Below are 246,476 nucleotides of genomic sequence, written 5' to 3'. Positions count from 1 at the left end.
TGTTCAATCATGTTCTATGGGCGAGGCTATGGGATCAAGATACTTTTCATGCGGTGGTAGTTGCGTGAAAATTGCATTAGTGATTACCAAGAAATACAACTTAGTTACCAAAATTCATGTTTTTCTGAACTTTCCCCTAGAACTAGAAGCCGTTTCAATGTGCATCTATCAGCACATTGCATTTTCTGTGGCCCTCTGTGTTCAGTTGCACAAACTAGCCTACCGGTAAAGCTCAAAGCGATGACAAGGTGCACCATCTGTAGGAAAACAAAATTTGAGCATGCGCAATATCGATTGTGCTAACCTACAGAAAGTTTTCATCGTAAAAACATGTCTCCACTAGAAAGCTATTCTAATTTAGTACAGCTGGGATAATCCCATCAGATAATTTAGTCAGTACGATATTACCAAACCGGAGGCGGTCGGATCAATTACCGGGTTCACCTTAGGTAAAAAAATCTTGACTACGTTACAAACAATGTTTTTATTTGCCAGAATTACCGAATGTTCTCGAATGTCTGTTGATATCGACTTCCAATGGCATCAACGAAAGTAGGGCTTGGTATTCGATATCCAGTTCTGAGGAACGAATTATATATCGGAGGCATATGTATAGGAGGTCCTGATCAAGGTTGCAAATACTCATTTCAGCTAAACCATTTTTTTTTTATTAAATTATGAAATAATTAGATACCATGATCATATTTTGAATTGGTAGGATACAAGAAGAGGTTGCAAAGAATGTGTTTGACATATTAAACCTGAGAGAGAGAAGGATTAGTATTTTCCATTTAATTCCACTACTTTATTTGCTTATCCTTGACAAAGTATTCGAGTATTAGTACAAGACACTGAAGAAGTCTGCACATTGTAGACGAAATACGCGTATCTGTCAAGGATAAGCAAATAAAGTAGTGGAATTAAATGGAAAATACTAATCCTTCTCTCTCTCATTATACAGGTATTCCACTAAGACGCCCACATTCATCAGGATTCATATTAAACCTGTTTATTTCACTTCATGAGAGTCACAATCAGCGATTTTTCACAAACTCACTCACTCACTCAGCGATCAGAAAATCACTGATTGTGACTCATAGAAAGCAAAATTTACAGGTTTTATATTTCAAACGCATACTTTGTAACCTTTTCTTGTAAGCTACGAGTAAAACATACCATCATACCATCTTTTGGTTTTATTATTCCGAAAAACATTATTTTAGCTGAAATGAGTATTTGCAACCTTGGTCCTGATACTTCGCCAACAAAATTTCACGATGGAATTGAGAATTTGGATTTTGATACGTCAATTTCGAGGGTGCGAGTGTATCTCCTAAAATCTGCGTAGCCCCCGCACCACCATTCGACGCCACTAGAGATGACTTTAGCTAAGATGCAAGAAAGATTTTGAAAATTTCTTGCGAAAGAATAGAGTACGATGAGAGTACACGGGACACGGGTGACCCTCAAGCCATGAATTTCGGAACAAGTTATTTTTTCGTTTACGGAAGTACACCATGAATAAAAATCATGAAATTATGAGCATTGATCCATAAATTCAAAGTTTCGATTAATAGAACAGAAATGGGTGATTACGACGAAGTAGTGCTCTACCCTATTAGAATTCCCTAGAAATTGATGTTTTTGTGTTGGACATAACACAGATCTTTGTAATTTTGAACAGTAACTATGAAACATGGTTAATTAAACAAATAGAAAGGGAAACTAATATCCCTTCCAACGACATATCAGAACAAAAATCAAAAATCAAAAATCAAGAATCAAGAATCAAGAATCAAGAATCAAGAATCAAGAATCAAGAATCAAGAATCAAGAATCAAGAATCAAGAATCAAGAATCAAGAATCAAGAATCAAGAATCAACAATCAAGAATCAAGAATCAAGAATCAAGAATCAAGAATCAAGAATCAAGAATCGAGAATCGAGAATCGAGAATCAAGAATCAAGAATCAAGAATCAAGAATCAAGAATCAAGAATCAAGAATCAAGAATCAAGAATCAAGAATCAAGAATCAAGAAACAAGAATCAAGAATCAAGAATCAAGAATCAAGAATCAAGAATCAAGAATCAAGAATCAAGAATCAAGAATCAAGAATCAAGAATCAAGAATCAAAAATCAAGAATCAAGAATCAAGAATCAAGAATCAAGAATCAAGAATCAAGAATCAAGAATCAAGAATCAAGAATCAACAATCAACAATCAACAATCAAGAATCAAGAATCAAGAATCAAGAATCAAGAATCAAGAATCAAGAATCAAGAATCGAGAATCGAGAATCGAGAATCGAGAATCGAGAATCGAGAATCGAGAATCGAGAATCGAGAATCGAGAATCGAGAATCGAGAATCGAGAATCGAGACTCGAGAATCGAGAATCGAGAATCGAGAATCGAGAATCGAGAATCGAGAATCGAGAATCGAGAATCGAGAATCGAGAATCGAGAATCGAGAATCGACAATCGAGAATCGAGAATCGAGAATCGAGAATCGAGAATCGAGAATCGAGAATCGAGAATCGAGAATCGAGAATCGAGAATCGAGAATCGAGAATCGAGAATCGAGAATCGAGAATCGAGAATCGAGAATCGAGAATCGAGAATCGAGAATCGAGAATCGAGAATCGAGAATCGAGAATCGAGAATCGAGAATCGAGAATCGAGAATCGAGAATCGAGAATCGAGAATCGAGAATCGAGAATCGAGAATCGAGAATCGAGAATCGAGAATCGAGAATCGAGAATCGAGAATCGAGAATCGAGAATCGAGAATCGAGAATCGAGAATCGAGAATCGAGAATCGAGAATCGAGAATCGAGAATCGAGAATCGAGAATCGAGAATCGAGAATCGAGAATCGAGAATCGAGAATCGAGAATCGAGAATCGACAATCGAGAATCGAGAATCGAGAATCGAGAATCGAGAATCGAGAATCGAGAATCGAGAATCGAGAATCGAGAATCGAGAATCGAGAATCGAGAATCGAGAATCGAGAATCGAGAATCGAGAATCGAGAATCGAGAATCGAGAATCGAGAATCGAGAATCGAGAATCGAGAATCGAGAATCGAGAATCGAGAATCGAGAATCGAGAATCGAGAATCGAGAATCGAGAATCGAGAATCGAGAATCGAGAATCGAGAATCGAGAATCGAGAATCGAGAATCGAGAATCGAGAATCGAGAATCGAGAATCGAGAATCGAGAATCGAGAATCGAGAATCGAGAATCGAGAATCGAGAATCGAGAATCGAGAATCGAGAATCGAGAATCGAGAATCGAGAATCGAGAATCGAGAATCGAGAATCGAGAATCGAGAATCGAGAATCGAGAATCGAGAATCGAGAATCGAGAATCGAGAATCGAGAATCGAGAATCGAGAATCGAGAATCGAGAATCGAGAATCGAGAATCGAGAATCGAGAATCGAGAATCGAGAATCGAGAATCGAGAATCGAGAATCGAGAATCGAGAATCGAGAATCGAGAATCGAGAATCGAGAATCGAGAATCGAGAATCGAGAATCGAGAATCGAGAATCGAGAATCGAGAATCGAGAATCGAGAATCGAGAATCGAGAATCAAGAATCAAGAATCAAGAATCAAGAATCGAGAATCAAGAATCAAGAATCAAGAATCAAGAATCAAGAATCAAGATTAGATTGTTTCATTCTAATTAGTGAAGTTCATAGTACTTCGAGGACGATCAGATAACTGCAGAAAAATCTTATTAACTAAAGAAGCTTCAGGGAATTATAAATATTAAAAAAAAAAATTACCGGAATATTTGATCAATTTAGAGAAATTAAGGTATGCATAGAAATCTTCTAGGGTGTCAAGGTTTTCCAGGAAACATTAATTTTATAAAACTTAAGGTAAATTGTAGAACTTAAAGGCTATTAATTCCATTCCAGTAAAATGGTGGGTTCTTAAAAAAATACTCAAATATTCAGGGCAGTCTAGCGAATTTTAAAGAAATTGAGAAATATTTTGGGCAGTTTTAAAACATCAGGTAACTCTAGACCCAAGACTCTAGACTATTGAAGAAGTTATGAATTATTTTCGATAATTTGAACTTCAGACAAATCTTGAGAACCTCAGTGAAAATCATATAAATATATTGATTATTTAGCTACCTGCGGATGGTCAAAGAAGTTCCTGTAATTTCAGAATAACTTAAAAAACTTAACTGAAGTACAGAGATATTCAGAAACATTTCGAGAACTTCATAAAAGTCTATGGAACTTTACTTTTGTGGACATTTCGGGAGCATCTCAAATAAATGTATGTAGTTAAGCTCCAAAAACAAAGTGAATTTCAGAGGAGTTCAGTTCCATTAGTTTCACCAAATTATCGGGAAAATCCATGAAGTTCCCGAGTTTTTAAGAGAGAAAGCTTAAACATTTTTAGAACTGTTCAATTAAATTCATGGTAGTACAACAAGCTTCATGAGAACTGCAAAATGTTTAGCAAAGTTTCGAGAACTTCGAGAAAGATATTGATCTCGCTAATAAAGCTCTAAACAAAAATAAAAAAGGTATCCTAAGAGCTGCGATATTCCAGAGCAGGGAAAGTACATAAATTATAAAAAAAAAGTTTCGCGAAATTCAGTGAATGGTTAACACTTTAGAGAAGATGCATGATCGTTAGGAAAATTGCAGAATATTTAGGAAGCCCGAAAAAGTTTAGAGAAGCTAAAAAAAAGGTGAGAAGTATTGCGAGCATCAGGCTAGTTTCTTAAACTACAAAAGAACTTCAAAGCAGTTTAATTAGATGAAGACCTCACAACAGTCCATTCCATATTCGACGGAGATTTCTCGTGAAAATTTGTTTGGGTTTACTATCTTAGGCAGGCTTCACATGAAGTTTAAATTTTTCAGAAGAACCATGAAAGCAGATTGCAGTTGATGTTTTTCTCATAGATTTTTTCCCAGAACTCCCGTGGAATGGTCATTAGAAATTATAATAAAATTCTATGAGCCTTAAAACCTAAGATGAATACTAAGATGAAACTGTCGGAAGAAAAACTTTCAATTTTAGTGTCCTCTTTCACGGTCCCTTTCATCCAATGAATACCCCCAGTATGAAAGGTAATTTTGTGGTTTTGCTGTCCCCTCGGTAGGGATGAAATTTTGCGCGCTTTTTTATCAAAACAATCACACGAAAAACAGAGATTTTCCATTTTTTAATTACTCGATTAACAACTAATCGATTTTTTTTGTTCACTGTGCTGTCATTTTTTCTCCAATGAGAGTGCAAAACTTGTTTGAAACGATCGGTGATGATCCTCTGCGGAAGTTAATGCTTATATCGGTATGATATAACCCATTACAAATATATTACTGATCAGTTCGTTAATCGATTAATCGATTATTCGGATGAAAATAGGCCATCACTAGATGAATGTGAAACGTCATTTCAAATATAAGGCCGTACATAAATAATTATACAATTTGAAAGGGACCGGGGCTAATCACAAATTACGTCCCCACGGTAGCTGAAATAAACACGAGTGTTCACCGGTTGTTAAAACTGTGCACGAAATTTGACTCAATATTCTTGTAAATTTCTTGAAGTATCATAGCTTTTCAGTTCAGAATTTATAAAATTTGTGGGAAATATGCTTATTCTAGAACAAAAAAAAAATATCATTTGAAGCCTCTGAATTTTAAAAATGTATTTGTTACTTTATCCATTTGGATCTGTAAAGTTCCATGTGTGAATGAAATATTAAATGTTCTTATTTTAAAATGCATTCTTAGTAAGAGAATTATTAAATTTCCTGATAAGATATGATAAGATTTCCTGATACTTCCAGGTATTTTCAGGACAAATAAAATTCCCTGTTAATTCCCGGATTTTCAGGTTGTTACAGGTAGTAGAACCTTAGATGTTTAGTCATAAACTTTCTATTGAATCTTTCGTTTTAAAGGTTCCTATCGTATATATAAAATTGTTTATGAGAATCTAATTGAATAAGTCTAAAACATCAATTATGTGTTTGGTATGCCATTAGTACGACTAATTTTCTTCACTTAGGTCACTTTTAAGTCACTTTTTTTCAAGTATAAGTCACTATTTGGTCACTTATTTCTTCAACATGGTCACTAAAATCACCATTTTCGACAGCATTGATCGCTACCAGCCATGAAAAAATTGAAAAAAATCTGTATAATTACAGATAAATATGCATATGTTGCATCACTGCAATGAACTCATATTTTCAAAAAAAAAAAAAAAACATCAGTTTCATTTGGAGATATTTTACAACTATAATCTATCTTTAAAAATTGTCGAACCTCTTAACGGAATCCCTTTACGAAGAGCTTTGAGTGTGTTGGTTTATTTCCTTTTAATTCCGTTATAATTGCTTATCTTTTGACAGATACGCGTAATTCATCAGTGCCAAGTACAAGGAAGTCTGCAAGTAGTAGACGAAATACACGTATCTGTCAAAAGATAAGCAATTATAGCGGAATTAAAAGGAAATTAACCAACACATTGTAAACTATAATCTGAATAATATCGATCATTTCCAGGAATATGAGTTTTTAAGAGAGGAAAGTAACTTTCATCATCCAAAACAAGACATTTTCCTGAGTAATTTCTTGGGTTTACACGTTCGAAATTTGATGATCGGTGTATTCTGGAGCTCTTGATTTCTTTCGACAAACTATTCCTATCCTTTTCAACGTGGGGTAGGAGTTCGTGCACTTGAGTTTTTTCGCGTCGTTCCGCTGACTTATCGAATCTTTGTTGTTGAACGTATTGTGTAGCGATCAAAATCCTTTTTCGTTCATTATTTTGGCTGGTTTTCCACTTGTAACTAACAACTATGCTGAAAGTATGTAGAGCACAGTAAAGCAGATTAAGTATAAAGTCATAAAGCGTAAGCCAAGAAGAAGACAGTTATTTATATAAGTAATGTAACAATTTGATGCTTAACAAGTGTTGTTCAATCGATTTTAGTTCAGCCTTAGTTTGAATAATTGTTGTACATAGACCACGTTAACCTTTGTTCAGCTTTTAAACACCTAAATCTGGTGATTTTAATCAGCCGAAAGCTTAACATTTATACACTTGTTAAGCTTTTTTAGGCATTAAATAACAGTCTTTTCCAACCCTTGTTCTATTTAGAAAAAAAAATAATGGAAGACCGCTTCATATCTTATATAATTTTATGGGACTGCAGCAAGGTGCAGATTTAATGGATGTACATATTTGTATTGTTATTATAAGTCTAAAAATTACCTTTGCATTTCGGGATTCGAACCGGCAGTTGTTGATTCACAGGCATCAATCATACCTACTGGACCACTCAAGCATATGTGTGGCAAAAGGTGTGACCATTAACTTAAAACACGTCAAATTTAAGTTGAATTACAGCAACCGGAAGAGTATTATACAGCAATGCAGAATTGTAAACAACAATTGGCGACAGTATAATATTCCTCTCATTTTCAAGTGTAGTGAACACAATGTGGACACATCAAAATATTTGTAGTGCATTGCTGATTTGTGGAGTAGTGTTAAGCTAAATTAAGGCTAGTTCAATCTTTAGATCAGCTAACTTATTGAGGTTGAATTATGAGGATACAATTAGCTTCATACACTACTAATCAACTATATATTCAGCTTGCTGTTAATCAGCTTTGTACACCTTAAATCAACCAATAATCAGCTTCTGTTCTTACTGTTCAGCTTGAATTGTTACTTGGGGTCTAATATCAAAAATGAGTTTCTACTGTGTAATAGAGGTTTTATTCACCTGCCCGGAGGATTAATATGGGTTTTACGGAGATAAATCGATTCAAAGGTTTGAAAAACTCACCAGCCAAAATATAAAGGTTTATGTAATATTTTACACTAATGATGAAAATTTCGATCTTCTGAACAACCTTCAAATCTCGATAAGAGCCATATTTACGGAGATAAATCGATTTGAACCCCCACGAATGGTAAAAGTGGCTGCTCGGGTGCTAGGTTTCAAGTTTGCAGGTTGTCAAAAGGTTAGTTAGTGACCTTACATTAGTAATGATTTATGCATGCCAGTAGATCGCATGAACTCAAATCGTTCCACTCTGAAAGCTGCTCATGAATACTCAAAATCAATTGCTATTACATTGTTGAGATTAACAACAATGGAAATTGTGTGTCCAATCCTTCCAATCACTGGGAACGCACACCGGAAGGGCCGTAATAAGATTTCCCTTACACACGTCCTGCAAGAGAAAAACATACCAACCACATTGCTTTTCTGGCAACACACATAAGCTCCATATCAACCGGGAGAACGAATCCGGAATACCAAATAGGACCAGCCATTCTATACCAAGCTGGAAACACACTGGTATAGTGCTGTTTTGCGGTGGGTGTGAATTGCCTTTAATATACATATGAAAGAGTTTCGTGTCTGACTTTCTCGAGCAAGTAGCTATACATATTTGCAAATTGGTTGACATGACGTGACGTCTGGCCCATGTGTTTTCTTTACTTCTATCCTGCTGTGGTATCCCACATCAAAGAGATGGTGTTAGAGAAAATAGCAGGCTTTTTGGTATTTTTATTGTTGTTGTTGTTGTTGTTCTTGTTGAGCTGAATTGCTTGGTTTGCCATGTTGGCTGTGCTGTAATCTGCCATAGAAGGTGGCAATGTAAAAGATTAAGAATTAATTACCAACTTTCGATGAAGATTTAATGCAACCGGTCTCGAAATTACACTGGAGCAGCTCGATGTCCAGGCCGGTTTCTTTGTACCTGGCAATTACGTGGATTTATGCTAGGGAAAATGGAAATTTATGCTTCCGCACTTCAAGGAGGGTAAGAACGATGGAGGAGCAAAGTTTGGATATAAATTCTCATAAAATAAAGTTGATGTGACAGAAGATGGTTGATGAGATACTCGTGCATCAAAATTGGGTTGTGTCGATGTGTTCACTTAATGATTTACAATTGCATCATCATACCAATTTTTCATTTTTATTGCATATCACCTTTATTGCTTCAGTTTAGGTTCCAACCGTCCAACATTGTCGTCAACCCGAAAACCACAAACCAAAATTGCGAAAACAGTCACCAACTTTGTTGGGCAAAGCAACAGGGACAGATGCTGACGGAAGCTGCATAAGGCTTAATAAGGAACACTTACAGCAGTTTAATATGATTTTAAGCCTTTGTTATGCTGCGACACGATGGTCGTACCGACGGACGGGAACATTGTCGTTCAACTACGAGTTGAATATTTAATCACGTGGAAAATGTGAGCCGTCTCACACTTTTGGTTTGGTCAGTTGGCCAGTTCGGTATTAGGGCTGAAAGCAATACTTGCTCCATCTGAATGAAAATGGCTCATCGCTTTATGAATGGCTTCTGAAACTTTACAGATTATGGTCATGCAAAGCAGTGCAAGACGAGGCCACAAATGTCGGTAGCTGCAGCCAGCAGTGCCCAGAAGATACGGCCAGAGTATGGAGACTGAGACATGGTGCTTCCAGCAGACGGAAATAAAATAATAGTGCCGGGTGACGCTGGCCTTATGTTGGGGCCTCCAGGCCGGGGGGAGAAGAGCAGGAAATAAATCGTATTATGACCACCGTAGACTGTCTGCTGTACGTAGAACCGGTCTGGCTAGTTCGCCCTGCTCTGGAGATGATAAATGTTTAATTTTAATTTAAATTCCTTGGCCCGATGGGTGTCGTCCGGGCAAGTGGGTTTTAATAATTTTGTCAATTGATGTCACTATTAATTGTTTACCTGTTCCGGTGTTTGCGATGGGGTTTAGGTAGTGGGAAATTGAGAAATGGGATTATGTTTAGTGAGTTTTAATGGCAACCAAGGTTGCTTCCACTCACTTCGCTATAAACAATGTTTTCCGGAACTATGAAATCGTGTACTCGTATACAAGAAGTGGTTGTAAAGCATGTTTTTTACAATCTGTCGATTTCGCTTTCAGAGAGTCACTGGGACAAAAATGGAAACGAGGTCGAGTCAGTATGATGGTGTTAGTGCAATCGTTCGAACTGTCAGCTCAAAGTCAGAGTGAACATCGGGGAAATCATAGCAGTCCATTTATATGCGGTGCATAATTGTACACGCAATCCAAAAATGTATGACATTGAATGTTAGTTGCATTTTCTATCATTCTCCGCAGCAAATGTCGCAGAGAATTATATAAGTTGACAATGCTCCATTACTGCGCACTTTGTGAAAACCGAAAATGGAACGTGAAACAAAATTGTGAAAGATTTTGAACGTTAATAACTCAGCTGCCCCTGGTCCAGTTTCAAAAAAATTATCACCAATCGATCAGCAATATTTCTACGCATCGATAGCAAAGTTAATTTTCAACAAGGCACTTTTGAAAAAGTGTTGAATGTCCAGCATTGTCCAAAAGCGTCAAATTAACTAATAAATCGACCAATTACGTATATACTGCTTTCCCAACACAGTCATCAGCGAATCATTCCTAGACGAAACATGTCGCTGTTGCATTAGTAGGCTCGGTAGCTCAGTGGTCAATCCCAGGCCCGTCCCCATCCTTGCAATTTTTTACTTTACCTTATCCTATCCCCACTAGATTTAAATACAAACAAATTCTGCTTTTACCGATCGCATCACTCACCACATGAATCCTGATCTAAAATATCCTACCTCACTAAAACAACTATCCTTCCCGAGACAGCCGTGGAGATGTTGAGGAATTCTCGGTCTATAGTAACAACCGCACTGTGCAAGTTTATTAGTTCTGATCATTCACGGAGGAGCAACTAAGAAGGTCGGATATCGTTAACTCGACGGCAAACATTCATTGATACCATTTTTGTTGTGGATGATAGAAGAGAATAGCAGAAATAGTGCGAAATATGTTAGTGAAGCCATGGTGATCACAAAAGAGGAAATCGATAGAGAATTGGCTTTCACCCTTCTGCTTCTAAGCCCCATACAGTCGTCGTCACAGCAATGAGAACTAGCATCGCACCACTTTTGGTTCTTGGGTTACACTTGCTGGTTGCAATTTTAAGATCAGTATTCAGTATCAGTTTTCCCCGCTGGGAAAGGGTGTAAGTTCTCGATCCATAATATGCATTCAGTCGAGCCATTGCATTCGAAAATGGTTCTGATTTCTCATCAGGCATTCCTGGTGTAGTGGTGGTTGTGTTGAATATTTCACGAAGCTTTGGGCCAGCCTTAATCTTGAATACTCCGAACATTGTTTGTTCATCAACAGCATTGATTAGTTTCAGAGATGAAATCAAGATGTCCTTCCAATATTCGTATGCTCGCTTGTCAACTTCCATTTCTCCCTCTGAAGGGACACACTCCGGGATGTTGAGTGTGCCTAATGTCCAGTTGTTCATTGTTGATAGTAGTAACGTGTCGTCACGCATTGTGCTGGAGCAAGCCTGGGGAAATCCATTGCTAAGACCTTGATCTGATCCCGCTGTCAGATTGGCCATCTGTTCACGATAAGAGTTGTTCTTCTCAAGAGCTTCTTTTAGCTCTTTCATGATTTGTTTCTTGGAAGACTTCCTAAACAACACAAGAGAAAACACATTTCTTAGTTAGTTATGCAGGTTTTTTTTTTTTTTTTATGCTCTGTCTTTATCTACAGAGACATAACATCATTTGAGCTTCGTCTATATCCACCGAAGCTCATGAAACACTTAAATTTGTTTAAGATTGCTCTAGCAGTACTTCGCCTATTTCCATCGAAGTCTGTTCTGTTTTCTAGATCAAATGCTTTTTTTTTTTTTTTTTTTTTTTTTTTTTTTTTTTTTTTTTTATACTTACTTTACGGGAGCTGCTGTTCCATCCAAAGCTGCGCCATTGTCGTGTCCGGGCACGCTTTCAATTTGCCAGTCGACAATCTCGGCCATGGTGACTGCTGATACGCTGGATCCTGTCCACACCGTCTCGGAGTGCAACTTGAATTCGATGTGAAAATTCAAAACCAACTGTTAGCCTTGAAAAAGGCTGTTTGTTGAACACGCTGGATCGTTGCGCGGTACTACTCGCGGTTACTGCTGCTGCTGGAAGGCCTCCTCTCGCTGATTCGATGCGCGACACTGCTCGCGGTTACTGCTGGAAGGCGCTCTCTCGCAACCGATGGTTCACCGCTCCGTTTCACGGCAACGGGTCGTGGTCTTGCTGCCGTTTGCTCTCTCTCTCTCTCTCTGTTCGATGCGCGACACTACTCGCGGTTATTGCTGCTGCTGGAAGGCGTCCTCTCGCTGATTTGATGCGCGGCACTGCTCGCGGTTATTGCTGCTATTGGATGCTACTCTATTCACATCAGTTGTATGAATGCCTAATGCGCGACACGGGTCGCGCTTTTATATGATACGTGTGCCCGCGGTTTTTCGTTCCCCCGCGTTATAGGCGATCCTCATTGGTTGACTAGTAACCGTTTTTCTATTACATCTAGTTATCCATGAGAAATGTTCGCGAGTCATAATGACTTTTTGCAAACTTGTCTATCGCTGGGTATCATTTATTTACTATATTTTTTTTTTTCTCTCAATAATGAAGGGTTAGTTTATTTGTTTTGTCTTTATTTTAAATCATTTATTTTATTTTATTTTTAACTCAACTCTATCTACTACAATGCGATCAGTCAAAGTGGAATATTTTAATGGCTCTGGCCAGTTTTGTTAGATTTCGACGGAGAAATTAAGAGCGTTCACCACGAATACGACGAGCCAGCTGAATGTCCTTTGGCACAATTGTGACACGCTTGACGTGGATGGCGCACAGGTTGGTATCTTCGAACAGACCGACCAGATAGGCCTCGCTGGATTCCTGCAACGGCCGAGCTCTGGAAGCGCATATCGGTCTTGAAGTCCTGGGCGATTTCAAGAGAAGCCGGTGGACTTACGAGCGGTCTGCTTGGTACGAGCCATTGTGCTTAGTTACGATGAATCGAACACGTTGAATAAAAATTTCAACCGCTATCTCCTCTATTTTATAAACATACTTTTGTAATGTTCAACCAATCATAAACGATGAAAGAACAAAAATGCAACAACTTGCAAGAAAAATTAGGATCCGAGTAGGTATAAAAGAGGTCAAAATAAACATCATTCTTTGTTAGACTGCCCTGCATGTCAGTATGTAAGGAGCTCGCTCTCTAGAGTTATATGGAAAGTTTTTCGCATCCATTTCCTGTCAACCGTACCCGAAGGCAGCTTAAACAGCATAAACATTGCCTGGACGTGGCAAGGGAGGCAAATGACTAGGCGAAGCGTCATCGTAAGGTGTTGCATGATAACTTACAGGGTATTTCCAAGACCGTCGTCAGGCTCGTCGTGATAATGCGTATCTCCGGTTTGATCTACGAGGAAACCCGAGGTATGCTGAAGGTGTTGCTGAAAAACGCCATTTGTGACGCTGTTACCTACTCTGAAGACGCCAAGCGGAAGACCGTTACCGCAATGTACGTAGGGTACGCTCTGAAGCGCCAGGGACGCACCCTGTGTGGTTTCGGAGGTTAAGCTTCGTTCATTTTCCCTATCTGAAACGGCCCGTTTCAGGGCCAATACTAATTTCAAAAGAGATGGTTAAGAATTTCTACTAAACTTGGCATGAATGAAATTCCTGGAACCAGCCAAATGGTAGCAACCAAGCTTCTAATCCTGAAGCAACTGGGCCGACTCTCTGAGTGCCCATTTCTCGTAGCGGAGTCGCTGCCTTTCCAACCACCGGGTCAACCCGTGTCCAGCAGTAGCCGTAAAAAGAAGTATTTATGGTGATCATATCATATGGTTGACACAAAACTGCAGGACTGCCTATTCTTTGCTGCATACAGCATAAATATTAACGATTTTTTTGTCAAAACTCAGGTAATTATGACAGATTCTTATTTTTATGTAATCATCAAGTAACCATAGGTAAACACTAAACCTCATTGAAAATTTCGAAAATCTCTGATGAATTTCTCATTTTCACTCAGCTAGTCACATAACCAACAAAGCAACTACCCATCGATCAGCAATAGAAACCAGCAAAACGGTAGCGACCAAGCTTCTAATCCTGAAGCCGGGCCGAGACTCTTCCAAGTGGCCATTCGTCATTGAGGTATCCTTCACTGCGACCTTTCAACCAGTTGCAGCCACCTAGTCAACCCGTGTCCAGCAGCAGCCGCGCCAAGACTTTTCCGATTGCCCATTAATCGTAGCAAGTTGAGGTTTCCCTCGCTGAAGCCTTCCAACCTGTCGCAGGCACCAGTACAACCTCTGTCCAGCAGCAGACGGACCGAGACTCTTGCGAGTGTCCAATCATCGAACCGAAGAATATGGGATCGTCCGGTTCGATGTGCTGATCCAGTTGCCTACACGTCATCATCATCTTCCAAAGGCTTTAAGCGAAGACAACAAATCAAGAAGACTGGAAACTCTTCCATTTTCTCATACGATCGCTATAAGACAGGTACAATCACGTCATCTGCCGCTCAAAGGTAAATTTTTCGAACAAATTTGATAGCAAAGATCACATCTTCAGAAGATAAGTTTGGGTATTTGCTCATTTTTCTATGCTTTGCTTCCACCTTCACTCAAGCGCAGCGCTATTCTGTCTGTCGAATGGATTCTGGCAAATTTGCCAGTCTTCTTGATATGAGGTCTTTGCTTTAAGCCTGTACTACCATCGGCCCTTTTCAGGGCCACCAACGTTTTCCAAAATAGTTAAATTTCTGAACTAAAATTCATATCAAAAGGTTCTTTTCAGGGCAATCATAGTCATACTAAAGAGAATAAATAGAGAGAACCCCGCTAAAATTCCTATTCCTACACAAAACACAAACTCCTACTGCAGTTAAAAAATAACATTTATTATATAAGACCACGTAGTCCTACTTCACCATTGCGTACAACCCCATAGGGCTGTCCCTTGCAGTTTTTTATGGATCAATTTCGTTAGTTTATGGTTTATTGTTGAAAGTTTTATGGATCATTTGCAATGTGTTTATGGGTAATTCGAGCAATATAAATGCTCATTCTTTAAAAATTTGGCAGTACAATTTTAAATTGTGTTGGCTAACTTTACATAAAATATGGATCATATTGATGTTTTTATGGGTCTACACTTTTCATGGATTTTTTGCGGTTTTTTTTAAGGAACGATTGTTACAATTGCTCTGGTAACATGCCTTTCCAGTCCTTAAGTCCACATACATGTTAGGACTCTTTTTGTTTTTTTTATTCATCTTATATAAATATATTTAATTACGTTATTTACACTTTATTCATGGTTCGTATAATTATTATTTGATTATTTCAAACTAGAATATACACATCGTGATGAATTATTGAAAACAAAAATATGAAATTCTTTGTATATTAGTGTTAAGAGCTATGGGTCCTTTTCCATCATGTGTGTTGGATAGCCGACTTACCTCCTTCGGTTTGGTTGTCAGTGGATCATCCGAGCCGACTCCAAAACTGCTTGGGGGCCGGTTGTTTGATTACCGGCTACTGATGTTGTGTTTGGAGGTAGTTAGGTTGGGGGAAACCAGACGTTCCTATGAAGGTTGTTTCCTTCTCCTTTCGGTAGTACTTCTCCCAAATGGGACACTTAAAAACACACGCGGATGGGGTTAAAACACAGTTTACAAAACTATATTTATTACACAATTACTACACAATTTACTTTCTCAAAATCAATTTATTATAACAATTAAGATTCTTCATCCCCGATGGGAGTACCTCCGTTCTAAACGTCTACCGAAACCAACTAACTCCCGTCTCCCGATCTGGTCATCGCTAGACCCGCACTGTCCGTCCGTTCGGTCCAGCATCTCATCTGCTGCTCTCGATGCTCCCCGACCGTAGGTACGATGATCGCTGCTATCCCTTACGTGACACACGAAAATAGACGCATCTCCACTTGTAGTCTAATCCCTTTGTTGGCTGCAGATCAGCGGCACAGAAAAAAAAATTATGAATTTTAATCACCGCGTAAAATCTCTCTTCGTTTAAGGGGGTAGTACACTTTAAACGTCCAAAAAGTAAGGCATTTTCGTTAATTTTTTAAGCAATAAAACACTCAGGGAGGGCAAATATGTTATAACCCATTTATTGGTCATCTTTCGAACTACAATTTGTATTTTTTTGAACTCGATTGGCGTCTCCCCGTGGCCGGTGCACCAGGTCGCGCGGGCGTCCTCGCACGGAAGTCGGAAAACGGCGTGGGAAAATACTCCTTTCTATGCGATCCTGGAACATAAATCGAACAAAAATCCTTATTAGTAATGAAATTTGGGTTAGAAATACGTATTCCGATTTTTTTTTTAAATTAATTTTTTTCCAAAGTTGTGGCCTTAGGAAAAAAAAGTCCATTTTTTCACCCGAAAAATGCTTACAAAATCGTGGATTAAAAATCCATTTTTGACAAAATCGAAAATGTGGACACGTATTTCTAAGCAGAATTTAATTTTGAACGATATCCAAATTTGATGATTACTGTTTAGAGTTTTTTTTCCTATGTTGGGGACATAATACCACCGCGACCATTACTTTGATCTATTGTGGTGTATCCTCTTTTTATTTATGCCATAACGTAGCGGTAAGCCACTATTGTTTGAGTAACTACCACTTCTGTTGTAAGCAATCATCCCAAGCAGGTAATACATTCCTTATGAAATTTATTACCTGATTGGGAGCAGCAGCCCAAATTTCCCAAGGTCTCATCAGACCCTTATCAAGATATCTGCATCGTTTATGAAATAGTGCAACACAGTCACACAGCAAATGTTCAGAGCTTTCACTCTTTAAGTTACAAAAGACGGATTTCACGCCAACTCGTCTTCGGAGTTGGCAGCACCCTCTCAGAACCTTATGAAACTTTGTGGGTGTGGAGACTTAGCAATTTTAAGCAACTTTGAGTACTTATTTTTTTCAAAATTTATCTCGCCTAACATTTGATAAGGGTCAAAGTTTTTTGTCGATTTTTTTTTCAAATCGATATAGCTTAAAAATGACAAGCCCTAAAAAATAGTGATGTATGGCGAACTTTTAGCAAATAATCTGAAATTTTATAAAAAAATTTAAATAAATTAAAAAATTGGTTTCTACACTCTAAAAAAATATATTTAAAAATTAAAAGTCATTTTCCCAAAAATGGTACCCCTCAGATTTGCTTGATATTTTTTCTCATGAAAGGCAATATAATTACCTAACTTTTCTTGATACATTGCAAAGTGGGCGCTTTTAAGGAAAAAAAGTTGTTCGAACAACAACTTTTTCATGTTAATTTTTTTTTAGCGTGTTTCACTCAAAGTCGAATAGTAATACGCGCACAACCTTATTAAAATTCGTTGAAACTTAATGAGCATAAAGATTTTGACCTTTTGATAATCTGGGCGTGCTTAAAACAAAAATCTAGCCTAACATTTGAAAGGGCCTAATACAGAGGATTTTCCTGCATTTCGAATGGTGTTTTAATAAATGAAAACTCTAGTGTTTTTGTTTAGTGCATAATTTATTTTCCTATAATTCTCCATACATAATTTGAGTTTTTCATTGATTATTAGTCTATCGGAAACAGAGTGAAATTTTTCGGAGTTTCCTTTGAATGTGAAAATCGCTTAGTAGAAATTATGTTTTGAGAAATAGGTACAAAACAATGAAATTTTTGTGTACCAGGTATAGTTTTTACATGACTGAACAGCTCCTTGAGTTCATCGGACATCTTTGTGTATTGATCATTTGATATGAAGCAGAAGTTTTGTTATGCTTGTATCTGTTTGTTTAACTGCCCAGTCATACAGTTCTTGTGGAGTTGTGATTGTGTTTCCATAATCTCGAGCAAGACTTGCTCTCTTTGCCATTCGTTTGAGAGTTCCTCCAATTGCGTCACATGGGCCTTTCCCATGAGACGTTGCGAAGAAGTGCCATTCTGCTTCCAATCCATACTTGGACTTGAAGTTGCACAAACTGGCAAAATTCTTTTTATTTTTGTAATGAGCCGCTGCTCCATCTGACATGAAAGTAATTTTTGTGAAACTAATAGATTGTTTAATGAAATCTAACAATTTTGATATAAATAATTGAACTGCTATTGTATCATGGGTCAATACTTCTGAAATAATAATAAAGCTTAAATTTTCCAACTTGTTTTCTTTTATGTAGTAAATTTCGAAAGGATGTATCGTAGCTTGATTATTGTTCCAATGATACCCCTGTGCTGAGTTTTGAATAATAAATGAATAATTTTCAGAAAAGTCGCAAATCACTAAAATTTCACCGTTTTGAGAATTTTTTTTATTACTTAGGTAAGATGATTGCTCTTTATGAATAAAATCATGGGTTATGAGCTTTTCAACTTTTTCCGTCAAATATTGAACAAACTCATCTGCAGGTTTAATAATAGTTTCCAAATTACAACGGTCGGTAGTCAACCACTGTTGAAATAAAACTTCTTCCATATCATCTGCTTCTAATACTGATGTAAGTTCCCTCACGATACTATCTGTGGAAATGCATTCTTCACATGTACGATAAAAACAATCTATGGTTCTAATAGGACTACTGCAAAGTATTTTGTCTGCAATTTCTTTATATGAATCAAATTTTACACTATTAATAATCAATTTAACATTTTCATGTATAGTACAGACACATACATTATGTGTACCTGTACTATCCAACAGTATGCAATGCTTTGGTCGGAGCTGAGTGAACGAAGTAAATCCGATTTTAACACTTTTGTATTTCTCTTCAAAAATCATAAAAGCCTCTTTAAGAGACATCATCAATAAACGTTTCTGAACATGCTCTTTATATCCATTTCGATATTCAGAAACATAATCATTACTTCCTGGCATAGGCCTACTAATATCATCACTGTCAAAGAAATTTAAAACAATTTGTTTTTCAGTATCATTAAATCCATGACCACTTCTTGCTTTCTTACTACAAAGAATACCTTGTTCTCTGACTAGCCTTTTCATCTGTTTCACTGTATGATGGGGTGCATTAAACTCATTAACTATTTGATTCACTGACCATGATTTAGGGAGCACTGATAACACTTTTAATTTGTCATTTGTACTCGTAGAAGGCAAATTAAATTTCTCCTTTAACTGCATGATCATTTCGTCAAAATCATTTGATTTGTTGACATCGTCTGAATCCATCCCAAATATATTTTTACGCACTGCCTTTGTGATCTCTGCAGATTTTTGAACACGATAATTCATACTTCTCATACTTCTCGATGAAATTGGTGATAACTGTAAGGTTGAAGCTATACAATTGAATTGTTCCACATTATATGGACCTTGGATCTGATCCGCTGATGGGATTGATTCTAGCGATGGATCTGTATCTGTAAAATTAAAGAAAAGAAAAAAAAAATATTACCACACATTAATATATAACGCTGTTAAGGTGATAGTACCATGAACGGGGGTGGTTTTGATAATAGGGGTAACTTTGGTAATGCAGCTAAGCCAAAAATTTATGACTTAAGGCACATCGTACGCAATATTTTGGATAGGAAACCGATGTTTCCTTCCAAAATAATGAATACGAAGAGCATTAAGTCATAACTTTTTGGATTAGCTGCATTATCAAAGTTACCTCCATTATCAAAGACATCCCCGTTTACGGTACATCGAAGCCGCATCTGAATTTTCCCCATGTTTGTGGAGCACGAGCTGCATAAACCGCATATCGTACAGTCGTGAAAATTTGATAGATTGTTCACCGAGGTTGGCCTACCAATCGATCAAATTTGTACGATAAGCGGTTCATCCAGCTCGTGCTCTAAAAAAATGTTGAAAATGAAGTTGTATCTTCGATGTACAATCCTTAAACCACACAGTTGAAACAGTTAAAGTTATTATTATTTACCTAGTGTATCATCAAATTCCTTGCGGCTCTTCAAACTTCCGAGCATGGCTTGATTCTTTTCCATCCGATCGCCTCTTTTTCGGGAGAGGTGTCCTATTGTGCACTAAAATTCCACGACACGATTCACAAATACGCATTGTTACATCCAATTGATGATCAAAGCCCCATGAATGTATTTTCTCTATGAGACTTGATGATAAATTACGTAAATTATTGCGGCTGCAATTGGGATTGTTTATGTTGGCACTACATTGCACCCTTTTAATAATCAATTCAGCAGATTTTTCCATTGTTGTATATATAAACACTTTTTCGTTTCAACAACTATGCAGCACTACACTTTCAACAACTATGCACTACAGCAACTATGAGCATTGTTGTGATATCACCAAACTTAAATATTAGATTATGTCGGTAGAAACAGACTGCGGTGCTTTAAGTTTATACCTTATATCTCTCATGTGACTACCTGCGTTGTTATATAACTGCTATATAGCAGGTAACTTAACGATTATTTTAGGCATGCCTTAAATAATCGTTAAGTTACCTGCGCTATTATATGTATTCACTTGAGAGATGAGGTATAAACATATATGCATATTGCTTACTAATGGACACACCTAATACATAAAAATAAATGAATGATTATTTTTCTAATTAAATTAATCACAAATACATGAATTGAAATCTTTTCATGAATAAAACATACTAAGTGATTTTTACTTAGTTTACCTGTTGATTTGGAACAATTTGAGGGTGGTTTTATAGAAGTTGGATAGAGTGTATGCATATATTATAATACAATCCATCACAGGAAAGTGCAAACCATGCTGAGATGGCTGTTCCTCATTAGAACGTTTTGTTCTGAACTCTTATTGGACGATTTGCAGGTAACTTCTCTGTACCCTTTTCAAATGTTAGGCTAGATTTCGCCCAGATTATCGAAAAGTATACCCATAAAGTTTAATCGAATTTTAATAAGGTTGTGCGCGTATTACTATTCGACTTTGAGTGAAACACGCTAAAAAAAAATTAACATGAAAAAGTTGTTGTTCGAACAACTTTTTTTCCTTAAAAGCGCCCACTTTGCGATGTATGAAGAAAAGTTAGGTAATTATATTGCCTTTCATGAGAAAAAATATCAAGCAAATCTGAGGGGTACCATTTTTGGGAAAATGACTTTTAATTTTTAAATATATATTTTTAGAGTGTAGAAACCGATTTTTTATTTTATTTAATTTTTTTTTATAAAAATTCAGATTATTTGATAAAAGTTCGCCATACATCACTTTTTTGTAGGGCTTGTCATTTTTAAGCTATATCGATTTGAAAAAAAAATCGACAAAAAACTTTGACCCTTATCAAATGTTAGGCGAGATAAATTTTGAAAAAATAAGTACGCAAAGTTGCTTAAAATTGCTAACTCTCCACACCCACAAAGTTCCATAAGGTTCTGAGAGGGTGCTGCCAACCACTGGATGAGTTGGCGTGAAATCCGTCAAAAGCGACATTTATCTTCATGAAGTTTACCAATGATTTTCAGGTGATATTGACAAGGACAGTGTCCTGTTATCAAACCAGTGTATGTACTCAAATCTTTTTTTGAAAGATTAAGTAACTTTTGTGTATGAAAAGCGTTCGGCTTTATAAAACGTTTAGATTGCCGAGAATTTAAGGTACTGGTCGTACTGTACCTTTGTTTTTTTCCCAGTTTTTTATGGTTAGAGTTATTTCCCACGCCAGTTTGAAAAACCCCGTCTCGAGATAAACGCGTTTATTGATAAAATTGCTCTCTTGGCGCGCCGGTACATGTTTTAGGAAATCGATTCGTAAAGCGGTAAGGAATATTCTGGCGGACTTGGAGTCTTTTCTAAATTAAAGTATACATCCCAAGGAACATATTGAGCCAAAAAAAATGCTTTTTTTTTTAAATCAAAGTGTACTCCCCCCTTAATATTGAGCTATACTTAGCATAAACAGCGAAATCGTTTACAAACTTGCATACAATATTGCTAATTTACGGGATATTGCGCTTAAATTTACACGAAATATCGCGTAAATTTATGCCAAATCTAGAGTTAATTTTATGTGCGCTATATCTCGCAGAAATTTACATGAATTTTTCAAACAGTGTGTAGCAGCGACGGCGATAACTCTCCAGGGTTGTAGTTTTCTGGGGGTCTTACTCTCGTACAATGTGATTTGGCATTTCCGCGAAGAAGAATGATTTCGATGGCTTTGCGTGACAATCGAGGAGATGCCAAATTAAAAAAAAAACTATTTGCAGGGCATCCATGGCTATATTGGCTGATAAACGGCTGGACAATGCGTACCATTGATACTTCGCGTATCTGTAGGTATAAAATAGACCCCACTACCGGTCCTTAGTCTCTTGTCCAGTAACTCTTATCCCTACATCCCCGCGGTGCCGGCTGGGGTACGAGTAACCATAGGGAAGATGCTGACAGGGAAGGAGGGGACTCCTCTCTCCGGAGAGTGCAGTCTTCGAGCGTCTGTTCATCATGGAGGTGCGGCTCAAAACGGCGTCTGTTCTCCATGTTAGGAGCGGCTGATTAACGTCCTGGTGCCAGCGTGGGACTCTAAACAGATCTGTGCACGATGATCCCCCGGCGAGATAATGGGGGTTGGTGCAGGCCCTAAAAGCTAGCCCTAAAAAAACAAAAGTACAGGAAGCAAGTAATGTAAATACGGACCGGAACAATCGGCATAGACCCGACTAAAGTTTGGAAACACGGAACATGGAACTGCAAGTCTCTCAATTTCTTGGGAAGTACCCGCATTCTTTCCGATTTATTGAGGGTCCGTAAGTTCGACATCGTAGCGCTGCAGGAGGTTTGCTGGAAGGGATCGCTGGTACATACGTATAGGGATGGTTATACCATCTACCAGAGCTGCGGCAATACACATGAGCTGGGTACAGCTTTCATCGTGATGAGCGAAATGCAGGAGCGCGTGATTGGCTGGTTGCCAATCGATAGCAAAATGTGCAAGTTGAGGATCAAAGGCCGTTTCTTCCGAGGGGGCGACACATCTAAATCTCAATTCTAGATGCTCAACAAATCTCACACTAGCGAATCAATCATCGAAAAATCTTCAATCATTTCTCCCATCTACTTGCATCGCACATCAATTTTTTGTAGGAAATCTTCAGAATCGTCATTAATCTTCTTTCTATCTACTCAGTGTGCATGCAGCTAACCACAGCAAAACACAATTTTTCCTGCATCGTAGATAGAGTTGCCCCCCTCGGTTTCTTCAATGTCAACATAATCAACGTGCACAGCCCTCACTTAGCAAGTGACGATTACGATAAAGGCGCTTTTTACGTGCAGATGGAACGGGAATACGATAGTTGCCCAAGCCATGACGGCAAAATCGTCATCGGAGATATTAACGCTCAGGTCGGTCAGGAGGAGGAATTCAGACCGGTTATAGGAAAGTTCAGCGCTCACCAGCTAACGAACGCCACCGGCCTTAGACTGATCGATTTCACTGCCTCTAAGAACATGGCCATACGTAGGACCTACTTCCATCATAACCTCCGATATCGGTAAACCTGGAGATCACCACTGCAGACAGAATCGCAATTCGACCACGTTTTGATCGACGAAAGGCACTTCTCGACGTCAGGACCTATCGTGGCGCAAATATCGATTCGGACCACTACCTTCTAATGGTCATGGTGCGCCAAAAACTTTCCGTTGCCAACAACATTCGGTACCGATACCCGCCACGGTACAATCAGGAGCAACTGAAGCTGCCCGAAGTCGCAACTGAGTACGTGCAATGCCTCGACGCAGTGTTGCCGGATGTAAGTTACGGCTTACCTGCCAGCCTATAGCTGGCCCGATTTACCCCGGCGGGGCGGCTACGAGCAGAGTACTTCCAACAATCAATACGAAACTAACGATTTTAAATTGGCTCACCACTTTAGTAGCCTATTGGTCCCAAGCAAACGATTAACGTACCCTATTCTAGTCGAAATTCTATTACTACACTATGTTTGTTTTGATTCGCTATGAAAGTTTGACAGATAACATCAGGGGTGTGTGGATTCATGCAGAACATGCAGGGGTGAGTGAAATAGCTTGGGACTGCTTGGGACCGTTGTTCTGGTACTGAGTGAGCCAAAAATAATAATGATTTTCATCGGGACCCAGTGGTCTTAGAGTTACCTCTATGGTACTTCCCCCAAAGACGTTCGGATTTGGATGGATTGATGAACAAAAAGAGAAAGAAATTTGAATTAAGACGTCTATCGACTAATCTAACCTTTCCCTATTTATCCTCACTTTCCTCGGTGTCACCAACAATCAATACGAAACTAACGATTTCAAATTGGCTCACTACTTGACTAGCCTATTGGTCCCAAGCAAATCGATTAACGTACCCCATTCTAGTATAAATTCCAGTACTACACTATGTTTGTTTTGATTCGCTATGAAAGTTTGACAGATAAAATGAGGGGTTAGTGGATTTTCCTAAGTTTCGAGGGGTGAATCGATTAGCTTGGGACCGAAGATAGTACCAGAGCTGAGCCAAAAAGTTGAGCTCGTTTCTTCGGGACCTTCTGGTCTTAGAGTTACCTCTATGGTGTCACTCGGTGGGGCCCTTCGACGATAGCGGCGGCGGTTACTGTTTTTTCACGTCGGCTCCAGACACGGTCTGTGCCGAGCGTCTCCTACTTCACTTTAGCTGCGTAGAAGTGGTCCTTGGCGTTTAGCGGGGGGGGGGGGGGATGAGCAAGGCTCCTTTATCGGAACCCCCCCGGCGACGACGGTGACGAATCACCGGACCAACTACTCGCCGTAGATGGTCCCGGTAGTCACCGCAGTGCACTACCCAGGTGAACGCTCCTTCGGTTCGGCCTGCTTCGTCCCTCCTTGGCTCTTAACTGCAGTGGTGAGACTGGCTCTACTGGCTGAGCCACCGCAGTGAGGACGGTGGGTGGTCTGGGATCCTTGGGGTTTTGCCGGGAAGCGGAAAAATCCTTGAAATTTAGCTTCCCTTGGCGGCGATTCGACACCCTTTGCTTCTGCTCACGAACCACGGCACTTTTCGGGAAAACGACGTCACTATCGCGCGACGATGATGGGAATTATCCCTCCAGTGGACACACGCCGCAAAAACGGCACTCCAACTATCGTTTCCACTTAAACGGACGGGGCAAAAAACGCGCCAATTTCCAACCGTGGCTCGTAACTTTCTCTCTTTTTCCGTACTAGCTGACAATCGCGGACAATACAACAACCGCCATCGTTCTCCTGCAACCGCGCTCGAATGTCATGCTGCTTATGTTTTTTGCCTTCTATTGCAGCGGGAGGAGAAACGGGACCTAATTTTATACTAAACGCGAGACAATTTAAATCGACAATTTTCGCACTACATTTATACCCTAAAAACATGCCTACGCGAATAAAATCTACTAAGAAAACAACAAAATAAAATATTTACAAACAAAGCAGTGGTGAGTATGTTGCCGAGCGTGTGACCAAAACAAAAACAAATCATAACAGACAAAGCACACGCTCATGGCAAATACGTTAAAAGGGTGAGTTGTTAATTGTCATCCTAGACGAGGGTTACACGGATGAGGGAGAGCTCACCGAAGCCCCTCTTGAGGACTGCTGGAGCAACGTGAAAGCAGCCATTAACAGCGCTGCTGCAGGCACCGTTGGGCTCGTGGAACGGAATCGACGGAACCATTAGTTCGACGAAGAGTGTCAGACGGTTTTGGACGAGAAGAACGCAGCGCGGGCGGTGATGCTGCAGCAAGGAACCCGTCATAATGTGGAGCGATATAAACAGAAGCGAAGACAGCAAACCCATCTTTTCCGGGATAAGAAGCGCCGCCTGGAAGAGCTGGAGTGCGAAGAAATGGAGCAGCTGTATCGTTCTCAAGAAACACGCAAGTTCTACAAGAAACTCAACGCATCCCGCGAAGGCTTTGCGCCGCGAGCCGAAATGTGTCGGGATAAGGAAGGGGGTAAGGTGGAAGCATGCGGCAGGATGAATGGCTTCGTCGATACAGCGGATGAGGAGGACATGCCAGCTCCCACGATAGGTGAAGTTAAGGATATTAACCGACAGCTTAAGAACAACAAAGCAGCTGGGAAAGATGGTATCGGAGCGGAAGTTATCAAAATGGGCCCGGATAAGTTGGCCACTTGTCTGCACCGACTGATAGTCGGGATCTGGTATACAGAACATCTACCGGAGGAGTGGAAAGAAGGAGTAAATGTTCATTATATAAAAAAAGGCGACAAACTAGAATATGAGAACTATCGAGCGATCACTATTCTTAACGCGGCCTACAAAGTGTTTACCCAGATCATCTTTCGCCGTTTATCGCCGCTAGCAAGCAGATTTGTGGGAAGTTATCAAGCCGGTTTTGTGGACGGGCGATCGACAACGGACCAAATCTTTACGTTGGGGCAGAAGCTCCAAAAGTGTCGTGAATATCAAGTCCCTACGCACCACCTATTCATCGATTTCAAGGCCGCTTATGATACTATTGACCGTGAAGAGCTATGGAAGATTTTGGACAAAAACAGTTTTCCCGGGAAGATGACCAGACTGATCAGGGCTACGATGGATGGTGTACAGTGCTGCGTGAAGATATCGGGTGCGTCATCGAACTCGTTTGAAACTCGCAAAGAACTTCGACAAGGCGATGGTCTTTCCTGCCTCCTATTCTACATTGCGCTAGAAGGTGTTATGAAACGTGCGAGCTTTAACTTCCGGGCACAATCTTCAATAAGTTCAGCCAGTTCATCTGCTTCGTTGACGACGTGGACATTGTCGGAACAACGTTTCAGGCCGTGGCGCAGCAGTACACCAGGCTGAAACGTGAAGCAGAGAAGGATTAAAGGTGAATACGTCAAAGACAAAGTACCTGTTAGCTGGAGGAACCGAGCGGGATAGGGCTTGCATAGGCAGAAGCGTGACAATCGACGGAGATGAGTTCGAAGTGGTGGATGAATTTGTGTACTTCGGATCATTGGTGACATTGGATAACAACTGCAGCAGAGAAATTCGTCCGCGTATTATTGCCGGAAATCGTGCTTACTACGGACTCCACAAGACCCTGAGGTCGGGTAAACTTCAATTCCGTACTAAATGTACCATGTACAAGACGCTGATAAGACCGGTAGTTCTCAACGGGCATGAGACGTGGATGTTGCTCGAGGACCTGCAAGCACTGGGTGTTTTCGAACGAAGAGTGCTTAGGACCATCTTTGGCGGGGTATGTGAGAACGGTGTATGGAGGCGAAGGATAAACCACGAGCTGGCGCCACTCTATGGCGTACTCTGTATCCAGGAAGTTGTGAAAGCTGGACGGGTACGATGGGCAGGACACGTTTTAAGAATGCCGGACAACAATCCCACAAAAATGGTGTTTGCCTCGAACTCGGCCGGTACAAGACGAAGAGGACCACAGCGAGCTAGGTGGTTAGACCAAGTGGAGCAGGATCTTGCAAGTGTGGGATGGTCAAGAAATTGGAGACAAGCAGCCACGGACCGAGTGCATTGGCGTAACATTGTGGATGCAGGTGCATGGGGGATGTCGGACCAGGATAAATTAAAGTAAGTAAGTAATAGTTTTTATGGCTTAGTTGAGTTTTAAATTGCAGTAAAACATACTTTGGCAAAACATGTATGTAAACAAACTTTGATGGAGTCATGGGGGCTCGAGCACTCCTGGCTCAGAGCTTTTGACGGGAATCAACTGAGAAAGAGCAAAACAGATTTAAATTTGAAAAAAAAATTGAAACAGTTTACCATTGACTTGCAAAACAAAATCGGTCAACTCCACAGTACCCAGGGCCTGTCCATTTAAACCCATCCATACAAACTGCAACCATAGGTTGACAGACTTAGACTCCGCCCACCATAAATCAAAACGCTTTGATTTTACTTCAACTGATTGACCAACAGTCACTTTGTCTTGCATCACTCGACTTGTCAACTAGACTGCAGTGTGTATGAGGTCCATAAGAAAAGCGCCTGTAGAACGATATTTCTGCGCCCAGTCAGGCCCGCTTACTTCAACACAAATATCCCCAATTATAAAGCGCATCGAACCAAAGTTTCAACAAATTAAAAATATATCTTTGCAACCCTTGCCACTATTCTCGCCTCCTTCGAGAATGAGAGTTCCATGTGACTGCTTTGCAGCAATGTGGAAATGAAAAGCATAACGTCTTTTCCGGCCATAAATTAGACATTCCTGAAAGCAACGGTAATTGAAAGAAATTAAACTGCAACGGTGCTGATGGCGGCAAAGGTTGCCATATTTTTACTCAGCTTAATCGTTGGGAAACACCCGATTTGTGTGTAGTTCACAACGAATTAACTTCCACGGCAACTATTCAATTTTCCCAAGAACCGAAAACCTGTGTCCCATTTTTCCGGGTGACAACTTTTATTCGCACCTGAGGCAATTTTCCGTCCCCTTTCAGGAAACTCCAAATTTCACCCCTCCCCAATTTCAACAGCACACGGTCACCCCGAAACACTACCTACTACTGTTCGTCTCTAATTCAATTTCAGCTTCTGTGGTCCTCTCGACGTCGTCGTCGTCATCGTCATTGTCGTGTCGTTTACTTCTGAGTGGAAAATTATGCAAATTTCGGTGAATCCCCATTCAGCTTCTTCGGACCAAGCCGACCAACTGGCAAGGAGTCTCTCGACTTCAATTCACATTGCTTTTCACCCACGATTAAGTCGATTATTTGACGGGATAAATTTCATTTGCACGCAGCTCCGTTGTGCTTGTCATAGGCAGGTCGGGCGGTCGGTCGGTACACACACAAAAAAAAACCATCAAACCGAGCAGGAATACAACGACGAAAGGAAAAGCGCTGGAAAAATGTCATTCCAGGCAAGATTATCTCAGATAATACGATTTTTTGCTTCTTGCCACACGCTCTCTTACGTGTTTGAAGCGGCGTGAGGAAAATTTACTTTTTCTTGCTTTGTGGGAACATTACCCATTTTGTGCATCTTTTCCATCTAGTCGGATTTTTCCCTCAGTCTCTACCATTTGATGAGGGTTATCTTTTTTTTTTTTTTTTTTGTTCCACACCCCGCGTGGAGCTGACTAAGGACAAATAGGAAAACAGACGACATCGGAGCTAAGGCTGAGTGAAGCAAGACAACCGTTCCTTGAGTTGCAGCTATTCATCGTCTTCGGTTTTTTTGCCATTCTCCCAACCGAGAAAGCAAGGTGAATTCGCTCTTAATTCGCGGTTCTTCAGAGGGCTCAATTTGCATTTAGATTACCACTTGGATAGTGTCTTGTGAAACAATAATAATCTGCGTATTATCGTATTATAGGGTAGGATGGAAAACATAAAAAACTTGAAAAAGGTTCATTAATGTTGCATATCTGTTCGTTTATCGTTAGAAATACCGAATGAATACACATAGAGAGAGAGATACTTCGTCCTTCTAGCATACAGCTTTGAATTCAGAACATTTTGTAGAATTCTAATTTATCTTAATTTAACTGAATTTATCAATATACAAGATAAGCAAATCGAAATCTTCTTTATTGCTTCTTGGTATTTTACTATGACACCTGTGTTTTCCTAAAATAAACTGAAATGTTTGGAAGTTTTCGAAGCTACCTGGATGCTCACGGAACTTCTCTTAACATATTTAAACTTTCCTGAACTTCTCTTACTTACTTTTACTCAAGGGTCCTGTTGGCGAGCCCCTCGCTGCCAGCGCACCTGATGTTGCATAAACCTTGCACCACGCATACACATACAACAGACGGTCGGAAAGCGGCATGACAGATGTATAACGTGTCGCTGTTGCATCAACTCGTCTGCAGATTGCCACCGTCCATCAAACTGGACTGGGCCAGGTATCGCCAAATGCTTCCTAGAGCCAACCTGGCGAACTTCGGAAACTGGATCTATTCCCTAGCAGAAGCAGCTAGTATGGTGACCATCCCTGGAATTCAAGATCCCAAGCCCTCGCGGAACGAGCCACGGCCCACCAAGAAGGGCTGCGGCTTCCTTAACGCGCATTTGGACTCGAATGCTCCAGAATTGCATTCGTGGAAGGAGACTGTTCAAAAACATTCGAACAACGAGTGCCCGGTTTGCAAGTCCAGTTGCAAAGCAATTGAAAAATGCAAACAGTTCTAGGAGTTATCGAGAGATTCCCGGTGGGCTGTGGTTCACGACTTCAGTCTGTGTCGTCGCTGTCTGGGGAAACATAACGGTGGTTGTAAGGCCCAGGCGTGCGGAAAGGATGGTTGTACGCGAAAGCATCACACGGGAAAAAATCCGATCTCCGAAATGAGAAAAATTACTCATGATTTCATGAACACAGCGTATTTTCCTGTTATGAAAATACACCATGAATAATATTCATGATATCATGAGCAACTTTTGCGTAACGCAGCAAACATTTCCAAAATCATGAATCATCCTAATTGAAATCATGGCTTTAACTTTTAATCAAAAAATGTGAAAAAGAATAAAATAAACCACTGGATCCGAACCACGAACCTTGAGATCACTAAACCCCTACTTTGACCACTAGACTATCAGTACTTGTCTAAGATAGAAGGCAACAGGCGTATAAGAGATACCTATGTAGTGCGGTTTATGAACACGGTTTGCCAAATACGTGTAACGCTTTTAGCGGTCTTGATTCCTCTGCATTATGAAATCATGAATTTCCATCCCGAAATCATGAATCATTGTTACAATTTCATGGGTTGGCAAGTTTTTCCATTTCATGATTTTTTATTGATGAAAATGGAATCGGATTTGTTTCCGTGCACGCACTACTTCACAACGAGAATCAGAGCAAGAAGGATGCGGACCCGATCACCGACGAAAGTCAGCCAGATCGACAGGATGCGAGCTCATCAAGACATGAGTGCAACACTCACCGCTCTAGCTCCAGCACTTCTCTATTCCGTTACATCCCAGTCACACTGCACGGAAAGAGCGGGTACGTGCAGACGTTCGCATTCTTGGACGAAGGTTCAAAGCTTACCCTCATGGACCAAGACCTAGCTGACAAGCTCGAATTGGATGGAGTGGAAAGCCCACTGTATCTTCGCTGGACCGGTGGTACTGAGCGTTGCGAGAGAGACTCCTTAATCACTACCGTTTCAATTGCGGGCAAGTTCGACGGAGCAAAGATGTTCAAACTAAATGAAGTGCGAACGGTGAAAGAGCTTCAGTTGCCACGGCAATCCCTAGATGCAGGAAGGATGAAAGAACAGTATCCGTATCTGCGTGGCCTACCCATCGAGTCATACGAAGACGCCCGACCATGAATTCTGATCGGCCTGAAGCACGCAAACGTTAGTCTCGTACTGCGGAGCCGAGAAGGAAAGCAGGAACAACCAATTGCCATCAAGACGCGATTGGGGTGGACCGTGTGTGGTGGAAGTGACGGCGAAAATGCGCCGAACATGGTACACTACTCGTTTCACGTGGGGTCACGTGACGACCATTCGGACGAAGATCTGCACCAAGCCATGAAGGAATATTTCGCCCTCGACAGTCTTGGTGTGATGAAATCGAGTGAAGCGCTGCTGTCCTCCGAGGATCAACGAAGCTGTAGAATGCTGGAATCGCTTACCAGTCTCAAAGGTGACCGGTACGAAACAGGATTACTTTGGCGTTACGACGACATCCGTCTACCCGACAGTCGGCCAATGGCATTACGCCGGCATAGCTTGCTGGAGAAGCGCATGAGGAAGGATCCCGATCTGGCCAAAGCCCTGAACCAGAAAATTGCAGAATATCTTTCGAAAGGATACATACGACAGCTGACCAAGGAAGAAGAAGATCGACCTGTTGCCTGGTACCTACCGGTATTTCCGGTGTTTAATCCAAACAAACCCGGGAAAGTGCGAATAGTGTGGGATGCAGTTGCAAAGATCTTCGGAGTATCACTGAATTCCGCTCTGATGAAGGGCCCTGACCAATTGTGCTCGCTCTGCTTCATTCTTCTGCAATTTCGAGAACACTCTATAGGGCTAACCGGTGATTTACGCGAGATGTTCCACCAGGTGAAGATCCGGGAACAGGATTGGCCATGTCAGCGGTTCTTTTGGACAGACGAATCTGGGAAAGTCGTCGTGTTCGAAATGTGCGTCATGACCTTCGGTGCGTGCTGCTCACCCAGCAGCGCCCAGTTCGTTAAGAATCTGAATGCGGAGCGGTTTGTTGGGAAGTATCCACAAGCAGTCGACGCCATCATCAAACGGCACTACGTGGATGACATGATGGTGAGTGTAAGCACGGAAAAGGAAGCTGTTCATTCACCACGAAGCTGTCCCAAATTTATCTGGCGGAGTGAAGCTGACTGGCCACAGCAAACGAATGTGAACAAGTCAACGCAAGAAGAACTGCGATCCCATCTAGTCGCACACGTCTCGACATCGTCACCGGCGCTATGCGTTACCGATTATTCCAGCTGGAAACGTCTAGTCAACGTAGTCGGACTCCTCTTCCGCTTCCTGACCAACTGTCGCCGTGGATTCTGCGTTGAGTACCGCTGTGGATCGAAGACATCTGCGTCCGGGTTCAACATACCACCTTCTTGTCGACGTGTGTTGTTGACACTCACCCAGTCTCGTACTCTGCTCATGCTGGAACTAGTCGTTGAACTCCTCCCGCTGGCTGCTTCCTGCACAAGTGCGTACTTTTTCTCAAGAAACTGCTTCGCCAACTTTTCTTCCTCCTCTAGCTGCTGCATTTGTAGCTTCAAAAGGGTCTTGGACGATCTACGTAATTACCTAGGAGTTCCCCGATCGCGTAACAGAGCTGCATACGTTTGTCGACGCCAGTGAAAATGGATTCGCTGCCGTTTCGTATCTTCGATTCTCCGACGGCAAAGAGGTGGAATGTACTCTCGTGGCAGCAAAATCCTGAGTCGCTCCTTTGAAATTTCAGTCGATCCCCAGGCTGGAGCTGCAAGCCGCAGTTCTCGGTGCAAGGCTAGCACAAACCATCGCAGAATCCTTGACCATCAGAGTAGCACGACCCTGCTGGTGGACCGATTCCCGAGATGTACTGTGTTGGATCAACTCGGACCACCGTAGGTTCACACCGTTCGTGGCGCACCGAGTTAGTGAGCTCCTCGATACTACGGAAGCAACTGAGTGGCGCTGGGTACCAACGAAAGAAAATGTTGCAGACGACGCCACGAAGTGGCAAGGGCGACCGGACTTGAGTGTTGGTAGCAGGTGGTTCAACGGTCCCAAATTTCTCTGGCAGACCCCTTACTCCTCTATAAAGTGTACCCCGTATTCCCCTGATATCTCATGAACTGTTGTTTAAAGACATAGTATTCTAAAACCATGCATAAATTGCTTATGTTTTACGAAAAATAGAGCTGTGAAAAAACATTTCCTCCAAAAAGTAGGGGAAAATGGGGTAAAATGGTCCAAAACACATACCTACAAGGCTCTCCGGTCTATGAGACCACGTGCAATCAATTCCCCGGACGATTTCCCTTCGGAAAAGTCGTTTTTCATGGCCAGAATTCAGCGTGCTGTTGAGATATTGAATTTTGGGTAATTTTGGACCCATTTTTGCCCATAGTGCGATGGTGGTGTACCACGTGCAATCGATTCCCCGGACGATTTCCCTTCGAAAAAGTCGTTTTTCATGGCCGGAATTCAGCGTGCTGTTGAGATATTGAATTTTGGGTAATTTTGGACCCATTTTTGCCCATAGTGCGACGCAATGTAGCGTTTTTTTTTTCTGCGGAGGCGTACGCCATTAATATGGCTGTTTCTATTCCGAACATAGCGGACGAATTAGTCGGACTCTGTAAGCTGTCTTCAGGCCTTATAAGCGGGAACATCTAAGCACCCGTGGATTCAGAAGGAGAGCAAAATGCAAAAAAAAAAAACCCATCCGTTTCTGCTGGATACCTGGACACGCCGGCATCCACGGAAACAACGAAGCTGGTCGGTTAGCAAACATGTCGAAAAGAGAACCTCCTATTTGTTTACCAATGCCTAGGCGAAGATGCGTTAAGAATGGTGAAGCAAACAATACGCCAACGATGGAACGACCAATGGTTCGTGACCAGAGACTCCACACTGAGAGAGAACTGAGAGAGATCAAAGACGACACGCACAAGTGGACGGAACGGGGAAGCACTTTCGACCAGCGTGTGCTAACAAGACTGAGAATCGGTCAGACGCGGCTAACCCATACGTTCTTATTGCAGAAAGAAGCCCCGCCCAGTTGCTGTGGAATGGTTTTAGACGTGCGACACGTGATTTTGCAGTGCAAAAACTACGAAAGGCAACGACAAGAGAACGACATTGACACAACAAGCTTACGAGATGCGTTAGGAAACTCTGAGGAGCACACCACCAATTTGATGAATTTTCTACGTCAAACTGGACTTTACCGAAAAATTTGAAGGATGCAGAGAAGAGAAGAAGGAGAAGACGAAACCCGGTGTAGTGGCAAGAAGAAGAAGAAGGTTAAGCAGATAACCGAGTTTAAAACAACTTTTCTCTTTGGTGGTTTGATGTAATCTGTCTTTATTCAAAATATATTTTCTATCGCTAAGTTCTCTTAATCTAGTACTACGATCTATTTCTAATGAGTGTGAGAAGCTTGGATCGGTAATTATGTATTGATCGACCAATCGGGTCGAACCAAAGTATGCATTCTATGCGGCACGTATGTAGGAAGAGGAAGGGAACAAATGCAGTATTTGCATGTGTGGTATGTACAGCGCTTCGCCGCATGAGTAATGCGCGATGCGCTACGGATGGCAAGAATGGTTATTGCGAGATTTTTTTTTTTTTTTTTATATTAATTTATTTGTACAGGCTCAATCGAATAAACTTTACAGAGCCGAGTTATCATTTTCATTATACATGATTAATGTCTTAAATCTAGAGTTAAAGGAATTGAACCGATTACTCGCGGTCGTCTCGAGGTTAGTGGAGATTTACAATTTTTTGGGTGGGGAAAGGGAGAAGGAGGTTTGAAATATGATTTATTATACAAATATTTAATTAATCCTAAAACATGAACTTATTTCTATTCATCTTGAAAACAAACATTAAAAAAAAACTACACACACAATACACAAACTAAACACAAGGTTAATCAAACTTACAATCTAAGGTTAGTATTCTTAAAGTAAACATATATGAGTTTCATAAACTCCAGGTCACGTCTAGCCAAAATATCCCGAACTGGAACATTAGGTTGTCTACCTCGAGCCCGAAGGGAATCGCACAGCTCAGATCTGACTCCACGATGCTCAGCACAAGACCAAAGGATGTGATCGGCGTCTTGGTAACCTTGCCCACATTCACAGAGATTGCTGTCTCCCAGCCCAACACGAAACAAGTGAGCGTTTAACGAATAGTGATTGGACATGAGGCGAGACATCAGACGAATGAAGTCTCGACCCACATCCAACCCCTTGAACCAAGGACTCTTCGACACCTTAGGGATGATCGAATATAGCCATCGTCCCAAACTCCCTTCACTCCACTTATTCTGCCAGCTGACGAGTGACTGTTGACGATAAATGAAGAAAAATTCATCGTAGGCGATTTGTCGATCGTAAATATCGCCTTCCATAGCGCCCACCTTAGCAAGTGAGTCAGCCATCTCATTGCCCGGAATCGAGCAATGAGATGGGACCCATGCAAAGGTGATGACAAAAGATCTTAAAGATAAAGCACTTAAAAGCTCTCGTATTTTCATGAGAAAATACGAGGAGTGCTTTACCGGCCTCATAGAGCGAATAGCCTCGACAGAACTGAGACTATCCGTAAAAATAAAATAATGATCTGGTGCAAGTGAGGCGATCGTTTCTAGCGTATAATATATTGCCGCCAGTTCAGCAACATATACGGAACAAGGAGCTTGAAGCATTCGAGAGGCGCTATGAAATTCGTTAAAAATACCAAAACCAGCGGACGACTCTATTAGTGATCCATCTGTGAAGAACGATCTTGCGGAATCAACTTGGCCAAACTTTGCAGCGTAAATTGACGGAACAATCATGGAACGCTGATGTTCTGGGATTCCACGAATCTCCCGCGTCATAGATAAATCAAAACTAACTGAATTGCCGAAGTCGGAGAAGCATACACGATGAGGATTATGCTGTGAAGGACTGACATCCTGAGTTATGTACACGTAGTACAATGACATAAAACGAGTTTGAGGGTTTAGCTCAAGAAGCTTCTCAAAGTTTTCGATTACCAGTGGGTTCATAACTTCACAACGGGTGAGGAGCCTGAGGGACAATTCCGAAAACCGATCCGATAGTGGCAACATGCCCGCCAACACTTCGAGACTCATCGTATGAGTCGAGTGCATGCATCCTAACGCGATACGAAGACAACGATACTGGATACGTTCCAGTTTGATGATGTGAGTTTTAGCCGCCGACTGGAAGCAAAAACTACCGTACTCCAAAACCGATAAAATCGTTGTCCGGTACAACGTTAGAAGATCTTGCGGATGAGCTCCCCACCACGTTCCGGTAATTGTTCGGAGAAAATTGATCCTTTGTTGGCATTTTCGTCTCAGATACTCAATGTGGGATCTCCAGGTGCATTTGGAATCGAACCAGACCCCAAGATATTTGAAAGACATGGACTGAGTGATCGGCTTACCCAAAAGTTGAAGCTTCGGTTGTGCTGGGCTATGCTTCCTAGAAAAAACGACCAACTCAGTTTTCTCCGAGGAGAATTCGATACCTAGCTCGATAGCCCAAGTAGACAAATTATCTAAGGTATCCTGTAAGGGTCCTTGCAGGTCGACCTCTTTGAGCCCTGTCATAGACACTACTCCGTCATCTGCAAGTTGTCTCAACGTGCAGTTGTCCCTTAGACAATTGTCAATTTCTCTGACGTAGAAATTATACAAAAGGGGGCTTAAACATGAGCCCTGGGGGAGACCCATGTAACTAAATCGAGAAGCTGTAGAGTTTCCATGAGAAAAGCTCATATGTTTCTCTGACAGCAAATTGTACAAAAAGTTATTAATTAATGGGGAAAGGCCACAAGCGTGGAGTTTGTCTGAAAGGACTTCAACCGATACTGAATCAAAAGCCCCCTTAATATCCAAGAACACAGAAGCCATTTGCTCTTTTTTAGCAAAAGCCAACTGGATTTCTGTGGAAAGCAACACGAGACAGTCGTTCGTTCCCTTACCCCTACGGAAACCAAATTGAGTATCTGAGAGTAGGTGTGTTATTGCGAGATGACATAGTTATTTTTCGTAGAAAGGATGTTGGTTGATAGTCGTCTTTAGGTGTTGATGACACGGGTGAGAGTTTGGACCTGGTTTTCGATTGAAGTGTGAACTGATATATGCAAGATTAGGAAATATCCTTTATGAGCGTGGGATCCGTTTTACGGGTAAGGTTTTCGATATGGAGAAAAGGTCTATGAAAAGGGATTGGTAATGATTTCTTTGGAACTGTTTGGTTTGCTAAGTCAAGTGGTTACACTTGAGACTTGAGCGTGAGAAATAATGTGGATTGATTAGCTTAGGGTTTCTATGTTATGGGATTCTAGGGTTTTAGCTAACATCGGTATTGATGAATCTACGCGAAACTGCACCAGTGCATGCGACACCTAGGTTTGAAATCCAAAACCACAAAAGTGATGATGTTTGTTTTTCTTTGCATGTAAAAGTGTACAGCGGTTGTTAAAATTTTACGTTATTCTGTTTGAATTGATTATAGATACACAATGGCGCTAAATACTGGTAAGAAAATATAATTTTTATATAACTACAATGCATTTAACCTATCATTAAAATTAAATCATAGAAAAGCTTCGAACATTCAAATAGGATTATGTAAACAGGTTATGATCGCTAACTTCCGGCCTTTTTTTCAGATGTTCGAATGATCAGTGGTGCAGCGGATAATCGCGATGTAATCGACATAAATATAAAGTTGGTCGATATAATTGATTACGTCGGGGATTCTGTTCGACCGATCCGGGAGGGATCTGCGGTGTTCGAAGCCCAACATATTGTATGCATCGGGTACAGAAACAGATGTTTGGGGTATGTTGATTTTGTGGGCTATGTTCGTCAGTCATCCCACCCGAATCATGTTCCTCATACGGTTGAGCTGAAAATCGCCGAAGGGATCGAAAATTGGGTTTTAAAATGCTCCTGTAAAGCTGGCACAAACCGTTGTTAGCATATTGTTGCATGTCATCTACAGTTAAATCGGTACGTATTATTTGGAATTGGATGAATATGATAATTTCCATTATGATCCCATTTTAGGTCGGGTACAGCAGAATACGTGACCTGTACAGATGCAGTTCAGATTTGGGGCACATCGAAGGCCGAAAAAAACGTTTTATGGGGAGCAAAACCAATACCGGACTTATGTTGTGTTCGTAGATCGAAGGAAATCCAACCCACAGACACCGAGCTCAAGAAAAGTATTCTTACTGAATGCTTCAGCAGAATTTTGAATGGTTTGTTTTTGTTTTTTTTTTTTTTTTGTATGTGTAGTTATCTATTGATCCGAATTTCCAATTGATTTAAACAGGGACTTACATTCCTCAGAGGCAGGGTGCCTTCCATTCATTTTGACTAAAAAAATGTTTTATGAAATTATGAAATAATAAGATATTATGATGATATTTTGAATGTGCTAGTAATAAGAAAAGATTGTAAAGATTGTGTTTCACACATCAAACCTGCAAATTTAGCTTTGACAGAGTCACAATGAGTGGTTTTCTGATCGCCTCTTCGCGAAGAGTGAAGAGCGAAGAGTGGATGAGATAAATTACCAAATCGCTTATTGTGACTCTCATGTAGCAAAATTGGCAGGTAACAAACTTAACAATCTTTTCTTGTTGTTTACATAATCAAAATATTTTGTTAATATCTTATTATTCCATAATTTCTTAAAACATTTTTTTATTCAAAATGAATGGAAGGCACCCTGCTCAGAGGAAAAAAAGTTATAGCTACTTCAATATTTAACTGATTTTAGAATCTCTTCTGTGTGCCCTTAGAAAACACTTCCTACCTACCCTCCCCCACTATTTTATTTGTACGCATTCAATACGCATTCAATACGCATTCGTCAATCCCTTCGTTAAATGTCTAAATACTTTACGGACAGCATTTGAAATGTTTATTAAATATTTATGTTGCCTTCAAGATAAACTAAAATCTGAACTATTGATATAAAAAATCAATTTGTTCTTTACAGCTTCCAAGGGATCTGCTATTCAAAAGCATCTGGATGGTAGATATCTGAATTCGTCGTTTGCTTACCATAGTCGGTCATTACAAGTTTTGTTCGTCAAACGAACTGCAAAGCATGCTTTCACCCAACAGATTTGAGGTCACGGTTGAGTATGTGCCTTTTGAAACACCTCAACAAGAACTGTTCTACAACCATAATATAGAAAAGGACCTGTTAAATATTCTGCGTGTCGCAGAAGAAACTCGAGGTCAATCTTCCAACTACTGGAAAATTCAGCGGGCATTGAGAATTACAGCGAGCTCGAGTTATAAGTTATACACATATCTTGCAAACCAAAACCGGGATTGGGATCAGAAAATTTCGAGATATTAGAGCACGGCCACTTTGAAGGTACGAGCAGTGGCATACGGCACTGAAACTGAGAAAGTAGCTTTCAATTGCTACAGAACAAAAAGAAATCCACTAGTAAAAAAGTGTGGAATGGTCGTTAAAGTAGGGGAATGCTGGTTTGCGGCATCACCAGATGGCATAGATCAATTAAATCGACTAGTCGTGGAAATTAAATGCCCTTTAGCTGGTGAGACTGAAGGAGTAGAAGAATTAGAGAACAACAGTGCTGTCCGGAAGTACGTGCATCGTTCTGCAACTGGACAACTCATGTTGAACAAACGTCATGCGTACTACTGCCAAGTTCAAATGAACATGTGGGTTTTACAATGTCAATTGTGTGACTTTGTTGTGTACTCAAAAAAGAATGATGATTTTATCGTCCTTGAAATTCCCTTCGATAAATTGTTTGTTGAAACGTTGCAAATGGTCTTAAAGGTTTGAATTATACTCGCATGCTTGCAAAATTGATGCCACAGGCTAGCATATGAAATATTTGATAGAAGTAATGAGAAGACCTAAAATAAAACAGAACAATTCGTAAAAAAACATTTTTTTTATTAATGACTTCGATGTAAATCTAACCACTTTCAATAACAGTAGAGCATGAGTTACAACACATTTATTGGACTACTAAACGCACAGCCTTCTTTTAACAATAGAATATCGAAATCCACATTTCCTTAAAACTTGTCGTCTTTAAGTATAGGTTTGCTTAAATTAACTAACCCGCATATGACTGCCATAATATCGTCTATATGTGCCAAGATACTAGTATCCAAGGTATCGTGTAAAATTGAAAATATTTCAATTCGATGCATGATGCGTTCGACATGAATTCGAGCTTTCGCGATTGCTTCGTTCAACTGAGCTTCAGTTGGTGACAAACGGTTCTTTCTTAAGAATGGTGGGATGTGTAATTTGATTCCTCGCGCTGACAACTCTGTTTCGATAGCAAATCCTTTATCGGTCATAACTTCGTCGACATGTGGCTTCAGGTTTTCAATTAACTTTTCATTGTTAAAAATGAATTTGTCGGATGCCTTTCCTGAATATGCCTTACTGTAATATGAAATAAGACCCGCTGGAGTAACTCCCACTAAAAACTTTACTGTTCTCACAGATTTATAATGCGAGTAGGTAGATATTCTACAATTAAGGCATTTTAAAGTTGCTATTGGAACATCCGTGCAGTCAAGGATAATGGTTACATTTTCAAAATTATCCCTGAAGCACAACGGTATATTTTTCCTGATTTCACTTTTCTCCGGCATATACACAAATGTAGCGAGAATCTGCCCCAACATATGCACAGTATGGCTAAAATATTTTGCTACGGTTGATGGATGTATACGAAAAAGGGTACCTAAGGTCGCAAACGATAAGTTCTGTTTGATCTTGGTCATAGTTAAAATAACACTATCAGTGCAGTGCATCACATTTTTTTTAGGATATACCGTCTCTAACTTATTGACAGAATAGCACAACTCTTGTAAAACAGCAAAAGTTGGTATTCTAGTCCATGTATTGACATCCTGATCTGTAATCAGTAAATCGGAAAGAATTATGTCGCTGGTTTTAAGCTCTTGGATCACACTGTTAACAGCAATTGACTCCTTTTCCAATCGATAATCCGTGCTGTTGACAGTTTCACCTGCTGTTCCATCATCATATTGTTCACTTTCATCCATTACGTGAACTGAAATAGGATCGGTTTCCGGTTGATAAGGTTGCGACGGATCATTAAAGGATCGATGTTCATCTGGGTGTTCATCAGTATCATCACATGACATATTATCAGTACCACAAAAGTTGTGCTTTTTTTTTTTTTGGTACCTGTACGATAGTTAGATCGCGTGAAATGATTACTGCAAACCTTGGCGTTTTTCGATGGAGTTTTTCCAAACTTCAATGTGGAAATCCAGGCAGTATACCGCATATCAGATTTGGACGGAAAACTGTGCAAAACAACACCGTTACCAGCACGAGAGTTGCATCCATAAACTGCACACATTCGGTTGCTATTTGGCTTAAATCGATTTTGGAAGTAAGCATGATCCATCAAATGTGGCGGCAAAGGATCGGTTCTTAGGGTTACGCGCTGGGGACGTTTAACGAGCTTCTTGACCCTGCGGCTAGGCACAGCATTTGGCTTAAGATACGATGATTTCACTAGAAGGAATCAAATTAATTAGTCTCAAGAATCGTTGCGTTGAGACAGTACTTACCTGTTACAAAATCAGTATCCTTAAAATGACGCTGGCAGATTCTCAGGCCAGTAACGGTTTCACAAGGATTCATTTTCAACGATTTCTTCCAAGACGTCAATTGCTTGTGTCGACGTTTTAGAGGAAACGGAATGAGGTAGGCAGTAGATTTTGTTCGGCACCCGGCAACGCAACATCCTCGGCTACTTTTGATGGCAGGATTTTGTTCCAGAATGCATTGTGTTGGAAATGCGTTTTCTGTGAGGACTCGACGCACTTCTGTAAACAAAACGTGGGGTAGAAGCAAAGAATTTAGCAATGGGCACCATAAAGTATTGTGGAAATTCGTTTCACTTACTTTGAATAAAATCCCTTGGTTGAAAGTGAGCCTGGCAAATTTTCTCATCTCCGCGGGCAGCCAGCTTCATAAATTGGCACCATTTTTCGAAGAACTTGTTTCCAGCCGTAGGAACTCTGAAGAATTTTACCGTGCCGGAATCGTTAGTGTTTGCACATTTGGGAATGATGTAATTTTCTTCCGTTTCACCTCCCATCGAAAGCCTAATAAAGATGAACAAATTAGTTCACTTTGATGAACTTATGTTACATAAAATACTTACTATAACTTAGATAGTTAAAAATCTAACTCATTCAGTGTAATAGGATTGTCTAAAACCGTAAAATTTCAACATAAATACGTATTTTCCTAATCAAATCCAACAGAACACTTGGGTTTTGACAGCTCGAAAACAATACATCATCATTTTGCTTGCTGCGCCATCTCTTAGTCAATCTAGCGGCAATTCATTAATAGTACTGGAGCAAAAAAGTAAGAAAAAATGTGAAAAAGATGGAGCAGCCGAAGCCCGATTTAGCGGCAAGAAGGTGAAGCAGTTAACGGAGCAAGGAAGGAAGGAAGAATATAACATGTAGCAGGATGAAGGTGAACTAAGCTGGAGAAAATTATGTGAAGAACACAAAGCGGATAGCGGATGGAAGATTAAGGATAAAAAACGTGAATTATCCATTGAAGTAGTAGAAGAAGAAGCAGAAGATGAAGAGAATTGTTTTTGGATGAAGCGAAGTATCAGATGAAGGCGGAATGAAAAACGACGCTGAAGAAGAGGAAGAAGATCAAGAAGATAAAGCTAAAAATAGCAAAATGAAGAAGAATGGGGAATAACATTTATTGAAATGTGCGACAATTACTAAAGAAAGTGTAAAGCGAAGCGGAAACGGAATTGGATGTAGCAGGACATAACGAAAACATTTGGGTAACAAGAAACGGACGAAGGCTACGGAAAAAAACGAAAATGATGAAGAAAGAACATGCAGAAAAGATAGAAGAAGTAAAAGTGAAATTAATTGAGCAGAAGAAGTGAAAGAGATGAAATGTAATGATCAACGATGAACCAGAAGTAGAGGAAACGAGGAAAGGAGACAAAGCTAAGTGTAATTAACCATAAACACCATCACTCACACCCACACATCATTACACTAAACTGAAACAGACATGCATCTGTGCATGTAAAATGTCTTAAATAAATACAAAAAAACGTATCAAACGGCGTGATGTTCGGGCATCGTATTCGGTCCAGTCTGCCTTGCATACCTTCCTGATACCAAGAAGACGCCACACTGAGTCATAGTTGTTGTTATTTGATTCCACCTCCAAGCTGGGGCACGAGTCAGATGGCGAAGGCAAAGGTGCAGCGCTCCGTGTTGAGGCTATATTTGCTGACAGTGACTTCAGCTCGTCAGAATATCGAGTTCCAGCGCAGAGTTAGAGCTCATAGTACAACTTGCTGCAATGTCGACCGACAACTGGTTCAGTTGATTTATTTCATTACTGATATTTCGGAGCTCGGTGGATATACCTGACATCACAGTTCTCAAAGACGTGGACACACTGTCTTTCTGCAACTCTAGCAAATGTCAAGGTTCGGAGGCTTTGAATAAAGCAAATATATAATTATTAGATTTTGAAATTTTGGGGTGAATTTTCGTGCCCTGCCCCTCTGGCTACGTCTATGTCTGCTTCTACCTTTCTACCCTATCTTAATCTGATATTGGCATTGATTAATGGTGGTAAGCTCCAACCGGTACCAGATTAATAAACACAACTCTAAGTAAGCATTTGGCAGATCATCCAAACAGGGTCGGTATCAAAAGTTAATCCGAGTTGAAGCTTACCGCCATAAGTATCTTCTCAACTTTGTAATCGTTTACTTTACGCATTTCAAGTGTCCATGGTTTTAAATTTTCCAAAAGGTGGAATTTTTCATGAGCTTTGTTTGAAAAATAGTGTAGGTATATCAAATTAAGACACACTTTACATAAACTTAAGATACACAATTACCGTGAATATTTTTCCCAGATAGACTTTACTTTCCTCTTTAACTTTGTCTCATACGTCATTTAGATCAGAAGTGACGTTTTCGTGCTACAATTTATTGAAAAATGCCAAAGACGCCATTTAAAAAAAAAAAATCCAAGGTCCAAAATGGCTGAGTTTTTGCAAAAATTGGAATGATTGCCCATAACAGACAATTATGCATTGTTTCATACAAATTGGAGAGGGTCATGTCAATTGTTTTTTAATTGCTATTTGGCCTGGAACAGCTCGGTTGCAAAAAATCGTCACAGCCCATATGCAGCATATGGTGAGTGAAATTTTCTCTTAGAAATGGTGATGAATCGGGCAATGGTTCTTCATTATTGAATCAAATGTTCTTATCAGTTTTTCAAAGCATTTCCTACTAATGATTGCACATATCTTTCGCTAAAACAAATTCAAAGAACTAAAGCAACGCATCCAAAGCACCACGCGTGGGCGTGAAGAACCGTATCAAACCGCCAAATGAAATGAACTCGTCATCGGTCCGTCACCACAAGTGAATCAGCTCAGCTCGCATTCAGCCAGAGCTCAACTTACTGCCACTCGGAGAAACTCGCTCCCAATACAACCGACACAAACTGATGATTCATCCATCAGTTTGTCGTTGAACTAGTTATCCCATTACCACACTACTGCACCGGGCGGCTGCTTTGAGGGTTGTGTTGACTGAAGCGTATCTTCACCGCTCAAACAAAGGTGAGAAAGGCAACATGAACACGAAACTTGTAAATTGAACAACCGCTGGATCTTCTACCGCACACCTATATGTAGCTACCAACAGTTGGTGCCTGTAAATGTTCATTTCAAGTTCAGAGTTTGAAGCGATCACAACGTATAATTCCATAGCAAACAAAATGATGCTCAAAAGTTTACTGCTGGTGACAGTTTTCGGCGTTGTTTTGGGTAAGATTATTCCACCCGGTTTCTATTTGATTCGTTGATGTGATCTCATTTTTCCCCTCTCAAAAAAGCCGAAAACGTTCAACTGAACCAAGGGAATGTAGCCATTGAGGTAGTGCGTCGCGTAGCCAGAAGTCCGCAGCAGACAAATTTTCCTGGTTTTTCCAACATTGCTCCGTGAGTACGGTATAATTAAATTTAATCGGAACTTATCAGTATGTGTCATATTTCTATTTCAACAGGCCCGGCTTCGACGTTTCGCAAATAGTGTCGCAGAACACCGACGTCAGTAAGAATGGTTATGCCCAATCCACAATCTACAAATCCGAAAATGGAATGGGATCGTCATCGACGTCGTTTTCCTCGTCCCAGCCCAGATCGGTGAGTGGTAGTTGGATTTGTTTAATCAGGTGTTTTCAATTGTTGCTTTTTTTTTTAATGATTTTAGGGAGCTGCATCAATGACGCTATTTTCCAGCTTCGCGATGGTTTCCATTACTGTTTTGGCAACAAGTTTCATTCGTCACTAAACCAAATTGCTTAAGTTAAAAAAAAGTATTGGGACTAGTATTTATTTCGAAGATACACTGAAATTGTGATAATGAAGAAGTGCTAATAAACATAAACAAACATGACGCGGCCGAGCTCGATTGAGGTGTGTTAGTTTGTATGCGTGCTTGCTTGTAACTGATACATGCGTAGAGTGATCTTACAAGGTCACAACAGTAGGTGGCGATGTGAGTTTACGAGTAATGTGAATTCATCAACTTGGATGAATTTTTCTGGTCATGCTTGACCAGTGACTGTTGAGCAAATGAATCCACCGATTATCAGTGGCCGTATGTATTCGTTCATTTGATTGATTGTTGGTAGGGTTATCATATCAAAAAATGGAAGGACAATGTCCATATGTTTCTTAATTAAAGTGAACAATGAATCAGTAGGGTAATTAAGGTTTGCTAGCTTTTGGAAAACCATAAAAATGATGCCACTTTCCAAACTTATTAACTCTAACTCTTGAAATTCATGCCAGGATGTTTTTGATATTTTGTTAAAATTTTCTTGGAATACTTATCCGGTACCAACATTATTTTCGGAATTTTCCATGAATTCTCCAAGTTTTTGTTGAAATTTTAAACATTAAATTCTACTAAATACTATTCTTACTAGTGCCCCTTGCATTCACTTTCAGATTCCATTGTTATGAATTTAAGTATCAGAAAATGGATACTTTCATTATAATCCCTTAGAAATTATCTACAGATGCAGATTCTCCTGGAATTCTCAGCACAATTCTCTTCATTGAGGATGTCAGAATTCGTTTGATGTTGTGATATGTTGATATTGAAGACTGCACATTGTACTTGAAATACGTATGTGGTTCGTTATGGATACCAGCATGAATTAAGTGAAATTAAATGAAAGATAACCCTTTTTGCCGTTTTATCTAGGCGTTCCGCTAACAACCCGATTTCATTACTTCATTACTTCATCAAAAGTTTCTTGAAACTTCGGTCAGATTTCCCTTAGTATTTTCATTATAATTTCTATGGAATTTTACTCAGAATTTAATTTCAATTCTGTATAGCGTACGTCTGAAATTCTCCTCCGAATTCATCACAATATTTTTAGAATAAATTTGGTGTTCTTCACGGATCACAGTGGGGCCGTTCTGAAAAAAAGACGGTTAAAATCCTTGTCTCACATTTTTTGACGATTTAGAGGTTAAGTGTCTTAAAATATGACGTTAAAAATGTTACTCCGCATCTTTTAAAAAGAGATCAGAATCTTGATTCAGCTAGTATTACACAACCAAATTCCAACATTCTAAATTTTTGAGATAACGGGTTCGTTCTTCAACAAAAATGTAGAACTATTAATTTTAATAAATATTACTCCAGTCACCTAGTCTCCACATCTTAACCCTAAAGAAATACAATTGTTTTCTTCTAGAACTACCTTAAAACATTTTTTTAAGTTAGTTAGTATGTTCTACAAAGTTAATTATTTATTTGGGAATAATGAAAAATGTTGAGTAAATGGGGTCCCAATTTCAATTGTTGGTATGCCTATACACCTATTTCTTTAAACGTTTTTTTTTCACACGGTTGGCGCCACTGAGTCGTAATTTACCGTCTATGTAATAAAGATGGCTCACAGTGGTAAAAAATCCACGAAATCATATGTTCGATTAAATTTTCGGGCATGTAGCCAAAATCGAACGGGTACTGTAGTTAAAATAAAATCAATGCTATAATTACGACTGGCATCAATTTTGTTTTATATTTTAGCATGCGAAAAATCAAAATCTTGGTTGGTTTTTTTGACGTCTGTGATTTCTATATGGGGGTACACTTTGTGAAAACCGAAAATGGAACCAATCGATCAGAAATATATCTACTGATCCAACTGATGATTTTCAAGAAGAAACTATTGAAAAAGTGGTAATGTCAACCGTTGTCCAATGTACAAATAGAAAGCGAATATTTCATTCTAGTTGCACTTGCCACCAAAGAAAGCCTGGTACGCAAGCGTACTACTGCTCCTGCATCGGAGGGCCCTAGAAAGAAGGCCCAAACGGATGCCAGCGCTGCTTCACATGACGCAGCAAATCGGCTGCTACAGAGCAACCAATTCACGGTGCTCGGAGTAGAATATGGCGGTGGTGACGCCGCTGAAATTGTCAAAAAAGAGCGGATTCCCCCGCTGTTTACCCCGATGAAGGACATCGCACAGTTTAGGGATTAGCTGGCAAAACGCAAATTGTTCCCGCGATTCAAGATCTGTAGCGTTGGAACAAAGAGCCTACAGCAGTACAAGTCGGTCGGTGACCTGCATAGAACAGCACAGTGGAGTCTTTCACCCAGAATTTCCCTTCGATGAAACCATTGAAGGTTGTTTTACGGGGACTGCCGTAAAAGATGAACTGGTGAGGCTCAGATTAAAACCAGAGGCAGTCCACCCTATCGGCCTATGCCCAATGCCAACTATAGTGACCAACTGTTTCTGGTCCACTTCATGAATGGCTCCACCACCCTTGCTGCGCTGAAGAGCAACATACGTGACCTGTTTTAGGTCATTATCGACTGGGAATTCTACCAACCGCAACGCCGAGATGTGACCCAATGCACAAGTTGCCTCTCCTTCGGCCATGGCACGAAGAACTGTCATATGAGACCCCGCTACGACAAGTGTACTATGGCCCACTCGACAGCGACCTGTGTTAAAGCTGAGCTGAGACACCGAGCTAAAGTGCGTGAATTGTGGCGGTACTCACCGTGCCACTACTCGGGACTGTCCCAAGCGAACAGAATTCATCAACATCAGGAAGAAGGTGGCAACTAGCAACCAGCCAGGCCGAGATCGAAACAAACGTACACCACCAGCCATTACGGATGAAAAATACAATCAACGAGGCGCTCCTTCAGCTTAGCATCGCCTCAATGCCGCAGTGGCCCTGCCAGATCATGTTTCTACCTCGGCGCCTGGACTAACGTATGCCCGTGTTGCCTCAAGCGATTCATTTGACGAATCTCCTTTCACATCGGAAGAACTAGTAACGGTGGTTTCAGAGGTGACCGTCATCCTGCGAACCCGCAAGACTTGATCTGAACAGCTTCATGCTGCCTTTTCACTCGTCACCAAGTATGGACCGTGAAACTTTAATAATTGCAAATTGAAACGCTTGCTGGCTGACGAACAAGCTTAGAGAGCTACTCGATTTCCTCAACACCAAGGAGGTCGAAATTGCTATTATCACCGAGACGCACTTGAAGCCCGAACTGAACGTATTCCTTCCCGCTTCCGGCTCGTCCGACTTGACCGCACCTGCTCCAGGGGTGGGGAGTGGCCATCGCTGCAAGACGGAACATCAGTTGCCGGCTGCTACCAAACTACCAGCTGAAAACAATTGAAGCCATCGGAGTGGAGGTGAGCACATCACTTGGCCCAATCACCAGCATCGCGGCCTACTGCCCCAAGCAAACCAACATCAGGGACGGGTCGTCAGTGGCCCTCCGAAAAGACATCATCAAACTCACCCGGAGGAGCGGGAACTTCATCATCGCTGGCGCCTAAACGCAAAACACCAAGTTCGGGACAACAGTCGCCTAAACGCAAAACACCAAGTTCGGGACAACAGTCGGAGCAATCGAAACGGCACCATCCTGAATGAAGACCTGCAAGAGGGCCACTATACCATCTTGGCCCCGGATACTCCCATCCGGTTGAGTCGGTCTGGGATCCATGCGACCATCGACATCTTCATAAGCAACATGGGACACAACATCTCGCAGCCTGTGGCATTCCAGAAAATGAGCTCGAACCACTACCCGGTGGTGGCCGAAGTAGGCTTCTTAACTAACAGATTTCAAGCATCCCGGCGAAACTACCATCGTGTTGAATGGGATCGGTTCCAGCACTGTGTCGACACCGCCGTCGACTACGAAGTACATCCTGACGCTCACGAAGACGTTGACCGATGCCTGCGTTCCTTGGAGGAGGCGATATTCCGAGCCAGGGAACAACGCATGCCAGTATCCAGACAGGTGAGCAATACTCTGGACCTTGATAGTCCCACTAAAAACTTTATCAGACTCCGTAACACCATGCGTAGGCAGTACCAACGTACTGGATTGCCTGCCTTGAAGACCCATTGCAACCGTCTAGCAAAAATAATCCAAGCCAGGATGATGGACCTCAGAAATGAGGACTTTAGTAACAAAATGAGCTCTCTCACGGATTGTGCTAAGCCCTTTTGGAAGCTAACCAAAATCCTTAAAAATAAGCCAAGACGCATTCCCCCACTTGTGCCGTTGAATCAACCCAATGATTCAATTGCTCATCTGATAACCCCTGTAGATAAGGCTGATGCTATAGGTCAACATTTCGTCAGCTCGCATAATCTCGGACTGAACATGCCTAGTCCATACGATACTGCAGTTATGCAACCAACCTCCATCGAATTCCTAACAAGTGTCCTGTAGAATCCGAGATTACGGCTGACGAACTGTTGGCCTATACCCAATCATCTAAAAATATGAAGGCCCCAGGTTTCGACCAAATCCTGAATCTGCAACTCAAGTACCTGAGTTCCAGATGCTTCAACCATCTGGCACTGATTTTTAATCAGTGCCTAAGACTTGGCTACTTTCCCTCATGCTCTTCTTCAAGTTACCGACCCATCAGCCTTCTCTCGAGGTTATCCAAGCTGTTCGAAAGAGCAGTCTACCATCGACTTCTGGCATCTGCCGAGGAAAACAACATATTGCTCGAGGGGCAGTTTGGCTTCCGTAAAGGTCGCTCGACTGTTCACCAGCTCACTCGAGTAACAAACATTCTCAGAAGGAACAAGTCTGTATCTAAAACATCTGCCATGGCATTGTTGAACGTTGAAAATGCGTTAGACAATGTTTGGCATGATGGCCTGGTCTACAAGTTGCATCTACGATCATACAAAATTATCTATCGGACAGGACGTTCCAGGTCTCTCTGAATGGCATCACATCGGATGACTTCATCATCGGTGCAGGTGTGCCCCAAGGAAGTATCCTTGGGCCCATCCTGTTCAATCTATTCACCTCCGATATTCCGGCTCTCCCTGATGGTGGATCGTTGTCTCTGTTCGCAGACGACACATCCATCGTCTACAAGGGTAGGGTCATCGAAGCTCTGACAACCAAACTCCAGAGAGGCTTGGATGTCCTATCTGAGCATTTCAACAACTGGAAGATCCAGGGGGCCTCCCTTAGCTCAGTCGGTAAAGGCACAGCTACAAAGCAAGACCATGCTGGAGGTGACTGGGTTCAATTCCCGGTCCGGTCTAGGAATTTTTCGGGTTGGAAAATTTCTCGACTTACCTTGGCATAGAAGTATGATTGGACTTGCCATACAATTATACCAATGCAAAAATGGTACAGGCATCGAAAGCTCTCAATTAATAACTGTGGAAGTGCATCTAGAACACTAAGTTGAGAGCACGTAATAAGCTAATATGCCATATGCAATAAGCTTAAAAAGCGAAGAAGAAGAAGAAGATTCGGATCAACGTGGCGAAGATCCAGGTCATAATTTTTCCTCACTCAAAATCTCCCAGACTTGTTCCGTCTGAGAATAACAAAATCTGCCTAAAAGGCACTGTGGTGGAGTGGTCCAAAGAGGTAGTCTACCTCGGACTAACACTCGACAGCAAGCTGATTTTCAGAGAGAATATTGACAAAACAAAAACAAAATGCAACATCTTGATAAGGTCGTTGTACCCGCTAATCAATAGGAGATCCACCTTATCCCTGAAAAACAAGCTTGTTGTCTACAAACCACTCATCCTTCCCGTAATAGAATACGGGAGACTTGCGCCAAATGCCATCACCTCAAACTAAAAAGGATCCAAAACAAGATCCTTAGGATGATCCTTAACAGTCCCCCGCGGACTAGAAATTCTCAGGTGCACCGCCTGGCTGGTCTTCAGACACTGGAGTTACGGAGAGCTGACTCCATCGCAAGGTTCAGAAAATGTTGTAGGCGATCCGATCAACAGATCGTCAGGGATCTGGCACGTTAGGTTAAGTTAGGTTAAGAAGGTAGAATAACAAACTAAAACATTCAAACAACATACTTCACAAGGAGAAAATTGAAAAACATTACACAGTAAAACACAACATGTACAACACAAAATCAAAAAGTTCACCAAATATGAAGAGCCTTTCTGGCTAACCTCTTGCCCTGTAATAAAGAAAAAATGTACTACTACTTCTTTAGTAATACTGTCTATGATGGCTCACGGTGGTCAAAAACCCACGTAAAATTTCACGATTTTCGGGTATCAAAAATTAAACACGTTCTGTAGTTTAAAAAAATTGAATTTTTTGTTCTAAATACATGAATTATTAAAGTATATCAGTATGGAACATACTAAGCATGCTATAATTACGAATGCCATTTGTTTATATTTTAGCATGCGAATCATGGTTGGTTTTCTTGACGTAGGACTACGTCTGTGATTTCTTAATGGGGGTACACTTTATGAAAACCCGAAATAGAACATGTAACAAAATTATGAAAGATTTTGAACATTAACATGGACCAATTGAAACTATTGAAAAAGTGGTTATGTTAAACATTGTCCAATGTACAAATAAAAAGTATTAATTTTATTACTGATTTCATGAAATAATCGTTCTTCCCAAACCCAGTCGTCATAATCGAGTACCACTTGGTTGCACATCATTCTGCTTTAACCTGAAAGATATAAACGAGCGCTGCTGTCTAGCCTCAACTCACAATCATTTTCTGCTTGACCGTCAAGCGGTAAAGTTCGGCCTTGGCTCGCTCTATCAAGCTGTTCCATAAACCTATAGTTTGTTACAAACGTTCGCAGATATACTGCACGTCGCGTCGTCAGTAGTGTCGGTCGCATCGCGTGATGAGAATACAGCGCTCCCGGAGCAGACTTCGTGACCAAGCGGAGAAGAAGAACAGTGGTGAGGGTAGCTCGGTACCTACCTCGAATAGGTACGCTACTTTTCCCCCCGATGTTGGGAATACCAACCCAGTCCCGGTGAAGCGGACGAAAAAAAGGAAGAAGAATCAAGGACAGTCCGATGCACAGTGGTTCCCCTTAGAACAAAAGTTGGCCTCAAAATTGTTGCTAATAGGCAAAAAACAGTTGAAATAGATGTTTTTTAGCTGTATGAAGAAAACTTGATAATGAAGACGTCACAAAAAAGACTATAGTAGAACCAACACCAATGTACAATGGTCCCAGCCGTATTTACCTAGGAAGACATAAATGTTTGTGCCCAAACTGTCAGTTTTAGGTGTATGGTTTCTTAGGGAAAGTTGCTTCATATTTTTTGTTCAATCTTTTTATGTTCATAAAATTAGGGTGGTCCATAAAATTGGTAAATTAAAAATACATTTATTTATTATTTGAGATAGACCAAAGCAGTGTTCTAAACAGTTGTAGAACATTAAATTCAAAGCAACTCTGTGGAAGACACAACGTTTTTATCTGCTATGGTTCATGAGTTATGATTTTTTAAACAAGCAGGTTAGGGTGGCCACTAAAATCGATTTTCTTTGAATATCTTTTCATACGTTAATTTCTTGTAAAAACATTGTTCTGATTACATTTAGAACTTTTGATGACGAATATTTTTGCTCAAGCAACTAGATTATATCTTTAATTAGATAGTTAAAGGCTATTTTCTTCGCATAAATGACTCTTTTCAATTGTCAATATTTCAAATGGAGCAAACCGATTTTCCAACATTTAACTTCATTGGGAACATCGTTTTTTTTTTTCATTTTTGGTAAAAAAAAACTGCAAGAGTTTTTTGTGTTTAAAGTAATTAATTTAATTTAAAAAAAAGTAATATTTTTCAACAAAACTAGTCATAGCTTTTCAAATAAAAGAGATAACAACTTAGCATAAATATGCGTCATAAAAAGTTCTTAAAGTATATGGCATAAACATTTCACGAGAAATGAAAGTATAAAAAGATATTTAAAGAATACCGATTGTCTAGGGGCCACCCTAACCTGCTTGTTTAAAAAAATCATAACTCATGGACCATAAGAGATAGATATATGGTGGGTGTGTGTATGTGTGTGCGTATTGGTGCGCTTTGAAAAAGGCATTGTGAAGCTTGCTACGGTATAAACCGCAGATTATATAACTTAGAAACAGATATTTTCAAAAAACACTTTACTTGTTATTCCTAATTTCAACATGCTTCGCAAAAAATCACAAAACACATTAAAGCCTATCTGAAAGCTAACTCTAAGCTCTAGCTATCTTTTGGTTACTAAATGATAGTGGGCGGATGTGTCCGTCATATGTTTTGCTTAGTCTAAATGCGAAAAAAATATATTTTTGCTAATTTTTATATTAGAAACTGTCACTAAAAACACTAAGACACTCTTTTTTACCATCCATTTGACGTGAAATAAGCCGAGGAACATTTCTTCTGAAGCAACCAAGTTTATAAACACATTATTTTTTGTTATATTTGAGCAAAACAGTAACAAGAAACATTACGATTTTTTTCAAAAAAATTTGATATCGCTGCACTATAACAGCCATAAAAAAATATTTAATCAACAGAACTGCACAAATCATTCAATTTAAGAAACTCTTTACATGTAAAAATGATAAAAAAATATTGAAATAAAAAAAATATCAACTTAAATTTTTGAGGTTTTGGCCAGCTAGGAACCACTGTGCGATGGTACGAGCGGACGCGACGATGTTACGCCAGCGACATCGGTGATTTCAGCGACGCCGTCGAAACCGAGAATTCTGCCGGCCCGAGTGCGGTGAAAGTCAAGCTTCCTCCACTGGTGTTGAAGCAAGTACCACTCAACACGCTGATTGGCGATCTCTCATCGCTTGGCGTTGCAGCTGAGTTTAAGCTCGGCAGGTTCGGCACCAAGGTGATGCTCCGTATGAAAGCGGAGTACGAGGTGGCCGTTAAATATCTGAAGGATTCCAAGGCGGAATTCTTCACGCATCACATCCCCGGTGAGAAGCCCTTCAAGGTAGTCATCAGGGGTCTACCAAACTTCGACCCTAAGATGATCGAAGCTGAAATCAAGAGGTACAAGCTGACCCCAATAGCTGTCTTTCGGATGACGAGGAGAGACGAAAACGTGAAGACGTACCCGGATTGTCTTTTCCTGGTGCACTTCCAGAAAGGAACGGTGACGCTCAATGCGCTGCAAGCCATCCGATCGATCTACTCCATCATCGTGCGCTGCAAGCCATACCGTGGTGGCCATCGCGATGTGACCCAGTGCCAACGACGTCTGAACTTTGGACACGGCACCCGCAACTGCAACATTAAGCCACGCTGTAGCAACTGCGCTCAAGCACACGCCACTTCCAACTGCCCTGCGGATGAAACCGTGGCGTTAAAATGCGCCAATTGTGGTGGTGCCCATCAAGGTTCCAACACACAGTGCTCCAAACGCGAGGACTTCAAACGTATCCGAAAACAGGCGGCAACTAACAACCAACCAGAACGCAAGAAGGAGAAAGTCCTGGCATTTCGGAACGAGGATTTCCCGCCTCTTCGCGCTCCTCAGCAAAGGCAAGCGAATTTGCGGGTGCATTCCGCTCAAGCAACTTCCGGTTATTCTGCTGGTCAAAGCTCTCCATCCCCCCTGGATTCTGGAGACAACCAACAGCGCAAAACAACAACCCCGATCTGTTCTCAGCGGATGAAACGATGGACATTTTCGTCAACATGTCCGGTGCTCTTCGTAAGTGCCGCAATAAGCCCGAACAGATCCAAGCGCTCGGTAAGTTCATCATCCAGTATGGCGTCTAAGCCGCTAACTATCGTCACCTGCAATGCTTTCTCTGTAAGAGCAAAAGTGATTGAGCTTTCCGACTTCCTCCGCAAGCACAGCATCGACGTGGGCCTTCTAACCGAGACCCATCTAAAGTCCGGTGACAGCTTCTGGTTGCCTGACCACAACATTATTTGGCTTGATCGCACCAGCTCCAGGGGGGGGGGGTGGTGTTGTGGTCGTCGTCAAGAAAGGAATTAAATACCACACTCTGTCCCACATCCGCACCTCTATCATCGAGGCCCTTGGTGTGGAGGTGGAGTCGGCTAAATTCAAGAAGGACCTGTCCACCATCACCCGTACCGGTTCCCGCTTCGTAGTTGGAGGATATCTAAATGCTCGCCATTGTGTGGGTGCAAAGAGCACCCAATGCTTCTCCGTGCAGTGTGCTGAACATTCAGCACTATCGCAGGGACTCGTAGTCAGCCATGATGAGCGTTGCGAGGACAACGAACTGGACACTGCATTCTCGTGTTACTCAATCACCAACCACCGTGGAGGTAAGCCGTGCGCAGATTCCGGCAGATTCCTTTCCAGCTGATGGTCAGTCATTCACAGCCATGAAGCCTGGCGGAACTACAGGTAGAACCAGAACGGTCATCTGCTGTTCGACCCCTCGCAGCATGAGCTGTACTCCGTTTGGTTTTCGAATGAGCCAACATTCATCTCACCGGCTGGCAACCCATTGACGTTGAACCTGTTCCTGACAAATACCGACTTGTCCAAGCCGATAGCCTTGAACGAACTCAGCTCCGACCACCAACCGTTGGTGGCTGAACTGGGCTACAACGTGGCCCCTGCTCCAAGTCTGCACAAGGACTACCACCGCGTAAACTGAACCCAGTTCGGACGCGTGGTAGACAGGCACATCATCGACAACCCGCCGTTTGGCACCGTGGAGGTCATCGACCGAGCGTTGGAGGGACTCCACCAAGCCATAACCGTGGCTGACGAGGCGTGCGTCTGACGAGTTCTTGTGAGGGGTAAGTTTATTGCCATTGATTCCCACACTCAACTCTTGATTCGCCTGAGAAATTTTCGTAGACGCCAGTTTCAGATGACTGGAGATCTGGGCAAAAAACCTAAAATGGCCGATCTGAACAGGTAGATTGCTTCCAGAATGGACTCACTCCGAAGTGAAAGTTTCGGGCGTGTTGTCCAGAATCTGGACGACCGCTCCAGACCATTCTGGAAAGTTGCCAAGGTCTTAAAGACGCACCGCAAACCCATTCCACCACTCAAAGATGAAAATGATGACGATCGGCTCATAATCTCCCATCAGGAGAAAGCAAATGCGATTGGTGAGCATATTGCCAAATCGCACTTGCTTGGCTCCAACATCCAAAGTCCGCTCGAAGTTCAGGTTGAGCAATGCGTACTCAACCTTGATTCCTCCCCTCGTGCTCTCCCTCCGAAGGATACAATCACAGTGGAACAGATTTGCTCAGCGCTGAAATGCACCAAAAACATGAAGGCTCCCGGGCTCGACGGAATATTCAACCTCGTGTTGAAAAGTCTCAGCATGAAGGTTCACTCTCTGCTAGCTGTTGTCTTCAACAGATGCTTGGAACTGCACTACGTTCCAAGTATCTGGAAGACAGCGATAATCATACCAATCGGCAAACCCGGAAAGGACCAAACGCTAGCTTCAAGCTACAGACTGATCAGCCTCCTTTCAGCGCTGAGCAAATTGTTCGAGAAACTTATTCTCAATCGTTTGCTCAAGTTTGACGAGGAGCACAACATTCTCCTACCGGAACAGTTTGGGTTTAGGAAGGGGCAGTCCACAAATCACCAGCTAGTACGGGTGATGAATAACATCTGAAGTAACAAGGCTGTATCCAAGTCCTCAGCCATGGCATTGTTAGACGTTGAGAAAGCGTTTGACGATGTCTGGCACAATGGGCTTGTATACAAGCTTTGTAACTTCAACTTTCCTTTGCATCTTTTTTTTTTTAATTCTTTATTAAAGATTCCTTTGCATCTTGTTAAAATCACCCGTAACTACCTTCAGCAACGGTCGTTCAGGGTATCGTTGAATGGCTGCCTTTCAAACACGTTCTCCATCCCAGCAGGAGTCCCGCAAGGCAGTCTGTTTAGCCCGTTGCTTTACAGCATCTACACTTCCGACATTCTTCCCCTCGGAGACGGTTGCGTGTTTTTCATGTTTGCAGATGATACCGCAATAACCGTCAAGGGTAGGATGCCTCGCGAAATAACAAACAAGCTCCAACGATGTCTTGACGCCTTTGCTGATTATGCCACCACGTGGAAAATCAAAATCAATGCTTCCAAAACACAAACAATCATGTTCCTCCATCGGCAATCACCCAAACTAAAACCAGCTCCCTCTTGTACTGTAATCATGGGTATGGATGGCACAAAGGTTGAGTGGTCCACCGAAGTAACCTATCTCGGGATGTTGTTTTACGAAAAGCTCCTCTTCCGTTCGCATGTAGAGAAAACCTTAATCAAGTTTTTTGTCTTAATTAGGTGTATGTATCCGCTGATTTGCCGCAGATCCCGCCTCTCAAGGGTAAACAAACTGGCCGTCTACAAACAAATCATATCACCTGCGATCCTCTACGCAGCTCCGGTGTGGAAATCATGTGCACAGACTCACAGGAACAAAATTCAGGTCGCTCAGAATAGAGTGCTGAGGATGGTTCTTGATCGTCCTTTCGAAACTAGAATAACAAATTTACACGAAGAGGCAGGCATTGCCAAAATATATTCCAGAATTAACGAAATTAAGACTAAATTTGTACAAAAATGTATTTTATCAGAACATGCTTTGATAAGCAATTTGTATAAAGTAGATTAGGTGTATATAGTAGTTGTAGGTGCCAATCCCACCAAGGTGGTCATTCTCTTAAACAGGCCTGATAGGACTAGGTACTGTAATTAATGATTAAAATCTCAAATGTACTAAAGTTGAAAAGAACAGATGCGTCGTCATACATGTAAAGCTTGAGCTTGATTGACCGCCCACGGTTGCTGCTCTGTTATTGCCAGATCAGCTGTAATTACACAGATAACCAATAGACGATGCTTGGGACTAGCAATCATCCTCAATGTGTAAAAACTGGTGATCTTAAATTAGGCAATACCAGCGCCGGCCGCGCCCGAACACAGGTCAAGAAAGGAATGGGAAGGATTGTGTTGACAAGACACTCGCTTTGATGGAAACCGAGAACACCTATGCACTTCCACGATGAATCACTGGGATGTTGGATAAGAGGGTTGGGTTTGCAGCAGGGTTCGTTTTGGTAAACGATAAGCTGAATTGATGTCCTAACGATCATATAACGCGAAGGAGCTGGGGACTAAACCCACAGTCTTCTGCTCAGTAAGCAAAAACGTTTGCCACTAGGCAGACAGACGAGCACCTTTTTAATCACCGAGTTGCTGTTATTACCATATAGTCATATTAACAAATAAAACGATTGACGAATCTTGAATGTGGATGGGCCTGAGATTAGACTCATGATGTTCTTCTCAGTAAGCAAAAACGGTTGCTCTAAGGCCACCGAGCCCCTCATATCACATAATACCGTTGCTCAAATTTTTGTATCCATTCAAACCCGGAACCAACGACAGCAACGAGTTCCGCAAAATACACGATACACAAGCGATTTTACCATAAATCTCTTTGATATGTAAGGACCTGGGACTGCGTTTTTCTGCTCAGTAAGCAGGCCACGGTAACCGACGATCTTTCAAATCCGAAAACTAAAAACTACGAAAAAGTACTTAGGCCTTCATTAAGTTCCACTTTCACGCAACGTTCAATGTTTCAATTTGCTCTTTACGTATTGTTCAGGCTATAAATAGGCCCTTTTTAAAAGTTACGCGAGAAATACGCACAATCGTCGCCTACCTCGCAAAACTGGTTCCAAACGACAACAAAGGCATAAGCAACGGTGGATTGTTGAACTTTGCTGGCTCCAGTGGTGTAGTGCACAGCAAAAAAAAAATGTAATATGTAATAATGATGTAATTGTAATTTTGTAATTTATCAGCACACATCTTGGTCGACCACTGTAAACCAATCTGCCGTTAAGCGAGTGTGTACCAGGAGATCGGACAACCAAGGAGTGTACATTAACTTTCTTAGCTCTGTCACTCCCAACGATTTATATAGCCTATTTTCAAATCCTGCATACGGAGCGGTTGGTACGGTATGTCCCCGCTCTTTGATTACCTGTGGATTAAATGTTAACCACTGTCTATACTTATTAAGTAGACATGGTAAACATTCACTTACACAAAAATTAACTAAACGCTACACAGTAGGCCTGGCCGCTTTATTGTTTGTTTCACATCCTTGATGTGCAGCAGGCATTAATAATGACAAGAAAAATGATAGATGTATCATTTTCCAGGATTCTTTCAAGTACTGGCTGTGTATGTGTAGACTAGACTAGACTAGACTAGACTAGACTAGACTAGACTAGACTATAGTTAATAATCTACCGAACGAAGTCAATTAGAACGCGTGAAATGAAGGTTTGCACCCATAATTCACAAAAACAAAAGAAGCGCTCCGACAGAATCAATTTTTATCCTCATCCGATAGGCCGAAGTGAATTCATTGGCGTTTCAATGCGTTAGGCCGAGTTTAGAATCCGTAGACCGAGTTTGGTGTCAAGAAGCAGTGTTAGACTTTTGACAATATCTCAACGATGGTTTCTCAAATTTTACGGTACGTACGGAACGGTAAATAAATATGGAAGCCATCAGTAATAATAACATTTAGTTCGGTGCTAAACTGCGCTAGATTAAGAAAGACTAAGTGCGGGTTGCGGTTAATAGGCCGTAAATGGGGTAGTCAACCCTATGCTTGCTAATAAAAGAAAATAATTTTCGGTCACCCAAGCCATTCCATTCTCCAGCTTCGACGACGTCACCCCTAGTATAAAATCTCCCAAAGACGAAGCGAAGGCACACATGCCAGAAAATAATTTTCATTTCAATTGTTTATGACAAGTGAAAACTTCCACTCCCTTATCTAAAGTGACAGGCATTATAATGCAATTTTCTGCTGTATTTGTTCGTTCCGGATTTCCCATTCTATTTTCATCCCACTTCCATCGGTCCGACCGCGTTTTCCCTGACTCAATACATCCACAGCGCACTCATACCTACAGCAAGTCTCGTATTCTTCACGCCAACATGAAAGAATCTTCGGAGGGAGGGATGACGGATCCAATTCTAAAATGTAGTTTTCACTTTTGGCTCAGATGCTTCGAACGTGCAGGGTATTGCTGCAACTGCACAGCGAGTAACAGGTTACAGAACAAATTGCACTGCTGCACTTACCATGTGACATCGCAGCTGACACCGGTGGGATCAACTATGGAACAACTTGGATTGCAGCAGCAGCAGCAATAGCATGCTTCCGATTTCCATTGGTAAATTGCTACTCTGACAATGAACTTAAGTGCAACTCAGCATTCAGTCTGGGCCATACCACATTTCATTGATTTTTTGTTGGGAATTTAACGTCATTTGCTCTAAATTCAGTTCAAACGACAGCAGCTCCCGACGATTTTAAATCTTCATATGCAAAACAAAATCTGGTTAAGGTGATGCCTTCCGTGGCCGTCCCAGCAGCATCATCCTCACCATCCAAGCCGACCACAATGTGCTTCGTAAGCACACGACGGCCACATAACAAACATAAAGTCATTTTATGCTGTCTGAATCCACCGCCAGCCGAGTCACCCGTTGTTGCCGCAAAAGCGCATTCACTTCACCTCAGAAAGAATGGGCCTTGAGTGTGCCTTTGGTCTCGTTCCGCATTAACTTCAACTCTTGGTAATGGAATTTAATTAGCCACATGGGTGACTTTTGGCTTTTCACTCACATTTTTTATTCGTCTCTTCCCACCATGAGTTTTCCCGACAGTGAGCAACTGCATGTTTAGATGGAGCAAATTTTCCTGTTGTATGTAAGGTGTACACGCCAGGCAAGGTGTGCGGTCGATATAAATTCCATCGAATTATTATTTAGGCGCCTCAGATAGCATAGTTGGTATAGGCATGGTATTACCATGCCGGAGGTGGCGGGTTCGATTACCATGATTACTGGTCGAGGAAAACTATCGGGATGGACATTTTCTCAACATTGCTTCAATCGTGTCAAAAATATGGTGTAATATTACGTGCCAAAAAGGACAAAATTATCATTAATACAGTGCAAGAACTGACATTACGCTGCTCTTACTGCATTTGTTTATTTTGGTGGCCATAACAATTATATGAGATTTTCGACGTGATTGGAGTGCATCCTCGTGGATGTAACATAATAATTTATTTTTTTGCTGTGTATTGCATTATTGCGCTTGCCATAATATTTTACAAATTCACGTTAGTTTGCATGGACAAAATAGGGTAAAAACTTACAAAAAAAAAAAAAATATGCCAAAAACGAAACACATTCTGATATGAACAAAGACTTTGTCGGAGGAAAAAAGTCTGAGAAATCAATTGTGGGCAGTTTTTTGTAAGCCACAGAGCCTTATATGTTTTCGGTTATTTCACCCAATCTACCACTAAATTTTCCGAAGAACCTTTTTTTTCACAGCTTTATTTTGCGTAAAACCTTAGTGTTTGGTATATATTTTCTGAATAATGTACCTTCATACAACAGTTCATGAAGTATTGAGGGATTGCAGAATACAATAAATTGGGAATTAGAGGTTAAAGTGAGCCATAGTTCTAAATTTTTAAGTTACTTAAATTGAAAAACGTTTAGATTTTTTTGGGTGAACAAATAAATTCCTTGCATAAAGTTTTTTTTTGTATTTTAACGTACCGTTCCGATTCAAATTTCGGACGATTCAAATTTCGGACGATTCAAATTTCGGACACTTTCATTTTTAATTAAATATTACATCCAGTTAGAAACAAAGTAATAATGTTAGATGATCGTGGAGGGCACTAGTCAAAAAAATTTAAAATTTACAAGACATGTGGATCATATTCGACCGAGATAATCAACTTTTAAAAGTGTCCGAAATTCGAGTTTAAGTGTCCGAAATTAGAATCGGCACGGTATATTGGGGTAACATTTGATTTATTATGAATGTTATATGCAAAGAAATATTTGTGACCTTTTCAGTGATCTACAATACACATTACAATTTTCTATAAAACTGCTCATTATGCCTATTACTTTATATACTAGGAAATTTTGGAGTAGAACAACTCATGTTTTACGAAAACTAAAGCCGAGAAAAATGAGTCCGCATCGTGTTCTATTGCCGTGCGGATCTATTTGGTTTTTGCTGACGGAAGTGTTACTACTACCTAAAGCTACAACAAATTTAAACAGCACTTTTCAGTGCCCAACCTGTAAAAATGTTCTACCTTGTTCAACTCTTATTCCTCTTCGATCCTTGTTTGGACCCTACCCGAGGTAATCCTTCTTGGATATCGATTTGGAAAATTCCTCTTCGATCCTTCAGATTTTTATAGTAATCTGCTTGGAAGTCGATTTGGATAAAAATTTACTACCGCCATGGCGCCTAAACGCAAAAGAAAAAGGCAATCTCTTGATCCCTCTTCTGATGAAATTAATTTGAGCAATCAATTTGATTTGCTCACGGATGATGAGAGCGATCCATCATACAGGAAAATTTTTAGTAAACTTTCCCGACTTAATGCCAAGAAAGAAAAGATTCCCCCTATTGTGATAACCACTTCCGATTTCCATGCTCTTCGCATGGAACTTTTGAACTTCGTGAAAGTTAAGTGTTCACTACAAATTGGCTGAAACCTTGGACGGGTTTAAATGTCTTTTCAAGTATCTTACTGAGAAGCAGCAAAAATTTTTTACTTACGACACCAAAACTGAACGTGTGTTCAAGGTTGTCATGAAACGACTGCCCAGTGGTGAATCCCTGGATCAGATCAAAGATGAACTGGCAAAATAACTTGGAGTTGTGCCACTCCAAGTAATCAAAATGAAAATGAAATCCCGTCCTGGCGATTCGCGCAACGGGATTTCTAATGATTTTTATTTAGTTCACTTCACGTTTAGTGAACTAAACAACCTTAAGGCCTTGGAAAAAGCTAGCCTTATGCTCCATGTCCGAGTGAAGTAGGAACACTTCAGGAAGACTGGAGGAAATTTCCAAAACCTCACCCAGTGCCGTAAGTGCCAGGGATGGGGTCACGGAACTAAAAATTGCTACATGCCAGCTAAATGCATGAATTGTGGTGATTCCTCTCACGCAAAGGACGACTGTCCTGTGAAGGAAGATCCTAAGAAATTTAAATTTTGAAATTGTGGTGAAAACCACAAATCCAATTTTTGGGAATGTAAGACTCGCAAAGCGATCCTACAATCTCGTTCTAAGCGACAGGTAGGAAACGCTCCACGTTTCCGATCAGGTACAAATTGCTCTGCTGCTAACAACGGTCAGCGAGGTACAAAATCTACATTCGTACCCGTAGGTACAAATATCACCTATGCTTCACATTTTTCATCTATATCTACTTCCCTCGCAGCTAACAATGTTCAACGAGTTAATGGAGCTACCTATGCTGCTATTGCAGCGGGTATAAATCAGAATACTAACCAACGTAATTGTAACGGAAATTTAAAAAAAATTGACTTAGGAAGCATTACTGTTACTAAAATGAAATTTTTACAGAAATCATTAATTGACATGATTACTGGCATGCTTAAATCTAACTCCATGTTTGATGCTATTCAAACTGAAGTAAAATTTGCAAATAATATTGTCATGACTTTAAAATTCAGTAATGGATTTTAAAGCATTAAATATTTTAAATTGGAATGCTCGATCTCTTAAAGATAATGAAGACGAGCTATTTAACTTTTTGAGAGTTCATAACGTGCATATTGTCGTTATAACTGAAACGTTCCTTAAACCTGACCATAAGGTTAAGAAGGACGCAAATTATTTGATTTATAGAAATTATCGTCTTGATGGAGCTTATGGTGGCGTTGCCATCATTGTTCATAGACGAATCAAACATAAAATTCTTCCTTCATTTGAAACCAAAGTTTTTGAAACTTTGGGTGTTTCTGTTGAAACAAAATTTGGACAACTTACGTTTATAGCTGCCTATTTGCCATTCCAATGCGTTGGTCAGCAAAAAAATTTTGTCAAGGGTGACCATCAGAAACTTACCCGTCATAGGTCTAAATTCTTCATTATTGGTGATTTTAATGCAAAACACCGCTCATGGAATAATGCTCAAAGCAATTCCAATGGTAATATTCTGTTTGATGATTGTTCTGCAGGTTATAACACTATTCAATATCCAAACAGCCCAACATGCTTTTCTTCAGCAAGAAATCCCTCAACTACTGATTCATGTGAACTTTGTAGCCAATTAGTTGCCCATGCTGACTTCGGTTCTAATCACCTTCAAGTATTTTTTTAAATATCACAAGCAATAGTTTCAAATCCCAACAGCTGTACTTTCAATTACCATAGAGCTGATTGGGAGCAATATCGAACATTTATGGAATATAACTTCGACCCAAACATTCCTTTGCAAACCAAAGATGAAATTATTTATGCTCTTTAATCTCTGACTACTTCTAAGGTTGAAGCAAGAGCTGCCTCAGTACCAAAATGCGAAGTTAAATTCGATTCAATTATAATAGACGACGATCTTCAGCTCTTGATCAGTCTAAAAAATGTCCGTAGGAGACAATATCAAAGAACACGAGATCCTGACATGAAAGTTATCTGGCGGATTTTGCAAAAACAAATTTAAAATCGATTCTCTGGCCTGAGGAACAAAACTTTTGAAAATAATGTGTCTAACTTTGACTATATGTTTAGTATTACTTATGCGTGAAGTCAACGATTCACATAGTTGAAGATGCTCATTTCAAATAACAGACTAAAGTGGTAATTTTTATACGTGAAACTAATAACTGTTTAAGCCCGGGAAATTCTCCACCGTCCCAGAAGGGGACGTGCCTAAGCCCCTAGCTGCTGGTCTAAGCCTGTCGGCAGCCACTAGGGTGGGCTCCAAAGGCCTCTTTTATTCCCGGGTCCCATGGTTTATTTTCAGGTGTTGGGGAGGTTTTCGGATGTAGGTGTCCTAAGCTAAAGATTTACCTTAATTTAATTTATTGGTCGTACCGATCTGGTCTGGTGTGCTAGGTGACTTTGGCAGTCACGACGGTGGAATGCAACAGCCAAATGATAGCGGCCGGATGACGGCGGCGGCTGGATGGCGGCTGGATGGCGGCTGGATGGCGGCTGGATGGCGGCTGGATGGCGGCTGGATGGCGGCTGGATGGCGGCTGAATGGCGGCTGGATGGCGGCTGCGCCCGGATTGCGGCGCCCGGATTGCGGCGCCAGGATTGCGGCGCCTGGATTGCGGCGCCCAGATGGCGGCACCCAGATGGCGGCGCCCAGATGGCGGCGCCCAGATGGCGGTGCCCGGATGGCGGCACCCGGATGGCGGCACCCGGATGGCGGCGCCCGGATGGCGGCACCCGGATGGCGGCGCCCGGATGGCAGCGCCCGGATGGCGGCGCCCGGATGGCGGCGCCCGGATGGCGGCGCCCGGATGGCGGCGCCCGGATGGCGGCGCCCGGATGGCGGCGCCCGGATGGCGGCGCCCGGATGGCGGCGCCCGGATGGCGGCGCCCGGATGGCGGCGCCCGGATGGCGGCGCCCGGATGGCGGCGCCCGGATGGCGGCGCCCGGATGGCGGCGCCCGGATGGCGGCGCCCGGATGGCGGCGCCCGGATGGCGGCGCCCGGATGGCGGCGCCCGGATGGTGGCACCTGGATGGCGGCGGCCGGATGGCCGTATGGAAATGGCCGGATAGTGTCGGCTGGATAGGGTCGGCCGGATAGTGTCGGTTGGAGACACTGCGAGTGGCGATGACTGGATGTCGAGGATCGGATGGCGTCGGCTGGATGGCGACATCTGGAAGGTCCCGTCTGGCCAATCGGGTGCTCATGCCGAGTAGATGGACGGCATGATACCGGTAAAGTGATTCCACACCACGAGGTCTACGTTAGAAATTCGCAGCCAGGCGACGATACACCGCCCGAATCAACTCTCTGAACCGCACCACTCAACAGTCCTCTACTCACTGTCTTTTCGTGCTCTCGATCACTTCGCACCCTGACCGTGTTCGTACTCCCTCGCTCTTCGTTTGCCCAGATCTCTTTTTCCGCCGCTCATAAATTTTGAGTTCAGTGCGTTGTGGCTTATCACCACTTCTAACCCATGAAGCAAATCCTCTCCTTTACTAACCTACCAACATTTACATTCTACACATTTAAATTCACTACATTACATTATATTTAGCTATATCTACGTCTACAAGGGCCCTATACACCTACAAAAATGAATTAAATGTTACCAAACGGTAACATACGTTAGATGAGGAGATGAAAGCATAGAATTGATAGTTTCGATTTGTACCTTCCAAAAGTTGTCCTAGCTCGCTTTCTACTCTCTATATGCAATTTTCACACTGCCGCACTCTAACGTAAACTTTCATCTCCTCATCTATCTTATCTATCTTATCTAACACCAACACAGCCAGTTGTTGAAAGCATCCTGGAAAATGATATATATATATACCTACATCATTTTTCTTGTCTATTTGATATCTGTTTCACATCAAAGATGCGTAACACATATCCAAACGACCAGACCTACTGTGCAGTATTTAAGGGGCAAGATGACTCAGAAAAAATCGGGCCTGATTAAATCGAATTTAAACACGATGCTTCAGAATCCAATAAATGGATGAAACGCGAACATCTCGTACCGTACGTTCCGATTTAGGTAATTATATGATTTGTTGGTCGTTGGAAGCATCAAAACTAGAAAGGTTAAGTGATACTTCATTTTCTTCTGACGGTTGGGGCATGAGCACTAACTCTCGTCCTAGCCTTTTATGACTTATGGCTATAGCGCCATTACTCGCTTTCTGAAAAGAGAAGAGGGAAAGGAAAAGGAGAAGGACAAAGGGAAAAGGATTATGTGAAATCTATGAACATAAACAATACTCTTGATTTGAAATAAACAATATAGAAATGCATAACGGCGCGGTGGTCACTGAAGCGCCCATACTCCGTTGCGCATCCATGTTTCACTCCCGTGTTGAAGTACCCAACGGAGAGCAACAACTCGCGTGGTCTTTCTTTCTTCGTAAAATGAAAGACAGTGTAATTCCATTTCTACTGTATGGAAAAAGCTCTTTGATGAATCAGTTATCCTGAGGTTGGAACTGTGCTCGTCCGCACCTAGCAAACCTCGGATAATAAACTCATCAGAACAACAGCCCCGATTCTTTATTCTTCGAAACCTTTTATACATGAATTTGTTACTTAAACTCTACACAATAGTTTTTCTCCAGTATGTACATGTAAAGCGAGACAGATAGTTTTTCTCTTGGAAAGTCGGTGTCTGTTTTTTTTAACAAGAATTAATGCTCCTCGCGGTAGGAACGGCTATGTATGATGCTTACTCACCAATGTTTACTTTGACCTTTCCCGAAGCACCTAGTTAAGCCAGCGCGCATCGCTGACGACGCGGTAGCAACTGTTTATAAACAACTGACCCTGGAAATGTGCAACATTGTCACTGCTGCTGTTAAGTTGTGTATTTTCTACTACCGTATGGGGGTCTATTACTGGTTAATTTCTTACTCAGATTGATATTGGATTTTGAGGCCTTTGCATCCCCTCTTACTTAACCAGCTTGAGAATAATATCGAAGAGATTCTTCTCAAGGATATGCGCTGGTATCTATTCTATATTTGCTAAATTTTTAACTGGATCTTCTTATTATGGTTCTTACTCCTACTGTGCCTTTCTTAAGACCCTACTTTGTACTATTGATAAACATATTCAGTCGTTCGTACTTTAACTAAATTTTGTCATTTGGCTAAATCATCTGTGTTAACAAGTTTTATCACGCGTTTTGCTGATATGAAAATTTGCCTAACTGACTTACGTTAATTATGCGTTTAGTTGAGTTATACCATTCTTGTTGCAATTGATATTTAATGTTAACATTCTATAGAATCATAACGAATAATTCACTATAAGGATTGATGTTAGAATTTGGGGTTGTTTCATCCCCCCTTACTTACTGAGGTTGAGAATCATTTTGCAAAAATTATTATCAATAAGCTTGAGTTGGTAATCTTCGATTTGAAAATTTCGTGCTTTCTTGTTGCCATATTTCTCCTAACCTTAGGGTGATCCTAAATTGTACCTTTCGTTAAAGCTCCTTCGTTTCTGCTCGTTCATCCGTGCGATTGAAAGCTGTTCCTGACTCGTCATTTGGTTGATATCAAATATCAGGTGTGGGTGTATCTGCCATTCCCCGCCATCTATGATTCGTTGTTTGCCGCATTCAGGTTACTCTTCATCGTCTTTCATATCTATGTCTTGTACTGATCGCATCTCGTCATTATGTATGTTTCTGTTGGAAACTTTTTAGTGCTTATTAGAACTTCAACTTTCTCTATGGTGTAGTATGATTCTACATCTTCGATGATTTTCGTTATAAGATGTAAACTTGTTTTGGATTTTATCCACCACTGTTTTCTATCTGTGTTTATATATGCAGCTAGTCAATTTATTGTTTGTGCCATACCATGCGTTAGTTGTGTACTTGCTTGTGCTTCATTGCCATTTTTGAGTTTGATGTTTAATGATGTCATATCAAGCGTTACGTTGTATATTCTGTAGTTTTATGATGATGTTTGCGAAACCGTTGCTGAAGTAGCTTGTCTTTTTAGATGCTGTGTGATAAGCTTATGCCGAAGATTGCTCATCTATACCGTATAATGTGCTGATCAATTCTGTTATCCTAGATAAACCACTCGATTCCATCTTCCTGTTCCTTATACTTTTCCGATGATCCTACCCAACACCGTCAATCTTCAATCTTCCGCATGATTTGTCTTTCGATTGTCATCTAGCGATTGTGAATGTAACTCTTCCTTCGCTGTTGACCGTCTCTGATTCGCCACCTGGTACATCCAAGGATATCCAAAATCGATTTTCCCTTTCTCACTGTATCACCAATAATTATCTTTTTGATATTTTTTTTATCAATTTCACTCTAAAACATTCATTAAACTATAACTTTGGTATATTCAAATTATTTTCTACTCATCTTTTGAATCAACTATAATATTTTTTTTAACTTGGTTTACATACTTTGATATCATTGACATGATATGATTAATAATATTCTTCGTTAGTTGCTTGCTGCTCTTATTTTTTTCAATTTCATATTTTCATCCACACAATAAATAATCAGTATGCTATCTATTTTCTGCAAACAAATTCAGAATTAATTACTTTAACTGAACATTTTTATCTGATTGTCGATATTACACTTCTTGTTTTACTCTTAACTTTGTTCCTTTGTGTCATACTTCTTATTCTGATATCTTTCATCATGTTTTGCTAGTATTTTTATTTTATTACCCTACTTTTTCTGTTACTTCGTTTAACTCTTTTTGTCTGTAGTTGTAACTCACCAATTAATCAAAGCATCTGAATGACCACGTCATGAAATTGCAGCAAGTACTCTCTTTCTCCTAATGAGGTTTAAAACGGCACGTATCTGTAATTCGATTCATCTTTGCTCGGTTCCAGGTTCCTCTGGCCATACGTTTAACTTTTTATTTAGTCAATTCAATTAATGTCTTGTACGTGGCCAAATTGCTGCAAGTGCTCGTCTTCGCTAATTGAGTGAAAACGGTGGGAATCTGTAAGTAAACTCAAATTTCAGTTAGACTCTTTCATAAATTCTCGGGCATTCTTGATTCCAAATGCCATTGTCCAATTGTTCATCTCCACATCTGTAACGGTCTGTAAAAAATAAAACGGCCTTTAATAAATTGTCAACCATAACATCATTCACGACTCTGGGATCATTTACAGTATATTAATTCTGTGTTTTGACGGTATTTTCCGTTCAAAATTGTTTTGTATTCAATCTCGCTGTGAGATTCTAGTGGACAGTTAGTCCAAACCGCTTTGTAAGTACAATCTTCTTGTCCACTTTGATATTGTTTGTCACCATTCTTGTGTTTTCATCATTGTCATTAGTATTATTTTTCAATTGTGTTAATTTTTTTTATGAAATTATTGTATGAATCTGAAACTGTTTTTCAGTAATTTAACCCATATTGTGTGCTGTAATGTCAATCCTTTGCTCTTCGATCCATTCAAAATCGTACTGCAAAATATTTTGCTCTTTTTTAATGAATACATTTGTTTTATTAGCTGAATCATTCAATTACTGCATGCATTACATATAGGTCGAAATTTTTTGTATCTCTTTGAAATGTTTTCATCACTAATTATATTAGAAAATACTGTTTACTATTATTAACTATATATGTTTTTACCTTTGTTTTCATTTTCTTGAAACTTTATCTGAAGCTTCGCTTTTATGTTTCCATCTCCATATATGCATGTTTTGAACATTTTGTTCAATTCCTTATTAATCCCAATTGAAATTTTATATATACTTTTTCTTTACAATTTTCAATTGTCTCTTATCATTCTGGTTATTCCATAAATTCATTTTCAAATAACAATACTTTATTTTATATCTACATACCCCGGGGTCATTATCATTTAGTCAATAATATCCATTCGATTTTTATTCTTATTATTTATTTATATTACTATTCAATTTATTCATCACCATATACATCATTCGTTCCGGGAACGTCTTCCCTTGTCTAACGCACGCTCTCACAAACATTCCATGTATTTCTCTTATACATTAGCTACAGTTTACCACTTCTTTTTTTTCACTTCGCTAATATCTTTATTATTTGCTCGCAATATTCTTTCCATTTTCATAGTCATATCCTAGAGGAACATCCAAATTTTAATTGTGTGTGTCTCTCTATTCTTATTTATAATATAAATGTTATGTACATAATAATTGATAATAAATACTTATTTTGATTATCTGTACTGACGAATTTGTTCCGCGTACTTGATGATTAATCATTGTATCGCTTTATACGATTTACGTGGATTTTTTCTAATTTCTTCCCATTCTGTATTACCACGGTTTGTTCACTAGGAATTTCCATTACTGTGTATGGGCCACGCCACATACTCTGTAGTTTTTGTCCTACCCCCGTAGGGTTTTATTGCACTAAAACTAAATCTCCCCACATTGGTTGCCATTGATTTGAATTTTTGTCATATTGAACCTTCCGCTTTTCTTTTGATATTTTCAAGTTTTATCTTGCGTTATAATGAATGTTGCTCAAAATGCTCTTCATTTCACCAACGTAATCATGATAGTCCATTGTGGAATTACCTTTTTTGTATATGGATGTAGGAATTGTCGCCTTTCGTCCATACAATAATTCAAATGGGGTGTAGTTTGTTGAAGAGTTAATCGTTGTATTGTATTCAAAGTTGAAGTATGGTATCAATTGGTCCCATGTTCTTTGATTCCCTCCAATAAATTGTCGTAAATAGGTTTTCAACTCTCTGTTTGAACGTTCCACTAAATTAGCCTGTGGATGGTATGCACTTGTGTTGATTTTTTTAATTTTCAAAATTTTACATATGTTTTTCATGAGGTTACTCATGAAGTTCGCACCTTGATCTGTCACTATTTCTTTTGGACACCCGAATTTACAGATCACATTTTCGACAAAAGTTCTTGCTACTGTTTGTGCTTCCTGATTTTCCATACATGCAACAATTAAATATCTGGTTAAGTCATCTTGAACGACTAATCCGTATTTATTACCCCATTCCGATTCGATAACGATATCCATAAATAATTTTTCAAACGGCTCTGTAGCTGTTGTAGTAATTTTCATTGGAATTTTGTTGGACTTGCAAATTTTGTTTTTCTGACACGAATCGCATTTTCTTACATAATCTTCAATGTCTCGTCTCATATTTTTCCATGTAAAAAGAGATCCAACTCTCTTTCTCATACGTTTTGCTCCTACATGTCCACCTAGGGGTGCGTCATGAAATTCTCGTAAAATTGTTTCGATTTCTTCACCCTCTATTTGGATACGTTCAGAGTCTGCATTGTACAAAGAAATTTTCTTATCAAATTTCCATGATATGAATTGTATCATTTGTAATACTTCAAACTGTTTTATTTTGCGAAATGATAATATATGGACATGTTTTGCTTGCTTTAGATAGTCAGGACCTTCCATAAAGCTCCTATTGAGTTTCTTTAGGAAACTTTTACCATTGAGCAAAGAGTTATTTTTCCCCTCGATAATCAATCCTGTAATCTTTTCGTTTGGTATATTTATAATTCCATTTTTATCATAATCCTTCAATCCATGTGGTAAATTACACAGAGTTGAAATTTCCTTGTAGGCTGATCTACTATTTAATATAACTAATGTAGCATCTGCTGAGTCATTAGTTAATTGCTCTGAAATCAAAAGTTCATTTGTGTTTACTAATGATTGTTCTACGCTTGCTTTGAAATCATTGTATAAATTGTGGTTATCATCTTTCTTTGTGGTGTTTTCATTGTCACTTATATCTATGTTAACTAATTCATTAAAAACTGAGTCCCTTTGAGGTTGGTCAGTTCTCAAATATTGGTCAGTGGAATCGCTTGATCGCTTGTTGTTTATTTTTGTTTGGGTAGTCTGCCATGCCTCTACGGTATAAAGGGATGAGATACCTCAACATCTCAAAAACCATGATCCGCAGTGCGCATCGAAGCGTGACTCTGATAAAGAAAAACTCCGTCAAGATAATTGAGGAAACTAATTCATATACATATGATGAAACAACCCCAAATTCTAACATCAATCCTTATAGTGAATTATTCGTTATGATTCTATAGAATGTTAACATTAAATATCAATTGCAACAAGAATGGTATAACTCAACTAAACGCATAATTAACGTAAGTCAGTTAGGCAAATTTTCATATCAGCAAAACGCGTGATAAAACTTGTTAACACAGATGATTTAGCCAAATGACAAAATTTAGTTAAAGTACGAACGACTGAATATGTTTATCAATAGTACAAAGTAGGGTCTTAAGAAAGGCACAGTAGGAGTAAGAACCATAATAAGAAGATCCAGTTAAAAATTTAGCAAATATAGAATAGATACCAGCGCATATCCTTGAGAAGAATCTCTTCGATATTATTCTCAAGCTGGTTAAGTAAGAGGGGATGCAAAGGCCTCAAAATCCAATATCAATCTGAGTAAGAAATTAACCAGTAATAGACCCCCATACGGTAGTAGAAAATACACAACTTAACAGCAGCAGTGACAATGTTGCACATTTCCAGGGTCAGTTGTTTATAAACAGTTGCTACCGCGTCGTCAGCGATGCGCGCTGGCTTAACTAGGTGCTTCGGGAAAGGTCAAAGTAAACATTGGTGAGTAAGCATCATACATAGCCGTTCCTACCGCGAGGAGCATTAATTCTTGTTAAAAAAAACAGACACCGACTTTCCAAGAGAAAAACTATCTGTCTCGCTTTACATGTACATACTGGAGAAAAACTATTGTGTAGAGTTTAAGTAACAAATTCATGTATAAAAGGTTTCGAAGAATAAAGAATCGGGGCTGTTGTTCTGATGAGTTTATTATCCGAGGTTTGCTAGGTGCGGACGAGCACAGTTCCAACCTCAGGATAACTGATTCATCAAAGAGCTTTTTCCATACAGTAGAAATGGAATTACACTGTCTTTCATTTTACGAAGAAAGAAAGACCACGCGAGTTGTTGCTCTCCGTTGGGTACTTCAACACGGGAGTGAAACATGGATGCGCAACGGAGTATGGGCGCTTCATCTGGTGACAGCGGTGGGATTCGAACCCACGCCTCCGAGGAGACTGGTGCACATCTGTAGTATAGTGGTCAGTATCCAACAACAGCAACAATTATGTGAAGCGAACGAACATTCACTAACATAGTGCTGGTCGCCACACTTCCAACAACGTTTTCGGCAATTTTTGGTTCTTTTTAGAAGGAGGATTATTTTGGTTGCGAGATACAAAGTTGATTGTTCCACGAGGTTCTCCAGGGTTACCTTGCTGGCGGCTTCTCCCAATTCGTTGACCGCGGTTTCGTTGACTTTCAGCTTCGAGATCAGTCAATTTGAGTCCACAGACAAAACGGAGAGCTTTGAATCGGTCCGGTTTGAGCTTGGACAGATCGCTTGCCAAGGACTCAATAATCTTCTCACTGCCAGTAATCGGATTTCCCCGATTCTCCAGGTTTTCAATTGGCTGCCTCTGCCTCGTGATGCGATTCGTTAGCTGCAGGATAGCGTTCCGGAGTTCCACATCGGAAATTTTCTTGCTTGAGGCTTCGAGATACTTGAGGGTCTTCGAGATGTTTCCAAACTTTTTTAGGAACTTTCATCTCCTTATCTATCGTATAAAAATTACCACTTTAGTCTGTTATTTGAAATAAGCATCTTCAACCAGTGTTTCTAAATTAGACCCGAGTTCCAAACCCTTTTGGAAACTCACAAAAATTTTGAAAAAAAAAAACCTCAAAAGCCAATTCCAGCGCTTAAAGAAGGTGGTAAAATTTTGATCACAAATTTAGAAAAAGCTCAGAAACTTGCTGAGCAATTCGAGAGTTCCCATAATTTCAGTTTGGGTCTTACTAGTCCTATTGAGAATCAGGTTGCTCGGGATTATCTGAATATTTTCTCTCGGGAAAATATTTTTGATAATTCCTGGGGGACTGATTTGGACGAAGTAAGGTCTATAACTAAAAAGTTTCATAATATGAAAGCTCCAGGTGATGACGGAATTTTCTATATGCTCATCAAAAAACTCCCAGAGAGTACATTGTCTTTCATGGTAAAACAGATGTTTCCATTTGGCATACTTTCCTGATAAATGGAAAAATGCAAAAGCTGTTCCAATTTTAAAGCCGGATAAAAATCCAGCTGAAGCTTCTAGCAACCGTCCAATAAGTTTGCTTTCTTCAATAAGTAAACTTTTTGAAAAGATAATTTTAAATAGAATGATGCTTCACATCAATACGAACTCAATTTTTGGAGATGAGCAATTTGGATTTTGCCATGAGCATTCAACTACTCATCAACTCTTAAGAGTTACCAATTTAATTCATTCAAACAAATCTGAAGGCCACTTAACTGGAGTTGCTCTTCTAGACATAGAAAAAGCATTCGACAGTGTTTGGCATGAAGGTCTTTTCGTTGTTGTAGTTTTCGTTGTTTGGTTTTACTCCAAGTCGGACTGCTTGGGAATCTCAGTCCACCATTTCTGTCCTGAAGCGTGTAGATTTTGTGTTTGGGGAAGAGCTTGACCTGTGATGAGAAACAGGTCGTCCAGTGCATTCGCTCCGGTAGAAAGACGGTTTCTGGTTAGTTTTCATTCGGTTGGATTTAGTGTTTTCTTTGAATCCCAAGTACTTAACGTCTACTAGCGCGTTCTAATCTTTTGCATTAGACTGAACTCGCCCTGTGGTTTTGAGTTTGCCGGGCATCCGAAACGACAAGTGGTCCTCTATGGAGGTGGCGCTTAAGCCATTTGTTTAAAAACCAATCCACGGAACACTCTAGTAGACCGATTTAGGCTAGCCAACTTTATGCCAACTTTAAGACTCGATGTGCGCTACTTACTAACATGTATCAATTGAAAGAATTTATCCATCGTTACTATCAACATAAACATTATGAAACTTTGGTAGAGTGGGGAAGTACATTAACAACCTAAAGGATATTTTTACAAAGCAAATTATTTCTACATTGGTTCTTAGCTTCTTATTTTCTCATCAAGGCAGTTGTTTTGTAAGCTCGATTGACTAAGATTTGCTCTTCATCGTCGATCCATTTATGGATGACCTCCGAGCCTTTGATGTGATCAGCATCTGAGAGTCCCCAATCTCAGACTCCCGCTTTATTATTTCCCTTTAAGGTACTCCTCGTCAACGCTTTTAAGCTCGGAGTTTATGGAATATAGCTCATCGTCCTGATGGCACCATCAAGGACTCGCTCTGTCTTCTTGTCGAGGGGATAGGCATTAACAGAACCAAATTACTTGCGGAGATAATAGTCTTCCTAAGGCGGTCAAAAGATAACCGTTGACCAACTCATTTGTGAAGTTTCTTCTTGGGCTCGAACGAATGTTCTTGCACCAAGGATGCTCCCAGTAAGTAAAGTTTTTGTGGGGCAGCATCAGACTAGGTCTGAGCTAAACTTCACAAACGGTGGCAAAGCTGTTTGTTGCAACCAGAGCAAAAGCATCATGGTGCGATTGTTACTACTCAACAAAATTGAGAGCGACATAGCTTGACCATCAAATTAGTTCTACTGGACTAATTTCTTCAAAAATTTACAATTAAATATGCCTAACCTTTTTCCATTTAAATCTTCTAGGTCGTAACAATGACTTCCTACCAGTCTTTTAACTACTACCTGGACATATTTGGGTGCCAATTTTGAGCAGAACTGTTGCCCCTTGTCTGATTGCTCCGTATTTTTTTTAAGGACTTTCTCCCCTACTGCATACGTAGGACAATTTATGTTGGAGCGTAGGTTGTAATATGAAGCATGTTTATCATATGCCTTTTTTAAGTTGCTTCTGACATCTTCGAACAATTTTTGCCTTTCTTCATTTCCCAATTGATGGTTATTCGGTGCATCTACATCTCGTAGCTTTCTGTACTCTCGGCCATCTGAAATTATGTTCCGACCGAACAAGACAAAGTACGGTGTATAGTGCTTTGCTTCATGCACTGAATTACGGACAGCACTGGCAATTCGTTGAAGGTTATTTGACCACTCCGTGTGACCCTTCCGGATGGATGCTCGAATTGCAGTAGTAATGACACGGTTCACCCTTTCCGTATCATTAATCTGTGGATGATAGTTCGGTGTCCGCCAATGGTTAACATGGTACTTGGCTAGCAACGATTGAAATGGCTTCGAAGTAAATTGTGTCCCGTTATCCGATAGGATTACTTCTGGCACTCCGAATAGTAGGAACAAGGAATTTTCCACAAATTGTACCAATGACTCGGCGGTCGCTTGTCGAAAGGACTGTACTATTACAAACTTAGTGAATATGTCCGTTACCACTAAGAGGCATGTATTTCTGCTTCGGCCTGACGCCGGAAGTGGGCCAACATAATCCATGGCCAGGAACTGCCACGGATATTGTACCACCTTTTTTTGTTCAGCCATAGGTGGAGTCGTATTCTTGTTAGTGGCTTTACTAGTTTGACACAGTAGGCAGCTTCGACAGTGCTTTTTGACTTCAACCCCCATCGAAGGCCAAAAATATCGCTCTTTGATGGCTTTCAATGTTTTCTCAGAGCCAAGGTGAGCCTGGTCGTGTTCTCCTTTGATTATTTCAATTCGTTTTGATTTCGGCGGGTAGGACTTCCATTGAAACCTGCCATCTTCCAATTTTCCTGCCACTTTGTCGAATTTGTATAATTTATCGTCCACACGATGTTCAGTAGTGTATGGGAAAGTTTTCATAGTCCTGACTAACTCTTTACGTTCCTCTACCGTCAGTTCGTGTTCGGTCTCGATCGTATCGGGGGTTGTTCTGGAAGCCTCCGGAAGCTCCAATGCTGGGATATCCAAAGTCTCATCTGGTTCCATTTTTTAATAATCGGTAACGCTTCAATAGGGAAACACGAGAACTCAATAGTCTCGACCGACTGTCCTTCATCTATAATCATTGTCGCAACTTGCTCAAACCCGTTTTCACCCAAAACCGTTGGTTTTATACCAAAAACTTTCCAAAAGTTATAAACTAATATCAAATTCCTGGATATCTGAGGAACTACTACCCCCTTGGTTTGTTTTTTTTTCCATCGATCTTGTTTTCCGTGCTGAGCACCAAAGCTACCGACGTGCCAGGAAGGCAGCTCCCACACCTGGACCCTACCTATCGACCCATCAACTCATGAACCGGGGACCAACGGCTTTACTTCCCATCCGAAGGAAGGCGTGATCAGAGATGTTATGCCTCAGAACATCCCGGCGGCGCCGACTGGGATTGAACCCAGGCCTGCTGGGGTGAGAGGCAATCACGCTTACCACTACACCACCGGCGCCGTTGAGGAACTACTAGAGTGGGTATAATTTTAGTAACTCCTCTGAATACTATGGGTAGGTGGACATACCCTAAGCATTCGTGCACTGTCTTGTCTGCTGTAACAATCCGGAACGGGCTCTGATGCATTTTCAGGCCGTGTTTTTGAGCAATGTCAGATATATTAGTTACGCTGACACTTGCACCAGAGTCGAGTAAAGCATCATATTCTTGGTCGAAAATTTTAACTTTTACATGTGAGCAACTTTCTGTATGAATCTTGACCTCACATATTTGAAGAAATGGGTCAATAAAAGGTTCAGAGTGAGGAACATCTTCAGTATTTGGAGTGATATTGTTCCCAGCTTCACACCCCAAATCTAGTTTCCCGAACGCTGGGTTGATTGTTGTGGATCTCTGATATGGTTGGGACATGAGACCGTAGTTTTGCCTGGATTTCCGCAAGCATAGCAAAAAATCCTCTTTGGTTCTTGGCAGTTTCTTCAAAGGTGGCCATTTTTGCTGCAATTCCAGCATAAAGGTATAGTTCTTCCTTCTGTATTCTCCTGGCTAACTCTTGGTCGCTGTTCCGGATGTGGTCTCTCTCCTTCCTTTATTCGCGTATTCCTGTCGAACTTTTTCCTAATTTCGTTCACTTCCTCTGATTCCGAACATGATGAGTAAGATCCCTCTGCCGTCACTTCTATATTGTGTACAGCATTTGTAGGCCTGATTGGACCTTCCCTTTGCTGTTTGAGAGTTGGACCGTTAGCGTCTATCCGGTAAGCATAGTATTCCAACATGCCAAGTTCTCTCACAGTTCTACAAACCAATCTTGACCTATAATGAGGACGCATATTATCCCAGATAATCTCAAATAGCCTTCCCGGATCCAATGGGTTGGAAAGCAGTTTGTTTAGGCGCTCGACCTCCATTTTAAAAGTTAAGAACGTTTCACTATGTTGCTGCTTCCTTTCATATATCTTCTGTCGATTCCCTTGGTCCCTATTCGGATTCCCATACATGTATCTAATACGTTCCTCAAAATCTTCCTAGTTGGCGAATTCTTCCGAATAGCATAAATACCAATCGTAAGCTTCGCCTCTCAGAATGGTGTGAATACGTTGAAGTAAGATATCTTCTGCTATATGATCCATTCTAGCAAGCCTACGGACTTTATGAAGAAAGTCTTCTAACGATCGTTGACGCGAATCACCACTAAAAGATAGATGCCACTGTTTCACTAACAGTGTGGCTCCGGCAGGCATGGAAAATCATTTGCATTCATTTCGTGCATTCATTTACATTCATTTGCCTCTAACTTTTTTCTTGAACAGCATTTCGCAAAATGATGTATAAAACTTTTGTAGGATTTGTTATTAAGTTCAACTTTTGTTAACAAGTCAAATTCGTATCTCTTATGCATGACGAACCAGAGCGAACAGAAGCCACTTCTGATTTTCAGTTAATGTATTTTACATTCACTGAAAAACAGTAACAAGTTCTGCCCACTCTAGTTCGTGATGCATAAAAGATACAGATTTGAGTTATGATCAAAAGTTGTCGCTAATAACAAAACCTACAAAAGCTCTTAACATCATTTTCAGGAATGCTGTTGATGAAAAAAGTTAGATACAAATGAATGTAAATGAATGTATGAAATGAATGCAAATGATTTTCCATGCCTGGGGTCCGGTTATTTCCTCGTTCATTATTGTTCCTGCGATTTCGTCCACCTCTACCATTCATGCGATCCTGTTCCCTTTCCCTGCTCATAGACCTTTTTTTTTTTTTTTTTTTTTTTTTTTTTAACTCTTTATTTGTTCCAAATTCAAAATAAATTACATTTCATTTTAACCTAGGTGCTCCAGTTACTGCAGTAACGTACCAGCCTTAATTGTTATGATATATATCTAAGTGTTTTTACATTGTTCATGTCTTGGCAATACAGTATTTTAAACAGGTTTTTTAACCTGCATGTCAGTATAACAATTGATATCTTAAAACTAAAAACTAAAACTAAATCTTATCTAAGTATAAAGGGAATTAATCGTTGCAATTGAGGATTGCAACGATTTTTGCCTGAAATTATTAATTATTTTGTTGGACATTTGTGCTAAAGTCTCAACATTCGAAATTCTATGTACTTCGGTTGTACTGTACCAGGGAGGCAACTTCAAAATCATTTTCAGAATTTTGTTCTGAATCCTTTGAAGTGCTTTTTTCCTGGTAGTGCAGCAACTAGACCATATTGGCACAGCGTAAAGCATGGCCGGTCTAAAAACTTGTTTAAATATTAGAAGTTTATTCGTCAGGCAAAGTTTGGATTTCCTGTTTATAAGAGGATACAAACATTTTATATATTTGTTACATTTGGCTTGAATGCCCTCAATGTGATCTTTAAAAGTTAATTTTTGGTCAAGTATTAATCCAAGATATTTCACTTGGTTTGACCAGGAAATTGGAACTCCGTTCATAGTGACTATGTGACTACTACTAGGTTTCAAAAACGAAGCTCTAGGCTTATGTGGAAATATTATAAGTTGAGTTTTGGAAGCGTTGGGAGAAATCTTCCATTTTTGTAAATAAGAAGAGAAAATATCTAAACTTTTCTGCAGTCTGCTGCAAATAACACGAAGACTTCTTCCTTTAGCGGAAATGCCTGTGTCATCAGCGAACAAAGATTTGTGGCAACCCTGAGGCAAATCAGGGAGGTCCGAAGTGAAAATGTTATACAATATAGGCCCAAGAATGCTACCCTGAGGAACTCCTGCCCTAACAGGTAGTCGATTAGATTTGGAATTTTGATAATTTACTTGAAGAGTTCTGTCAGTTAAATAATTTTGAACTAATTTCATAATATAAAGTGGAAAATTAAACTTTTTCAATTTAGCAATCAAACCTTCATGCCAAACACTGTCGAATGCTTTTTCTATGTCTAGAAGAGCAACTCCAGTTGAGTGGCCTTCAGATTTGTTTGAACGAATTAAATTGTTAACTCTTAAGAGTTGATGAGTAGTTGAATGCCCATGGCGAAATCCAAATTGCTCATCTGCAAAAATTGAGTTCGTATTGATGTGAAGCATCATTCTATTCAAAATTATCTTTTCAAAAAGTTTACTTATTGAAGAAAGCAAACTTATTGGGCGGTAGCTAGAAGCTTCAGCTGGATTTTTATCCGGCTTCAAAATTGGAACAACTTTTGCATTTTTCCATTTATCAGGAAAGTATGCCAAATGGAAACATCTGTTAAATAATTTTACCAAGAAAGACAAGGTACTCTCTGGGAGTTTTTTGATGAGGATATAGAAAATTCCATCATCACCTGGAGCTTTCATATTTTGAAAATTTTTAGTTATAGACCTTACTTCGTCCAAATCAGTCCCCCAGGAATCATCAAAAATATTTTCCCGAGAGAAAATATTCAGATAATCCCGAGCAACCTGATTCTCAATAGGACTAGTAAGACCCAAACTGAAATTATGGGAACTCTCGAATTGCTTAGCAAGTTTCTGAGCTTTTTCCAAATTTGTGATCAAAATTTTACCACCTTCTTTAAGCGCTGGAATAGGCTTTTGAGGTTTTTTCAAAATTTTTGTGAGTTTCCAAAAGGGTTTGGAACTCGGGTCTAATTTAGAAATATTATTTTCAAAAGTTTTGTTCCTCAGGGCAGAGAATCGCTTTTTAATTTGTTTTTGCAAATCCCGCCAGATAACTTTCATGGCAGGATCGCGTGTTCTTTGATATTGTCTCCTACGGACATTTTTAAGACGGATCAAGAGCTGAAGATCATCGTCTATTATAATTGAATCGAATTTAACCTCGCATTTTGGTACTGAGGCAGCTCTTGCTTCAACTATAGAAGTAGTCAGAGATTCAAGAGCATAATTAATTTCATCTTTGGTTTGCAAAGGAATGTTTGGATCGAAGTTATATTCCATAAATGTTCGATACTGCTCCCAATCAGCTCTATGGTAATTGAAAGTAGAGCTGTTGGGATTACAAATTATTTCTTGGGATATTTCAAAAGTTACTGGAAGGTGATCAGAACCGAAGTCAGCATGGGTAACCAATTGGCTACAAAGTTGACATGAATCAGTTAAGACCAAATCAATAGTGGAGGGATTTCTTGCAGAAGAAAAGCATGTTGGGCTGTTTGGATATTGAATAGTGTAATAACCTGCAGAACAATCATCAAACAGAATATTACCATTGGAATTGCTTTGAGCATTATTCCATGAGCGGTGTTTTGCATTAAAATCACCAATAATGAAGAATTTAGACCTATGACGGGTAAGTTTCTGGAGGTCACCCTTGAGAAAATTCTTTTGCTGGCCTACGCATTGGAATGGCAAATAGGCAGCTATAAACGTAAGTTGTCCAAATTTTGTTTCAACAGAAACTCCCAAAGTTTCAAAAACTTTGGTTTCAAATGAAGAAAGAATTTTATGTTTGATTCGTCTATGAATAATGATGGCAACGCCACCACAGGGTCCATCAAGACGATCATTCCTATAAATCAAGTAATTTGCGTCCTTCTTAACCTTATGGGCAGGTTTAAGGAACGTTTCAGTTATAACGGCAATATGCACGTTATGAACTCTTAAAAAGTTAAATAGCTCGTCTTCATTATCTTTAAGAGATCGAGCATTCCAATTTACAATATTTAATGCTTTAAAATCCATTACTGAATTTTAAAGTCATGACAATATTATTTGCAAATTTTACTCCAGTTTGAATAGCATCAAACATGGAGTTAGATTTAAGCATATCAGAAATCATGTCAATTAATGAATTCTGTAAAAATTCCATTTTGGGGGCAGTAATGCTTCCTAAGTCAAAATTGTCAAAATTTCCGTTAGAACGTTGGTTAGTATTTTGATTTCTACCCGCTGCAATAGCAGCATAGGTAGCTCCATTAACTCGCTGAACATTGTTAGCAGCGAGGGGAGTAGGTACAGATGAAAAATTTGAAGCAGGGGTGATATTTGTACCTACGGGTACGAATGTAGAATTTGTTCCTCGCTGACCGTTGTTAACAGCAGAGGAATTTGTACCTGGTCGGAAACGTGGAGCGTTTCCTACCTGACGGTTAGAACGAGATTGTAGGATCGCTTTGCGAGTCTTACATTCCCAAAAATTGGATTTGTGGTTTTCACCACAATTTGAACATTTAAATTTCTTAGGATCTTCCTTCACAGGACAGTCGTCCTTTGCGTGAGAGGAATCACCACAATTCATGCATTTAGCTGGCATGTAGCAATTTTTAGTTCCGTGACCCCATCCCTGGCACTTACGGCACTGGGTGAGGTTTTGGAAATTTCCTCCAGTCTTCCTGAAGTGTTCCCACTTCACTCGGACATGGAGCATAAGGCTAGCTTTTTCTAAGGCCTTAAGGTTGTTTAGTTCACTAGACTTGAAGTGAACTAAATAAAAATCATTAGAAATCCCGTTGCGCGAATCGCCAGGACGGGATTTCATTTTCATTTTGATTACTTGGAGTGGCACAACTCCAAGTAATTTTGCCAGTTCATCTTTGATCTGATCCAGGGATTCACCACTGGGCAGTCCTTTCATGACAACCTTGAACACACGTTCAGTTTTGGTGTCGTAAGTAAAAAATTTGTGCTTCTTCTCAGTAAGATACTTGAGAAGACATTTAAATCCGTCCAAGGTTTCAGCCAATACACGGCATTCACCCCGACGTCCAATTTGTAGTGAAAACTTAACTTTCACGAAATTCAAAAGTTCCATGCGAAGAGCATGGAAATCGGTAGTGGTTATCACAATAGGGGGAATCTTTTCCTTCTTGGCATTAAGCCGGGAAAGTTTACTAGAATTTTTCTTGGATGATGGATCATTCTCATCATCCGTGAGCAAATCAAATTGATTACTCAAATTAATTTCATCAGAAGGGGGGTCAAGAGTTTGCCCCTTTCTTTTGCGTTTAGGCGCCATGGCGGCAGTAAATTTTTATCCAAATCGACTTCCAAGCAGATTACTATAAGAATCTGAAGGATCGAAGAGGAATTTTCCAAATCGATATCCAAGAAGGATTACCTCGGGTAGGGTCCAAACAAGGATCGAAGAGGAATAAGAGTTGAACAAGGTAGAAAATTTTTACAGGTTGAGCACTGAAAAGTGCTGTTTAAATTTGTTGTAGCTTTAGGTAGTAGTAACACTTCCTTCAGCAAAAAGCAAATAGATCCGCACGGCAAGAGAGCACGATGCGGACTGTTGCTCATAGACCTTCTTTCTGAGTTTCCTTGACTATTGGGGTACCCTGGCGAACATTGCCTTTGTTGCTTCTCTCGCATATCTGCCAATTCCTGCTCTAATTTATAAATTTGGTTTATCAGGAACTCATAATCTTTTGTATTATGTGTCTGTTGTGATCCACCCTGTTCCTTGGGAATTGCACCTGTACCATTGAGATTATTTGTGTCTTGTAACACTTCTCCACCTACCGCTCCCTCTTCTTGTCCATTCTGTTCGTTAGCGCTAGGGTTGTTACGGTCAAATTGTAACAAAAATCCTTTAATTTCTCTTGTCAAATCTTCTCGCATCATCACAGATCTAGAATCCTCGGCCACACAACGCTCTACCCTCATCAAATAATGTTTCAATCTTGAAATACTCCTCTCATCCCGACCTTTCTCCAATCTTCTAGCAAGCATGTCAATTTTGTTTGCAATATAGTCATATTGTTGGTCCATCGTGTAAGTACATAGGTAAGTCCTATTTCCTTTAGCATCTTCGTGGAATAAAATTCTAAGTAATCGATATTTATCATTAAGTTCATCTTTTGTGCTTTCTTTTTTTCCACGAATAATTAGTTCGTAATCCACTTCTTCACTGGTTAAATGATCTACTCTAGGAAACCTGGTAGCCATGTTGAATATTTTCCGTTAAATTTAACGGAACGAATGCACTGGACGACCTGTTTCTCATCACAGATCAAGCTCTTCCCCAAACACAAAATCTACACGCTTCAGGACAGAAATGGTGGACTGAGATTCCCAAGCAGTCCGACTTGGAGTAAAACCAAACAACGAAATCTACAACAACGAACGAAACGTGAGAAACTTATTTAGACCAGTGCACTCATTGAACGGGAAATTCTAACCTAACAATCAACACAATTATTCAGCAGAATAAAGGGTGATACGGTCAAAATTTGGTCAATATCAACTTGACGTATTTCTTTCAATTTTGCATTTAAAAAACCTGAACACCCCTCATTTTGAAGGTGTGTGTGTGTAGAATGTTGCTCCTATTTTGATTTTGGAATTCACTCTTCAGTTGACAAAATGCCGTCCAAGCAAGAAGAGCAGCGTATCAAAATTTTGCTCGCGCATCGCGAAAATCCGAGCTACTCGCACGCAAAGTTGGCAAAATCGCTAAAAGTTGCCAAATCAACCGTTACAAATGTAATTAAAGTGTTTGGGGAACGTTTGTCGACAGCCAGGAAGTCTGGATCGGGGGGAAATTGAAAACCGGAAGCCGCTGAGACGACAAAGAGAGTTGCCGGTAGTTTCAAGCGAAACCCTAACCTCTCTCTCCGAGATGCCGCAAATAAGCTGGGTGTATCGTCTACAACCGTGCATCGAGCCAAAAAACGAGCCGGACTATCGACTTACAAGAAGGTAGTGACTCCAAATCGCGATGATAAACAAAATACGACGGCCAAAGCGCGATCCCGGAGGCTGTACACGACGATGCTGACGAAGTTTGACTGCGTGGTAATGGACGACGAAACCTACGTCAAAGCCGACTACAAGCAGCTTTCGGGACAGGAGTTTTATACGGCAAAAGGAAGGGGAAAGGTAGCAGATGTTTTCAAGCACATGAAACTGTCAAAGTTCGCAAAGAAATATCTGGTTTGGCAAGCCATCTGTACCTGTGGCTTGAAAAGCAGCATTTTCATAGCTTCCGGGACTGTCAACCAAGAAATTTACGTGAAAGAGTGTTTGAATAAACGTCTGCTGCCTTTCCTGAAGAAACACGGTTGTTCCGTACTGTTTTGGCCGGATTTGGCATCTTGCCATTACGGTAAAAAGGCCATGGAGTGGTACGCCGCCAACAACGTGCAGGTGGTTCCCAAGGACAAGAACCCTCCCAACACGCCAGAGCTCCGCCCAATTGAGAAATACTGGGCTATTGTCAAGCGGAACCTAAAGAAGACCAAAAAAACTGCTAAGGGCGAGCAGCAGTTCAAGGCAAACTGGCTTTCTGCGGCGAAGAAGGTGGACAAGGTGGCTGTACAAAATCTGATGGCAGGGGTCAAGCGTAAGGCCCGGCAATTCGAATTTGGAAAAGCGGAAGCCTAACTGAATATTTTTCCTGAATTTTATACTAATTGAACTTGAAAAAGAAATTTAATTTGATTTTTTAAATAAACGATTTCACCGATTTACACGCGTTTTCCCTTGACCAAATTTTCACCGTATCACCCTTTAGAAAAACATTTATTTAGAAAAAAAAAACTATTAGAACGAAAATTTTATTATCTAAACATTTTTATCCGGGAACCCTCATTCTTCTCTTACTCTCTCTCTCTCTCTCTCTCTCTCTCTCTCTCTCTCTCTCTCTCTCTCTCTCTCTTTAATTCCCTACCTAACTGTGCGGATTTCTAAATGGCTATTTATAACTGGCGCTTCATCCAGATTTAATGCATACATGCGGACATTGTACGGTTCTACTCACGCTTCTGCTTTACCGACTGCTCCTCACCATCGTCTGTCGCCCCTGCGACGCTCGCTGCACGGAATACAAAAGATTCACCAAATTGGGTGCGAGTCTTGATTCTCTAATTCACCAACTGCTTTTCGTGGTGATATCCCGGTGGGTGGGAAAATTGCTCACCTGGAGCGCGATATTGACGGCGCAGCTCCCTTCTAACTCCGGCCGAAGTTAGGTCCTTTAATACCGACGCGTGGGGTCAGGGTAGTGGTAATAACGGGGGCGCGGTATGCCGAGCGGGAGGTGGTGGGACGAAACTAGAGACAAAAAGCCGTCAAACGGCTGTACAACTGGATGAGCGCATTGTTGCAAAACCGCATAGTAAATCATTTACCTTTTTGTTGAAACTTAAATCGTGCACAGTACCGCACTAAACTACTAAACTTATTCAGTAGTAACTACACCTAATCAAAAGGAATTAACGAACAATTAATTACACTGAACTTAAAGACACTTCTCACATTTAAATATACCTCTACAAACACACCGCGAAACTATACCAAAAAACTTCTCAGTCCTGCCTCTTCCACGGGTTGGATTAAAGTGGACGAGAAAGATCTTGGGATTCCTCAGAAAGGCCGCTAAAACAATTCTTGGCCTTCGTTCCGGAAACCGAAAAAACGATCTTATCTAAAGGTGATCTCCGATTACCTTCCGATTCGATCAGAGATACTAGTATCCCACATCTGTCTAGCTCATTCCAATCTTTAACTTAAAGTGTTGTTCTTATTATTAAATTTCCGACGACAAGTAATCCTACTGGGAGATTATACTCAATCCCACGGATCAAATTTCATGCCACCTCAAATGAGAAAACTTACGCGCCTAGTGAGCGGATGAACAAATAATGAGTGAAATTTCATGCAGGGATAATTTACTCTTGATATGAGTTCACCAGTTGCATACAAGTGAACTGGGATAGTGCGTGTCGTTTCGAATAGTAACAGTGAACATTTGTAGCATTTGAACTTCATGCGACATTATTTTTTTTTTTTTTCTTTGGTTTGTTTTTTTCCGTCGATCTTGTTTTCCGTGCTGAGCACCAAAGCTACCGACGTGCCAGGAAGGCAGCTCCCACACCTGGACCCTACCTATCGACCCATCAACTCATGAACCGGGGACCAACGGCTTTACTTCCCATCCGAAGGATGAGATGTTATGCCTCAGAACATCCCGGCGGCGCCGACTGGGATTGAACCCAGGCCTACTGGGGTGAGAGGTAATCACGCTTACAACTACACCACCGGCGCCGTTGTGCTACATTAGTTTAATATCTAATTCGAATACCGCTACAGATTGCTAAACTGAAAAAGTTCAATTTTTCATTTTATATTATGAAATTCGTTCAAAATCATTTAACTGACAGAACTCTACAGGTAAATTATCAAAATTCCAAATCTAATCGACTACCTGTTAGATCAGGAGTTCCTCAGGGTAGCATTCTTGGGCCTATATTGTATAACCTTTTCACTTCGGACCTCCCTGATTTGCCTCAGGGTTGCCACAAATCTTTGTTCGCTGATGACACAGGCATTTCCGCTAAAGGAAGAAGTCTTCGTGTTATTTGCAGCAGACTGCAGAAAAGTTTAGATATTTTCTCTTCTTATTAACAAAAATGGAAGATTTCTCCCAACGCGTCCAAAACTCAACTTATAATATTTCCACATAAGCCTAGAGCTTCGTTTTTGAAACCTAGTAGTAGTCACATAGGCACTATGAACGGAGTTCCAATTTCCTTGTCAAACCAAGTGAAATATCTTGGATTAAAACTTGACCAAAAATTAAGTTTTTCTGATCACATTGCGGGCATTCAAGGCAAATTTAACAAATTTATAAAATGTTTGTATCCTCTTATAAACAGGAAATCCAAACTTTGACCTGCGTTTGGGTGCGGCCGGCGCTGCTATTGTCTAGTTTGAAATCACCAGTTTTTATACCTTAAGGATGATTACTAGTCCCAAGCATCGTCTATTGGGTCTTTGTGTAATTACAGCTGATCTGGCAATAACAGTGTAGCAACCGTGGGTGGTCCATCATGCTCATGCTCATGCTCATGCTCATGCTCATGTTATTTTAATGCAGAGCTATGTACAGTCTAGCAGCTACATAACGAACACAAACATTGGATACAAACTCGAAAAACTTTGCTCGGCATTAATGACATCTTTTTCAATTCTCGAAATTATACTCACCACATACCACAGACGGGATCGGGGGAATCCCTGCCTTAATATCAACCAATTTATTCATTAAAACACCAACGTCTTGCCCAAAACAGGTTTAGATTGTCTTCTCAAGCTGAGTGTGCTTTTGGTAGGATTTTATATTCCAAGTAGCCAGATTTAGTCGTCAGTGCGTGTCCAGCTTGCAAGCTCAATAGAAACTCTAGGAGTGTTACAAAGATACCAAAATGATGTATGAAACTGCAGGTTGGTTTGAAATTTACTTGGACAAACAAACACCGCATAATATCCAATTTTCAGTTTTAAGCATCTGTACTGTGCTACCAATTATAGTGCTGGCCATTTATTTGATAGTACCAAACCTTCGCAATATTGATGGATTCAAAGTTTGTTTCGTGATGGTTGGCAGCATTATAACGAGTATCGGCTTGCTTATAGAAAGCGATTTGACAATCGTTGGTGCTATACTCAGCATGGTGTGGATGAATTTGATGTGCTTTGATTGCTATATGTCGTCTCGATATTCCAACGAGGAAGATGCATATGAAGCTGGGAGAAATAGGTTTGTCCTGAGTTTCGTTTATGGCTGGGGAATTGCAGAAGCAATAAACGTGATTTTAGTAATTTATGAACAATATGAAATTTTGCTTGGAGTTTTGATATTGCTTCCACTTGTTAGTATAGTATTCTTGGGTTTGGCAAGTAGAAAAGTTATTCTACCAGGCAAATATAAGCAATGGTTTTTATTTTCGATTTTCATGTGCATCACTTCAACAATTCAGTATACTGTAGGAATAATCATAGTTGTCTTTTTCGATGGATATATTGATATTTTGTTCCCAGTGATGTCACTTATAATGTTTATTATATGCGTTAGCAAATCAGAGGTCAGAGAGTACTTTTCAAAATTGTTATGTAAGCAACATGTCAGATTCAATGGTCAAGCTAAGTTCAGCTCATCGGAAAGGTACTAAAAAATATGTGAAAGTACAACAACCTCTTTGCAATATTCCATTGTTGATATCTTATACACTAACAGCAAATCGGTCCAATTATATAAATAGTGTGAATAAAATCTTAAAACAAACACTACTGTTTGAATTGGACTGGAGTTTCTTTAACAACTAATCGACTAAGCCCTGTTCTTTAACTTTACGGAATTATTTGCTCCCAATGGATCAAAAACTGCCAGTCTTCAATTCGTCCTGTTTCAATGTTCATCGACGATAAGTAGGCAATAGAAATGATTTACAATTGCAAAAGCAATATTTATTTACTAGTATGGGTTAATCACGAACATACCTATGACGGAAGTCATCTAAAATAAACAGCATTAGAAAATAAAGGCTACGGAACCAGTACTACAAAGTTCATAACCTAACAAAAATCACTGCTACAGATTAGACTTACGTGGCAATTTGCAAATAAATAACCTGAAACTAAAATGGGTTTGAACGTGTTTTTCTTTAGTACTTTACTATCCCTTCAACGCATCTCCGCCGTCATCGCCAATGGTATGCGTGTTTACATTTAGCAACATGTGTCATAATAATACTGCTGATTCGGTTATTTCACCAACAGTTCCATCGTAAATGTTATAAATTTAAGAGGAGATAATGCTGTCAAATAAAGCATAAAGTGTGAAAAATTTAGATAAAGCACTTGGTTTTGATAATATTCGAAATACGTTTGATGAAATCCTTAAAATTAATCGACATTGAATATAAAAAAAATTATCGCAACAAACAAGCTTCGAAACACAATTTTTTTACTGCGTCTATTCAACAGACTCAACTGTCACGAGATCTACTTGAACGTGTGCTTGAAAAACGAAACATCAAGATATTGAATATTATGAGATCTTCGACAAACTATGTTAAGGTAAATGTGAATCTGCAACATTTTATGCATTTGATGGTAAAGCTATTTTATGAACCCGATTTTCATGTCTTAAAAACGAGAACGTTAATGGCCGTTGTTGTTGTTATTCCAAAATTAATATATTTTCAACGCATTTAAATAACGCTTTCTTATCGCAAAGCTCTGCTTAAATTTTTGAAAAATCAGGGAATTTTGTGTAGACACCCTGTATAAAATAATAGACAGTATTTATTAAAAGAATGTGTTCCATAAAATGTTTTAATAAATGTTTTTCTTAATGTTTACTTTTGACATAAGTTTATTTGTTAGGCTCAAATGTCCAAAAGGACTCCACGGAGCCGAGAACCATCAAATAATTTAATAATTACATTAGGATATTAAGAGAGACATAGTGTATGAGTTTTTCTTACTTTTCCTAGGAGGCGACTTGAGTTTAGCTTCTGCTTTCATCCGTGCCCTCAACTTCCTTGCTTCAGAGATTTATGGTTAAATTGCTTGTTTATCGTCGTCGGTGCCCGGTTTGAATGGTTACAACAACTCGAATAGCGGTATGATGTAATATGAAGGGCTCAGTGGCCTTAGAGCGACCGTTTTTGCTTACTGAGCAGAACATCATGAGTCTAATCTCAATCCCATCCACATTCAATATTTGTCAATCGTTTTATTTGTTAATATGACTACATGGTAATAACAGCAACTCGATGATTAAAACAGAGCAGAAGACCGTGGGTTAAATCACAAGCTCGTTCGCGTTATATGACCTTTAGGACATTAATTCAGCTTATCGTTTATCAAAACGAACCCTGATGCAAACCCAACCCTCTTATTCAACATCCCAGTTATTCGTCGTGGGAGTGCAGAGGTGTTCGCAATTTCCATCAAAGTGTCATGTCATTTCTTTCTTGACTTACTTTCGGACGCGGCTGGCGCTGGTATTCCCTAGTTTGAGAACACCACTTTTTACACATTGAGGATGATTGCTAGTCCCAAGCATCGTCCATTGGATCTTTGTGTAATTACAGCTGATCTGGCAATAACAGAGTAGCAACCGCGGTCATTCATGCTCATTAGACTGATGCAAAATTTTAAATTTTCGCTCCGCAGTGCTCAAACGATTCCAAATTGGGTCCTGCTTAGCCTCCAAAAATTTGAACTACTTTAGTAAAAATCTGACTTGGCACAAACCATTTCAAGTTTATATGGGAATTACTATGGGAAAACTTATGTTTTTGTTTACATTTATCTAACAATTCACCACATCACTGTGCTTTCAAAAATGTAAGCAGTGATTGTAGTAATTTTTTTCAGCTACATCTTTGTTCAAAACCACTTTTGAATCAAATGCACGGAACAAAAGTTATTAATGATTCAAGTCACTGATGTTGTTGAGGAGTTGATGATCCATCCAAATACAACCCTGATATCAATATACCAACTCGGTTGATCAAGACCCTCACACGGATAAGACGATCTTCTGCTTTTTTTTTTTATTTGTTAATTTATTTGATAAGGTTAACCGAATTGACTTTACAGAGCCGAGGATTCTTGGTCACTATACAATACATCTTAAAACTATAGTCAAAAGGTACAACACAATAAACACTTTATCTTCCGCTATCCAAAAAGCCTCGTCCAACAGAACTGGAGCCGCTTCCAGTAGTTTCATTGTATGGCAAATTGTTGTACGCCAACGAGGGTCAGAGCGCGTCCATTGCAGCAGTGGACGCAAAACGTGGTCAGCACTCACACACTCATCACGAAACGGTTGCTTTCCAAAGTCGACGACGCATCGACCGAAAGAACTGCTGATGAAGAACAATGAGGAAGACCACACAATGGTTGCTGCCGAGAAAACAGAGGATCGCGTAGCATACATCGAGAGTGGCCTGCTTTTGTCGACAGCTGAGTGAACACTTGCGATCTTGTGCTGTACGATCGGATTTGCTCTCTCCCACTACGTAGCAGCGAAGCCATCATCATGCCATCATCAGTGTCATCATCGTCATCGATTGCCACTGATCACACAGGAGTGATAAGGATGACCAGACCAGCAATGATAAGAGCGGTGAGAATATCACCCGCTCTCAGAAGCCGAAGGAAATCATCACCGGAGGACTGACCTACCTACAACGATCGTGCGGGACCAACGATCAGTTCCACCTCAACCAGGTCACTGTATCGCACGGGCAGGAGATCCACGACGGTTTTTAATTCGTTATGTTATTCCTAAATTAAGTAAAATACATGTTAGTGATAAGCACAATAAAGCTTTTATTGTTGCATGTTTTCTGTTAATAAAGTGCGATGTAGTATTTAACCGACGCGAGTGCTTAGTCAGCTGAATTAAACGAACGAAGAGAATTAAATACTTCCTATTGTGCTTGGTGCATGCATCCATTGTTTGCCGTGAAGCCTTTTCATCCATCGATGTCGAGGGTTTTAGACCCTTCCACTGCTGAGCTAAAAGGTACAGGCCCACCCCCGTTCAGATGTCTTATGATTACGCTCATTCAACTGTTCAGCAGGCAACATTGGTACTTCTGGTGCGAAGAATGGAGCACAAATATCATGGCTACTATGTCACACTGCAGAATACAGTGTTGCTAACAGAACAGCTGCTTGATCATGCCATAAGATTATCAATCTCTTAAACAATTAATAACTTTTTAATTTTACATTTGGCTGGAAAACGATATTGCGCAAAGTTGTAGCTTAGAAAATTTCCCGTAAGAATAGTTATACAACTTTTCGAAAAAGCAATATGGAAAATGGGTAGAAGACAATGAACAAAAAGTTTGGTTTTCCCATGGTAACTTCCATATAAACTTCGAATGATTTGTGCCAAGTCAGTTTCTTACCAAATGAGTTTAAATTTTGGGAGGCTAATCAGGACCTGATTTGAATCCGTTTGAGCACTGTGGAGCGAAAATTTCAAATTTTGCATCAGTCTAATGCTCATGCCTAACCAATAAATATGGGTATTTTTAGAATCGGGGAGATGTCTCGAAGCCAGAAATTGATATCTGACGCCAAGTCCAAGATGGCGGCTTTCAATTTCATAAGAAGTCTCGAATTTCATAAGAAGTGTAATATATCAATATTGGTATTTTCGGAACGGGGACGATGTGTAGATGACGAAACTTAATGTACGACGCCATTTTGAAATCCAATATGATGACTATTGGGTTCAGAATGTGTCAAATACCCTACAATATGGGTATTTTCGGAACGACGATAACGTGTAGATGCCGAAAATTGTTGCTCGGATGTCAGTTTGGAATTCATGATAGCGACGATATGGTATAATACTTTACATTTGTTCTAAAACAGATGGTCACCATCTTGCATTCCAAAATGGCAGCGGCCATCGACTTTAGGCCTTCATGCGTTGGCGCTGTTCCAAAAATACCCATATTTAAGGTATTTCACAGGTTTTTATAAACCAATGGCCACCATTTGGATTCCAATCAGGCGTCGGACATCGATTTTCAGCCTCTACATGTCGTTTCCGTTCTGAAAATACCCATATTGGCATTATTTGGCATTTTTTATGAACCCGATGGTTTCCATCTTGGATTGCAAAATGGTGTCAGACATCAATTTTCGGCATCTACCGGTCGTCCTCATTCCGAAAATACCCATATTGTAGAGTATTTGGCACTTATTCTGAACCACTGACTGCCATACTGGATTCCGAAATGGCATCAGACATCAATTTTTGGCATCTACACGTCCTCATAGTTCCGAAAATACCCATATTGCAGGGTATTTGACACTTCTTTTGACACCACCATCGCCATCGTCAGATATCAATTTCAATTATCAATTATCGATTCCAAAAATACCTATGTTGATAAGAATTTGACCCTACTTTTTATGAAACCGGAAACCGCCATGTTAGATTTAAAATTGGCGTCGGATATAAATTTCCGGCCTATAGACATCGACCCGATTCCAAAAATACTCATATTGATGGGTATGTGACAGTATTTCTCATTGTTTTATGAAACCGGAAGCAGCCATGTTGGGTTTCAAAATGGCGTCGGATATAAATTCTCGGCCTCTACCACTGGGAAGCTGCGGTGAAGTCCGCGAAGACCCACCGCCTCAAGGAAATTGGCATTACGAATCTTTCCTACGAGGACATGCTCAGGTTGAGATGTGCCTCAATTCGCGACCATTAAGCGCCCCTGTCCTCAGAACCATCGGACCTGGAAGCCCTGACACCCGGTCACTTCCTGCCTCCAACCTCCAATCCGTTCCCGAAGCAACGTTAGTCAACATTCCCGAAAACCGGCTCAACCATTGGGAACACCTCCAACGAATCTGGGCACGTTGGTACCCGGAATACCTCCAGCAGCTGCAATCCAGGGCTGTTCAAGGCTGCAAATCACCCAGCAATATCGAGATCGGACGGCTTGCCGTAATCAAGGACGATTGCCTACCACCCGCTCAATGGCCGCTCGGGAAAATTGTGAAGGTCCATCCTGGGAAAGACGGGATCGTCAGAGTGGTCACACTGAAAACTGCCTCCTTGGACAACGTCGTGCGACCCGTCGCGCAAATTGCCTTGCTACCAATATCCAACGATCAGTCCGATGCAACAGTCGGAGACCAGTACCAAACTGGCTCGAGGCTCATGTCAGTAGAAACCAGGTAATTACCATTCCAATAAATCTAAAACGCTGTCCAGACTGGAGAGTTATAACATGTTATAACGGTTGTCAACTAATTGTAACACAGAAACCACCATCAAGATAGCGCTATAACATGTTATAACTCTGTAGTCTGAACGTACTATAATCCACCCGTATGATCTACCCGGTCTTCTTTTTGTTTTCGGCTGACGACAACAAGGTTAACGCACTCAATCTATGTACTGCATCGCCGCTGTTAAGATCAACCGATTGAACAGAGAGTCGAGTAAACAATCTTCTCAGCAAGAGAAGATGCATAATGCAAGTGATTGAGTGAACTAGTATTTGTGTTGAAAGAATAGGGCTATTTCATAAGAGGCTGGAATGTTGAGCCCTTACCCTACCGTATGCGTGATAATGTTTGCACCATTGAGCAATGTCAAAATTTAAAAAAAATCTCAAAAATTTTGTTTTTGAGTCTTTTTATTTATTCAAAGGGGGGATGTTTTTCAGAGTCTTAAACTATGTTAATCATCGATCGAGTTTCCCCTTGCTACAATAACGGCCTCCACACGCTTCCGGAATGCACGGCTGGTTCTAATAATGTAGTCTGGATCCATTTCTCTCCAGGTACGGTTCAATGTTTGTCTGAGGCTTGCTGTACTCGGGTGGCGTTTAGAACACGCATTGGCCTTCATGACGCGCCATATTGAGTAATCCAGCGGATTAAGATCGGGGCTGGATGGCGGCCACATATCCTTCGCCCAGAACGGAAGATGTTCCTGAAACCACTTCTGAGTGCGGTTCGAGGTGTGGCATGGAGCCCCATCTTGTTGAAGTACAACATTTGGCTTCGGACCGTACTGTTCTTTGATCCACGGTAGAACATACTTACTTAAATTCCCGATGTAGACCTCCGTGTTGACCTTGTCGCCTTCTGGAATGAACACCGGGTCAATTTTTTTTTTGCCATCGGAAGCCACCAATCCAAACACCATAACGCTAGCAGGATGCTTGATCAGATACACGTTCTTGTGATCGACGGCCACGTCTTTTACCGGAAGAGAACTAATATACCGGTCGGTTCTGGAATTTGATACGGGATCGATGGTAAACATGCTCTCGTCGGTGAACAGGATTACCGGATTTTTTCGCTTAAGGAAGTTCAAGATTTTCTTGCACCGTTCGACTCGTAGCTCCCGGATGCGGTTGGTAATCATGTGAGTTTTTTTTTCCGTGCCCTCGACTTCACCCCGCAATCTTCCTTTACGATCTTCCGTGCCATAAAATCACTGATTCCGTGTTCGTTTGCCATTTTCCCTATTGAACGCACTGGATTCACCCGAATCTTCCTTATGATAGCAGCGATAACCCTCGGAACCCGAGCTGACCTCGGATGACCTGTGACCACCTTCGCGGATAGTTGTCCTTTCTTTTCTCGGTCTAAAACCTTTTGGACGGTCCACCGGGACACTCCCACGACGATTGAAATGTCTTTTTGCGACATTTGCGCGTGGGACAAATCACGAATACGGTGCCACTTCGTCATGGTGCAACTGTCAAACTAAGTAAATCATTTTCTTTTATACACAGCCTACTACGGTATGCGCTATAGGTTACGTGCATGCAAAGAAAACCAAGGCATTGTATGTACAGGTGAAACGGGAATCTTATTTGTACGATGGTGCAAACATTATCTCGCATACAGGCATCACGTAGACATCATCCCAATTCCAAAAATACCCATATTGATAAAAATAATCGGTGTCCCCACGCCAAAACTGTCCATTTTTCATAAATATCAACTGGTATGGTGAGGAAAACTTAACCACCTCTTTTCTTCATTTCAATACAACAGCAAATGTGATGTCACACTATCTCAACCCGGGGGCAACTTGACAAGTCCAGTACATTTCCAGTGTACTCCGAAAATTTGGTGCTGGTGGTTCTGTCAAACTCACAAATTTCAGAAGTGTTATCTGAATAGGGCGAATGCAGATATGTAATAAAGTAAATAAAATACTGAACATAAAAACAGATAGCCTCATCTGTTTCTTGAAACTTCAAGTTGGTGGGGAACAATGTTAATTAAACGGACGGGTGTAACAAAACACAATCACTGAAATTTATTCGTTTTAGAAGCTCATTATGAATATCTTTTGTTGAGAGACGCTTATTTTAATTTATTTTATTTATTTCTTCATGTTTGAATGGATATACGAAACGTTAGTGTTCACACAGCAAACCTGCTACTCACCGCGAATAAGAATCAATTTTGTGTTTTTTTCACCCCTCAATAGGAAGATGGGGAAGTAAACTGTTTTTAATGATACGGCTTTTTATTGCAAGTTCTCACCGCACAAGTATGCTCAGAAACATTATTCTCAAGACTGATAATATTCAAGAGCAAAATATAATAGAATTAACCAATGTGTTTTTATTTCTATTTGATTATATAAGAAAAACTTCCATCAATCTGTTCCAATTTGTTTGGATTTATTTCATTTCACCACGAAAATCATAAATCGCTCTTTTCACATGGCATTCTTGCTTGTTGCTTGACATCCACACATGGTGAAACAAAAAGTTGCCTTCCCATAGAGAAATACCATTGCGGCGGTGAAGGGCACTCCCTTTGTTTACGTTGTGTGGCGACATCTACTATTTGCAAGTGGGTACGTGAAACTAAGATTATCTGTCACCTTGCCGGGGAGTTGCACTATCTAGTGGATAAGAATGTAGCAGACAAAACATAAGCACTGCCAGACTGCGCTGTATGCAAGTTTGATTACACTACTGAGCGGGAAAGTGTATAACAGGCTACGTGCACTGCTGCCATCAACCCTGTTAGTGTTGAATTCAATCTTCTGTGATTTTTTTAATTGGACCGGTAAAATGTTTAAAATGGTCATTTATGTTTTATTTAATCAGTATTTGATATTTATCCACCATTAAATACATCCACTCATCTATGTTAATAAGGCAGACTTCGCAATTAATTGTTTTAGTAAACTTAAATTCATTGCTATAGGCAATACATCTGGCACCGCTGTTTCAATGATACTTTCACGATTGCTAGCAAAGCAGTAAAGTAGAAATGGTTTTCTTTGTGATGAATTTTGTTCACCAAGAGTTTTGTGAAGCAGTTGTTTTGAGTTTCGTGTATTCGATTGCGTTTAATTGTGCTATACTCCGAAGAACACAAGTAAGTTAATACAGTGAATGTGTTTTACCCAGGAAATTTTCGTGTTTTACCCACGAAATACATGTTTTAAATTTTCGTATTGATAATATATGAATGTACGTGTAAACTAATGATGATGATTTTATGATATTTAAAAAAGAAGAAGAACACAAAATTACTTACCCTTTGTAGAACCTTAAAATGATAGAACCAATTATGAGAGGAGTGAATGAGATTCCTCCGAAGATGGCCAATGGTGACCAATGGATGCTATTGCTTGTTAAGCGGATGACGTCCAACTCCTTCCTTGTTTTCAGATGTAGCTCATGAAGATGCTCCAAGGTAATGTTCAAGATCTCATGATGTTTCTTGACCGCAATTCCGTCAAGTGTTAGATGAATTGGGTTTCCTGGAAGTTGTTGACTTCTACTGGAGTATAGAACGTTGTTTATTTTTACGTAGCAGTTATTGAAGGAAATAACGAAAGAACCGGATAGATTTCTCTCCGTTATTCCGCGATTGGATGACAGCTTAAAGCTTGATTTTGAATTTATCAGTAAATGGTGGTCATCTAGATAGATGATTTGGTTCTTAGCTGGGTTGGAAGTGAAATTACATGTTGCAGAATTTCCTCTTAGTAGTCGTGGTATGCATGTTGTATTATCCAAAATAATATCTCGTTTTCCAAAAATAACTGGTTCTACTGACTTGATTGCGTAAATTTCTTCCTCGTGTGTTATATAAAATTCGTTGGAGATGTGGATCTGTTTACTGCCGTGTATGATGGGGAACAAGCGTACTTTGTTGAAAATCCTTGAATCGAGCTTAGGCATTTTGATGATGAGAGCAATGTCCAAGTTGTTTGATGTAACCGATGTCGTCGCATAGGTCGTTGCTTCCATAGCAGTATGAACTGTTATATTCTCCCTAGCTAGATCTGCAATCAAAATGTCTATCTCTCTTTGACTTAAAATTTTTATGTTTACTAACAATAACTTTGCTAAGACGATTGTTTCTATTATTTGATTTAATTTTTCTAGCAAATAGTTCAGGTGAAACAAAATTTTAGTACAATATATTTCAACTGACCCTACATTGAATAGACTTATTGCTTTTTTCGTTTTGAAAATGGCATCTTTCAATTGCGAATTCAGTTCCCGATTAATTTTTACCTGTTCGTTATTATTTATAATTAGATTATTAATGGAAGAATTAATTACTTTCAAGTTGTATGCGTCTGGTGTCCAGCCAAATATTTCCATCCTGTGCCTAAACTATCCCATCGTTTATGTCGCCTTATTGGGTCTATGTTTCTGAAGCAAAAATCTATTTCATTGAATTTTTCAATTATCAAGTCGGTGAACTGATTATTACTAAAATTTTCAAACTGTAATCTGAGGCTTTTTACTTGCGATTTAATACTAGTGAGATTAAAATCATGAATGTAGTACTTGTAGTCTAGTCTAATTCGTGCGTCGCCCTGATGGAATATCAGGATTGGATTTTGTCCTACGTCTCGTATGTCAATCGTCACCTCCTGTCCTGATTGTATTAAGATTGGTAAGAACAGTAGCAGTTTGAAAAATAAATATGAAAGCTATGTTTAAATTTTTCTAATTTTAATATCGTCCTTATGGATCCGTCGTCCACAATCTGTCGTTACGGTGCTTTTATTTACTTTAGAAATTTTGATTTTCTTAAATCGTTTTTTATGTTTCAGTCTCTGTCGAGTTGTCTCGAATGCGTCGATATTGTCTCCCATTGGGGTAAATTTCTTTTTCTTGTTATGGTGAGTCAATGAATTTTCTTGTGTTTGCTTTAAATTTCGATAAACTTTTTCGATAATTTCTGGTGTTCGAGGAGAAGGTAAAATTATTTCCAGTGGGGTAAATTTTGTTGAGGAATGGATGGTGGAATTGTATTTCAGAACGGATAATTGGACTAGATCAGGGACTGGTGTGTTGGGGTGCTCGGTTTTGGTGATTCTGTAAATTTCTAGGAGCGTTGAATGGAATCGTTCAACAGTTCCATTCATTTCACTCCGGCCGGTAGCTGTAATGTAAGGAGTAATTATGGGTATATTATAAAAGTTGACGAGCTCTCCTGTCATAAAGGATTTTTCTCCATCCATTACCAGTGTATCTGGTGGTTTATACTTAAGCAAAATATCCTTTATAGCGGGTGTGAGGTCAATGGCTGCTCTAGATTCTACTGGTACAACCTGAGCAAATTTTGAAAATTTATCGATATATGTAAGGAAGTGAAGGCTTTCCAAAAACATGATATCGATGTGGGCTATTTGAAATAGGGTGTTAGGGATCGGAGTTTCCTGAAGGGGAAATTTTATCGGTTTCCTGTCATATTTGCATTCATTGCAAATTTGACAGTTCAAGATGAAATCTCCCACTTTCTGGCTTAATTTGGGGAAAAAATACTTTCTAAATATTTGTTGTCTATTTTCCTGAGCACCTCTGTGTGCTCGATAGTGCTCAGTGTGGATAATGTTCCACTGTCTGTCCTCTTCCTTAACGTCTTCAAGCATGTTCTGAGTAAAACGGATTTTTAACAGTTTTCCTTGCCCAAAGTTCTTTTTATAGACCTCTTGGATCTTTCCCATAATTTCTTCGTCTGTTAGCAAACCGTTAATCTTCGAACAAATGAAGTATGTTTTTAGTACCTGAAAAATAGAGTCATTGTTAATATCACTTAAATAAATTATGTTCCTATGGTAGCCTGGAAATGGGGTTTCAGTTGTGATTTTGTCAGGTCCTTTTTTTATAATAACTTGGTGGCAAAAAATGTTGATGGGTGATAGCGTGGATTGAATGTATAAGTCATCGCTGTTGTCCGCAGAATGTTGTGTTCCTGTCATGGAACAAACAACTCGGCTTAAAGCGTCGGCTACGACATTCGACTTTCCTGGTTTATACACGATTTCGTAATCGTGTTCTTCTAAATAAGCCTTCCATCGCTTTAGCTTTGCGTTAGTATTTTGGGCGACAAAGCAAAAGTGAGAGGCTGATGGTCAGTGATAATTTTAAATTTTGCCCCATAAAGATAATTTCTAAACGTTTGAAGTGCCTAGTAGATTGCCAACATTTCTTTTTCTGGTACGGAGCATTTCTCCTCGCTGTTAGATAGTGTTCTAGAGGCGAAATGAATAGGTCTATCCTTTCCCCTTTCTCCTTGCGATAAGACCGCACCGATAGCAAAATCAGAGGCGTCGGTCGTTAGAATGAAAGGTTTACTGAAGTCTGGATAGATAAGTATGTCGGATGATGAGAGTAGGGAAACACTGCTGTTCTCTATGGTCTAACGAAATTTTCTTGTTAGATGAGGGCGTTCTCTCCCCCATTAGAAGATTTGTCAGGGGTTTTGCAATTTTCGCAAAATCTTTGACAAATCTGCGATAGTAACCCATCATGCCTAAGAACCCTCGAAGTTCTTTTAAATTTCTGGGCTCTTGATATTTGTTTATGATTTTAATTTTTTTCGTGTTAGGTTTCAATCTTTCTGCACTTATGATGTATCCTAAAAATTCAATTTCTGAATGTAAGAACTCGCATTTGTCGAGTTGGATTTTAAGGTTGGCATCGTTTAACGTTTTCAAAATTATCTTCAGATTTTTCAAGTGCTCGGCTAAAGTTCTCCCGAAAACAATGACGTCGTCTATATAGACATAACAAATTTTGCCTATATGATCTCTTAGTACGTCATCGATCGCTCTTTGAAAGATCGCAGGGGCGTTTTTTAACCCGAATGGCATTCGAGTAAATTCGGGGGGAGAGGTAGCTCATCGATTCTTCCGGTTCGCCTCCTAGCATCGTGCTATAAGGTACCAGGCGATAGCCAGGGTAGTTGATCGATAGCTCGATGACGTCATTTCGTTGGCGTCTGCAATGGGAAATTCTCATAGCATGCGTTGACGATGGGACGTTGTCGAGTTGTTGAATAGCAACTATCGTGGTAACTCACCGATTACCTGTCGATCTGCCAAATTTGGAAAGACGTCTGCATTGAATTGTCTCATATAATAATATTCCGCCCACTATATCACAAGAAATTGCGAGTAGCTGAGTGGAATGGAGATAAGTTAAGCATTAGGTACAGGACCAAGTCTCCCCTGGGTGGTGCCAAAAGATGAGCGCAATAGAATCATCAAGTTGCCATAAGGCACGGAATGAGACTATTGCATGGCTGGGTAGTCAAAGTCTTCCATTCGTTAGTCATTTCAGGTGGATTAGAACAGGTTTAGGTGGGTGTTGGCCAGATTTGGATTTTTCAGATGTAATCCTGGATAGGACCCTGTCATTGAACGTCGCGTGAAAGTGGAACTTAATGAAGGCCTAAGTACTTTTTCGTAGTTTTTAGTTTTCGGATTTGAAAGATCGTCGGTTACAGTGGCCTGCTTACTGAGCAGAAAAACGCGGTCCCAGGTCCTTACATATCAAAGAGATTTATGGTAAAATCGCTTGTGTATCGTGTATTTTGCGAAACTCGTTGTTGTCGTTGGTTCCGGGTTTGAATGGATACACAAATTTGAGCAACGGTATTATGTGATATGAGGGGCTCGGTGGCCTTAGAGCAACCGTTTTTGCTTACTGAGCAGAACATCATGAGTCTAATCTCAGGCCCATCCACATTCAAGATTCGTCAATCGTTTTATTTGTTAATATGACTACATGGTAATAACAGCAACTCGGTGATTAAAAAGGTGCTCGTCTGCCTAGTGGCAAACGTTTTTGCTTACTGAGCAGAAGACCGTGGGTTTAGTCCCAAGCCCCTTCGCGTTATATGATCGTTAGGACATCAATTCAGCTTATCGTTTACCAAAACGAACCCTGCTGCAAACCCAACCCTCTTATCCAACATCCCAGTGATTCCTCGTGGAAGTGCAGAGGTGTTCTCGGCTTCCATCAAAGCGAGTGTCATGTCAACACAATCCTTCCCATTCCTTTCTTGACCTGTGTTCGGGCGCGGCCGGCGCTGGTATTGCCTAATTTAAGATCACCAGTTTTTACACATTGAGGATGATTGCTAGTCCCAATCTTATTCAAATGTCGTAATAATACCTCTTACCAAGGAAAAATGATTTATATAGTTTTCATAAAAGTTGACGACACAAATACTAATGAGGAAAGGAATTCCGCATTTCCTTTTCCCAAGTCCTTTTCCTCTCCTTCCCTTCCCTTCTTCTCTTTTCAGAAAGCGAGTAATGGCGCTATAACCATATGCCATATAGGGCTAGGACAAGAGTTAGTGCTCAGGTCCCAACCGCTAGAAGAAAATGGTAGCGAGCAAGGGCGCTATAACCTAGGCGAATACATCATTCCCTCCGTATAGGTTACGTCCGCACACCGCTCTCTGTTGTCCTTCGACTGAGGTCGGCTGGATCGATTGAGGGATGGCAGTGGGTTGGCGGTGCCGTCCACGCTTGTACGGAGGGAGGACTGTACGCTCGAACACAAGGGGTAAATACCTGTGTTCCATCCCAGGAGATCGGACAACCAAGGAGTGTACATTAACTTTCTTAGCTCTGTCACTCCCAACGATTTATATAGCCTATTTTCAAATCCTGCATACGGAGCGGTTGGTACGGTATGTCCCCGCTCTTTGATTACCTGTGGATTAAATGTTAACCACTGTCTATACTTATTAAGTAGACATGGTAAACATTCACTTCCACAAAAATTAACTAAACGCTACACAGTAGGCCTGGCCGCTTTATTGTTTGTTTCACATCCTTGATGTGCAGCAGGCATTAATAATGACAAGAAAAATGATAGATGTATCATTTCCAGGATTCTTTCAAGTACTGGCTGTGTATGTGTAGACTAGACTAGAATGGCATTCGAGTAAATTCGTACGTTCCATTATTGATCGCAAAGGCTGTTTTTCCGATATCTTTTTCCCTCATTTTTATCTGGTGGAAACCAGACGCTAAATCGAGGGTCGTGAAATATTTTTGCCCTTTGAGTTGGTCTAAAACGTACCCAATCTCTATTTGTCCGCAATCGTTTTTTCATTAATTTTCCTATAGTCTATGACCATTCGGAACTTCTTCTCTCCGGAAGCATCGGTTTTCTTCGGTACGATCCAGACCAGTGCTGTCGATGCTGAGCGAGAAGGTCTAATGATGCCATCTTCTAGTAATTTATTAATCTGCTTCCTAACTTCATCTGTGTATGCAGCTGGGTACGGATACACTTTTTGATGCACAGGAATATCGTCCGTAGTATTGATAAAGGGTGATACGGTCAAAATTTGGTCAAGGGAAAACGCGTGTAAATCGGTGAAATCGTTTATTTAAAAAATCTAATTAAATTTCTTTTCAAGTTCAATTAGTATAAAATTCAGGAAACATATTCAGTTAGGCTTCCGCTTTTCCAAATCCGAATTGCCGGGCCTTACGCTTGACCCCTGCCATCAGAATTTGTACAGCCACCTTATCCACCTTCTTCGCCGCAGAAAGCCAGTTTGCCTTGAACTGCTGCTCGCCCTTAGCAGTTTTTTTGGTCTTCTTTAGGTTCCGCTTGACAATAGCCCAGTATTTCTCAATTGGGCGGAGCTCTGGCGCCATTGCCATTACCACACAGTCAAACTTCGTCAGCATCGTCGTGTACAGCCTCCGGGATCGCGCTTTGGCCGTCGTATTTTGTTTATCATCGCGATTTGGAGTCACTACCTTCTTGTAAGTCGATAGTCCGGCTCGTTTTTTGGCTCGATGCACGGTTGTAGACGATACACCCAGCTTATTTGCGGCATCTCGGAGAGAGAGGTTAGGGTTTCGCTTGAAACTACCGGCAACTCTCTTTGTCGTCTCAGCGGCTTCCGGTTTTCGATTTCCCCCCGATCCAGACTTCCTGGCTGTCGACAAACGTTCCCCAAACACTTTAATTACATTTGTAACGGTTGATTTGGCAACTTTTAGCGATTTTGCCAACTTTGCGTGCGAGTAGCTCGGATTTTCGCGATGCGCGAGCAAAATTTTGATACGCTGCTCTTCTTGCTTGGACGGCATTTTGACAACTGAAGAGTGAATTCCAAATTCAAAATAGGAGCAACATTCTACACACACACACACCTTCAAAATGAGGGGTGTTCAGGTTTTTTAAATGCAAAATTGAAAGAAATACGTCAAGTTGATATTGACCAAATTTTGACCGTATCACCCTTTAGAACACTCAACATTGGTTGAACACGTTAATTTCTCACTAGGTTCATGGACACTTCCTTAACATCGTCAAGTACAGATTTCAATTGGATTTGTTCTTCTTCAGAAAGGTGGGATGTTCGAAAAACGCTATTTGACGAACGATCCGTTTGAAAATATTCATAAAGGGGAATAACGAGCATTTCATTGCCAGAATACAATGACAGCGTTTTGTTGGAAAAATTTATTGTTGCATTTAATGCGTTCAGTATCCCTGTTCCAATTATTCCGTGGAAGAATGGATGGAACTTATGTAACAAGAATTTGGCGGTGTGATTTATTTTAGGATAAAAAAAAAATTATGTCAATAGCGGAGGTTGCATCGAAGCTTTCATTGGCACTAGTTATGCTACGGGCGTTAAAATTATATGGTTTGGAATTTTTGTAGGACAAAGCAAGTTTGGGGTTAATTAAAATAATGTTTGCCCCGGTGTCAATTAAAAAAGAATAAAAACCATTTGTTGTCTTCAGGTTGATGTAAGGCAAAACTGGCTTCACCAACTTGGGCTTCAATCTAAAAAATTAGTGGCACTAGATGTTGAAGGTAGCTGCTCGTCCTTTTGTGTCTCAGGTGGCGGGTTTGTGGGAATTTCTAATTCTTCTGGTTGTTCATTTGGTTGAAAATGTTGATAATTTTCGAAATTTTGGTAAGGATCAGACGAATAGTTGTTGTCATATTCGTAAAAATCATCTGTTTCTTCGTCGAAAGTATCGATCGGATGCGCATGTCTTTTAAATTGAGGTACTTGGGATGAAAGTGGGGCTGGCCTTTTAAGGTCCGTCTGAGGTCGGTTACCGTAATTAACGATGCGGGAACGAATACTTGGATCGATGTCCATGGGTTGTGGTCTCGGTTGGGGTTTTGGGAAAAAAGGTCTTGGAGGCGGTTGAAATTTTTGCCTGTTTTGCGGAAAGCTATTTTGCAGAAATTGTGGTCTATGAAAAAGAGGTTGCTGTGAGAAAAAATGTCTTGGTACTGGGGTTGGAGAAGGAGGAAATTTTCTAGGGAGTGGTCTTGGAGGGTTCCTAGAAATTTCGAGATCTCTAGGTTTATGATTTTGTATTGAGTGCTCACTACGAAATGGTGCTGATCTTGCATCCATGTTGTAGTAGTCCAGACAAAATTGGTAAGCGTGGTTAAGAGTCTTCGGATTATACGTTCTTAGAAGTTGGCATAGGGGTTTTTCTAGACCCCGGATAAAAGCATCAACCGCTTTGTCTTTGAAATAGTCGATATGAGAATCGACGTGCAATGCATATTTTTCCTCCGTTTGTATCTGTGCTATCATTGAGGACAGTAGTTCGTTAACTCTGGAATAATAGCTCCCAAAGCTCTCGTTGGTGGATTTTTTAATTTATGTTAACTCATAATCCAGAGTTTTCAGATCACGCTTATCCCTATAATAGATAAGCAAGGTTTGTTTAATTTTCGCCCAATCGTGTATCACGTTGTTGGCATTTAGAATATCGGCGGCTTCGCCTCTTATTTTTCTACGTATGCAACGTTCGATTAACGCAATTTGCGCCTCTGTCGCTCCTGCTTCCTTATACATTAGAGTGATGCAAAATTTGAAATTTTCGCTCCACAATACTTAAACGATTCCAATTCGGATCCTGACTAACCTCTCAAAATTTGAACCCATTCGGTGATAAACTGAGATGGCACAAACCATTTGAAGTTTGTATGGGAATTACTATGGTAAGACCAAGATTTTTGTTCATGTCTATCTAATAATTGACCATATCGGTCTTCCTCAAAAACTATCAACTGTACTTGTAGAAAATTTTCCCAGCTACAACTGTGCTGAAGATCACTTTTTGATTAAATGCAAGGATCGAAAGTTATCAATGGTTTAATGCGCTGATGTCTTATGATCATGCTCAATCAACTGCTCAGCAGGCAACATTGGTGTTTCTGTGGCGTTGAATAGGACACAAAAATCATGGCTACTATGTCACACTGCAAAATACAGTGTTGCATACAGAGCAGCTGCTTGATCATGTCATAAGTTTACCAACCTCTTAAATAATTAATAACTTTTTCCTGTCTCGTTTTACATAGAAACAATCTTCAGCAAAGTTGTAGCTGAGAAAATTATTTATAAGAATGGCTATAGAACTGTTTCGTAGCCCAATATGGAAAAAGACTAGAAGGCAATGAACAAAAAGTTGAGATTTCCCATAGTAATTTACATGTAATCTTCAAATGGCTTGTGCGAAGTCTGTTTCTAACCAAATGAGTTGTAACTTTGGGAGGCTAATAAGGACCCGATTTGAAACCATTTAAGCACTGTGGAGCGAAAAAGTCAAATTTTGCATCAGTCTATTATACATGTTGAAAATTCCCTCTACATCAGTTAACCAGGCTAAAAGCTCGGTCGGTTTGCCGTCGTATTGTTGGACGTCCCGGATAAAATCCGGTAACCTTCCCAGTTCTATGAATTGTTGCATCGTTAGAGGTGCAACCTCTGGCTCGGGATTAGGGTTTGCCATAATCCTACCAAAGTAAAAATTTAGTCTGCTTTTTTTGTGTGAAATTTTGTTTCGCCTGGTAGCTGGCACTACACTTATTATTCACTTTTTCAATTTTGTTACTTAGAACTTAATAGGGGAAAACATTACTGATTACTTACATAAAGGACCCTGCCCTGAGTACGGCCAACATCGATCGTTGGTCTTTTGGTGGCTGTCCTCTCGAAACGGGGGATCTACGACCAGGCACTTTTGGATTGTCCGTTTTGCTGCAGCTACTCTGGGCCAGCGGTGCCGATCGGGTGTCGATGTCCTCAGTGTCTCGCAGCTCGCTTTATGATATGAACGCCTGGCTCGTTGAACCAGAACCACTACAACTTGGCTCTTTGAACCAACCACTTTCACTTTTTTTAAAGATTTTTGTTGCACTTTTTACTACGAGTTTTGCTCTTTCACTATCACTTTATACAGTTCCCGTCTGAGAGGATCTCGCCGGAGCCTCCAGTTAAGATTTCACGGACGTGATAACCTTTTTTAAAAAATACAACTTAACTACACGCTAGCCTAAAACGAACTGCATTTTATTTTTCAATTAAACCTAACTACAGTTCATATTGCCTACTCTGCATTTCCTCCGCTGGTGCCATTGTCCAAATTCCATCCGTTGCCATCGTCGATCAATTTGCCTTGCCTTGCATATACGTAGCTGCCCGTCCGGTGTGCCGTCGTTGCCAAGTTCCAAAGTGCATATTCAGCATCAGCATTCCAGCCGGGTGGCTTCGGTGCTAACTCGCGTAAATTTCGGATTCCGCGTAAAAAAACCGCGTAAATTCCTAAATCCGAGTAAAAAGCAACTCCAGTGTGTATCAGACTGTTTCTATATCCAGGGAGGCAGCTCCCACACCTGGATCCTTCCTATCGACCCATCAACTAATGAACCGGGGATCAACGGCTTACCTTCCCTTCCGAAGGAAGGCGTGATCAGAGATTGTATGCCTCAGAAAATCCCGACGGAGCCGACCCAGGCCCTTTGAAGTGAGAGGCAGTCACACTTTCCACTACACCACCGGCGCCGCTGTATGAATGACATTTACTCTTATTTGAGTAAACATTTACTCAATCTAGGAGTGACCTATGTTTTTGCGAATATGAGCAAACGGAACTCAAATATAAAGCAGACTCAACGTCCTAGCAAAGTCAAGAAACTTTGCTGAAGTCGTCAACTCAATATTCCTACAAGATATCCCACTGTGGAATGCTGCAATAGAATTTTACCACTAGAAAATGTAAGTCACTATGAAGTGAATTATGAATCTTACATTCTCATTTTCCCAACGTGTGTCACGCCGAATCATAACTCCACTCGTTACCCGTGAACAGACACTCCCCTCCGACGTGGATTATAAACCACACAGTTTACAGGCTGGAACCAAGGTTTGTGCTACATGCGGGACGAGTGGTTTTACGTGATTTATTCCAGGATTCACTTAACTCTGGTCGCCAAAATTTCACATGCTAACGGAAAAACGAATTTCGGCGTGCGTCATTCCCTTCCCTCGATCATCCATGTAATTTATTCCAACCGAGTGAACAGCACCGTCGTCATCCCCAACCAACCCTACCAACGGCCCATGTATTCAGGAGGTGATTTCACGCGCTCAAACACTTGATGAGCCTGCGAAGCGTCCTGCCAGCTAGCTCAAAAGGACCGGCGACGACTAAATGGGGCACGAAAATAAAACCCGCCCGAAGAAAAATGTCGCTTCAACACATTTATGTGCAGAGGATGTAATTTGTGTCTTGTCTGTAATGGAAAATCCATTATCTAGCGTGACATTTAGGTTTGTTCTTTTATGTACCGGCTGGTCGGTTGAGTGCGGGTGCCGCAAAGTCATGGAATCAAGCTTTAAACATTATGGCGGACGGAAAATTGTTTTCGCTGATGGTATTTCCTTAATTTACTTCCATCTTCCGGCCTGAATACAATGCATTGTACGGTTATGTATGTAAAAGGTAATTTTCCAAGAAATGCATTAGATAAAGTTTTTTTTTAAACTACCGTCTGCAGTAGGTACGTACGTACTAAATCAAAAAGTAAAGAACAAAACATTCCCTTTCATTAGTTTTTGACGGCAGTTTCCTGCTGGCATTGTTTTGCTCTGATCCTCTTATCCTGCGGGATTGAACCAGGAATGCCAGCTGATTTTAGGAAAAATCTTCAATGAAATGACTTCACATGTCTTCCAATATTCATGAGTGTGTTCAATATTCCAGCTGAGTCTTTACAGACGTAGGGTACTTTGTAGTAGGTAAGACAACACAATTTGATTTTGGTGTTTGCTATGTTCACACAAATCTGGAGAATCTATTCAAATATACATTAAACTCATGAGCGTCGTTTAACGTTATTAGACAGTTGAACATTGGAGCAGCTTCATTACGACAATGTTTTGCTGGTTCAGCTTTTATTAAACATCACTGCTGATTTAACACATCGTTGCATAAAACTAGTTATTGTAGAGTGCATCGCATCCTCACAGCGAAATTAATCAGCTGTTTTTATATTTGGGACAAGCTCTTATCATATTCTATAACGTTGTTTTACTGTTGCTGTACTGTTCAGCTGAGTATGAACTTCAAAAGGCGCTTGTTCCACTTTTTCTCGACTGTCAATATAACCACTATACAGCTCTGTCGAGATGTTAAAATAAATATTGTTCAGAGCATTTATAACATATCTGACTGGTAAATGAAAAAGTTTATTTGGCTACATCAACACTTAGAGCTGGCTTGGAAATAACTGCATATTATTCTTCACCACGATCGCTGGTTAGATGCTTTATAAGAGTGCATATGCAACACTTTTTCAACTTTTTTATTCAACTTTATAGAATAAGTGAAGTAAAAGCTATAAAACCAATGGAAGACACACATCTTTAAAAAAATCCACGATCCAATTCCACTTTACTCAAGTTGGGAGTTAAACATGCGCACGGTTGCAATGCCATGCGTTACATTATTTATTCAATTCATTTGATCGCACACTCGATTTCACTCGAGTCCCGATCATTCTTCAGCAGGGGATAAAATTTCAACAGCAGCGAATTGCGGGGTGGTTCCACCGCTCTTGGACAGTAGGAAGTGCCGCACATTGAAAGTTTTGCCACGGCTGGAACTCACTATCGTCGTCTAGGAACAAGAGCTGCCCTTGCCGATCATGAAAATTAGCTGTATCTGTTAACAATTCCGTTGAAGCGGACCCGGTGGATACAGGCGATGCCAATAGTGGTGGCAACAAATTCACAGTTCAGTTCCACTGGGGATGGTGTAGCTGCTTCCTGTCATCTTCCTTCTCCTGTGCTGCGGTTGGTGGTGTTGGTGATTGTGTTCGTCCTGGTCATCCCAATAATGGAGGAAAAAGCTGTCCTCCTATGCCACCTGCCAAGTGTGTTTGATTCTCTCTGATGTTCATGTCCCTTCGAGTGAACCTAACGATTTCATTTCATTTGGGTTCAGTATGTTGTAATGGATTTGTGCAACGTTTATAAGCATTTATTAAACACATTATTAAAACCTATAGGCATAGTGGAATAGAAGTTCAAGCAATCTAAAACAGTCGAACAATACAACAAAAAAAAAACAATTTTTCAGCCATCTAAAGGCTGACTCTAGTATTGGGAATCGAAAATTTTTGACAGTGGTTTGTTTACACTTCTATAGAAAACAACTGGTGCAAGTTTGATCAAAGTAGTCGATCGCGTTAAGAAATAACGTCAAATGAAACTCGAAAGAAGAAAAAATACTGTGCACAAACACCTGGAAAATCTGGAGTGCAAGCTGACTAAAGTGCTGAAGATGCCGAAAACAACAGTTTGTTGAGTGCTCAAAACCTACAAGGAACCCCTGAGTGTGGAAAGGAATCAGTGGACCTACGAAAAACTGGAACCAGGGATCGTCAGCTGCGCAGCAAGGTGTTGTGGTGCGTTAAAGCCAACCCTGGTCTTTTGATCCGATACCCGAGCATAGTCTGAGATCAAATTGAAATCTAAATTTAATGTTGTGATTTCGCTGATAATGATTACTCAGGCTGCTGTCGTTTTGGTCGTTTTAACGGTTAAAATATCAAAATTGAGAGCAAAAAAATCTTCCTGTGACATCACATTGAAAACTATTTCTGCTATCAGTGAGAGCAAACTGAAAACTCAATTTGATATCAATTTTTCCTGTTGATAACAAAACAAGTATTCAATTTGATGTTAGGCTAAGACAATGAAAACAAACCCGCAACAACATATTTTTGAAGAGGAAATGTACAGCAAAATGAAATCAAAATTTGGTACCAAATTTGTCAATTGCGTAAACTGAAATCAAATTATGATTTCAGTTTGATGTTGACATCAAAACTTGATTTAAATTTGCTGTCATTCTGATGCTGAACTTTGCTCGGGTATGTGGCCAGAAGGTACAACGCCAAACGGTGCGGAACAACCTTGCCAGGGAAGGTTACAAGCCGCACAAAGTCAGTAAACATCTGAACCGACACATGAAGCAGAATTTTCGTGGCCCAAAAGCGTGCAAGGCTCTTGTACGACCGTGTTTTGACGAAACACAAGGGCTGCACTTTAATCGATGACGAAACATACGTCAAACTCGATTTTAAGCAGCTTCTTGATCAAAAGTTTTACATCGCGACTGGACGTGGGGATGTGCCGGGAAGATTGAAGTTCGTGTTTGCCGACAAGTTCGCGAAGAAGGCTATGATTTGGCAAGCGATTTGCAGTTGTGGCCTGAAAACGGAACCATTCGTCACATCCTCGACGATGACATCCCAAGTTTACATCGAAGATTGCCTGAAAAAGCGTGTATTTTATTTATTATTATTATTTATTATTATTATAGTCCATCTGACTTGATAGTCTCAATGAAACACTTAAATCTAAATGTAGTCACTCATTAAAAATTAAAAATTGGCCGACAGCAAACGATGACGAAACATCGAGGCATTGATGTCACAGTCAAATAGGTCAGAGGCTTCGTTGAATTGATGAATCATGGCGACAAAGGAACTGTTTGCAGCATAGTTGGTTGCATGTACTACTTCATGTAGCAAGGTTCTCGGACGGAGTGTTCGGGCAGGAGCATACAGATTAATTTTGGCCAGTAACTCAGGAACATCATATTCTGCGAGTAAAACTTTAGCAACGAAGACGACCTGCGATATGTTTCGTCGCTTAGCAAACGTATCCAAACCCAGTAAACGACAGCGGTCAGCATACGGTGGTAAATTCAGCGGGTCACTCCATGGAAGATAGCGCAGTGCGTATCTGACGAATTTGCGTTGAACAGCTTCGAATCGTCCACTCCATACTGCTTGGTAGGGATTCCAGACAACACACGCGAATTCCAGTAGTGAGCGTACCAATGAACGGTTAAGGGCTTTAAAACACAGAGGATCACGAAATTCCTTAGATATCTTGAACATGAATCCAAGCTGACGATTAGCTTTGTCGATCGTGGTTTTAGAAGTGGCGAGTGTATGTGAGCTTTTCATCCAACATGACACCGAGGTCTTTAACGTGATCGACACGTTGAACTGCAGTTCCAGCAACGTTATAATCAAACAAAATGGCAATCCTAGTTCGACGGAAACTAATTACGCAGCACTTTGAGACGCACAGGACCATAAAATTACGTTCACACCAATCATTAAAGATTTCAAGAAGGTTTTGTAGTTCTAAACAGTCGGCATAGCCTCGAACGACTAGATAAATCTTCGCAAAAAACAATTTACCTCCACGTAGTAGAATAAACGTTACATCGTTAACAAATAAAGAGAAGAGCAGTGGTCCCAAAGTGCTACCCTGTGGAACTCCTGATCTGTTCGAGAAACAGTACGATGAGTAGTTTCCGATGCATACAGTAACTTCACGTTGCACGAGGTACGATCTAAGCCAGCTGCAGAAGGAAACAGAACATCCAATTTTTTCAAGCTTTGCTAGCAGAACGTCGTGCACAACTCTATCAAACGCAGCTTTAAGATCAGTGTAGATGGCATCCACTTGAAGTTTCTTGCATACATTTTCCATACAGAACGACGTAAAGCTGACGAGATTAGTTTCCACGGAGCGGCCAGGAAAGAAACCATGTTGACATGAACTTATGTAATGCTTGCAGGAAGCAAACAATCTCTCATTTATCAGCGACTCAAACACCTTAGATTCAACCCCAAGCGAGGTAATCCCACGGTAGTTTTCCACATTGCGTTTGTCTCCTTTCTTGAAAACAGGGAACATAGTAGACCGTTTCCATAGTGCGGGAAATTTCTGTTGACGAAGTGACAGGTTGAAGAGCAAGGACAACGGAGCAGCTAAGATATCGGAGCAATTTTTTTAGGACAGCAGATGGAATAACACTCGGACCTGGTGAAAATGATGATTTGGTTTTACTCATCACAGAGAGAACCATTTGTACATCTACGGCAAAAACATCCATGTTTACGACGTCGGTTGGCACATCACGGACGGCTCGCGATGGGGAGTCATTCGAGAAGACGCTTAAGAAGTGCCTAGCAAATAGGCTGCATTTGTCCTCAGTTGTCAATGCTACGTCATTGCCGAGAAACATTTTTGACGGCAGTCCAGTTTCCTTCCTCTTAGTATTCACAAACGACCAGAATCCCTTGGGGTGGCATTGCAGATTATGTTGAGTACGAATTACATACCTCTTGTAAAGAAGCTTGTTGTAGTGGCGATAATCATTGCTGGCAATTGAAAAATTTCGCTTGGTAAGGGTACATCGTCGATGAGTTAGAGCACGGAGAGCTCTAGATCGCACTCGTTTCAGGTTGCGGAGAGTAGCGTTAGACCAAGGCGGTTTTCTTGGAGGTTGGCACTTCGGTACTGAAGCACAAACACAGTCGCGCAAAAGGCTATTATAGCGAGCGGCTGCTGTATCGATATCAAGGTCATTCAACACGTTCCAGTTGATCCGGGACAAGGAACGTCTCAGCAAACGGAAATCGGTCTTCCGGAAATTGAGCCGAGTGGCAGTCATGGTTTCATCAAAACGAATTTGAGATCCGTTCGCGATAGATATATCCAAAGCACGGTGGAAATTGTCAAGAGGAACGATGACATCAGGCGCTTCAGCGACGGCACAGTCCAGAAGTGCACTTTCGCTAACAAAAACCAAGTCAAGAAAATGAGACTGGAAATTGGGAACAAGGTTTATCTGGCTCAGTCCATGAAAAGCCGTGCCGTCAACAAGCAAGCGGCTGGCAGGAGTAGTTGAAGATGCAATCGGATCTGGAAACGCATAACCCTGGCCTGAGGGTGACCAGCTAAGCCCAGGCTGATTAAAATCACCAAGCAGAAAAAGCACATCCGTTATATCAGCCATGGACGATGCAAATTCTGTAGCATCCAGATGAAGCTGCATTGTGGTGCAGTCATGTCGACGTTCAGGGGGAATATACACCGCTCCAATGAGAATGTTCTGCGAAGTGAGGCTGACCTTAACCCAAACCGCTTCAATTGTAGTAAATAGTTCGTTGGAGATTACGCAGGAGGCGAATTCGTTGGAAACAGCGATGAGCACACCACCACCGCGAGTACGAATGCTGTTGGATGAATTACGGTCTAATCTGTAGACAGTAAAAGAGTCACCAAACAGTTGCACTGAATTGATCCTCCCATCGAGCCAAGTTTCCGTGAATACATAAACGTCATATTCCCCGTCAAGCGCAGCCAGATAAACATCGTTCAATTTAGTCATGAGCCCCCTGGTGTTCTGATAGTAGACTCGTAAACCACTAGAGGGTTCGGTGCGAGCCGTGTCAATGATCACTTGTCCAGGATCCGCACGAGAGAACGGTGAACTATCAGGCAGCGAAAGATCACCTTACGTAGAAAGGCTCGAAGTGGTGGCCATAAACGAAGATTAACTGAAACGAAGTGCCATTGCCGTTCATCCACAAGCATAGGGGCAAAGTCATCTTTTGTCCAGATTTGGCCAGCTCCAAGTCGGTTCTGGAGTGGTGTGCTGCCAACAAGATCGATTTTGTTCCCAAGCTAATGAATCCTCCGAATTGCTCGAAAAATACTGTGCAATTTCAAAGCAGCGACTTCAACGAAGCGGCAGGGCAGTCAATGACATACAGCAAATGCAATCTAAACACAAGGTTAATCAAACTTACAATCTATGGTTAATATTCTTCAAGAAAACATATATGAGTTGCATAAACTCCAGATCGCGTCTAGCCAAAATATCCCGAACTGGAACATTAGGTTGTCTACCTCGAGCCCGAAGGGAATCGTACAACTCGGATCTGACTCCACGGTGCTCAGCACATGACCAAATAATGTGATCTGCGTCCTGGTAACCTTGTCCACATTCACAGAGATTACTGTCCCCCAGCCCAACACGGAACAAGTGAGCGCTTAGTGAATAGTGATTGGACATGAGGCGAGACATCATACGAATGAAGTCTCGACTCACCACCAAAACTTTGAACCAAGGACACTTCGACACCTTAGGGATGATTAAATATAACCATCGTCCCAAACTCCCTTCACTCCATTTATTTTGCCAGCTGGCGAGTGACTGTTGACGATAAATGAAGAAAAATTCGTCGTAGGCGATTTGTCGATCGTAAATATCGCCTTCCATAGCGCCCACCTTTGCAAGCGAGTTCGCCTTCTCATTGCCCGGAATCGAGCAATGAGACGGGACCCATGCAAAGGTGATGACTAAAGATCTTAAAGATTTAGCACTTAGAAGATCTCGTATTTTCATGAGAAAATACGAGGAGTGCTTTACCGGTCTCATGGAGCGAATAGCCTCGACAGAACTGAGACTATCCGTAAAAATAAAATAATGATCTGATGCAAGTGAGGCGATCGTTTCTAGCGTATAATGTATTGCCGCCAGTTCAGCAACATTTACGGAACAAGGAGCATGAAGCATTCGAGAGGCGCTATGAAATTCGTTATAAATACCAAAACCAGCGGACGCCTCTATTAGTGATCCATAAGTGAAGAACGATCTTGCGGAATCAACTTGGCCAAACTTTGCAGCGAAAATTGACGGAGCAATCATGGAACGATGATGCTCTGGGATCTCTTGCGTCATGGATAAATCAAAATGAACGCAATTGCCGAAGTCGGAGAAGCATACACGATGGGGATTATGCTGTGAAGGGCTGACATCCTGAGTTATGTACACGTAGTACAATGACATAAAACGAGTTTGAGGGTTTAGCTCAAGAAGCTTCTCAAAGTTTTCGATTACCAGTGGGTTCATAACTTCACAACGGGTGAGGAGCCTAAGGGACAATTCCGAAAACCGATCCGATAGTGGCAACATGCCCGCCAACACTTCGAGACTCATCGTATGAGTCGAGTGCATGCATCCTAACGCGATACGAAGACAACGATACTGGATCCGTTCCAGTTTGATGATGTGCGTTTTAGCCGCCGACTGAAAGCAAAAACTAACGTACTCTAAAACCGATAAAATCGTTGTCCGGCAAGTTGGTCACGAGGTATTTAAATATTTCCAACAGATTGAAGCTCTCAATAATATCATCTGGATATCTTTTTTTTAATATTTCAAAAGACTTCAGGATGATTCTTTTTTGACGTAAGACTACGTCACTGATTTCTATATAGGGGTACACTTTATTAAAACCAAAAATGGAACATGTAACAAAATTATGAAAGATTTTGAACGTTAATAACTCAGCTGCCCCTGGACCAATTTCAATAATTTTATCACCAATCGATCAGATATATTTCTACACTTCTGAAAAAATTAAAACTTCATCATTTTTCAAAATGTCACTATTGAAAATTGCATGCATGTGTAACTGTTGCTCAACGATTGCCTGCGAAAAGCGATTTCCCTAACACAAATTTCAAAGTTGAATTCCATCCGGTGTCACCAAACGGTGTTCATTCAATCACCGCGTGGTGAGTGGTGGTGTTCTCCAGTACAAAACTAAAGGCTCCCCACAAGCAGCGAGCTAGAAGGAGGAAGAAGCCGCACCGATATTGATCGGAATTAGTAGCTCTTCGTGAGTCGTTGTATGCCATCTATGTCAATCGCGTCATACCTATAAGCAGAGAGAACCCCGCTCAAATTCCTATTCCTGCACAAAACACAAGCTCCTGCTGCAATTAACAAATAACATTTATTATATAAGACCACGTAGTCCTACGTTACCATTACGTTCAACCCCATAGGGCTGTCTCTTGTAGTTTTTTATGAAGATCTTCATCGGATTTTCTTCCAAGATAGTTTAAAACATGAATTTAAAATCCTCATTTCTTTCACAAAAGTTGTCATTGTTTGCTTTAAATTTAAAGTCTTCTTCAATTTCAACATGTCATCAAATGTCTTTCGAAAACATGAAATGTCTTCAAAACATCTGCAGGAATAAAAATGTCTTCAAAATGAATACATGTCTTCACATCTGGTAGCCCTGGATTCAACAGTCCAACTTTGAGTACGACAAATGAACGCACGCACACAAACACACAAAGAGTCATCTCGGACGGAAGAATCAAACGGATAAAACAAAAGCCCCACGCCACGGAATTCATAGCTTGCTTGCGGTAGGACATCATCATTCCTGGTATACAGGAGCTTGGCTCAGATGAAGGCATCCCTCTGCTCGCTGGGAAGCAACAGCATATCAGAGTGGAATACCACCATCCAGCAGAGTAGTCCAAACTATAGTAGGCTTGGGAAACTGGTGAAATTCTCAAAACAAAAAGCATATTTCATTTTATTAGATTTTAGCCGTCTTGCAGCGAACATGATTGGTGGTAGGGGTGTTCAAGAGTTTTTCAAATGTATCCATAATTAACTCAGCGGTTGTAATATAAATAATTATCAAACATCTCAAATGTGTGACATGGCAATAATTGAAAAAAAAAAGCACAAGATGGCAACATTTCAGAAAAAACAAAAGAGTTAAGCATTTGATGGTACTTAAGGAAAGAAATGTCAGATCTTCAGCATACTCACTGATTTGATCGATTTGAGCAACTTTCAATTTTAATATCTCCTAAACGAGACATATTGTTTTTATCTCATTATGTGATTATTATGAAAAAATGTCTGCTGAACACTTTGGTGCAAAAAAAAAAACATTTAATATGTACATTTTTCAAATGAATAAAATCACGTAACGTAGAACTGTAGAAACAAGGTGAACTCAAAATTTGATTTTACGTTTGAAATGCTTCAAAAAAGTTCCATTAACTTCAACAGTAACCCAACAGAAGTTTCGAGAATTACAGGGAAGTTAAGATAGCTTTCGGTATATTTAAAAATCTTAAGTTATGGGCGGGATCTTTGGGCAGTTCTGATGCGTTCAAGACAGTTCCATGGTCATCAGGATCTTTTAAGGGGGCAGTACACTTTGAACGTCCAAAAAGTAAAGCATTTTCGTTAAATTTTTTAAGCAATAAAACACTCAGGGAGGGCAAATATGTTATAACCAATTTATTAGTCATCCTTCGAACTACAATTTGTATTTTTTTGAACTCGATTGGCGTTTCCCCGTGGCCGGTGCACCAGGTCACGCGGGCGTCCTCGCGCGGAAGTCAGAAAACGGCGTGGGAAAATACTCCTTTCTATGTGATCCTGGAACATAAATCGAACAAAAATCCTGATTAGTAATGAAATTTGGATTAGAAATTCGTATTCCGATTTTTTCAAATTAATTTTGTTCAAAAGTTGTGGCCTTAGGAAAAAAAGTCAATTTTTTCACCCTAAAGTGCTTACAAAATCGTGGATTAAAAATCCATTTTTGACAAAATCGAAAATGTGGATACGTATTTTTAAGCAGAATTTAATTCTGAACAAGAAAACCTAGGCGATATCAAAATTTGATGATAACTGGTTAGAGTTATTTCCCACGCCAGTTTGAAAAACTCCGTTTCGAGATAAACGCGTTTAAAGATAAAAATGCTCTCTCAGCGCACCGGTACATGTTTTAGGAAATCGCTTCGTAAAGCGGTAAGAAATATTCTGGCGGACTTGGAGTCTTTTTAAATTAAAGTTTACATCCCAAGGAACATTTTAAGCCAAAAACTGCAAATGAAAAATCAAAGTGTACTCCCCCCTTAAGAAGTTCCGAGAAAATATTTAAGGGCTTTCTGCTAGTTCTAATAATGTAAAGAAAACTATTTTGAACCTTCATTAAACGAAAACTACGAAAACTTCAGAATAGTTCCAAGAATATCGTGACCTTCGACGATGTTTATTGACCTAAATCTTAAAAACCGATAGCTTCTAGGAAATTCCATAGATTTCAGGAAATTTTGCCGTCAGCTCATTTAAAATTAGTATAATGGTACGAACTTTTCACAAATTACCAAAACTTCAGATAAGTTTAAGGCTTTTTAGGGGAGTTACATTAACTTCTGGAAAATTATGAGTACATCAGTTCCATGAATATCATAAAAAGTTTGGGAACTTCTGAAAAGTTTTTGAGAACATTAGTTCACTTTGATTAATGTCATGAAACCAGCGGGAACTTTCAAGATGCAGCGAAAATTTCAGGGAAGTCCAGATATATTTAGAACGCTTCCATTTATTTCAGTGTAATTCCAAGGACATTATCAAGAAAATAGTGAAAACTTCGGGAAAGATTAGAGTTCTTCGTGGAAGTCCTATTTACTTCACGAAAATTTAAGGAACTTTGAAGAACAACGCTATTTAACATCGCGTTAGAAGGTGTGATCAGAAGAGCTGGGATAGACACGAGTGGCACGATCTTCAGGAAGTCCATCCAGCTTCTTGGCTTCGGCGATGATATTGACATCATGGCACGGAACTTTGAGATGATGGCAGAAACGTACATCAGACTGAAGACTGAAGCTAGGCATCAACGCATCGAAGACAAAATACCTGCATCGATAGTCATGGTGGTGGTCGATGAGTTCGTGTATTTGGGCTCACTGGTGACCGAAATGATAGTCTCTATAAGTTGTAATAGCTTTCTAGTTTACCATTGAAAAAGGCCACAATAAACGGCCGAAATGTCAGGCAATGCACAACTAACTGTTTGAATTAACCCAAGACTCAAAAACCCATTAAAACGAAATCTTCATACAACCAGTCGAACAACCAAATCTATCTTCAAGACGCTGATTAGACCAGTGCTCCTTAACGGCCACGAGACCTCGACTATGCTCATGGAGGACCAACGCGCCCTTGGTGTTTTCGAACGGAAGGTGTTGCGTACCATCAACGGTGGAGTGCAGATGGATGACGGAACATGGAGGAGGCGAATTAACCACGAATTGCACCAACTGCTGGGATTGCAAAAATTGAGCGACTACGGTGGGCTGGGCACGTCGTAAGAATGCTTCACGACGACCCAGTGAAAATGGTTCTCAAAAGCGACCCAATAGGAACAAGAAGAAGAGGCGCGCAGCGGGACAGGCGGATCGACCAAGTAGAAGGCGACCTGCGGACCCTTCGCAGACTACGAGGCTGGTGAAGTGTAGCCATGGATCGAGTAGAGTGGAGATGACTTCTTCGAGCAGCAGAGGGCAACAAGGCCTTGGCCTGATTGAGTGAGTATGTGAGGAAGCTTCAAGAACAGGCGGTTGCATTTGGCATTAGCTTCAGGAAAATTGCACACGGCGAATGAGAACGACTCAAATTTGAGTTTAGTTCACTCATAATCGCCAAAAGTGCAGGAACTCAGCGATGAGTAAAATTTGTCTTATGTTTTCCCAGGTTTTTCCAGGATTTTCCAGGGAAAAAATCCCGAATTTGAGAAAAGTAAAGATTGGATTCACTCAGTCAATTGGTACTACTCCGAGACTGAATACAATTTTCGTCAATTTCCTCATTTTCCGGCAGGTTTTTTAGGTTTTCCACAGGAAACCATGAGACAAATTTTCTCATCGTTGAGTTCCTGCACTTTTGGCTATTATGAGTGAACTAAACTCAAATTTGGGTCGTTCTCATTCGCCGTACAGCAATTTCTAAATGTCATTAGAACTTCATGTATATTCCAGAAGAACTTCAAGGAATCTAAGAAATCTTAAGGTCTCTTCCAATAGCTTTACGGATATTCCGAGAATTTTAAGAAAGTTCAAACTTTTCGTGATATTAAATGATCTGTAATGACAAGTTCTGAAAAATTGAGGACATTTTCACGAATAACAGAAAAATTGTGGAAACAGTTAAGAACTTTCTGGAATTTCAGAAAAATTTACCGAAACATTAAGCAAGTTTCGGGAAATTCTTATGCATTTTGGTGAACTATAGTGAAGGTCTTAAAACCTTAAAAAAAATGTCAGCTGCATAACGCTTTAGCGTCACCGGTGGTGTAACGGTAAGTATGATTTCCTCTTACTCCAGAGGGCCTGGGTTCAATCTCAGTCGGGTCCATCGGGATTTTCTGAGGCATAAAATATCTGATCACGCTTTCCTTAGGAAGATGAGTAAAGCCGTTGGACCCCGGGTGATGGGTTGAAATTTTTGGGGTTCTTCACGGAAGATCAAATAACTTCAAGGCAGCTCAATTAACTTCAGGAAATAGGAGTGAACTATTAAAAAGTTATAAGAAACTCAGGCAAGCCTGGAGACCTTTAAGAAAGTTAAGAGGACTTTAAGGCACTTCCAATAGCTTCAGTTCCACGAAAATTTTCCACTGGAAATTAAGTGAAGTTTCATGAAGTTTAAAAATTAGTTGGGAATTTTAGTGAAAAGCTTAAAGCAGCATTAATTATTTAATTTAAACTTCAGTTTAATAACGGGCTCCTTACACAGAAGTGTCAGGAATCTAAGAGAAGTCCAACTTTGAGAACTTCATCAACGATCCAAGAAAATTGCAAACACTTCAGAGAAATTCAATAAGTATCTGAATGATGTAGAAACATTTCAAATGAAGTTCCTTAAACTTTTGGAAAGGGCCAAAAACTCAAGTATTTTTACCAAAACTAATAGAACTGCAGTGGAGATCATTACAGTTTAATTCATTTCTAGAAAATAGAAATAAACTAAGAGAAGTTTCTAGTTTTTCAGGAAGTCAAGATAACTTCAGAGAACTTTTGAAAAGTTCAGAAAAAAAAAATGTGTTCAGAGAACTCTAAGGAAGTACAGAGCAAATAACTTCAAAATCGCATCAACTATGGTTTTGAAAACATCAAAGAAGATTAAAGAACTTTAGAGGAATTCTATAATTTAACAGATGTTTCGAGAACTTCATGGAAGTTCTAAAGTTCTCGAAGAATTCCAGAAAAATGGCAGAACTTCGGGAATGAACCATGAACATTAGGAATAATTAAGAAACTTCAGGGCCATTCAGAGATGTTAATGAAAGCTTAAAGTATTTAAAAAAAATCGGGGACATTACATTTCTAACACATCAGGAAATTGCAGAAACTCTAGGGAAGATCAAAGAACTTCATGGCAGTTCCATTAACATTAGGACAAATAAGGAAGTGGGAACTTTTTTTTAGAAATATTGAAGACTTCAGGGAAGTCCAAAGAATTTCAGCGAAGTTCAAAAGGCTTCCAAAGTCTAGAGAAATTTGCAAATGTTTAGTGATCTTTCTCAAAGTTACATAAACATCAAGGTAGATCCGAAAAGTACAAGACAACTAAGGAATCTTAAGGTCTACTAAATATTTCTTTGGAAAACTACGGCAACTTTTTGAAATATCCAGGATTTTTCAAAAATTTCAATAGTCTTTCTTAATATTCTCTGGAATTCCTTATGGATCCATTGTACTAAATAGGAACTCCAAAAAATTTATGTTTGATTTCTGATGTGATTTGATTTTTCAAATAAGTCCCGACTTGTTTATCGAACATCTCTACCCATCGCATCATGCCATTGCACTGGCTGAGCTGACAGAATCCAGAACGCAGACAATCCGCGTTTTGTATTCTCCATATCCTAGTGTCTGCCATTGTTCTACACGAACAAATGAAAGTTGCTCCGCACAATACGCCTGGTTATGATTATGGAAGCACCGTAAATCTAATTAGAGTACGAAAATAAAAAGATGACCTTTTTAAGCCGCGTTCAAATAAACCTTGTCTGTTCTATTCTATCTGGTACCAGTTTCAAATGTGTCTCCGAGTGTAATTAGTCATCCAATATTTCCGCTTGTGCCATTTGTGTCACAGTGTTATCAACGGCATAATCACATTCGGCCGTTCCAAGAATAAACCCATAAACGAGTGTGTGCCAAAACGTGTATCAATTAGAAACCATTACCTCTGATAACATTTTGCCCACAGTCTGAGTCACAGTTTGGATTGTTTGAGTGCCACACTTTGGGGTACAATTGAATCAGCTAGCTACGTGTGTCGGACATCATAACCCAGATGTCGAACCAACCGACCAATGTAATTAGAGAACCATTTTCCCTCCGGTCAGGATTTATAGCTTTAACATGATGCCACGGGATGGCCGGGTAAGCATTGTGGTAATTATCGTAATTGAAATTGAAAAATATTAAGTGTGTTTCTGGTATGGAGATTGGAGAATCAGCAAAAGCATACGGCTCGGGCTTTCTGACTGGCGGCAAAAGCTTAATTTGGGCCTGAACAGACAGAAGTTCTAGATTGGTTTGGAAAATAATTTCATTTAGAATATTTAGGAGCAATTATTTGGATTCGAAAATGTTTTGCTTCTGATCAAATTGCATGATGAGAATCTGACCAAGATCTGGTTTGGAATTTCAACCTTATTAGTGAAATTACAAAAACAGAAACTCGCTTAACTCACTTTCATACAGTACTGGACAAAAGTATAAGATAGTGATTTTTTTCTCAAAAAAAAAAAACCAAGATATGTTTCAGGATGTTACATACTTACCGTAAGACAGGGTGACATTGGGCCATAATTGAAAAATGTTTATTGCTGCCAATATCTTGAATATACAGAAAATGAGAATATGTTCCTTGAACTCTTGGAGTAAAATGTAGGTAAAATTAATCAGTTATTTTATATAAATAGTGCTGTAAAGTCCAATATTATAAAAAGTAGCAAAACACGTTTTAAAAAATGTCTACCGACAAACACAAGCTTGAACACACTTTTATGTAGATAGATGAGAGTTACACGCGATCATTGTGATCATAACCAAGTGTACTCCTAATAGCTACGTTACATTTGCTTATTTTGAGATATCTCAACCAAATTTATGTTTTGTCCCAATGTCATCCCCCATAGAGTTTTGCATTGGGCTATTTTTATTTAATTTTGGTAAAATGAAAAATAAATTTCAATCCACCATTTATATTTAAAGGGTGTATTCGATAAAAATGGCACACACATATTTAGTCGCCAAAATTAAACCAATTATTGGATTTTCTTGAAACTTTCAGGTAATGAAAAACTACTAATGAGTTATGATTTACAAAATTTATTTAAGTCAATTTCGTCTCCCATCCCGAATGTCCGCACCATTTCACAATGGGGAAAAATGAACGGAAAAAATACATTAAAAGGCCCCCGTCTGGAAGTATTATTGATATTATTCCCTTGCTGGGATTTTTTAGAACATCTGGGAAAACCCGCAAAAATGAGCTAGAAAAATAAGCTAATCGAAAAATCGAAGCACACTTCGTTCTAGCATAACTTTCTGGCAACATGATAGTTGGAAAATTTTTGGGAAAATCCAACCCACAAAAAAACTGGGTTGTTTTTCCGACATGAAGACCACCCAATTCCGGCCACGTGATTGCATAGGTGTAGACACCATGTTCTATCTTTCCCCTCTGATAGCTCGTGATCTTTATTCTAAAGTACCAGATAATTATATACTAGAAGATTCGTGAGAATGTCAGGAATCTTTTGGTATACTTCAAAGTACAATTTTCCGACTTTCCTCGCATCGTTTTTCCATTTTCATTTCATGCATACCATTTTCCCGTTGTACCGGTACATGGCGAACAAGGCATGGGAAAGAAAAAAATGTACTAAACACGAATTTCTCGCGAGGAGCTTTCGGCTCACATGATTTTTGCGGACGGCTGACTGAAGCATGCGAATAGTGGTGTCGTATGTTTAGCAAAAAATAATTCAAGTTGTTGATAATGTAAAAGGTCATCAAAAAATAAAATGCCTTTCCCTACATCCTCCATTTCGCCCTGAATGACAATGGGTCCAAATATGCACTGGGAAACATAGTGTTCTCTGCAGGTCGATGAAACTAGCTAGGTTACTTGTGTTTTCTTTGTTTGGAGTAAACATATAAATATTGTTTGGGAAGCAACACAAGCAATAAGCAAAATATCCTCCCACTTTGATATTGACTATATAATCTACACAGCAGGTATTATTGATTTCCGTATCTAAGAATCACATTCAAAACTTCATATGGTATAATTGCCAATACCTCAAAAAGCTCCGCGATGCGGATAGAGTCCCTATTGACGGTGTGATTTGTTGTAAGATGTAGATCTCACCGAGCTGATTCAATTAATAATTACGATATTACAGCCGATAATGACAAGACTTTTCTATGATGAGTTCTGAAACTTTGCATAACTTATATCAGCAGAAAAAAAATGCATCAGTTAGTTACAACATAGGCAATTGCTTTATTCCAAATGTCAGTAACATTTATTGATAAAGTGAAAACATTTCTCAACTGTTGTAAAAAGGTAATGCTTCGTTCAGAGTTGGGCACATTTTAGTTAATCCACAAGGAACATTTTCGATAGCGATTATCGCTTCCGCTAATTTTCTAACTGGTATAAAAAATCAGAGCAACCTGTTTTTTGAGACATTCATGATTATAATTTATAATTTTTACACTAAAAGACTCCTGAAATAATGTTGTTTAGCTATTATCGAATTATACTGACGTATTATCTGTAATAGAAGTAATAGTAATAGTTTTTGGTTAGTTTGACAAACCTCGGCAACTTTATATAGATAGTGTAACAGTCAATTTCCGGCAGATATGAAAAGCCACAATTACTTGGGACTACGATACATATCATTCTCATTAGATGTGATCATCCCTACTTTCAGAAGAAAGAAATCTCGATGAACATTTCAAATGGTCCTATCTGCTTTGATCGATTCTCTTCATCGACTTTCTCTTTCGTCAATAACTCAGCTGCAAAACCTTTCCCTGTTGTATTTGACGTTTTGGACGCTAGATAAGAACCTCATTTATCAAACTATGTGGTAGAATTAGCGCGAAATCTGTTTGCATAACAGTGGTTTTGAAAAGAGAAAGTCGATGAAGAGAATCGATCAAAGCAGATAGGACCATTTGAAATGTTCATCGAGAAATATTTATTTGCTTCGCGAAGAACGTCGTCAGCTTAGCGTACACTACTGTTTATAAATGTGGGGTTCCCTAGATGTTTCACTATCATGTATCTCTCATATCTAACATCAGCGAAGAGGTACTTTACAAAATTATTCTAGAAAGTTGCAAAGAATATCAGGCGTAACATTTGATAACGGCACAAACACTTTTGTAAAAAAAAGTTGTAAGGCCCTTTACACGCGACCGAGTACGCCCACGCAAACCAATACAATTCTAGATAAACATTTCAAAAGGTCCTATCTGCATTGATCTCTTTCGTCAATAATTATAGGATAATAGAACCATATTAAATGTTCATCGATAATAATCGGAAAGGGGAAAGTGTCCCCCAGCCGATGATGTTGTTGGATTACGTGGGCGTACTTCGGTTCACGTGTAAAGGGCCTTACAAACTTGTGTTTACAAAAATTGTTGTGCCGTTATCAAATGTTACGCCTGATATCATCAACATTTATGCATCATATCATTTTATCCTTCATATCCAAATCAAGGTCAGATAGGCTAGGTGATGTAGAATTTAATTTTTCATTTATGTGTTCCCGAACTTATCCTTGGTAGTGTACGAACAGAAACAGTGCAATGACGTGTACTAAAACCGAATATGAGTAACAGTTGTTCGTATTTTCGATTTTCATAAACCGGACCGACGCATCGATCAGTTTCAGTCTACAGCATGATGTGCTCCTCTCTACACATGTCGGTCGGGAGTACGTAGACTTGGAAATATGATGGTCAGCATTCTTATGTTGAATCGGTCTTCCCCGATACTGCGCCTTGAAGGATGTTTCTTATGGCCATTTCTGAGATCAGAAAATATTTTCCGGGTTTCCGAGAACGCCAACTAACCAACTCCAGTGATATGTAAGGTAAATTACCCGTGACACAGACAAACAGACATAACACATTGAATATTTATCACAGTAAAACATCGTCGCTACAACATTACCGCCATCTGTTCAATACACTGTGGTGGGTATTTGAGTAGTGTGGTAACGTCAAACACAAGACAATAGACTATGCGCGCCACAGGTGGCGGTACTACCAACTACGATACTTTTAAATTGACCGTTAAATGCTTGTTCGATGAACAACTTGCGAGGGTTATGTCTGTTTGTCTGTGCCCGTGATTTCAGTATCTACCTTTAGTGTTCAGCATTTTCGCGCTACCTCCCCGATACTTTTTTCCCTTGATTTGTTTTCCGTGCTGAGCACCAATGCTACCGACGCCAAGGAGGCAGCTCCCACACATGGACCCTACCCTATCGACCCATCAACTCATAATCCGAGGACCAACGGCCTTACTTCCATTCCGAAGGAAGGCGTGATCAGAGATGTTATGCCTCAGAACATCCCAGCGGCGCCGACTGGGATTGAACCCAGGCCTGCTGGGGTGAGAGGTAATCACGCTTACCACTACACCACCGGCACCGCTTTTTCCCCGATACTTGAAAAATCATTCCTGTGAACATTCCTTAGATTCGGTAATATTTTTAAATGCCAAGTGACCATCTTCATTGATATTTATGTTCAATTATCGGTGTTTTCAGTAAGAGGAAATTATCCTAAATGTGGGTTCAGCATTTTTATGGAGAACCGACCTTCCTAGATACTGAACCATGAAGTTCTTATGGCCATTCATGAGCTCCGGAAATATTTGTACAGGTTTCTTGAAATGCCAATGGACTAAGTGCATTAACATTTAACTTCATATACTGGTGGTTTTAGTGAGAGAAAATTTACCTAAATGTGGTGATCAATATTTGTATGGAGAATTATTCTTTCCTTATAATGAACCTTGAAGGATAGTTCCTGCGGCCATTCCTAAGATCCTGAAATATTTTCTCACACCGCTTTTTTCAGTAAGAGGAAATTATCCTAAATGTGGGTTCAACTTTTTCATGGAAAACCGACCTTCTCCGTTCCTACATGGCCATTCCTGAGATCCGAAAATATTTTTACAAGTTTTTAGATGCTAAGGGATCAACTTCATTGATATTTGACTTCAAATATCGGTGATTTCAGAAAAGTTCCTATGACCAGTCCTGGGATCCGCAAATATTTTTTCCAAGATTCTTGGTCACCAATTGCAATGATATATAAGGTTAAATAACAGCTATTTCTACACAGGGGAATCAAATAAGTAGTGATCAATATTTTTGTGCATAGTGCACCTTGAAGTTATATTTACTGTGGTCATTCCTGAGTGCTGGATTTTTTTCAAGGTTATTGAAATGCCAAGGGACCAAGTTCAATGACACTTGAAATCAAATACCACTGGTTTCAGTGAGAGGAAGTTAATCTGAATGTGTGTTCTGCATTTTCATGAAGGATAGTTCCTATGACTATTCCGGAGATCAGGAAATATTTTTCAGAGTTTTTTTTTTTAATGTCAAGCTACTAACATCAATGCTAATTATATGAGTTCAAACACTGGTGTGTTCCGTAAGATAAAATCAACCAAAATGTGGGTTCTGCATTTTCATGGAATGCCGACATTCCCTGATACTGTACCTTGACGAATAGTTCCTGGGATTAAGATATATTTTTTGAGTTTCTTGAAACACCAAGAGACCAATTGCAATGATATTTGAGCTCAAACACTGCTATTTGCAATAACAGGAAATCATCCTTATTTTGGGTGCAGCATTTTCATGTAGGCCTAGCTTAACTCAGTCGGTAAAGGCGCAGCTACAAAGCAAGACCATGCCTGTACGTTACTGGGTTCGATTCTCGATAAGTTTTTTTTAAGTTGGAACATATATCGAGTACCCTGAGCATAGAGTATCATATTGTACTTCCTACTAAATTATACAATGCAAAAATGGTACCGGCTTCGAAAGCTCTCAACTGTGGAAGTGCATATAGAAATCTAAGTTGAGAGCACGCAATAAGCTTGAAATGCGAACAATAAGAAGAAGATTTTCATGGAGAACCAGCGTTTCCTGATACTGGACCTTGAAAAATAGTTTCAGGGCCATTTCTGAGATTTTCGAGTGTTGTGAAATGACACGTGATAATCTTCGATGATATATGAATTCAAATAAACACAGAAAAACATTCTGAATTTTACTGGTGATGTAAACATCCATGCATGCAAACATTCATGCATGTAAACTTCCATTTCACGTAAACTATCAACTTGCAAGAAATAATACCTCTGAAACTCGTTGAAACAAAACTATGGTTCATATAATTTCTTAAGGTAAAAACCTTGCGAAAATGAATGGAAATACTTTCATCCTGGGGAGAATACGGAAAGTTTAAGTTTTTTTTTTAATTTTTATCATAAAACTCACTTATCTTTTCATGCATACCGTACATACATATATGAAATATACCGTTCCCAATTGGAACAAAGGTTGAGAAACCGAATGAAAGTGATCCCGGGGAAAATACAAAAAGATGTTATATTTTGCAATTTTATAAAAAAAAAACATTTTTTTTATAATTTTTGGTCGTATAATTTTTGGTATTTGCTAGTCAAAATATGTAAGTTATACCATTTATCACGGTAAAAAGCACACAAAATCGAATGAAAATGGTGTCGACTTAAGGAAATTTCAGAATGTTTTGGTTTTTGATATTTTAAACTCCAAAACCCAGATGTATTAATTGTATGGCATATTTGTTTAGTATTCATTAGAAAATTCATGGAAAATATAAAATATCCTTTGATTGACAGCCTGAGGAATTTAAAGAAAATTTGCTGCTGTAGGAAAAATACGGAAAATCGGTTCAAATCGGGGAAAATACATGATGCATGGTTTTACTCACTTTTATCTTCATACTTCCCATACATATGTCCATACACAGCAAAAAAATAATTTTGATATCACATTATGAAGTAGCACCTTCTAAAACGATCTAAAGTGGTGAATAATGTAGAAGAAATGAAGAAAATATGGATTGTCGATTCTGACGTTGTGCAGAACCTTATGGCTAGGATTAAGGCCAAGGTTTGCGCATGCGGATATAAAGGCAAAATAAATTAAATGAATGATGCCAAAACTAATTTGTTTCTTTTTACTCCCTGAAAAGTTGGTGACAATCGGATAAAAACTCGAGTTTCGAGAATGAATTTTATGTGTGCGGATTTTAAACGGTACACCCTTTACTAATAACTATGAAACTTGACAGATGTAAACAATACACTAAGAATAAGATCTACCCAAATTTTCAGGTCTTTTACTCCTACGGTTCCAAAGCTACAGAAGATTTTCGGTGTGCCATTTTTATCGAATACACCCTTTAAGTCGTTATTATATCATTGATGAATATATTCACATGCTTAAAATTTATTTTTCCTGCTAAAATGTGAATGATATAAGGAGGTAACGTTAAATTTTGATTTTTTGCCCCATTTTCACCCCCACTTATGGTACTTTAGCTGGCCCGATGCCCTTTGCTGCATGTTGATGTGTTATAATACCCTGACATCTCTTCCTCTACTATACAATCAATGCCGATGTTATCGATACTAAATACCTGCAAACCTAAAGAGCTTACTTATCTATTAAAATCAGCCCTTGCAGTAGCAACCGGAGAACGTTGAATCTAGCTAAGCAAAAAGCCCCGTTCTTCTCCTACACATCTGACACCACTTGACCGCTGCAGTTTGCGGTACAAAACACGCTCATTAACAAAACATTCTGTAATTTATACGCTCGACAGCGTTAAATTATGCACACTCCTTGCGTGTTTAATGGCAACATTTTCTTATTATGTCAAGTTTTTCCTCCACATTTGAGCGAACGAATTCATTCCGGTCGGCCCAGCCTTGGACAGACTGTGCCCCGTTCTGCAAGGCTAGGGATGCCATCATTGTTCCGGTACGTTTTTAATTTATAGGTCCATGAATCGGATCGCACATCCCGACAGACTGCAGTCCGCTTCATTTAGCGCTACGATCCGGTTGAAGTCTTGCCAGCCTGGAAGAAACGGAAGTTAACTTTTTGCTCGAAGAATAATTACCGACAGGCGAAACGTGACGAAAGGGATTCCTGCGACGTCGGCTGTTTCGGTAGGTCCTGCTGGGAAGCATCGGTGACACTCTATACTCACCCCAAACCCAACCCCCTGAATCAAACCGAAGTACATTTGTATCATTGGACAACATAACGAACGACGACCCACCGCCGTCCTCATTCATCCTCTCAGCCAGCTCCCGGGGCAATCGCTATTAAATGTTTGTTATTCGCCGGTGTCACGATCCCACCATAAACAAGTGCTTTTTGGCCAAAGCATTAAATAGCTTGATCCCGCTATATGAGAACCCTCCTGCACGTTCTGCCATTACCGGTGTCGTGTTGCAATTTTTTTTTCGCTTTTGCACATTCGCCTAGAGTAACGAATAAGTCCTGTTTGCGACATCGATGACAACTCGGCGAGAGTTAGAATTCATGTTGTCCTCGTACGAATTCGTAACATCTTTATTATTAACGTGGTGCAAAGTCGTTGTCATCATCAGCAAAAACATTTCAGATGAGAGGTATTGCACGAAGCTACGTAGTGGAAGTAAAGACCTCTAGTGAAAGTATGGACGTCTGCCAAATGTTGTTACAATCGAACTGTCAATATGCACTGCTTTGCTCGATTGGAACAGCTTGTTATCAGTTTTTTGGTTTCAGTCGCTCATACTTTTACTAGATGGCTTTAAGTGGGGAATCTTTCTTCGATATTAATTATTAGTTTTGATTTTTTGTGGATTGGAATCGTGAGTTGACAGCTGGCAACTTCCCTGTGCTTTTGTCGCAGATTATATAAATACATAAATGCACGGTTAGTATGAATCAACTTTTTACAGCGAAATACTAGAAATGACCGTAATTTTTGTTGGAATCCGGAGTCATAATTTTTTTGACGTAGGACTACGTCTGTGATTTCTATATGGGGGTAGACTTTGTGGAAACCCAAAATGGAACATGTAACAAAATTATGAAAGATTTTGAACGTTAATAACTTAGCACCCAGTGCCGTAAGTGCCAGGGATGGGGTCACGGAACTAAAAATTGCTACATGCCAGCTAAATGCATGAATTGTGATGATTCCTCTCACGCAAAGGACGACTGTCCTGTGAAGGAAGATCCTAAGAAATTTAAACTTTCAAATTGTAATGAAAACCAGAAATCCAATTTTTGGGAAAGTCTAAGACTCGCGTTTCCTACCTGTCGCTTAGAACGAGATTGAAGGATCGCTTCAATCTCGTTCTAACCGACATTTAGGAAACGCTCCACGTTTCCGATCAGGTACAAATTCCTCTGCTGTTAACAACGGTCAGCGAGGAACAAATTATACATTCGTACCCACAAATATCACCCCTGCTTCAAATTTGTCTTCTATACCTACTCCCCTAGCTGCTAACAATGTTCAGCGAGTTAATGGAGCTACCAATGCTGCTATTGCACCGGGTAGAAATCAAAATACTAACCAACGTTATAACGGAAATTTTGACAATATTGACTTAGGAAGCATTACTGCCCCTAAAATGGAATTTTTACAGAAATCATTAATTGATATGATTTCTGATATGCTTAAATCTAACTCCATGCTATTCAAACTGGAGTATAATTTGCAAATAAAATTGTCTTGACTTTAAAATTCAGTAATGGATTTTAAAGCATTGAATATTTTAAATTGGAATGCTCGATCTCTTAAAGATAATGAAGACGAGCTATTTAACTTTTGGAGAGTTCATAACGTACATATTGCCGTTATAACTGAAACGTTCCTTAAACCTGACCATAAGGTTAAGAAGGACGCAAATTATTTGATTTATAGTAATGATCGTCTTGATGAACATCATTGTTCATAGACGAATCAAACATAAAATTCTTTCTTCATTTGAAACCAAAGTTTTTGAAACTTTGAGAGTTTCTGTTGAAACAAAATTTGGACAACTTACGTTTATAGCTGCCCATTTGTCATTCCAATGCGTAGGCCAGCAAAATAATTTTTCTCAAGGGTGACCTTTAGAAACTTACCCGTCATAGGTCTAAATTCTTTATAATTGATGATTTTAATGCAAAACACCGCTCATGGAAAAATGCTCAAATCAATTCCAATGGTAATATTCTGTTTGATGATTGTTCTGCAGGTTATTACACTATTCAATATCCAAACAGCCCAACATGCTTTTCTTCAGAAAGAAATCCCTCAACTATTGATTTGGTCTTAACTGATTCATGCCAACTTTGTAGTCAATTGGTTACCCATGCTGACTTCGGTTCTGATCACCTTCCAGTAACTTTTGAAATATTCCAAGAAATAATTTGTAATCCCAACAGCTCTACTTTCAATTACCATAGAGCTGATTGGGAGCAATATCGAACATTTATGGAATATAACTTCGATCCAAACATTCCTTTGGAAACCAAAGATGAAATTAATTATGCTCTTGAATCTTTGACTTCTTCGATAGTTGAAGCAAGAGCTGCCTCTGTACAAAAATGCGAGGTTGAATTTGATTCAATTATAATAGACGACGATCTTCAGCTCTTGATCCGTCTTAAAAATGTCCGTAGGAGACAATATCAAAGAACACGCGATCTTGCCATGAAAGTTATCTGGCGATTGTCTGCCCTGAGGAGCACAACTTTTGAAAATAATGTTTAGAAATAAGACCCGAGTTCCAAACCCTTTTGGAAACTCACAAAAATTTTGAAAAAAACCTCGAAAGCCTATTCCAGCGCTTAAAGAAGGTGGTAAAATTTTGATCAAAAATTTGGAAAAAAAAGCTCAGAAACTTGCTAAGCACTTCGAAAGTTTCCATAATTTCAGTTTGGGTCTTACTAGTCCTATTGAGAATCAGGTTGCTCGGGATTATCTGAATATTTTCTCTCGGGAAAATATTTTTGATGATTCCTGGGGGACTGATTGGGACGCTGTAAGGTCTATAACTAAACAGTTTCATAATATGAAAGCTCCAGGTGATGATGGAATCTTCTAAATCCTCATCAAAAAACTCCCAGAGAGTAACTTGTTTTCTTGGTAAAATTATTTAACAGATGTTTCCATTTGGCTGATAAATGGAAAAATGCAAAAGTGATCCTAATTTTGAAGCCGGATAAAAATACATCTGAAGTTTTAAACTACCGTCCAATAAGTTTGCTTTCTTCAATAAGTAAACTTTTTGAAAATATAATTTTAAATCGAATGCTGCTTCACATCAATACGAACTCAATTTTTGCAGATGAGCAGTTTGGATTTCGCCATGGGCATTCAACTACTCATCAACTCTTAAGAGTTACCAATTTAATTCGTTCAAACAAATCTGAAGGCCACTCAACTGGAGTTGCTCTTCTAGACATAGAAAAAGCATTCGACAGTGTTTGGCATGAAGGTTTGATTGCTAAATTGAAAAAGTTTAATTTTCCACTTTATGTTATGAAATTAGTTCAAAATTATTCAACTGACAGAACTCTGCAGGTAAATTATCAAAATTCCAAATCTAATAGACAACCTGGTAGAGCAGGAGTTCCTAAGGGTAGCATTTTTGTGCCTATATTGTATAACATTTTCACTTCGGACCTCCCTGATTTGCCTCGGGGTTGCCACAAATCTTTGTTCGCTGATGACACAGGCATTTCCGCTAAAGGAAGAAGTCTTCGTGTTATTTGCAGCAGACTGCAGAAAAGTTTAGATATTTTCTCTTCTTATTTACAAAAATGGAAGATTTCTCCCAACGCTTCCAAAACTCAACTTATAATATTTCCACATAAGCCTAGAGCTTCGTTTTTGAAACCTAGTAGTAGTCACATAGGCACTATGAACGGAGTTCCAATTTCCTTGTCAAACCAAGTGAAATGTCTTGGATTAATATTTGACCAAAGATCACATTGAAGGCATTCAAGCCAAATGTAACAAATACATAAAATGTTTGTATCCTCTTATAAACAGGAAATCCAAACATTGCCTGACGAATAAACTTCTAATATTTAAACAAGTTTTTAGACCGGTCATGCTTTACGCTGTGCCAATATGGTCTAGTTGTAGCACTACCAGGAAAAAAGCACTTCAAAGGATTCAGAACAAAGTTCTGAAAATGATTTTGAAGTTGCCTCCCTGGTAAAGGGCGAACACGAAACTATTGCGACACCGAAAATGTCATGCCAATTTTCTTATAATGTTTAGAATTAAACCAAAATTTTAGGGTAGTTTTATACATATATTTATTTCAAAAATCAAAAGAAAAGTTAATCGATGGAGCCTTGAGTGTAAAATTGAACGCATTTTCGCTTGATGCCCTCCATCAAATTCTTTACAGTGTCATCCGGTACCAGTTTCTCAGTTTTTTTTTTCCATTTTCTTAACATGTCCTTCTCGTCTTTGACTGTCTTCTTGCTCTTCCGAAGTTCCCGCTTCATTATTGCCCAGTACTGCTCCACCGGGCACAGCTCCGGACAGTTTGGCAGATTCATGTCCTTTGGAACAAAATGGACAGAATTGGCCTCATACCACTCCACGACACTTTTAAATAGTGGCATGATGCCAAATCTGGCCAAAATAGCGGAGCTTCGTCGTGCTGCTGCAAGAACGGCAAAAGGCGCTTCGCTTCTCGAGGCACTCAGATTTGTAGATCTCGCCATTTACTGTGCCCTTTGTCACGAAAGGCTCACTCCTCAGTCCGCAAGAGCAGATGGCCTGCCAAATGAGATATATGGAGGCGAACTTCGACATTTTCTTCTTCTTAAATTTGTCGTCCACATCGAACTTGCTCTTGCCGGTGAAAAACTCCAACCCCGGAATTTGCTTAAAATCGGCTTTTATATACGTTTCGTCGTCCATCACACAGCAGCCATATTTTGTCAGCATCTTCTCGTAGAGCTTCCGTGCCCGAGTTTTAGCCGTCGATTGTTGCCGCTCATCGCGGTTTGGGAAGTTCTGTACCTTGTATGTATGTAGTCCAGCTCTCTTCTTTGCATTCTGGACGTAGCTCTGCGACATGCCGATCTTTTTAGCCAAATCACGGCTTTTCCTTTCCCTCCGTCTTTTTGTTCTCCGGTCCCGGTTTTCTTCCAGCTCTTTTGCCGTGGTCCAACGTCAACCGCTCCTGGAACCGCTTCAACACTCTGGAGACGGTTGAATGGTGAATGTTCAACATTTTTCCCAACTGCCGGTGCGACAGGTCAGGAAATTCCAGGTGTTTGGAAAGAATTTGTTCTCTCAACTCGCGTTGGTTCACCTCCATTTTCGTTGAATCGAAAAACACGACTTCGAGTTTGACAGCATGTACACAATACATAATCATTGAGAAAGTGTGCAAAATTTGGTTGATTTTTACCCAATGGTAAAAAAGTTATGCCCTGTTGAATGTGTCGCAATAATTTCGTGTTCGCCCTTTACAGTACTACCGAGGTACATAGAATCTCGAATGTTGAGACTTTAGAACAAATGTTCAACAAAATAAATAATAATTTCAGGCAAAAATCGTTGCAATCCTCAATTGCAACGATTAATTCCCTTTATACCTAGATAAGATTTAGTTTTCGTTTTTAGTTTTAAGATTTCAATTGTTATATTAACATGCAGGTTTAAAAAACCTGTTTAAAATACTGAATTGCCAAGGCAGGAACAATGTAAAAACACATAGATATATACTAATGCCAGGATGATTCTTGGCATGATAAAAAAAAATTATCTTTTATTTCCTTACAGGTAATTACATTTAACTTTTAACACTAAATCTGAACAACAACTCTTCTCAACTAGAACCTAACAAAAACTACGCTCGCTCCTGCCTCTGCAACTGGTTTTGTTTGTTGTTCCTGCTGTCTCAGCAAAATCCTCTGGGTGGTAACCGATCGTCAACTGCTATGTTGACAATTGCTGGTCATCGAATTCTTCGGTGTCCAAAGTACATTGTCGAGTAAGCGTTGGCCTGTTTCCATCCATGTGGTGTGATATGCTGATTCTTGTCGCCAGGTACCTCGTGCATGGAGTCGAATACGGGGATGTTGTTGAGTCAGCGTCTAAGCCACGTTCGGTTGGTTGGTGGACGTGGGTAGAGCATCGGTATGTCCATAACTATATATCGTAACAATTAAGGCTGGTTAGTTACTGTAGTAACTGGAGCACCTAGATTCAAAATGAAATGTAATTTATTTTGAATTTGGAACAAACAAAGAGTTAAAAAAAACGAGATTTGTAGAACGCGGGATCGTTATCACTCAGGCGAGGTTGATCCACTTCAGAGTGCTTGCACCATTGAGGCGACGGGGTTCACTGCCAGCAGCTAGTGATCTCGACGAAACGACGCGCAAGGTTCGTGGTGCAAACTCGTGAACAGGAACCGCTGCCTTCCTACTGCTGCTGCTGCTGGTGCTGCTATTTGGTCACTCGCCGTCCGAAGCGAAAATGAGTTGAGGCACGACATCAACGCTGTTTTATAACTTTTCTAATTCAAGCAGAACGATGTACAACCAAGTGGTACTCCATTATGACGACTGGGTTTAGGGAGAAAGTTTATTTCATGAAAATAGTGATAAAATTATCTATATTATTTTCTATTTGTACATTTTACAACAGTTTTTTAATGGAAAATTGGAACAACATTGATTGTAGCAGATTTTGAAAGTTATTTCCTATCGATTGGTGTATTTGGATTTTAATTTCATCTGTAAATGACAAAGTTATAAGCGGTTAAAACCTTACACGTCTTTGTGACGGTCGCAATTTTAGATTTTCGATTTACCCCCAGTAACTTCCCGTAAGACGTAATCTACGTCAAAAAACACTCACTCACTTACTAAGTCACTTACTCACTCACTCCTTCACTCCCTCACTCACTCAGCGATCAGCAAATCACTGATTGTAACTCATAGAAATCAAAAGTGACAGGTTTTATGTGTCAAACTTTGTAACCTCTTCTTGTAACTTACAAGTAAAACATATATTCCGGGTAACGAGAAAGCGGACTCGTTGGCTAAGGTGGGCGTTATGGAAGGCGACATTTTCGAGCGACAAATCGCTTTCTATGATTTTTTGTCTCAATTGCTCGTCAGCAACTCCACAGCAACTGGCAACAAAACTGGAATGATGGTGATTTGGGAAGGTGGCTACACTCTATTCTCCCACAGGTGTCGAACAAACCATGGTTTAAAGTGTAGGGCATGGTCCGTGACTTTATACGCGTCATGTCTAGGCTCATGTCCAATCACTTTTCATTCGACTCACATCTCTGTCGGATTGGGCTCTCAGACAGCAATCTATGCGCCTGTGGTGACGGTTACCAAGACATCGAACATGTTGTTTGGTTTGTACTTTATACTGTGTTGCCAGATCTGAGTTGCGTGAATCCCTTAGGGCCCTAGGAACGCGACCTGCTACACCCGTTAGAGACGTTCTGGCTAGTCGCAATCTCGAATATATGAAGTTGACTTACAAAAACAATCGCTCATTCTCGGAGATTATCTTGTCAATAATTCATTTCCAAATTCACTCACTCGGTAGCCTTAAACACAATGAGGTGTGAAATATTTTCACACGTTTCCTGCTCGCACGTTGCACCGTTTTCACCGCTTTCCCCGCTGCCACAGATTCCCCGATTTAGTTCGATTTAACGAGCATAATAAAATTACAAAGCACTCTCACGCCCTTGCAGCATACGATACCTGGCAATTTGATGCCTCTTTTCAGTCCCTTTCACTTCAATACAATAAGCAATGGGTACCGGTACCAAACCACCAACAGCTCCGACAAGGGAGATGAGAAAAACTTCCACGTGAGAACGCTTCAAGGATGATGATTCTGGGGCTCCCCTGTAACAAGATTCCATTTTTCATGGGTAACGACTTTTGCCTTTACCTTTTCGACCTCCCCCCATCAACAGCCCAGCAACCGGCCTTATAGATTTACCCTCCGAATACATACCTTAACGGGAGCAAATCTGATCATTCATCTTGAAATATTTACAACCGCTGATTGGGTTCTCATTTTCAGACTTTGCTTTCGTATTCTCCTGCTTTGAAAAATTGTTTTCCTTTGGGAGTGGGGCGAAAAGTAGCTGATGTTGATGGGGATCAAGTTGAAGTGAATGATTGAAGCCAATTGACTCTCGATGGTCTGCCGAGATTGCAATCGAAAGGGGGCTGCCGGTTTCATTTGGGTTTGATTTCTCTTCATTGGATTGGTTTTTGCTTTGTGTTTAGTGGAGATTTTCTTTTACTACTTTATCATAATGAATACATCACGTAAAGCTACCGCCATAGACAAACAGACGTAGCTCTTTAAATACGTTTATCTTCAAATCTCAGACAATGTTGCATACAAGTTCGATATACACTGAAAATTAATATTACTCAATGAGTGAGTCACTTTTACTCATTCGCATGGAGAAACGCTTTCAGATATTTCTCCATAAGAATGAGTAAAGACGATCAAAGTTTTACGTCTGCTTGTCTGTGCTAGCGAACTGTAGCCTTCCAGCGAATAGCAAATAAAGCAAACAATAATTCCTCTGTTACCAATCTCTTACCGAAATCGTATGCCGAAAATTTCATAATAAAACGATAATCTAAAGCAACCGCCAAGCAAAAGGCGATAATGTCGTAAACATCCATAAAACTACCGTAATTGATAGTAAAACTTTCTGAACTGCTTTTCCCCATTGCCATCCAGTTAACCCTTTCGTCTAAAAGCTGAAATCGTTTATTGTAGTTTCTCTCGCCCCGACTTGCGGCGTAATTGAGCTACGGTTGCTGTTGAAATTTTCGGAAAGCGATCCCAAGTCAGTGCCTTGCCCAGATTTCCCATAACGATTAGAGCTTCAGCCTTGGCAGAATGCGAGCGATAAAAATATGGCCAAACATTTAATAGTTTATAATGAAAATATTATCATGTTCCTCTGCCTGGAGGTGCATGTCTGATGGTAATTAAATAATAAATGTAGCTACTTTTCACCGCAAAGCGACATGGATCGGTAGTTGGATTTGGAAAGTTTTGTATTTTATAGCCAAAATTACATGCGGGGGTTTTAACCAGGCTGAAGGAAATTTGTTCAGCAGTTTCTTCGTAGATGGAGATTTTCTGATAAGGTTCACGGCAGCCACAGAAATGAGCAAAAGTTTGCTGGCTATTATTAAGTCATTTTGGTCGGGAGGTTCACTTGCAGACCATCACCCAGGGCCGGATTTGAGGGGGGGGGGGGGTTACTTTGTTACTTTATTTTATTATTTTTTTTCTAAATTTATGGTGTTCTGTTGTCTTAACAGAAAATTTGTTTGATTTTAAGTTCAATCGTAATAATTGAACAGGTTTAGTTCAGATGCAATTTTTGTTCGAAAGAACCTTGTTTGTTCAAACATCGGTAATATCGAATAATGTAAAAATCGATAGAGCAGGAAGTAATCACATTCAATATAAGTGTTTTGTTACTTCATACGTAAAGTTTAAGATTTTCAGCGTTGAAAGGAAATGCTATACTAATATCAACATGAAACTTTAGCGCGATAATTTATTAGTTTGAGAAAGTTCTGAAGAGGATAAATTGATAGTTCCGCTAGAGCACGGCAATGTGAAAATTGGACAGAAGTAGAAATTGAGTGAAAGGGTATGAATGCAACAATAATACTAATCAAACATGTGCTCCTTTACCTAACTCATACTTTGACGGATGAGAGGATTTGAGCTATGTCCTCAAATCCACAGGCAAAAGAATGCGCGTTTAACTTGCTCATATACTTTCTGCCACTGTGGAATAGTTCTAGCGACATTTATCACAACGTTAAGCCCATACTGCTTCTATCTGAGATGACTACGTTGATCATGACGAAAAAAGCCAAACAATAGTTGGGTAAAGAAGAGTTGCATCAATGCACATCATTGGCTGGAAATGCTTTCGGAAAGCTGGGACGTTAGGTAGTGACAAACGTCGCTAGAACTATTCCACAGCCGCAGACAGCATATGAGCAAGTCAAACCTTTCATCCTGAAACATTCAGTGTGTATAACGAAACTTTGATGCGTTTCTTTTTTTTTTTTTTTTTGCTTTATTTGTTCCAAATTCAAAATAAATTACATTTCGTTTTTAACCTAGGTGCTCCAGTTACTACAGTAACTTACCAGCCTTAATTGTTATGATATATATCTAAGTGTTTTTACATTGTTCCTGTCTTGGCAATTCAGTATTTTAAACAGGTTTTTTAAACCTGCATGTCAGTATAACAATTGATAGCTTCAAACTAAATAACTAAAACTAAATCTTATCTAAGTATAAAGGGAATTAATCGTTGCAATTGAGGATTGTAACGATTTTTGCCGGAAAATATTAATTATTTTGTTGGACATTTGTGCTAAAGTCTCAACATTCGAAATTCTATGTACTTCGGTAGTACTGTACCAGGGAGGCAACTTCAAAATCATCTTCAGAATTTTGTTCTGAATCCTTTGAAGTGCTTTTTTCCTGGTAGTGCAACAACTAGACCATATTGGCACAGCGTAAAGCATGGCCGGTCTAAAAACTTGTTTAAATATTAGAAGTTTATTCGTCAGGCAAAGTTTGGATTTCCTGTTTATAAGAGGATACAAACATTTTATATATTTGTTACATTTGGCTTGAATGCCCTCAATGTGATCTTTAAAAGTTAATTTATGGTCAAGTATTAATCCAAGATATTTCACTTGGTTTGACCAGGAAATTGGAACTCCGTTCATAGTGACTATGTGACTACTACTAGGTTTCAAAAACGAAGCTCTAGGCTTATGTGGAAATATTATAAGTTGAGTTTTGGAAGCGTTGGGAGAAATCTTCCATTTTTGTAAATAAAAAGAGAAAATATCTAAACTTTTCTGAAGTCTGCTGCAAATAACACGAAGACTTCTTCCTTTAGCGGAAATGCCTGTGTCATCAGCGAACAAAGATTTGTGGCAACCCTGAGGCAAATCAGGGAGGTCCGAAGTGAAAATGTTATACAATATAGGCCCAAGAATGCTACCCTGAGGAACTCCTGCTCTAACAGGTAGTCGATTAGATTTGGAATTTTGATAATTTACCTGCAGAGTTCTGTCAGTTAAATAATTTTGAACTAATTTCATAATGTAAAGTGGAAAATTAAACTTTTTTAATTTAGTAATCAAACCTTCATGCCAAATACTGTCGAATGCTTTTTCTATGTCTAGAAGAGCAACTCCAGTTGAGTGGCCTTCAGATTTGTTTGAACGAATTAAATTGGTAACTCTCAAGAGTTGATGAGTAGTTGAATGCCCATGGCGAAATCCAAACTGTTCATCTGCAAAAATTGAGTTCGTATTGATGTGAAGCATCATTCTATTCAAAATTATTTTTTCAAAAAGTTTACTTATTGAAGAAAGCAAACTTATTGGACGGTAGCTAGAAGCTTCAGCTGGATTTTTATCCGGCTTCAAAATTGGAACAACTTTTGCATTTTTCCATTTATTAGGAAAGTATGCCAAATGGAAACATCTGTTAAATAATTTTACCAGGAAAGACAAGGTACTCTCTGGGAGTTTTTTGATGAGGATATAGAAAATTCCATCATCACCTGGAGCTTTCATATTTTGAAATTTTTTAGTTATAGACCTTACTTCGTCCAAATCAGTCCCCCAGGAATCATCAAAAATATTTTCCCGAGAGAAAATATACTTTGATGCGTTTCAATTATTGGTGTTCTTAGTGAACCAGCGTCAAGCTTACACAAGCACAAAGGCAAGCAGCGTATCATGTGAAGACCAAGGTCTTTGTTGATCAGTTAATCGAACCCCGAGCTACGGGTTGATGCTGAAAAGCTAGTTACCATCCCCATGATTTAACAAGCCTGGTTGTAGATGAAATCGTTCAGTTTGACGCATTTGCTAAGCTAAGGACAGCATCTCAACAGGAGTATTTTCTCAATGATGAAGAGCTGACTGATATGACCTCAAACGTACTCGTTGGTTTGCAAACATGATGCACATGACATTGGCATTGATTAAAAGTTAAAAGATGACATCGTTGACTGACAAAAAGCTGAGCTTTCTTTGTTTGCTGAATAAAAGGGATATTTTAAAAATTATTTGTTTTAAAAAATCTTATAAGGGAGCGTTCCTAAATAACATCACGCGTCTATGGGGGGGGGAGGGGGTTTCAGAAAATGTGACCAAATGTGACAAGTGGGGGGGGGGGTTGTTCAGCCGTGACGTCACATCAACATGTATTTTTGTTTAAATTTCTGATATCTTAAATATAGCATGAGTACATTAAAGTACAGAAAATAGACTCAACGTCAAGTTTCAACAACTGGGGAAAATTTGATTGAAAACTAGTATAAATATTTTCAATGCGTTCAAGCTTCGCCAACACCGACCTCCCATCTTAAAAACCTTTTTTGACAACATGATGGCACTAGCGTTGCACAAATTAAAAAATGCCGCTAGCCCCCAGCGGCAATTTTCAACAAAAAATTGATCGACACTAGTGAAAATATAATCAAAATGGAAAATTTATAGAAGAAATCAGAAGATGCTAGCACCACTTCATGGCAATGTTTCCACTTAACTATAAACGAGTTTCTGACTAAGCTTGGACGTCTGTTTTCTGTAATTTAAATGAGTCAAAATAAAATCACAACATTTCAACATCGATGAACTGGTGTAATTTTCCTAAGTCATTAATGAATTTTTATCACAAAAATTATTAACTTAATATTAAAGGATTTTTTTTTTGTTCTTTCAATTGGAAGTGTATGTTTGCCCGATTTACTTTTGATCGTGAGAAATCATCGATTAAAGTCATTGGTTACATTTCTATACCTGCATTTATCGACTCTCTTCAATGACTTTCTCTATTGATACCCACGGCTATGCATACAACTTTTATGCTGTTTGCGCTGCATCTATCGTCCAAATCGTTAAATATTAAAAAAAATATATATTTTTGCAGCTGAGTTATTAATGAAAGAGAAAGTCTTCTGCATCGACCAATGTAGATAGGCCCTACACAGCAAAAAAATAATTTTGATTTCACGTCAAAGTGGATGCACTACAATCATGTCGAAAATATGGTGTAATATTACTTGCTAAAAAGGACAAAATTATCATTAATACAAAGCATGAACCTAGGCATGAACTGACATTACGCTGCTTTTACTGCATTTGTTTATTTATGTGGTCATAAAAATTACATGAAATTTTCGACATGATTGTAGTGCATCCACTTTGATGTGATATCAAAATTATTTTTTTTGCTGTGTATTTCCAGCTCAATATCGATTTGATGACCTACTGCAAACATATTAACTAAGCATGCTTTACAATCAAATTGATTTAAAGTTGAAATTTATATTAAAATACAAGTGGATTATAATGCACAGTGAGTGAACTTTTTTGCTTCTAAATGCATTTCACAACTTGTTTGATACATGAAAGGCGTCGTTCGGAATTGAAAGCTTATTCTAACATTTATACAAAAGGAATATATTTGAATTAAGAAAAAAAAAGTTTGTGGAAGTAAAAAGTTATAATTTATTTTACGATGAAAAAAATCAAAGTCGCCCATTGCTACCTTGTTTTGTTTTGTGAATGACAGTTGAAGCAAATGCTCGTTCATTCAGTTTTCGCTAAAAGAAAGAGGAGACAACTGGCTTTTTTTTATGTCGTTTTCGTTTTTGCGGTGAAGCTACACCGGTGCTACACTGCCGAACACCGAAAAAATTTAGGGTGTAGCTATCGGTTGCACCTTTGTTTACAAACAAATGATGATGAACTGTCAATGACTCGCACTTATTGCTGCTTACACTACACCGGTGTAGTGTATCACAGAAATTCAAAACAACCCAAAATTAAGTTCTTTTCACTCATCTCCCATGTTCCGTACGATAAGCCAAATTTGGGTAAACCGGCTCAAAGTAGTTTGCATTTAAGCACGGCAAAAAAAAATACCCATCGCTAAGTTATTTTCAATTTTTTCTACCCAAAATTAAGTTCAATTAACTCAAATTTGGGTATATCGCATATTACTCAATTTTGGCTTCTTGTACGGAACTAGACGGTTGAGTCGAATCTTTCGTTCTATTTTTGACAACAATAGCGAGAGGAAATGAAACGGGCAGAGGTCAAATAACTCAAATTTGAGTTTAAAAAACCCAAGCGGTGGGTAGTTTTGTTTTTCTGTGTAGTAAAAACGAAAACGACATTAGATATAACGTGTTCTTGTTTTCTCGCGACCGTGCCAAAACGAACACTTCTGGGAGACACGGCTGACTGTCAAAATACAAGAAAAAAGATTCCCTATTGTGAAAATGCTCGGGTTTTTTTACGTCCGCTCGTAAACTTTAAAACGACCAATCAGGAGCTGGTTCGCGTTTGACAGAAAAGTGTTTCGTTTTCGCCCCCTATTGTCTCAGAGTTTTTGTTTCGAATTGGTGCAAAGTGCAGTTTAATGTGTGACCATTCAAGATTGCTGAACTCATTTTAAAACTTGATTCAAAACATTTGATCATGGATCGCGGAGACCTGTTTCGTTCACTGTACAATGCCTTTGTGAAGGCTTTCCCGGACAAGGAAAAGCAACAATGCCAGGCTGATGCCGTTGGATTTTGGAATGAATGGAAGGATAAGGATAACGAGGAGCTTGAAGCTAAAGTTAAAGATAAAATTAAAGAATTAGAGGGACTTTTGCTGAAAAAGCAGGGTAAGCTGCTCCAGTTCTGGGAAAAATCTCTAAGCGCAGCTAAAGAATCCGTCGTGACACCAGTATCTGTACCAAAACCCGCTTCCTCAACAAAGGAACCGGATGACACCACACAAGCTTCAACATCGAGTGCTATGAAACGCCCTGCACCAGCCCAGGAAAACCTCAAGGCGCAGCTCAACGATGTGAATTCCCAAGTTGTGTTTTTGTCTGACAGAAAATCTTCTGGATTGTTGACGGATGATGAGCATGTGAAACTTGAAAATCTGAAAAATAAAAAAAATGAAACTGGAAAAGGCTATAAAACTGAAAGCAAACGAACAAGAACGACAGCAGAAACACCGAGATAAAACGAAGCAAGCAAAGTTGCAGTTGATCAAAGACATCCCTGAAGCAGGTAAATATTTTAAAAATTATTTCTTTCGTTTGCATGATAGGTCAAAAAATGCTAAATAAAAAACAAAATAATATAATTCCAGGAAATTATTTTTCGGTTCGGAGTTCACCAGGATGTCCACGTGTAGAAGAGAAGCAGCCAGATTTGCTTAAAGCTATATGTGACATAGCATTGCATGGATCCGCTGCACACGACAGACTTTTTTTTTTTTAATTCTTTATTTAAGAGATTTTTAACCTTAGGCTAGTTCATCTCTAGCGCACACGACAGACGCCATGACGAAAGCGTTAGGAGTGTCAAGACTCTCAACGAGCTGACTGTCGCACTACAAACGAAAGGTTTCAGTATCAAACGATCAGCAACATATCTACGACTGATTCCAAAACGAGCTGACTCAAGTGAAGGTAAGCGCCATATCTCTACTGTGCCTGTAAAACTGCTACATGCTAGCAACTCAAAGCATCATGAGCACCCAGATGGCCGCTTCTGCAGAGCATCGATCAGAGCACTGGAAGAACTTGCTTCAATTCTCGGCCCCAACGAAACTGGTTTTATCAGTCAGGATGACAAAGCAAGGGTGGCTATTGGTTTAGCGGCTGCCAATAAACAGTCTCCAATGCTTATGCATGTGGAATACAAGATAACACTCCCTGATCATGACTGGGTGGTAGCGAATAAGCACAAGCATATTCCTTCCGTCTACGCAGGAATTGATATAAAACCAAATGGTCTAGGAAAACCTGAAGCTGTAGGATATTCTGGACCCACCTATATTGCCATACGATCCGGCAAGCATTCGTCATCCACAGAATACTCACATGCTTTAGATTTTGAACGTCTGAGCTCTCTTGAGCCATTTGAAAACATTTTGAAATTTGAAGGTTTGATCAAACCTGGGCCCGATGAAAATCCGCGGTACCAAAAAGTCATCCAGTCAGCCATTCATCACTTCAAAGAACATAACCTCGATGCACTATTTGTTTCAATAGGGTCGAACGGTGCATGGCACCTTTAAGCAAAGAGCTTGCTGGTTTGATTATTCCTCATGACCACTTTGGTACCCATTTGGATAGCCAGTTGAGGACCACTGATCCTACTTTGGAGAAGACAAACTTCAAGTACGCTGGAGAGCTACTTGCAGAAGTTTGGAACGACTTGACAATCGATGGCTATCCAACGCTGGCTGAGTATATTGAACCTGATTCATCTGAGGCCAATCCAGAATCATTGCACAGTTTCGACCAAAACTGGTTTGCAGCTCACGTGAGAACCAGTCAATACTTGCTACAGATAGTGAAATGTTCTAACAGGTAAAATATTTGCATTGTAAGCTGATCCTGCTATATAATGTTACATTTTATTTTTATTTTATTTCATAAACTGTTGTTCCCCTTTACGAAGCAGCATAAGACATGTGTTGCCCAACACGTTTTTGCCACCACCAGTTTCACTGTCACAAACGTCACATGGCTTGATTGGATCCACAAAAGATGAACCACTGCGCTTTCCGTCGATGTTCGTTTTGAATTCACTACAGCTCGAAAAAATACTTCCAAAGTCATCAAGCGGGTATAAGCTGATTCCATATGATCTATATTGTACTTCTGTGAAAAGTATGTTGAACGACCGAATTTGTTCTACCTGTGGACTGTATTTTGCTTCAGTAGTAATGCTTCGTGAACACAGGAAAATCCATAAGAAAAGCTCCACGTTGCAGTCAACTGTAACTAAAATTCGGCCCGTTAGAGTTGCTGCAAAACGTCAACGTGAATGGATGGCTATTGTAGCCCGTGGAGAAAATATGGACTGTGAGTGGATTGATGAAGAAGAGCTGGATCTCAGTGGTTTTCCTGAAACATCGTCATTGCTCGTTGATGCGACTGAAGAACCGAGTAGTGACATCCTTGTGGTTTCTATCAAAGACCATCTGCAGAATCCATGGCGAGTAGTGAGAGTTTGCAGATATCTTGTTAAGTTTGTTTTATCTATGTATTTGATTTTTTTATTTCAATTACTTCAAAACGCATTGAATTTGAGCTTTATGGAGGCATCACATGAAATAAGATTGAAGAAATATGAAATCAAAGTTGCCTTGGTGTGAGTTTCGTTTAATTAAAAGCAATAAATGCACAGAAAAACCGACAAATTAAAATATCATTTTGTTTGATTCAACACACGATTTTTTTACAGCCTTCGTACAAAGGAGGGGGGGGGGGTATTGATTGTGTGACGTAACAGTGTGGAAGGGAGTTGGAAAAAATGTGACAATCTGTGACATGGGGGGGAGGGGGGGTCAATTGTGGACGATTTTCGCGTGACGTAATTAATGGACGCTCCCTAAAGGACTTTTATGATTATTAGTGTAGAAGACAATTACACTTAAAAACAGTTTAAAACCTCTGAAATAAATTAAAACAATATGTGTGAAAGATTATACTCCAGGGTGTCTCCTATTTTTTTTTCAATAATTCCACAAATTTTGCATTTTATTTCAACGACTTATACGAAAATTTCCAGGTTTTCTAGAAAGCTGTTTATTAAATGCGTCAACAAATATGATATTTTTAGTAAAACAACAACTAAATTACCTTAAACGTTTTAAAGACACCACAATCAGATTCAAGAGCCAAATTTTTCAATCACAACCATTTATTTCATTTGATAGACTTGTATCTCAAGAAATATTATATTGTTAATTCGAACTCTAAATTCCAGCTTTTGATTTTTTTCATAAGAACCCAAATTAAAAAAAAATTAATCCTTGTTCACAATTTAGAATATTTCAATTAGTTAAGGATAAAAACATGTCATGTTGCAGCATCTTGGAAATTAATCCATAACCTGAATTTTGAATTCAAAATAGAACTCTCTGAATCCTGAGTGAAATCTCTAAAAAAATTCCAAGGTTCAGCATTTTTGTTTTTAAAAATCCCGGATCATATTTTTTTTTTACTCTAGAAATATAATATTATATTTTTGAATGACCTTGATATCCTTGGAACTCTTTACAGGATTTATGTTTGTATCGTTTCAGTTTATCCTCCCTCTTGCAGTATCTTACAATAATCTCCATAATGCTCTTTAAAAACGTATGTAGAACATTATTTGAATTCACTCTGCAAAGCTCTTCTAATTAATCTTAAATCTTACAGTTATTCCTAGGAATTCATCAAAGAGTTCTCTTAAAGATCCTCTAGCAGATCGCCTCTGCATTCACTTAGTATTCTCCCGAAATTTACGTGGAATTATCCTGGAAATATTTACCCTCGTCCGCTTGGAAATCCTTAACCCTCCGTTTCTCGCGCAAACTTTTGTAACACGAGTACTCGCGCGTTGTACTTTGTACAACAGTGTGAGTTTTCCATTGCCATTTTGCAGCCGAGCTACCAATCGATATGAAACCAACGGGTATTCCTTAAAAAAACTTATTTTTAACTAAACAGGCTAACTAAACTAAACAAGTTAACACAGTTAAACCCCAAAAAATGCGGATAATAGTGAAAATTTGAATGGAAACCGCGTAAACGGTGTCTGTACTACGTGGGATTTAACTTAACTGGTTACAACATAGAATATCTCGAGATCCTGACCAGATAGAAAGTTACTGTACTGGGAAAAGTTGTTCTAGAGATCATAAACTTTTTGCAGGAGGAGAGTATCCCAAGTAACATTTCTTGTTTTATTGCACTCTATTAGTGGGTTTTGAGATCAATTTTATAAAACCGTCAATGAAATTAATAGCTCCAGTACAACCTTTTGATAACCGCTATAAGATCGTCTTCCAGCTCAGTGGACCACTCTTGATAAGGTTTATAAAGCATGCTTTAGAATCACAATAAAGCTGTCTTAAAACCTGTTGTAAGAAAGCCCCATACTCTACAAAAGGTTCTCATAGCCTCTTTAAGAGTAATATTGTATTCAAGCAGTTCTATTACGCTTTGGAGAAAATCAGTTATAAATCCAATTTAATTTTTATTTACTTCAAAGCAACCGCCATAAATTAGCTTGTTGTTGTTCTGCTCTGCTGATTTTTTTTTCCATATTGAAATCTTTAGCGGTAAAAATAGGTTTGAGTGTTGGTGTCATCCGTGCAATCAATTTTGTTTCATAGCGACATTAGTGACTTTTTAGAAGTTCTAAAACATATGCGCTTCAAATGTTATCGTGTATATTGGGATAATATGAGCGTTAAATAAATGTGCATCCAAAATAATTCAAGTTAACAAAAAAGATTGTTTCAGAAATCAAATGAATTTGATGGAATCATCTTAATTTTACAGAAAATAGATCTCAATAAATAAATTCATACCAATGCACACTGGAAAGCATTTCAGATCTCTAATTTAGCCATTATTTTATTGGAATTTCTTGGATTTTATTCCATGGCTAATGGCATTTTTATAATGACAAAATGGCGACAGAGGACAGCAGGCAAGAAAAACATCAAGCGCAATTTCTTAAAATTTCTAATGCTTACATTGCGCACTGGGTCAGGAATGCAACCTAGCGGAGCAGAATTAATAACTCCGAAACGAAGCATTTCCACGATTTGGTGTCTCAGGCAAAGTTTCTCAGCATAATAAGGAATAATAAGGACCATCTATTGACATAAACAAATAGTTCAAAACTCTTCCACAAAGATGGCGCCGCAATCTAACTTCTTTCTCTGACGTTTTGGAGACTTTATGTCTTGGGAAAAGTTGTTTATCTTTACAAAATGAACAGCTCTTTCAAAGACGTGAAATTTTCACAGTCTACTGGTTCCAAGTTATATGGAGTTAAAGAAAAAAAATTCGAAAATATGGTTTTTTCTTTCTGTTTCGGTTTATTTTTTGCTTACAACCATATAATGTTATATTTTTCTCTTATTAAAATGCATTAAATAAATAGCTTTTATGAAGAAACATACTGGATTAAGCTTCAAATTTCAAAGATATTGTTAAAAAAAAACAAAAAATAAACACAATTTTTAAACTTTAATATCTTCCAAAGCGCAAAAAATCGCAATATGACATTTTCAGCAAAAAATAAGCAATACTCGATAAAAAAATATCTAAATTTAAGAGAGGTATAATTTAGAGTTTTTTTTTTAGATTTCTTCATTTTTTATCTTGATAAAATAAACAACCTACTTGTTCCGACCCTACGGTCGGCGCGCCTCACCTTATAAATCGAAAAAACCTTGCAATTCAGCGGATGAACGACGCGTCCACCAAAGAAACGAAGAACGGCACGTCAATGCGCCCGGCTCTCGATTCATCGAATGTTACTCCGATTTGACAACTACGTGGCCGTCGGAAGAAACGTCATTCACCGAGTTATTCCTTGACGTGGGTAAAACTGTGATGATAAAGCAATTTAACTTGGTGTTATTGATAGTGGAAGAACTTAAATTAGTGCCTAAATCTAGTTTAAATTTACTTAAAACCCTTACAACTATTACTATTCCGTGAATTGGTCTAAAACCTTTGCTAGTTGAAAGGTAATTAATGAATAATGGTTGAATTTCTTACTTATGAAATTAAAATCTATTTACACTTACGTTAACCTTAAAATTAGCTAAAGGACTAATTAATCCAAAGTATTTAAAAAAGCTTGTTAAGCTAAAGGTTCGGTGTTAATCATCCGGTTAGTAAAGCCAGGCCAGTGCACATAACAGGAGCTGTTCTTTGTGACGGTAGTAGAACATTGAAACAGAAAAAAAACGTGTTTTAATATTACTGGTTTACAGCACTTAAAATTCAACCCGACGTAAAAGAGGACTGAAGGAAGCACTAACAAGACGAGTTGAAATACTAAACGTAAGTGAGAAAACATTTAGGGATTCACGTTAATTATTCCTAAGAGCCTTCATGTATTACAGGAAGTTTTTAACGCTTGTATCGAATTACACGTTAACATTCGGAAACCATTTTTACTCGTTTTTGCTTCTCGTTGGCCTACCGCCGACACTACTGTTTAACTCCATATAACTTGGAACCAGTAGACTATGGAAATTTCACGTCTTTGAAAGAGGTGTTCATTTTGTCAAGATAAACAACTTTGGCCAAGACATCGAGTCTGCAAAACGTCAGAGAAAGAAGTTAGATGGTGGCACCATCTTTGTGGAAGAGTTTTGAACTATTTGTTAATAGATGGTCCTTGTTATGATGAGAAACTTTGCCGAAGACACCAAGTCGAGGGAATGCTTCGTTTCGGAGTTATTAATTTTGCTCCACTAGGTTGCATTCCTGGCCTAGTGCCAGTGTGCATTGAATGAAAGCAGAACAGAAAAGCATAATGCATGATTTTATTACGAGCCCTATTTTCTTTTTACAAGAGCAATTCATTTTTTTTATTTGAGGGCAAACGTATATTCCTATTCTACGAGTGCAACCGATGAATTTTTCAAAATTCACTTTTTAATGGTACATTAACCTTTATGAAAAGTTATGCATGATTTCAACTTTTTTGTCCTAGAACTGTCACCATTTCATGTATTTCGACCAAGATTCGACAGTGTCACCCCATGTATATGCGAGCGAGCACGGAAGAATTATAGAGATTGCAGACGTTTTTCTTACGCACACTACGTCGCGTATACGTATACACGAAATGTTTTCATGCTCATGCTAACAATTTTGTTGATTTTCTTTGCGCTTCGCTTGGTAGTACCGGAAAGTTTTGATTATTTTCTATGTTGTTAAAATAAACCGCGTATGCACCCTTCTGACAGGTTGCAACTGAATGCATATATTTGTTTTTAAATAACTTTTTCATGGAAAACTAGTTTTATTGCGCTTATTTATAAAGCAATATAAGGATTTATTTTTGGGTTTTATAAGGGCAATTCATATTGATTTTTTTTTTCTTCAAGGCAATCATAAAACCTTTAATAAGTGAAAATAGCATAAGCATCAGTTGGATTTTTTATAAGCTTTATAGGGGTTTTGTAGATAGCTATAAAAAGTTCCATGACTTGCATTGTATATGACCGTCATAAAGCTGTAGGTAATGGTTGCAGCTGCAATAAAACCTTTATAAATTTTGAATATAGCCAAGCAGCTCTAGATTTGTTACTTGGGTAGTTAAGAATTTTCTCAATACGCGGCGCTAGTATACACGTGAAATTCTCATATAAAATATCTCGAGATCCTGACCAGATAGAAAGTTACTGTCTGCGGCAAAGTTGTTCAGAAGGTCAAGGCATTTTTGTTGGTGGACGGTAGTTCAGAGTTTTTTCACTTCTCGGCGCTAATATACATGTAAAATTCTCGCATATATAAAATATCTCGAGATCCTTACCATATAAAAAGTTACTGTCCCCAGCAAAGTTTTTCAGGAAGTCAAGATCTTTTCGTTGGTGGAGTAGTTCAGATAATTCTCACTCCGTGTCGCTAGTATATACGTGCAATTTTCGCATATACAGTAGCTCGAGATCCTGAGCAGATAGAAAGTTACTGTTTTCGGCAAAATTGTTCAGGGGGTCAAGACTTTTGGCTGGTGGACAGTAGCCCAGAATTTTCTCACCACATGGCGTTTCTAAACGAGTACAATTATCGTATATGCTAAGCTCTGGATTCTGAACAGGTAGAAAATTACTGTCTTCGAAAAAGTTGTTCATGAGGTCAATGCCTATTGCTTGGTGCACAATAGTTCAGAATTTTCATACTACGTGGTGTTAGTAAACACCCGAAATTCTCGCATGCAAAATATCTCGAGCATCTGATAAGATAGATTTCGCAAGTGGACAGTAGTTCACAATTTTCTCACTACATAGCTCTAGAATACACGTGAAATTCTCGCATGTGGTTTTTTTTTCGAGATACTGACCCGATAGAAAGTTTCTGTCTTCGACAAAGCTGTTCAGGAGGTCAGAGCTTTTTTGGCTGGTAAACAGTAGTTAAGAATTTTCTCACCACGTGGCGTTAGTATTTATTTATTTATTTATTTATTTGTCGTCAATCAAGGTAGACCATTTTACAATTTTACTTAAACGCTAATTGTTACAATTTTACTTCAAGTACTTGCATAACATTTATATTTTATTATTGATGCCTAGCTAACCTCGTGAAGAAAGTTTTTTTAAGCGTACTTTTATTCATTGTTATGTCAATATATTCATAGTATGTATTATAGCAAGACACCATTCTATTCAGTGGGCTGTTTTTGGCTTAGTCTGTTCTTTGATTGTTGCTGCTAAACAAATTTCTATTCCGCAGTGAGCGAGTGGGAGCATAAAAATTGATATTTTCCAAAATCTCTGGGCTGTTAACTCTTTGCGAAATCACATCGTTTATAAAAGCAATCATTGCGAACTCTCTTCGCTTTTTGAGCTCATCTAAATTAATTAGCATACAACACGATTCATAAGATGGAAGTGGAAAACTCGTCCAACCCAACTTTCTTAGAGCAAACAACAAGAACTGCTTTTGAACTGATTCAATGCGGTTTACATGTGTATCATGATATGGAGCCAAACTATGCTACAATATTCGAGAAGAGGCCTCACATATGCCACGTAAAGTGTTTTAATTGTGTAGGGATCATTGAAATGCAAACTAAATCTTTTAATGAACCCAAGCATGTTGCTTGCTTTGTAGATAATGTTATTGTAGTGATCAGTAAAAGTTAACTTGGTGTCGAGGATAACACCTAAGTCTCTGACTTGATAGGATCTTTGGATTGTTTTCTGGCCAAGAGTAATTGAGTTGTGTATTACAGCGTGCTTTCTTGTGAACGATATAGAATTTCATTTATTAATATATAGTTCTAACAAATTTTTCTTACAACATGTGTAAAAAACGTCAATTTCATGTTGAAGTATTTGAAAATCAGGTGCTTTAGATATCTCCATGAAAAGTTTCATGTCATCAGCATATATGGAAACATGAAGAAATTTAAAAATATGTTCTATATCGTTGACAAATAAAATAAACAGAAATGGACCAAGATGTGAACCTTGTGGCACACCAGATGTTACATTAACTATGGTGGACAGATTTCCTTCAAATCTCGACTCGATCCATTTCAGTAGCCTAGGATTGAAGCCTGATTTGGAAAGCTTAAAAAGCAAGAGTGGTATATCAACTCTGTAAAATGCTTTACTAAAATCAGTGTATAGCGTTTCTACATAATTGCCTTTATCCAATGAGTTTAAACAGTATGACACAAAATGTATCAAGTTGGTAGCTGTAGATCGTCCTTTAACAAATCCGTGCTGTTTGCTTGTAATTACCGACCTAATCTGTAAGAATTCATTGTAATTAATGATGGATTCGAATAATTTAGGAATGCTTGATAATATAGAAACTCCACGGTAATTTTTTATATCAGACTTTTCACCACTTTTAAAAATTGGAATTAAAAATGATTCCTTCCAAATCGGAGGAAGTACACTCGGCTCCAAGGATAAATTAAACAGCCAGAACAAAGGCTTTGCTAACTCCTTCGAAAGTGACTTTAAAAAAATAGGTGGTAAACCATCCGGTTCAGCACCTTTTGAAGCATTCAAGGTTTCAAGACCACGTATAATTTCCTTAAGAGTTAATTTATCAACTGCAATGTTCTTCATTGGCTCGGGGAGATACGAAAAATATTGATAATCTCACTCATTCTCATCATGAATTGTATAAACGTCCTGAAAGAAGTCAGCAAATAAGTTACTAATCTGACTAGGAGTATTGCCCAACCTACTATCTAATTGCATTTTTTATGGAAAGCTCTTGGATTTTTACTTTTCTTTAACATAGTTAAAAAAGGATTTTTGGTCTGACTTAATGTTAGTTTCAATCTTTCTATTGTGTTCTTCATATGCATTTTCAATTTCTAAATTAAGTTGGTCACAAATAGTAAGATAAAAGGTAAAATTTTCATCATTTTTATTTCTCTTGTACGCTTTATGAGCTTTTTGCTTTCTGTTTCTTAGATTTATTATCTGTCTATTGTACCATATTGGTGTTTTTGCATTAACTTTTTTCTTTTTTCATTGACTGTCTGTTCTAGAATAGAATAAATAATCTGATAGAATATATCAACTGCATGTTCTGCATCATGACTACGTATTACAAGTTGCCAATCTATACTGGTTCAATTTATTTTTGATAGCTCCATAGTCTGCCTTACTGAAATCGAAGTAGGGATCTGACAAATTATTATCCACTATTGCGGTTTTTTCAAGTATCATTATTGAGTATTCAATGGAAGTGTGGAACACTTCATTTTTCCAGAGAGGAGAAGGTGACTCTGATACGCAAAAATCATCAGTCATCTTAGTAAATAGCGAATCTAAGTAGCAATTATTTTGATTTTTATATGATTTACTTGATTCAATCCAATTTCTGCACATTTGTCAATCAAAGTATGAAGTGTTTCATTTTCCCCATTAATCGGAATCAAAACGGATTCATTTCCGTCATCTACAATAAAATTAGCTGCCCGTTGATTAAAAGCTCCGTATATGTGAACGTTTGCTTCAGCCTCGAATTCCGACATAATACTGCTAGCAAGACAAAAAAAAATTTCAAATGCTTCTTTTTTAGCATGTTCTGGTGGAATTACACAACAGCGAAAATATGAACACGATCACCAATAATTAATTTGACCCATACATGGTCAAACTACTTGTTTTTGCAAGATGAGATTTGCTCAGATTCATAATCCACACTAACTGCTGTTAACACACCTCCACCGCATTTTTGTTGGATAATAATTTATCGCGAACATCTCTATAAACATAAAAACGATCACCGAAAACTTCTTCGCTTTTAACACTAGAATCCCAACTTGCTTCTGTTCCTAAAATCAGGAAAAGTGCAAGCATTAACTTTCTTGTAAATTTCATTCACTTTGGTGGCGCTTCTCATTCTATTAAAATTCTGACAGTAAATGACTAACTCCTTACTTTCATCATTACGATGCAATTCCAAAATTTGTGCTTCAGTACAAGGTGGCAAACTAAAACTATTATATACATATATACACATGTACACTTCTCGCATATACTATATCTCGAGATCCTGATCACATAGAAAGTTACTGTCTAAAGCAAGGTTGTTCAGGAGGTCAAGGTAATTTGGCTGGTGAACAGTAGTTCAGAATTTTCTAACAAACTCTAGGCTTTAACCTCCTGAACAAATTTGTTCAAGACAGTAACTTTCTATATGGTCAGGATCTCGAAATATATCACAGGCAAGAATTTCACATTTCACTAGCGCTACGGGGTGAGAATATTTTGAACAACTGTCCACGAGCAAAAAGTTTGTGATATCCTGAACAACTTTGCCGACGACAGTAAATTTCTATCTGGTCAAGAACTTGAGATATTTCATATGTGAGAATTTCACATGTATACTAGCACCATGAAGTGACCTCCTGAACAACTTTGCCGAAGACAGCAACTTTCTATCTGGTCAGGATCTCGAGATATAGCATATACGATAAGTGTACATGTAAAATTCTTAACTTCTGTTTACCAGCCAAAAAGTCTTGAACCCCTAAACAACTTTGCCGAAGACATGAACTTTCTAGCTGATCAAGATCTCGAGCTATTGAATATGCGAGAAAGGCACATTTATACTAGCACCGCATAGTGAGAAAATTCTGAACTATTGTAACCCAACAAAAAGATCTTGACTTCCTGAAAAACTTTGCCGAATACATGTACTTTCTATCTGGTCAGGATCTAGAGGTATTTTATATGCAAGAGATTCACATGTATAGTAGCACCGCAAAGTGAAAAAAAAAACTCTGAACTACTGTCCACCTGCAAAAAAAAACCTTGACCTCCTGAACAACTATGCCGAAGACAGTACCTTTCTATCTGGTTGGGAACTCGAGATATTTTATATGAGAATTTCACGTGTATACTAGCGCCGCGTAGTGAGAAAATTCTGAACTATTGAGCACCAAGCAATAGGCTTTGACCTCCTGAAAAAAATTTTGAAAGACAGTAACTTTCTATCTGGTCAGGATCTCGAGATATATCATATGCGAGAATTTCACATGTATACTAGCGATACGTATTGAGCAAATTCTTAACTACTGTCCGCCAGCGACAAGGCTATGATCTCCTGAACAACTTTGTCGGAGACAGTTACTTTCTATTTGGTCAGGATCTCGATATATTCCATGTTGTAATCAATTAAGTCAAATCCCACGTAGTATTCCCAACAAACAATTGCCTATTGAAGAAACGACTTCTTGACGGTTTTATTCCACTTCATGCTTAATAATACTTGTACTATTATCAATAATAACTTCTGTTCAGGCTTTGTTCACACAAATCTGGAGAATTTATTCAACCACAAAATCGAAATATTTGGTTGAATAAGGTATGTCGAGAAGCTTTTATTCGACTTACAAGAGTTGTAAACAGAGCTTATTCGATCAAATTTTTGATTATTCAGGGTTTATTAGACATCTGTACTTCCTCCTTAAACAGCGATGGTATAAAGGTGTATATAGACGCTTGATTCTCATATGAAATAATGTTTAATTATTACATCATTATACGTTTATTAAACGATTATTCAACTACGGGATAATTAATCTGAAAATAAGAACGGCACGGAGCAGGGTTGTGTTCTCTCGTTAGTCATTATTTCTTTCGAATTTATTTTAGATACATACACACACACATGTCGTGGGATTCGAACCATGACCTTCTGATCACCAGCCGCTTGCCTTGCCATCTGAGCTATCCTAGAATACATCATATGAGCAGCTAAATAAGCAATAAAAGCTTGAATCTGAAAACCTATCAGCACTTCCAGCCGTAACTCTAACTAATTCAAGGAGATGTGAGAATGATTAATTCATTCATAGTTATTTAACATTTGACCAACGTTACTTCTCCATCTCTCTAATTTCGATGGAAAGGATGCTATTCTTTTCTATAGATCTATGAATTGGTTGTCGTGAGTGATACGATTTATGATTACGATTTAAATTAATTAGGAGTAGAACATAAATAAAAAAAAGGGTTGAAGCTGGGATTGAACTCGCGACCTTCTACTTCGAAAGCGGAAACGGTAACCACTATGCTACCAATTTCGTTTCGTTGTGGAATAATGAATGAATACGCCGTTTGTAAAGCATTTATAAAGCATGCAATTAAAACATGGAAGCATAGTGGTATAATAGCTATTATGCTGACTGTATTCACCTTTATTCAGCAATATTGTTAAGCAATGCAATGTAATCTAGTAATGGAGCTAGAAAACAATTATTAGAAGAATAATAAAGCATGTTATTAAATCAATTGAAACAGTCGGATTAAAGCGTCAATGTATATGCAAATTACTCTTACTCAGTATGTTATTAGATCAAACTTCTGGTGTTGAATCAGGAAGACAGTCATCGTTTGTATAGATTTTAATAAGTATACTATCAGAGCAATCAGCGAAATAAAGGCGCATCATCGATCTCAATGAGGTTTTCTGAGCACATAATTTGACAACCCGTTTTATTCAGCATTGTACACTGTTATAAAGCATTTATTCAATCTATATGCTTATTTGTGACTCTGAATTGTTTTTGGGCAGTGTTGTGGAATAATGAATCTAATACGTGGTTTATAAAGCATTTACAAAGCATTCAACTAAAACATGGACGCATAGTGTTATAAGAGCTATTTTGCTGACTGTATTCACCTTTATACAGCAATATTGTAAAGCAATGCAATGAAATCTAATAATGGAGCAAGAAAACATTTATAAGACGTCTAATAAAGCATTTTATTAAAGCAATTGAAAACAGTCGAATTAAATCGACAATGTATGTGAAAATTACACTTATTCAGTTTGTTATTAGATCAAACTTCTGGTTCTGAATCAGGAAGACAGTCAACGTTTATAAAGCTTTTAATAAGTAAATTAATCATATCAGAGCAAACGGCGGAATAAAAGCGCATCTATCGATCTCAATGAGCTTTTTTCAGCACATAATTTGACATCCTGTTTTATTCAGCATTGTACACTGTTATTCAGCATTTATTCAATGTGTATGCTTATTTGTGACTGTGAATTGTTTGTTGGGTTGCCACAGTTTACGCGGTTTCCATTTACATTTTCCCGCATTTTTTAGGTGTTTACTGTAATCAAAGTTTAGCTTGTTTAGATCAAAACAAGTTTTTTTTGAGGAATACTCGTTGGTTTCAGATCGATTAGTAACTCAGCAACAAAATGGCATGGAAAACTCATGTGTGTTGTACAAAGTACAAAATGAGGCTGATTTCGAGTTGCAGATGATAGAACAATTGGTTAACATGCAGTTCAAATGGAAAGGTTGCCGAAGAAAAAGAGACTGCTGACAATAGTCACACTCACTTGAGAAGTTTGGAGGGTTGTAAAAACGCTTTCAAACAGTTTTGAACAATTCTGTCAATCGGAATGGATAGAGAAGCAAGCAACAGAAACAAACAAACACGGCATAGGTGTGCGTAATGCTGTAAAAATGTTAATAGAAGCACGGATGCTGCTTAGATTGACGAGAATCCGTAAATTGCCCTAGTAAGTTTACCCGTAAATCATTATGGTGAAATGTAAGGGTGAGGAGAACAAAAAATGTACTTTTCCCATAGTAATCCCCATATAAACTTCAAAAGACCAGTGCAGTATGCACACTAATCGAGTCAGTACGGTTTTACCGAGTTTTTGAATTGCGGAACTGTTCGGTAAAAGTTTAAAAATCTGTGGAAAATTTATTAATGAGAAAATTTGTTCTGAACTTGTACAAACTTAGTTCTGTTAACCCCACTTAATGATAGAAAATAAAATTGGTCGATTTCATTGATTCCTTACGGATAACGGACATTTGAATTTTTACCGACTTTTTCAGCAATTCAAAAACCCAGTAAAAAAATACTGACTCCTGTAAAAAAATATTAGTGTGTGAGTTTGCAACTCAATGACTTCAAATTTTGGGTGAATGATCAGGACCTGATTTAGAAACAATTATGGAACTTTATGGATCAAAATCGATATTTTGAATCACTCTAGTGTTCAATCGTGTAACATGTGTTCGAAAAATTACCTAATTGTAGTGTACTAAAATCCTACACTGAAAGATAGAATTTGTGTTCCGATCTTAACATTTATAATTATGAGCAAAATACAGAAATTTGGGACCCATTTTCCCTCACTAATGAAAACAATCGCCCCCTGATTAAACCATTCTCTACACTATCAACTTTCTTTGCCTTCAGTTCACTCAACCGACAGGTGTATGATTAGGGACTTTATCCCAAAGTACATTCGCCATTTACGCCTCATCCAGACCATTTCGCCATTTACTAGTCAACACAATGCACCAATTAATGTTCGTGCCAAACTAGCTGCCCAACAAAGATTTCACCATCCAACAGCGTGCAAATGAGCAGTGAATAGAGTGTAAATTAAAATAAGAATTCTGCTCCGGCAATTTTTGGGTAAAAGTTTTCGGCCAGAAGCAACTCTTTTGCACCCAGAACCGCAAATGGCCGGTAACAAATAAAAGGATCATAATTCTTTCGAACTGTTTCAGAGAACTTGCACGCTTATAACGGACGGAGTCTTCTCCTGCCAAGGTTGCAAGCAGCAACGGAAGAGGTCCGGACCGAGAAGCGGAAACTATAAACTGTTTTGTGTTCAACAGATTTCCGTGGTCAGTGGGTTGGTGGTTGGAGCAGGGGCCAAGTGGCCTGGCCAAGCTGGCCAACCGGAAAGAAGCAAAGCAAGTGAACTCTGAACTGTATAATATTAATAATGGCGAAAATGCAGTTGCTACTTCACTCCGTTCAGGGGATTACGGTCTACCAGCTGTGGTAGGATTTCTAGAGGAAACACTTGAAGTGGTTCGTAGTAGAACATAAGTTGAGGATTCGTTTCTTTTTTTTTTGCTAATGCATGTGTGGTGAAGAATGCGCGCTTGTCATAAAGTGTGGGTTTTCCCCCGGAACAGGATGCGGAGTAAACTCTGTTAAAGAGGGAAAGCAACGGTCGTCGCTTGTGTGCTAAGCAGAGGTGCATTTTTCAACTGAACGTGTCCGGTCCTGACCATATTGCAGAGGATAATAAATTTGAATTATTTTTATTACTGTGTTTTATTGTGTGTACACGAAACAGAAATTAGCAACGTGTAAATAACAGTTTTTGAAATTAAATAACTGCTTCCAGAGGGAGCTTAGAGTATAAAGATGCTAATGGAAAAAATGTTCAGTTGTTTTCGTGCAAGTTTAGAGTTAGGAAGGTGGGCGGATAATTATCTGAAGGATTTTAATGTATCACAGCAGAAGATGCAAGAAATAAACCTTTACATATAGCGTTCATACAATTTGTGTGCGCTTAGAAATTAGTGTAAAGATTGTTTTCATAACATACAGGGCTGATAAGTTCAAATGCAAACGTCAAATACCCGTATTTGTTTGTAAACAATTACTATAAACATTAAATTGTTGTTAAAGCTATCTTCCCCCACACTAACTAACACTACCATTAGGAAGGGGAAAATTTTCTAACCATTTGGATACGTGCAGTTCCACACAGATTCGCATATAGTCGATCAAAAAATTAAAAAAAAATTGGTCATTTGAAATGGAACTGCTGAGGTGCAACCTCAAACTACTCAATAAAAGTTTAAATTTTAATTTTAATCTTCCTAATCTGCGATGGCATCTTGACGAGGACATAAATGGCTTTATTCCTTCTAACGCCTTGACTGATACTGAGAGAAACTTTTCAGAAGCTATGTTTTCCAATGGCTTGAGGCAGATTAATAACATTGTCAACATGAACGAAAGACTCCTTGAACTGGCGTTCACCAATCTCCCGGAGTATCTTGACCAGATTGCCGCTATTAACTGTTGATAATCATCACACACCAATCATCTAACTACTTGACGAGAGTGTTGTACCATTCGTACTTGACGATCAGGGCAAATGTTTCAAATTTGACTATGCGACTTTGACTTGTTGAATTCTATTTTTATGAATAATGAGTGGGTACAATTATCAAGTTATGCTTCAGTAGACCAGATGTTATCAGCTCTCTACGAATCTCTCTCTGAAGTTATAAATCATCATGTACCTCGAAAGAGACAAGCACCGATTTCTGCTTTCAACAAACCGTGGTGGACTGCAGAGTTACGTACGCTTCGTAACAAGCTTCGTAACCGTCAAGGAAAATCCTTCGTGCTTTTGGGATTTCATTAAGAAAAGCAAAACTGACTCGGAGATAACTAATCTGTTTGCTAATTTCTTTGAGAGCGTATTTAGTAAAGCATCACCCGTTCAACGTCAAGCAGGCTTCGAGCAGATTCCGTCTCATATCATAAATCTACAATGCATCCAGTTTTCTCCAGACGAAGCCCTCGAAAACGATGCGATTCAACGAAAGGACAGCCTGTCTCCTGTGTTGTTGCAAAACTGTGCCGCTACGCTTGCGTCGTCCATCGCTGCTATTTTCAACCGATCGCTCCAAGACAGAACGTTCCCAAAGGCATGGAAAACGGCATCCATAGTACCGATCCACGAGTCTGGAAATTAAAAATTGTGTCTTCAATTATCGTGGTATATCCATACTTTGCACCAAGGTTGCAAAGACTCATTTCAGCTAGAATAATGTTTTTCGGAATAATAAAACCAAAAGATGGTATGATGGCATGTTTTACTTGTAACTTACAAGAAGAGGTTACAAAGTATGCGTTGGAAACATAAAACCTGTAAATTTTGCTTTCTATGTGTCACAATCAGCGATTTGCTGATCGCTGAGTGAGTGAGTGAGTGAGTGAGTGAGTGAGTGAGTGAGTGAATGAGTTTGTGAAAAATCGCTGATTGTGACTCTCATGAAGTGAAATAAACAGGTTTAATATGTCAAACACATTCTTTGTAACCTCTTCTTGTATCCTACCAATTCAAAATTTGATCATGGCATCTAATTATTTCATAATTTGGAAAAACATTGTTTTAGCTGAAATGAGTCTTTTCAACCTTGCTTTGCACTCTCAGTAAGATGTTGGAGAAACTGATCCAAACAACTCTCTGCAGAGTTACTGCCCGATCATCTCCAACAGCCAGCACGGTTTTATGAATCACCGCTCAACGACATCAAACCTAATGTGTTACGTGTCAGCGATATCACGTGATATAGCATCAAAACAGCAAGTGGATTCGGTTTACGTTGATTTTGCGAAAGCTTTCGATACAGTTCCGCATAACCTCATCATTAGCAAAATGAATTATATTGCATTCCCCACCTGGATCACGGAATGGCTCAACTCGTACCTGTCTGACCGCAATGCTTTCGTGGTGGTAAATTCCGTACGCTGCAGGACCTTCAACACTCCATCTGACGTACCACAAGGCAGTGTTCTCGGTCCTCCTATCTGAATGACTTGTGTGAGCTGCTCTCATCGTCCAAACTGTCTTATGCTGATGACCTAAAAATTTGTCGTGTAATTGTTTCTCCTGATGACTGTGTTGCAGTACAAGAAGATATAAATCGTTTGCTAGTCTGGTGCGGTGACAACGACATGCGAGTCAACAGCAAAAAATTCAAAGCGATACCCTTCACCCGCAGCAATAGCGTCACTCTTCATACATACTGCATGGGACCGGATTCCCTAGAACGTGTAAACTCAATCTGCGATCTAGGCGTTACGATCGATTCCAGGTTAACGTTTTGCGAACACATAAGCATCGTAACTGCCCAAGAAAAGTTTCATGAGGTTTGCATTACGTCAGCTACCATGGAATGATCCAGTTATCCAGACCGATGCATGCTGATTGATTTGGAATCTCTCTCAGCAAGGCGTATCAAATTGCAACGACTAATCACCGACAATGTGGACTGTCCCGAACTCCTGAAACGGATTCCATGGAACATTCCTCCTCGTAGATTTAGTAACTCCCCATTACTGGCAAATCCATTCCACAGAACTAACTTTGGATTCAATATCTGTTTAAATTCATGTTTGCGTTCCCTGAATGATGTTTGTAATGAATTTGATTTTACTATGTCCAAAAATGTGTTTAGAAATATAATAAGAGGTTTAGATTAAACAAGTTTTAGTTTTAAGTAAACAGTCTGTACGACGTAGTCAAAGACGGTGTGCAATAAATAAAAAGTTTAAACTAAAAATAGAGGATCTCAGTAAAACATAACATATCAACGCAGAGCTGGAAAAGAGCTACTGGGGGTGCCAAGAGGGCCAGGCCCCCTCCAGAATTATCTAGCCCCCCCCCCCAGAACTTTTGGTGTGTTTTTTTATTCACCGGTATTTTTTCAAGCTTGTCAAGTTTGATGTTACTAATCTTTTTTTTTAAGTCCTTTATGTTGACTACTTTTTTACGTTCTGCACTAGAAGAAGCAATTTTGATAAATTATATTATATCGATATTTAATGAATGGCATAATAAAACGTCTACAGATACTACAAATTGGTAATGAGCCCAGGGATTTGTCTTTAACTCCTAGAAACTTCGTAAAACTACAAGGACTTCTAAGAAGTTCAAGAAACATCTATAAATTGAAGAAACTTACTATACATTTTGGGAACTTCATAGATCTACAGACAAAATCGTAGAAACAAGGAATTTGGAAAAGTTCTGAAAACTGCGTACAAGTGGAAAATTTATTTTAACTAGAGAAGCTTCGTATAAGTTATGGGAACATTATTTTATTTCAGGGAAGCTTATTATTGAGTCGGAACTTCTATATAATTTCAGGGCACTTTTTTGAAGCCTCATGGTCTTGAAATAGTTGTGGAAACTACGTACAAATGCAAGAAATTTCGTTCGTGGATTTTCGCGGAAAATCATCGAAAAACGTAGAATTAAAGCAAACTTTGTAGAAGTTTTGCGATATTCGTAGGATTTCAAGGAGCTGCGTAATACTTCATATAAGTGTAAGGAATTCTGTAAGGTTCAGGGAATTTTGTAGAAGATCTATCGATAGTTCAATTAACTTCTAGGAACTTCAGGGATACTCACTTCAGTATAGGGAACTTCGTTGCAGTTTGTCAGAGATCTTACGTAGAAAAAGCTCCATGAACTTCTTGAGGGGTTTTGAGAACTTCGTTAAATTTCAAGGAACTTTCCAGATGTTCAAGAATATTTGAAGATGATAGATCCCTTTCTAGAAGTGCAAAGATGTTCAGAGATCTTCGTTGAATTAAGAGAGATTGACAACATATGGAATTTGGAATAAATTAAGGGAACTTCACAGAAGTTGAGGAAATTTAGTAAAACTTAAGGGAGTTTTGTAGATGTTCAGGAAACGTTGCATAATGTATCTTATATATTCTTTGAGACATCCTTTCTAGACAGCAGGCAATATTCAAAAGATCTCTATATAGCCAACGCTATTAGTAAATTTCTCTGGATATTTTTCCATCACTTCAGGTTGATCAAATTCTGAGGATCTCCAACTGTTTAAAAATTGAATTTTCTTTCAAGACTGTAAGTTGTTCAGAAAGTACCGTAATCCCGGAGGAAAATTGATCACCGGAGTGAAATTGATCACATTACGTTGCACTTTTAACTGTCACATCATGGAGTAAATCATCATGAGACTCCAATGATTGCCTTGGTCCCATCTCTTACCCCTACAAAGGTTTGAGCTGGACGATTTATCTTTAAGATAATTAAATATGACATTTTAACCAGGTTAGCAAACAAAATCGAACTGGTTTCAGTTACAGATATAAATTCCGTCTAGAGTTTACAGTTGCTACTCAGCGATTTAAATGTGGAAAAGCTCAGGCGTCCACCTCTTAGTTCGCCTTTTTGTCCACCTAAAATATTCATAAGTATTACAAGCAATCAAGAGTTAATGAACAATCAACAAAGCATCCTATCACACTAGCAACCCCGCAATCTGATGCTATCATAATTTTCAGCAATGTCAGGAATGCTCACGAGCCCCCAACTGTAGTAGCCTGTCAAATCACAGTTCTGATCGTATACACATGAAGATAATAGAGACAAAAACAGTAGCGTACATATAGCTGTCTCACCTGAAAAGGTTTCTTGTAAATAAACATTCAAACGAGTCGGGACTCTAGGACCATCAACCTGAACACTTCAGTTTTAAATCCTTAAACCTATCCGACGTCTAAAGCCCCAGAGTTCCAGTATAGTCCAGTGAGTAGACATAACACCAACATTTGCCAGAAAACTTACTACTAACTCAAGGTATCTTCCAAATAAGCTTCAAAATAGCATTTTTTTTAATCAAATATTAAATTCAGTCCCCAATATCCGCATTACGCGTGCGAGGCTCAAACCTTTGAAGTTTTTTTTTTAAATTAATCTACAACTACTAAATCAAAAATTAAAAATCCATCATCAACATCGTGGCCAACGAAAATAGTTTTTGCACTGCTACAATAGTTATTAAATTTTTTTTTTTTTTTTTTTTTTTTTTATTATAGTCACTTTAACGCTCTTGGGTTATTCGTGACTTGTCCGGGGGTGAGATTTGAACTCGTGACTTTGGCGTGAGAGGTATGGATGCTAACCACTACGCCGGGGTCGCCCCACTAGTTATTAAAAAGTGATTATGCCAGCTATCCATATAAAATAATCCGTTAGAGATAACTTCGTCAAGATACAGAGCAAGTCAATTCATAAAAAAGTCACTGGATAACTGTTCAAAAGACAGTTTTAACGTGTGATTTTCAGTGTCTTTTAAGTTCTGTAAGTGTTGCTGAACGCTTGATATGTCTTGGTATGTTTCGAATTGAACATTTATTCCTTTAAAATATAATGAATTTTGTGAAGCACAAGTCAAGAAATATATTTATATAACTATGAAAGTCACTTCCTCGTTCAATTTAATCACACACATATCGAGGCAGCAAACCGTTATTCAAATAAACAATTCTTTGCTTCACCGACATCCATTGTAAAGCGTCTAGCATCAAAGTTGAGGAAGTGAATCTATTACATCTCAATATCAAACGCATTATTTTATTCTGCAAGCACTGTAATCTCGATATTTGTGTTTCATTGGCTAGAAATAAAATGAAAGGGCACAAGTCTAGATGAAGAGAGATGATTGATTTGTATAGCTGTATTTTACTGGCAATAGTTAACTCATTTTTCAGTCGACATAGAAATCCATACTTCTTGGCAATTTTCTTGATGGCAGTGTCAATGTGAGAGTTGAACTTGAGGCTGTCATCTCCCGAACGCGATCAACATGACGTTCTCATTTAATTGATTCCATGAAGTTACCATAAATTTAGTTTTACTTGTATTCAATTTCAATTGCTTATACTTCAACCATCTAATTAGAGAACGCAAATCTTCATTCAAGTGTAAAATGGCATTATCTAAATCCTTAGCTGTAATGAATATCACAGTATCATCTGCAAAAAAATTAATGTCGCAAAATCGTAAAACACGTCCCAAGTCATTAAAATACATAAAAAATAACAGGGGCTCTAATACACTAATCTAGGGCACTCCAAGGGTATTCCCCACGGGACTGGAAACAGAATCATTTAAAACAGTCCGTTGAGTTCTGTCAGACAAATAGCTTTCAAACCATTTATATGCAGTACTCGCGTACCAAAGCGCTTGATTGATCTTAACAATAAGAGCATAGAAATTGTTTCAAAAGTGCGTTAAAGATCAAAAAAAAAAAAAAAAACAGAATCAATCGTATATTTACACTCCAAGCTTTTTTTCCACTGCGCTTATACCAAATTCAACGCGGTTTCACAAGAATGACCTTCCCAATAGCCCGATTGGTCTGGTATCAATAAACTATGACTATTTAAACACTCCAATAGCTGGCCTATAACAACAAGATCTAAAAATTTCTCTAATGTGTGCAGCATGTTGATGGGACGCAACTCTTCGGCTTTAATCGTTCCAGCAACTTTTTGAATAGGAACCACTAAAGATTCCTTCCGAATTTGTGGCACATGTCCAGTTTGTAATCATTCATTAATAAGGTCCAGCAAGATGTGGCCAATGACATGAAAGCAATCTTGAATGACTCTAGAATTAACATTGTCAACTCCAGCTGATATTCCTAATGAAACAAATAACTCTAAGTTCATCGAATGTAATGTAATTGGGTGAAAATCTTCAAATCTACAACTACTATTAACTGGCTGATTTATTTCGTCAGGTTCATCGACCAATTCAATTGATTGATTAATCAATTACACACTGTCTTCAAAATAATCATTAAACTTAGATGCAATTACATGTTCTGACTGTTTGTTTGTTTGTTTGACTGTTGATGTGTTTTTCATAACAAAAAAAATTAATGTTATTGCATGAATTTCAATTTTATAGAGATGCCGTTAAGTAGCATACAATATCAACATCCAAACAAACGATCATAGGACTGCAACGATTAATGTCATTAATAAAGATATATAAAAAAAAAAAAAAAAAAAAAAAATTACCATTCAAGTATCATATTTTACTAAACTACGTGTCAATTAATCTGAATTGTTTGATAAATTGCGGTGGAATGTTTCAAATATCAAGAAATCCAGGGTTTTTCGCTAAATTACCAGTGATTTTGAATGTAAATGCCTACATTTAGGAGCGTTTCTGCTGAAAACACTTTTCACACAAGAGTTTAAGCATCTGAATCGGATTAAGGGAACCCTCATTTAATAAGACCAATGACTAGAAATGCACTGGGAAGCCATTTGAGGGGTTGATCAATTTCACCCCATAAGAGACGAGGAAGCCAGTGACTAAAAGTCACTCTAATTAGGAAAAAAAAAAATTACACCCCATATCGATATTTTCAAATTTAGAATTATATAACAAATTATGCAGGACGATGGAGCCCTCATAGCTACTGATTTAAATATCTTTTTTTTTTCAATTTAGTTTAGTAGAAATTTATTTATTTACTTTAAATTGTGATCAATTTATCCCCGGATTACTGTATTCAAAAGTTTTCCAGCTAATTGAATCTGAAGGAATCTTGAATAATGAATATAGATTTTATGGACATGTTTGTACATTCTCTATAAGGAAAACCCGTGCCTTGGCAATTTGGCTTTATAGTCAAGAATTAGCACTCCAACAGCTGAATTCCGGACATAAATTTTAACGAAGGGATGGAAATTTCTACATATATCTAATATGTATAAATTACTTTCTTATCGATGAAATGTATGCCCGGAATTCAGCTGCAGGCCTTCCTTAGCTCAGTCGGTAAAGGCGCAGCTACAAAGCAAGACCATGCTGGAGGTGGCTGGGTTCAATTCCCGGTCCGGTCTGGGAATTTTTCGGGTTGGAAAATTTCTCGACTTCCCTGGGCATAGAAGTATGATTGGACTTGCCACACAATTATACCAATGCAAAAATGGTACAGGCATCAAAAGCTCTCAATTAATAACTGTGGAAGTGCATCTAGAACACTAAGTTGAGAGCACGCAATAAGCTAATATGCGATATGCAATAAGCTTGAAATGCGAAGAAGAAGAAGAAGAAGAATAGTTTGAATGCCTTAGCACATAAAAAACTCGTGCTTTATGTTTGCATTTTCAGATTAAATAAATCAAGAACACTGAAAAAATTCGTGTAAATAATTAATTGGTTCCAAATGGGTAAAACCAAAACTAACTTCATTTAAAATACAATAAATCCCAATGCTCTTGTAAAAATAAATTCAATTACTATCTAGTTACAAACAGGGCAACAATCATTCAAGTTTTGAGTTCATTCCTTTCGATTAGAATTCTGAGGTGCGTGAAAGAGCTCGGCATGGTCGGTGTTGATGTTGGTTAGCTCGCAAGTATTTTTGCAAAAAATAAGTGTTTTCGACCAAAATTGATACCGAAAGTGTATGAAAAGTGCTTCTAAACGTGTTTCGCAGTTAGGTGTGGTGAAATTCGTGCATTCCCGGTTGATTTTTAGTGGAAATTCCGTGTCACAAAATTGCTCACCGAGTTCCTTTTATTTTGCCGTTCGAAGACGACGGGCTTGCTTTCGCGAGGGTGACGTTTAATTGATCCGTTTCTTAGCACGAGTGTGTGTTTTGTAACCAGCGGTGTGTAAATGTGCTTGTGATTTTCATTGCCTACCGGGAAGCCGATTCATCATGTTCGGATATCACGCTTTCGGTGTGTAGTTCTATCGAGAGTCTGATAATGTGTCCACCGCGAGTTTTGGCGGTGATTCGGTGGCCGACGTTTCCGTGAATCAGTGAGTTTACGGCTTGCAAAAGTGCTCGTCTATTGGTTTCTCGCCATTGTCGGAGATTGTGAGCAAGCAGAAGAACGCCTCGCTGGATATGCCCAAGACTGGATGGGCGGTAGCTGGTGGCCGTGAACGGTTCCTGGGGAAAGCACTAGACGCAAACCTCCTCCCAGATGACTATCGCAATGCAAGAAAATTTGTTTTCGTTGAAGGAAGTATTACAACAAAAGTAATTGCTATTAGATGTTTTTGCAAACAGTGACAGATAGCAGACATGAAGCTCAAATGGGAGGTTCCGGGCAGATGTGCTAAAAATATCCGAGACAAATTCGCTGTTATCGTCGTCATAGGCGCCGTAATCGCCGTCGTAGTCACCGTAGGCAGTACCGTTAGTATATTTAAAATTAATCATCAACCGCTGAAACTATATGAATTATCACGTATTTCTGTTGTTCATTACATACAGTTGTGTTCGATAGAGTAGCGTCGCATGTCGGTTTTCATACAAAGTGGTCAACTTTTAGATTACGTGGCTTTGATGACTTATGATCGATTGAGCTGAGGCGTTCGCCAAGGAACTACAAATATGTTCGGTTTTACGATTGCAGGGTGTTGTTCAAAATATATATGTTCATTCTCTAAACAGATAAATTTTTCGAAGTAAATTGAAAACATGCTTTAAACAAAAATATTTATAGGAATATTCGACATGTCAACATATCGTTCCAGGATCACCCTATTTTCACCCCCGATACGAAGAAACCGACCATGTGTGGTCATTGCAGCTAGCGATCAATCTGTTTATACGGATCGGTCAAAGGAGTTCATCTAGCACACGTTTATTTGATTTATCGTACAAACCATTTTTTTCTTCTTATTACGTACGTTTACACTAGTTAGTTTATTTAGTTTGTTTTTATTAGTGAGGCTTTCAACCTGGGGCGGTTCACTTCCATGAATTACCTTACTCTGATTATTTTCTTAAGTTTGAGATGCTTAAATTTATGACATCCGGACGCTATGTGATTTCCTTACAAAAAGCATGATCAAAAAATCATTGCTTGTTCAAATTCAGTAAGCATTTAAGGCTGCCCCAAATTGAGGTCCCAATCATTGCTTTGAAATAAATATAATCAAATTTATTGTTCCACAATTAAAATAAACGTAAGCCACAATGTCATATTATTGGTACAGAAAAAATGTACCGAAAAACAAGCATCTTTGCGATTTTTTATGTAGCCGTAGTTTAGCAACAATAAAATCAACAGCCCCCTCCCTAGGCCCCCTCCAGTTAAAGTTTCTAGCTACTCCAATGAAAAGAGCCTAACAACATCTGTAAGCAATGTCTTCTCTAGATGATTTCTAGAAACTCAAGACTCACCCACGTTCCATGGTTTGCGCGGGCGTGTTTTGAATTCCTAGAAATCATCGAGAGAAGTAATTGTTTACAAAAGCTGTTAGGCCCTTTTGCCAGCTCTATCTTAATTTTCACTAAAGAAGGCAAACCGATTCAATGTATCCTGGTGTAATCAGTCGCTGCTACGGATCGTACCGCAAGCTAATCATATTTGTCAACCATTTTTGTCAGCCAATTGGACATCGCTGACGGTATCCAACAGCGATGCCAACCCCCGGTGGATTTCATAATAATGTTATCATATACTTTCCTCCGACAACCGCACACTCAGGAAACTACCATCAACAATCCAATAAAACACCGAGAACCAAATGCATCGATGACTCCGTTATCCTTCGTAATAGAATAGCAACGAACGCGCGTGTACGTCAGTACAACATATAAGGACATGGATGGAACCCGAGCAGCGAACCCAATCCATGCGGGAGATAGAGATGTAATCAGTAATAAAGGCAATAACGGAATAAAAGCAATCAAAAATCAATTTGATATTATATTAGTGCTTCGATCCTTGGACGATTCCTTGCCTTTAGTCATGCAATCAATCGGGCTAAAGCAGAAGCAACAATGGTAATTCGATTGCCATCCGTTCTCCGTTTCGTACTGTATTAATCTTTGATCGAACTGGGATTGATTTAGTTGTTTTAGTGTCACTGTGGGTATCTTAAAGACGAAGGTCAATCAACTTGTGAACTTTAATTCCGAAGAAACGTTCCTGCGTCGAAAGAGACATCATCATCATCATCATCATCATCAGCGCCAAGCGACGTAAATAGGACAGACCTACACAAACATACGGCCAGCATCATGGGGGACGCATTTACAACTGTTATCAATTTACCGTAATAAAATTTTACGAGGTACAATCCCATAAAAATGATACCATGAAAATGATGTTTTATTAAAAAATATGTGTGTTCATTCGGAATGCTGCTGCGGGCGAGTTGGCATACATATTTGTTATGAATATTGGTGGCGGAAAATATGTTTTGCTCAAGTAGCGCCGTCGTCCCGAGGAAAAAGGGCGTGAAGAAATAAATATGCAAATTTGATCCTGCCAAACTTCTCTGGCCCTGGCGTTTAGCATTCCATCCCCTCGCTGTTGTTGGTGCGGGAGACGGATGGAATGGCTCGATTCGCTCGATTTGCATGGGAGCATCTTTTGCTTTCGCTTGTTGTTGTTATTTTTTATGATATGTTTTCACGTCACGTGTGTCTTTTGAGTGATACAATACAGATTTTCCCGAATGTTTTGATTGTGGATTGAAGAAAAGGCTTAACAAATATTTAGCGTGGAACTTAGATCTTTGCATGGGATTTGATAAGAGATTGTTGAGGGAGCTGTAGGAACCGAGACGAACAGACGAACGAAAACAAACTTTGAAAGTATTGACATGTCATTTATTGTTTAGAGATGTGAACAGATATGATTGAAACACATAATAAGATAATCGAATTATTCATTGGAATTAACAGTTCTAATTGATGTATTTTATCTCTGTGAAATATACATACAAATTAATTGTTGACCTTAATGATGTTACTTTTGTAGAAGAGGAAATAAATAATTCAGTATGTATAATCAGGGTTATTCTGCGTGGCGAATGAGGTGAGACGACAATTAACCACTTTATTCGAGCAGTTAAAATGACATTTACTACCACTCGAACTTTGAAATAAAACATCATTTAGAGATTTTTTCTTCTAGAACCACGAGGAAAGTGGCCAAAATTTGTGCGTTTCATATAAAAATAGAAATTAGTTAGTCCAGTTTAGTAAAATCACTGGTAGAAAGTCACGCCAAAACTGCTTGACAAAGTGGTCAATTGTCACCTCACAGTCACATGACTCTTCTCACTCTATACACGCTATTTTGAGGCTACTCAGTGACTGGGTGGATCGCACTCATTTTTGCATGCTGTATGGAGTTGTCAAAAAATGAGTAAACTGGTTTTGGTCTGATGAGTGAGATCTACCCAGATTCTGGGTAAATGGTTCTGATATAAATCATTTCGGTTAGTAGTGCCGGCAAGAAACGAAGACGAGGCAAGGGATCCGGACGGATTTGAACAAAGGACAGGTGCCTGGTTTCGGTAAGGCCAACATTGTATGGCCAGGATTGTCAGCGCCGACTATTCGAGGTCGCGAGCTTGTCCAACAGCAGCAGCTTCCAGAAGATAAGGAGCGGGAAGCCAAGCTCAAGAAGATTCGCGATGAGATGGTGAACTTCAAACGGATGAAGCTCAGTCCCCTTGAGCGAGGTTGGCCTGGATATAAAATGCCTAGCCGTAGTATAAGACCGCCGAATGCAGTTGGACCAGTTTGAAGGATTCGACACCAAATTTAATTTTCTTCCCGGACGAAAAAATGTATATGCAAAGCATTCATTAGGGCGTTTATTCGTTTATATCGAAATGGGTAAGGTTTACTCAGTTGACAAATGTCATCATCTGAGTAACCGTTACCCAGTTTCATCCATTAGCACGTTTACTCAAATTTGAGTAAAAGCGTGTTTACTCATTTTTGAGTAACTTCCCTTTTGGCTGAACTGAGTGATTTTCGACTCAAAAATGAGTAGCATCGAAATAGTGTGTAGACCTGTTCACGGGTGAACTTTAGCTCTTCTACTGAAAAAAAAAAATGACACAACAGGGGGGCCCCCAGTTTACTAAAAATGAACACATGAATAATGCTCGCGTAACATTTGAAAAGGGCCTATCAACTTTTGTAAATAATTTGCTAGGTCCTTTTCACGAGAACCGAAGTACGCCCACGCAAATCAAGAGCACTAACGGGAAGGGGAGAATTTCCTCTACTCGATGGTGTTGTTAGTTTGCATGAGCGTATTCGGTTCACGCGAAAAAGGCTTAACAAGTTTTGTGTACATAAGTTGATAGACCCGTTTCAAATGTTACGTAAGTATTATTCATTTGTTTATTTTTAGTAAACAGGGCCCCGCTGTTGTGTCAAAAAAAATTTAGTAGATGAACTAAAGTTCACCCGTGCACAGGTCTATTCCGACAGTCGACTCGGGTGACGTAAGATGTTCATTCTTAGGTGAGTTGCAAAGTGACTCGGTGTTCACTCACCGTTTGCTTTGTTTTTCGAAAAGGGCCTACGCAGTTTTTGTAGGTTCATTTATCAGTTTAATCGCAGGTTTTTATTTTTTACTATGAACATGCGTTTCGAGTCGTATTTCATGTCAAACAAGGCAGATTAAAATATATTATTTTTTCTTAAACATAATCCGCGTTCACATGTTTGAAATCATGCATAAAAACATCATTAAAATGGATTGAAAATATTCGGCATGCGATAGACCCTTTCAGTTTCAGCTGTTTGTTGTTTTCTATTGCGAGCGAAGATTTTTTTTTTTCCAATCGTGGTTTTTTTTTAATTAAGTTCCAGGTTCCAGTGTATTCCTCATTCACGAACAACGCCGGTGGTTCGTAAATCGAAACAGGCGTAAAAAAATATTTGGTATTTACTTCATAAAAAAGTTTTTGGAAAGTTTTGTCGAATACCCCACAATATGGGTATTTTTGGAATCCGGGTGACGATCCTTCTGAAGCTTAATATGGCGGCTTCCAGTTAGTGTTAAACTGGGAAATACTGCAAAATTACCCACAATTTTGTTATTTTTGGAATCTGGGTGACGTGTTGTACCGGATATCGATGTCTGACGGCATTTTGACATTCAAGATGGCGGCTTCTGGTTGGAAAAATAAACTTGGAAATTCTGTCAAACACCCCACAATATTGGTATTTTTGGAGGGACCGGACATCGATGTCTGAGGCCGTTTCGAAATTTAAGATGGTGTCTTCCGGTTAGGGAAAAACTGGGAAATAATGCCAAATTACCCACAACGTGGGTATTTTTGGCGTCTTGCATTTTTGGTCCCTGCACACCGGAAATCGATGTCTGAGGCCGTTTTGAAATTCAATATGGCGGCTTCCGGTTAGAGAAAAACTTGATAATACTGCCAAATTACCTACAATATTGGGTATTATTGGAATCAGTCTTGTAAGCGGTCACGGTAGTCGACACATTTTCTGTGATAATTGACTGTCTTTGCCTCCGACACTTGCAAAACAAGCTATCATAGTACAGTACCAAACTAAAATGTCATATGAAAGGCTCTGTCATACGACACTGTTGCCGAAAACCATCACGAATGTATGTATTTTAGTTTTTCTCATAATAAGAGCTGCTGATGGTGTGCTTGTGTGAATTCTGAAAATAGCAAGCAATGATGTCCTAGTAATAATATTTCTGATCAGAAATGGTTTGATTTACACCAAATTTAGGAATTACAACGAAATCACACATGTCATATGATAGCTATTTTGATAATTTTCTTTTAGCTCGAATGTTATTCTACCGCTCGTGTTGTGTGAGAAAGACGACGGTAGAGCATGAGTGTTCGAATACAAACAGACTGTCGCGCACGACAACGAAGCGAGTGTAGTAAAAAACGTCAACTGTTTCAACCCCTGATTGGAATCTTGTGGTCGTGTAGGGACCGAAAAACCATGTCTGACGCCTTTTTGAAATTCAAGATGGCCGCTTCCGGTTAGAGAAAAACTTTAGGAATTCTGTCAAATTCCCCTCAATATGGGTATTTTTGGAATCTTGGTGACGTGTATGGACCGGAAATCGATGTCTAACGCTTTTTTGAAATTCAATATGGTGGCTTCCGGTTAGAGAAAAACTTGGGAATACTGCCAAATTACCCACAATATGGGTATTTTTGGAATCGGGGTGACGTGTAGGGACCTGACATCGATGTCTGAGGCCTTTTTAAAATTCAAGATGGCGGCTTCCGGTTTGAGAAAAACTTGGGAATACTGCCAAATTACCTACAATATTGGGTATTTTTGGAATCTTGGTGTCGTGTAGAGAGTTGAAACCCATGTCTGACACCTTTTTGAATTCAATATGGCGGCTTCCAGTTGGAGAAAAACTGAGAAATACTGAAAAATTAGCCACAATATGGGTATTTTTGGAATCTTGGTGACGTGTAGGAACCGACACATAGATATCTAAGGCCGTTTTGAAATTCAAGATGGCGGCTTCTGGTTAGAGGAAAACTTGGAAATTCTGTAAAATACCTCTTACTATGGGTATTTTTGGAATCGGGGTGACGTGTAGTGACCAAAAATCCATGCCTGGCGCTATTTTGATATCCAAGATGGCGGCTTCCCTTAGCTCAGTCGGTAAAGGCGCAGCCACAAAGCAAGACCATGCTGGAGGTGGCTGGGTTCAATTCCCGGTCCGGTCTAGGAATTTTTCGGGTTGGAAAATTTCTCGACTTCCCTGGGCATTGAAGTATGATTGTACTTGCCACACAATTATACCAATGCAAAAATGGTACAGGCATCGAAAGCTCTCAATTAATAACTGTGGAAGTGCATCTAGAACACTAAGTTGAGCGCACGCAATAAGCTAATATGCGATATGCAATGAGCTTGAAATGCGAAGAAGAAGAAGAAGAAGATGGCGGCTCCCGTTTAAATAAAAACTGGGATATTATGTCAAATACACCACCTTATGAGTATTTAAGGAATCTTGGTGACGTGTAGGGACCAGAAACTAATGGTTTTTTTTTAAATTCAAGATGGTGGCTTCCAGTTACATAAAAATGAAAAATACTATGAAATACCCTCAATATGGTGTTTTTGCAATCGTGGTGATGTGTAGAGACTGGAAATCCATGACTGACGCCATTTTGAATTCAATATGGTGGCTTTCCGTTAGAGAAAAACTTGAAAATTCTGTCCAATACCCCTCAATATGGGTATTTTTGGAATCGGAGTGACGTGTATGGACGGAAAATCTGCCTGTATTTTTCTGTTTTTCTGTAACCGGAAGCCACCATATTGAATTAAAAATGTCGTCAGTCATGGATTTCCAGTCTCTACACATCACCACGATTGCAAAAACACCATATTGAGGGTATTTCATAGTATTTTTCATTTTTATGTAACTGGAAGCCACCATCTTGAATTTAAAAATTCTCAATTCAAGGTGTTGATAAGATAAATATCAGCAAACCTTGGAAGCTCACTCATCAGTGTAAGAGCAACCAAAGAATGCCCGCAAGGAGGCGTGCTATCACCTCTATTGTGGTCTTTAATAGTTGATGATCTTCTCAAAAATTTAATAGCCCAGCAGGCCTGAAAAAATCACTAAAATTCATCAAAGTTCACTATGAATGAAAAATTCATTTCATAGTGAATGCTGGTGATTTTTTCATGAATTTTTCAACGCTGAGCCCAAGGCTTCGAAATTGTTGGCTTCGCAGATGATATAATCATAATTTAACGTGGAAAATATGATTGTATTATCGCTAACAGAATGTAAATTGCTTTAAAATTTGTCTCATCATAATGTGATAGGAAAGGATTGAACATACATTCTTCAAAAACTATTATTGTGCCATTTACGCGAAGGAAGAAATTTTCATTAGACAACATAAGATTGAAAGGCACACTTTTAGAACTTTCTAATGCTGTCAAATATCTTGGAGTAATGCTTGATAGTTAACTTAATTGGAACATGTATATAGAGCAGGCAATGAACAAAGCTACTAATGCTCTATGAATATGCAAAAGAACATTCGGTAAACAGTGGGGACTAAAACCGAAAATGACCCATTGGAGCTACTCAGCAATTGTGAAACCCAGGGTTACTTATGGTGCATTGGTCTGGTAGCCAAAGACAAAAGAGAGTGTTGCTCAAAGAAAGCTAGAAAAATTCCAAAGGTTAGCAACTCTCTCAATTGGATGCTTTGCTTTATATGCTACCATTGCATCAATTTGTACAATTAGAAGCCGAAAAGTGTACTCTAAGGATTACAAGGTCAGTGAAACTCTTCAAAGGCGACCTTAGATGACATCTTAGGATTCTAAAAACTGTTAATATCGACTCTCTAGTAAGGAATAACGAAGACTGGATGGTGAAAAGATACAAATTCAATCGATTTTTTCAAGTATTTGACCCTGGGCGTAATTCATGCCAATTTGGTGGTTCGATTCTTCGTCCAGGATCGATTGTTTTTGATACAGATGGTTCAAGATTGAACAATCAAGTGGGGGCAGGAGCAATTGACCCAGGGTTCCAAGCTGAAATTCATCCAGTTTTAGAGTGTTCTATTACATGTTTGCGTAGAATTTATAAGAGTTCAAATATATGCATAATGTCCGACAGTCAAGATGCTGTAAATGCTCTAAAATTAGCGACAAACACATTAAAACTTGTCTGGGAGTGTGTTCAATCATTTCAAAAATTGTCTTTTCATAATCTAGTCAACTTATGTTGGGTTCCTGGTCATTGAGGGATTGACGTTCATATGGCCAGAACCTTTTTTGCGGCTTATTGGCTACATCTCTTAGAATGGAGCTAAAAGCGTGGGAATCTTCAAAAGTGGAGGAAAACTGTAAGAACAGTTCCATAACTAGGCAGTTGAAGCGATTCATTAATTCAAACATTTCTGTGACCCACAAAATCCTGGAACTTTCTAAGAAGCATATATACAGGTCTTATAACAGGTCATTGTCCGAGCCGTTATCTCTTGAAGCTGATTGGAAACAGGGTCACTTCAACTCACTTCGCTATAAAAAATGGTTTTCGGAATTATGGAATCATTGGATGCTATTATGAAAGTTTGTACTTGTCAGAAACAAGAAGAGGTTGGAAGGTATGCATTTGACACATAAAACTGTCAATTTTGCTTTCAGTACGTCACAATCAGTGAATTTATGACTCGTGAGCGTTCACTCAGAGTGAGCGCTCACGAATCGCAAAATCGCTGATCGTGACGCACTGAAAGCAATAATGACAGGTTTAATGAGTCAAACACCTAGTTTACAACCTTAGCTTGTGACTTACAGCTACTAACAATCATTATAATATCTAATGATTTCATAATTCCGAAAAACATTTTTTTATAGCAAGTGAGTGGAAGCAAGCCTGATTGGAAACCTTCAAGATGATGTATGTCTCTTTCGTGGCATAGAAAATGAATACTCGGAACATTCGCTTTGCCACTGTCCGGAAATTTTCAATGAAAGGCGTAAGTTCTTCAACAAGGGGCTGATAGAACCCTTTGACATTTGGAGAACAACAGTACGGCAGTGCACTTTATTCGAAGTGTAATGCCTTGTTGGGATAGTGCTTTTAGTCAAACAATGGCGATCACTCCTAATAATAGTGATACGGCATCTTGATATAGCTAAAAAAAATTGGGCATATATATCACAATAGATCGGAAAAATGAGCGCAGTGATGAAAACACCCGAAAACGATTAAAAAAGCTCTTCGATCATCATTAATGTTCTCGAGTTTTTTTTTTCTTAAATCTATGGAACCTAGCATAATTGATCTTAAAACTTCCTCTGAACGGTTTTGCATCTCTTGAAAGAAGTTTGCGTAGCTTTCTTGAAATTTTTGGAATTTCGATGAAGTTCTTAGAATTTCTTGAAGGGAATTTTTCTGATGTTAATGAAACTATGTAACATAAGGTTTTCAAAATTTTCCTGAAGTCATCGGAACTTCATTAAGGTTCTCGCTATTTTCCTGAAAATCATGGGACTCCCAATTACTTTGATGTTTTTTGGATTTTGTTCTTGTAATATCGATAAAGTTGCTGCAAATATTTAAAGTTAATCAAACGGCCCTGATGTTATCAAATTTTCCCAGAAATTTTCGGAACTTCCTAAAGTTCCAATTTTTTTCGGATGTTCATGGGTCTAAGTCTTTTTATATCTTTGGAGTTTTTACAAGCGTTTATTTGTATCACTAGTCTATATTAGCTCACTTTAAGAGCAGCTTATTTTTCTCAAATAAGCGCACAGTGATGAGTGAGCATCCAAAAATTGCTTGATGTATTTCGGTGCACAGCTTTTTTTTTTATAAAAAGCGCTTGTAAATCGGTATTTCTCCGGCCAGTTAGCTTTGAAAAATCTAATTATCGATTTTCGGAACTGGCTACTCATGGGAATAACCACGAGTAACCATCATGTCAGGCCTGGTTTAGCTAACTAAAAGCTTTTTGTCTGAATAAGCTTGCTATTCATCTATCAATGTGTGATTGAGTAGCCTTGTTAATTAAAAGCTTTTCTATCGCATTGATTGCCTTGGTAAATTGTGTTGGTGACATTATGATGCAGAAATTGTAAATTAATTCGTTTTTTTTTTTATTTATTTTCCGTCGATTTTGTTTTCCGTTCTGAGTACCAATGCTACCGACGCCAGGGAGGCAGCTCCCACACCTGGACCCTACCTATCGACCGACCAATCACAACTCATGTACCGGGGACCAACGGCTTTATTTCCCGTCCGAAGGAAGGCGTGATCAGAGACTTTATGCTTCAGAAAATCCCGGCGGTGCCGACTGGGATTGAACCCAGGCCTTTTGAGGTGAGAAGCAATCACGCTTACCACTACACCACTGGCGCCGCTGTGTATCATTGTTTACAACACTACTTTCCGAATGCATTACACATGGAGACTACCACACCGTACAATGACCACTGCTAACCAACTGTCGTGGAATTGGCTTCAGCATCTCGCATCTGCTTCCCGTTGGCTGGGGACATGAAAAACTGATCCATCATCACAATTATTAGCGACACTCATTAGAAGTGCCATAATCTTGCCGGCCAGCTGCCTGGAGCGACTCGACTGCTGTCGGTTCCACTCTGTTTCCAGCTCAGCAGAGCACAGTTTTCCTTCCGCACTTTCGGAACAGAACAGCACAGGAACGCGGCGGAGAAAATAACCCAACTCTAATGAGTGAATATGTCTCTCAACCTCCCTCCATCCCACAAAGTGTGACCGTGTATACTGAGTAGTTGGGAACTGTCGTTGAATGTCAGGATAATGATGCAGGCGACAAGGAATTGTGTGCCACCCGTCGTGACGAGTCTCTTCCGCTCCCCGGCCATCCGTCCGATCGACCGTTGTTGTGAGTTTTTCCTTGAGTGGTATTTGCGATAAATTTCATCGTGATCGTAAATATTAATCAGCTAATTAAAAGTTTTCTCGTTACCCGCGCGATTCACGGCAGACACGTGCTTCAGCTTTGTTGAAGAATTAAAAATTCAATTTCTCACCGGCGGCACCGGCATTCGTCAATTGATGATGAGTAATGAGAACCTGATGCTGCCGACTGCTGTCCGCCATGAGATACCCGATATGATTTATGAGATCAGCTAATGAGATTGGAATTTATTGAGTCTAATAACGGGCCCATTTAGCAAAGGTTATGAGCTTCACGAGTACACGCTCCGGTTTGGTTCCTCTTTCTGTGCTCCTTGAAAAGAGCACTTCAATAATAAAGATCACATCGCACAGCCTCAACCAAACGACTAAGACGACGACTAGAAAGGTGGTTGCTCGCGTGACTAGGTCGGCTTGGGGTGCCATTCTCAAATGGCAATAAAAAGAAATATTTATTTAGCGTAAATTGGTATTTATAACGCCAATGAATATATTCTCGAGAACGAAAATAAAGACGCTCACGTTCGCTTACAATGGGAATAGGTATGTACATAAATGTGGGAGAAACCATACACGTTTTCTGAAACAACATTCAAGGCGATGATGGTGGATTCTGATCCCGTTCGGAGCATCTTAAAGAAGAATGAAGTCTTTGTGAATGTGGTAGAAAAGGAAAATGGGAATAAGAGATATTTATCATACACGTTTAAGGGGTGGAATTCCTTTCAAGGGGGGATTCACACTCTCACTTGCGGTGAAATATCTCCAAGCTTTATTGTCTCCAAGTGCTGAAAGAACTCAATGGTTTTGTGACATGTTTATTGACGACCCCCTGTTCTCAGAATTTTTAATTTTTTCTCACTTTGGCAACCGAAATTTGGCTGCAGCATAATTTTTGAGCAGTTTTACTCTCTAATGCAGAAGCCATGTTCGAATCAGTAAAGTAGAAAATCCGATTACCGATAAGCGTTGGAATCTAAAATCCGTGTTTGGTTTCCTCCTGAATGATTTCTCAACAAACACACGGATTGCCTTATCCTTATGCCGCTAGTGTGAGAGAGAGGGAGCCTTGTAGGTGTTCATGATTCTGTTGAAGTGTTTGGATTAGTAAAACTAAAACACACAGATAAACTTCCCTACATTGTCTGAGGGCTGGTGCTTGCACTGGCGGCTGTTGTGGTTGAGATTGTTTTCGTTATTTTCCTCTTAGTTTAAGCAAGCTCAAGTACACTGCTCGTATGTATTCTGAGCAAACTTGAGGTAAACATACCTTGTTGGCTTGAGTTTGCGTTCGGAGGATAAATGAAAGGAAAAAAAACTGTGATGTAAATTGATATCTTGGGACTTGGAAGAATTTTAAGATGATTCTGTGATTTTGAAAAATAAATCAGGATGTTTTGCTTGAACGCTCAGTTATAAACTTATAGCTAATTCATCGAATATGCAGAGCTGTTGTTGTGGGTGGTCAAGGGTAGTCTACTACTACTACGACTAACTTTGCAGTAAATAAAAAAAAAACAAACAAACAAAAAACTGGGAAACTTCAAAAATTCACGATTACAATTAAGTGAAGTCATATTGCCATATGCCTTTAATTTTGAGCATTAGTTTTGAGCATTACAGCACATAAATTATGTGGAACTTCATTCAAAAAGCTGGCTCAAAGCTGACCCCTTTTTTGTTTTGCCTCAGTGGTATGGTAGGGTAGAAAACTACTTCGGCCTAATCGCCCATTTTCGGCCTATCGAGCAGAAAACTTCAAATAAATCTATGATTTCAGAATTAACAAGTCAATTATGCGTTTGGTACGATACTTTAGTTAATAAGCTACCGAACGAAGTCAATTAGAACGCGTGATATGCACCCATTATTCCCAAAAACAAAAGAAATCGCTCCGGCCGAATCAATTTGTATCTTCATCCGATAGGCCCCAGAGAATTCATTGGCGTTTCAATGGTGTTTCAATGCGTTAGGCCGAGTTTAGAATCCGTAGACCGAGTTTGGCGTCAGGAAGCAGTGTTAGACTTTTGACAATATCTCAACGATTGGTTTCTCTTTATCAAATCTTACGGTACGAACGGAAAGGTAAATAAATTCGGAAGCCATCAGTAATAATAACATTCTGTTTGGTGCTAAACTGCGCTAGATTAAGAAAGACTAAGTGCGAGTTGTACTTAATAGGCCGGAAATGGGGTAGTTAACCCTATAACTGGCATAGTTGGACATCGATCCGTCAAAATAAAATTTTCGTGATATCGACACTGAGCGTTCATAAGGACCAGAGTGGAAAACATAAATAATGGCTTCTTTCGTAAATGTATCTCAGGTCAAAGTCAATCCATGTAAGCCACTCATTTTATCGGAAAGGAGGACTCTTTCTCTACACAATCATGGTATTGGTTTTCTTGAGTAAGTTTTCATTTTCGAGAAATTCACGCAAGAAGTAATTGTTTACGTTTGCAGCCATGGGCGATACGAAAGTAAGCATTGACGTTGACGGCGACTCTGCAACTCTTTACTCATGGTAAAATCCCATAAGCATCTGACAATCTGTGCATGAAATCTAGCGAACTTAGTCTTATCTCTTAATTCCTCCAGCAAGCCGCAGTTTCTTCAAGCAAAGATTGACAGAATCGTATGGGATTGTCATAGGAGTGAAAGGGTGAGGAAATGTTCACCAAGTTACACGCACAGACTAATGTTTGCTCATGGGATTTTATCATAGAAGTGAAGAGTTACAGAGTGACCGAAGAGGCGAATTGTCAATAGTCACGGTAATGATGTAAACAGGTGAGGCCCAGATAATTTGTCGTCTCTTTTGTTCCTCAGCTGTTTAAATGCTTGACGGAGTTTGACTTGTGGGCATTGGCGTTGACGGCACCGTTGAAAAATCGTCTCTTCTAGCAAAAAATGACAGTATCTTACGGGAATTTTCGGTGGAGTAAAGAGATAGTACAAAAGCCGCCATGTTTCACGCACAGTCTGACGTTTGCTTACGTGATTTTCCATTGGAGTAAAGAGCTACAGAGTCGCCGTTCACGCCAATTATTTTTTCGACTTGCTCGACAGGGGGCTTCTCAAAGGATTTTTTAACTAGAATTGAGTTGTTTAGGGGTATTGAGATAAATACATATTCGTTATCTGCATTAAAAATGGAACCGAAATCACCCTGGAACTATTCTAAATAAGTACGATTACATTAGCAAAAATCACCATGTTTGCACCCCTTTGGGCTACAAAATTGTGAGTGACACTCTGGAAGGAGCGATATACCTAGCTCCGGTCCTCACAAGTTCCTACCTCACGCCTCCACGAGTCATATGATCACAAAAGACTGCCAGCTGAAACATGGACACAGCTGGTTGGCGTAGCCTGGGCAATGTTGTCAATCCGACAATAGCAGAGTGAGGAGGTGCGACGTGAACACTGGCGCGGTAACCATAGCACGGTGATAGAGAAAATGCGACTGTTCACCATGGAGGTGCGGCTCAAACAGCGTCTGACTGGCATCCAGCGGCTGCATAAGAAATGCTCTTCCCCGGAAGCTACATCTAAGATAACAGCCCCATCACGGCGGATAGGAGACCTTAGGCCAACCACCTACTGTCTCTGAAACCTTTACAATTGTTACAGAAACCAACAGAGAAAGGCATCGAACTGATTTAACGGCAACAACTTTTAGCGCAAAACAACGGACACGAATTGGATCATGGAATTTATTGACGTTAGCCCAGCAGGGTAAACTGGCACAACTCGCCAACGAGGCGCGACGCATGAAGCTAGAAATCCTGGGACTGAGTGAAGTTCGTTGGCCAAACTTTGGAGAGCACAAACTGCCGTCGGGACAGGTACTACTATACTCTGGTATTCAAGGTGAAAACGCTCCCCGCCATCGTGGAGTTGGTCTCCTACTTAGCGTTCAGGCAAGTGCTGCGCTCATCAAGTGGGAGCCTGTTAATGAGAGGATAATCGTTGCCAGATTTAGAACACGGGTTCGTAACCTTACCATAATCCAATGTTATGCGCCAACCGATGCTGCCGAGCTACAGGACAAGGAGAATTTTTGCAGTCAACTGAATGCCGTCGTGGATAAAGTTCCAAAGGGTGACATCAAGATCTACACTGGCGACGTCAATGCGAAGATCGGCTCCGACAACACGGACTATGAGCGTGTCATGGGACGCCATGGTCTCGGCGAAATGAGCGAGAACGGTGAGCTGTTTGCAGAATTTTGTGGCAATAACGACATGGTGATCGGGGGCTCGCTCTTCCCCCATCGGCCAGTGCACAAAGTCACGTGGGTTTCCCGTGATGGACATACCGAAAATCAGATCGACCACATCTGCATCAGCCGAAAATGGAGACGGAGCCTTCTTGATGTCCGGAATAAACGCAGCGCCGACATCGCGTCTGACCATCACCTTCTAATCGGTGAAATCCGCCTACGCATGGCGCGGATCCAGCGACGGGAGGAGAGACTCGGACGGCGGTTCAACACACGCCGACTTGAAGATCCAGCGGTAAAAAGGTCTTTTGTTGAAGAACTTGAGACTCGAGCTGCGGACGTTCCAGAAGGTGGCAGCGTAGAAGAACAATGGACGGCCATCAAGAATGCCTTTATAGAAACAAGCGAGAACAACTTGGGTGAGCTGCGCACCCAGAGGAAAGAGTGGATCATAGATGAAACCTGGCGGAAGATTGAGGAGCGTAGAGAAGCAAAAGCCGCGATAGAGCGGGCGAGAACCAGAGGAGTCAAGAACGAAGCCCGTCAACGGTACTCGGCTCTAGAGAAGGAAGTCAAGCGCTCTTGCAGATGGGACAAGCGAGCGTGGGTGAACTCCCTGGCCGACGAAGGGGAGAAAGCCGCAAACACTGGCGATATACGCCTCCTCTACGATATCTCACGACGCCTGAGTGGAGCAAGGATGAACCCGAGGATGCCTGTGAAGGACACGACTGGACAATTGCTTACCGACCCCACTGACCAGTTGAAACGCTGGTTTGAGCACTCCGAACAACTTCTTCAAGTTTCGATGGCCAACCAGCCATCAACATCTCGGCATGATCCGCCTAGGGTGCGGCGCATCACTCGCGTCAATTCCGAGGCCCCATCACTGCAGGAGATTGAAGCAGCTATCCGAAGCATGAAATCCAACAAGGCTCCAGGGGTCGATCGCATATCAGCAGAGATGCTCAAAGCTGACCCCATGCTATCCGCACAAATGTTGCATCAACTATTCTGTAATATCTGGGACACCGCGACTTTTCCGGCCGACTGGATGCAGGGCATCTTAGTGAAGGTCCCAAAGAAGGGGGATCTGACTGTGTGCGACAATTGGCGAGGCATCATGTTACTGTGTATTGTTCTCAAAGTTCTGTGCAAAGTTATCCTGAATGGGATACAGGAGAAGATCGACGCGACTCTCCGACGGCAGCAGGCAGGATTTCGTGCCGGAAGATCTTGTGTGGACTATATTGTCACGCTCCGCATCATCCTGGAGCAGGTCAATGAATTCCAAGAGTCCCTTTATTTGGTATTCATTGACTACGAAAAAGCTTTCGACCGTCTCAATCACGAGAATCTGTAGGGCAGGAGACGCAAGGGAGTCCCGGATAAAATCATCAACCTCATCGAAGCGCAGTATGAGGCTTTCACGTGCAGAGTTCTGCATAACGGAGCTTTGTCCGACCCTATCCGGCTAGTCGCTGGTGTGAGACAAGGATGTATACTATCACCGCTACTGTTTCTCATCGTAATCGACGGGATCATGGTAGGTGCAATTGACCGTGTACCGAACCGTGGGCTGCTTTGGCAGCCTATCACCATGGAGCATCTCAACGACTTCGATTTGGCTGATGATGTTGCTCTACTAGCACAACGGCGCTCTGATATGCAGAGTAAGCTCAATGACCTAGCCGAACGCTCCTTTGCGGCGGGTCTCACCATCAACGTCAACAAGACCAAATCGTTGGATATCAACACGGGCAACCCTTCCAATTTTACGGTAGCGGGGCAAGCAGTGGAGAAGGTCGAAAGTTTCCAATATCTTGGCAGCCAAATAGCGTCGGACGGCGGGACCAAGAGCGACATAGGTGCACGAATCAAGAAGGCTAGGGCTGCCTTTGTGAGTTTACGAAACGTATGGAGATCCAACCAGATAAGTCAACGCACCAAAATCCGAATTTTCAACTCGAACGTGAAATCTGTGTTGTTATACGCCAGCGAGACGTGGTGTGTATCAGTGGAGAACACTCAAAAGCTACAGGTCTTCATCAACCGATGCCTGCGGTATATAATTCGTGCCTGGTGGCCTCACAACTGGATCTCGAATGCCGAGCTCCATCGTTGATGTCATCAGAAGCCGATAGCAACAGAAATTCGAGAGCGAAAGTGGAGATGGGTCGGCCACACACTTCGACGGGGTGAAAACGAAATCTGCAAGCAAGCGCTGGATTGGAATCCAGCAGGACATCGCAGCAGAGGCAGACCCAGGGGCTCATGGCGGCGGAGCCTCAATAAGGAAATTAAGCAAGTCGATAGAAATCTGACCTGGGTCAAGGCAAAAGCGAGCAGCCACCCAGGATGGAAGTCTTTCACGTTGGCCCTTTGCACCATTGGTGGTGCACAGGACCCTTAAGTAAGTAAGTTTGCATCCCTTGGTGGGACTTTGTATGGGAGCGAGCTGTCAACGAATAGATTTAGCACAGACAAACAGACATAACATATTGAATATTTCTCACAGTAAAACATCGTCGCTAAAACATTACCGCCATCTGTTGAGTACACTGTGATGGGTAGTACGCTGAACAGATGGCGGTAGTGGGTAAACTTCAAACGCAAGGGAATTGACTATGCGTGCCACAGGTGGCGGTACTACCAACTACGATACTTTTACATTTACCGTTAAATGCTTGTTCGATGAACAACTTGCGAGTGTTATGTTTGTTTGTCTGTGGATTTAGTGTCAACGATGAAAAATTTAAATCTTTATTTAAAAATCGAGATGAATGTCCCCGGGATCGATATAAATATCGTTGTGCTCAGAAAACGAAGTTCTATCAGCTGATGTGTAAAAATCTGTATATTTTTCGAAACTAAACAACCCTATTTTCAAGTCGGTCAGAAGCCAATCAAGAACGTTGTTATTCAGTAATATTGTATATTTACAGATGCAATATTTCTTCGTCTTTTCGATCCTTTTGGTTTGCATTGGATTCATTACGGAAATTATGTTAATTAAATGTAATTTAATGCAAACAATTCGAAGATCTGATTATTACGTTGAATAGGTGTAAACTATCATTTTGTCTGTGGTATTGCTGATTGCATCTGAAACTGGACTGCCCCAAAAATGCAAAAAGTGTGATAAAAGTGCAGCTTTGCGTCAAATCGTGTTGGTGTCTTCGGAGCACTTAATGCTTGCATCATAAGAAATAAGTGCACCGAAGACACCAAGACGATTAGACGGAAGCTCGCACTTTAATCACACTTTTTAATAAGTGAAAACGCGCTTATTAGTCCAGTTTGGTGTGAAATGCGAAATATGTGGAAATTTTTTTAACTGTGCTTTTAGTGAGACAACTTATGATGACATCACGAAATATCCAGTTGATGCATAATAACGATTATTTTCGTTAGTTAATAGTGCTTAACTTTGATACAGCTAACTGGGAGTCCCACCCTGGGACCTTAGCCATAGTGGTCGAAAAAAAAGTTTGTAATGATTGTATGTAGCTCCTCCTTTGCCTTTTAGATCAACAAGGGCCAACTTTACCACGTTTTTTTTTGAAGATTTTTTCAATTGATGGAAAAGGGAGTGTTGAAATCTTGGAGATTGCAGGTATTGATAAACGCTCGATATCATTTATCGTCCTGCTTGCAACATTTTTTTCGAATGGAAGGATGCAAAGTCAGCTCAAAACACAGCATATTTTTCAAATGGGACTTCTGACTCTTGTTCCAAATTTTGCTGCTTCTGTCTGGACTTCAAAATGTAAGCACTTAATTCCAAATTTTCGTGGTCGTGTTTTTCCTCCTACGAAACCTAACGAAATCAAAGTTTGATGCAATTGATTTAAAAAAATTATAAAATGTCAAAAGCTGCAATCAAGGTGATGAATTTGTTAAGGTAAGCTATATTATAAGGCCTCCCTTAGCTCAGTCGGTAAAGGCGCAGCTACAAAGCAAGACCATGCCGGAGGTGGCTGGGTTCAATTCCCGGTCCGATCTAGGATTTTTTCGGGTTGGAAAATTATTCGACTTCCCTGGGCATAGAAGTATGATTGGACTTGCCACACAATTATACCAATGCAAAAATGGTACAGGCATTGAAAGCTCTCAATTAAAAACTGTGGAAGTGCATCTAGAACACTAAGTTGAGAGCACGCAATAAGCTTATATGCGATATGCAATAAGCTCGAAATGCGAAGAAGAAGAAGAAAGAATAATAAAAAAAAACCACATAAATGGTTAAGGAAAAAGACATGAGTTCAGAAGTGCTAGGAACACATAGAATTATTTAAAAGAATTGACAAGCCCCTTGATCCCCTTTCTCATTTTACAGCTGGTATAACCAATTTGACAGATCGATGCTTTTCTATACTACTTGAAATCACTGGAATGGGGTCGATTTTTGATGGTCGAATTCCACATATGTTATGTGTCAGAACTCACACATTCATCACGAAACGGTTGCTTTCCAAAGTCGACGACGCATCGACTGGAAGAACTAGTTAAAAGTTTAATATTTCAGAAGAACTCCCTTTAGACCACAAATTGGTAGCTGTAGAGCATTTATTCAACAAATTTATTTTTTTCTGAAGCATGGATGGCCAAAGCGGAAGCGTTTAAGAGATATTTATTCTCAACATCAAGTAATGGAAGGGATCAATGGATATCTGCTTTTGCAGGATGGTGTGATTATCCCTAAGTCTTAACAACGCAAGATTTTGAAAATGCTCCATGCAAATCATGCAGGAATGGTTAAAATAAACAACAAGCTCGTAGAAAGGTGTGTTGGTTTGGTATTAATACCAACATTGAAAATTATGTTAAGCAATGCAATTTCTGTTTGAAAACCGAATACTTTACCCGGCCAAAATATTAGCTCCAAATGGTTTCCTGCAGATCAACTGCTTTTTTTCACGTAGGACTACGTCTGTGATTTCTATATGGGGGTTCACTTTGTGAAAACCGAAAATGGAACATGTAACAAAATTATGAAAGATTTTGAACCTTACTAACTCAGCTGCCCCTGGACCAATTTCGATAATTTTATTGCTAATAGATCAGAAATATTTCTACGCATTTGTTAAATTTAAGGCTTTTTAATTTTTCAAAATGTAACTATTGAAAATTGCGCGAATGTACAATTGTTGCTATGATAATTAAAACACAGATTTCAAAGTTGAAATCCATCCTGTCTCACCAAACGATGTTTTTTTCAATTACCACGTGGTGAGTGGTGGTGTTCTCCGGTACACAACGAAAGCTGCAGCCCACATGAGCATTCATAGAAGGAGGAAGCAGCCACACCGCTAGTGATTGGAATCAGTAGCTCTGTCGCTGTGGCCCACCTTTGTCAAGCGAGTCATACTGAATAGTATTAACAGAGAGCACCCCGCTCAAATTCATATTAATACACAAAACACATGCACCTGCTGCAGTTAACAAATAAGATTTATTAAATAAGACCACGTAGTATGACGTCACCATTGCGTACAATCCCATAGGGCTGTCCCTTGTAGTTTTTCTTTTTAGGGAATCAGACCTTGTTGTTCATCGTTGACAGTTATTCTAAGTGGATGTATATTGAGTGGATGGCAATCGGTACAGGCGCTACAAAAGTTATTGAAAAATTCTCAAGATTCTTCGTTAGTTTTGGACTCCCTAACACTATTGTAACTGATAATGGCCCTCCATTTAACTCAAGGCAATTTATGACTTTTCTTGAAAGGCACGGAGTTGAGGTTTTGAAGAATTCTCCATACCAACTTCAAAGCAATGGACAGGCTGGTAGACTGGTCAGGGTACCTAAAGATTTTTTTAAAACATTTTTAATTGATTAGATTTTCAGGAAATTTTTTTCGCAATAGTTGTTTGACTTCTGAGTCAGAACATCCAAAAACTTTAATCGATTTGGTTAACCCCCGCTTGGGAAGAAAGAAACATCACGTGGTGACAATTGAGGAAGGGCTGAAGTCAAGACCTAATACTATTGTTGATCATAAGAAAGATCCTTCTGAAAAACTAGTTCGAGGAGACAAGGTTTACTACAAAAATTATAACCATGAAGGTATTGAAAAATGGAGTGAGGGAGTATTTATTAAAGGAATCTCTCTCAATATTTTGAAGATAGCGATCGGAGCAAATCTTCTCTCGACCAACAGGGGGGTCAGATAAAACTAGCCAAAAAATCTGAACCAAGGCGAAATATTCAGCTTCGGTTGGCTGAAGATGAAAGGACGATGAGAGGGACGAAGAGGACATTCCGAGATCTGAAGGATGATGAAGATTCAGGCCCAGAACTTCATAATCTATTAAAACTTATACTTTGCAGTATATAATCATATTCAACTCTCCGTACAGTACACTGTAAATCTGGAAACTTCTTCGAGCTTTAATCTTTCGGCGTAGCTAACTTTCACCAAAACCCTAAAATTTGCCACAGTTCACAATATTTGCCACCTTCCAGATGAGGTCGACGATGATGTCTGGTGTTATAAAACTTTATGACATAATATCTCCCACTACAACACATCACTTGTGCGGGCAAGCTGATCGGAGCCACCAAAGCAATTCCTTTTCTCACCGCCGCCATCAACCACCATACGACGATGGTTACGGTGTTACGGCGACGGTGGTGAAGATAAAGTGAGCATATCCTCGCAATCATAATATTTGTGTAACGATATAATACTCTTCCTACCGAAAATCCACACAGCCACTCATTCAGATGGCTGGCTGCCTTCAGCAAGCTGGGATAACGAGTGAGCAAGGTCCTTATGATAAATGCTGTAACGTCGTTTATCCTCTGCTCGTCAGTCGGTTTTTCCCTACTTTATTTTGTATGTGTCGGCTGACGGAGCGTTCGTTCTAAGACGCAGGGGTGCGGGGAACTTATCATCATCGTTCCCAGCTACGTGAGTGGTATTCAAATGCCATAAATCTTTGCACGTGGTTGATTCAATTACCGGTAACCTTCATCCGATTGTCGGTTTGTTTAACTTTCCTAAGAAGTCAACTGTTGATCTTGAGCTTCTGGCATGTTGGTTGTTTGAGTGTTGAAGGGAGTGTATCACACACTTTTGATAATCATAATTATCAACATTACAAACTGGCTACTGGTGAAGAAAACATAGTGACGGAAGTATTCTAATTCATGTAGGTAAAGTTCTTTAGTGTTAGCCATATTTTCCCCATAAACATTAAGTTTGAACTGCTCCAATTTCATAATGATTGTAAATAATATATTTGAACGGCTACATGCATATAGAACTCCCAACTCAAACAAAACAAAATAGTACGCAGAACATCTAATGTCCATTTCCACCAATTCTATATTAGCACTGCAAAGCACACAGAGTGCATTCGTATTCCCATTTTCCACTTCGTTAGTGGCTTCATCCGAAAGTACCAAGCAGAACAACTGTATTAGCGTTACCGTGCTGCCCGCCAGGCAATGCCATCCTAGTGCCACATTTGAGTCGAAAATTGAACTGAACTCATAAAAAAAAACTCCCATTCGCGACATTGTGACAACAGTCTGCCGCCCGTATGTATAGTAAACATGTACGTATGTAATGAATGTACCATGTGTATTACCACACATTTCACCACTCGAGTCATCTGGGTGGCTTTTTGGCCGCGGTCGTTACTTGGCGAAATTTATTTGATTGCATTAGAAAATCCCATTTGATGTTTAATCGCTTTCCTCCTTCGCTCCCAGCATCGTCATTGTCGTCGTGTACGAACCATTGCGCACTTACTACCTTGGTACCTACAGGCATATGTGTTACAACAGAACCAAAAAAAGCAGCTCTCTCAATTTTCTGGCTGAAGCACCCCACTCGACAAGGACCAGCAGTGCAGGGGCCTCCAAAAGTGGGAGGATTCGCAATATTGTTTCTCTTCATCTGAGGGCTGTCTACCGTACACTGAGAATTGTTCCAAAAGCAGAATTTTTCGAAATATCCTAGATGCCCAATTTCGAGAATTCAAAGTGACATGGGTGCACCGCGCCGGATGTGGCACGTGGAGTTGGTCGACTACCACCATCGACAAGAACAAACCCTTTCGATGTTTTGTGTCAAGTGTTTTTATGGCCATTTGCAGGCTTTGGCGGTTGCGACCTGCAGGGGAAAAATCGTACCACAATGTTTTCCAACGTCCCATTTCGTACGTACAAATTCTAAAATGGAATAGTTTTAACCGCCGCTAGCTAACAAAGCTGCCTGAATGAAGACAACATATGAAAATCTCGTCTCATGCCAAGGAGGAGGGGAGAACCGAATCAATGTTGCATGACGTGGGAGAAAATTTTCTTGCGAGTCATTAACGTGGTTTTTGTCGGAGGATTAGAACATTATGTGTTAAAATCTCAGTGTACGCTCGGATTGTGATGCTAAGCAAATTCCATTCGGAGATGAAGTTGTCGCAAGCAACGCTCAACAATTAGGCAAGATTCCAAATATGTTTTGGGTAATCGTGCATTACGGTGCAAAATTGCACCTTTACATGAGGAATATAGAGGTGGTTTGTGGAATGTGAGAATTTAGTGTAAACACGCAATACAAATGGCATGAGCATCAAGTGTAAGAGTCGCTGCAGTTCCAGATGTATTTGCATCATTTGCTGACGACATTCTCTGCGTTGACAGGTATCTCCCTATGAACTTCTTCAAATCTATGTAGTGCTTCCACACTCCAGACAGAGCGGTGACGTTTCGCGTCCGAAGCAGTGTAGGTACTTCCTAATGCAATCGTGAACATATAAGAAAGGCGGCTGGTAAAAGTTTACCTCTGCATGCCTTCTGTTCACCCAGGTATGTATGCCTGTGTGTCCATCGAGTCCGCTTTCACCGTTTTCCGTATTCCTCTAGTGTCTTTCCATATGTAGCACTCGCTGTCCTCCACCAAAAGGATGCCGATAGGGATCATTCCGGCGCTAACGCATACTGCTTCGGACGAAATGGTTCTGTACGCGCTCACAACTCGCATGGCCATGAGTCGGAACCAGAGTTAATGTACACGTGCATCCATCCCGCGTGATAGAGACACGCTTTCTATAAGATCGTAGGTGCCTGGTACATTTCGAGACGTATTATTTCGCGTTTCTTTTTTGTTCCTACGTGCCTCATTCGTGTCACATGTGCTGTGTCTCATGAGCTAAGCTCGGCGAGCTCCAGGGAGATCGGCAGCGTACCTACGTCCTGCATGCATGCTAAAAGTGGCTGGTTGGTGATAAAAAAAAAAAAAAAACGGCAGAGAACTATTTCTGTCACATTTTTGTGTTGTTGGTACAACTGATTGATTTCAATCAGTTGGTATTCAGTTTTGAGGGTTGTGGTTTTATAGAAGTATTTCAAGCGGAAGATGAGTTAAACGATTACGAACCAATTACCGGCGGGGTTATTTGTTACCGATCCATGCGCATGGAATTTTCATGGTTCAAAATATTGATTTAGCTCCACCAAGTTCAAACGATTTCAAATCAGCTCCTGATCATTCTCACAAAATTTGTTCTCATTAGGATGCGAACTCATACTGCACTTGCCCCTTTGAAGTTTATGTGGGAATTGAAAAATTGAATGTTAGGATAATTAGTTATTAATTGATTAGGAAGATGATGTTTTTCTGACATGGTTAATTTACTACTCAGTAGACAACATTGGAATAATAGAACAAAAAATCGAGGCTATTATGTCATAAGGGCAAGATGCAGTGTTGCCCTGAAAACAGTCGATTAATCCTACCAGCAAGTTATCAATCATTATGGTGCATAGCTAGAACGATGAGGACAAAAAATACACTTTTCTTATAGTAATTCTCATATAAACTTCAAAGAGCCAGTGCAGAATCAGTTCGCCACCAAATTAGCTCAAATTTTGGGATATTGATCAGCCCGATTTGGATCCGATTGATCTTGGTGGATCAAATTGATAGGTATTTTGTAGCTGGCAGAGAACCAATAGTTCGGAGGGCCCTTTAAAAAAACTTCGTTGTTGAAATTGATTCGTGTGACTTCATCCATCAGTATTTTCAGCCTTTCAAGCTGTAGCTGACATCACTAGTTAATTCAAACATGTACTTAAATTTGAGAACTGTTCAAATATATTTAGACAAAAAGCATGGTGTGTTCGTCCCAAGTAGTAGTCAACCTGAAAATTGATGAGAAATAAGAAAACTGGATTGTAAATTTTGGGATGAATCCAACATATTTTTCACACTCAACGGTCAGTACCGTGCCGATTCAAATTTCGGACACTTAAACTCGAATTTCGGACACTTTTAAAAGTTGATTATTTCGGTCGAATATGATCCACATGTCTTGTAAATTTTAAATTTTTTTGACTAGTGCCCTCCACGATCATCTAACATTATTACTTTGTTTCTAACTGGATGTAATATTTAATTAAAAATGAAAGTGTCCGAAATTTGAATCGGAACGGTATCTGAATCGCAAACCATGTTTTCCAAAATGTTTATTTAGTAGGCTCGATATCTTTAAAAGCTCTGCGGAGCCGAAGGACTGAAAAAAAAATATTATAATGGAGATCTAAATCGATTTCCTATATTTTTTGTGTGCTGGCAACCCATCGAATATCGACAGATCCGCAAACCCTTTCTGCCGAGGATGCTGATGTTCGTTTTTGAATGCTTTATCGGCCTCCTGAGGGCACGTCCATTATCACCATCTTTTCATGCAGCACCTCTACCATTTCCTCTGTTGATTTGCTGGTACTGTCTGACAATGCACCTACAGCCACTACACCAGGGTTGCGAACTGCTATCCGACTTACAAGGAATTTTGTAGTTCTTCATGGTACTTGACATGGTCGTGGTACTTGAGGGAACTTTTTAAAATTTCAGGAAACTTTCTTGAAGTGCAGATTTTTCTTTAAAGTTCAGCTAACTTTGTAGAAGCTCACCGAACTTCAGTGAACTTCGTGGAGTTTCATCGAACTGCTTCGGTAACTCTTTTTCTACGTACCAGAAAAAGTTATAAGACAACGACACTTCATACACCTCGCAGCTCGTAATTGACAGTATGGGCTGAATGAGGCTATTCATACTGTCGCTAATAAGATTAGTAACACTTATGCTTCGTTTGACTCTAATGTTCCGTTAACTGTTTTCACTAGAACACTGTCCTGATTTTGAATGTTTATTTGGTATTATTATTATATTTTGTTTTATGCATTAGGACCAACATATGTCAGATGAATCATGAGCTAAATTTAGTGAAATTATTTGAAGTTCTGAGATCATGGAAAAGTTCAGAAAACTTCGTAGAAGTGGGAACTTTATTCAAGTTTATGTATATTCGTAGAAGTTTATTGTTTAATGGCAGGGAGCCTCTTTATTATTCAGGGACATTTTTTATAACTTCAGAGCTTAGATGAAACCTCATCGACTTGAAATAGTTCAGAGAATTCCGCACAAATTCAGAAAATTTCGTGCATCGAACATTGCGGAAAATCAACGATAAACGTAGACGTGAAGCAAGCTTTGATGAAGTTTTGTGGACTGCGTAATAATTCGAGGAACTGCGTATAACTTCATAGAAGTACAGGGCATTTTGAAAAAGTTCAGGGATTTTCGTAAAGATAGAAGACTTCAGGGATCTTCGTTTCAGTTTAGGGAACTTCATAGCAGTTTGCCAGAGATCTTGAAAATCTCAATGAACTTCCTGACGATGAAATTTTAGTAAATTTTCTAAAACTTAAGGAAATTTTGTAGATGTTCAGGAAACGTTGCATAAGTAACAGGATATTCTTTCAGATATGCTCCCTAGACAACCAGGAAGTTTTAAAAGATCAGCATTTGCTGATGTTCTTCTGATCTGAATTAGCGAGTTGCTAAAAAAAAAAGAATGACAAGAATGTGCTTAAGTTTTTGAATGTTATAATGTTTCAAATGGATAGATCAACTTTCAACACAGTATTTTCCAAATTTAAACCATACACTCTGGCAACATGGTGATTTGATTGGTTGATCTGTTGCAGGTTGTAGAAATGGCTCTACCACTTTCTGGTTTGTTGTAGCGAGATGGTGGCGCTTGGTGGTCACTTTGTGGAATTGGTGCCGATACTCAGGCGCTTCCTTCTGACACTGTTGGTATACAAAAGCAAGGTCGCCATTATTTAACCGAAAAGGTTATTTCTTCTTAGCGATTACGGACATCGACGCGAAAACAATGCCATCGAAACCCGCAGAGCAATGGTCAGCAGAGGCCACCTAGATCCTACAGTGCCAACCAGAAAGCGATTTGAAGGAACGGAACAGAAGGTCGGTAGACTTGGTGATATTAATAATTGGAATGGTAAATATATCACTGCATTGGTCTACACGCTCATCTGAGTTAAAGCCAACGATGCCCGCTCATGTCACTATTTTGCTGCAGCTATTTAGTATAGACCGCGCCATCACCCAGTGGGCCACCGCTTCTGTTATAGAATTTATCTGAATGCTCGATCACATGAGGCACATTAAAAAAATCTGAACATTTTTAAAGTAATGGTAACAAAGTACAAGTGAAAGCGTAAAGGTAATACGCCAAGAAAAAAATGTTCTGCGAAAAATGCTTCCACCCATTGAATTATCATAACATTGCTGCATTCGTAGCATTCCGATATAATCTCTTCAAAATACGTAACATCCCATCTAACAATGTATACCAGTTGTGTTGCAGATGAATGGTTAAATTACGTTGAAAATAAGTGAACGCCTTGCAACGGTCAAATCCCCGTACTAAACAATACCGATACACTTTTTGTAGAATTTTTGTCCATTCTATATTTTGAAAATAACGTGTCAAAATATGTTAGTCATGCAAGTGCAGTTAAGTGTTGAACCGGAAAAAAATAAACAAAGAATATTGTAATTGACCGGAAAATTAATGGCTTTTGCTATTAGAGGATTTCAAGAATTTTTAGCACTGCAAATATATGCTACCTTTCCTCTAAAATAGGAATGGTTTGTGCAAACGCAAATGAAATGTCGGTCAAAGCAACCAAGTTTCAACAGCCTGTATTTCGCTTACCTACACCTTCCAGAACTTCGAGCTGTGCAGTTCTAGCATTAATCGTAGCACATGAGATGAGGCACATGAGATCAGCGCGAGCCTCGCGCACGCCAGGATTTTTGGGTGTCGCATTTGTTTCTCGCTCGTATCTTATTCTCGCGTGTCTCTTTCTCGCTCGTCACATGTTGTTTTCGTTGCGATGGGAGACGGTTTGTTGAGAGTCTCGGCAGCACATTTTTGCACACACGAGGAAAATTTAACTCTGGTCGGAACGTTCTGTTCAATTTCGCTTGATTCCGCTTGGTTTCCAGCGCTGCAACCCAGGCTGGACCTTCGTACCTCAGCGTCAACGACGACACACTGACTGGCCAGAAGACGCTTTTTGCTACCGCTTGATTCAGAGTTGTTCGGCATTATTCTAGCCACCGCGTTGATCGTCTTCGACGCATTCTCGCAGGCGTAGTCAACGTGGTTAAGCAGGTCGTCGATCATCACTCAGCACGCTCTTCGAGGCTATGGGGTGTCCCCAGCGGTGATTTTTTCTTACTGCAATGTGCAATCCAATGGTGAACTCCCTCGGGATGCCATCGTAACCTGGAGACGTCAATCTATCCAGTGGGACAAACTTAACGAATTTCAAAGTTGATACGTGTACCATAACGTACCTTCAAGGATTTTGAACGTACCTCAAAGCTTTCCGGAAAACCCGTGTCCCGCTGGATAGATATACGATTTCAGCAATGACCAAGTCGATCGACCAGATTTCTACGGAAATGTGACGTGCCAAATGCGTACTTAACGAATCTGTAATTCATTTTAAACGTACCTCTTATCTTCACTTAAATGCTTATACTAAACTTTTTAAATCAATTTATATATGAATTCTGGGCACGGAATTGGATTCCTTGGAAAATTTAAGCCTGATTTCATTAAAAAAAACATTATCCTCAAGTGCATTCTAACCAATTTGAGGACCAAAAACAGTTTTTTTTTATTTGTATCCCTTAAAAATATACTAATTTCGAACAAAACCGTTAATTCCATGAATAATTATGGAGACGCACGGTGCTGCTTGGAAAACTCCATCATGAGAAATGCCTTGATAACTTAATAATAATAATCAAAATTCCAAAATTCCCCTTGAAGAAGCTTTTTATTTTAGGCTACGCGTATGTAACCCACCATTGAATCCATGAACCATAATGTCTGCGTTGCCGGGTCCAAAATTTCCACTGGCTTTGAAACTCCGCACCGTGTTCGTCGGTTAAAAGGTGAGACCGAAGAGACCAGAACTCATGGCCAGGCTCCTGTCCAAGATGGGGAAGGCAAATTCGGAGCGTCAACGCTTTGTGGTCGGTGTGCTGCCCGAAGGTGTTGTCGCAGTTCATCCCTCACGTAGATGCGATCGAGACGTGATTGTGCGTTCTGATTGACGTACGTGAATCCTGTCTCGCATGGACACAGTTTTTCCCACACGTCGTGAAGCAGCAATTGTTGCACGGCTAATTTAAGGCCAGGGCTCGTGCTTGGGCTACTCGAATCGCATTCACGAAGCACGCAATTGAAATCGCCGGCCAGGATGACATGCCTAATGCGATGACGGAGTTAGTAAGCAAGCGTTCCATTGAAGAAATCCTCCCGTGTTGCACGTTGTGAGGAGCCGGAGGGAGCGTAGATATTACAAATCGTCGTGTCTTGTACTCTCACAGCAAGCAGTCGACCATCCAGACTTTTCTCAACGTGAGAGACCCGGATATGTTCCGTCAGTGCAATGGCCGTTCCTCTTCTCGTGTGGTCCACATTTGAGAAAACGACGAAGCCAGGCAAGGAGAGCAGTTCCTTTTCTACTTCTTGCAGACACACAATATCGAAGCTTTGGTTGTTGATGAAGTTTCGTAACGCGTTCAGCTATGTTGGACTCGTGATGGTGCCGATGTTGATCGACGAGATATTATACGACGTGAGAGTCATTTATGGGTGAGAATCCTCATCCTTCTCCATATCATCGTCGTCCCGACGAGGTTTTTTGCCCACTGGACGTCCTTTGCTTCGTCTGCTGCTCGTGGATGTGCAGGATTCATCGTTTTCGTGCCCGTTGCCGCTTTTGCTCTGCGATCACGTTGCATTTTCTGTTTTTTTTAAACATCGACCAACGACACGACAACTTGCAGTGGATTTAGGAATGATGGCAACGAATTGGGTACTCGTTGTGTTTGTGGACATAACGACACAGCACCCACTGTAGGCAAGCTGTCTGTGTTCATTAAAATTATGAAGCGTAAAAATTATTGACTGCCTAGGCTTTGTGTGAAAGCACTGCACTATTCAATCCATTGCTCTGTGCAGACCGTTTGTACCAAACGGTAAAGGACGAGGCAATGAAAGAGCGAACAAAAACACGAGCAGGCGACGCACACTGCTTGCCTTCGCTCACACAGCATGTAATTGAGGCATTTTTCCATAGAAAATGTACGCTCAGTCATTCAAAACAAATATTGGGTCCATCACGGCAGAATAAACGTGTTGACTGAGCTACTGACTGAGTGCTCAGCTGTCAGTGACTCGTTTACCTCTCAATCCTTCAGACTCTCACGAGGCAGTGAATGATGAGGCAGATGGCAGTTTATATTCATATCAAAATGACTCAATGAACCTGACTGTTTTGCGCACTGACCGCTGGTGGATTATTGAGCGAACGGTTTCGTGCTTGGTGGTTTCGCACCAGCTGGTTTTCTCGGTTGATGGCTGGTTGTTGACCTATAAATCTGACCAGTTTGCTTCATCACGTTTGCGTAGCTTTTCTGAAACAGTAATTTCTTGTTCTGGACATATTATATGCCAGTGTGTGCGTGCTCTTTGCAGTGCCGGCAGGATTGCAGCTGCCCCTTGTACACCACGAACGCTTGCTCTCCGTCGATGATGATCCACGAGTCGATGTTCCGCTGCACTAACATACGGACAGACCATATACCGAGCGGTATGCCTTCGCATTCGTTGTTTTCACTCCACGATACCTCGCGAATCGAGATTAATTCACCGAACGCGCTTAGGAATTGTACGACCTTCTTTTCATATACACCTTCGGGGAGGTCGTAAACACTACCGTCTTCCAACGTAATCCGAAGCTTGTGTTTCTTCCCCTCACATTCCACTTCATGTTTTCCATCCTGTTCGTCAGCAACTTTTTATGCAAGCGTCAAGTCACTGACTTAGATAAACGCACATGATCCACCTCTATTGCACTGTAGTCTTTAACACTGGCTTGTTGGTGAAAGATTTCACGATAAATCTTGATAGCATTTCATTATGAGATTCGAATGGTAGCTTTCCTGGATGATTTTCAATTTTATTTTATTTACGTTCAATGCCATCAATACAAGTTTTCAAACATACGAATCATAGTATTGGAACGATTGTCTAATCTAATCTAATCTAATACAAACGCAGCCAGTACGAGAAAGCATCCTGGAAAATGATTAGGTTAGATGAGGTCTAATCATTCTTCTTGTCTAATTGATATTTACAGCATATCTGAGATATGATATAAACATCAATACAGCCAGGCCTACTGCGTTGTATTTGCCGCAAAGATAATTCTTGGAAATTAATGGGAACATTTCTTGAATCTACAGGGGTGCAAGGATGCGTGGACATACCGTACCAAACGCTCCGTATTACTAAGTGTAGTTGTGTGTAATGTGTGAATATTTGTACAATATTGAAGAATCATAAAATAATGCAATGAAAGGATCTTACCGAATTTTCTCCTATGTTGGTAATGATTCTTTTGCGCTTATAAGTTTCGTTGGATGCATCCGCTCCTTGTTTATCATGGGCTTTGGGACAGGATTCTACATTTTCGAAGCTCTAAAATGAACTCGAGTTTTGTTTCTCTCATACAAACGTGTTCAACGCTTCATTTCTATAACGCCTCAGCAAGAAATGATAATGAAAAAGAAACACGCTTAGAAGGAAACGCTGGCTGTGAATCTTCTCGTCGTTGCTTTGCTCATCGCTTTCAATGTAAGTAATGTCGATTTTTTAGTTAAACGAAACCTCATTATGGCTTTCAATCCCCTTTCACGAACACTCTATCACCGTTCTTTCAATTTGTTTTCGTTAATTTTTTTTTAGATAAATATATGGATGGAAGATAAATTAAACATATTACGTGTAATCTTCAAGTGTTTTCACGTGAGAAATGCTTTATATGTGTAATTTCATTTTCCGTCATATACGTCATGAAACCTCTGTTGATGTGTTTCATGAAAGAGAAAGTCGAGCGCTCTTTCGCTCATCCGTTTCACCGAAGCTTGAAAGGAAGATCAATGGAGCGACGGGAGAAAGAGAGACAAGCAATTGAACATTTGTTTGAGATTCTAGAATGCTGCGAAGCTGTTCGACTTTAACAGAAAAAGAAAGCCAGCACTCTCTTCGTCGCATCGATTTGGTCGATTGAAGCTGATATAGTGACGCCCTGGTTTGGGATGCAGTTCCTCGTCATTGCTCGTGGTTATGTTTAGTGATGTTATGGAGATCATTTCAATCACTAGAAACTACTACTCCTGGCTGATCCGCCAGCCTTGAATCGAGCTGGAACCGCAAGCAAGCAAATCAATTGCCTTCTCGCTCGAATCCTTCGTTGTGAGTGGTTCCGATAGATACGCGCCCATTTTGGCTTGCAGGCAGCAGCACTTTGCAGGAGAAAATTTTCACGTTCGATTTTAACCTACTTCCACTGGATATCACCGTTACCTCCTGGACTTATTTTGTAACTTCCGGCTTCCGGATCGTTGTGCACTTGTAACTAAACCCAAACGGACACGATTCAACAGTGTACATTAGAAAATTCAGCGGAGATCTGCTTTTTCGCAACGTTTCACGGCGGCGGCGAAGGAAGAAAACAAACCTGGTTTGTTCACTCACGGTTATCTTAAAAACTCTTTCGATCCTATTTTTTTTAAATAACCAAACACAGCACTAATAAACACACGCGAAATTATTGAAAAAGTTTTCAGGTATCCAAATTGCACCAGCTAAAGGACTTATTGCATTAAACTTTCAATAAACATCTCGGAAATCCACCAAACCACCGGGTCCAAAATTTCCACTGGCTTTGAAACTCCGCACCGTGTTCGTCGGTTAAAAGATGAGACCGAAGAGACCAGAACTCATGGCCAGGCTCCTGTCCAAGATGGGGAAGGCAAATTCGGAGCGTCAACGCTTTGTGGTCGGTGTGCTGCCCGAAGGTGTTGTCGCAGTTCACCCCTCACGTGGATGCGATCGAGACGTGATTGTGCGTTTCGATTGACGTACGTGAATCCTGTCTCGCGTGGACACAGTTTTTCCCACACGTCGTGAAGCTGCAATTGTTGCACGGCTGATTTAAGGCCAGGGCTCGTGCTTGGGCTACTCGAATCGCATTCACGAAGCACGCAATTGAAATCGCCGGCCAGGGTGAAATGCCTAGTGCGATGACGGAGTTAGTAAGCAAGCGTTCCATTGAAGAAATCCTCCCGAGTTGCACGTTGTGAGGAGCCGGAGGGAGCGTAGATATTACAAATCGTCGTGTCTTGTACTCTCACAGCAAGCAGTCGACCATCCAGACTTTTCTCAACGTGATAGACCCGGATATGTTCCTTCAGTGCAATGGCCGTTCCTCTTCTCGTGTGGTCCACATTTGAGAAAACGACGAAGCCAGGCAAGGAGAGCTGTTCGACACAATATCGAAGCTTTGGCTGTTGATGAAGTTTCGTAGCGCGTTCAGTTTTGTTGGACTCGTGATGGTGCCGATGTTGATCGACGAGATATTATACGACGTGAGAGTCATTTATGGGTGAGAATCCTCATCCTTCTCCATATCATCGTCGTCCAACTTTTTTCCAACGGTCACTTCCGGAATATTGTCAGCCGCGACGCGAGTTTGGGTTCTGTGATGCCAAGTGCGGTCGATTCGATGAAGGAAGACATTGAAAAACTGAATTCGGCTGTTACTGCATTGGCAGCCAAAGTGGACTCAAAGATTCCGGCTAGCTCAACTCCACGTTGGCCTAGACCTGATCGTTTTGATTCTGGTAGTGGTTCTTCGAAGCGTCGCCGTACTTCTAGCTCAGACAACAAATCGATGCAATGTGGGACGAAAGGATCGATTCAGTTAGAACCGTTGATCTGAACGATGATCTGGTGTGGATCTATTTATCGGCTTTTTATCCTAGCACTACAAACGATGAAATTGCATCTCTCGTCACCGATTGCTTGTGTATGGAGTCCAACGAAAAACTTCGGGTGACTAAATTGGTTCCCAGAGGGAAAGATCCATCTACCTTGAACTTCGTCTCCTTCAAAGTTGGCGTCTGTGCAAACAAACGAGATGTCGCTTTTTCCTGTGAGTCGTGGCCGGAAGGTATACAGTTCCGCGAGTTTGATGATTCCCGGTCAAAGGTGACGAAAATCACTCGGATTGGCCCGGCACAGTGACAGGCCCATTCCCATTCGAGAACTGGTACTCGACCGGGTGGATCCGGGACGCAACAACACAGTGTCTTGGAAGCCTCTGATCCCTCCGAACCAGTCGTGCTGCTTGAAGATCCATTCATCCGAAGTCGTCCCGGCCCTGGTTTCGGAATCGGTGAAGAGGTCTTCCAGCCTGTACTAACAGGCAAGTACCGCTTTGTATCAAAATTTTCTCTTCCTGAGCCGGCCTCCATTTCCAGTAACAATTACTTAACGCGTTGCGTGGACGTAACAAGTTCAACGCCTTCTAGACTCCTGACGTACCATGCTAGCCAACCAGGACGCATTGTAGAAAGTTTATTGGAAGCCCCCAGTTCCTCTAACACAGTCGTGCACGTCCCTGCCTGCGTTCATCACAGTCATCCTGGACCTGAGTTTAGATGTGGGCTGGGGGTCTTCCAACCTCCTATGACAGGCAAGTACACACTCAACCATTCAAATTCGATACCTGATGCCGATCGAACTTTCAGCACTTTGAATGCCGCTGTGCCAACTCCATCTCGAAACTCGGAACGCATCGTAGAAAGCCTCATGGAAGTCCCCAATCCCTCCGCCTCAGTCCTGCCACTTGCTGTCTCCGCGCATCATCGTCGTTCCGGGCCTGTGGTCGGATGTGGAGAGGGGATCTTCCACCCAACTTATTTTGGCGAGTATTCTTCCGATCTTGACATTGGTCAGCTACTTCCTGTCGTTCCTGTGATTTCCAGGAAGAACCAAAGCCCGCTGACATGCCGTTTGCAGAACACCGAAACCCTCAATCACAACGACCAATTCTCCGTTTCAAGCCGAACAACAGCCGCCATTTCATCTAGCCTGGGACGCACGTCACAAAGCAGTATGGAAGCCCTGGACCCACCTAGCTCAGCTGCGCCCACTACTGGTTCCAGTCCTGGTCAGTTCACACGCCCCCACCATCTAAGTCGTCCCGGCCCTGAGTCTAGTGCTGGGGACAGGGCTTTCCAAGCTGTCATCCACGGCCAGTACCCTTATTCTTTCGACGTTGCTCTGCCTGATGCTGCCTCCACTTCCAGATTGCAGCCCACTGTTCCATGCGTCCCAGCATCTCAAATTCTGCTATACTACCAGAACGTCGGTGGCATGAACAGCTCACTCGCCGAATACCAGCTAGCATGCAGCGACGCATGCTACGACATATACGCCTTCTCGGAAACCTGGCTGAATAACAACACTTTGTCAAAGCAGTTGTTTAACGATACATATTCCGTCTACCGTCAAGATCGATCAACCCTCAACAGCAACAAGACCTCCGGTGGTGGAGTCCTTCTGGCCATTCGCTCCTGCTTCGTATCTCACTCACTGAAACCTCCTGAAGATTCGACGGTTGAGCATCTGTGGGTTGCAATTTCAACTCTTAGTGGTACAATCTATATCTGCGTGATATACGTTCCTCCCGACCGCGTTAACGACCACAGCCTGATTGAGAAGCATGCACTTTCGCTGGATTGGATTGTCTCTCAAATGGATGCCAGGGACAGCATCGTCATCTTGGGCGATTTCAACCTTGGCACTGTATCGTGGCTTAGCGATGCTCACGGCTTCTTCTTTCCTGACAATTCCCGTTCATCGTTCAGACCGGCTTCTCTCTCCTTGCTTGACGCGTATTCAACCGCAAGGCTTCAGCAAGTGAATGGCGTTCTGAATGCAAACAACCGTCTGCTCGATCTGTGTTTTGTCGGGGAGGATTTGGGACAAAGCTGCTCTGTTACCCATGCTCCGGCACCGCTCGTCAAAAACTGCAGACATCATTCACCTCTACTGTTGACGCTTGCAATCGATCCTGAGAAACGCTTCCAAGACCACGCCGAAACCGTCTTCTACAACTTTCACAAAGGAGACTTCGAGAGAATGAATAATTTTCTCGCTAATGTGGATTGGAATGCGACACTAGACTCCGGGGATGCGAATCTGGCTGCCTCGACCATGTGTGGTATCATATTCTACGCTATCGATCAGTTTTTGCCTAAAAAACTACGGTGTAAACCTGCCAAACCCGCCTGGTCGAACTCTGATCTTAATCATCTGAAAAAGGTGAAAAGGGCTGCACTGAGGAAACACAGTAAATATCACACAGATTCTACGAAGGCTAATTACGTCCGCGCCAACAACGAGTACAGAGATCTCAATGCAAGTTTGTACAACGCACATCAGTCTCACTTGCAGAGTCGTCTCAAAGCTAATCCTAAGGAATTCTGGCGATATGTGAACGAGCAACGGAAAGAAACGGGATTGCCGTCCAATATGACTGATGGCGTTACTGATGCCAACTCCGTCGCAGATATCGCCAATATGTTTCGCACACAATTCAGCAGCGTTTTTTCAGACGAAGTTCTTGATGCTCAGGAAATTGCTGCTGCCACGAGTAATGTCCCTCGTACGTCGGTGTTTGGTTCTCCATTCACCATCCACAGCGACATGGTGATTTCAGCCGGGAAACAGATGAAAACATCAACAGGATCTGGTCCAGATGGCATTCCCTCATTAGTACTGAAACGTTGCTTAGACACTCTTTCAGAGCCCTTAGCTAAGGTCTTCAACTTGTCAATGACCTCCGGAGTTTTTCCAGAATGTTGGAAGGATTCGTTTGTTTTCCCTGTTCACAAAAAAGGATGCAAGCAGACTGTCGCCAATTACCGCGGAATAGCTGCATTGAGTGCTATCTCCAAACTATTCGAGCTAATTGTCCTGGAAAAGTTGGTTCAAGACTGCTCGTACAGTATTTCTCAGGATCAACACGGCTTCATGCCTAAGCGCTCGACGACGACTAATCTAACTGTTTTTACATCGTTCATTATTCGTGAGATTGAACGTGGCCATCAAGTTGACGCCATATACACCGACCTCTCTGCAGCTTTCGATAGAGTGAACCATGAAATTACCATCTCTAAATATGACAAAATGGGTGTTCATGGGAGTCTACTTACCTGGCTTCGCTCCTATCTGACTGGCAGATCTATGTCTGTTAAGATCGGTGACTACGCTTCTCCACCCTTCATTGTTACATCTGGTGTTCCTCAAGGCAGCCACCTGGGGCCATTGCTTTTCCTGTTGTATATGAACGACGTGAACTTGATCCTCAAATGCCTTAAACTCTCGTACGGCGACGACATGAAGCTCTACTACGTAATAAAAGGGCCTCAAGACGCTCATTTCCTCCACCAAGAACTTGAAGTCTTTGATGATTGGTGCCGGATAAACAGGATGTCTTTAAATGTGTCCAAGTGCTCGGTCATCTCCTTTGGTCGTAAACGGGCGATGCATTTCCACGATTACACCTTAAGAGGAATAAGCTTGAAACGCGAATCGACTGTCAAGGACTTGGGAGTCATGCTCGATTGTAAATTAACGTTCAAGGATCACATTGCTTATGTTGTATCTAAAGCTTCATCGCAGCTAGGATTTTTATTCCGTTTCGCCAAAAGCTTCAAGGACGTGTATTGCCTGAAGGCTTTATACTGTTCCCTGGTTCGACCTATACTGGAATACTCTGCCGTTGTTTGGTCGTCATTCTATCAGAATGCCATCCATAGAATTGAAGCTGTTCAGCGAAAATTTATTCGCTTTGCGTTGCGACACCTTCGTTGGCGCGACCCGCGTAACTTGCCGAGCTATGAAAGTCGCTATAACCTCATCGACCTGGAGCTCTTGGAAGGAAGGCGTAATGTGGCGAAGGCTTGTTTCGTTGCGGATCTTCTGCAAGGGAACGTCGACTGCTCCACACTTCTCAGTCTTCTTGACATCAACACTCAACGACGGGACCTCCGGCTGCATGCGTTCTTCAACAACCGGCGTTCGAGGACCAACTATGGCGTACACGAACCAATGTTGAGTATGTGCCGCGTTTTCAATAGTTGTTATTATGTGTTCGATTTTAATGTGTCCCGCGAGAAAAATAAGCGTAGCTTTAAGAGATGTTTGCGTTAATTTTGTGTTTGAAGCAGTTTTGATGTTTAGATATAGAAAATTGTCATTAGGGTAACTATTTTATCTGTTGACAAGTAGAAATAAATAAATAAATAAATAAAAGTCCCGACGAGGTTTTTTGCCCACTGGACGTCCTTTGCTTCGTCTGCTGCTCGTGGATGTGCAGGATTCATCGTTTTCGTGCCCGTTGCCGCTTTTGCTCTGCGATCATGGGCATAACGACACAGCACTCACTGTAGGCAAGCTGTCTGTGTTCATTAAAATTATGAAGCGTAAACATTATTGACTGCCTAGGCTGAGTGTTCAATCCATTGCTCTGTGCAGACCGTTTGTACCAAACGGTAAAGGACGAGGCAATGAAAGAGCCAACAAAAACACGAGCAGGCGACGCACACTGCTTGCCTTCGCTCACACAGCATGTAATTGGGGCATTTTTCCATAGAAAATGTACGCTCAGTCATTCAAAACAAATATTGGGTCCATCACGGCAGAATAAACGTGTTGACTGAGCTTTTCAATTTTATTTTATTTACGTTCAATGCCATCAATACAAGTTTTCAAACATACGAATCATAGTATTGGAACGATTGTCTAATCTAATCTAATCTAATACAAACGCAGCCAGTACGAGAAAGCATCCTGAAAAATGATTAGGTTAGATGAGGTCTAATCATTCTTCTTGTCTAATTGATATTTACAGCATATCTGAGATATGATATAAACATCAATACGGCCAGGCCTACTGCGTTGTATTTGCCGCAAAGATGATTCTTGGAAATTAATGGGAACATTTCTTGAATCTACAGGGGTGGAAGGATGCGTGGACATACCGTACCAAACGCTCCGTATTACTAAGTGTAGTTGTGTGTAATGTGTGAATATTTGTACAATATTGAAGAATCATAAAATAATGCAATGAAAGGATCTTACCGAATTTTCTCCTATGTTGGTAATGATTCTTTTGCGCTTATAAGTTTCGTTGGATGCATCCGCTCCTTGTTTATCATGGGCTTTGGGACAGGATTCTACATTTTCGAAGCTCTAAAATGAACTCGAGTTTTGTTTCTCTCATACAAACGTGTTCAACGCTTCATTTCTATAACGCCTCAGCAAGAAATGATAATGAAAAAGAAACACGCTTAGAAGGAAACGCTGGCTGTGAATCTTCTCGTCGTTGCTTTGCTCATCGCTTTCAATGTAAGTAATGTCGATTTTTTAGTTAAACGAAACCTCATTATGGCTTTCAATCCCCTTTCACGAACACTCTATCACCGTTCTTTCAATTTGTTTTCGTTAATTTTTTTTTAGATAAATATATGGATGGAAGATAAATTAAACATATTACGTGTAATCTTCAAGTGTTTTCACGTGAGAAATGCTTTATATGTGTAATTTCATTTTCCGTCATATACGTCATGAAACCTCTGTTGATGTGTTTCATGAAAGAGAAAGTCGAGCGCTCTTTCGCTCATCCGTTTCACCGAAGCTTGAAAGGAAGATCAATGGAGCGACGGGAGAAAGAGAGACAAGCAATTGAACATTTGTTTGAGATTCTAGAATGCTGCGAAGCTGTTCGACTTTAACAGAAAAAGAAAGCCAGCACTCTCTTCGTCGCATCGATTTGGTCGATTGAAGCTGATATAGTGACGCCCTGGTTTGGGATGCAGTTCCTCGTCATTGCTCGTGGTTATGTTTAGTGATGTTATGGAGATCATTTCAATCACTAGAAACTACTACTCCTGGCTGATCCGCCAGCCTTGAATCGAGCTGGAACCGCAAGCAAGCAAATCAATTGCCTTCTCGCTCGAATCCTTCGTTGTGAGTGGTTCCGATAGATACGCGCCCATTTTGGCTTGCAGGCAGCAGCACTTTGCAGGAGAAAATTTTCACGTTCGATTTTAACCTACTTCCACTGGATATCACCGTTACCTCCTGGACTTATTTTGTAACTTCCGGCTTCCGGATCGTTGTGCACTTGTAACTAAACCCAAACGGACACGATTCAACAGTGTACATTAGAAAATTCAGCGGAGATCTGCTTTTTCGCAACGTTTCACGGCGGCGGCGAAGGAAGAAAACAAACCTGGTTTGTTCACTCACGGTTATCTTAAAAACTCTTTCGATCCTATTTTTTTTAAATAACCAAACACAGCACTAATAAACACACGCGAAATTATTGAAAAAGTTTTCAGGTATCCAAATTGCACCAGCTAAAGGACTTATTGCATTAAACTTTCAATAAACATCTCGGAAATCCACCAAACCACCGGGTCCAAAATTTCCACTGGCTTTGAAACTCCGCACCGTGTTCGTCGGTTAAAAGATGAGACCGAAGAGACCAGAACTCATGGCCAGGCTCCTGTCCAAGATGGGGAAGGCAAATTCGGAGCGTCAACGCTTTGTGGTCGGTGTGCTGCCCGAAGGTGTTGTCGCAGTTCACCCCTCACGTGGATGCGATCGAGACGTGATTGTGCGTTTCGATTGACGTACGTGAATCCTGTCTCGCGTGGACACAGTTTTTCCCACACGTCGTGAAGCTGCAATTGTTGCACGGCTGATTTAAGGCCAGGGCTCGTGCTTGGGCTACTCGAATCGCATTCACGAAGCACGCAATTGAAATCGCCGGCCAGGGTGAAATGCCTAGTGCGATGACGGAGTTAGTAAGCAAGCGTTCCATTGAAGAAATCCTCCCGAGTTGCACGTTGTGAGGAGCCGGAGGGAGCGTAGATATTACAAATCGTCGTGTCTTGTACTCTCACAGCAAGCAGTCGACCATCCAGACTTTTCTCAACGTGATAGACCCGGATATGTTCCTTCAGTGCAATGGCCGTTCCTCTTCTCGTGTGGTCCACATTTGAGAAAACGACGAAGCCAGGCAAGGAGAGCTGTTCGACACAATATCGAAGCTTTGGCTGTTGATGAAGTTTCGTAGCGCGTTCAGTTTTGTTGGACTCGTGATGGTGCCGATGTTGATCGACGAGATATTATACGACGTGAGAGTCATTTATGGGTGAGAATCCTCATCCTTCTCCATATCATCGTCGTCCAACTTTTTTCCAACGGTCACTTCCGGAATATTGTCAGCCGCGACGCGAGTTTGGGTTCTGTGATGCCAAGTGCGGTCGATTCGATGAAGGAAGACATTGAAAAACTGAATTCGGCTGTTACTGCATTGGCAGCCAAAGTGGACTCAAAGATTCCGGCTAGCTCAACTCCACGTTGGCCTAGACCTGATCGTTTTGATTCTGGTAGTGGTTCTTCGAAGCGTCGCCGTACTTCTAGCTCAGACAACAAATCGATGCAATGTGGGACGAAAGGATCGATTCAGTTAGAACCGTTGATCTGAACGATGATCTGGTGTGGATCTATTTATCGGCTTTTTATCCTAGCACTACAAACGATGAAATTGCATCTCTCGTCACCGATTGCTTGTGTATGGAGTCCAACGAAAAACTTCGGGTGACTAAATTGGTTCCCAGAGGGAAAGATCCATCTACCTTGAACTTCGTCTCCTTCAAAGTTGGCGTCTGTGCAAACAAACGAGATGTCGCTTTTTCCTGTGAGTCGTGGCCGGAAGGTATACAGTTCCGCGAGTTTGATGATTCCCGGTCAAAGGTGACGAAAATCACTCGGATTGGCCCGGCACAGTGACAGGCCCATTCCCATTCGAGAACTGGTACTCGACCGGGTGGATCCGGGACGCAACAACACAGTGTCTTGGAAGCCTCTGATCCCTCCGAACCAGTCGTGCTGCTTGAAGATCCATTCATCCGAAGTCGTCCCGGCCCTGGTTTCGGAATCGGTGAAGAGGTCTTCCAGCCTGTACTAACAGGCAAGTACCGCTTTGTATCAAAATTTTCTCTTCCTGAGCCGGCCTCCATTTCCAGTAACAATTACTTAACGCGTTGCGTGGACGTAACAAGTTCAACGCCTTCTAGACTCCTGACGTACCATGCTAGCCAACCAGGACGCATTGTAGAAAGTTTATTGGAAGCCCCCAGTTCCTCTAACACAGTCGTGCACGTCCCTGCCTGCGTTCATCACAGTCATCCTGGACCTGAGTTTAGATGTGGGCTGGGGGTCTTCCAACCTCCTATGACAGGCAAGTACACACTCAACCATTCAAATTCGATACCTGATGCCGATCGAACTTTCAGCACTTTGAATGCCGCTGTGCCAACTCCATCTCGAAACTCGGAACGCATCGTAGAAAGCCTCATGGAAGTCCCCAATCCCTCCGCCTCAGTCCTGCCACTTGCTGTCTCCGCGCATCATCGTCGTTCCGGGCCTGTGGTCGGATGTGGAGAGGGGATCTTCCACCCAACTTATTTTGGCGAGTATTCTTCCGATCTTGACATTGGTCAGCTACTTCCTGTCGTTCCTGTGATTTCCAGGAAGAACCAAAGCCCGCTGACATGCCGTTTGCAGAACACCGAAACCCTCAATCACAACGACCAATTCTCCGTTTCAAGCCGAACAACAGCCGCCATTTCATCTAGCCTGGGACGCACGTCACAAAGCAGTATGGAAGCCCTGGACCCACCTAGCTCAGCTGCGCCCACTACTGGTTCCAGTCCTGGTCAGTTCACACGCCCCCACCATCTAAGTCGTCCCGGCCCTGAGTCTAGTGCTGGGGACAGGGCTTTCCAAGCTGTCATCCACGGCCAGTACCCTTATTCTTTCGACGTTGCTCTGCCTGATGCTGCCTCCACTTCCAGATTGCAGCCCACTGTTCCATGCGTCCCAGCATCTCAAATTCTGCTATACTACCAGAACGTCGGTGGCATGAACAGCTCACTCGCCGAATACCAGCTAGCATGCAGCGACGCATGCTACGACATATACGCCTTCTCGGAAACCTGGCTGAATAACAACACTTTGTCAAAGCAGTTGTTTAACGATACATATTCCGTCTACCGTCAAGATCGATCAACCCTCAACAGCAACAAGACCTCCGGTGGTGGAGTCCTTCTGGCCATTCGCTCCTGCTTCGTATCTCACTCACTGAAACCTCCTGAAGATTCGACGGTTGAGCATCTGTGGGTTGCAATTTCAACTCTTAGTGGTACAATCTATATCTGCGTGATATACGTTCCTCCCGACCGCGTTAACGACCACAGCCTGATTGAGAAGCATGCACTTTCGCTGGATTGGATTGTCTCTCAAATGGATGCCAGGGACAGCATCGTCATCTTGGGCGATTTCAACCTTGGCACTGTATCGTGGCTTAGCGATGCTCACGGCTTCTTCTTTCCTGACAATTCCCGTTCATCGTTCAGACCGGCTTCTCTCTCCTTGCTTGACGCGTATTCAACCGCAAGGCTTCAGCAAGTGAATGGCGTTCTGAATGCAAACAACCGTCTGCTCGATCTGTGTTTTGTCGGGGAGGATTTGGGACAAAGCTGCTCTGTTACCCATGCTCCGGCACCGCTCGTCAAAAACTGCAGACATCATTCACCTCTACTGTTGACGCTTGCAATCGATCCTGAGAAACGCTTCCAAGACCACGCCGAAACCGTCTTCTACAACTTTCACAAAGGAGACTTCGAGAGAATGAATAATTTTCTCGCTAATGTGGATTGGAATGCGACACTAGACTCCGGGGATGCGAATCTGGCTGCCTCGACCATGTGTGGTATCATATTCTACGCTATCGATCAGTTTTTGCCTAAAAAACTACGGTGTAAACCTGCCAAACCCGCCTGGTCGAACTCTGATCTTAATCATCTGAAAAAGGTGAAAAGGGCTGCACTGAGGAAACACAGTAAATATCACACAGATTCTACGAAGGCTAATTACGTCCGCGCCAACAACGAGTACAGAGATCTCAATGCAAGTTTGTACAACGCACATCAGTCTCACTTGCAGAGTCGTCTCAAAGCTAATCCTAAGGAATTCTGGCGATATGTGAACGAGCAACGGAAAGAAACGGGATTGCCGTCCAATATGACTGATGGCGTTACTGATGCCAACTCCGTCGCAGATATCGCCAATATGTTTCGCACACAATTCAGCAGCGTTTTTTCAGACGAAGTTCTTGATGCTCAGGAAATTGCTGCTGCCACGAGTAATGTCCCTCGTACGTCGGTGTTTGGTTCTCCATTCACCATCCACAGCGACATGGTGATTTCAGCCGGGAAACAGATGAAAACATCAACAGGATCTGGTCCAGATGGCATTCCCTCATTAGTACTGAAACGTTGCTTAGACACTCTTTCAGAGCCCTTAGCTAAGGTCTTCAACTTGTCAATGACCTCCGGAGTTTTTCCAGAATGTTGGAAGGATTCGTTTGTTTTCCCTGTTCACAAAAAAGGATGCAAGCAGACTGTCGCCAATTACCGCGGAATAGCTGCATTGAGTGCTATCTCCAAACTATTCGAGCTAATTGTCCTGGAAAAGTTGGTTCAAGACTGCTCGTACAGTATTTCTCAGGATCAACACGGCTTCATGCCTAAGCGCTCGACGACGACTAATCTAACTGTTTTTACATCGTTCATTATTCGTGAGATTGAACGTGGCCATCAAGTTGACGCCATATACACCGACCTCTCTGCAGCTTTCGATAGAGTGAACCATGAAATTACCATCTCTAAATATGACAAAATGGGTGTTCATGGGAGTCTACTTACCTGGCTTCGCTCCTATCTGACTGGCAGATCTATGTCTGTTAAGATCGGTGACTACGCTTCTCCACCCTTCATTGTTACATCTGGTGTTCCTCAAGGCAGCCACCTGGGGCCATTGCTTTTCCTGTTGTATATGAACGACGTGAACTTGATCCTCAAATGCCTTAAACTCTCGTACGGCGACGACATGAAGCTCTACTACGTAATAAAAGGGCCTCAAGACGCTCATTTCCTCCACCAAGAACTTGAAGTCTTTGATGATTGGTGCCGGATAAACAGGATGTCTTTAAATGTGTCCAAGTGCTCGGTCATCTCCTTTGGTCGTAAACGGGCGATGCATTTCCACGATTACACCTTAAGAGGAATAAGCTTGAAACGCGAATCGACTGTCAAGGACTTGGGAGTCATGCTCGATTGTAAATTAACGTTCAAGGATCACATTGCTTATGTTGTATCTAAAGCTTCATCGCAGCTAGGATTTTTATTCCGTTTCGCCAAAAGCTTCAAGGACGTGTATTGCCTGAAGGCTTTATACTGTTCCCTGGTTCGACCTATACTGGAATACTCTGCCGTTGTTTGGTCGTCATTCTATCAGAATGCCATCCATAGAATTGAAGCTGTTCAGCGAAAATTTATTCGCTTTGCGTTGCGACACCTTCGTTGGCGCGACCCGCGTAACTTGCCGAGCTATGAAAGTCGCTATAACCTCATCGACCTGGAGCTCTTGGAAGGAAGGCGTAATGTGGCGAAGGCTTGTTTCGTTGCGGATCTTCTGCAAGGGAACGTCGACTGCTCCACACTTCTCAGTCTTCTTGACATCAACACTCAACGACGGGACCTCCGGCTGCATGCGTTCTTCAACAACCGGCGTTCGAGGACCAACTATGGCGTACACGAACCAATGTTGAGTATGTGCCGCGTTTTCAATAGTTGTTATTATGTGTTCGATTTTAATGTGTCCCGCGAGAAAAATAAGCGTAGCTTTAAGAGATGTTTGCGTTAATTTTGTGTTTGAAGCAGTTTTGATGTTTAGATATAGAAAATTGTCATTAGGGTAACTATTTTATCTGTTGACAAGTAGAAATAAATAAATAAATAAATAAAAGTCCCGACGAGGTTTTTTGCCCACTGGACGTCCTTTGCTTCGTCTGCTGCTCGTGGATGTGCAGGATTCATCGTTTTCGTGCCCGTTGCCGCTTTTGCTCTGCGATCATGGGCATAACGACACAGCACTCACTGTAGGCAAGCTGTCTGTGTTCATTAAAATTATGAAGCGTAAACATTATTGACTGCCTAGGCTGAGTGTTCAATCCATTGCTCTGTGCAGACCGTTTGTACCAAACGGTAAAGGACGAGGCAATGAAAGAGCCAACAAAAACACGAGCAGGCGACGCACACTGCTTGCCTTCGCTCACACAGCATGTAATTGGGGCATTTTTCCATAGAAAATGTACGCTCAGTCATTCAAAACAAATATTGGGTCCATCACGGCAGAATAAACGTGTTGACTGAGCTTTTCAATTTTATTTTATTTACGTTCAATGCCATCAATACAAGTTTTCAAACATACGAATCATAGTATTGGAACGATTGTCTAATCTAATCTAATCTAATACAAACGCAGCCAGTACGAGAAAGCATCCTGAAAAATGATTAGGCTAGATGAGGTCTAATCATTCTTCTTGTCTAATTGATATTTACAGCATATCTGAGATATGATATAAACATCAATACGGCCAGGCCTACTGCGTTGTATTTGCCGCAAAGATGATTCTTGGAAATTAATGGGAACATTTCTTGAATCTACAGGGGTGGAAGGATGCGTGGACATACCGTACCAAACGCTCCGTATTACTAAGTGTAGTTGTGTGTAATGTGTGAATATTTGTACAATATTGAAGAATCATAAAATAATGCAATGAAAGGATCTTACCGAATTTTCTCCTATGTTGGTAATGATTCTTTTGCGCTTATAAGTTTCGTTGGATGCATCCGCTCCTTGTTTATCATGGGCTTTGGGACAGGATTCTACATTTTCGAAGCTCTAAAATGAACTCGAGTTTTGTTTCTCTCATACAAACGTGTTCAACGCTTCATTTCTATAACGCCTCAGCAAGAAATGATAATGAAAAAGAAACACGCTTAGAAGGAAACGCTGGCTGTGAATCTTCTCGTCGTTGCTTTGCTCATCGCTTTCAATGTAAGTAATGTCGATTTTTTAGTTAAACGAAACCTCATTATGGCTTTCAATCCCCTTTCACGAACACTCTATCACCGTTCTTTCAATTTGTTTTCGTTAATTTTTTTTTAGATAAATATATGGATGGAAGATAAATTAAACATATTACGTGTAATCTTCAAGTGTTTTCACGTGAGAAATGCTTTATATGTGTAATTTCATTTTCCGTCATATACGTCATGAAACCTCTGTTGATGTGTTTCATGAAAGAGAAAGTCGAGCGCTCTTTCGCTCATCCGTTTCACCGAAGCTTGAAAGGAAGATCAATGGAGCGACGGGAGAAAGAGAGACAAGCAATTGAACATTTGTTTGAGATTCTAGAATGCTGCGAAGCTGTTCGACTTTAACAGAAAAAGAAAGCCAGCACTCTCTTCGTCGCATCGATTTGGTCGATTGAAGCTGATATAGTGACGCCCTGGTTTGGGATGCAGTTCCTCGTCATTGCTCGTGGTTATGTTTAGTGATGTTATGGAGATCATTTCAATCACTAGAAACTACTACTCCTGGCTGATCCGCCAGCCTTGAATCGAGCTGGAACCGCAAGCAAGCAAATCAATTGCCTTCTCGCTCGAATCCTTCGTTGTGAGTGGTTCCGATAGATACGCGCCCATTTTGGCTTGCAGGCAGCAGCACTTTGCAGGAGAAAATTTTCACGTTCGATTTTAACCTACTTCCACTGGATATCACCGTTACCTCCTGGACTTATTTTGTAACTTCCGGCTTCCGGATCGTTGTGCACTTGTAACTAAACCCAAACGGACACGATTCAACAGTGTACATTAGAAAATTCAGCGGAGATCTGCTTTTTCGCAACGTTTCACGGCGGCGGCGAAGGAAGAAAACAAACCTGGTTTGTTCACTCACGGTTATCTTAAAAACTCTTTCGATCCTATTTTTTTTAAATAACCAAACACAGCACTAATAAACACACGCGAAATTATTGAAAAAGTTTTCAGGTATCCAAATTGCACCAGCTAAAGGACTTATTGCATTAAACTTTCAATAAACATCTCGGAAAATAAAGCAGCAGCAAGTTCAAAACACGTCAGTTTCAATGCACGGCCTACCTTGATTTCCTCATAGTATTGGAACGATTGTTATCCTAAACTTGAATGTAACATTTTTCATTGAACTAAGTATTAATCATTTTTTTTTAAATGGTTAAATCACATACATAATGCATTCGATATTTTTAACTGTAAAATATGGTCACTAAAACACTACCACCATCTATTGACATGTGTCATGGGTAGTACGCATTACATATTGGTCTAGTGTGTTAACGTCAAACACGTGCTACAAGCGACGGTACTATCATAGAGGTAACTCTAAGACCAGAAGGTCCCGAAGAAACGTGCTCAACTTTTTGGCTCAGCTCTGGTACTATCTTCGGCCCCAAGCTAATCGATGAACCCCTCGAAACATAGGAAAATACACGAGCCTCTCATTTTATCTGTCAAACTTTCATAGCGAATCGAAACAACCATAGTGATGTACTAGAATTTCGACTATAATGGGGTACGTTTATCGATTTGCTTTGGACCAATAGGCTAGTCAAGTAGTGAGCCAATTTAAAATCGTTAGTTTCCACCGGTTGGTACTACCAACTAAGGCGAAATTAAATTGACCGTTAAATGCGTAATCGATGAAAAGTTGAAACGGACTTACAGTCGATGTTTCATTAAGAACCCTATTTGTGGAATTAATTTGCGCCTTAGAAATAGGCAACCAAAGTGCTCGAATCAGTAGGTAAGGATGGTATTAAGGGGAGTAGCATGTCATTTAATTAATCAGACCATAAAGAAAATTTGGAATCAAGCACGATAGAACCGGAATAAAAACGAAATTTGGAAAAAAAAAAAAATAGGCTTCTGATCACGGAAAAAGCACCGACTCGATCTTTCCCGTTCAGACCGCCGAACTGTAAAGTCGTAAATCGAAAATTTTCAAAGTGTATCTAGAAGCTAATCGAAACCAAGTTTAAGTGATTGTGAAAAACAATTTAAACGTAATGAAAAAGCTTTGAGTGAAGTGTGTTGTAAAGTAATCAAAAAATTAATTATTATTTCCAGAGTCTATCTTGTATGTAAGTAGCCACCATCCTAGCTTGGGTCTTGCCCTGCATGCGGCTCCAGTCAACAGCAAGATCAAATTCCGTCATCATTCTGAATTCAACATACTGCTGTATGAAGGGCCAAAAAGGGTTGGACGGGCCCGTAAGCAGAGACACTTACGCGAAACCCGCGGGAATAAGAGAATCTCCTTCCAACAATATGATCCAACAAAATGAATAGCTAAATTCGCAGTACATGTTAAGCTTTCCACGGGATGGTTTGTTTAAGAAGAGCGCGTCAAATTCATTGCAACTGTTGGAGTGAAATGTAACTATCTAAAATGACAGTACACATTCCCTCCTAGACTCCGGTTGGCACTCCACTCCATTGTCCAGTTACAACTTCAATGATGCCCTGATGCTCCCTCCCCTCCCAGTATTTATTGTAATTTACATTATGAATTTATATATAATCATGTAATATATAATGAATATAAAATATGTAGTAAAATGAAAAATATAATAAAAGATAAAGATGTTTACAAAATACAAATAACCTAGATTATTGGGTCCTATACACACACTTTTTGTTTTATGTGCCATGAAATGACATAATGCATCATTGTATGTTTTGAAAATATAATACTAAAGTATTGAATCAATAGACCGAAAATCGAGGTTATTTGGACATGAGACATTATATTTAAAAGGATACTACCAAACCGACCATCAAACGCACTGCCCACAAGAGCAGACACGTCCCCTCGAAAATGCAATCGAGAAATGTACAAGAACAATCCTCAACTGGAACGTACTCACCAAATCATATATCCCGGAGCGCATTCCTGATGTCGTCGAACGGCAAAAAAAGGGAACTCGGTGAGAAAATTTGTGATACGGAATTTTCACTGAAAACAACCGCGAATTTCACCACCCAACTGTGAAACACGTTCAGAAGCACTTTTGGTACACTTTCAATATCAATTTCTTTCGAAAAAACTTAATTTTTTTTATTTGCAAAAATAGTTGCAAGTGAACCAACATCAACACCGATTATCACTCGCAATGCCACAAATATCTGGTCCGGGAGAAAAAAATTCAAACAACGCAGAAAGCGCCAAATCTTCTGATGCTTGCAAACATGATGAATCACGTTTTCTTTCTCGACTCTAAAACTTCCCAGAAAGCGAGAAAACCACCAATCACACACGTATAACCGTCCGGGAGGCAGAGTGCCAGCGCTAATCCCGCAAATGCAGCCGAAAACTATGAAAGCGAACGCACGCACAAAACAGAGAACAAACACAACCGTATCCAAAGGGGTTCCGTGCGCGACTCTATTTCCAGAGTCTATCTTGTTGACATTAAATGAAAAGCTAATATAAAATCGTGAGTCGTGTTTAATTGAAAATTTGTAAAAAGTAAGAGCTGAAGAAATTTGGAAAAACAAATTGAAGATTAATGATTAATTTTTTAATAGAAATAAAAACGTGAGTTTAGAAACTTCTAAAAAGGAAGCGCAACCATAAAATTGAAACTACGCGAGGTAATTGGTGGAAAATATTTATTTCGTGTTTGGGGTACTTTTTTTTTTTTTTTTTAACTCTTTATTTGTTCCAAATTCAAAATAAATTACATTTCATTTTAACCTAGGTGCTCCAGTTACTGCAGTAACTTACCAGCCTTAATTGTTATGATATATATCTAAGTGTTTTTACATTGTTCATGTCTTGGCAATTCAGTATTTTAAACAGGGTTTTTAAACCTGCATGTCAGTATAACAATTGATATCTTAAAACCAAAAACTAAAACTAAATCTTATCTAAGTATAAAGGGAATTAATCGTTGCAATTGAGGATTGCAACGATTTTTGCCTGAAGTTATTAATTATTTTGTTGGACATTAGTTCTAAAGTCTCAACATTCGAAATTCTATGTACTTCGGTAGTACTGTACCAGGGAGGCAACTTCAAAATCATTTTCAGAACTTTGTTCTGAATCCTTTGAAGTGCTTTTTTCCTGGTAGTGCAACAACAAGACCATATTGGCACAGCGTAAAGCATGGCCGGTCTAAAAACTTGTTTAAATATTAGAAGTTTATTCGTCAGGCAAAGTTTGGATTTCCTGTTTATAAGAGGATACAAACATTTTATATATTTGTTACATTTGGCTTGAATGCCCTCAATGTGATCTTTAAAAGTTAATTTTTGGTCAAGTATTAATCCAAGATATTTCACCTGGTTTGACCAGGAAATAGGAACTCCGTTCATAGTGACTATGTGACTACTACTAGGTTTAAAAAAGGAAGCTCTAGGCTTATGTGGAAATATTATAAGTTGAGTTTTGGAAGCGTTGGGAGAAATCTTCCATTTTTGTAAATAAGAATAGAAAATATCTAAACTTTTCTGCAGTCTGCTGCAAATAACACGAAGACTTCTTCCTTTAGTGGAAATGCCTGTGTCATCAGCGAACAAAGATTTGTGGCAACCCTGAGGCAAATCAGGGAGATCCGAAGTGAAAATGTTATACAATATAGGCCCAAGAATGCTACCCTGAGGAACTCCAGCTCTAACAGGTAGTCGTTCAGATTTGGAATTTTGATAATTTACCTGCAGAGTTCTGTCAGTTAAATAATTTTGAACTAATTTCATAATATAAAGTGGAAAATTAAACTTTTTCAATTTAGCAATCAAACCTTCATGCCAAACACTGTCGAATGCTTTTTCTATGTCTAGAAGAGCAACTCCAGTTCAGTGGCCTTCCGATTTGTTTGAACGAATTAAATTGTTAACTCTTAAGAGTTGATGAGTAGTTGAATGCCCATGGCGAAATCCAAACTGCTCATCTGCAAAAATTGAGTTCGTATTGATGTGATGCATCATTCTATTCAAAATTATCTTTTCAAAAAGTTTGCTTATTGAAGAAAGCAAACTTATTGGGCGGTAGCTAGAAGCTTCAGCTGGATTTTTATCCGGCTTCAAAATTGGAACAACTTTTGCATTTTTCCATTTATCAGGAAAGTATGCCAAATGGAAACATCTGTTAAATAATTTTACCAAGAAAGACAAGGTACTCTCTGGGAGTTTTTTTGATGAGGATATAGAAAATTCCATCATCACCTGGAGCTTTCATATTTTGAAAAATTTTAGTTATAGACCTTACTTCGTCCAAATCAGTCCCCCAGGAATCATCAAAAATATTTTCCCGAGAGAAAATATTCAGAAAATCCCGAGCAACCTGATTCTCAATAGGACTAGTAAGACCCAAACTGAAATTATGGGAACTCTCGAATTGCTTAGCAAGTTTCTGAGCTTTTTCCAAATTTGTGATCAAAATTTTACCACCTTCTTTAAGCGCTGGAATAGGCTTTTGAGGTTTTTTCAAAAATTTTGTGAATTTCCAAAAGGGTTTGGAACTCGGGTCTAATTTAGAAATATTATTTTCAAAAGTTTTGTTCCTCAGGGCAGAGAATCGCTTTTTAATTTGTTTTTGCAAATCCCGCCAGATAACCTTCATGGCAGGATCGCGTGTTCTTTGATATTGTCTCCTACGGACATTTTTAAGACGGATCAAGAGCTGAAGATCGTCGTCTATTATAATTGAATCGAATTTAACCTCGCATTTTGGTATTGAGGCAGCTCTTGCTTCAACTATAGAAGTAGTCAGAGATTCAAGAGAATAATTAATTTCATCTTTGGTTTGCAAAGGAATGTTTGGATCGAAGTTATATTCCATAAATGTTCGATACTGCTCCCAATCAGCTCTATGGTAATTGAAAGTAGAGCTGTTGGGATTACAAATTATTTCTTGGGATATTTCAAAAGTTACTGGAAGGTGATCAGAACCGAAGTCAGCATGGGTAACCAATTGGCTACAAAGTTGACATGAATCAGTTAAGACCAAATCAATAGTTGAGGGATTTCTTGCAGAAGAAAAGCATGTTGGGCTGTTTGGATATTGAATAGTGGAATTGCTTTGAGCATTATTCCATGAGCGGTGTTTTGCATTAAAATCACCAATAATGAAGAATTTAGACCTATGACGGGTAAGTTTCTGGAGGTACCCTTGAGAAAATTCTTTTTCTGGCCTACGCATTGGAATGGCAAATAGGCAGCTATAAACGTAAGTTGTCCAAATTTTGTTTCAACAGAAACTCCCAAAGTTTCAAAAACTTTGGTTTCAAATGAAGAAAGAATTTTATGTTTGATTCGTCTATGAATAATGATGGCAACGGCACCACAGGGTCCATCAAGACGATCATTTCTATAAATCAAATAATTTGCGTCCTTCTTAACCTTATGGTCAGGTTTAAGGAACGTTTCAGCTATAACGGCAATATGCACGTTATGAACTCTCAAAAAGTTAAATAGCTCGTCTTCATTATCTTTAAGAGATTGAGCATTCCAATTAACAACATTTAATGCTTTAAAATCCATTACTGAATTTTAAAGTCATGACAATATCATTTGCAAATTTTACTCCAGTTTGAATAGCATCAAACATGGAGTTAGATTTAAGCATATCAGAAATCATGTCAATTAATGATTTCTGTAAAAATTCCATTTTAGGGGCAGTAATGCTTCCTAAGTCAAAATTGTCAAAATTTCCGTTAGAATTACTTTGGTTAGTATTTTGATTTCTACCCGCTGCAATAGCAGCATAGGTAGCTCCATTAACTCGCTGAACATTGTTAGTAGCGAGGGGAGTAGGTACAGATGAAAAATTTGAAGCAGGGGTAATATTTGTACCTACGGGTACGAAAGTAGAATTTGTTCCTCGCTGACCGTTGTTAACAGCAGAGGAATTTGTCCCTGGTCGGAAACGTTGAGCGTTTCCTACCTGTCGCTTAGAACGAGATTGTAGGATCGCTTTGCGAGTCTTACATTCCCAAAAATTGGATTTGTGGTTTTCACCACAATTTGAACATTTAAATTTCTTAGGATCTTCCTTCACAGGACAGTCGTCCTTTGCGTGAGAGGAATCACCACAATTCATGCATTTAGCTGGCATGTAGCAATTTTTAGTTCCGTGACCCCATCCGTGACACTTACGGCACTGAGTGAGGTTTTGGAAATTTCCTCCAGTCTTCCTGAAGTGTTCCCACTTCACTCGGACATGGAGCATAAGGCTAGCTTTTTCTAAGGCCTTAAGGTTGTTTAGTTCACTAGACTTCAAGTGAACTAAATAAAAATCATTAGAAATCCCGTTGCGCGAATCGCCAGGACGGGATTTCATTTTCATTTTGATTACTTGGAGTGGCACAACTCCAAGTAATTTTGCCAGTTCATCTTTGATCTGATCCAGGGATTCACCACTGGGCAGTCCTTTCATGACAACCTTGAACACACGTTCAGTTTTGGTGTCGTAAGTAAAAAATTTGTGCTTCTTCTCAGTAAGATACTTGAGAAGACATTTAAATCCGTCCAAGGTTTCAGCCAATACACGGCATTCACCCCGACGTCCAATTTGTAGTGAAAACTTAACTTTCGCGAAATTCAAAAGTTCCATGCGAAGAGCATGGAAATCGGAAGTGGTTATCACAATAGGGGGAATCTTTTCCTTCTTGGCATTAAGCCGGGAAAGTTTACTAGAATTTTTCTTGGATGATGGATCATTCTCATCATCCGTGAGCAAATCAAATTGATTACTCAAATTAATTTCATCAGAAGGGGGGTCAAGAGTTTGCCCCTTTCTTTTGCGTTTAGGCGCCATGGCGGCAGTAAATTTTTATCCAAATCGACTTCCAAGCAGATTACTATAAGAATCTGTAGGATCGAAGAGGAATTTCCCAAATCGATATCCAAGAAGGATTACCTCGGGTAGGGTCCAAACAAGGATCGAAGAGGAATAAGAGTTGAACAAGGTAGAAATTTTTTACAGGTTGAGCACTGAAAAGTGCTGTTTAAATTTGTTGTAGCTTTAGGTAGTAGTAACACTTCCTTCAGCAAAAAGCAAATAGATCCGCACGGCAAGAGAGCACGATGCGGACTGAGTTTGGGGTACTAATCTTCGTCTATCCACAGTCACCATACGTTGTCGCGTCCATTGTTGGGAGATTGGCGACAGATTTATCGGGCCGATTGTGTGAGCTGCCGCTATCTTGAAGTAGCTAAATCAGCACCCAAAGCTATCCATGTGCTGTTGATCGGACTGGGGCGATCCCCTGGGTTTATTCTTCGTCTCGTGGCTGCGTGCCGCTAAGAATAACCTCAGAGTGCGTGGTCATCGGAAAGGAAAGTTTGGCCTCGCGAGCACCAACCATTACCACGTGGTTGCTACAATCCGCGAGTAGTCTGTCTGGGGAAAGTTAGCCACTGCCAGAGTGAATCGTCCAGACTCACGTCCCGGGTAAAACACAAGAACCAGTCCTGATCAGATCCTAGCTCTCCCAGTGTACACATCCGTCGCCCTAAGGAAGCCGCGAGTCCCCTTCCTGGTGTTATAGAACGCTGTCTTGGCGTCCAAGTCACCCTTTCGCACTCACCACCCGGTCATCGAAGTCGGTAGTCCACCGGCTCGCATCCTCATGCGACGACCCGTCGGCAGTTTCGACAAACAGACCGGTCACAACGTCCGGACACACGTGGCGATAGTCGAGCACCCGTGATCGACGAGTGACGACGGCGTCCACCACCAACCCACTCCGTGGCTGGTGAAAGGTAATCCAACGATCGACGGACGCTGTAAGTACCTGAACCATTTCTTTAGTACCCACACGAATACATTCCACCTCCAGTAGGGAAGAAAGTTTATAGTAGTAGGGGAAGAAAGGGGAGAGGGAATTTAATCCCAGGTTGACTCACGTTTAGGGACCAGATACATGGAATGACGTCACAGTTAGGAGAAGGTAGGGTGAGGGAAATGTTTTAATAGTTACAATACAGATATCAATCTTAACAAATAGACTTTGGAGATAAACATATTGCATGAATGGAAGTACAAAAAAAAAAACTTTTATTGTTTTTGTCTCAATAAACACTATGCTTTTCACAGTTCAGCTTCGAACCTGTTCGGATACGGTTGTGTATAAGTTTATTTCTGTTTTGTGCGTGCGTTCGCTGATTTTGCCAGATTAGCGCTGGCACTCTGCCTCCCGGACGGTTATACGTGTGTGATTGGTGGTTTTCTCGCTTTCCGAGAAGTTTTGGAATCGAAAAAGAAAACGTGATGCATCATGTTTGCAGGCATCAGAAGAAGTGTCGCTATCTGCGTTGTTTGTTTTTTTTTTTTTTTTTTTTTTTCTTCGCTTGTGCTCCCGGTACAGAAATTTGTGGCGTCGCGTGTGATAGTTTTTGATTTCAGTTTGTTTACGCGTTGTATGATTTTGTGAGCGGTCGCTTCGTGTTCGCGTCATGGAGCAATCGACTACATTCGACCAGAGGATTGATCCCCGTAGGGCGGGTCTATGATCGGAGCTACTACACCAAGCGTGACATAGCTGCTTGCAAGGGATTCAGTTGGACTGATTTGGTGAGATTGTTCCATTTTTCTACTTTGGTCTATTTAAACTTAATTTCTATGAATGCGTATCGTTTGGAATCATTTGATTCGGATGAGACTCTTAACTTTTATTTGTTTACATTGTGTTTCAATTGGTATTCTTAAGAACTTCATAAAATAAGGTTTCAATATTTAAATTGAGCAGATCGACTAGCCTGGTGGCTGCCGCTTTTGCTTACTGAGTAGAAGACCGTCGGGGATCCACATTGTAAAGATTCCCTATTTTCAGCTTTTTTACAGGCTGGAGTTGTTGTTTGAACCATTTAGTTTATCAATTTAATTTATCTGTATAACAATTATTCACAAGCATTCTTCCAGGTCAATTCAAGAATAGTTTGACGATGATAAATCTTCCTAATATTCACATTACAGTTATGACCCGATCCTGTCAATCTCTCCGCGCATCAGACTGTTATTTTTCAATAATTCCACATAATTGTAATTTCATACCTTCCTCCTTCAAGATGAATGTTTAAGATACGCATACTTTGCTAGCTGACAAAATGGGGTCATTGCTGTATAATTATTCTCTTTTTGCAGCCTTCATTCAGACTGGATCTATTGATTTAAATTATTTGAGTTTTCTTCCAGCTCTTTGATGACGGAACATCACTAGATTTATACTGTAATGATTCACTCTTACAGCTTTCACCCTGGTTTTGTCTGTTGATTTGATTTGTTTGAATTGGTTTTCAGCTCTTTGGTGTTGGCAGTCGCGGGCGATCAATTTTGCTCATGCTCATGCTCTATGTTCATTTTCAGCATTTCGATGATAGAACGTCTTCAGATTTATATTATAAGGGGGCTTATTACGGATGTCACATCACGGTGAAAAGTTGTCACTTGTCGTCACGGTGAAGTGATTCACATTTGATTTGTACGGTAATCACGGCTCTTATTCTGAGTATCACTTTCTTATCACCGTGTAGTGACACCCGTAATAAGGCCCAATGATACACCATTTGGTTTTGGCTTCGGGCAAATCCAAGTATAATGCATGATAACACTGATTCATTTAAAACCATGGTCGCATCACTTATCAAGGTGAATCCTGATCCAACGAACCCAACTTACTAACAAAATCTCCTTTTCTGTGTCTTTTGTTGGAAATTTCAGGGTTACATCTTCCTTATTGGGAGCTGAGGAGACATAGAGCTGCATCATATTGTATGTAAAATAATTATTATTTTCATTGCGGAATACCAGTTTTTTTATCCATATAAATGTATTTTCATTATTACGTATTTTAATGTTCTGATATATTTCATTTCTCCATTACATATGTTTACTATATATATAAATAAATACTGGGTTGGGAGGGAGCATCAGGGTATCATTTGACCTGAAACTGGACGATTGGAGTGGTATGACAACCGGAGTCTAGGAGGGAATAAACACTATCATTTTCTTTATCCTACCGATTCGATTGTGATGGTGTGAATTCTACTCCAACAGTTTCAGTGAGATTGACGCGCCCTTCTTAACAAACCATCCTGTAGGAAGCTTAATAAGTATTGCGAATTGCGTTATTCGATTTGTTGGATCGTATCGTTGGAAGGAGATTCTTAAATTCCCGTGGATTTCGCGTAAGTGTCTCTGCTTACGGGTCCACCCCACCGTTTTTGGCCCTTCATACAGCGATATTGTGAATTCAGATCGGTAGCTCAAATTGATCTTGCTATTAAGTGGAGCTGCATACAAGACAAGATCTTCGAAGGGATGGTGGCTACCTTACATACATACATACAATAAACACTATGCTTTTCGTTTCAAATTAGTGAATTAAAATTGAACTTATTACGCTAATCAAACCGAATTTTGGGAGAATTTATGGGAAAGGATATTGGGAAGTTGGTTGAAGGTTTAGCACATCCTTGGAGGTGGATTCTGCTGTAGGGTTGGACAAACAGCTAGCAGGGCAAACCGATCTGAGTTCTGACAGACGACTCTCGTCGTCTGGCGCATAAGTCAGAATTTTGGAGGCCCTACCAGGATCCTCCTTACAAAGTATGCTAGTGTCATGTATGTTCATTTATGGTCAAATGTTTCCAATATTAGGAATTAATGATTTTCTGTTAAATTACCAGTGTTTAAAAAAAAGCCTACATTTAGGCGCAACTACATTAAAAACAATAGTTTCCATAATATCTGCTGAAAATACATTCCGTACAAGGATTTAGGGAACCCACACTTAAAACGACTACTTCACTTTAATAATCCTACTAGATCCAGTTCATTGAGCCACATGCCAAATCATGACGCTTTAATTGACCAATCCGTGAATCGTGACTTCCACATTCAAATTAAGATGAAGAGTGATAGGGAAACGCAACTAATACCTCTTCTTTCTGCACGAATACATCAAAACAAAATACGCATATTTAACCCAGTTACCAAATATCAAACACAGTATGAAATACAACGCTTAATATTATGCTGAATAAAAGTGCCAAATTCGTTTTCCAAAACACTGAACTGCAAACTGTCACGGATGACGGCTCAAGTTTTCCTTCTCTTTTTTTCCTAAGCCCTTGAAAGTGTTACCCTTTACGATCGTTAAGGTGTGCCAATAAATTTTGTGAAGAATAATTTCACGGCCTCCCCTTTTGATCGTCGCTGCCGAGGCGAAGCGTATCGGAGAAACGAAAACGAAATTGAACGCAATGAATGTAATATATGACTTTGTTTTGACATTTCTATGGAAATCATTCATTCTTAAGGACTTATCGCTGTTCCCAATTCCGAAGGTGTCTCAAATGGGGCCATGCGTTCACAACACGTTTACGACATCCATAGCTACCGGTTACTTCCAGCAATGCCAACAGGTTTTCCATACAATTTAGGGAATTTTCAACACCAATGCATTGCAAATTTACTGAAAAAAAAAAGATTTTGAATTCCACCAACCTACTCGTAAAATCTGTAACAATCAACGCGCTCCCTGGCAGGAACTGTCATTTCCATACCCACAGAGCAAAAAAATGCGTCACCGGTACGTGAAATGTTACACTATTCATACCCACTTCGCCCGTCCTCGAAAACCGTTTCACTAGATAGAGATTGATGCGATCCTCCCTTGCGCCCTTCGGCCGGTTGATTGCCACGTAACAAAGGGCCCCAACTCGTGGACCCGAATGGAAAATCCCCCACACCACCGGAAAGCAAATATTTGCCAGGATTAAATACCTTGAAGTGGAACCACTCGCTCAGATTTGCTGCCAGTAGGGTGTGAAAATCCAGTTAGCATAGGGACGACGCTTGCCCGGCTGCAATTTACATCCTCGAGTTGAGGACTGTGGAATTCGAGATTTATGTTTGGAAGACATGAAAGTTTTATTAAATTTATTTGTTTTTGTCACTTTGCTTTACATCCCACCCATCCAACGGTCGGCGGGTCCCATGCTCGCTCGTGCGGTTGTGAGTTCCCGATTTTTTTTTATATCCTGTGCGGACGACTCGGAATGCAACAATTTATTCGTCACGAAACGAATCACTACTGAGCTGGACGGTTAAAAAAAATGCCGTCATCGTTCGCCTTTCCTCATTGATATGCACGACAGTACGACACTGACTGGTGACGAGCCTGGATCCTTGCAGCAGTACTTTCCACCCTATTGATTTATCGATTTCATTTTAGTTTGGCCCCAATGCTAGACTCTTCGTTTGCTTAATCTTTTCCTCAATTCAATATGGAAAAATTCCTTTCCATCTCAGAACAATCCTATTGACTTTCATCGTAGACCTGTATTTCTAGATAAGGTTCGAAGAAAGCTGCACCCTGTTCTAATGAACGTTCGCATCTAATGCATAAGGTATTTCCAATATCATTAGGTGAGTGAAATTCCTTGCTTATTCACACCCCCAATTCGCTGCCAAGACACGGACGAGCTTCAATTTGTGTGGAAAAAAAACATTTCACCACCCTCCCCTGCCATCCAACGAACGCTCGGTGATGATGATGGTTTGCCTGCTGCTCTGTAACCCTCTGAAGACAATGGAGCAATGGGAGAAATGGGAGGAGTGAATTTGCACCACCCATTCGATTGATTTTTGATAAAAAGAATCCCCCCGCAGAAAGCGAAATGATGTCACGTATTCGGAATGATTTTCGCATCGCATGGAATCATAATAAGCTCCGATGATGCTGTGACTCCTGTGAGAGCCGGAGGAGTCTGCTAGGGGGAAATGGTACCAAAGATTGAGAAAATTGACGAAAGGAAGTTGCAAGAGAGAGTGCGAAAGAACAAAGTGTTACAGAAGCAGTTAGGTACGGAGTGATTGCTATTACCTAAAGGGTAATACGGTCAAAATTTGGTCAAGGGAAAACGCGTGTAAATCGGTAAAATCGTTTATTTAAAAAATCAAATTAAATTTCTTTTTCAAGTTCAATTAGTATAAAATTCAGGAAAAATATTCAGTTAGGCTTCCGCTTTTCCAAATCCGAATTGCCGGGCCTTAAACTTGACCCCTGCCATCAGATTTTGTACAGCCACCTTGTCCACCTTCTTCGCCGCAGAAAGCCAGTTTGCCTTGAACTGCTGCTCGCCCTTAGCAGTTTTTTTGGTCTTCTTTAGGTTCCGCTTGACAATAGCCCAGTATTTCTCAATTGGGCGGAGCTCTGGCGTGTAGGGAGGGTTCTTGTCCTTGGGAACCACCTGCACGTTGTTGGCGGCGTACCACTCCATGGCCTTTTTACCGTAATGGCAAGATGCCAAATCCGGCCAAAACAGTACGGAACAACCGTGTTTCTTCAGGAAAGGCAGCAGACGTTTATTCAAACACTCTTTCACGTAAATTTCTTGGTTGACAGTCCCGGAAGCTATGAAAATGCTGCTTTTCAAGCCACAGGTACAGATGGCTTGCCAAACCAGATATTTCTTTGCGAACTTTGACAGTTTCATGTGCTTGAAAACATCTGCTACCTTTCCCCTTCCTTTTGCCGTATACAACTCCTGTCCCGGAAGCTGCTTGTAGTCGGCTTTGACGTAGGTTTCGTCGTCCATTACCACGCAGTCAAACTTCGTCAGCATCGTCGTGTACAGCCTCCGGGATCGCGCTTTGGCCGTCGTATTTTGTTTATCATCGCGATTTGGAGTCACTACCTTCTTGTAAGTCGATAGTCCGGCTCGTTTTTTGGCTCGATGCACGGTTGTAGACGATACACCCAGCTTATTTGCGGCATCTCGGAGAGAGAGGTTAGGGTTTCGCTTGAAACTACCGGCAACTCTCTTTGTCGTCTCAGCGGCTTCCGGTTTTCGATTTCCCCCCGATCCAGACTTCCTGGCTGTCGACAAACGTTCCCCAAACACTTTAATTTCATTTGTAACGGTTGATTTGGCAACTTTTAACGATTTTGCCAACTTTGCGTGCGAGTAGCTCGGATTTTCGCGATGCGCGAGCAAAATTTTGATACGCTGCTCTTCTTGCTTGGACGGCATTTTGACAACTGAAGAGTGAATTCCAAAATCAAAATAAGAGCAACATTCTACACACACACACCTTCCAAATGAGGGGTGTTCAGGTTTTTTAAATGCAAAATTGAAAGAAATACGTCAAGTTGATATTGACCAAATTTTGATCGTATCACCCTTTACAAGTTCAGGGTGCGCCTTTTATGCTGGAGTGGGTTTTTTGCAATGCATAAAAGAACGATGATAGTTGTGAGAAACGTGAACATCTGACACTCGGTGGTCGCTTGAAGTTAACATTTTGAAGTCCATTGATGACTGATAACAAGACTAGGTGAACATTTCAAAATGTCCTATTTTATTCGATCCATTCTCTATGCTTTCATCTACTCCATCTATCGTATAAACTTGACTTTAACTTAGCTCTAACTTAAATTCAACGTAATTTTAACTTAACTTAACTTTAACTTAACTTTAACTTAATTTTATCTTAACTTGAACTTAACTTTAACTATACTTCAACTCAACTTTAACTTAGCTTTAACTTAACTTTAACTTAACTTTAACTTAACTTTTACTCAACTTTAACTTAACTTTAACTTAACTTTAACTTAACTTTAACTTAACTTCAACTCAACTTTAACTTAACTTTAACTCAACTTTAACTTAACTTTAACTTAACTTTAACTTAACTTTAACTTAACTTTAACTTAACTTTAACTTAACTTTAACTTAACTTTAACTTAACTTTAACTTAACTTTAACTTAAATTTATTTTAACTTTAACTTAACTTTAACTTAACTTTAATTTAACTTTAACTTAACTTTAACTTAACTTTAACTTAACTTTAACTTAACTTTAACTTAACTTTAACTTAGCTTTAACTTACCTTAACTTTAACTTAACTTTAACTTAACTTTAACTTAACTTTAGCTTAACTTTAACTTAACTTTAACTTAAATGTAACTTAAATTTAACTTAACTTTATTTTAACTTTAACTTAACTTTAACTTAACTTCAACATAACTTTAACTTAACTTTAACTTAAATTTAACTTAACTTTACCTTAACTTTAACTTAACTTTAATGTTACTTTAACTTTACTTTAACTTTACATTAACTTCTGTAGGCTAGATCATCTCTAAGCTGAAAAGGTGAATATTTATAATATAAATGCAAAATTCATTAATATAAATGAAATATTATAATATAATCCTAGAGGTGTTTCATCATCGAAGAGCTGAAAGCAAGCTTAAATAATTAAAATTCATGCATCCCGCATGAATGAAAACTGAAAAAAAGTGTATTATTATTATGTAAATCTAATGTTCTCATATATTCAAATATTCAGCGATCTGAAAATAAACTTATCTTATTTAAAACAATGGATCTAACTTGAGTGAAGGCTGAGAAAAACCATTACGTTTGTGGGTTAACGATTCTTAGCGTATTAAAAGTTTTCTTCCCGTCAGTTGCCAATGTGGCATGAAAAGAGGGATGGCAGGTATAATCTGATATTTCTTTTATTTGTTTGGTTCACCTCTAAGCTAATAGTACATTCAAATTATAGCAGATATCACGTAATTTAGGCACTTTTGATATCAGATTATATTACGTTATTAATATCAACTATAGTCTGAACGTAGTACAATGTCATGACGTCAGGGTAGGCGTGTAACATGCATGAGAAAGCTAATACTGTTTGCCACACCTTTTATTTGACTAAACTTATGAATTGATTACACGCTTAAATAATAAGGGCCCGAATGTTTTTAGTCACCTTTCTCACCGGGAGAGGGTATTACTTATGCGTCTTTTCAGAAACATATGGGAATTCTAGAAGTGAACCATATTGTTAATTTATAATATTTGACTATACGCTTGTTGGGGTGTGAACTCATATTGGAGGCTTTCATTAGAGCAAAGGCTTCAGCACTGAAGATTGAACAAACCGAGGGAAGAGAAGAACTGACGCTGGAATTAATTGAGACAGCAGTTACGCCATATCCAACGCTTCCATCTGACACCGATCCATCAGTGTAGATGTAATGATGATTATTGTATTTTTCTGAGAGAAGTTTATAAAAATATTGCTGAATTTAGAAGGGAGATCACCGGCTTTGACTATATTAACTAGAGTAAGGTCAATTGAGGGAGATAATTCTATTTCGAAGAGACCCTGTTGCATTTTATATTCTGAGCTCTGTTGTGTTTACATGTTTACAAAGTCGATGAAGAGATCTGTCCACATCTTGCTTTCTTGCCGTGCGGATCTTTTTGCTTTTTTGCTGAAGGAAGTGCTATCTAAAGCTACAACAAATTTAAACAGCACTGCTCAGTGCTAAATATTGTCTGCAACATTTTCTACCTTGTTCGATTCATATTCCTTTTCGATCCTTATTGGACCCTACCCGAGGTAATCCTGCTGGAAAGCGACTTGAAAAATTCCTCTTTGATCCTTCGGATTTATAGGGTAGAGCGCTACTTCGTCGTAATCGTCCATTTCCGTTCTATCAATCAGAAAAGATCAATAATATCAATGATTTCACCGTGCAGAAATCAATAATAGATTTGTTCCGATGCGTTAGTTTATTAGCTACAACATAAACCCTGTTAGAGCGCATTGTATGAATATTTACGATCATTGTTCTCAAAACAAAAGAAGCGCTCCTAGCGAATCCCCTTTTTCTACGTTTATCCTAGGACGAAGAAAATCTAATGGCGTTTCAATGCGTTAGGACGGAATTGAAACTCGTAGAACGAATGTAGAATCAAGAAGCAGTAGGGTAGAGAACTACTTCGGCCTAATCGCCCATTCCTATCGAGCAGAAAACTTCAAATACATCCATGATTTCAGATTTAATAAGTCTATTATGCGTTTGGTACGATACTTTAGTTAATAAGCTACCAAACGAAGTCAATGAGAACGCGTGATATGAAGGTTTGCACCCATTATTCCCAAAAACAAAAGACGCGCTCCGACCGAATCAATTTTTATCTTCATCCGATAGGCCGAAGTGAATTCATTGGCGTTTCAATGGCGTTTCAATACGTTAGGCCGAGTTTAGAATCCGTAGGTCGATTTTGGCGCCAAGAAGCAGTGTTAGACTTTTGACAATATCTCAACGATTAGTTTCTCTTTATCAAATCTTACGGCACGTACGGAAAGGTAAATAAACTTGGAAGCCATCAGTAATAATAACATTTCGTTTGGTGCTAAGCTACGCTAGATTAAGAAAGACTAAGTGCGGGTAGTGCTTAATAGGCCGGAAATGGGGTAGTTAACCCTATTAGATTTTAAACAATATCTCAACGATTTGTGACTCTGTATCAAATCCAACGGTACGTATGGAAAGGTGAATAAATTTAAAAGTCATCTTTGACAGAAATATTCCATTTTTGGGTTAAACTCGTTCAGAAAAGAGAGGTCAAGCGCGGGTTGTGCTTAGTAGGACGGAAATTATATTTAAAACCCAATAGTAATCTGCTTGGAAGTCGATTTGGATAAAAATTTACTGCCGTCTTGGGGCCTAAGCGGAAAAGAAAAGGGCAATCTCTTGATCCCCCTTCGGATGAAATTAATTTGAGCAATCAATTTTATATGCTCACGGATGATGAGAATGATCCATCAACCAGGAAAAAATCTAGTAAACTTTCCCGGCTTAATGCCAAGAAGGAAAAGAATCCCCCTATTGTGATCACCACTTCCGATTTCCATGCGAAGGACGGACACAATAGTTTTCATTTGATTTCATTGGTAAACATAGTTCATTTGCTATGCACACTAATCCAGGCCTCTACCGATCGGTAAATTTTGAAATACAGAACTGTTCGATAAAAGTTTGAAAATCTTTTTAAAATCCAATAATAAGTAAATGTATTCCGAACTTGTACAGACTTTGTTTTGCTTACCCCATTTAGCTATAAAAAATAAAATTTGTCAAATTTATTGATTTATCACGTTAAACGGTCATTGGAAAATTTTACCGACTTGATCTACTGCTCAAAAATCTGGTAAAACTCTACTGACTTGGGTGAATGACCGGTTATTGCCACTTTTATTCATGTTCTATGGCTTTTTTCCTTAAAAAATGACAATTTTCTAATTCAAATATCTCGAGTTGAAAAAATGATACCTCTGCCATTTTTTCAGAAAATATAGAACCATTTTTTTTTCTATCCATTACTTTGCAATTGGCTTGCGCGTTTTAAAGTTATATTAGTTTGAAAAAATACTTGTTTCTAACCTTAAAATGACTATATCTTTTGATTCAGTGGTCCAAACGTCATAATTAGGTGATCAAAATGTGTATTTTTTAAAGTTCTAAAAGTGTTCTCAAGAATAGTTTTCTCTAAATACAAAGCAAAAAAGGTTATGGTCAAAAAACTGTGTTTACATGAATCACCCTAACCTTCTAGTTGTTTCAGTTCGTAGAATGCGTAGATGATGAGATAAAAATTTGACGTCTTCGACAAAGTTGCATGGTTTTGCATCCTCTACAACTTTGCACATGTAAAAAAAAGTTCCCAAAAATTTTCCTGAAGAGTTAGATTGTTGAAGTCACCCTAAAACTGAATCACCCTAATGAATGATCAAATGAAAAGATACGCTTTTTTATTACCAACAACTCTTTACAAGACATCAAAACGCTACAATCAGTAGATTTTGCGGAAAACCCAATTTCCATGTATTTTTCCGCTCTGGACCACTGTGCAATGTTCAGCTACCAATGATCAGCAATGGAACTACCTTTGCTGCTGTTGCAGCTGGTAGAAATTGAAATCAAAATTCTAGCCAATATAATTCTAGCTGACATTTTGATGATTTTGACTTAGGTAGCATTATTGCTCCTGAAATGGATTTTTTACAGTAATCATTAATCGACCTGATTACTGATTTGCTAAAAACTAACTCCATGTTTGATGCTAATCAAACTGGAGATAACTTTGTGAACAATATCGTCATGGCTTTGAAATTCAGTCGCAGATTTTAAATTGGAATGTTCGATCTCTTAAAAATAATAAAGACTTTTATTATTATTCTTTATTATGGAGATTTTTAGCCTTTGGCTAGTTCATCTTCGAAATAATAAAGATGAGCTATTTAAATTTTTGAGAAATCATAACGTGCATATCGCCATTATAACTGAAGATAAAGCTGACCATAAGATTAAAAGGGAAATAAATCATTTTTTTTTAAACTCTTTATTTGTTCCAAATTCAAAATAAATTGCATTGCATTTTAACCTAGGTGCTCCAGTTACTACAGTAGCTTACCAGCCTTAATTGTTATGATATATATCTTAGTATTTTTACATTGTTCCTGTCTTGGCAATTCAGTATTTTAAACAGGTTTTTTAAACCTGCATGTCAGTATAACAATTGATATCTTGAAACTAAAAACTAAAACTAAATCTTATCTAAGTATAAAGGGAATTAATCGTTGCAATTGAGGATTGTAACGATTTTTGCCGGAAATTATTAATTATTTTGTTGGACATTTGTGCTAAAGTCTCAACATTCGAAATTCTATGTACTTCGGTAATACTGTACCAGGGAGGCAACTTCAAAATCATCTTCAGAACTTTGTTCTGAATCCTTTGAAGTGCTTTTTTCCTGGTAGTGCAACAACAAGACCATATTGGCACAGCGTAAAGCATGGCCGGTCTAAAAACTTGTTTAAATATTAGAAGTTTATTTGTCAGGCAAAGTTTGGATTTCCTGTTTATAAGAGGATACAAACATTTTATATATTTATTACATTTGGCTTGAATGCCCTCAATGTGATCTTTAAAAGTTAATTTTTGGTCAAGTATTAATCCAAGATATTTCACTTGGTTTGACTAGGAAATTGGAACTCCGTTCATAGTGACTATGTGACTACTACTAGGTTTCAAAAACGAAGCTCTAGGCTTATGTGAAAATATTATAAGTTGAGTTTTGGAAGCGTTGGGAGAAATCTTCCATTTTTGTAAATAAGAAGAGAAAATATCTAAACCTTTCTGCAGTCTGCTGCAAATAACACGAAGACTTCTTCCTTTAGCGGAAATGCCTGTGTCATCAGCGAACAAAGATTTATGGCAACCCTGAGGCAGATCAGGGAAGACCGAAGTGAAAATGTTATACAATATAGGCCCAAGAACGCTAACCTGAGGAACTCCTGCTATAACAGGTAGTCGATTAGATTTGGAATTTTGATAATTTACCTGCAGAGTTCTGTCAGTTAAATAATTTTGAACTAATTTCATAATATAAAGTGGAAAATTAAACTTTTTCAATTTAGCAATCAAACCTTCATGCCAAACACTGTCGAATGCTTTTTCTATGTCTAGAAGAGCAACTCCAGTTGAGTGGCCTTCAGATTTGTTTGAACGAATTAAATTGGTAACTCTTAAGAGTTGATGAGTAGTTGAATGCCCATGGCGAAATCCAAACTGCTCATCTGCAAAAATTGAGTTCGTATTGATGTGAAGCATCATTCTATTCAAAATTATTTTTTCAAAAAGTTTACTTATTGAAGAAAGCAAACTCATTGGACGGTAGCTAGAAGCTTCAGCTGGATTTTTATCCGGCTTCAAAATTGGAACAACTTTTGCATTTTTCCATTTATCAGGAAAGTATGCCAAAGGGAAACATCTGTTAAATAATTTTACCAAGAAAGACAAGGTACTCTCTAAGAGTTTTTTGATGAGGATATAGAAAATTGCATCATCACCTGGAGCTTTCATATTATGAAACTTTTTAGTTATAGACCTTACTTCGTCCAAATCAGTCCCCCAGGAATCATGAAAAATATTTTCCCGAGAGAAAATATTCAGAAAATCCCGAGCAACCTGATTCTCAATAGGACTAGTAAGATCCAAAATGAAATTATGGGAACTCTCGAATTGCTTAGCAAGTTTCTGAGCTTTTTCCAAATTTGTGATCAAAATTTTACCACCTTCTTTAAACGCGAGGCTTTTTTCAAAATTTTTGTGAGTTTCCAAAAGGGTTTGGAACTCGGGTCTAATTTAGAAACATTATTTTCAAAAGCTTTGTTCCTCAGGGCAGAGAATCGCTTTTTAATTTGTTTTTGCAAAATCCGCCAGATAACTTTCATGGCAGGATCGCGTGTTCATTGATATTGTCTCCAACGGACATTTTTAAGACGGATCAAGAGCTGAAGATCATCGTCTATTATAATTGAATCGAATTTAACCTCGCATTTTGGTACTGAGGCAGCTCTTGCTTCAACTATAGAAGTATTCAGAGATTGGAAATATTAATTTTGATGCTCCCACTCGCTCACTGCGGAATAGAAATTTGTTTAGCATCAACAATCAAAGAACAGACTATGCCAAAAATAGTCCATTAAATAGAATGATATCTTGCAATAATTCATACTCTGAATCTATTGAAATAACAATGAATAAAAGTACGCTTAAAAAATTGTAACAATTAGCGTTTAAGTAAAATTGTAAAACGGTCTTCACTGATTGACGACAAATAAATAAATAAATAAAAATATTGCTCAATTATGGGTAATTTTCTACATCGTTTTTTTCCCGTGACCAGACAATTCATAAATCTGCTTCTGCTAATAAGCTTTCCATGTCGAAATTTCCCAGGTTATCAATTTCAAACAAAGGCAGTACAATCATTAAAGGGTCTTTATAGTAGCCATATGGATACTGCTGCACATTCAATATAAAAGAGGCAATCATTTTTAAATTATATCCGACTAACAATTGAATTTTATTGCAATATATCATATAGAACGTCTAGGACTACTGCACTACATATTTTAATGTTTAATATATTCATTCGGAATCAAACCGAGATTAACTAGTCAATGGATAACAATCTTGTTGTGTGTTGAAATGTGGATTCCAATTGGGATGATATATAATGAACAAATATTCTATTGTTATATTTTATTCTCATTGATTTAAACCATCCGTAATTTACTTCAAAAGAAACATGGCTGCAAACCTTTTATAGCTATTGTGAAATACTCTCAGAAACGTTAATTTACTACTACCGAAAAGTTTGATTGGTCTCCTCATCCCTGCATCGAGCTTGCGGCTTATATTCGTTAGGCCAAATTTCACCCCAAGTTTAATCCATTAAGCCTTCTAATAACCGGTTGAAATCGCTTTGATCCCCTCGCGAGAAAATTAAATCACACCATCAACCCTTTTCCAAACGCCTCGGTTTAATTTTCTCGCTTCAAAAATCAGCCGCTCGCTCTTCATCTCATCCTCAACCATCCCCGTTTCGTCCTCTCGGTTCCACATCGCCATCCTTTTGGAATTCAAACCGTTATCAACAGCATCAGCCGCCTACGCCTACGGCACCACCAATGCGGTGAATAACAGAAAAAAATAAAGGGAGAAAATCACATTCCATGTTCCACTTGAGGATATTAGGCGTGAAATTGTGAAAATTAGCAAAAGTCACACACGCACGTTCCCGTATGCTACAGCAGTGGGTGTTCAAAGTTTGGGTGAACGTGTAACATATCTGCTGAGTGTCAAGCGGAAACAATAAAAGAAGTCTGTTTTGTTATCAGTTTTTCGTAATCAACTTGAAACCATTAGAAAGTGATTTTGGTTCTGTTGAACAGATTTTTCATATTAGGAATTGCGTTGACAAAACTGGCGCATTGGACATTTTTGAAGTTATTTGGAAAATACGCTATGGTTAACACTTTCCCTGGTTCAGATTTCTGACTTTGTAGCACGATTGACGTAACTGTTATTCCAGTATCCTAGTGAACATAAACTAAACAGCTTTACCAAACTTATTAGAAATGCACCCTAAATTACCGTGGATAAATATTGAGTACCTACATTGTATCGAAACGCATGGAGTCAGCAAATGATCCACCCATCCCATCACCCGTTCATAAGCTTAACTTTTGCGACCACACATCTACCCTAAACTTTGCGGTTACTCCGTTTAATAGATTTGCCATCGGCCAAACCGCACACCGCCGACTGGATTTAGTCACTAATTGTCCACCCACCACTTCACTGCTGCCAAGTGTCTCCGCTTTAATTTTGCCACTCCAGCCAGCCGACCGTTTCAATCGATATATTGGGCCACACATTACATTCATTGCATCTCCACCTTCATCACCGCCGACAGACGGGCCCTTTCTGATACACACAGCTACGTCGTCTGGAACGATAAATTTTCCGCTTACTCAGGATATAATTAGAAAGCGATGTAGCACAGATTTTCACTCAATGTCGGCTGTCTGCTGCCTTCCGGGACACGTGACTTTCTCCACCACCGTCGTAGTCGTCATCGTCATCGTCGTCGGCCCGGAATCGAATCTGCAGGCAAACATACACACACACACACACAAATAGCCACTCTTGCCAAACGGCCAGTTGCAACTCTGGATATGATGGCCTCCCTTAAAATGAAATATAGGCGACAGTTCCATTCTTCTGCCCCCGCTTATGTATGTATCCACATTCAAACACGTCGTCTGTTGAACCAGCCAGGGCCAATAGTTTCGGACTGCAACAACATCGACGGAGACGGAAGAATCGGTGACAAGCTGCTGCAGGCAGAGTAGGTTCTTAACGCATGATGACCATGGTAGTGGATTTGCATGTTGGCTCCGGTAAATCCTTCTCCGGAGAAGATGCTAAAAATAGTGAGGATGGATGTGCAACTATGGTAGATGTAAATATAAATATATCCGGCGCCTAATTGTCAGGAAATTGAAATAGTAAAATTTGAATTAGGGTCATGTGCTGTTTTCGGTAGGCAGTAGGCTGGAGGCTCTGGTTTCAACAGTTAGCTTTGTTGATTAGTGAGCTGACTCAAGCGAAATTGTAACGCTCGTTATTTAAAGGCTTTCACACGATTTCCGTACGAAGCATGAGGGTTCATTCTAAATGTCAGGGTCGAAAGCATTATTCCATTTGGTACGATTGATATGGTGTAAGGACGTTGACCATGTGGCTATTTGAAAGAATTTACCTGATGCAATGCTGTGAAGGTGAGAAACTTCTTAGTGTGTTTTTTTTTTGTGTTCGATATTCTGTGAGATGCTACGATTGATCTTTATTCTGTACTGGTATTTTACAAACGGAATTTCCATTTCCTTTTTTGAAAAGGCACTACGTCTTTCGGAAAGGGTTTCAATTTAGGGAAATGCAACAAAAATTGATCAGACTTTATATGCTAATAACTTCACCAATTATCAATGGATTTTGATGATTTGTGTGTCGATCGATTTGGCAGTTTTATAAGATTTGTGTGATAATTCACACATTATAATAATTAGATATTCAAAAAGCAAAAAATTACGAAATATGGGAACATTCAATTTTTTCGACCGCA

At 39.9% G+C, this 246,476-nt stretch overlaps 3 protein-coding genes and 1 pseudogene across 3 annotated transcripts; 1 reads left to right on the top strand and 3 right to left on the bottom strand.

Annotated features, from left to right (window-relative positions):
• Positions 1 to 40,174: 40,174 nt before the first annotated feature.
• LOC135717370 (uncharacterized) lies at positions 40,175 to 42,252 on the bottom strand. The gene is made up of 5 exons (XM_065239463.1): positions 42,057 to 42,252; positions 41,720 to 41,977; positions 41,328 to 41,663; positions 40,555 to 41,190; positions 40,175 to 40,188 (listed from the first exon to the last, which is right to left on the bottom strand). Exons 1-5 carry the CDS (start codon positions 42,250 to 42,252, stop codon positions 40,175 to 40,177), a joined length of 1,440 nt encoding a protein of 479 aa, XP_065095535.1.
• A 2,515-nt stretch (positions 42,253 to 44,767) lies between these two features.
• On the top strand, positions 44,768 to 45,882 carry LOC135699052 (uncharacterized). Its single transcript, XM_065219240.1, has 4 exons — positions 44,768 to 44,999; positions 45,068 to 45,173; positions 45,239 to 45,377; positions 45,445 to 45,882. The coding sequence occupies exons 1-4, from the start codon at positions 44,891 to 44,893 to the stop codon at positions 45,523 to 45,525; spliced, it is 435 nt and encodes a 144-aa protein (XP_065075312.1). The 5' UTR covers positions 44,768 to 44,890; the 3' UTR covers positions 45,526 to 45,882.
• Positions 45,883 to 65,514: 19,632 nt separating this feature from the next.
• LOC135717295 (splicing factor 3A subunit 2-like) lies at positions 65,515 to 66,279 on the bottom strand. Its single transcript, XM_065239330.1, has one exon. The coding sequence runs from the start codon at positions 66,277 to 66,279 to the stop codon at positions 65,515 to 65,517; it is 765 nt and encodes a 254-aa protein (XP_065095402.1).
• A 32,923-nt stretch (positions 66,280 to 99,202) lies between these two features.
• Positions 99,203 to 229,926, bottom strand: LOC135717211 (uncharacterized; annotated as a pseudogene).
• Between the last annotated feature and the right edge of the window lie 16,550 nt (positions 229,927 to 246,476).

This window comes from Ochlerotatus camptorhynchus, unplaced genomic scaffold (genome assembly GCF_037179485.1).
Source record: "Ochlerotatus camptorhynchus isolate MF236.1 unplaced genomic scaffold, CSIRO-AGI_Acam_v1.1 ptg000002l, whole genome shotgun sequence".
NCBI classification, from domain to species: domain Eukaryota; kingdom Metazoa; phylum Arthropoda; class Insecta; order Diptera; family Culicidae; genus Ochlerotatus; species Ochlerotatus camptorhynchus.
The sequence above is the reverse complement of the archived record's forward strand: the minus strand, read 5'-3'. Positions and strand labels throughout refer to the sequence as shown.

What these genes read in the sequence shown, in the direction of transcription:
- LOC135717295 (XM_065239330.1), bottom strand. Translation starts at nt 66,279, where the DNA reads ATGTCGCCATCCAGCCGACGCCATCCGATCCTCGACATCCAGTCATCG.
- LOC135699052 (XM_065219240.1), top strand. Translation starts at nt 44,891, where the DNA reads ATGTTCATTTCAAGTTCAGAGTTTGAAGCGATCACAACGTATAATTCC. An exon ending in AGTTTTCGGCGTTGTTTTGG is followed by an intron (nt 45,000 to 45,067) that starts GTAAGATTATTC and finishes CTCTCAAAAAAG; the next exon opens with CCGAAAACGTTCAACTGAAC. An exon ending in GGTTTTTCCAACATTGCTCC is followed by an intron (nt 45,174 to 45,238) that starts GTGAGTACGGTA and finishes CTATTTCAACAG; the next exon opens with GCCCGGCTTCGACGTTTCGC.
- LOC135717370 (XM_065239463.1), bottom strand. Translation starts at nt 42,252, where the DNA reads ATGGGAGGTGAAACGGAAGAAAATTACATCATTCCCAAATGTGCAAAC. An exon ending in ACCAAGGGATTTTATTCAAA is followed by an intron (nt 41,978 to 42,056) that starts GTAAGTGAAACG and finishes TTTTGTTTACAG; the next exon opens with AAGTGCGTCGAGTCCTCACA. An exon ending in GGATACTGATTTTGTAACAG is followed by an intron (nt 41,664 to 41,719) that starts GTAAGTACTGTC and finishes GATTCCTTCTAG; the next exon opens with TGAAATCATCGTATCTTAAG.